This window comes from Sturnus vulgaris, chromosome 16, assembly GCF_052056855.1.
Source record: "Sturnus vulgaris isolate bStuVul1 chromosome 16, bStuVul1.hap1, whole genome shotgun sequence".
NCBI lineage: Eukaryota > Metazoa > Chordata > Aves > Passeriformes > Sturnidae > Sturnus > Sturnus vulgaris.
Window position 1 is genome coordinate 8,708,638 of NC_142258.1, and position 285,829 is coordinate 8,994,466.

At 41.7% G+C, this 285,829-nt stretch overlaps 10 protein-coding genes and 1 long non-coding RNA gene across 20 annotated transcripts in view; 5 read left to right on the top strand and 6 right to left on the bottom strand.

Annotated features, from left to right (window-relative positions):
* Window positions 1–3,547: 3,547 nt before the first annotated feature.
* NOMO2 (NODAL modulator 2) lies at window positions 3,548–28,180 on the bottom strand. Its single transcript, XM_014895345.2, has 31 exons — window positions 28,009–28,180; window positions 27,653–27,742; window positions 26,363–26,408; window positions 25,819–25,919; window positions 25,588–25,694; window positions 25,325–25,397; window positions 24,646–24,798; window positions 23,826–23,963; window positions 23,212–23,301; window positions 22,494–22,599; window positions 21,934–22,084; window positions 20,662–20,839; window positions 20,309–20,450; window positions 19,310–19,441; window positions 18,419–18,555; window positions 18,057–18,144; window positions 17,542–17,605; window positions 16,659–16,754; window positions 14,380–14,589; window positions 14,049–14,131; window positions 12,896–13,055; window positions 12,645–12,771; window positions 11,944–12,057; window positions 11,180–11,307; window positions 10,476–10,617; window positions 9,583–9,666; window positions 8,556–8,666; window positions 7,138–7,239; window positions 6,788–6,907; window positions 6,120–6,212; window positions 3,548–5,373 (listed from the first exon to the last, which is right to left on the bottom strand). The coding sequence occupies exons 1-31, from the start codon at window positions 28,138–28,140 to the stop codon at window positions 5,242–5,244; spliced, it is 3,630 nt and encodes a 1,209-aa protein (XP_014750831.2). The 5' UTR covers window positions 28,141–28,180; the 3' UTR covers window positions 3,548–5,241.
* A 1,381-nt stretch (window positions 28,181–29,561) lies between these two features.
* Window positions 29,562–54,497, top strand: ABCC6 (ATP binding cassette subfamily C member 6). Its single transcript, XM_088174416.1, has 30 exons — window positions 29,562–29,717; window positions 30,062–30,187; window positions 30,797–30,934; window positions 31,183–31,308; window positions 31,863–31,924; window positions 32,710–32,841; window positions 33,157–33,369; window positions 34,186–34,363; window positions 34,795–34,956; window positions 36,420–36,512; window positions 36,909–37,112; window positions 37,464–37,610; window positions 38,343–38,430; window positions 38,727–38,796; window positions 39,419–39,545; window positions 40,012–40,188; window positions 40,644–40,811; window positions 41,808–41,991; window positions 42,370–42,433; window positions 42,918–43,035; window positions 43,651–43,858; window positions 44,541–44,851; window positions 45,532–45,731; window positions 45,833–45,959; window positions 46,513–46,614; window positions 47,333–47,479; window positions 47,910–48,068; window positions 48,304–48,470; window positions 48,936–49,130; window positions 52,677–54,497. The coding sequence occupies exons 1-30, from the start codon at window positions 29,691–29,693 to the stop codon at window positions 52,951–52,953; spliced, it is 4,497 nt and encodes a 1,498-aa protein (XP_088030542.1). The 5' UTR covers window positions 29,562–29,690; the 3' UTR covers window positions 52,954–54,497.
* LOC106865297 (ATP binding cassette subfamily C member 1 (ABCC1 blood group)) lies at window positions 53,001–98,614 on the bottom strand. The gene is made up of 31 exons (XM_014895260.2): window positions 98,488–98,614; window positions 87,906–88,082; window positions 87,029–87,154; window positions 85,647–85,784; window positions 84,420–84,545; window positions 83,366–83,427; window positions 82,400–82,531; window positions 81,151–81,378; window positions 80,320–80,497; window positions 79,426–79,587; window positions 78,658–78,750; window positions 77,151–77,354; window positions 74,615–74,761; window positions 74,175–74,262; window positions 73,656–73,725; window positions 72,728–72,854; window positions 71,483–71,659; window positions 70,296–70,463; window positions 69,771–69,948; window positions 65,655–65,739; window positions 64,399–64,537; window positions 63,271–63,478; window positions 62,129–62,439; window positions 61,074–61,273; window positions 60,448–60,574; window positions 59,974–60,075; window positions 58,845–58,991; window positions 57,773–57,931; window positions 56,450–56,616; window positions 55,679–55,873; window positions 53,001–54,529 (listed from the first exon to the last, which is right to left on the bottom strand). The coding sequence occupies exons 1-31, from the start codon at window positions 98,533–98,535 to the stop codon at window positions 54,421–54,423; spliced, it is 4,578 nt and encodes a 1,525-aa protein (XP_014750746.1). The 5' UTR covers window positions 98,536–98,614; the 3' UTR covers window positions 53,001–54,420.
* Window positions 98,615–101,901: 3,287 nt separating this feature from the next.
* CEP20 (centrosomal protein 20) lies at window positions 101,902–106,339 on the top strand. Of its 2 annotated transcripts, none has more exons than XM_014895355.2 (5): window positions 101,902–102,027; window positions 102,451–102,648; window positions 103,254–103,338; window positions 104,202–104,344; window positions 105,889–106,339. In XM_014895355.2, exons 1-5 carry the CDS (start codon window positions 102,000–102,002, stop codon window positions 105,963–105,965), a joined length of 531 nt encoding a protein of 176 aa, XP_014750841.1. In that variant the 5' UTR covers window positions 101,902–101,999; the 3' UTR covers window positions 105,966–106,339. The 2 variants fall into 2 exon arrangements, with proteins under 2 accessions (XP_014750841.1, XP_014750849.1); XM_014895363.2 differs by having other exon boundaries at window positions 101,903–102,027; window positions 104,205–104,344.
* Window positions 106,340–106,687: 348 nt separating this feature from the next.
* Window positions 106,688–110,863, bottom strand: LOC148221908 (uncharacterized). Its single transcript, XR_015807233.1, has 3 exons — window positions 109,241–110,863; window positions 107,635–107,740; window positions 106,688–107,556 (listed from the first exon to the last, which is right to left on the bottom strand). It is a non-coding gene; the product is annotated as an uncharacterized LOC148221908 (long non-coding RNA).
* An 829-nt stretch (window positions 110,864–111,692) lies between these two features.
* Window positions 111,693–166,901, top strand: MYH11 (myosin heavy chain 11). Of its 4 annotated transcripts, XM_014895225.2 has the most exons (43): window positions 111,693–111,809; window positions 118,185–118,543; window positions 122,876–123,032; window positions 129,732–129,759; window positions 136,076–136,178; window positions 137,818–137,838; window positions 140,056–140,148; window positions 141,064–141,127; window positions 142,298–142,396; window positions 143,314–143,457; window positions 144,902–144,997; window positions 145,383–145,501; window positions 145,669–145,821; window positions 145,988–146,161; window positions 146,319–146,492; window positions 146,918–147,032; window positions 148,035–148,231; window positions 148,371–148,492; window positions 148,610–148,679; window positions 148,823–148,983; window positions 149,785–149,893; window positions 150,767–150,898; window positions 151,181–151,387; window positions 151,776–151,913; window positions 152,553–152,676; window positions 153,113–153,284; window positions 153,863–154,075; window positions 154,204–154,348; window positions 154,440–154,646; window positions 155,461–155,565; window positions 155,668–155,820; window positions 156,243–156,491; window positions 156,730–156,942; window positions 157,589–157,801; window positions 158,452–158,613; window positions 159,357–159,485; window positions 160,017–160,105; window positions 160,335–160,458; window positions 160,613–160,821; window positions 161,393–161,501; window positions 162,087–162,259; window positions 163,361–163,392; window positions 166,209–166,901. In XM_014895225.2, exons 2-42 carry the CDS (start codon window positions 118,202–118,204, stop codon window positions 163,386–163,388), a joined length of 5,835 nt encoding a protein of 1,944 aa, XP_014750711.1. In that variant the 5' UTR covers window positions 111,693–111,809; window positions 118,185–118,201; the 3' UTR covers window positions 163,389–163,392; window positions 166,209–166,901. The 4 variants fall into 4 exon arrangements, with proteins under 4 accessions (XP_014750711.1, XP_088030547.1, XP_014750693.1 ...); XM_088174421.1 differs by lacking the exon at window positions 137,818–137,838; XM_014895207.2 differs by lacking the exon at window positions 163,361–163,392 and having other exon boundaries at window positions 166,209–166,488.
* A 1,165-nt stretch (window positions 166,902–168,066) lies between these two features.
* NDE1 (nudE neurodevelopment protein 1) lies at window positions 168,067–182,234 on the bottom strand. 4 transcript variants are annotated; one of them, XM_088174422.1, is made up of 9 exons: window positions 182,171–182,234; window positions 177,724–177,851; window positions 176,996–177,149; window positions 173,776–173,924; window positions 173,336–173,472; window positions 172,122–172,298; window positions 171,617–171,708; window positions 170,472–170,608; window positions 168,067–169,427 (listed from the first exon to the last, which is right to left on the bottom strand). In XM_088174422.1, exons 2-9 carry the CDS (start codon window positions 177,807–177,809, stop codon window positions 169,334–169,336), a joined length of 1,026 nt encoding a protein of 341 aa, XP_088030548.1. In that variant the 5' UTR covers window positions 177,810–177,851; window positions 182,171–182,234; the 3' UTR covers window positions 168,067–169,333. The 4 variants fall into 4 exon arrangements, with proteins under 4 accessions (XP_088030548.1, XP_014750733.2, XP_088030549.1 ...); XM_014895247.2 differs by having other exon boundaries at window positions 182,019–182,179; XM_088174423.1 differs by lacking the exon at window positions 182,171–182,234 and adding an exon at window positions 181,877–181,971.
* Window positions 182,235–186,677: 4,443 nt separating this feature from the next.
* MARF1 (meiosis regulator and mRNA stability factor 1) lies at window positions 186,678–210,805 on the top strand. Its single transcript, XM_014895193.2, has 27 exons — window positions 186,678–186,695; window positions 187,838–188,045; window positions 189,543–190,211; window positions 191,194–191,368; window positions 192,727–192,953; window positions 193,743–193,860; window positions 194,561–194,733; window positions 195,541–195,975; window positions 196,485–196,654; window positions 196,758–196,919; window positions 197,145–197,334; window positions 198,047–198,225; window positions 199,124–199,204; window positions 199,561–199,797; window positions 200,526–200,645; window positions 200,976–201,151; window positions 201,390–201,610; window positions 202,277–202,419; window positions 203,650–203,783; window positions 204,295–204,497; window positions 204,960–205,187; window positions 205,950–206,180; window positions 206,285–206,497; window positions 207,231–207,291; window positions 207,385–207,525; window positions 208,050–208,220; window positions 208,357–210,805. The coding sequence occupies exons 2-27, from the start codon at window positions 187,899–187,901 to the stop codon at window positions 208,587–208,589; spliced, it is 5,238 nt and encodes a 1,745-aa protein (XP_014750679.1). The 5' UTR covers window positions 186,678–186,695; window positions 187,838–187,898; the 3' UTR covers window positions 208,590–210,805.
* A 2,457-nt stretch (window positions 210,806–213,262) lies between these two features.
* BMERB1 (bMERB domain containing 1) lies at window positions 213,263–258,874 on the bottom strand. Its single transcript, XM_014895181.2, has 6 exons — window positions 258,557–258,874; window positions 236,763–236,886; window positions 222,019–222,092; window positions 219,172–219,286; window positions 218,057–218,139; window positions 213,263–216,671 (listed from the first exon to the last, which is right to left on the bottom strand). The coding sequence occupies exons 1-6, from the start codon at window positions 258,768–258,770 to the stop codon at window positions 216,559–216,561; spliced, it is 723 nt and encodes a 240-aa protein (XP_014750667.2). The 5' UTR covers window positions 258,771–258,874; the 3' UTR covers window positions 213,263–216,558.
* A 6,081-nt stretch (window positions 258,875–264,955) lies between these two features.
* Window positions 264,956–272,356, bottom strand: MPV17L (MPV17 mitochondrial inner membrane protein like). The gene is made up of 4 exons (XM_014895171.2): window positions 272,005–272,356; window positions 270,618–270,688; window positions 269,202–269,231; window positions 264,956–269,058 (listed from the first exon to the last, which is right to left on the bottom strand). Exons 1-4 carry the CDS (start codon window positions 272,303–272,305, stop codon window positions 268,879–268,881), a joined length of 582 nt encoding a protein of 193 aa, XP_014750657.1. The 5' UTR covers window positions 272,306–272,356; the 3' UTR covers window positions 264,956–268,878.
* Window positions 272,357–273,296: 940 nt separating this feature from the next.
* Window positions 273,297–285,829, top strand: part of PDXDC1 (pyridoxal dependent decarboxylase domain containing 1) — a 25,646-nt gene continuing 13,113 nt past the window's right edge. The window contains exons 1-9 of one of the 3 annotated variants that reach the window (XM_088174417.1): window positions 273,297–273,432; window positions 279,675–279,748; window positions 280,283–280,348; window positions 281,444–281,527; window positions 282,509–282,655; window positions 283,233–283,422; window positions 283,977–284,045; window positions 284,544–284,622; window positions 285,158–285,242. In XM_088174417.1, the coding sequence (XP_088030543.1) occupies window positions 279,675–279,748; window positions 280,283–280,348; window positions 281,444–281,527; window positions 282,509–282,655; window positions 283,233–283,422; window positions 283,977–284,045; window positions 284,544–284,622; window positions 285,158–285,242 (794 nt within the window). In that variant the 5' untranslated portion in view covers window positions 273,297–273,432. Of the gene's footprint in view, window positions 273,433–273,826; window positions 273,976–279,674; window positions 279,749–280,282; window positions 280,349–281,443; window positions 281,528–282,508; window positions 282,656–283,232; window positions 283,423–283,976; window positions 284,046–284,543; window positions 284,623–285,157; window positions 285,243–285,829 lie in introns of those variants that run through there. The other 2 variants (XM_014895128.2, XM_088174418.1) reach the window with 2 other exon arrangements.

Consider the following 285,829-nt stretch of genomic DNA (forward strand, 5'->3'; position numbering starts at 1 on the left):
TCTAGAAATTAATTTTTAACCCGAAATGTCCCACTCCCTAAAATGATAAACAAAGCTCTTTCTTCAGAATTCTTAAGTAGTAGATTAAGTAGTTAAATTTACCGAATATTCATGTTTAATGAAGTGCAGGACAAATCTCTTCCGCTTTTACCTAGAGTTTTTTATTTAGAATTTTGTGATGTGCATGCAAATCTGATTCCTTACCGAGCTGTCAGGAGTTAAAGCGGGTCTTGCCTTCCTTAATGCCAGACAGAGAGAGCTGCTGGTACCTGTGCTCTGCAACCCCAGCAGGCCTCCCCAAGGATAACAGCACATGCAGGGCTGGAGTTATCTGCATGTGGAACAGGAGGGAAACTCCATTTCTGGTTCTAAATACATAAGAAAATTTGCATCCAATCTCCATGTGTATTATACCACAGGAACTTTTTCTCTCTGCAAATAAGGGGCTTCACTCCTCCAGTGACACAGAGGTTTGGATGGGCTGGGAATGGCAGGTGCTGGTTAAACTTTGTCAGGCCTGTGTGTGGAGCAGAAACCAGCACAGCCCCTTAGACACTTAAAGAACTCTGGAGTTTGTCTGTAAAGAGGAATTGTCCACGTCTGTCACACATCACACCGAGAAAAGGGGCGAGGAGGGCTTGGCCAGCATCCCACCCCTCCTTGGGCAGGGAATAGAGCCTCCGGTGGGCAGTGGAGCACATGAACAAGCAGGAAGGCTTGGAGTGGGAATTTGTTGTGTTTTACCACAACCCTATGCTCAAAAAAAGTAGTTGTACTCGCTGTGGTGAGAGAGCTGTGAATAAACTGGTCTTAGTGATGGGGATTTAATTATTCTGGTATTGACAAAAATGAGAATTAAAGGAGGAATCAACTTGCCGACTTCCACAGGCAGTAAAAAACAAGTTTATCTTTCACTGTGTATTGAGCTCCTAGCTATGATAAATTCAATAATGATCTGTGGGTGTTTAGTGCTTTATGATAACATATCATTTGGCTTCGAGCAATCATGGTCTTAGGCTATGAAGCTAACAAATAAGACTTCATACAGCATTATGTTGCTAAGCTCAAATATTCCCAGAAAGATGGTGGGAGAGGAGGGGGGGAACAAGGAAGAAGTGATATTTAAAGCAAACAGAGTAAATAATGCAATCAGGTAGATCCCAGCAACAGCAAAGCTAAAAGTGATAATGGAAGTTACTGGAGTAAAGCAACAACATATCAAATATAGACAGAAAGCAATTACAAAAGGTATAATAGAAAATTGAAAGGACAAGCTAACTGATGTAAAAAGCTCACAAAAGCTCTGTAAACATTCAAGGGGGAAAAGTTGCTAATAATAATCCATGAAGGCTCAGGGAATACTAATCAGCCTTGAGCTGTTCTTCATTTGTACAAGGACATATGGGCCCATTCCAGGTTTAAATAAATGACTGAATGACAGAGATTAAATTCATTGATGTTCTTTACAAAGTAAGAAGGAAAAAAAAAAAGGAAAAAATAAAAGTAAGAATTCAGACATCAGTCAGTAAATGCACCAGAAATAGGTTTACTAGAGTTTTAGAGATTTTCTAAAGCCACTCATCTATCTGCAAGGGAAGCATAAAGTGAACCCACCACTGGGTGTGATATGGGCCAATGCTGTTGTGTTCAGCTCAAGAAATTTGCTGCCTTTCAGGCCTTTTCTACATCACTCATTTTACTGCACTTACCTTTGCAAGAAGTCTAATTTAAATTACTTTCAGAGTGTACAAAAATAGAAATACAGATGCAGTACAAAGCAAGGAATACTGAGTTGCAGGAAAATTAGACACAGTCATGTCAGGGTTCAATTCCACACTCAGCCTCAGCTTTCCTGGACAAGTCAGTTACTCAGATTTCTGGCAGGATTTCTAAAGCTATCCCCCCTTCAAAAGCCTCACTGCTTAGTCCACATTTCCTCAGCACAGGGGTACTCATTACTCATTACAATTGCTAATTCTACAATTGCACTTCCAGTGTCTGAGGAACAAAATTAACATGAAGATAAACAGCAGCAGGAATCAAATTGCTGTCATGGGCAATGCTGAAGGTCCACAGATTTGCCTATTTCTTTTCCCAGTATGGACATTTTCTGATATAAAGGAAAATACATAAGGATAACACCTGAAGTGCCATGACAGAGGATCTCCTGTTTGCTAAAATTCCATCTCTTTCTCTCCTTGGTGGGTTAGAGAAGCTGGCAAGGTTCATATTCTGCTGAGTAAAAAGTAACCTGGTAGGAGGTGGGGAGCCTCGGTCACTTTATCAGCACATAAAGAAGCAACACAGATTTTAGAGATTTCCTCCTGATATTTTGCCCTCAGTAGAAAGGGAAGCACTGAGCTATTTTAAGTATTTATTTTCTTGCTTTTAAAGCACATTTGTTTTTTTTAACTTGCTGTATCTTTAACACTGGTACTCATGCTAATCAAGAACACTTGTTCTTTGAGTGTGACAGACACACATCTAATAAAGAAATTTAGAAATTAAGCTGAACTATCTATAAAGAAATTGTAATATTCAATATTAATGATCCATTTCAATCATGAACAAAGAGTTTTGGACATCTCTGATGAATCAGCCAAATATATGAAATATTCATTGTTACTTTTGACAGAAAAAATAAGTAACATGAAATGCTATCTTTCTATCTTTATCCAAAGGCCCTTTCTCTCCTTTCCCACAGAATTCAGCCATTTGCCCATATTCAGCTCACCAAGCAAACGAATTAATCATTTTTTCACTACTGTGCCTGCAAAAAAGAATAATAAACACTGAGTTTTGAAAGATTTTCAGTAAGTCAACATGCTGTGTTAGTCCCATCCTGCATTTATTCCGTGCATCAACATAAATTAATGAAAGATGCAACAAACAGCTTTAACTGACATCCTCAATAATTTAGACAGGGTCAGTCCAACCACTACTGAAGTCTTAAGAGCACAACCTCAAACCTCAGATACTTAAAGTGAAACCTGAGCATTGCAGGCAGCAGAGAACAGCAGGCAGTGCTGCCCAGCATCCCCCATTTCTGCACTGAGTGCTGCTGTCCCAAGGAAGCCCCTGTGTGCTCCAAGCTCTGCTCAGCAGCAGGGCAGAGCCATCTCCTCAGGTGAGCTGCAGGTACAGCCCCTGCAGCCCCAGTGTGTGTACAAACCCAGGGACACAGACCTGTCTGTCTGTCCTGCTTCATGCTCGAGACCACACTCCTTTTCCTGCTTGGGCCTGTGTATCTCATCATTGGTTTCTACAAATAATGGAATATACTGATTTCTTGGCTTTTAGTTCTGCTTTAGAAAATTATCTCATGCTTTAGCTTTCCCTGTTTTCTCAAAGAGTACAACTTCTCTGCCAACTGAGAACTTCAAGCTACAGTTTTTGTTAGGAATTTACACTTCAACAGCAAAATAAACCTCATAACTTAGGACTCATAGTCAGTCACAAGTGTGAAGGGAAGGGAAAGAAAAGACAATTTTGAGATGAGACACTGGGAAAATCCTAGATTTAGAAGTAAACATTAAATTGGCAAGAATTGTCACATTTCTTTTTTTCTTTTTATTAAGAGCAGTTCCAATGTTTAAGTTCAATCATCCGTCAGTCTCACAGTTCAGAGATCAGAATATCTGGAACTCCCTTGAGGCACATGGATATGTGCATTTCTTCCTCATACATTCCCCAAAGTAGCAAAAACTTTCTTAACATTCACCAGCTTAAAATAAAAATGTACTGAAAACATACAATTTATTATTAATCTTAGAATATCTTTTCCTCATATATTTCATTACAGCAATATGAAATCAAAGTCATTAAGTAGAGCATGGTAATTTATTAGAGCTTCATCTCAAGCTCTATACATAATGCTATTTCAACATTCTACATTCCTGTTATGGTCCTGACAAAATTTCCCTCTGAGAGATTAGAATCATCATCAAACAAAGTTATAATTATTTAAGCCCAAATTTTTGCAAAGTGCAACAAAAACAGCATAAAACCTTCAGCACCCAAATTTCTAAGAATGGCAGGGTTTGTAAGCTTAAACATTTAAATGTAAGGGGACTTTTATTTCAAGTACTGCAAAAGAGAAACATTGCCACTTACTGGCAGTACCAATGTCTTTGCAATATTTGTAGGCATTTATGTGCATCTTCAAATGCTCTGTTAACCTTTATAGTGTTTGTCAATAAAAAGCCCCATTAACATTTAAACTGTCTATGTCCAACTACCTACTTCTAGCAGGAATCAAAAGAGAACCTGTAAGAAACAGTTATTTATTACAGACTATATTATTGGGACTGTACACGTTGGAGATTTCAAAAAATTCACATTCCTTATAGTTCAAAAACCCAAAAGGTAAAAAGAAGGTAAAAAAAAAAAATAAACTCAATCATTAATTCGGAAAAAGGCTGAGCATGGCCTGAGAGGAGATGTGACCATCGAGGGTAAATGGTAACACCAAGAAAGCTTTGGAAAGAGTAGTGCAGCCAGCTGGAACCACCTCAGGAATACTGGAGGTCTAAAGAGATCACACTGGACAGGAAACTAAAACTGAAACACTGCTTTTGCAGGAGGAACATCAGAACTTACCTGATATTAATAACTAACCTTACCTGACATGAAGAGAGTTTGTCTTCACTGGGCAAAAAATTAATCAAAGATAACATAATCACTGGACAAGAACAGAAATCAGACAGACTCTCAATCAAACTGCTGAAGTAGAAGTGACAATGATATAACTGACCAGTCCAGCTATGTCCCCTACAATTCTGTTTCAAGCAACACTGATGTAGTAGAATCCCTGTGTGCTGCTTCTGTAAAGTGGGTATTTCAAAAAGGAAATAATTCCAGAATGATTTCCAAATAAGGAAAAATCATTCCAGAATCTAGAGACTGAAACTGAAATAATCTATTACCACTGCTTTTATAAATCATTAATAAGGACAGCATGATCTGTTTCAATGAAAAGAAAAAAAAAGCATTAATTGTCTTCAAGTATGAGAGATGCACTCAAGAGTGACAGCAGATTCATTTAATCATTTTACAACAAGGAAATCTATAGACTCCATAGAAAATTTACAACCAAAATGGAGCTAATGTGACAAATGGTGCTCACATAGCAAAAACAGAAAATGTCAAGTCTGCAAATTCAACAAAAATGTGTTTTAGTGGCTTTGCCTCCTCAGGCTCCAGTTTGACAGAGCACCACTTCATCCAGTCCTTCCTTTCAGCTCATGTCCTTCTCGTCTTCTGTTTTTTCGTTTGTCTCTTTGCATCCTCAGAGCCCCCAGTGTCAGAGCCTGTCTGCCCAAGAGCACGGACCCCTTGCAGTCGAGTTGTCAGCTGCAGCAGTAAGGGAATGAGCTGGGGAAAAACAAAGGGAAGCAAGTTGTGGTTACAATGATATGTAAGGTCTGAATGGTATGGTTCTTTACACATGTAGCCCCTAACGGAATCTATTGCACTGCTGGCACATTTACAAAGACATGAGAATATGGCAGCAAATCTTGGGGAAGAATCAAACCAAACTGCTGGGAATTTCTGATAATCAAAACCTAAAGTGATTGTGTGAGAGGAAATCAAACTGCACAAATTTAATTTCTCTTCTTGGTAAAAGAGAAATCCAGTCATATCAGACTGGAAGAGCACAGCTTGATAACAGAGGGGGTCATATAGCAGGTATTTGTATTCCTCTTGAGAGTTTTTGAACAAGGGAGGGTATAAAGCTAAAGAGACCACACTTGAATACGTGCAAGACTTTTTCCAGTGTGATGGTTCCTGAAGCCAATAAAATAATTATTTTCATTCCTATTATCACCGAGTCTGGTTATCTGAATTTTAATGATGCTGTATTGTTTTTTCTCAGAGCCATCAAATGAGAAGCCAAAATTCAGCCACAGCACAGGAACTCACCTTCACACTAGGTTTCTTTAAAGGAAGGTAATTGTCCAAAAATAGGCTACATTGTGGCTTTTCTTATGTCACATAAGGGGACAGTGACTGCACCTCTCTCTGGATAAGAACCCAACAAACCCCCACTCAGCACAGTGAAACATATGCATTGATAGGACAGTAATATTTGGGTAAGAGCAGAGCCACCCCTGACCCACCTTGTCGTGGTTGTAACCCGCCAACAGCAGGAGCAGCGTCAGCGGTAACGCGATGTACGACCCTTGGGCAATATCTTGTTCAGGCAGCTTTCTCTGCAAACAGTGCACATCATGGGTTTTATTTTTTTTAAGTTGACTGTGAAATCCCTCAGCTCTAAGAAACATCAGCAATAGGATCATAAGGCACATCCAGCCCTTCCCATTTGACTTCCTTCCAAGTGCTGTTCTAGGATTTACTTTACTTTCCACTTCAAAGCCACGCTCTGGATCAGTCACTCACGAATTACCCCTTCCTGAGGTGTGCTGCTTTGTAAAGCCAATTCATTGATGGTCAGTCTCCACTGACAGTCAGCCTGGTGTGCTTTGATTTACCTGTCCCATGCTGCCCACACCTCTGTGACCCCACTACAGCAGCCGTGCCAGCACAGAACCTTTCAGGCACATCTGCACCCTTCAGTTCCTACTGTTGTTTCATGTCTCCCTCCTGTTCCACTGGCAACTGAACACACAGCAAATGTAAATTAATTGTCACTCTAGTGCCACTCATAAACCTCTTTGTATTTACACTAATAGAAAGCTTGGCCAAGAGCACAAAATACATGCAGGTTAATAACACCAAATACTGCTCCCAAGGTGAACATTGGAACATGGAAATATTCAGTACTTACAGTGGGACTGAAGACCAGTGTAATGTGTTTATGATACCCAATGGCAGTGAAAGAAACTTGAGGCAGGGTGTAGTCATACTGTGATTTAGACAATGTAGAATCCAGAAGCACCACGTAATTCTGTGGGTAAAAAATACACTCAGGCTACAGCATCAGGAGCAGTCTGAGACAAAATCATAGTTAAAGGCAAAAGGACAGTTAAACAGGCTTCAAATCTTGCAAGACTGGAAGTCCCATGCTGTTAGTCCAGCATGAATACAGCTCTGCAGGCACACCACAAATTACACTGCAGTGCCCTTAGGGAAGAAAAAATAAAGTGATCTAAGCTAATTTTCCGGCAATATTCTTACCTCTCCATCTCGGAGTAGCGGTGGAAAATGAAAAAACAGAGATAGGCCTAAGTTGACTGTATGAATTGGGTTGTCAAGATTTTCACTTTTGTAGAGCTTCACCTGAAATTGAAGAAGCATAAACCAGGTATTTCCAAGCCTGCACCACAACAGATATTTCACATATCCCACATCTTCAGGGATAAAAGCACTTCAAAATTCGTCATGTGTTTATATAAACAGAAAGTTGTCAAGTAAGAACACCTGGAAATGTTCTAATCTGGGATGTGAGAAGTCACAGAAAGAGTCTTTTTATAGAAACTGAAATAATTTATGAACAGCTGCTCTCTGACATTTTCACATACCCAGTGTATGAAAAGCAGTCTGTGCTGTGGATCACAAAACTGCTCTCACTTGTGTCTGAATCCAGTCTTAGCACATCTTTCAGAGACAAGAATGGCATTGGAGGCCAGGTTGATGACATGCACCCATCAACAGCTGATGTGCAGTACATGCAACACAAAACCCCACCTAATATGAAGAGGGCACAGGCTTGGATAACTTCCATATAATCAAATTTTATCATCAATTCCTATTTGCTTAGGCTAAACTGCAAGGGTTTAAATTTCCCCAGAAAGATGGAACACAAGCTCAGGGGCTCTTCAGTAAGGTGACACATTTTCCCTTCACACCTGCTCTGAGTGTTGGATCCTTTGGATGTCCCCCAAAAAACCCAACAGCTTAGCAATGAGATCTTGGCAGGTGAGATGCATAACAAACTAGTGTGAAAGAAATCCAAGCACTGCATTTATATTTGTAGGTAACATTTTATGGAGCTTTTAAACCTGAGAAATGATACCATAACTCCCACCCCACTAACACCTCTTGCAGACACTTCCAGCATTTGAGCCCTAAGCCAAAAGGATCAGAGGCATTTTACAAGCTTTTTCAGTTCACAGTACAGTGTTTTGAATTTTGAAAATTTCAGCCTTCCTGTTTCTCTCATACTGTCTATTATGATGTACTTTTAAACTCACATGTCCCATGGTATCACTGCATTCACATGGTATCTCCACGTTTTGACATACAGGTCAAAAATTTCACATGTTTCAGGAATTAATGCAGTTCTCTTATAGAAAGGACTCATTTCACCCGTGCTGAGATCCCTCTACAGATCAGGGAAGTATATCCCAAAATGTACAGGCAAACCAGAGAAGGTATTTCTTAGACATATTCCCATGAAAAATGGAAACATTAAAGCAAAGCATCAGGAACACTGCAATCTTCATTCTATCTGGAATTCAAATTCACCTTCATTAGTTCTAATTTTAATTAAATGTGTGCTCTGGCTACTGAACCATTTCCAGTGACCCTGCAAAAAAAATCATTGTGAAAGCAATAGCAAATAAACTTGACAAAGATGAAAGGCTTGAACTTACACATAATGTGGAGAGATATTCAGAAGCTGTAATTACATTTCCACTTAAATCAAATTGATTAATTTGCCGGAATGCTATAATATTAACATCATCAATGTCACTGTTTCCAACCTGCAATGGAAAACAGACTCAGGATTTTACCAACAGACGAACAGTTAACAAAGGATATCAACACAACTGTTAACACACACAAATATTGCTCATAATTTTAAATAAAAAGTGGATTTTGTTCTATACTAACCACATGGAAACTTGAAAGCTTTCCCATTGCAAGTCCCTGTTCTCCAGAGTGCACAGCTTGCAAGTGCAGACTTGGGCATTTTCAGCATGAGGCTCATGACATTAAGCTAAACTAAAAATGGAAGTCTCAAAAGCACAAACTAATCTGGAAAAGACTGAGGTACATCCACAAGATTGCCTGATCTCAGAACAGTGGTCTCAGTATTTTGCACTTGTGCTGAGAGATGCACAGAGATGTTTATACAGTTGATTAATGTGGAATATTTAACAAGATTCCACCAGTTTTCAATGCAAAGTCATCACTACATTTTATAAAGATAAAAGTGCTAGTCCAAATTACAATTTCACCTACATCAAGACTGCATGATTTGGAACCAATAAAACATAACAATATCTCTCTGTCCATAACTAAATACAAATGTAGGACAATAGTACAATACAATTGTACAACAATATGACAATTTATGACATCCTCAAGCTACCACTGCTTTGTTCCACATCATAAAGAAATGTTGAAAGGTATTCCATACATTTATTCTCTTGTTTCTGGATGCATAGTTTTCATGACTGTGAAAGAATCCTTTTCACTTGTTTACTGTTTGGGCTTCATCTCACTTCAGTTTTGAGCTATGGTGCTGACACACAATATGGGACCTGTTTTCAGGGAGTTAACTTGCTGAAAGGCATTTGTCTAAACAGAATGCCTTCACTACACTGCTGCTGACAGAATGCCTAGACAGACCCATTTCATATTTAAGTGTTGCTACAAAAAAAGAGAAAAAATTACCTCAATTGCCCGATGCTGTGGTAAAGCTCTTTCAATGTGATCATTGCCTTCAGCTTTGAGTTGGACATGATACACACAGCCAGGCTGGAAGCAACATTCAGATGATAAATCCCAATACTGAATAATACATACTTTAATTTTAGAGAGCAGTAAAGAGAATTTTCTAATGCTCCATTTAAGATACACCACCCAAACAGATTTGACTCTATGCAGTTAAAGTTTTCCTTATCTCAAATAGAAAATTCAATTCAATAACACTATTAGGAGTGTTTACTGTCAGAAAATAAGAAAAGGCTATATAAAACTTGCATTAGTTTGTTACATCACAGTATTAAAAGAATCATCTGCTGAAGGAAAACACAGCATCAAAACCTGATCAAATACTGCCTTTTACTTCAGGAAGTTGTTGACTCCTTACATAATGGTACCATAAATTCAGCTTCCCCATTCCCTGAAGAACAGCTTACTTCACATACATGCTGTGCAACCAACAACACACTCACCCAATATCCTCCTAAAAACAGGATGCTGGTATCTTCACAAGAGAAACTAAGCACCTCTCCAAGTTCTTTTGCTATGAAAATTCCCTGCTGGTCACCCAAGCACTGAGCAGGGGATTGTGTCATGTCACAGCAACTGCTCAGTGCTTGTGGAGGCCAGCACAGTATGCTGCCAGCAAGTTCACAGACTTACACCACAATGCTTTCTCTCCCTTTTATCAGACTGAATGTTCACTACATGACCGTGTTTCCTCACTCAGAGAGACTCAAGGGAGTCTGAGTTAGCAAACATGATGGGAAACAGAAACCAGTGGCTGCTGGACAGAACCCATTTCACTGCTCCATCATCACACTGACACACAAGTAAATGACAGAGAATCTCCTACTACTCACCCGAAGGCCACGGAGCCTGAATTTGCCCTCTTCATCAGTTATTGTGTCCTCTCCATAGATGCTGCAATCCTTCTGTCCCACAGCTTCCACTGAGACTCCCTGCTCAGGCTCTCCATTTAAAGAGGAAACTGTGCCATAACAGCTAAAGGTACAAAGAGAACCAGTTGCTACAGGGGGGCAGATGCTGATTTAATGCATATTTTAAAGGCATTTTATTGCCTTTTACCACAGCATGGAGAATAAAAGAGGTGTTTAAAATGTATGTGTAAAACAGTTTTAATCATCAGAATTCGCTGCAGTTCACAGCACAACTTTAGGAATCCAAGTTCCCTAAACTCCATGGACAACAGTTCTTTCTTATCCCTGAGGACAAGGAAAGAAAGGATCTTGAAGACAGATATCTGAATTGTCTATCATACCTAGAACAGTCCTCTCCTTTCCCATTGGAAACAGCAATAAACACTTCCAGTGCCACTGAGACAGCCATGTTCTTCCTATAGCTCTGACATCTGGGCTTAGCTATATATCCACATCCATGAAAAAAGGCCAAAAAATTACCTATACACAGCATATTTAAGTTACCTTGAGACTTGGAAAGTCTCCTCCAAACCTGCAAGAACAGAGGTGTGCTGGGAGGAAACACATTTAGCAAACACATCCTGATACAGCCCATAGCATTTTCCATGGATTCCAGCTTCACTGACCTGTAAGCTGTTCTGTAACCAATTATCTGGATTTTGAGATTTTGTCCTTCCTGCACTTCAATCATTTGTGATGATGGTTCAAACCGAAATTCTTTCATCATGGGTTTAAAGTAATATTGCCCTGGGCTCTGCAAAAAGACACAAAACAAGCTGTTTACTCATAGTGATGCAAAAACTCACCAATTCCAAACAAAAACACTTTGCAAGAGTTCTCTGAAGAGCTGAAGTCCTCTCTTCCAACCACACGTTAAACCTGCCACAAAATGTGAGCAGTGAAAACCAGGGAGCACATTGGACAATAAACTGATGGAATTCCTGCTGACAAAGTGTTAAAAGAGAAAGGAAACTACAGCCCTAAAACCTTACCACAAGACCTCAAGGGCAGGAAAGTGACCACAAAAGAAGGATGTCTGCAAAGAAACTATTCAAGCATGTCTACACACATATAGATCAATAATGTAATTAGATTTCCTTCCCCCTAAAGACTCTCCAATGATCACCAACAAATTGGCTTGTTTCATGTTTACAGACTGCAAATTAGTAACTGAGATCAATCAACATCATCTACGACCTGTTGGGGAGAAACCTCTTGCCACGTTAGATTTCACATCTTTCACTTGCTAAGATTTTAAGTGCTGTTTCTTCTCAGGGATCTGCATCTCTCATCGTGGGTTAGGGTTTCAAAGGACACCTGCCACTCAAGACAGCTCTGTTTGGGACAGCAAAGTAACAAAGCCATGCTCAGAAGAATCACTTCAACTCACCAGATTGGAAAAGGTCAGCATGCCATCGTCCTGTGTGAGGAGGTTGGACCGAAACACCCCTCCACTGAGAGACAAGAGAACTCCAGCAAGAGCCTGGTCATCCTCTGATTTGATCTGTTTTTGAAAAAACAGCCATTTTAAGTGTGAAGGTTTCTTTATGGAGAAGGATTCAGTTGAAAAGCCCCTTGCAGGGTGCAGAGGTGGGCTGGCTCTGACCACAGGGCTGCAGAACCCTCTGCTCCCAAGCCCTGGGCAGCCACAGCCCAGGGCACACCATGTGCCACCACAGCAGCCATTCTCTACCACTCCACAGAACACACAGGGAGGCCAGAACAAAGCACCCCAAAGACTGGAACCAGGCACCAGCTGGACCAGACTACATCTACACCTTGAGGGATAAAACTCATTAAAACAGGGTGGTCCAACTCTACAAAAGCAAACAAAGCCAGTCTTTTGGACTGAAGGCTCTTTCACTCCATAAACCTTGTAAAGTATCTTCTGCATGGCAAGTCATGGTCTACAACAGAGCTCATCCACTGAGATTTGGCTCCTCATGACAAAAATTATTATCCAAATAATAATAAATTATCCCAAAATTCCACACCCGTTTGTCTTTGGAAAACACAGATTAACTTTTTTTGCCTGTCCAGCTCCAACTCCACACACTATTCATTTAGAACACAAAATGTTCAGGACATTACCTCAAATGTCACCCCAGCAAGAGCAAAAGCTTTGAAGTCTCCAACTGTTCCTTCTACTGCAGTCAAAACAAAACCTTCCTTCTGAGCAGTGATTGTGTATTCCAAGTCACTGTGGAGTGGCCCAACACTTCCAATAAAAGGAGAACAGAATTTGTTTCAGAAGAAACACTTGGATATCACATACACATTGTCAAGCAACCACTGCATTTTAACTAAAGAATCCAAAGGTTCAAAACAAATCTGTTCATTACCTGTAAGTGCCTTTGGCATCGGTGAAAACTGTGATAAGTGCAGAAGTTGCTCCCTTCTCACTAATGACAATCTCAACACCTTCCAATTCAGGATGAATTTTCCCTTCCAGAAATAAGCCTGCTTTTCCAAGAATCTCTATCAGCTTCCCAGGACAACTCTCTTGGTCATTGTGAAGGGGATTTAAGACAAAGAAAAAGGTCAAAAATATACTTGACACTCTGGCTTACAACAGTTTAATTACTTCCAAAGAGCTGGTGGCCTTTTATCTTAGAACAAGAGATCAATCCACACAATTTCATGGCCTCTCAACACATTTTATAACATCTGAACAGTACCAAAATGAGTAACTACATTTCGAAGCTATAAGCACATTTCCAAAAATACCTTATGGATTTCTGAAGTGATTGGAGTTCTCAGTGAGTTACATACACTGCAGCCACATGGAGACAATGGCAGTGACACCTCCTTCTAGCCAGATTACACTGAGCTTTTACCACATCTTTTGAGTTCAAATTCAGGTCAGCATATGTCATGTTTAATGACATTAAGAAAATTTAATTTCCCTCCCTCAAATGCATTTAAAATATGCAAACAAAGTCACATGAAAAGAGGCACTTAACACTTCCTAGTGATTTCAAACAAAGTATGTTCACTGAAGAACCTGACGACAAGATGGACACTGACCTAACAAGCAGCATCAGTAACTGATGATAACCCTAACAATTTTGAAGTTTGTCTTTTTTTGTGAATATTTTTATTACTGTAATCTAGTGGGAAAAGAAAAAAAAAAAACTTTAACAGAAACTTAAATTTGTTACCAAATTCAAAATAGAAACCTTGTTTTTCACAACTCTTTTTCTAGGTGACAGTACTATGAACAATTCTGAGAATCTGGTATAGTACCCAGAAACCTATCCTTCCTCTTGTGCCAGGTGGTTTTTCATCACTTGGAAGAATATTCTGCTGATAAAAACTGTACTTGCATCCTCTATCAAATAACTTCCAAATTCCAGAATTAAACTGGCTCAAAGAAATAGCTGCAACTGAAACTTCCCTAACATTACTTTTCAAGTTATTCATATGTTTATCTACACAGATACATTTCAACCATAGAAATCAAATCCTTTCAAACAATAAATTATTTATACTTACCTCCACTAACAACTGCTTCCACATAAGGTGGGTAGAAGAGCAGCTCTTTTGATGATGGTGTTACAGTAATTTTCTCTCCAGACCTGTAAAACACAAGATATAATTAGAAAAAAATTGAATTAGCAGCTCTCATGTAGAGTAGAGTGTAAGAATGCATCTAAACACTCCAAGAAAAAAGTATCAACAACCTAAGCAAAATTCTTACTATGCAGTACTAAGTTTCCTTGTAGCTCAGAGTCACCAAAGGCACCCAGGCAGCAGCTCTGTCCTACCTGGAATTGCATCACTACTCTGTTTGACAATTGACCACATAATAGCACAAAGAACACACCTTGCCCAGTATGAAAATTCATATAAGAATGGTCCTTGGAGCTCCTCCACCATTTCTTGCACTGGTGGCTTTGTTCCTTCCTCCTCCTGACCCTTCTTTTCTCTCTCCTGCCGGCGGCTCTTGATTTCTGCCAGCTGCTGCTCCCGACGGAGCTCCTGAACAGATTCCAGGGGCCCTAAAACTAAGGCAGGTTCACTGTCAATGGATGACCTGAAAGTATGGAGAAAAAACAAAATCATCTCCTTCCATATGGAGAGGTAAGAGCTTGTTGTATCTGTTAATTACTGCCCTTACACCACCACAGACAAGTCCCAGGATATTTTTTAAACCCATCCTCCTCTTTAACTGCCCTGTTTATTCTGGTAACAGCACAGAAGTGGTAAATTTTTAGGCAAAAGGATCTGTTTGCAAAGGTACCTCTAACAAAGACCCGAACTAAAAGAGAAAGGCTGGAATGTCCAACCTGAGAACAAGCTTAATACAGAAGAGTTGTACAAAATAAATTTTAAAACTGCTATGCTTGCTTTTTTTCCAGAACTAGGAACTTTTGTCTCAGAACCCACCTCTCAGGAGCAGAGAATAACAGAAGGAAATAACTTCTATCACACATAAATACTTCTAAGAGCCAGCAATTCCCAGGAAGAGCTCTGAGTTCTCACCTATCTGCCTATACATTTGAACTACCCAGCTATCTTATCACTGTCCAGTGAACAGATTACTAGATAAATTCAACCAAGTTCTTAGAATCAGCTGAGAACAGTGCATTTTGTTTCACTCTCCCTTATCTTGTAGCCTCTCTTTTCTAGCATTTTCTTCTAGACTCCAATCATCCTTTGTATCTTATCATCTGTCTTTTCTCCAACAGTCTGAATTCTCAGTGAGGACTCAACTGAAATGATCACAATCACTTTTCCTACAGCCACTTTAGATTACCAGGATAGTTGTGTCTCCTGCTTCAGTCTTCACCTATATTCTAGTTTGTCTTTTTAAGAGACACAGTTACTATTGCTCTATCACACTAAGTTTCATCAAGGCTTTATATTCTTTCTCTGCAGTCCAGACACTACACAGAAACATGTAATTTTTTTTTTTTTTCTGAAAGCGTATTAAAAATTTGTACAGGCACACACAATCTCAAGATACTCATAATAAATTACTACAGTCTAATTTTTTAAACATACCGAGCTATTATCAAGAACTGGTGAAGATAAGCTTTGCTTTAGGGTGAGGTTGAGGGTTCTTGTTAACTGAAAGTTAATGGGTCACAGCCATGGATCTGGTACACAGACTTGTAAAAACAACTGGTTTGCTTTTAAACCTAGAGCAGTTCCCTTTACGTTGATGGCACTTCACAAATTTGACTTCAGCTGAAAACCTTGAGGTATGACTGAACAGAGAGATCTGTGGCAACTGAGCTGCCTTCAAAGCACTGACCAATAGTCTCCAAAAACTCAACAAGGTTGGTACAATATTCACCTCCTCACTAAGTTGTTTTTAAAATCCTAATGGCTCTCTGTTGTCTCAGTGACTCCTTTCCAGCTGCTGGACTTGCCCAGCAGTTGCAATGACAGGGTCATTAATCTTGGACAACTCGAGGCAATGCCATGCAGGTAATTTTCTCTGAAAAGATGTTTTCTGCATTCAAAAAAGTTTGAGAATCCATAGTCTAGAACAAGTAGACACCAGCAGAGTATCAATAAAACACTCATCATTATCAGACACTTTCAGGCAGATCAGGCACCTCATACAATTAAAGCTGCTCACCAATCAGTGAGTGCTCCCTAGTGAGCTGTCTGTTCAGCTAAACATAAATCACACAAGTTTTAAATCACTCTGCATGCTTTTCCTCTTATAACCCTCCTCACACCACTTACAATGCTCTAAAGCAGCAGATTCTCATTCTGATGAAAGAAAAAAGGGAAAAAATAGATGCCAGTGCCTTAAAGAGCTCAGACCTAAGCTAAAACAACATCCTCTGAATTCTGAAACATCAGTTCATTAAAGTATTTAAAACCTCAGAAAATCATTCATTTTTACCAAGACACAAAAGTAGGGAGGGGCAATGTTGAACTTATGAGGAAATGCTCAAAATGAGGCTGGATTTATCTCTCTCCAAAGAACTCAAAGCACATCTTAGCATTAAAAACCTCTTGCAGCCTAGGCTAGGATGCCATCCCCTTAGAAAGCAGTCACTGCAGCACTAAAACTGGAGTAAAGCTTTATGAGAGAAATGTCTTTTTCTTCCACTTTTTATAGCCCCACGATTTCTTTGTCCTTACTTAATGGTAACAGTCACATCCATCAGTTTATCAGTCACAATGGTGCCAAGGACATGGTGGCGAACTGCAGTGAGTGTCAGGATACTGGGAGAGGACCTGCAAATCAAAGGAACAAAGACAGGAATTCAAGGTCCCCTTCCTAAATAAGTAAATCTTATTTAGCAGAGTCTGTCCTCTCATCCCTGAGATTGAAATGCTTTATAAATAATGATACAGAAATTACACAGCAAAGCTGTAGTGCTGGGATGGTCATCTATTGGAAAGGGAGTATTTCCCAACTCCAACCCCAAAGCAATTCCTTCCTTTATGCCTTCTGCTTCCTCTCAAGCTGAAGCTGATTTGATTGATTTCATATGTCAAAATGTCATCAAACACATCACCAGACCATAATCCATAAATAACTAAGTAAACTTGCCTGACTGAGGAAGATCAGCACTGCTTATTTGTGATAAAGGGTGAACATTTATTCAGCTTGGAAAAAATGGGGTGAGCAAAATCAAATCACGAGAGGGTCATGGCACCAGTGACATGCAATAGTGGTAAGTGCCTCTTAGTAATCTTACTATCCTATCTTTTGCCTTTCAGCTCTCAGAAGTGACCAATAGCTTTCACTGAAATAACTCTTCTGTTACAAATCAAACCCAACACTAAACAGACAGAAAGTGGACAAAAATACCCATCTAAAGTAACTAAAGCATCTTCAAACCCCATCATTAGGTGATTTTTTATTACTTTTAAGATAGGAAAGGCAAAAGAACACGTGTGATCCACCTTGCAAGAGCTTCCCTCTAGACACCCTGTCCTGCTGAAAGCAAGCAGGAGAAGGGAGCTCAATGGAAAATCACACAGGTAGGTGTAAGGTGAGGAACAGTCACACTCTTACGTGTCGTAGGTGTAATACTCGTGCTCAAACTGGTGGCAGGAGCGCGGGGTCACTTCATACACACCTACCAAAGCAAGGCAAACGTGAGCCACGGAAAATTCAAGCTGCCTGAAGCCTCAAGATCACATGAGAGCAGAGGTACAGAAATAACTACTAAATCTGACTATGTATCTGCTGCCTTTCACACAGACTTCTAATGTGTCTGACAAACAGAACACATAGGATTGAGATTATTTTAACATTATCTTCATTTAGCAAAGAAGAAATACTTTCATCATCAATTTTAAAAAAAAGTAGTATTTTATTTCTGGAATCTAGATTTGGTGAAGGCCTAAAGAGCAGAAGAAATGGAGAATTCTGAAAACTTGGAACAAATCATTTATATACAGTCCCAATTAAAACAATGCCTTCCAGAAACCTCAGAAACCATAACAAAATTTTGGTTTTTTAGTTCCCAGCAGTATTAGCTAACTGGTTATTTTTCATTTTTTAAACTAACATTTTAAAGCTGTTACCTGGCTTTGAAAGACAAAATCTATTAACTCCTTTGGACAGGTTATAAACACCAACATTCTCTGGTCCATTTCCATCCTGATAAAATTCCTGTGAAGCCACAGCACAATTTACTATTAGCAACTACCAAACAACAAAATGAAATGGTATTTACCTCAAGATACACCAATGCCATCTCTTTTGTAACAGCTAGCACAAGATCATTTTATCAAACTTAAAAGACAAATCTCAAAGCACTTTAAACATCAATGTTCCTGTGCTCTGTGCCCCTCCAGAGACAGAAGAAAGCCTTGACTCCAAGCATAATCCTATCCACCAACATAAGGTCATTAAAAACATACAAGAACATTTGTTTCCCACGTACCAGTGTGATTGCATGAGAAAGAGAACACCTCAGCATATATCCAGTCTGCCTGAATTCTACTCCTGACACATCTTCCTCCAAGACTTCCAACTCCAAAGACTTATTCTTCCAGCACCAGTCTTCATGTACAATGCTTACTAGAACATATATCACATAAAGTGTATTAGTAACATAAAACTCAGTAAATAAGGGCAGGTTTTGTGATATAAAATGTTTGTGTCTCTCTAGCTTCCCTGACAATAATCTTCAAAAATAAATACATGACAATGCCTGCAGTAACAGACCTGGCTCACAGCACTGCAGCATCACCAGGAACCCAACACGTGCCTCAGGAAAGCTGTGCTGTGAAAAGGAATAACGAAGCCTGGCCACCCTGGAAGGCACAGTGGGCACTACTATTGTGACAGGCAAAGTAATCTAGTGGATATCATAACCTAAATTGTGATAAACTGTTTTTTGTTTAATTTATCCTGGTGGAAAGATGTATAAGGAGTGCAATTGACATACTCCTTATACACCTTTCCCTGGAAAATAATTTATTTTCTCAGGCCAAGGCAGGCTGGCAAAATACACATTGTTCTTAGGAGCAGCAGTCTGGGAGCAGAACTAGAGTGTGTCCCTGTCTTTAGGCTCATGATAAAGCCCACATACCCCACACCAGCCAAGCAGACCCTACAACCCAGGTGAGCAGTAACCTTTGGGCTGACACAGGGTTAAATATCCAACATTAAGAAAACCTGATGCACTGTTGTAAGGTATTTTTCCAGATTCTCTCGAGTTTCCCAGTTGTGTTGGGCATACTGTAAAAGGTATCCATGATAACAGAAGTGCTCAGATTAGGCCACAAACTGAGCTGCCCAGGTGCCCCCCAAGCAGCTCCCCTGCTCCTACCTTTGTACTTGCCCGGGAGCACCCCCTCGAAGGTGAAGGGCACCGAGTCCCTGGTGCCGGCCAGCTGCAGGCTGCGCTTGTCCCCCGGGCGGCTCACGGGCTGCAGTGTCACCATCAGGTCACCACACGCGTCTGGGAGGGAACACAGCACGTGAGCCTGCACCCAAAACCCCCCCGGACACACCTCAGGGGTACTAACAGTCAAATGCTTACTCCCTCCCAGCAGAGGACGTTTCTAATTAAAACTTGTTTCTTAGGCACATGTTTACCAGTGGTTTTTTTGCATTCTGCAGCATTTTGAGACTGTTAATCATATTCTTTTATCTAATGAGAAGAAAAAACCTGAGATCAACATTAAATCCCTGGGTTCACCTCACTCTGCAGAAATTTAAGAGCTGAGTAAACACCTGAGAGGCAAAACATAAAGTGCAGGGAGGATTCAGAGAGGGAAAAGGAAGGGTAAAAATGACAAAAATCAGGTTCCAATCATCATCTGCTAAAATCAGTAGGTAATCAAGGAAAGTAACAGAAAACAGCAACCTTAGAATAAAATAAAGACAAAAACTTATGAAAGAGAACAGAGGTTGAAAGCTTTGCCAACAGCTTGAGCATTTATGCTATAGTTTTTATATGCACTGCTTTTTTCCCTTTTTTGGTAAATTTCTTCATCTCCAGTACTTCTCTGATTGATGTACAGTATCCCAAGTAGCAGTCAGCACCGTTTCCTTCCAGAAGCCACTTATCTTCTGAGGAAGGAAGATTTGCTTATCCCTAGCAAGTATTAAAAGTAGGTATGTAACTTTACTCCAAATTTTGTTAAAAGACCTTACTAGGCCACAACATTTCCCAAGAAGAGCTTCTTTTACCATGTGCTGCAAGTTACATTTACTTATCAGCTAATGGGACTAACCACAGGAAGTATCTTGATGTCAACAACACTCACTCATGCAGTGCTGAACTCTCCATTCCATTGCCATTTCACTTTCACCATGGACTTACCTAAACAAGAGATCTTCCCTGAGACAGATGCCAAAAACTGAGAGAAGGTCACATCCATCACTGGTCTGTCAGTAACAGTAACAAGGAACCTTTTGGGTTTCAAAGCCAACCCTGCTCTGGTCTCAGCCTCTGGAATAATTACCTGTAAAGTATATGACATCAAGGCATCATCACCTCTCAGATATCAGTCCAGAAACCCACTCTGCTGTATTCAATGCATTTAACAGAAATCGGAAAGTGGAAATCTACTCTAAATCCCAAGCAAAGCAAAAACAGCCTCTTCAACGTGTTTTCCAAAATCTTCTAAAACACCATGACAGTCCTACAATGAAGAAACGAAAGCTCATTCTTACCTGAACATTGTATGTACCCGATTTTGCCTTGAAACAAAATGCTCCATGAGGGTCAGTTTCTGTTGTAACCGGTGGTGCTTTGTCCTTGTCTTCAGGTGTCATGGTTACCTTGTATTTACTGATCTGTTTGACTGTGTCAGGGAAGCGAGTGACTGAGATGCGGCCACACACACTGAACCTGTTAAATAAAAGCCAGTCATCAGAACACACATCTTGATTTGACAAAGATCATAAAAAAACACTTGTTTTAGAACTTCCTTAAAAAGTTCTATGTTGAGGTAATAACACCTGAATTGGAAAGGATTTCTCCTGAACGAGATTTGCAAGCAACTTGCTTCACTCTTCCCTTCCACCAACCCAATCATTTCAAGCCTTTTTCCTTTTTTTTCTTTTGTGCTAAGCAGGCAATGGATTTAGGACTTTCTCTTTCCAGGTTTTAAATAGTTTCAAATGCTTTGTGTCAAAAACTTCAAATATGATAGGTAATCCACTGGAACACAACCTTGGTACACCTACACTTGTGAAAGCACAAGACAAGATGACAAATAAGAAGCTGTTAAGTTTTACTTCTTGCCTTCAACAGCACAACATATTTAGTTACTGAATAAATTGTACCCCATAATTTAGTAGCACACGGGTTTTTTCTAATTGGCTGGCTATCTCTGTAGGAGCTGACTGCTATTTGATTCAGTAAAATCCAAGTTTTCACTTCTCCAGAACACTGCCACTATCTTCTCCTCTGAAGTCCTGGACACAGAACCGTGGCCCTTTCATCTTCCTCAGCTCACGCTGTATCTCCCACTACTGCACAGCCTCAGACTCACTGCCAAGGCATCAAACGAGACAATTCAGGTAAGGCAACAATGACCTTGAGAGTGAGCAGTAAAATGCAGAGGTTTGGCACAACACTGCACCAGACAGCTGTGTGACTCCAGATATCCTTCTTCTGTGCAAAAGTGAAGTGGTAGAACGCTTCTCTGCTGCTTTCTTGGTTCACATACCACTCTAAAATTCTTAATTTACCCAGGTCTTAGTGCCTTCATTTGCAAGGGAGAGCTTATTATGAGGATGCTCTAAACCTTAACTATTACTAAGCAAAATACTGTGCACAAAACATGCACTCATGCTGCCCTATTTACCTTTAATTTCTTCAGTAATATTTAGTTCCTGACAACACTACACAAGTCTGGGCATGGCATGGGAAAGGATCACCCATTTTCATAGCCCCATCCACACATCAAATTGCATTTTCATCCTGACACCAGTCCTTACCCCGTTGCAATGATGTTTGCCAGCTGAGGTGTATTTGGTGCAATCTTCACAGTAATAGTATCAAAAAACAGGTGTTCTTTCCTGGCATGAATCGTGTAGGTACCTGTTGTTATGTTCTCAAGACGGAAGGAGCCATCAGCTTTTGTCTTCACTGTAACAAATAACAAGGGTTAGGAACCACAGCATATGTTAACCTTCTGTATCAACAGATCTAGAGGGCATACACTCCTTTAGGCTATTTTTAACTCATATTGCACACCAAATAGTTTTGGTTTTTTACTAGATGAACCTTCATTTCTGTATTTCAAAGTACAATCTGGCATATGGTTGAAAGCAATTAAGAAATTTTCAACTGCCGAACAAATGAACATCTAATGCTCCCATCTAAACCAGAAAATGCAAAATTTATCAACTGGATGAAATCCACTTTAATATTTCAAATAAATTGCAACAAAAGCAGTGTATTATCCTGAAGGGTTAATTCCACATCATACACTAGTCCTGTACTTGAGTTTAATAAAGCGTTCCCTATAGCAACAAAGATCAAGTGCACTTCATACCTTTAATCTGATTGTTCAGAGTCACAGTGGCATCAGCAACTCCTTCTCCTTCAGGACCATTCAACACCTTGCCTTTGACAGAGAAACCCATCACATGGAAAACAGGCTGAAATGGGAAAACATTAACATTAGTCATTACTCATGAAATGCAAACACACACCTACAGCAATCAATGCCAACTGGTTTCTCTCCACACACATATAAGGAAAAATTATTTACAGGTCCAGGAAACAATGTACCAGGATAATCATAGTGACAGTACAAACTGATCTCCAGGCATACTGTTCCCCTAAGTACAAAACACACATTCTCAATTTATCTGCACTAGTAAAGCTCAGAGGGCTGCAGTCACAGATTACAATGCCATTGCACAAGGCACTCTGCAAACCAGCAGAACCTACAGGCCCTTCTCCAGAGATGTGACAATCTCAACAAGGAAGTACAAGCAACCTAGAAGATTACTGCCTGTTTGCAACATGGACATGAAAGTGAACACTGCAGACAGCTTTGCCCTATTTTGTTTCTTCCTAGTAAAAGAGACCCAAGTATAGAAACACAGCACAGTACTAGAAACTGTCTTCTACCTGCTGTGCATAAACAAGCATCTTCAACTTCCTACTAAGAAATTTTTCCACAATACAGCTGTTTTCTGCTAAAATCAGTTAGGCTTTTACAGGGATGAGTGGCACAAAAGGATTATTCCCTCTGCAGATCTTACCTCAATCTGTAAACTGTCATGCTCTACAACAAAGTCCAATCTAGATGGAGCAACATCAAAGGTGATTCTCTCTCCCCTGTAGAATGGTATCTGAAAGAAGACACATGGCTTTGACTCCTAAGCTGTGATGACAATGGTTTTCCTCTACCATTTTCCATGTTCTTATCAGACACCTCTACCAAGGGTCAAATGAGCTGCAAACCTCCTGGAAAAAAATCACTCCAAGGCATGGAGACACAAATATGGGCAATATTTCAAGACTAATGGAAACCAGGAAATTATCAGAAAAGATGGAAAAGTAGTCCCCTAGTCAGAATACAGCATACTTGGATGTGCAAGAGCTTACTTGCCAGAAGGATTAAAGGCATGAGAGAAGCCTGAATCCCATTTGTAGAGCACACAGATTGCAGGATTCTCCTGCAATCCAGAATGCAGGACTATCACTCCAGACAATGCACAGAGAACATGCTCCCACACCATCCAGATGTAATAAAGAAAATGGGAAAAAAAGGAAATAGCTTAAAGGAGAGCAGGTGGCAATAGCACACTGTGGTTTAGAAAATGAAAGTTAACAACCCACTGAACAGACAAGCAATGAATTTCTAGTCACTTACCACAGTGTATTTCCCACTTGGCAGAGAAAGAAAGCTGAAAGATCCATCTTCTTTTGATACAACATTGCACAAATAGGATAAAGATTCATCTTTTGATTGGAATCCATCCACAGGAGAAATACTGCAGCCCACAACATCCTGTAGTAATAAATGCAATACAACTTTTTGTGTCAAAGAAGAATACAGAAAGCAATTGGGGGGGAGAGGGTGGATACAGGAGGGCTCAAAATACTCAACTGTGAATGAGTGATGTGAAGTATAAAACCATTTTAGAGGCAAAGTTCGATTACATGGCTTAAAATTCATGTATAGGTAAAACAGGAAAAAACAGAAAATCATCAACTTTATGGTGACAAGGACAGAACACTGGGAAATTCAACATCCCCAAAACTCCACCGTGTCTTAACTAACTTCAGTTCTGTGGACAGGGTTAGCATTGCAGAACAGAGCTCAGCTCTCTATGACCAAATGTTTCACACTCATTTCTTAACACACTTGTACAGTGGCAATAGAAGCTGTTGAACTTTGTCTTCTCATCAAAAGGGCAACGAGTAATTAAGATGTCATGCTGAAGACAAATTACAGCTACTGTACAATGAATTACGAAATAATTCCATGGAGGTCATGTTGGATTACAAGGGCCTTGTTGGGGGAAAAAAAAAAAACAAATAACACAAAAGAACCAAATGCAAAAATACAGTTTAAGGGATTTTACAAGCCAGTGAATGACAGATGAGTGTCAGGGCAATATGAATCTAGAATTTATTTGTTTCTTATTTATAGCCATACTCATATTGAAAAGGTACTGATCAACCATTACCTCTTTAGAGACAGAAGAAGAGAAAAGGAGAAACATGACCCCTTTCATGGGTTCTCCATCACTTCTCACAGAGCCAGAGACGTTGTAGCCTGCAACAATCAGGGGGCTGGCAGCATAAGCATTGGAACTTGTCACCCGCACCACTGTCTTCGACTGAAATAAAGAAACAAACATTTTCATCAAAAGCAGGCATCAAATCTCATTTACAGCACTTAAGAACAACCAGAGACTGCACATTCAACAACAGGAACAGAAGCCAGAGCAGCAGAACTCAGAGGGTCCCCAGGCTACTCAAAACATTACGAGACTAGAGCAAAGATACTTTCTAAAACAGTATTTTTCCTGCTTCACTGATTTAGGAAATGGTTAGGATATCAGAGTCCCTCAAAAAACAACCAGCCTGAGAGGGAAGGATTTGAGCTACAATATTCTTGAAAAATGTACAGGATCAGAACATGGAAAGCAAAAGCTCATTTGCCAGCCCTTCCCTGGCTGGCTTCACCATCTCCAAACTGGGTCTGTACGAGGCAGTTTCCTGACTACCTGAATTAGATGCAGAAAAACTCCAGGAACCCAGTCCACCCACAAAGCCCCTTTCTCCTCACACTAACTGATCCAGACAAGGTCTAGCAGATCATCCTCTCTAAACAGGCAAACCAGAACTTCTCTAGGTTCTAACCTCTTTCAACATCCAGGTAGGATGAGATGCAAAGATTTCATATTCACCAGGAAGCACTTTAAAGAAAGCAAACCTGCAAGGTAAGAAAGGGATTATGTCTCTTCAGAAACAGCCACAAACATCTGTTCACAGAAAAACAATTCAGACTCTATTCATGTTAGAAAATAAATTTCAGAACTGGTACAGTCCCAGTCAGTATGGCAGAATTGAAAGGATCTTATGCAAATGAATGGATGAATTAAGTATGCACCACCCACACTCACTTTCCTCCAGGTTGTGTAATAGCTGCTTGTATGTTTAGGTCACTGCCAGCATTCCTCAGTACAACCTGAACTCCAGCAGGACCTAATGTCTGACCTTTGCTGAGAACCTGTCAAAATAAAAAGAAACAGAATGAATGAAAATAGAGCATGAATGTGTAGAGCTGAATGTGAATGTTTTTACGAAGGTTGAATTAGCATAAGGTGGAATAAATAAAGATAAAGGAGTCTAACCTTTCCATTCACAGAAAATCCTGTGAACACAAAGTTAATATCACCTCCCTTTGTGCAAATGTCATTAATACCATCCACATGGATGTCTACACTGGTTGGTTCTGGAAGAGAAGAACGATGTAACAGCATGATAGTTAGTGAGACAGCAACCACAAAGTAACTCTGCTTCAGCTTTACATAACTGTCACAGAAATTTAATAATTCAAGCATGGCATTAATTCAAATGCTGCTCTAGAAGTCTGTTTTCATTAAAGTTAAAGCACCCCCAAATCCTGATGCTGAAAATCCTCTCTCCCTCCTCCAGCTGTGGCCATTTTTTTCAAAAATCCACATTGCTTCAAATCAGTTCAAGGGTTACTTGTTCAGTGTCTACCACCCAGCTTTACTTTCCCCTGGTACAGTAAGTACATTTCAGTTATTAAACCATGCAGTATGGTTTATAGGTTTAGAAAAGTGCTCCATTTTCCCTGCCAGTTGCAAGTTAGAGATAAGTCCCACACTGCAGATACAGTTTGCTATTGTAAGAAGACATACAAGCACTTACCAAAACTCCACCCTAGGGGAGGCTCAATTTTAAGAATGAAATCCCCCTAAAAAATAAAAAGCAGCAACTGTCTTCATTGATCTAAACTCAATTTAGCTAAAGGATGAAAAAGAAAGTCAGAACACAAGCATCATGCTGCAGAGAGGAACACAAGACTTGAGTGTACCATTCTCCAGCATTTTCCTTTCCTCCTGCTTATGATATTCTGTTCAAAGCAGCAGCCATATCTACCCAGACAGGCTGGGATGCTGGGCTCACAACCAGCCAAGAGCAGAAATTAAGTATCACCATGTTTATCCTGCTTCCAGCACAAACCTGGCTCACAGTCAAACACTCAGTGCTAGAAAGTGTTCAAATCTATCTCCACCTGCCCCAACAGATGGGCTCTAAACCAGCCTCTGATATTTCCACTGAGTCACACTCCACCATTCTGCCCAAACACGGGGTAACAAAATTCCAATCCTTTTAAAAGCTCTGATCAATACAGGGATCTTCTTTGCATCTCAGAGCACCACATGTGTTCTGCCACATATATTCTGAAGTTCATCTTTGGAAAGGCTCAAAGGCCTAGGAATGAAATTACCAGGATCAGAAAGCATGTTACATTCTTAGACTGGGAAGGGAAGGAATTATTTGGTGGCTGGACTAGATGACCTTTAAAGGTGCCTTCCAACCCAAACCATTTTGTGTTCCTACTTCTGAACCCTAAGTTAACCAGCTCCTTAAAAGAGCAAAACACCTTGACCCTTGACTAAGGGTAGTTTGTATTTAATTTGAATGTAACCACCTTTCCAGTCTAAGTAGACATCAAATTACTGATACATTCTGAACTTCCTGGATCATTATTCCTTAAAACATTTTTAATATCTGCAATTAACCATTCAGATTATTTTCAATCCAGTCATACCAAAACATCTTCTCATATACATTTATTTCCATTTCCATAGGCAAAAAAATCTGAAAGCTTTATCTCCGTAGGAGCCTGTACTTTTTGTGCAGTATTTGTACAGCTACAGCACACAGCTGCTGGCAGGAATTCCAATAAACAGCACAAATGGAACACTGCAGCTACAGTCAGCTGGCTTTTCTCTTAATAATTAGCACTGGGAAATAAAGTCGCTGCATTACAAAAAGAAACAGTTGAAACTTTGATCCAAGCCAACCTAAATGATGTCCTGATTCAAATGTTTCATGGGTGGGTTGCTCTGAGATTTAATCTGCCGGCAGATGGAGGTGGAGGCAGCTGCTGCCTCCAGCACAGAGCGGACAGCGCAGGTATGTGTGTCTTACCTTGTCATAGAGGGGAATCATGAAATACCCATTGTTCGGAGCACAGTCTGTCTGGTATTTCAGAGTACCATGTTTTGTATATAACTTAATCTAAAAGAAGCAAACAAAACAGACACAAAGATTTTTTTTTAAAAGGTGAGGAGCACTGGAACCAGGCACTCTAACCCAGTGCTGTCATACAGCAGTAGCAGCCGTGCCAGGGGGCAGCAGGACACGGTTTATGGCAAGCAGGCTGCAGAGTGCCAGGGTGAAGAAGAGCCGCAGTTCCACCGCCAGCTGTGCCCGCGGCCCGGGCGGCAGCGCTCGGCACGTCGGGCAGGCAGCCGGGGCGGGCAGCCGGGGCCGGCGGCGCCCACCTCGATCAGGGAGTAGTTGATCTCCACGTCGGACTTGACGAAGCCGCCGCAGCCCACGACGATGTCCTCGGAGCCCCGCGCCAGGGCGCAGCACAGCGCGCAGAGCAGCGCGGCCACCGGCCGGGGCCGCATCGCCTCAGCGCCGCCACCGCCCGCAGCCAGCGCCGCCGGAAGGGCCGCGCCGCGCCCCGCCCCGCCGCCACAGCGCCGCCTGCCGGCCCGGAGGACTCCGGCCGCTGCCCGGGGCCGCCCCGCTGGACACGCCCCGGTCCGGCCCCACATCCCGGCCCGGCCCCGATCCCGGCCCGGCCCCATATCCCGGCTCTGCCCCGATCCCGGCCCGGCCCCATATCCCGCCCTCATATCCCGACCCCGCCCCATCCCGGTGATGCTTCCAACCTTATCCTTCCCTTGCTGCACCTTCGCACCTTTTGTAGGCGTAGCTGGTGTAAAGTCACTTGATGAAAGGGGTTATGTATGTTCTCGCTTTTTGTGAACGCAACTAAGGTCAGATAACTTCTACAACAGAAGTTGCTCAATAAAGAAAAGAATTTTGTGTTTCAAGCGTTGCGTGAAGTTATGTCACTTATATAAACATGCATCAGGTAGATGGAGAATATGTCTTAGGTGGGCGTGTTCATGTAAATGTTACTGTATTGAAAAGTATTGGTGTTACCCAATTTTTGGAAAGAATAAACAATGTCTCCTCTCTAAAATAATCGTGTGTCTGTGCTTAGAGAGTTCCTACAATCGACAATCCCGGGGGCTCCGCCTCGGAGCGCGCTCTGCCGCCGCCGTGGCTCGGCCGGACTTTGGACAGGGCCGCACGGGGCCGCTCGGGGCCGCACGGGGCTCTCCGCAGTCGCTCCCACGCCCGGCGGGATTGCAGCTCTGCCCAGCGAGGAAACGGCGCCGGGCAGCGGGCTGAGGGTGCCGGGCCGAGGGAGCGCCCATGGGTGCGGGCAGTGCGCTGTGCTGGCCCCGGGACGGGGTGAGTGAGCGATGGAGGCCGCGGCACGGCGCGGCCCCGCGGGCTGCGGCACTGAGGGCGGGCGGGCGGGCAGGAGGCAACGAGGGCAGGAGGCAATGAGGGCAGGCGACACTGGGGACTGGCACTGAGGGCAGGCAGCAATGAGGGCTGTGGCACTGGGGTCTGTGGCACTGGGGGCTCTGGCACTGAGGGCAGGCGGCCGGCACTCCGCCGTGCGGGGAGCTGTGTTCCTCTCAGGGGCTGCTGTGGCGAGGACTTTGCTTCCCCGGGGCGAGTGTTCGCCCGGACGCCGAACAGACTGCAGTAAATGTGATGAGCTGCGAGTGCGGACGCAGCCCGGACCCACCACAGAAATACCTTTAAAAGGGCTCTAGTGAGTCGATCACTCCAGACTCGCATAGATTTCCATAGATTTCCATCCTTAAGCTTGATAAACTCCCGTAATATGCGAGTCATTATCGGCTTCCTCTTTCCGTCATGGGATTCCTGTCTCCAGCCTTGCTCTGCATCATGTCCGTCACTTCTGCATTGTTTATTTCAGGACTGGAACCAGACATGGCAGGCAAACATCCCAGGACTGACCTGGTGCTTCGAGAGCTCCATCATTGCCTGCATCCCTTGTGCCTATCTTTGGATCTGTTTTCCTTTCTACTACTGGTACCTTCGACACAGAAACAAAGGCTACATCAGGATGTCCCACATCTTCAAAGCAAAAATGGTAAGGGTAAAGCACAGGGTTTGGTCCTAAAATTATCTCAACTTTGATGCAGAACTTAACTTTTCTAAATTATTAATTCTTTCCCGATGATCCATCTCTGTTGGTTTTTTTGGCATTAACTGGCTTAGGTCAGTAGAACTCAAGTATAGTTTTAGGAAGATATGTCATAAGATCCTCTCCCCTGTGCTTCGATTTGATTCCCAGACACTTCCCATAACATTCTCTGTCCCAGAACTGATCTTCCATCTCTCCAGTCTTATTGCCCAGGCAGTTTGGATCATTCAGTTTGGTAGATTGTCCCAGCATATCAGTTCATTCCAGTGTGTTTTCTGTCTCTGCCCCAGGTCCTTGGATTCATCCTGGTAATATTGTGTTTTTCTGATGTCTTCTTCATGGTGTGGGAGAAAAGCCAAGGAATCCCACAGACTCCAGCATTCTTCATTAGCCCTGCTGTGGTGGGAATCACAATGGTAATTCCTCCCTTGTTTGTCTGCACATGGCCAAGCTTAGCCCTCTGGGCCAGAGCTTGTATTTCCCATGGTTCTCACTATCCCTGAGCACAAATTTGGCTGATTGGGAGAAGAAGGCTGGGGATGCACTCTGTGCCTCTCTGCTGTGTGACACATCAGGGGGTTGGAGTTGGGGCAGACCTTGTGGGCAGAGCACACCTGGCAGGAGCTGAGGTCTCAATAGGGTTTAGAAAGAGGTCTCACAACAAGACAGGATTTCATTTCTCATAACCACACTATGTGATTTAGAACGAAATGTGATTTCTGTTCAATAAATAAGTGCCTATTCTCCCCTTCTGTCATTACATCCTCATAGCTTAAATCCTTCCAGCCTGTTGGCCCAATTGTAATTTTATTACTTGCCTTCTCTGTAGGCATTCTTGAGTGCAAAATTGCACATAAAGCTTTTCAGTGTTAGCCTCTTAGGAACAATACTGAAACTCTGAACATCTTGAAATGTTTGGGCAAGAAGCTAACTGATTTTTTCTCTATTGTATTCATTAATTTGATAACGATGTTTGGCATTCCATTACCAGGTATTTATTTGGACAAGTTTGTACTTCCTCACAGGTCCTTGCCTTATTCCTTACCCAAGCAGAAAGAATGATGGGCATCCAGTCTTCAGGGGTCCTACTGATTTACTGGCTGCTATCATTTGTGGCTGCACTTGTGATGCTTAGTCCCAAAATTCAGCATGCCCTGGAAAAAGTAAGTGAGATCACATATCTTTAATGTGCAGACTACCAAGTCTCTAAACAACAGGGCTGGTTTTGTCTCATTGACTGCAAGGAGGAGAACCAAATTCCACTTTTAAAATACGTGCTGAGAAAAATGATTTGTGACCATTTATACTTGTGTTGGATATTTATTTGCAGAGGTATAACATGAGGAGTTCTTTCTCTGCTGGTTAAACAGGAAGGTTCTTACCTCATTTTCACCTGTATTCTGTTCCTTAGGGCTTCCTGGAAGACCATTTCCACCATGTTACAACTTACCTTTATGCTGGCCTGGTGCTAGGACAACTTGTGTTATTCTGCTTAGTTGATCACCCTCCCTTCTTCTCTAAAGCTGACAACAATCCTGTAAGTATAAGGTAGCTTTTCCTAATGCTTCCTTGCTGAAACAGGATTTTAAATATATGGGGATACACATGAGTGTCTGGGAGATGCATCATTTTGTAAAGAAGCTGACGGTTTTAAAAGGTAACCGGCAGAATTTGGGATAACAACGCTCTCTCTCTCTATGTAAGTTTTTCAAAACTAAAAACCTATCCATACTCGTTTCTTGTCACTGAAACCAGTGGATAGGGCTTCTGTTGGTTCCCCTGGTGCTGCTCTCCTGTGCTGCAGTACTCTCTTGGTGGTATGAGTATGGAAAAGCTCTGTGCTTAAGAAAATAAATGTCTTCGGGTGCTAAGAATTATATCCCTTGTTCTTCCATCTGAGACATTATACTCAAATTCTCCAAAATCTCCCAGTCCCACAGAGCCTCCACAATACACTTACTCTGGTTCAATGAATGGGGAGGGGGGATAACTCTGATTGCTTTTCCTGGGGAAGCACACAGAGGAGCTATATTCATCTGACACATGCCCTTTTCTATATATAAGTATCACATGTGTTTTCTCTCCCATCAGAATCAGTGCCCAGAAGCCAGCAGCTCTTTTCTTTCCAAAATCACATACTGGTGGTTCTCTGGGTAAGAAAACAGAAGATGTGGTTTTGCTACAATATCAGAAAAAAGCAGCAGCATCAGACATCAGAGAGGATGTAGATGGCAGCCACTGGGAAATATCTCAGCCCCTGAGTTAGCTTATGGAGTGAAGATTTAAATTATTTCTTTAAATTATTTCTCTTGTGAGGTATTCTCACAAGATCAAATTATAAAAATGTAATTTACTTTTCTCAAAATAGTTTAAAACACAAATTTGTGATTCTAGATAATTCTCTTCTGCCTCCCAACTACCCCTCCAGTGCCCACCCAATCTTGGAATAGATCTCATCAATCTCTAAAGATCACTGTACACCAACCACAGCTCTCTCTGCCTGCCAGACCTTGCTGTAACAAATGCTGGAGAGGGGGAAAACAGTGAAGAGGGATAGGCCCAGTGTTCTGCTGAGCATTCAGAAGTAAAACAATTACATTCCTTAATGTCCACTGTGATCAGGTCTCATCTGCCTTTCATGAAGCCCAGAGAAAGTTAAACTGAACTTTCTTCTCCACTACTCAAGACTCTCAGTATGGACTAGAAATTAGGGCTGCAAATCCCCATTGTGCTGACAGAAGATAGCCTAGGGATTCAAAGGAAAACTGCTGTTCCTGGACATTCATGTTTATCATGGGACAGGAGAGTCCTGAGTGGTGTTGTGATGTCAGTGCCTGTGTGCTCTCTATGGTGCACTGTCTTGATGCCCCTGTGTTCTGAGTGTCACACACAGCACAGATCCTGCTGTGCTCCCCTGATTACACTCTGTGTCCTCCAGGCTTCTCTGGAAAGGCTCTCAGCAGCCCTTGGGGGTGGATGACTTGTGGCCAGTCAGGAAACAGGACTCTTCTGAAGAAATTGTTGCCTGGGCAGAAAGAGAGTGGAAGAAGTGTCACAGCAGAACCCAGCAGTGAGTATTTGACCTGGAGAGCACATCATGGGCTCAGCTGGGCAGTTCTAGATGATCTAAACAAATACACTTAAAAGTACTGGTGTGTGAGTCCCTTTGTGCAAAATCTGATTTTAAGTGTTAAAATCTGCTGGAGAACATCCTTCTACTCCTGGAAGCACAGAACTAACTCTGTGAGAGGGGTCAGCTTTTGATGAGCTTTTATATTGGACATGGTAATGGACCCAGTGTGAGGTATTTCGTGATTTTTTGAAGGTACAAAATTCCCAAGCTTTCTCCAGTTGTAGGTAACTTTCTCATTGTTTCTTCTTTCAGGAAAATGGAGTCTGCTACATTTAAAAAGGGTCAGAAAACTGAAACTGGCATAGCAGGAGCTGAAGAGACAGAGGCTCTACTGCAATCAAAGCACAGTCAGAGTGGGCCCTTACTGAGAATGTTCTGGAGCATGTTTGGAACTTACTTCCTTCTCAGCACTGTCTGCTTAGTTATCTGTGATGTCTTCTTGTTCTCCACCCCGAAGGTACTGAGGTATGTGCACATTTATAATGTATTTCTGTCACATGTACAGGATTGCTGTGTCCATGAGCTCAGAGCTGTGTATGCCAGCACCCACAGACACACAAACCTTTTAAAATCTTTTCGTGCTGATAAAAGGAGTTCAGGTCTCATTTGTGCTAAACCCACTGTCAAGTCAGGAGGAAAAGACACAAAGCCACTGTGTGAAGCTGTGCACACTGTCAGCACTGCTGTGCTCCAGCAGTGGGAAGGACAGGATGCACCATGCCATTTGACAGCTTCACTAGGAGTTATTTGATGGTTCTATATATCACATCACTTACCACTTGCTGTAGTCTTAAGGCTCCATGTTCCTTAGCTAATAAAGAGCACAGCTGTGCATCCTACACATCTTAAATAGCTTTGTTAGTTAATAAAATGCTTTGTTGGTTCTGCTGGTACAACATCAACCTGCATTACATTGTATTTTCTTCCTTTCTTAGTCATTAAGATTATGAAAAGTTCTGGAAATGTCAGTGACTCCCTTGGATTACAGCTACCACTTTGCATATTTCTGACAAATTCATGAAAATCAGGAGCCATCCTTAACACTGAAAATGAGGTCTACCCAGAGAGGATGCTGAGATCAGAGACTGCTTCAAAACCACAAGTGGCTAGAGTTCAAAAATCAGGATATTATATGTTCCAATTTTTCTGCTATTTACTGATAAACCTCAGCCAGAGGGAATACAGAAAAATGACCGGTATTTCTGCCAGTTTATTTTTGTGCTTGTCTGATACTTCATCGGTTCTGTGTGGACTCAGCAACATTTTGCTCCTGTCTTGCAGGCTTTTCCTGAAGTTCATTGAAGATCAGGCAGCCCCGAGCTGGCTTGGCTATTTCTATGCCTTCAGCATGTTCCTGCTGGGCTGTCTGCAGACACTGTTTGAGCAGCGTTATATGTACATGTGCTTTGTTCTGGGGCTGAGGCTGAGAACTGCAGTAACAGGCCTTGTGTACAGGAAGGTGAGGCTGCAGCTCCTTTTTTAGCTTGGCTTTTTCTAGCCCTACCTTTGCAGTAATGATGTACATTGTTCTTAGCAATATCAGGGGAGATGCCATTAGAAACTAGTTTTAGGATGTAGCTGTGCTATATTCATCTCTGAGCAGTACATGGCAGGTACATTTTTTAGAGCTTCCCTAAGAAGGAAAAGCCAAACAAAGGTAAGAGCAAAAATCCACATGAACTTTCTTATGTAGATGATGGTTGGGAAAAAGGAGTAAATGCTTCATCTCGAAGTGAAGTCACATGACCCAGGTAGTAGCATGGTTTTAACACCTGGGATTTGACATTTTTCTCCTACTCTTTGTTCTCTATGAGGAAAAGAATGTTGTTTCACTTTTGGACCAAAGCTATTGTTTGATGATGTCTTTTCTTTCTTCTCTGCCCTGTCTAGATCCTAGTTATGTCAAATGCCTCAAGGAAAGCAGCAACCACTGGTGAAATTGTTAATCTGGTATCTGTTGATGTGCAGAAGCTAATGGATCTGATTATCTATTTTAATGGGACCTGGCTGGCTCCTATTCGGATTATCATCTGCTTTGTCTTCTTGTGGCAGGTAAAACATGACACTATTTATCAGTCAATTTCTATTCTAAATACCAGAGGGAAAAGGAGGTTTCAGAATTCTACTTACTGGTTTGAATTACATGAAATTGCCATATTTTTCTTAGATCTGTAGCATGGTGCATTCACTTTTCTTTCTGAAAGATATTTTTATTGATATAGAATCCTTGTTTGATCCTTCAGTTCATCTTCTCACCTGTCTATTCAGCATTCACTCGCTTTTAGAAGACTGTGAATATGGTTATTGTGAGCTGACTGATAAACTTCTGCTTGAAATTTTCCTGTCACCTCTCTTCACAACCAGAAGGTGGTGGCCCAGTGTAGGCTGAAAGTCCAGTTCCAGCTCCGTGGCATAGTCCCAGAACATAATGGGGAATGGTCTGAAATAGCAACTTGACATACTTCATCCTGAAGCCTGATTACCACAAGATCAGTGAAAACAGCTTGAAGCAAAGTTACATGCCATCAGAAAGAGTATTGGATACTTAGAATTTCATAGGTTTCAAGGAGTTTAGCAAGGAGAGAGCAAAACTCGAATTAGAAATAATGGATGGTAATCTAAATTTTTATCAAAGTATGGTATTTTCTGAGCAATGCAGAGCCCTATTGTTTAATCCCAGTTTTTGGCCAATGGAAATATGAGCAGTATAGAGACAGGTGATTAACAGGAGCTTTTTTTTTTGAGGCCTTCCTTTACTACCCAGGATGGATTGTGCCTCATGCCTGGCAGGATGTTGTGACTATGAAAAGTCATCATCCCTTTTCTAATGACATTGACAAGTTGAATGTGGTTGGAGCATAATTACACTTTGTTTGCTGGAGTTTGCAGACGATTTGTGCAGACAATACCTGTAACTCTCTGTGTCCACCAGCACTCCCCTCTCCAGCCACCTCTAGGGAGATGTAACTAACCCCATGAGAAACAAGTGTTGATTCATAATTGTTATGAACCTTGGGATCCAAGAGCTGTCCCAAGATAATGGCACATGATAATGCCACCATTTCATCTCATGCGGACAAGCTGGGTTATTTGTAGTGCAAGAATACTTTGTTGAGGGTTTGAGTTTGTTTTTTAAGGAAAACCTGGTGTTGTCTGGGGTCACTTACTCAGGGCAGCCACAAGATGTCCTTCTGAACGCATCCAGGGACGGACGGGAAGAGCCGGGAATGGCTTAAATTGCCAGCGTGCCTCTGGATCGCCTTCAGCTCCTAACAAGGCAGCAAATAGATTCAGCACAGCCTGATGACAGGAGTTATCCTGCTTGGAGAGTTAACAATCCACAGTGCTTAGGAACACAACTCCCAGGAAAGGCAAAGGCAAGATTAGGGTAAAGGCTTAGCCAGAGGGATACTATGCACAAGTTCAAATAAGAGGGAGGGTAAGGAAGGGAATGAAAAACAATCTTTCCTAGTCATCACCAGAAGTTCCTTCTCTTTCCTTTTCTCTCCTGGCAGCTTCTAGGGCCATCTGCTTTGACTGCAATTGCTGTATTTCTTCTTCTTTTGCCTCTGAATTTCTTGATTACCAAGAAGAGGAGTCAGTTTCAGGTACATTTTGCTTCATAAAACCAAAGTGGTTTACTGAGTTATGTGATTACTGACATTTATTATTCGTGCTTACCATGACTGTCTGAAGTAACATAGGAGAATATGAAGCCTGCAAATTTCTTGAAATTTTAACTAAGTTCTTCCATGTTCAGCCTTTTACTATGTTTGCCCTACTTTTCTGTTGTTTTTATGTACTGCCAGTAAAAGTAAAGCTCTGAAGATGAAAAGTAAAATATTTCCCAGCCTAGAAGATTCATAAGCAAAACAGTATACACAGCTTAACTGCAGGGAAATTTATTCAGGACTTGGAGGCAGGAATAAGGTATTTTTCTTCAGAATAATTGCACCATTAAACATTCAATCTATTAAATGATAAAACTCAAACATTTATTACAGGAAACCCAGATGAAACATAAGGATGAGAGGGCCAAACTCACCAATGCCATTCTCAGCAACATTAAAGCAATCAAATTGTATGGCTGGGAGAAAACCTTCATGGAGAAAGTGCTTGAAATCCGAAAGCAAGAACTTCAGGCCATAAAAAGATCTCAGATTCTCTTCTCAGCATCCCTAGTTTCTTTCCATTCATCAACTTTCCTGGTGAGTGGATCACCTTCCTACATAAAACATGTGCTGTTACTTGCCTTTTTCTTTGTACTCCTGCCTGGACAGATTTTTCCTAAGGACAGCTAGAGATTGTATCTGCCCAGAGGAGCTGGAGGTCACAGGAGTTGCTGTGGCTGCTGCACCAAAACCTCCTTAAAGCAGAACATCCAATGATCAACTTGGTTCTGTCACCAACACACCAGACCTTTGCCTATGGTAGCTGCAGGGCAGGCACCTGGAGGTGATAGCCTGGATTTAACCAAATGGGTCCCAGAGTCTTGAAGGGCCTGTCACCCTTGAACCAATCTGAAGCAAGTGGTTTACTTGTCCTTTGCTGTCTTTCAGATCACATTTGTCATGTTTGCTGTCTATACCCTGGTGGACAACACACACGTGCTGGATGCTGAGAAGGCCTTTGTGTCCTTAACACTGATCAACATCCTCAACACTGCCCACTCCTTCCTGCCCTTCTCCATCAACGCTGCTGTCCAGGTTAACTGCAGGCCCTGTTCCTCTTCCTTTGGCCATAAGGGGTTCTTTACATTTCCCCATTAACAGGTAAAGGTAGGGATTTCTTAGGGCTCTGCACATCAGCTATTTAATTGCCACTGTGAAACGGTGAAGCAGCTAAAGGTACTTTGTGGCACTGCTTTTCAAAAAGGCTCCTTTATATTTACAAAATAGCCAACAAGAATTACTCCTAAGTCTTTTGTGGCTCAGTACAAGCACCATTAGATCTCAGAGGGTCTTCTAGTTCTGTTTGTACTCACAGAAATCAGAGTAAGTGGAGCAAAATCTCTATAGGGGAGACGCTGCTAGTCCAGACCAGAGAGAAAAGCATTCATTGTTCAGTAAGAAATTAGGAAATTCATTTCTCTCTTACACCCCAAGACTATTTTCAAATTACTATTTGAAAAGACTATTATTTGAAAAGACTATTACAAATTTTCACGTACAGAAGCAATCACTGGAAAGATTGCAGGAAGAATTGGATGAAAAAGTACCAATTTCACTGAACCAGAAACACAAGGAAGGATATGTGGGTTTTGCTAAGCTAAGTAGAAATAAAGGCAGGTAACATAAGGAAGAGCTGCCTTAGGCCACCTAAGCCTGCATCATCTGCAGCATAGCACTAGTCAATATTCTAAGTGGTCTTCAAGCTTTGGGTTTTTGCTCCCTTTCTACTCTAAATCTTATTTTCTGCTGTGTGCTGTTTCATTTCAGGCCAAAGTTTCCTTAAACCGCTTAGCAGCTTTTCTGAGTCTAGAAGAACTGAATCCTGAGAGCTCAAGCAGAAACACTTCTGGCTGTGGTGAGCTTTTATGTTAGCACTTTCATCTTCTAAGAGGAGTAACTTCAATTGTTCAGCTTCTATTCAGGTGTCCACCATAGTCAAGAGAAAAATATTTGCCCCTTACTGTCACTTTATCTCTCTGGCCTCATTATTTCTAACGGTGAAATCTAATCTGGTGATTTTCACCTTCTTTTCGTAATAAAGGTTGATTTTATGTAACATAAATACACACTGAAACATAAAATCACATACATTTGGACATTTCTGTAGCTGTCTTTGCATTTACAAGTAGTCTGTCTCTCTTCATTTTTTAGTACAGGCAAGTATCACCATAAGAAATGGAACTTTTTGCTGGAGCAAAGAAACTTCTCCTTGTCTTAGAAGGTACAGACTTATCCTTAGTCATCTCTCAGTACTGTAGGTCAGGGTGGATGGTGGATGAACTAATTCCTCAGGACCTAAGTGCAACCAGGGCAGAATATCCAGAGGCTTCTAAGTTTGCTTCATATTCAGTGTTGAATTCTGAAAATTATAAAATCAGATAAAACATAATTTTGCTGTTATGTTGAGGAGCATGTAAATGGGAAGGTGCCTATATCTGGATGTTGCCTTACTATATGGAAACTGTTTTCTTTATACAGTTTTCTTGCCCAAATATGAAATTACAGTGATTTAATGCAAAAAAGTAGAACAGACGGAATGAAGATATTATATATGACATCACTACATGCTTATTTCAAAAGGCATTGACATTTTAGTAAAGAAAAGCTTTGAAAAGTTCTGACATTTGGGAATGTTCTACATCCAGTGCTTTGGGCTAGCCTATCTCCAGAGTGGGGATCTGGGTATGAAACTCGGATGGGAATGTGAATGAAGACTTTCTGGCTGGAGGTGTCTGAAGGGATGAAATTAGGGAATTTACTCAATACATACGCAACAATAGCAAGAGTTTTGATAATGATTACAACTCTTTTCAGAAAGTAAAGAGACTGATCTTTTCCCACAGCATAAACCTGAGTGTGCCCCAGGGCTCTCTGCTGGCTGTGGTTGGGCAGGTGGGTGCTGGCAAGTCCTCCCTGCTGGCGGCGCTGCTGGGCGAGCTGCAGGCCACGGATGGCTGTGTGACCATGAAGGTGAACTTTCCCCACAGCAATTGCTTCTAAATAGGCTGTTTGCAGGAACTGTAAGGTATTAACCACAGCATCAGGTACCTGAGGAAAACCCATTTAGTGCTGAATTTTAGCACTGTATGTATCAGTCCACGTTTAATTATATGAAGGTGCTGCAGTCCTCTCAGATGAGCCTGAACTCTGGGAATAGGAGCTGGAATAGTACTTCAAAGATACAGTTCTGTTTCCTCCTCTGACAGTGAGCTGAAGTGTCATCCTGGTGAATTCAATCCTGCTCTTGCACCTCGGTTTACTCCCCTGTAAGGTAGTAACAGTGCAGACTCATATTTTGCAAAGCCTTCTGAGAACTGTCAGTAGCAACGATCATTCCAGATTTCCACAAATGAGAGAGTTTTTCTTCCAAGATGGGTTCCCACAGTGTCAAGTTGAGCTCGTGGAAAAGTTTGCTAACATTCTTCCACTTTTATAGGGCACTGCAGCTTATGTCCCCCAGCAAGCTTGGGTTCTAAATGCTTCAGTGGAAGATAATATTCTGTTTGGGAAAGAGATGGATGAAACATGGTTCAGTAGAGTGACAGAGGCTTGTGCACTGCACCCTGATTTGGAGACCTTCCCTGCGGGGCAGAAGAGTGAAATAGGAGAAAAGGTACTGCCTTGGGTTTATGTTTTGGCCAGTTTCTCCTGAGTAGCTACAACTTCAGGTGTCCTGCTTAAAACATCTATACCTGAGTAAATACAGCTTCGGGAGCTGTGATGAAAACACCAAAAAAACCCCTAAACTCACCAGAGACAGGTGCTCAGGAATTTCTGGGAAGTTGGGCCATGATTTAATTTCATTTAAGCCACCTTCTGAGAATTAGCCAAACCAGAGACATAAGAGATGTTTAAGACAAAAATCAACACTTCCAAGTCATTCTTGGGTGCTTTTTGCAGGAGACACGAGTTGTTCAAGAGACTCTGCCTCTACAAGAGCCCTATTTGGAGGGAGAGAGATGCACCGATTTAAAAATAAGGAAGTCATAAAGCCTCAGTGCAAAAGGGAGTCAGCATTTGGGAAATATGCTGTAGCTTTGGAATAAACAGGGTCAATATCTTTTCCAGGGAATCAATCTATCTGGAGGGCAGAAGCAGAGGGTGAACCTTGCTCGGGCCGTGTACCAGAAGGCTTCAATTTACCTTCTCGACGATCCCCTGTCAGCTGTTGATGCCCACGTTGGGCAGCACATTTTTGAACATGTTCTTGGACCCAGTGGTTTACTGAAGGACAAGGTGTGCTATAAACCTGAACTGTAAACAATTGCTCAATATCTCTCATTAGTGGAGCCCCCAGCACGTCTCCAGTAGAGTGGGTTGCTCAGTTTATCAAGGGCTTACAAATGTTTTTTTTACAGTGGCTGCAGGGGACTGGGGAACCTCTGCAGGCCACACAGCACCTGCAAGTCCTGCAGGGAATCTCACCCAGGAGGAGGAAGGGTTCTATCCTCATGCAAACCACATGCCTAGTGCCAGCCTTACTTTCACAGCAAGTTTATGGTTCTTTGGTCTTCTGTTGACATCCTTCCCTCCTTTTGAGATTTACTTCTAGCACAGTTCAGAAGAGTTCATCTCTTCCAAATTCTGCCACCATGTCGTCTAATCCCATTACTTTTGAATAGTTCAGTGGCACCTTTACAGTTCTCATCACTTAAACACTTCTCCTCCATTCTTTTTGCATTGGTTATGTTTTGTTTTTCCCTGGTATTCCTCCAGCAATCTGGATAATAAACATGGGTACATGAGAAGGGATGCTAGGGCAGCTCTATTGGATTCATACTATAAATTGCCTAGAAATACATGATTTAGTTTCCCACTATAGAAGGAAAACAGGAAGCAAGCAATTTCTTTCATTAGAAAGTCCAATTTAAAAAACAAATCTGATTATAAATACCGTTCTCTTCATGAGGATTGGTTGCAAGTATCAGAATATAATTATTGTATTGAAACAGAATGGCTGGCTAAGAAGAATGTACCAGACTTAAGGTGTACTCAGAGGGCTTGATTGTATATTAGAAATGCTGGATATGCCAATTTATCTAGGGAAAATTACTTTTCTTCTGTCCTTTCACCCAATTATCTGTGCAAATATGCTCAGAAATGTTAAAAAAAGGAAATTCCCTTCAACTCCATTCAGGCTGGTGAATTTTTGAGAGCTAAATTTGATACTGAAATACTGATACCAGTACTGACAGGAGAACAATTGTAACTGTTGCCTCTGTATTCAAGCAGACTCGTGTGCTGGTGACTCACACAATTAACATTTTGCCTCAAGTGGACAACATTGTTTTCCTGGTGGATGGAATGATCTCAGAAACTGGTTCCTACCAAGAACTTCTACAGAAAAATGGAGCCTTTGCAGAATTTCTTCGTTCACACGTTACTGCAGAAGAGAAGCCTCATGCTGATTTTCCAGGTAACCCAGATGTGTTGGAGTCATTCTTCCTAAGTCTATCAGTCAGTTGTTCCCTTCATATCACATCTGTTTTATTATGGACATTTAAAGCAGAGATCCAATCACAGCAAGGTGTTGCTTTGTGTGGGGAAAAATATACCTGTCAAATCAGCTGACTCATCACCTCAAAATTAGTTCTTGAATCCATATTAGTAGACAATAATCATGCAGTAAACTGTTACCCACTATATGTGCTAATCTTCAAGCCTCACCTTGATATTTCTACCTTTAGAAACAATGTTTAAATTAATCTTTCCTCCATATTACCTGTTTTTCAAAGGCTATATAGGACAAAACAGGATTCTAAAGCATTTAGAAAAGAACACATTTATTTCACAGCTATGGGAGACACCAAAGGCACTATCACCACTGGAAATGTTCCATCTCAGGAGAAACCCCTCAGGTAAGCTTAAAGCAGTCTGAGATACTGAAGAATTTACTCCAAAAGCCCATTCAAGCCTACATGGAGGCTCTTACTGTGTATGATACAGGTTTGAGATTGATCTGTAAATTAATTACAAGAGCAAACAAGCAAAACTCAAGAATAGGTTAAAACGTGCTCCTGAATGTGGAAGTTGACTGACATTTCTTCTGTATTTCACAAGGAGGCAGAACAGAGCTCAAGTACAGGCTCCTTGATACATTTGGTTGCTGATCATTCCCCTGTGGGGCTGTAAGGTCAGACTCATCCCAAACCAACGTCAGATAGTGAATGCTTTAAGCCTCTGCTCCTCAGTGGCTTGACAGAGCCCAGTCCCTGTGACAAACATGGACAATGGCTGGGATCAATCTGGAGGACCTTGAAAACTGCAGCCCTCAAAACAGGCATGGATTTAGGGGTGGATGGGTGGCTAAAAATTGAAAGAATTTTTGTTTTCCTCATGAAGTGGTGATTCAGCAAAATCTGCTGTGAAAAGGGAGACCATTCCTGTGAGTCAAGATTGTACCAGTGCTGCAGCCACCAGTGGAGGATTAACCAAGGCAGAGAGAACTCAGCACGGCAGGGTAAGCACAGCACCTTCCTGTAGAGGCAAGGACATATTCCATGGGACAACATGCCCATGGCAGGCAGGTCAGCTCCCTGCCTCAGCTAAACCAGAGCCAGGGAGTCAGCTGAGCTGTACAAGTTTGCCCTGTAACTGAGACAAGGACATACTATACTGAGAAGAGATGAGAGCAGTAAGTCAGAAACCCCAGAAGAGGCAGCTTTTTCTTTAGGGAAGCCCAGCACTAGCCAGACTGAGATCTCCTCACCTCTCCTGATCAGCAAGGCCCCCACACAAGCACCCATTGTTGGCATGACAGTTCTCTCTCACACCAACAGCACAGGAAAACCACTGCCTGACATAAAGCAAGCCTTACATGCATTCCAGAAGTAACGTGAACCTATTGCATAACATTCATCAGTTGATAATAATCATTCATTAATGATTCCTTTAAGTATGCCTTCATTATTCATCCATGAGGAAAACAAGAATCAACATGGCTGCTATGGCTGTGACATATGACTGAGAAATGCCATAATAAATCATTCCTTGCTTCAGAGCTGTTTTTCTTTGCTAAGAAGCTTGATCCTCCCAACTCCTCCTCTTTTTTGTTTCCCCATGTGCCTCTCTCCAGGTCAGTGCTGGGGTGTATGGAGCCTACCTGAAGGCAACAGGCCCAGCCCTGTGTGTTTACATCATCCTGTCCTTCATGTGCCAGCAGGCCATGGCCTTCTCAAGGGGCTACTGGCTCAGCCTCTGGACAGATGACCCTGTGCTCAACGGGACACAGCAGCACACAGAGCTCAGAGTTGGAGTCTTTGGTGCATTAGGAGTGGTTCAAGGTTCGTTTAAGTTGCTCACCTAATTCTTCTCTATATTCCCACCTCCCTTTCCCATATCCAGGATGTTTTCTCAGAATATAAACAAGTGCATAGGCTTGGGCTTTCAGCTTCCTGGGCTTTTGGCCCCAACCCTAAAGGTTTTTCATCTCTTTTCATCCTTCCAGCATAAATTAATTATATCAAAGTGCAAGTGGGGGCTCTTCTCCGTGCTGAATGAAATCTTGGCTTAGGTCATGTAAAAGAGAGAGAAAAGAGAAACTTGTAGACTTTTACATTTCTTTATCTTTTTCTTTTGAAATAGCCACAATTATTTTGGTCACTCTATTTAAAAAGAAAAAGAAAAAATATCACTGAGCAATTTAAAGTAATCCCAGTCAAGCTTCTTTTGTGATGAATGAATAATTTGTCCTGCATGTTTAAGTTCCTGAAAACATGCCCCCCATCAAGCTGGCTTAGAAGGTCTTTGACCACTCTGTAACTACCCTACAGAAAGGGCAGCTTACCCTTCACCTCTGAGGCTTGGTTTAATTCCTGCTAAAGAGAGGTTTAATTCCTGTTGCACCTTCCTGAATGCACACTGGTGCAGCATTCACAGGACTAAGTGGAAATGCTGTCTTGCAAAGGAGAACTCCCAAGGTGGGTTTGTTCAGACCTAGTAATAATAATTTCCTTTCTCTTACAGCCCTTGGCAGGTTTGCCTGCACAGCAGCAGTGCTGCTGGGGGGTGTGTTAGCCTCACGCCAGCTCTTCCTGCAGCTGCTGAGCAGTGTCATGAGATCCCCAATGCTCTTCTTTGAGCAAACACCCATTGGACACCTGCTGAACCGCTTCTCCAGAGACATGGATGCTGTTGATTCTGTCATCCCTGACAAGCTGAAGTCTGTGCTGGGATTCTTGTTCAACTTACTGGAGATCTACCTGGTGATTGTGGTGGCTACACCATGGGCAGCAATGGCTATAGTGCCCTTGACTGTTCTTTATACAGCGTTCCAGGTAGGAGCTCACAGGTACACACACAGAAGAGGCTGAAGCAGCACAGCCATGGCCCTGCAGAAAGCCTCCTTCCATTTCTTAGGAGTGAAGGCATGCAGAAATGAGTTTCATCATCTCATGTTGCATCTGAGCAAGAGTAATGTCAGTCCCTTTCCCACATCACCTCAGCCTTCCAAAGCACCCAAGAGACCTCACAAAGAGGCCTGTGCTTTTTTGATGTCTAAAACAAATCCTACCTAGGGTTATATTCCTCATCTCCATTAGAGTAAATCACATGAAGACCAAATGCATTTTTCCTTTCCTGCAGAATTCTTACACTACTTTTTAATATATCCATGTTATCCAGCCAAGACTGAGCATTAGGGAAAGGCAAGAATATCTTTGTTCTCCATCAAGCAGGGCTGAGCTGCAAGAAAAACTGAGTGTAGAGGTTTTGTAAGTTCACAGTACCCTGGCTCCTTTGTCCCAGCCACAGGGTCATTCCTAATAAAGACGGGACATAACAGAGGTGGGAACACTGCCTCATCTTTTAGGGGCATCTCCTACATGCACAAAAGGTTTTGTAACACAAGGATAGAACAGACTCTTGCACTTGTTGAGGCCTTTCCAAATTTCCTGTGGAATACCTCCATAGAGGCATAAGCCTTCTAATGACTTTCCCTTCATTCCTCTTGTACCAGCACTTCTATGTCACCACCTCCTGCCAGCTGAGACACATGGAGGCTGCCAGCAGGTCACCCATCTACTCCCACATCTCAGAAACTTTCCAAGGCAGCAGTGTGATCCGTGCTCACAAAGACCAGCAGAGGTTTATTTCAAAGAGCAATTTCCTAGTGGATGAGAACCAGCGAATTTGCTTCCCTGGAGCTGTTGCTGACAGGTACAAATCTGCCCAGCAGCTCCACAAGTGTTCTGCAATCATGTGTTGGGAGAAAGGGAGAGGGCACCCAGCAACAGCTCCATGCTCCCCTCCTCCTGCAGGTGGCTTGCTACAAACCTGGAGTTCCTGGGCAATGGCATCGTGCTGTTTGCAGCCTTGTTTGCAACCATGAGCAGGACACGGCTCAGTCCAGGAACTGCTGGCTTCTCCCTTTCCTATGCTCTCCAGGTAACCCAGTGTGGAAATAATACCATTCTTACCTTTATCAAAAGCAACTGCAATTTCTATTATGAACTATTTTTGTGCCTTTCTAGATGCCTTTTCCGACCAAATCCTGCTGTTATTGCTGAAATCCAGAGCATCTAGAGCACATGGCCCCTTAGGGAATGAACCTCATAAACACATGTATGAGCCATCTTCTTCCTCCTGCACCTGAACTTAAATATAAGTCAAAGCAAGCCCTGGGCAGCTGAAGCAAGGTCTTCAGTTACTCTCTTACCTGCTCGTAGACTAGTTGCACAAAAGCCTAAAAAATAGCTACACTACCTTTTAGCATCCAAGTGAATAGCATTTCATTCTCCATAAACATGGTGAAGGGGCTATGGCAGGACCTGGCTTTCACTTCAGCATTTTAAGGTTTTCTGATGTAATCTAATCTCTGATATAATTAGCTCATGAGGAGATCTTTAGAAATAAACACTAAAACAAAGTACCAAGTAACCCCTGAGCACAGGTCAGGGCTCGTTTTATCTGCCCTAATGCTTCTTTCCCAATGTGGCAGATAACTGGTGTTCTGAACTGGATGGTTCGCTCCTGGACAGAAGTAGAGAACAACATTGTTTCTGTGGCGAGAGTGAGAGAATACCTGAGGACTCCTAAGGAGGTAGCTAACCCACTACTGACCTTACTAGAAGGGGCTGAGCATCTCTGCAAACTCAATGAGTAACTGTTCTGTTCCCCTAGTTTTCCCCTTCTAAAAGGCCAGTCATGTTTCCTTTAAAGAACTGCAGCTTTTGAGTTTTATCCAACTGACTACACTTGTTTTATAACCTCTGATCATTATTTCCTTAAGACAGTTATGGCATTGGATTGCCATTAAAATAGCTTCACTTGTTAACACTCATGGAATGAGACATTTCCTGCCCATATTTGGAGTATTTATTATGTGACTTCAGATGCAACTCTCTGATGACTAATGGCTCCTAGATAGCCTTTTAGCTGCTAAAAGTCTCCAGTGCAGTAATTTTTGTTCTGTAATCATTAAAATTATATCTCCATGTGCTGCCCTGAGGGAGGAGGCTTTCACAGTCCTGTTTATAGAAGCATATAAATTTTTTTTATTAAACCACTCAATGTCAGAACTCTGACATGCAAGCAAACATTCATCTCCATTTTCAGTAAAGAAAATCTGACTGGCATCTTCAGATAAAGTAAAAAGTCAGTATCTGCAGTATAGAAGTTAGAGGCCTTTTCCTGGTTTGGAAACAGCAAAAGGGGGCAGCTGGCACAGATGTCTTCATGAACTTCCCATTCCAGTATTGCCACTTGACTGGGTAATTCAAATCAGCCTTCAACTCTGCTGTTTGCTTCCATCTCTCCAGGCACTCGGATCTCTGAATAGCAAACTTCAAGGGCAAGTTTGGCCCACTGAGGGAAGGATTGAATTTAGAAACTACAGCCTGTGCTACAGGCCAGGTTTGGAGTTAGCACTGAGAGGTGTCAGTGTGACCATCAACGGGCACGAGAAGGTAAAAATCCACTCCTTTAGCAGGGTGAGCAGTGCTGGGCACTGACCAGATCCAGGGGACACAGCCCCTGCCTGCACCCAGCTACAGCAACCTGGAAGCTGCAGGAAAGCAGGAGCCCATCTCCCACACTGCACACCTTGTCCAGCTTATTACAGCAAACGAATTCATTTTTTCAAGGCCCTGTTCGAACCGTTAAGTCTTGTAATTATTCTTGCCATCAAAGGCTTTTGTGATTCCTTTTCATGCAAAACAATTGCAAACTATAAATGCTATAAATTTAAGAAAATTGTGAATCACAAACAGCCCTAAGGATCTGGTCTGTGCAAAGCTGTCTCTCATCAGAAGGCCAAGAGGAACTACATGATATGTTTGTCCAACTGTGAGAAAACAATCAACATCAAAGCCAACGTCCTTCCATTGCACTTTGCAGATTGGCATAACTGGCAGAACAGGAGCTGGGAAATCCAGCCTTGCAGTGGGGTTGCTGCGACTGGTAGAAGCTGCAGAAGGAGCCATCATAATTGATGGACAGGATATTGCCCAGCTAGGTCTCCATGACCTCAGAACCAAGATCACTGTCATTCCCCAGGTATGAATCTCTTTTCCAAAATCCTTGAGCAGTGTCTTGAACACCTGAGAAGGGTTTATAAAGATTCTGTGAGAGGAGGGACATTCAGCAATTTCCAAGTTGGAAATAACCTCTATACTATGTTTATCTGCCATTCAATATAACATTAGTCACAGATTCCCACCCAGCAGGCAGGACCCAGGAGCTCATTTTTATAATTAATTTCAGGAGTTGTTTGTACTGTCTCTGTGCTCAGGATCCAGTTTTGTTTTCTGACTCCCTAAGAATGAATCTCGACCCATTAAACCAATACACTGATGCAGACATCTGGACAGCTTTGGAACTGACTCAGCTCAAGAACTTTGTCGCAGATTTGCCAGAGCAGCTGGAATATCAGTGCACGGACCAAGGGGAAAACCTAAGGTACCTTTATCTGCAGCAAGACAGTGGCAGGGCAGTGCCAGTCCCTGGGCTAGGAGAGCTGGTTCTCCTGGTTGGATAAGGAGGCTAATTCCTTAAAAAAAAAAAATTATGTCCGTACTGCAAATTGCTGTATTACTATCCTGTTTAGCAGTATGAAATCAAATCATAAGACACTAAGGAAGACCTTTCAGACTTAATCATTGTGGTGGTTTGCATTTGTGCAGTAGTTAAAACCCTGCAATTTGTTCCAAGTGCAGCTCTTCTGAGTGCCATAGCAATACCTTCCCCTCCCTTCCTTAGGCTGTTTCATGTTGTTACCTAGCTGCAGTGCCACCAACCTCAATCACCCTTTCAGAGAAAGGGAACAATCACCTTTTCATTATAAATTTCAAATGAATCATCTGTTCTGACCCCAAGGAAAGGTGATTACTGGCCTCAGTTTACCATCCCTCTTCCTACTTGCAGCACTGGTCAGAAACAGCTGGTTTGCCTGGCCAGAGCACTCCTGCAGAAAGCTAAAATCCTCGTTCTGGATGAGGCCACAGCAGCAGTGGATTTAGAAACTGATGTCCAGATTCAGTCCATGCTGAGGACTCAGTTCAGAGACAGCACCGTGTTAACCATTGCTCACCGGGTAAACACCATCCTGGACTGTGACAGGTAAAGACATTTCTGAGCAGGGAGAACACACGGGCAGCTGACGGGACTGACACACACCGTGGTGCTGAACAGCAAATTTCATTTCTGTCCTCTTCGTGTTTAAACTTCCAAGCTTTGCTTCAGAGTTTGGAGGATCTCTCTTAAACCAGCAGGGCACCAACAGGTTAATCAGAGATCCTTTACTCCCACACAATGTCTTTCATGCTTTGTCACAGCCCTGTCCCCCCCTACTGACAGCAAAACCATGACTACAGCTCCTTTCGTCACCTGAGACTTGTGAAACTGAAATACCCAGTACTCTGTTCACAAATCTCACTCCAGTCTCAGTTGCCAAAAACCTCTTCTCAAACTCAGCACTTGAACAGTCACTCATCAAAAACCCTTTCTATCTCAACACTGTTTCCCAGCTGAAAAGCTGTTGGAAAGCTTGGCTGAATAACCATCAAGTACTGAAGCTTATTTTAAAATTAAGTAGAAATTTAAAAGTCTATTATAGGTGCTGGTATCCCCAAACTTACACTTTTTTCAATGTTCACAGGATTTTAGTCTTGGAAAATGGCCGGATAGCAGAATTTGATACTCCAGAACACTTAATAGCTCAGAAAGGACTATTCTACAGACTGATGGAAGAATCAGGCCTTGCATGACTCACTCATGGAGTATCCCATAGCACCACCACCATCAGGAGTAATTGACCTCATAATTGAGTTTTGATTTCTCTCTAAAATGCCTGACACTCGACCAAAGCTTGTTTGAGCCAGAACTGCAGTGAGTAGATGGAAAGGGGTAACTTGGGATACACATTATTTCCATAGGAAACTCAGCAATTCCACTTTTCATAATGTTTCCAGATACCAAAACCTCACTTGACTGCTGAAAACGAGCCAGTCAGGACTTAAATACTTTTCTGGTATAAAAGCAAACAAGCCAAAATAAAAAGACCACAGCATTTCCAATTTATACTGTAAGTGGAGCCCAAATATCTATCATACTTCAAGATTACACAGATTATTTTTAAAAGCCAGAAAGATTTTATGGACAGCAAGGAAGAATTTAACTGGTAGCAAGGAAACTTGGCTGTTTGCAGTTGATCCTAAGCTCCAGGCAGAACAAATGTTGTATTTTGTCAATATCTTTGTCAGTATCTGAGGACTGCTCACCCTCCGAGGCAGCAGCTGGAGCTCATCATCCAAAGTGCACAAACACTGGGAGAGGAGGGAAAAAGAGGCAGGACCTCACTTAGCAGGAGAGCACAGGCTGCCTCTTGTCAGAGCCAGGGATCAGATCCATCCCTCCCTCTGCAGGAGCAGAGCCAGCTCCAGCAGGGGCTCAGCAGTGCAGGACAGGAACGTGGCTGGGAGTGGCAGCAGAGCATCCAGCACTGCTACCCAGGGCTTGGAGCATTCCCACTGCCAAGTGCTCACAGAAAGGCACATCCTAACATTGACAACATTTCCAAACTGCATTTGGCCATGAGGAATTTGCATGGTAGGAAGTGCCCTCCTCTCTGATCCCTGCAGCATGTGAGGAAAGCAGCAGGATCTCACCTGTTCACCTGATGGTTCATTCCTGGTTTTCTTCTTGAGTACAAGTTGACTGTTGCATGTGCCACCCTGGAGCTGCAGAGCCTCTGGGCATGGTCACCTGTCAGATGTTGCTTTAACAAAGCAAAACAGAAGCAAAAGCTTTCTGGGCTTCCTACAGTGTCTGCAGCCAGAGCTGTCCCCAGGTGTCTCCTCAGGAATCACAGGATGATAATGTGACAGTCCAATACACATTCAGAGATACTGCTCTTTACTATGACTTTTGTAAAAGCATCCCATTTTCTAGAGAGCTGAAATAAAAATAGAATTAAGTATTTAAATGGGTCTCTTCAGTAAACTAAAGCAAATATAACACAGAAAGGGGCAATGGGGAGGGGATGGGAGAGTTCCAGCTGCAGGAATCAACCCAGACTGGCAAAACCCAGCAATTCCTTCTCCAACTCAGCTCAGTGGATTCTGCACACAAGAACAGTTTACACTTTCTGCTGGGCAAGTGCCTAAGATATCGAGGTCCAGTGGCTGGTGGTGCTCAGGTACCAGGAAAGAATTATTTTCCCTCTACTTTATTCAACTCTCATACTTGAGGGCACCAAAACAGGTAGACAAAACAATGCCAAACCCAGATACGAGTTATGAGCACTCCAAAAGTTTATCAATGGATCTCAAAACCAGGAGCATTTAGAAATACTGAGATAAAAGTTAGGTGTTTTTCCTTTTTAACTGAGGCCAAAGAGGAACAGAATTGCCTGTGTTGCTGGATAATTCTGAAACAGGCATCTTTTAGCATTCCATCATCTCCAATATAAACATCTTCAAATGCTTGTTTTCTGTTCCTAAGTTGGCAACAAAGAGGGAAGGCAACAGGAGACAATAATCAAAACATACTTTTGCACTGTTAACCTTTGAAAGGGCACAGTTTTGCTGTCAGCTAACCCAAACTAAGAGCAAGCAAAAATAACATCAGCTTTCACACATCAAGTTGTGCTGCAAAGGCAAAAGCAAAACAATTCCCAAAACTACATATGAAAAACCCGTCATGTTTCAGATGTACTGGAGTCCCCAGGGATATGGGGAGTACTGTGATGAATCTGGAAGTCAAGTCTCACAGAAGTTACCTGGAAGTTGGTTAAAGGAAAATATATAAAGGAGTTAACACTTGAAGATACCATGTAGGAGAGAAATGATACCTTAAAATCCTCGTCCCATGTTCCCAAGTTTAAGGCAATACTGAAACTGCTAAAGCCAGAAAATAAAATCAGAGATGTCATGCATTGATTTGCACTAAGTTCAGGCCATACATGTACTGTGCAAGTGGCACTACCAGTGCCCCAGATGGTCACAAGACACACAGGAATGCCAAAACGTTAAAGGTGTCAGTAACCCAAAGCACAGTTGTTCCTGTGTGTCACATTGTTGTCACACCAGGAAGGGATCTCCATGTGGGTCAGGACTGGGAACACTTACAGCAGTAGCTCTGTTCACACATATGAATTAGGGTAGGTTTTGCAGGTCTCCAGAAATTCTGTGTTTTTGGCAGAATCAGCTTTTCCAGATGTGAGAAATTCTCTATGTTGCAGTAAATAATGTCAGCCAAGATACATCAATGTGCACTGAAATCAGATACAGTAAATTCAACTGCACAGCAGCTCCTCTCCCCATTCCTTGCCAGGGCTCTCCTGGGATGGGGTGGAAGGGGAGGATCACAAATTGTTCCTGAAGGATGACTGTTCCCAAGCAGGAAAGGTGTCTCAGTGGTATTCACAGTTCCTTGCCTGGGTCTCTGCAGGGAGCTCCATTTCCACCTTAATGTACAACACCAGCCCCAGCCCCTACCCACAGACCCCCTGCTTTGCCCTGTACTCTGTCCCTACAAACCTTGTGCTCAAGCATCCCACCCTTCTGTCCATCACAGTGCTGCACTAGTGTTTGGGGATTTGAAAAACTAAACTCACAGCTCATCCCCAAACTCCCCACTCAGCCCCTGCTTGTTCCATTTCCACAGAGCAAAAATTCACACCAAGCTCAGGAGATGTGGCAGACACAGGCCACGGACACCACTGGGGGTGACAAAGGACCACAGCACTGAGGCTCCTGCTCTGCTGATCCATCATTATCACCTGGTCTGCTCAGCAAACCACAGAACGATCCAGCCCTACCACAGCACAGTTATCTACACTCATGGCTTCTCACCCACCACCCTAACAGCCCCACACATCAGGCCAAGCAGAATGATTACTCTAAGCAGAACCAATAATTTGTACTTTCAAGGCAAAAGCTGAACTGACAAAGCAAACCCTTTGTCAAACACAAGGCAAGAAGTAACACATTTTCTTTCAAACAATTTTTACTGCAAGTTCTTTGCAAATATTTGCATTGTCATTACAAAAAATACCAAATAAATTTTCAGTCTATTCAGTTTCAGAGAGTCATAATTTACAAAAAAATAAATAGCTTTACTCTAAGGACAACAATTGTCTAGTATTAAGGTCAGCAATATCAATCACAGAAGTCCACATTCTCAGTGCTGAGTATCTGGATCCATCTGACTTAGTTTGCTTTCTTCCAGCATTTTCCTTTAAAATAAGACTAATCAGAACATTAGAAAAGTAACTTTTTTCTTACCACAAAAAGATGAAAGTTCAACATGGATCTTGAAAACCAGACTCCACTGCCATTTTAATTGTTAGACCCTTCGACACACAACTTTAAAAACACTAATTATTCTTTTTAAACAACTGCAACAGAACATTTTCCCACAAAATTTGAGTCAACAGCAGCAGCATGAAGGGCATGTTTCTTTGATATAAGGCTAATGGTCCTTGATGTGGCAGAGCTGCTATGAAAGCACAGAACTGCCAAAGCCAAGGGTGTTACAATCAATGTCACCCTGAGCCTCCAGCCTCTGCTCAGGCAAATCCTCACTGCTCAGCCTCGTCCCCACAGCTGTCACCAGCACTGGGCACCCCAGCTGGAATTCCTGAGTGAGCTGGGTGCAAGATCAGGGACTGCACACAGCAACCCACCAACTGCTGCACAGTTTGGTTCTGGAATGATTGTCATTCTAGACATGCTTAAATACTGCCTGGAAGTTGACTGTGCTTTTTCACATCAGCACCACTGACTGACAGTGAACTTGCTGCTCTACGCTGTAAACACATGAAACCTTTAGGACAATGCATAAAGCATTAACCATGTACAGTAAATGCCATAAGGAGAAAGTCTGGCACACATTTTATTTCACAAGAAGAAAAATCTTTGGACTATAGTACTATATGCCACAAAATGTTCCAAGTGCATCCCACAATAGATGGCTCATGAAATGAGGAATCCGCAAACAAGCAAATAACTAGCATTTGCAAAAATGTTTTAAATTAAAAAAAAGGGGGGGGACTTCAGAACATAAGAGCAGATGAGAAGAAAAAGCTTTTCTGAGTTTCTCTGATGAATCACTCTGCCATACATTTGAGCATATAATGACAGATTTCAGGCAAAAAAAAAAGAAGTCTCCGAAGTGTTTTGCACAGTGTATGAGCTTCTCCTAAAGGTGGCTAAAATCAATACTAAGGAGAAATAAAAAATAAGAAAAAAATTGCATCTTTATGTTGCTTCCATTGCCATGCTCTGGTTAACTTCACTGTGTCTGAAACTCAGCTGTATGGTTCAGGTTCAGTCCAGTTCAGGGGAAGTTACACTTCTGCAAATGTATCACCTCCCTCTTCCCCACAGTAAATAGCCAAGTTCAAATGCTACACCAAGCCTGAATCTTTGGCCATGCTATAGAAAATGCCTTTTTCCTGAAGTAGTTCGTCTGGGGTACCACACTCCACCACTTCTCCTCTCTCCAAGACTAAAACTCTGTAAAACAAGGAGATGGAAAAAAAAGTCACAAGATCTAGAAAGGAATGATATGGATATATGTGTACAGACAGAGACTGCAGCCATTATTTGCAAGTGAAGACAGTGATGACTGTGTGAATAGGCTGAGGTTCTCACTGTCCTTCCCCACCTCTCTGCAGATGGTCTGTGTGGGACATTGTTTATGCAGCACATGGTCACCCATCTCCTCCTGCAGAGGAGGCTCTGGACTGTGCTCTGAGCCAGGCAGAAGCGAGCTGGCAGCACTCCTTATCAAGGTGTGTAAGGGTCTGTAAGACCCTGCAAGAGCTGGGATAACCTTCCCTTAACCTCTCCACACCAACTGCTCTTACACAGCTTCTGTGACAGAACAAAAACATGCAACTGGCACAAGGAAGTCACCGAGTCAGTGGTCAGCTCACTGCTAAAACACTGTTCCAGCTCCCCCCACGGATGGCAAGGCACTGCAGTGATGGTCACCACGCCCCTGGCAGGGGCTGCTGCCTGGTGGCACCACTGCCACAGCTGAGTTGGGTGTTCCCCTGCTGGCAGCATTCCTCTCTCTGATCTGTCACTACCGACAGCACCAACAGAGGGTACAAAGGTACACTGAAATCCTACCACTGGTCACTTTGCCATGCTGTGAGAAAAGGGACAAGAGAGCCTAAAATTGAAATATGAGACAACAACTTTGCCCTTAGCAACAACCACACCTTGCAAGGCAGCCAAGCATGAGGGAGGCTGTATGAGCTCTAACCAAAAGGGATGGAAAGTGAAAGACCAAATAAACTTCAGAGGGCAGGATCTGCCCATTTGGATTCCCTATGCTGTCTGTGCCTAAATTAGGGCAAGACCCAGGAACAGACTCCTGTCCTTGCCTCTCTCCCCTTCCCAGTTTGCCCAGGCAGGAGCAGCACAACAGCAGTGTGACAGAGGGACAGGAGGAGCTCCCAGGCCAAGCACAGCCACCACAAGCCAGAACACACAAACCCTACCCCTCAAAACAGGGATTCCAGCAGCTTTGTGCAGAGGCAGCTGAAAACGAACCCGTAAACATCCAACTAACACAAAGATTCCCATTTAAGTGGAGCACAGTGCAATAAAAGCAATATAAAAGCAATAAAAGCAATAAAAGCAGTGTCACTTTACCTCGTGTAGTCCATGATTGTGTTCAGCCGATGTGCTATAGTTAACACAGTACATTCTTCAAATTGAGACTTTATAGTTGACTGTATGAGCTTATCTGTTTCAAGATCAACAGCAGCTGTGGCTTCATCCAGAACCAGGATTTTGGACTTCCTGAGCAGAGCCCGTGCCAGGCACACCAGCTGGCGCTGTCCCACACTGCACAGATGGGATGGGAGGGTGGGGAGAAAAGTCAGAACAAGTTCAGAGTATTCATTTCAAAACCTGGCAATTCCTTGTTCTAAAGATAAGGTGAGTTTTACTATTTCCCTGCAGAATATCCAACAGCACCTGAAACTCCATCCCTCTCAAATGAGGTCCTGGCAATGTAGTAAGAGAATACAAGTGGCTTCAGCATAACTGCATCAGGCTGATTCACTGAATCAGTGCAGTGTTGAGGACTGGTCTTTAAATGGTTTCTACAAACTGAACATATGAAACTGATAAGGTGCAAATAGCAAATGAACAGCTTCCTTTGAATAACTGCTGCTGCTTAAATGCTTTCCAAGGCTGCCCAAGCTGACAAATCTCCCAGCATTCAAAGTATTCCTTAAATTATTTGAAATTTCCAAACTCAAGAGCTGAAAACATGTTGAATAATACCTAGCTAGCTGATTGCCTGATCACACATTAAGAATTCTCCAGCTGCCTCCCCAGATTCTCACACAGGGCTGGGGCACTGAACTTTCACAAGCACACTCATGATTCATTCAGCACACACTTTCTTTGGCCTACCTGAGGTTCTCACCACCCTCAGCACACTCATGATTCAGCTTATCAGGAAGGGATGAGACAAAGTTCTTCAGGTGAGCCAGTTCCAAAGACCTCCAGATGTCTTCATCTGAGTGTTGGTCAAAAGGATCAAGATTCATACGCAGAGAGCCAGAAAACAATATTGGATCCTGGTCATGGAAAGAGGTAATTGACAGTGTACACAGAACATGGCAAGTGCTCCAAAAATATTTGGTAGATAACAAAAGGAAACAACATGTACAGAGGCAGTTGCAAGTAAGCTAATATACAGCATTTAGTAGTGAGGGCTCATTTTTTTTCCAATAAAATGTTATTCTCCCTCACTCTATTCCCTGCTCTTCTTGGGGGCCTGACCTCTTCCCTTTGCAGATTCTTGCAGTCCAGACCTTTCCATTAGTCAGTACTTCATGAATTCAGAAAAAAAAAACAATAAAGCAAACAAATCAGAACACCCAAATCCCAGCCAGCTTTCTTTTTATTGTCCAGTAAAAAGGCTACAAAAAGAGGCCCTCCCTGCTCAACCTTCTGTCAGCAGGGACTATAAGGTCAACTTCTCACTTCTTAGGGAATGAACCATCTGTAAATATTTCAAAACTCTTCAGCTGCAGTATAAATGAAATTACTCTTTTTTTTTCTCAGATAGGAAGAAATACTACTTTGGAAATACTGATGCAAAACAAACAAAAGGAGAAAGCAAAGTCCCCCCCCCAAAAAAATTTCCAAAAGAGATTGTGCAGAAAACCTTTTACAGTGAGCTCATTTGTTTTTGCCAATGTGTTGCAATGGTAATTTAAAACATCACATTTCATAGTCTTACTTTGAATCAGAACAAGCAATAAAGGCTACAGTAAGAACTAAAACACTTGATACTAAATCCAATGTTCATAAAGCTGTAATCCCAAACGTTTAGGACTAGCAAACCCACAGCTGCTGGGCTAGACTGGGATGGTTATGTACAGGTTTCTGTGCAAGAACAGCACTGACAGCACACACTGTGCCCAGTTCACAAAGGGATCAGCCCTTCCCACTCAGGCTGAGCTGTCTGCAGTATGTAAGTGATCTGAATCCAGAGGCCAAGGTTTTGCTTCCACAACACAGCTCAGCCACAGCCAAGTTCCTACTTGTTACCTGCCACAGGCAAATTGAAACCAGCCTAGGGAAAAAAGCTTGTTTTCAAGTCCATGAAAGAACCAGCTGAAGTGACTGAATTTCATAGCACAGATCAGAGGAGGAATAACAATTTTCTCCTCAGTACTTCATGAAAAGAGCACAGGAGTTCTGGCAGTGGCAGGATTCTGCACCTACCTGAGGGATGATGGTGATCTTGAACCTCAAGTCATGGAGCCCAATCTTTGCAATATTAATCCCATCAATAATAATTTCGCCTTCAGCTGCTTCATTAATCCGAAACAAACCCAAAGTAAGTGAGGATTTTCCAGCTCCTGTTCTTCCAACTATTCCAATCTGTTGGAAAGAAATACAAGAACAACTTACTCTGGGAAAGAGTTAAAGCATTTCCAACCATTTCCACCTGAAACCAACACACTGTCATACTTTTAGGGTTATCCACACACCAAAAGCATTCAGTCTCACACTGTATGTTTTACTTCCCAGTTAGACTTAAGTCTTGATTAATTCTTCTCAAATATAAAAAATTGCTACTTTGGTTGGCTGATACACCTCTTGCCATCTGCACATTCTAACCATCTGAGGTGGCATTCTGCCCATATTTGTAGGTAGAAAGTGTGCACTCAGGAAAAAACAAATGCCCAGTTGGCTACCACAAATAAGGGAGCAACCTTTTATGCTGCTGTGCAAGATCACACTATTAACAGACATCAGAGAACCCACACAGGACTGGGGTGGGACATGTGTGAGTGCATGGGCAAGGAAGCAGAAGAAGAAACACACAGATCAGCTGGGACAGATCCAGGGAATCTGCTCTGAAGTCCCGTTTTTTCCTGCAGTCTCACCTTGCAACTTCAGTCTCACTAGATCAGGCTTCCCTCCTCTACTGTAGGGTATTTTCCTGAGATTATAATTAACTTAATCACTCTGCAACCTACTCCTCTTTGCTTATGGCAAACAAATTAGCAAAATTCCCTGGGAAGAGGAGACAAGACAGGATAAACCTCACCTCCCAATGAAACCAGGCCAAATGATACTTGGCAGCCCCACACAGCAGTGTCTCTTTATCCATGATGCACAACACGCCTTGCTGAGCCCACAGCATGTGCACTTACAACAGAGCTGATTCCACACAGGCTTTTCTAGCTCTGAAGAACCCCAAACAGGTAACAGAACAGGCTTCAACTCCTCTTCTGCTTATGCATGCAGACCTGTGAACTCAACACTCTACTCTGAATTCAGTCATTACCTTTTCACCCCCACTGATGGTAACATTGATGTTTTTCAGAACCAGGTCCAAGTCGTCACGGTAGCGCAGGCTGTAGCCTCGGAACTCCACCTTCCCTTCCTCGGGCCAGCTGCTGGCTGGGGCTGTTTGCTCAATGCTCCACTCAGCCTGAAAGAGCCACACAAACACCTCTGATCAGCTCTGCTTCGACCAACACAGGCTCGGAGGACTCAGACTGAAATTAAGAAAAATCCTTCCTCAGGGATAATTTGCAAAAGGAACTGTGATGAGAAGAGAGGTGTCTCAAGACAGATGAAATGGTGTGAGTAGCCAAGGGCTTGGCTATCTCAAGTCCCCCTTGCTGGATGAACTTTGCTCTTGCCAATGTCAGAATCATGCAGGCAGCACACATTCAGAAAACCTGTCTGGACACCCACCCCACCGTGGCAAAGAAACCTCTGGGGCAGCCACACGTGCAACTAGAAACTAAAACATTAATAAGCTGGTAAAAAACTGTGGCCTCAGCCTCCCACAGAGGTGAGAAAGGAAAGAACACACCCCACTGCATTCACTTCCACTGTCAAATAAAAAGGCTTTCACATGTATAAATACTGGTCTGCTACCAGAACTTAAGAAAAAATTCTAGGAAGGGTCTTCATAATGTTTGGCTGCAAAAATAGTGACCCAGGAAAGGTTCAAGTGACAGGCAAGGCAAAGACACAACCTTGGGAACTCTGTAACCATAACGGAACAACTGCACAATCAATCAAAACAAAAAAAAGTAACAGCTTTTCATTTCCCATACTGAGTGCAAAAAGAGAAACAAATAAATACATGACGTTTAAAGTCTTAGGAAACCAAAACATTTGTGCTGCCCTACTGCTCAGCCTTGAACTAAGCAGTAGGAACTCAGTAGAATTAAGAGCACACTTCCTGAACAGCACTGAGTAAATACCATTGGATACACCACAAAAAGCACCAACAGGAACTGAGCCCTGAGACCCAACCCGTCCCTGGCAGGCACTCAGAGTCCTGAGCTCTGTCCCACCCTCAGCTCAGAGCACAGGCCCACCCTCCAGCCCATCCAGGGGGCAGCTGAGACCTCAGGACAGGGCACTGGGTGCCCGAGGTGGTGGGCAGCTCAATGTACCTCCTTCTCCATTTCAGTGTATTCTTTGACTCTTTCAACAGCAACTATGTTGGTTTCCAGCTCAGAGGACATGCGAACCAGCCAGTTCAAGTACGCTGTAATCTGCAAGGAGGAAAAGTCAGAGAGTAGTTCACACTAAATAGGTTACCTGCAATAAATAAAAAACATGGAACAACCAAAGCATTGCAATTTCATGGAATGTATAAACACAGGCAAGATCTTGGCTAATCAGTGCTGGACAGGAGAAAAGCCTAAATGCCATTAAGATACATGGGATGAGGCACCTTGGCCACATCCCCTTTCACACAGGGAAAGCACAGAAGGACTTCCCAGCATCTCCTCAGATACTATTTGCAATTGTTATTTTCTGTGTTCTTTATATTCCTTTTCCATCCAAAGCCAAATCAAGGCTCTGACCTTGTGATGCAGTCTAGGAATTCGGAGGTTTTGCTCTTTTTAGAAAAGCAGAATTACCTGCAGTGAGTAGGACACCGAGAGGCCAACGAGCCCCGCGCTGAGTTTGTTGCGTGCAATCACTGCAAACAACGCTGCAAACAGGACAATGCAGTTCCCCACGAACTCCAGACGGACAGCCAGCCACCTGCAAGGCAAAAACATCCTTCCAGTACTTCACCCACAGAGAGCAGGGACATGGACAACAAATGGGCTGTTACACATCTCTTTTTTGTAAGATTAATAATATGGCATGTGTGTCCTGCTGGTGACACAGGCACTGCAAGATATGTGAGGTTCTGCTCCAGCAGCATGTGCTCCTAGAGGCATCCAAAATTAATGAGCCATTCAGGTGTATAAATTCCTGTCTTAACTACAACTGTTTTCTGAACGTAGGGATCAATAAATCAAAACTTTTAAAAGAATATAACCCAGAAGCAAGGCAGGAACTCTTAGAAAGGTGAGCGATTCAGAAGTAATTTTAACTTCATCACATAAGTTTGAACAAAACATCTGTGAAACAGATTTATCCACACAGGCTTCCCCTCCCTCAAGCATGGCAAGAGCTGTGACTGATAAGGAGCAGAGCCAGCAGATCCATGTCCTCCCCGGGTAACTGCTGTTCCACACTGCAGCCCCGCTGGTACCTGTTTGCAACAATGCCTGGATAATAAGCTTTCTGATTCTCATCCACCTTCATGTCGTTCTGCTTGATGAAACGTTTCTGCTCCTCAAAGGCTCGGATGACACTGACTCCCAGGAGAGTCTCGTTGAAGTGGGAATACACAGGAGAACGACTGACAGACTCCAGGCGCTTGAGCTGCCGTGAAGTGGCCACATAAAATCTCTGCAAGCCAGAGTATGACAATTATGGTTACACTCAGATTGTGTCTGGAAAGACAAGGGGGATCACAAACAGTTTCCTGCCATCTGGGCTGTTAGGGACAGAGAATCAACTTATATATGTAACTTACACAACTTACACTTTTAGGCCTAAAGGATCATTACATACACTCTGCTGCCTTTAAATAACTGCAAATCAATCCATCTCATGCCACAGCCATTTGCTCCTCTTTCTTTTATCAGCAAATTTAGTTCTACAGTATAAAACACACGTATCACCACTTTAAGGTTTACTAATGGAGCCAGAAGGGTTTACAAATTCAAGAGCCAAAGTCAAACCTCAGCTGATTCTCTTCAATCTGTGCTGGCTCTACCAGTTGCTAGGAGTAAAGCCAGAGTGAAGCAAGCACACTCTGCCCACACAGGACAGGAGTGAAAGGCTGTCATGCACTCCCTTGCTCTGTAAACAGTATTCTGATGAAACAGGCACACGAGAAATGCACACATACCCCTCCCTCCAAAGGCTACTCTGATGTTTGGAAAGAAGTCTTGGGAAAGCCCACGTTTTCCATATTTGGGCTCTGAGCAACAAGCTGTGCAAAATTTGCCACAAAATCGAATGGCATTTTTATAAAGTAGGTATTAAAGGATTAACTTCTGCACAGAAGTTATTTTACAGTTGACAAAGGAAGGAAATGCTGTGCTAACGTCAGATTATCAGTAAACCATAAAAAGCACAGTCAGTCAAGCATGACTCAAATGTAACACATTAAAATCCTTCCTTGTGTAGGCTAAAAACTATCTTAACTAACAGAGGATGTGACTGCTGGTCCTGGCTCCCCCAGGCAACACTCTTTACCTGCACAAACAAGTAGATAAGTCCCAGAGGTGGAATGATGACAGCAGCTATAGGTGTGGCCAGCAGAATGATGATACAAGCCCCAATCACGTTAAATGTGGAGCCCATGAACATCTTGATGATGGGTGGAATGGTGGAGTCAATGGTGTCTAACTCCTTGGAGAAACGGTTCACCAGGTTCCCACTGGGAGTGCGCTCAAAGAAACTCATGGGAGACCTGAGCACGTTGTGCAGCAGGTTAAGGTGCAGGTGTTTGGATGCAAAGATTCCTCCTACTGACACAATCATTGAGTAGCCAAACACAGCAATACCTGGAAAAGGAGACTCAGTATTAAGTGCTGCCACCTCTCACACAACACGTTTTCCTCATCTTGTCATCATTTAGCATTAGCATGTCTTTAGTACAATAATCCTGAGAACTAGGGTTCACTTCAGGTAGACTCAGCAAATATGTCAAGTAGTTAAAAAAATAAAACCATCACATTCCTCTCATTGCTTCTCCATTACAAAAATCTGTGCAATATATGAACACTTTCCCTGAGCAAAAATCACTGAATTTGCTCTTGGCATTTGTTTTTTATTGTGGGATTTTCATGGCAGTTTTGAAGTACTTGGTGCATTGGTACTCGGGTTGTGTGATTTCATGGCAAACAAACTCTAAAGCACAAAGAGGACACAAAACAAAACATCACTGAAGCAGCCTCCCAGCAGTGTCCTGCATGGAGCCACAGCAGCCAGAGCAAAGAGCAAACCCCAGCCAGGCAGCTGAGCCAGGCTGGGGCTGCAGGGAGGCAGCACAGCCACAGCCTCCTGTGACAAACTGCCCCTGCAGACCAGGCCAGCACAGTCTGCTGACAGGCCAAGGAGACACTTCTCCAATCAGACCTTTTGTCACAATTCTGGCTCATCAGCCAGCAAAACATTTCTTAATTTAAGAAATTTCATTTACAAACGAAAGGAAAAACACATTTTGTAACTGTACAAAATTGTACAAGTTGGTTTGCTTGCTTTTTGAAATTCAAGTTTTTCATTTTTCTATGAAAACCCACACTCAAATCCTTTGCAAAATGTTGCTGTAGGCACCAAGAGCATTAAAAACATTGAACCAGCAAATCTGAAAATATCAAGCAGATCAAGCAAACCTTGAGAAATTCCCAGTGCTCCATATACTCCCAGTCTGAGAGTTGTGTTGTGCTGTGTCCCATTGATAACAGGATCATCTGTCCATAAACTCAGCCAGTAGTTGGAAGCCAAGGAGGCTACATGATTACACATAAAGAGGAAAATGGCCAAGAAAGACATAAGGAGTCCAATTGCTTTCATGTACTCCCAGTACACTGATGCCTTTACCTGAAGACAGAAGACAAAAAGAAATACTCATTTTGCAGCTAAGTTTCAAAACTCCCCCTTGTCCAACACCTATTTAAAGTCAGCATCCCTCCATGAGGCCATGAAAACACAGCAGCTGCACTCCAGAGAGCCACTGCTTGGGAATACAGGCTGCAAAGCATTCCATGGAGACATGCCAAGGCCAGCATTCCCTCAGGGCAGGCAGGCACACATCATCCTTTCCATGTCATCCAAGGGAAGGGAGGAGCAGGGAGGGAATTGCCTCAAGTACCACAGAGCATCAGTAGCAGAGCCAAAAACTTCACTGAGGAGTTCCAGTTTCTGGCTCTCTGTACCACAAGATTATAAAGCCTTTAAACCATCCCTTGTTCCACATGGCTTGTATCCTGTGATCTCTCTTTAACCAGCAACAAGCAATCAAAGCTTGGATTCAAGCAACATTGCTAGGAGGTGTAAGTGCCACTTTCCCAGGAACCTCATCTCAGGATTCTCAGAAAGCTCTGGCTATCCTGGGATTACACACTTACGTCTACAGTGGAAACTTGGCTTAAATTTGACTGAGTCAATTGCAGATCCTTACAGTGAAGGGCAGTTTTCATTAGGTCACCTAATTTGTCACAACCTCTCTCCAAGCAATAGCTGCAAGGTTTTCATTTCTCCTTCTCTACTTTGATGTGGTCAGGCCCATCATCTCACACAGAAGTTTTGTGTCAACATTCTTTCCACAGGCAAACATGGGGCTCAGGTTTGCCAGCAGAAGGCACAGCAACACTTCCATCAAGTATTACACAAGCAGCAAGTTCAAGAATTCACTCAGCCTGTTCTCACACCAGTTACATGGTCTTCAGAATTTATTTTCTTCTGCAACATATTTTTCCAAAACTGAAAGAGAGCACAGAAGTGGGAACTGGAAACCTTACCCTCCCAGTCTTTGCTGTGTCAGCCTCTGTCAGCTTCCAGGAATTCTTCTCAGCAAGTGGCTTCTGCAGCTCTGCTGTGCTGCTCTGGTGCTGTGGCTTCCCAGTGTCTCTGCTGTATGTTGAAGAGTTGCTGAGCTGCCTGTTTGAGGAGATTTCTTTTTAATCTTAGCTTGAAATAGGAGAATTGCTACCTCACAACCAGGCTTTGACAGTGACAGCTCCAAGTCAGTGGTTTCCACTTCCATGGAGATGTCCTCACCTGCCATCAAAGGCCAGAGGTTCCCCAGGCCTCCCTCCTCCCCTGAGTCTCTCCCAACCCTCCTGTGGTGTTTGATTCCCAAGTACCCATGGCCAGGTGCAAGTAACAGAGTCACCACATGAAGTCCTGCTTGCCCAATCACACTCCAGAAAGGAAAATGCTTTGTGACCATCAAGACCAGCCTTTCCAAACCCCATCATCAGCACAGCAGCTGCTGGAGTGCTAAAAGGGCACCCACATTCCCCCCAAAACAGGCCATTTAACTCCCAGGCACTCATTAGCTTCCAGAAATGCAGTGCACCACAAGAACAGAGGCACTATTAGAGCAACATAAGGCATCAACTAGGAGATGGTTTTGGAAAGGTATAATCAGAGTGACTGCAAGCAGAACAGCAGCTGCATTAGGTCAGACTAAAGATCCACTGGGCACTTCATCCCATCTGACAGTGAAATGCAGAAGCCTTAGGAACACACACAAGAGCTGCACTAGCCAATAAAACACCCTCCCTTTTATTGCAATCCCAACTTACAATATCTTCCTACAACACAAGAGTCTCTTCACATGAGAGGAGTATCATGAGAGCTGTGTGTGTGCAGACACGAATGTGCAACAGTCTGTACCAGCCTGGAGTGGGGCTGCAGCCCCACAAGCTCCAATGCCACATGGCAGCAGCTGGGAGCACAGAGGGGCTGAGCCCAGCCTTGCAGAGATCACCTTGTGCACACACACAGTAAAGCTCGTCCTGCTCAGCCACAGAGGGCCTGGATGAAGCTGTGTTTGTGTGTGGGTGCTCCAGGTACCTCTGGAGCATTTCCTGCTGCTGCACCTGGAACCACAGAGCAGCAGCAGCTTGGCCCTTCTCAGGCTGCTGGATGCAGCAGGATATATTTCCCCTCCAACAAATATCATAACCATCAAATTACTGTTTATCCACATCTGAGTGACTGGATTGAATGGATGGGGGGCAAGAGGAAAAAAAATTGAAAGAACACACACCTATGCATCAGCTTTCCAGGGGCTTCATTCAGAAGGCCTCCATTTTCTACAGGCTTGCCTTCTTTTGTAGATGGACTATTTGTATCTGAGAGGGTGAAAAAGTAAACATGAAAATGGTTAGGCAAAGAGACACAAGCATTTCATTTCAATCCTAATTGGCAGCTGCAGTCTTGACATGTAAACAAAGCAGGCAGCACAAGTATTTACAGAGGCTAACAGAAAATTGACCAGAGGAACAAATCAGTTTAGCTCCCTAAAACCTCCAAGAGGGTTAATTGCCAAGGCAGGGAACATTTCTTTTTCTAGCAAATGTAGATCAGTAATAATGTAATATAATTATAAGGACATATTTTATGTTCAAGCATGCAATACCCACTCCATGGAAATAAACCCAACACTCCAGCCATTCCTTTTCAAACCACAGCTTCTACATAGTTAGTTATAAGTTATTTTAAAATGCAATGGAAAGACACACTTTAAATGATGGAGTGAAGCTGTAAGAACAGCAGGCATGTGCTAGTAACTTTGAGTCTTCCTGCAAAGTTGAGCATGGAGAAATGTGCAAAATCCTGGTGTTTCAGGCCACTGCAGGAATCAGATGGCTTTAAGCAAGAGATCTTTCCATGAATTGTTAGCCCACAACATCCTGCTTGTACCAAAATGCAGCACACACAAGACAAGTGTCTAAAACACTCCAGAAAACCTGTCAGCTTGAAATATTCACCTTTTCCATGCAACTTAATTCAGTGTAATAGAGTGTCATGAGTAAAACCTCTAGGTTCAGGTTATGTCAATTTTCCTAATAAAAACCAACTAAACTCCTAAAAAGTTATCTGTCAGTAAATGGAACTCTATATTCATGTATGGAAGTTAATTTGGAAATTGCAACAAGGAGTTTTGCATTTTTGAAGGGTCTGTGCATAGTTTATGCAAAGGTATTCACCTGAATGTACTCAAAAAATATTCAGGAAAATTTGTCTAGATCTAGAGTCTGATATTTTCATGTTTTTATATAAATGCAAAATATATCATCACATCATCAACACATTAAGTGGGGACTGCTTTCCCCTCTGTGTCTGCAAATTGAATATTGGTTCATTACTCTAAAAACTCAAAGAGAAATTGATCAGCATGGTCTTAAAAAGACAAAAAGCATAAAATGTGAAGAAGTTTGACTATTTAGTTCTTATTTATATGAATAAGACCAAACCAAGATGGGACTGCTGGTTATTTTAAGCACTTGACAACATTTGTTTTGAAAGGTTCCCATATGAAAAACAGCAAGCATTCCAGCAACATACTGCTCTAGAACATTGCTGAAGAAAACAAAACCACAAATAAACCATCCTCCCCTAAGAGTTCAAATTTGATTCCTTTTTGTAGGCTATGAAAACTTCTTGCTTATACTGCATTTAGCTCTGAGAACCAAAAAATGCTCAAGACTGCAACAGTAAATCTGACACTTGCACTTATGGTATAAGCCCGCTAATGAGGGTTCTGCTGAAAAAAGTACCCAGAAATTATAAAAAGGAACAGCTGTGAGTACTGAATACACATTTGAGAACAAAAGGGACCCTCAGGGTTCAGTCCTGAGTGATGCTTCTCTTGGTACACTCTCTGCATTTCTCAGCTCAGGGTGTATCTATGAAGGTAAAGTTTCCTCCTGGAAGCCTCTGAGATACAGAATTGCTGCCACACACCAACTGCTGCAGCTCACACAGCTGAGGACATGCAAACCATGCAAATACCTCCTACTGTGCAGATAAAATTCTTCTGATAATGACTCAGTCTCTTGTAAATAAACTGCAGCTACTCTTATTACTCCAAGGCAAGCACTAATACAAAGCCACATGGCAAACAGTTACCTGTTTCCAGAGGTTGGATGGGTCCTTCTAATGAAGGATCTGACTCTAAAAGCATATATAATTAATGTTTTTCCCAGAACACACTCCACCATTTTCAGTCTTTACAACCTCACATACAAAACCCAAGGCAGAATCAAATGTGCTGAAATGGACCTGTTTCTAATCCCAAGCCACAAACAGTTTTGCCATGCAGAGAAGAAGCCCCATGAAGCTGAGGATGGGGAAGGCAGCACTTGGGCAGAGGTAACCCATGGAATCCCAAAGGGAGAGAGGAAGGCTGGGAGGTGACAGGGACCAGAGCTGAGCCAAATCTCAGGGGCTGGGTGGGAGGAGAGGCTTTCCCAGCCCGGGAGCACCAGTTCACTGCTCTCTGGCTGCCAGCACAGAGCTCCAGACATCAGGGAGCCTCCCTGAGCCAGTGGGTGTGCAGACAGCCTCCAGCTCAGCCTGGCTCCCATCACAGACCACTGTGCTCATCCAAGAGCCTGTGATTCTCAGCAATAGTGACCTTTTACACATTCAATAAACATGAATATTATCCCTATGAATCAGACAAACAACGCCTCTACTTTTCACTTTTTACCACTGGCAGAAGATCACTTGACTAGAACTGATGAAGAAATTTGCTGCAAACAGGCCAACCCTGTGATACAGCAATCCCCTCCAGATCACCAGGGGGGTACTGAAGCTAGAAGTGCCTCTTATTCAGAAACTGCAGAGAATCATGGCAAAAGATAAAGCACTGGCTCACTTTCCAAAAGAAAATTCAGTAATTAAATGGAAAAATAAAGTAATTTAGTTTAATGAAAAGGATTTCAAAACCTATTTTTCCACATTAGAAAATGGAAGGAGACAAAGACTTAAAGAACTGAAAGGCTATTAAATGAGGCAAATCTTCATATTAAAGTTAACTTGTTAACTGCCTAGGGAAGCACAGAGAAAGTTAATTTGCCTGTGAATTTCACACACACGGCAGAGTGCAACAAGTCTGACTGTGCCCCAAGTAGCTACAGAAACACACACAGAAAACACACAGAAGTTAACCTGATTCTGCTCCCACAGAATCCTTCCCACAGTGAGACACCCACCCCACCCATGCAGTATTTGGTGTTTAGAGCATCCACCCAAACCAGCGCCCCAGCCTGCAGAGCAACAGCTGGGATACCACGAGACCTTTCCAAGGGAATGCCAGCCCACAGCAGGGCAGCCTGAGCTGTGAGATGACACATCATCCCCAAATCCAACTCCCTGGGAGAGGGAGCCAGGAGAAGAGGCCACCTTGCACAGGCAGAAACAAACCCTGCCCCACTGTCAGATTCCAGGGCCAGCCTGGATCGTGGAGCTCCAGAGAGCAAGGCTGACCATCCCACACCTCCCAAGGCAACTCTGAGATGAGCACCAGGAGCAGCTCCTTGCCAAAGGAAGCTCTTCAACACCTCTTTAATGCTTCCCAGCTGCATCAGTGCAGGTAAATGTGGCACCACTTTCACTTTCCCCTCGATGGACACACGAGAAGCACACCAAAAACCTCTAGGGAATGGGAAGGAACCAGTGGTTTTCCAAATGGAAGACAAAGCAAGAAGCAGGCTCAGGCCTCTCTTTGTTCCCAAAACTTCTGCAGCACTCAGCATCTGCTCCCAAACTCGTGTCACCCACTTAACCCCAGGCAGCACAGAGCAGGCACCCCTTGCACTTTGCAGGAGCATCAGGAAATCACCACAGGTAACCCAGTGAAAAAAAAACAGGCTGGAGGCAAAATTCCCCTATTAAAATCCAATACTGCAACTGTCTTTAGATAAAAGAAACATAAATCTGAAGTGCATTCCTGCACCAGTGCAACTCTACAGCTGTTTTGTAAAGCAGAAGCAGGAGTCAAGGACAGCAGCTAGAAAACTGAGCTGCTTCCTCCTCCTCCCCATCCCCCAAGGAATTAGTTGCATAAAGAAGACACATCTTAGAGACAGGAAGGGTGTACAAACCCCAGCTGGCCTTTATGCAGTCTCACTACCATCTGAATTTTGCACGAGAGGAAATTTTACTACAGATCAGTTACACATTTTCCTAATTTTAAAAAAGAAAATGTGTGTTTAACCTCACAACCTTTAACACTCTCAAGAAATAAACACCTCTACTTACACAGGCAATCACAAGAAATAGTGATTTCTTTTAACTTTCCTACCAGTACCGCTTTTCCTGTAACAAGACTCCCTTATTAACATGACAGACATCAAGAGTTTATTTGGGAGCTTACCACTGTTCTCCAAGGTTTGTTCAGCATTAGCATATGTACGAAGAAACTCAGCAAAAGCCCCATCTTGCTCCAGCAGCTCCTGGTAAGAGCCCATCTCAGAGATTTCTCCATCAGTCATTACCAGAATTGTATCCATCTGAGGCAGATAGTTGATTGCATGGGTTACCAAAACCCGAGTCTAAAAGGCAAAAGAAAAATAAAGGGTTTCTATCATCTCAGATTAGTGAATACCATGGTTGGACTACAGCTCTTTACTGCTTGAATTCTGTGTATAATAGAACAGTAATGAGAGACAGGCATGCAGCATTTTTAAAAGAACATTGTCTTGATTTTTCCATCAAATAATTTTGAATTACAGAAACCAAAGCACCTCTCACTACAAAAATCTCAGTGCTTTATAAAAGTCCTCTAATAATTGGAGAACGATCCTTTCATTTTTCAGAACTCTAAATATGCAACTTGACGAACTTGGAATCATGTGAACTCATCCAAGAAAAAGCATTCTCCAGAGACATTACAACATACTTTATTTTTCAGGATTCCTTTTGGTCCAATAACTTTTTCAAAAATGTGTTTCCCAACATGAGCATCAACAGCTGATAAAGGATCATCAAGTAAATAGACATCTGCATTGGAGTAAACTGCCCGAGCAAGACTGACTCGCTGCTTCTGTCCTCCAGACAAATTCACACCCTGGGGAAACAAGAAAACACAATCCTTTATTTACAGCTGAAAGAAGATGTCTTCCTACAGTTTATGAAAGACACAAGTCATAGGTGGTTTATTTAAATTAGAGCAGTTTCAACATTGCATGAAACAGATCTCCACAAATAATTTCACTACAACAACAGCACAGGCAATCAGTCACGATTCTCTTGCAAGGAAGCACATCTCTTGTCTCGGTGTCAGTGAAGGGCTAGCCAAAAAAAATAATGTTTGCTAGTCTTGTGAAGCAATTAACCCTGACTGGCCTGCCTAACTCTGTACATTCAGAGGCTGCTTTTCTTCTCAGCTGTATTTCTGCAGTGCTGCCTCTGATTTAAAGAACAAACTCTGTTCACACAGTGTGACTGGCCTGCTGACCGAGGAGGAAGATGAAGCTGCACCTTTACTGCACGTGGGGCTGTCAGCTCTGTGGCCAGCTGGGAGCTACAGCCCCTGCCCCCAGCCAGAGCACAGAGAGCCCCTGAGAGCCCCCAGAGCCACACACACACCCTGCAGCTCCTGGCACAGGGACACCACGGCCTGCTCCCTCATCAGCACTCATCGTCCATGCACGCCTCCAAACCACACATCAGGCTTGCTTTGGTAACCAAGGACCAGATTTGGGGTGATGGTTGTTTTTGTAGATTGTGATTCAGATTTTGGAGGGGTTGGAGAGGTGTTTGCTTGCTTTGAACAAAAGTGAAGTGTGAAGAAGATTTTTCTCTTCCTGTTTCTATGTATTTTACTGCCCTATAACTGTGGCAACTTAAAAGCAATCAAAAACTGTCACTACAAGATGGTTTTATATTTGTAACTGAGGACAGGTTTCTTCCCCTTTGAGGCTTAAAGAGAAGGAAAACACACTGTTCAAATCTGCCTCTTATTCTAAAGGATTTCTGCTCTGAATGTTTTAAATTCAATACAGCTTCAAGATAAAGTAAAATAAGAGTCACACAGCCTTAACTACAAGCAATAGCTCTGTTATGGTGGAGTGGGTATTGAAATACCTTTTCTCCTATTTCTGTTTTGTCTCCTGAAGGAAGAATCTCTATATCAGGCAGCAGGGCACAAGCCTCAATCACACGCTTGTACCGGCTCTCACTCATCTCCATTCCAAAGATAATGTTATCTTCCAGAGTTGCATTTTGGACCCAGGCTTGTTGAGGAACGTAGGCTACAGTGCCCTGCAAGAAAAATAAAGTTCAGTACTTTAGACTAAGAGTCTGCACAGAGAGTCAAGGCACAGCAGGGCTTTGTGAGGCAGGCAGTGCTAATCACCTCACAAATCACCTATGGCCACTTCCAAACAAAGCAGTTCTTGGGCTCCCGCCTCCTCCAAAATGTTATTTTTATAATCCTCTCTACAAGTGAATGTAACAAAGTGCATTGGTGGAAAATAAAGGACTTCAAACAAAATACGATTAACATAAACCTGGAGGAAACATTTGTTTAGAGAACGTTTGCACAATTACTGCATGTCAAAAGTCATTACTTCTTTCATATAATTATAAACTGTGTTCTGCACAAAAGAGTTTAATCTGGAATGCAAATGTTTAACAAATGCACCCCTGCCAAGAGATTTCGGCAGAAAACAGAGGAAGAGGTTTTCATATCAGTCACTTCAAAGGAGGAGACTGAGATAATGCAGAGGATTTTGCTTTGAGTATCAGATCTGCCTTTTCTTTCTGCACTAATAATTAGTGATTCAGATCTCAACTAGTTTATTTTTCCACGCTAATTTTGAAGGTGGACAAACGTACAGACTTTTCAATGTGAAAGATTTGTTTTGCTCTTTCCAGGTAATTTTCTCTGTTAGCTCTGATGTCTGAGAAAGAACAAACCACAACAGCAGCATTTCCCATGTTCCAAGGAGAGGGGTGCACTCTCTCTCCTTGTAATTCTCTGATGTCTGAGCAGGTAGAACCCAACACTGCTCTTCCTCAGAGAATATGTAACAGGGTCTCCCCATCTCATACCCAGCTGCTAACAATCACCAGAAAACTCATCTTTGAGTGCTCCACTGTTTTATTTGGCTAAATCTGACACCCACAGACTTGGATACTGTTGGGTCAAGGCTTAACAAGCAATTGCACAGAGTGCAGGCTAAGACCTATACATGGTTTGCCAGGAAAGCAGCCTGAAAAGTGCATTCATTGGAAAGGCTCTCTCTTCCCTTTTCACACCACTTGGAAATCCAGAATCCCTCTGGCAATACCCACAAACAGCTGAACATTTCTCCAGACATGCCACACCTTGACAACCACGCAGCCTTCCTTTTTGTCCATCTCCCCCAGTAATGCAGACAGCAGTGAAGACTTGCCACAGCCAACTTGACCAACAACAGCCACCAAGGAGCCTTCAGGAACAGTGAAATTAATGCTGAAATAAAGTGCACATGATTCAGCCTTGTTTGCTGGCACACCCCAGTTAGTTAAACAGTCAGTTGAACTGCCCATCTAAAACCAGGTGCAGTGTGAACACCCACTGCAAATACTGACTCAGCACTAAAGCTGGAACTGGTTGAAAATCCAAACCTCTCACTCAGAAAATGCCTAGTTCTCATGCTTAGAACACGGAATACAATCTTAATATGTAATTACTCAAACGGGGAAGAAAATAGAAAGGAACTGTGACCCAATCTTGCCAAGACTTCTCTCAAGTGTTCTATGAACACAAATGTAAATACAGCATTTTTGTCCCAAAGAATCTGACCTTTAAGGCCCAAGAAAAAGCAGCCAAAGATAAGGAAGGGAACAGGGCACAGGGAAGAGACAGCTCGTAGCTGCATCACTGCTTTCTGCAGCCCAGGATCCAGGCCAGCAGAGCACAGTGAGGATCAGGCTGTAAAATGGAGCTTGAGCACACAGGAGGAGCAGAGCTGGCTGAGAGGGCTGAGCTGAGCTGGCTGCATCCCCTAGATGGAGCTCATCCCATCTGCACGGAGCCTGACATCCCTGCCTTGATCCCTACAGCTATTGCTGCCTCCCTTTATGCATTCCATAAATGCAATAAACTGTAAAACCTCTACTTCATAAAGCCTCAATTAAAAAATAATATATAAAACTGATTTTATTTGTTCTCTATGGCAACAAACTCTTCTCCATATACTTTATAATTCAAATATAGATAATTTATGATGCAGTAAGATTATGGGATGGAATAAAGGGCACCAATCTTTACCTGTTCAGCAAAGGAGGATCAGTTTTGGACCAGCTAAACGTTGCATTCTTCACAATAATGCATCCTTCAGCTGCAAAGAGAAAAACTCATATTTTTAAAAGTACCAATGCAAGCAGCTAAATTGTGTGCTCACAATCCAAACACATAAAGTATAAAGCTACTTTTTCAGAAGAATAACAACCCACTGCTTGCAAAAAACTTGTGTTCTGCTTTTACTGAATTCAGCAGGACAGCAGAGGTTCCAAGGTTACCCTTACTCAGGAACCATGAATGTCAGCTACACAGAAACACCAACTAATTCAGCTGCATCTCCAGCACTGCAAAATCAGTTGTGGAGAGGAAACAAACTGAGAAGGAAGAACCACCTTTTTATAATTTTCATTTGACAAACTCCCTTCTCTGTTTTCTGTCTCAAATTTATCAGCAAAATCCACCAAAATGGAGTAAATTTGTTTTAGAAAGCAAAATAAACCACCCAAAAGCTGCACACACTGACCTGGAACAGGCAAAGAAACTCACCCTCTTTGATGGGACCCCTGACAATGCTGTCTGGATCTAACTCTTCATGAGACAGGAACACCCTGAGGCGCTTCAAGGAGACACTGGCCTGCATGGAAAAAGGATGCAAAACCATTTATACTCTGCTTGTTACGCTGAAGTGCTCACTGTTTTGTGCCACATGCACATTATATCATTTTTATTCCCTCCTCATCCCTCCTTAAATCCATTGCATAGTTGCTTGGATAGGCAAACTTTCACTTCCCAACCCACAAGAAATATGGGTGATGTGAGGAACACCCATCCAGCATAACTGGGATTATTTCACTAGCACAGCACATAACACACAGGAGCTGCAAGGTCCCTTCCAGAGGTGGCCACATTTCCCCAGGAGAATGTAATGCTGGGAACCCAGGGCCCCATTCTGCACAAAAACCACCTATTAATGATTCAAGTCTTACTTCTACTATGTTGCTGATGACCATAGGAAGCATGTTCAGTGGAAACCTGAGGATGTTGAATAATGCCAGAGAAACAAAGGCTGTCTGAGCATCCAAGATGTTCTTCTTGTCTATGGTGACATACACAGCAAACGTGGACAGGGCAACCTGAAACCAAGTGTAAAGGCTGTAGTGAGGGTCATGCCTTAAAGCCACCAAGTCAGAAGTACAGTGTGACAACTGGAATCAGACTGTAAATCAAACAAAGAGTTCGGGTAACTTTTCCTCACTGACAACACTTTTTACAAAGCAAAGATATGATTAAAATCTGCTGTTGTACAAAGAAGTTGATGGCTCATCTTTAAAAAGAGGTAAGTGCTCAAGTTCCTCACATAGCAAAAGGGAAACCACAAATGTCCCAGGCTTCTTGTGGTCACACAGCAGAAAAAGGGAAGTAGAGATGATCACTGGTCTTGTTTCCTGATCTCTTTCAGTTTTAAGACACTCTTCAAAGTATCAGATATCAGGCCAGTAACATATATTGAGAGAATAGTCAGAAGCACCCTACCACTAACCTATTTTATAGTTTGGAGAGAGTACCACAACCCTAAATTTCCAAATACTGCCCACTTTATCATAAACAAGTAACTTGAAATGTTATTGCATTACAAAGATGAAGCCTTTTCTGTTGTGAACTGTTTCAGTTTCATACTGAACAAGAAAACTACACTGAACTATTGTTATCACTAATCATAAGCTATAAAAATAATCCCAAAAATCCATATACTCATTTTCTTAAATGTGTTGAATAAATTATAGCAAAATTAAAGCAAACTAAGTAAAACCAGATGTTTGCTTTCACAACTATTCCCTTCATTGTGTTTTCTTCATGACAATACCTGCACACCTCAGTATATCACAAGATCCAGCAGCTTTTTCCCCCACACAGACTCCCACTTAAGAAATCAAGGTAGATAAACCTCTCCCTCCTAAAACACTTGAAATAATGACCTCTCCACCTAAGGAACAGTCTCATCCAAGCACAGCACTGAAGGCATCAGTATTTCTGTTAAAACAATCTGCCTGCTGTGAAGACATGTATCGTTCTTGGTGCAGCAGCTGACTCAGCTGTGCCCTGGACAGTAGCTGGTTTGTACAGCTTAGTTTGGACAGCCACAGCCCAGGGAGAAAGCCCTCCCCTGGAGATCAAAAACAATTCAGGGTCTAAAGAATGACCTCACAAGCAGCATGTCTGCACTCTGGTGTTAGCAGCACTCAGTGTGAAATAAACCCTTATCAGCAAACAAAGCACTGCAAAACCAGAGGTTCCCTGACACTGCTACTAAACAATGCTTTTAAAAACCCTGGCCTTGGAAACGGGAAGGAGCAGAGGAAATAAAAGTTTTGAAGGTCAAAAGTGCTTTCAAGTAGGCGCTCGGAATAATTTTTTCATCAAAACATACAAAAAAACCCCAAAAATCCAAGAAACAAGATGTTGAAGAGCAGCCTTGCACTTGGGGGGGCAGCCCAGTGGCAAAGCCCCTGCAGAGCCAGAGCCACACATCCCCTGTGTGTGCTGGACCAAAACTGCAATTACACACTTCTGTCTTCTCAGGCTCCACACAACAGCACCAGGGAGTCCACCTGCAGAGTTTTATTTAGAAATTTCATTTAATAATGTATTTATATTAAGATAATCTCAGTCTTCTTTTAGAAAAGCATTCACTTAAGAATGCAGCTGATGCCTCCTACCCAGGGCACTGCTTCTCTGCCTTTCATCATGCCCTGGGTATAATGTAAACACTGAAAATGTTTGCAGGGAAGGAATCTGAGACTGGAAAGTACACTTAAACACCTTCAACTGGAACAGCACATATTTTATCCTAATGTAGTCATGGCTTTTAATTGTTTCTGCAGACAAGAGCAATGGCCCCTCGTTCTGATGGGGTCTAAAGCAATTTTGATGTGATCTCACTCTTCTCTCCCTTGTATTAATTGAAATGTAAGCTAACCACAAACACAGAAGGGATGGTTTGCATATCATGGATTTTTATTTTAAGTAAGAATTTGAAGCCATCTCAGGCTACACAATGGTTCTGCCTCTTCCATAGTGCTCTTACACAGATGCTGGGAGAATCCCAGCCAGAGACACTCCTGGAGCACAACATCCCATTCAGCCAGGAACTGGAATGTAAGCACCTGCTGCTCTCAGAAACACGTTGGAATAAGAGATTTTTTTATTCTCCTAAATCTGACCATACATTTAATCTCAGATTCCTCAAGTAAAAATACTAAATATAGGAGAGGAGGTTTTTATTTTCCAATACTTTGGCCATTAATTTCTAAAATACATCCAAGTTGGATGTTACTGAGTTTCAAAGAAAACAGCAGTGCCTGTCCATAGAGAAGTGGACCCCTGAGTGTTCAAGGATCCACCACTCTGGAGGGCATTTTGGTTCAACTGATTAAAACACAAAACCAAAAGAAGGCCTCAAGTGCTGCCTTGGAAAGCACAATCCCAAAAAGGAGAGAAGACTTCTAGATCTGTTTCACTTACCAAAAATGGAGCACAAACCCAAGTGAAGGTTGCCATTGCAGCAAGGTAAGCAGATTTTTTTAGGACTTGGAGTTCTTTCTGTCTGATCTCTAATACCTTCTCTCTAAAGGCTAATTCCCAAGCATAAAGTTTCAGAACTTTAATCCCATTGAGAATTTCATTCATCAGCTTAATTCTGTTGTCTTTGCTCTTCATTTGAGCCACCTAAAAACAACATTGCAAAAAATAATTAACAGAGCACAATACTTGGCAGAACCTCAAAGTTTAGAGCTTTGTATTTTGCAATGGCAAATTTACCTCATTATCATCAAAAGCTTACTAGCTTCCCAAGCAGGAAATCTGAGATATTATCTGAACAAACAAATATGCAGAATTAACAAGACGTTTTAAACCAATTAAAAGAATGCTTCATGTAACTGTAAATCCACACCAAGATCAAAACAAGTGTGGCACACTGGTTTAAGTGTGATTGACCCTGTAACAGGGAGCCCTGGGACTCAGGTACAATCTGCAGTTAAAAAATAAGCCAGTGTAAGATGTGCAGCTTGCATCTAACCTTAGACCAAACTTGATTTTGCTTCATTTTCAACACGATCAATGGTTTGTGATGGTGTACTAAGGCAAAAAGCTTTCCATTCAGCAATTCTTAAGTTTCCATCTTCCTAAAATATTGTAATGAGGGCAGTGCAAAGCTGAACTGCTGCAGGGACAGCACAGGCAGCCAGCAGCAAGCACTGGCACAGCTGTCCCAGAGCAGGGACAGCGTGGCCAGGGCAGGCCAGGTATCCACCCCAGCTTCTCCTCTGTAGGAACCAAATGCTGGGCTATGCTTTAATGGACTTGTAGAGCTAAAAGGTTTCACTTTGATATATCAATCTCCTCTGACATTCAGTAAATTCAAGTAGTAGTGAAGTCTGTGCCACAACACACGTGGTGGGGCTGTTGGAGGTAGTTTTAGTGCAGTAGAAACTTGAGTTTGTCTGCACTTAGTTATGTTCACTCTCTGTAACAAACTGATCCCCACTAAGTAAAATCAACAAGGGATCAAAACCAGCCAACACCTAAAACTTCTTCATCTCTCCAGGAAACAAAAAAAATCCAGAAAAAAAAAAGAAGGAACAAGCCACACATACTGGAAACATGATCATTTCATTCATGGCCATTAGGATCATTAGGCAGACAGTAGTTTACCTTCACACTTCAGTTCTTTGACAAGTTAAAAACTGAACTAATTCCTAATAATTCAATCACTGAACATCTCATGAAGCTGCCTAAACTGCTACCTTGGTCTTCACTACTGCAGCTTTTTAGACCATTACAGATAAGCTGTAAGGCTGAAAAATACATGAGTTTGTTTAATCTGAATACACAACACTTCTGACCCTTCTTTCCTTTCCCTTTTTCTAAGGGATAGATAGAGGGATGGGAAAAAAATATAAAAGGAAAAGCCTCCAGGAACAAGTTAAAGAACAGATGTTTCTTTAAAGCACTACACAGAGGTGCTAACCTGGTAGGTTTTTGTCTTCATTGCCATCACAGCATTTATTGGAACCAGAAGGACCATGACAGCCACACCTGCCAGCACAGAAGGACCTAAATTCTGAAAAGTACATAATTGTAAGCATTTATTCACAGCAATTTTTTTTAGATCTTGGCTCAAAGCACTGCATACATGACAGAAAATCATTCTGAAATAGGTTTTCAGCTTGGGAGAAGAAGAGAAGGATCAAGCAGGGGCTTAGGTTAATATCTATATACTTTGACTTTTGAAACAAACATATATATATATATAGCCCCCATAGAGAAGTACATATTAGATCAATCTCTCTCCAAATATATCTCTATACACACACACAGACATGTTTTAACACTTCCCCTTTTTGCTGATTTGTCTGTTCTTCTGAAGAGTCAGCCCAGTGCTGTGTGAACTACAAACAGCAAACAGCTCTATGGTTACTCTGAGAACAAAGCCAAGGCCACTTTTACTCAGATCAAGGGACAAGTGAGATACTCCAGGTGCTGCAGTCCCCCAGAAGGTAACAGCTCCCCTCTGCATCCTCCCCATATGAACTCAGATGTGCAAATTCAGAACCTCCTGCCTTCCTTCCTGACAGCAGTGACAAAAGCAGCTCTGAATGGCTTCTTCATAAACAGCACTTTCCCCTCACTGCTGCAAACCCTCCAGTGGTCTGAAGAGCAGCTGTGTGTAGTGACAGAATCATGGCAGCAGCAATTGCCAAAGCCAGAAGAGCAGGAAACAACACACAATGCTCACCCGCCACAGCAGGTACAGTGCCAGTATCACCTGGAAAGGGGCAGACCAGATCATGTTTATGTAGGTAGCCAAGTCCATGAATCTCTGAGCATCCACAGACATCAGATTCACAATCTCACCCACAGTAGAAGTCTTCCTAGCAGAATTTGTGATAACAAGTGCCTATGAGTAGATAAAAAATAAACAATTAAAACAACATGAGGATACACTTTGTCATTTGCATTTTCTCCACAGAATTCAAGTGCTTTACAGAAATGCCTCTTTAAAATTACAAGTAATCATTTTCCTCCTTCGTATTCTGTTTACCCCATACACCTTGTAAAATGCAGGCTGTACAGTTTGAATCGATCAGCTGGGTTTAAGCTAATACAGAATTAAAGTCAATAAGCAAACTCTGGGGTATGGGCTGGTGGTTTTATTGCTTGGGGGTATAGTTTACTTGGTTTGTTACGTGTTTTTGTTTTAAGTGTAAGAAGTGGAATCTTAATTTCTTGTGACACATTTTCCTCACACAGAGCTGTCAGTCCACAGCTTCCTAAACTGTTCCAGCTTATTCTAACATGGCACTGCTGGTAAATCCCAAACGAAGCTGTAAGTGTAGATGCAACTTTAATTTCTGCACCAACTGAAGCACTACAGACTCCAAGTCTAAATGAGGAAAGTTTTCTTACTTGGCAGTGAGAAGAAGCATGTTAAATAGCAAATTAGAAAACTGCCTTGGCTTAAAGGCTTTTATTTATAAATTAGACATGCTTATTATTTCTATTAAGAGTTAGGAATCAGCACACCAGAGTCACCTACCTTATTATTCAGACTGAAGTGATGCATTCTCACAGTCACAGACAGTGCATATTGGCAGTCACAGTATTGTTACATATTTAAAGAAACACATACCTTTCGATAAATTACACCAACAATGGCTGTTTTGAGCCTCATTCCAGTTACAAAGCAAATATGAAAATACTGGTGAAGAATCAGTGTCTGAAGACAGGCACAAACAAACAGCAGCACTGTATAAAAGTAGCCATGCCAGTCTGGGGCAGCTTTGTTCTTTACAAACTTGAGCAGCAATCTGTGGAGAGAGAAATGAGTCCTCTGACAGATGGAAAACAAAACCAAATGTCATGCTTGCAGCCTTAGGTTATTCCAAACATTGTACAGGTCATGCAAGCACCTGAAGTACCAAACTTAGATAAAACACTTAAGCAGATTTCTTAGAAACTGGAGATCATTTTGTATGAGCATACATCACTCCCTCCTCAATACAGCAGTCTGAAACATGAAGTAACACACAGCTTACATGAACTGCATTCTCTTGGAGCTGCACTGAGAAGCCTCACATCCCCTGAAACACAACCACTGCAGTTCCTTCACTTCTCAGCTCAAAGCAGTACAGCCCCTCCCAGCCCCTCAGCTCCCTGTGGCACCACATAGTCTGATGTGCAGGCACAGAATAATTACAGCTCAGAACTGAGCAAACTCTCCTGCTACTGCTGATTATGTTCCTGCCCTGCCTTCCTGATGCTGAAAAGGAAAAGAAGTAGTTAAACATTTATGGCAGGATGTTGTAATTTGAAAACCAATGGACTGAAATCATGTTTGTCCATGGTCTCTTCCTTGTATGACATCTCCTCCTCATTTTATCAGACTGGGGAGTGAAATACCAGCATGCTTTAAATCCTGTTCACACACTTTTAATACAATAATAAAGCATATAGGTCTTACTTCAGAATTTCCGGGCCTGCAAACATCAAGAGATCATGTGCAGCTTTAAAAAGGAAGCTCATGAGAAAATATGGTCCAAAGGTTTTGTATAACACCTTGAATAAAGATGCTTCAGAGCTCTTCTGAGATGGTTTTATAATCAAAGCTTCAACCTCTTCTGTCACATCACCATTTGAGTCGCCTGATTTTTGTTGCTTTTTGGGTGCATATAACATGTTTAGTGGTTGCCTGAAAAAAAGATTAGGTAGAGAATGTGGCCTTTATTCGAGTATAAAGCCAACTGGAAAAATGTACACACTACATAAATGAGATGTAAATGAGCTGCTTATTACGATTCTTAACAGTTTAACTTAGTTTTACTGTCAAACATTTTTAATCACACAACCTAATTAAATGAACTGGCTGTTCAGAAATGGCTTTCTTTGCTTGGAAAGGTAACATTCCTGTACATTTCTCCCTTAAGTCTGCCCTGGGGAATGAGGAATAAAGCTGTAACTCATAAGCTTAAAGAGCAGAGGACATTATTATTCTAGAACCCAGTAGGCTGAACTTAAACTGAAATCAAGGCTTCACTGTACCACCAGAGTTAAAAGACTGAAGTCAGGTTAATGCCAAGACATGTCCAATGGACTGAACACATTCTTTTCTTACATCTGGCTTATGCTAAACTCCCTGCTCTGAACTTCTGAGGACAAGCTGTATGTAAAACACCCTGTGTAAGCAAGCACACAATTTTCCTTCAATGAAAAGGTGCTCCTGTTTGCTGCAGCCAAGGATGATGAAAGGAGGATGGAGACTGCAGGCATGCAATCTTTCTAATTTTAGTCATCTGGCTTAGATGCTCAGACTCCCTATATAGTCAAAAGAAAGGAATAAGCTGCTCACTTTTACACCCTGAAATACCCTCCCGAGGCTTTGCCAACTACAGAGGGAGCCCAAGCTCCTAAATCACACAACAGAAGTTTGTGTCCAAACATTCCCTCCCCAGGGGAAAAAAATCACACATCAAAAGTCACAGTATCATGAAAGACTAAGGGAAAGTGGATGCAGCTCTTCATAAAGAAGAAACACAATGCCCTACTTGGTCCCTGCTCTCTGTGCACTCCAGGACAAACACAGGCAGCCACAGGGGCCTTACGAAAGCAGGTTTGGTAACAAATGACAAACACCTCTAAGTAGAGGCTGAGTCACTTGAGCTTTTAAACCTCTGCATTTTGGCAGAACTGAAAGCCAGGATAACTGAACTTACCTCTTGGTCTTCGACCACTCTTTTGCCCAATTTCTAGCCAAGCCTGGCACTATTTCCTCTGATTTGTCCTCTTTATTTAATGACCACAAATCCTTGGCTTCCAAAGGGTTCCGATAACCCTGAATCATCAACCTGTATTAGAAGGAATCAGCAATATAAATTTAAGAACACTAAAAATGTTTGTGTATATACAGATATACAAATGCAGCTCCATTCAGCTCCAGAACAGAGCCAGGTCTCCATAAAGATGCAAACAAGCATTAGTGCCTGCAGCAAAGCAGGTCCAGGTGCTAAAACACACATCCTCCTGTCTTTACTGGGAGAACTAGACACCAAAACATCTAAGGATCTAGGATATGCCACTGAATTCAAATTCCAGGGAAAATAAAGGAAAGGATGACATGATCTTATTTGAAAATCAGCCAGGCAATTAATATTCCCATGCCTAGCAAGTTTCAAAATCTTTATTAGCCTTTAATTTCACAAAGCAATTCCTTTCATCTAGCTTTCTGTTGGAACTCTGGCCAAGTACCAGCCACAACTATACACAATATTATTTTACATGCTTCTGTGTTTTAACTCATAAATCACACAGCATAAGTAAAATTAAGTTAACGGGGGAAAAAAGAGTCTATTGGACAAAAAGAAGTCATAATTTTCAATGTCTTAGTTTCTAAATATAGCAGACAATTTTTCCTTTTATTTCCCAGGAATGTTTTTTTACTATATTCCTTCATCAAACACATTAAATAAAGACCTGCAAAATTTTAAATTACAAAAACCCTACAAAGGAAGTAAGAAAAAATTAAACAAGTTAAAAAAAAAATAATTTAAGCCATCTACCAAACAACCAACCAAAGCAACCAAAATTACTGTTGCATGATTATTGCTAATATAACTCTGAAAGCAGGACCTCAAAGTGCCATCTCACTTGAACTGGTTCCTTATGCAACAGGTTGATCTTACCCAGAGATCCACCAGAATGTGATTCTGGAGAGGAAAGAAGCACTGAACTCTGGACACGGATTCTAAAGGAGACAAAAAGAAATCAATCCATATACAAAGTGACTGCAGGGCCAAAAGCAACAAGCAAAGCAGAAAAGATGTTTTTGAAATTCCTTTTGTTTATAATATTTTTTCTTCACATTACTAAAACTTGCCGTTGTTCAGCAAACACAAGCACAGCTCCAGGGCTGTCAGCAGCTCCAGCACTGGGACACAGGAATAGCAGTGCTCCATATCAACAGCACAACAAACAGCTGAAGGAATTTTGGAGGCCAGTGGAGGCCAGACAGTGTCTCCAGATGTCGTGCTCAGTGCCCATGTCAATGCAAGGTATGCTACCATATGAGGGCACAAATATGTTAATTGGGTAGTTAATCATGAATGAAAAATTCAGTAACCCAGAGGTGCTACAAGGATGATCCAGCATCTCTTGGGTCACTTTAAATCCATGCCACGAGCTGGTACAGATAATTAAGAACACACACAAAAAAGATCGTGCCTAGGTAAAATTAAATATCTACATCCAAACCACCCTCTAACATTAGCTGCTCTTGCATCTGAGCTGGTTAAATCTTCACTTGACATAAGAAAGGTAAAAACAGAAATCAAATACATGTGCCCAGGTTCAAAAGCTTTCCAGATCTAAATTCTTCCCCATGTTCAAATGAAATGAATGCACATGCTACTGCCCACTGAACAGATCAGATAACCAGCAGCACAGCATTTCCAATCACTATTTCCCACTGACTGCCAGCAGCAGGACCGAATATAAATATAAATACATGCAACTTATCCTTCAGGAATGCTATTCAGCAATGAGTACAACAGTACTTTTATGCTTTTTATTACATACAGCCCCTCCCTTCCCCCAGTTTTGCATATTATGGGCTTCCTTTGCATCACCAAATAAAAAGCAGAATTTTAATTATTTGTCATCTGGGAGACTATGGCTCTGTAGCCCATTACACAGAATATTGCACATATGATACTTGGCACTCTGTACAGACTCACTCACAGGATCATTTACTGTTTCAGAAAACAAAGGTGGTTTCTCTGGCAAACAACACAGGATGAGCTCTACTAATACCAGGACAAAGTAGATGCAGAAGGTGGCATAACGAAATGCATCCTCATCAGCACCCTGCAAAGGAAGGTAAAATTCCAATTAGAAGGCTTGAGGAATTAATTTTAACTAACATGTTATGATTAAACAGAAAACAGCTCCTTACTGTAAATTCTGCAAACTAAGTGCTACACTACTCACCCCCATGCAAATTAAAGTCAACGTCTCTTTTGGTAAAGGGAAGGTAATGAGAGGGGAGAAGATATGAAAGACATTTATTTTTATTCAGTCATTACCATTAAAATACAAGCATGAATTTCTTATGTAAAAAGTTCTCTTTAATACATGATTTGTGCCAACATAGCCCCAATTTGAAGTCACTGTATTCCTTACAGGAGCAAGACATTTATGTACTGGGTAGCAAGGAATACTGAAAGCAAATTTTTAAAATTATGATGCACACAGAAGATAAGACTTAGAGGACCAGAATTTACATAACACTTTGTTTCATTGTGTGTAAAACCCAGAGGTTCTTTCAGTTTTTTAGACTGGGACTGATGCATAACACATAAGCCACAGAAATCAAAGCACGGGTATAGATGGGCACACACCCCCAGTAAAATCCCATTCCCAACAGCTTAAGACAAAAGTTGGCAGAAAGTTCTCAAAATTGCCAATGCAGCTTGAAGCTTTCAAGAAATAATAGTGCCATTTTCAGTCTGATATTTGAGGTGGTCCTACTACAGGGCAATAAGTTGGCATAAAAATATTTCACTTTGATTTTGTCCAAGCAGGTGAGACCACAGCAGCACTGAACACAGCGTTTCAGGAAATCACTGCACAGTCAACAGGAAGATGACATGAACTCGCAGCCAGAGCAGTTTGATATCAAAGATTACACAGAATTTGAGAGTACTCGAGCAGACACATCCGCTTTCTCCAACAGCCAACCCAGTTTTCTTGGCAACTGTTGCCACAGTTAAAATCATTATAAATCTCATGAGCATCTCAAAACAGGAGACATTAATTATTGCTTCCTTTGCAGTTAGAGCCCAAGGAATGAAGGTACACTACACGAATCATTAACTGATTTGACTGGCATAATTACCAAGCAACTACTCTATCACTGCAGCATTTGGGATTATTTTCAACTGAATGAGGCTAAAAAAAATCACTTACCATACTTAAGGCATGTTTTATTTTGGATATAAAAATCACTGTGGCACATAACAATGAGATGAACCAGAAAATCGTCATTACACCTGAAGACTGGACTCCTTTTAATCTTTCATACTGTATTAAAAATGTGGCCAGCAACTGTAGGTAAATAAGATGAAAACATATTCACAAATTAAGTTTTACAATATGCTATGCATATGTCAAAGGTATAGTGCTAAAGTCTGCTTATTTAACATTTCTAATCCAGTATCTACCAGACCTTCTAAACCCCTGAAATTTTAAGTGTAATTCAAAAATACATTTAAATAGGAAATTCTCTGTATCACTAAAGATAAGGAGTGGACAAAAAAGGAATATGCATTAAACAGAAATAAACGATCACATACACAAAAATACTGTCAAAAGCTGCCAATCTTCTTTTCTAGCTCTATATCACAAATCAACATGAAATTATGGCATTTCCTGACTAGTTCTTTTTAAAATAAATATATTTCTTTCCATACTAATCCCAACACCAAACAACACTGACCAAGTATTAGTCTATTTCAGTATTTTGTGTTTTCAGAGTCTTTTGGGAAGCTGGTACATCTCACTTATCTACTGCAACATGCATTTTCAATCAGCCTGACAAAAGCTTGACAGTTGCATTATTAAATGACCACAAACTACTTAATAGCTCTTGCATTTATCAGTATGTTTGAGGGCTGTTTGGGGTTTTTGTTTGGTTGTTGCTGGGGCTGTGGTGTCCCCTTGAGCATCATGTTTAATCAGCACCATTCCAACTCTGTGATAAACCCAAGGCAACTGACAGCAAACGAATAGCAAGGCATCTTCCTTGAAATGCAGGTTGCAGGGACACTGGTGTGAAAGCAGAAAACCCCAGCACATGTAGGTCAAAGGAAGTAGCTGGGGACACCTGTGTGACTTGTGGCTTTCAAGGCTTTCCACTGTGCCATCTCGTGTCACAAAGACAGCACACAAGAATTTTATATGAGATTTTGTAATGAGCTACTTCTACAATCTCCCCCCAAGCTCAGTGGTTTGTATTATTTAGGTTGAATCAGCTCTCGAGTTGATTCCTCTACCCCATGGCTGAGCCAAACCATTCAATGGATGCCAGCTCAGGCCTACCAAAATAAGACAACTGGAACTGCCTTGGGTGCTCATGTGCAACACACTGAGCACAGACAGGTGAGTCTGCTTTTTCTCATTTTTTTATTCAAAGCAAGCAGGTATTCCAGAGTCAGTATTTCACAGCTCAGCTACAGAAGAAGTCTGTGTATAAAGGCTGCAGCTTAAAGGATTACAGGACTGTGAATAATACCAGGATGGTGTTATTGCTTACAGCTTTGTATGGACAATGGCCATGCAGAAGGACTTACCATTGTTATACCTAATATTGTAGGGCTAACAAGAAAATATGGAGCTCGAAAAATATTTTGACTTCTTTCCCAGAAAGAGTAGAAAAGGTCTGCCCAGCAGACTATCCAGAGTATTAAGCCCAAAGCCTGCAATTTAAAAAAAAAGCATCTTTAATACATCAATTCACAAAGATAATGCAGCATGATATATAGATGAACACTAGATGTTATGTGTTAGCAGAAGTCATAATCAGATCATATCATTTGGGCAATTCTACCACATGCACAAAAGAAAAGCAATTTGGCTTTAATTACAAATTCCTACTAGAAGAAAAAAGTTTACTGATTTTTAATACCATGTAGTTCAGTCTATTATGAAGCAGAAGACTGGTCTCCTGAATAACAGATTGCAGAGAAAAATACCTCTCCAATACACCATATTATTACAGCTCTTCTTAAAACTTTGTACTTATTCCCCAGGGAAGAAAAAAACTAAAAACCTAAGTACCTATTTCACAACAGAAGTGGAATAGAACACCCGCAGCAGCTCTAGAAATCTATGCTGTGTAACTTGAGAAGCTGACAGGATAATAAATTATTTTTATTATAGAAATAAGGGCCTTGAGATTGAGTTGCCTTAAAATAGTCTTTTCCAACTGGTCTTTAAAAGCATTTGCATGTTTGTTGCTATGCCAGGGTAAATTTCGTAAAGCCTGATAAAAGGGCAAAGGAAACAGGAAAGGCTGGGAAAACATACACAAGCAAAACAAATAATTTATACCTGAAGCGTGCAGGGGTCAAGACTGATGCTCAAAACAAGACTGTGCTAAAATACAGCTGAAAGGAGACTGTAAATTCCAAAGAGGCGAGTAAGCTGTGATTCCAAAGAGCCACGTACCGTTTTGGCTTTGTTGAGGGTGGACACTTGGATGTACCCCCTGTCATGACGGCGAAGGTACAGGGAGTACACCGGGAAGCAGAGCCACAGGTAAACACAAGGAATCCAGACCAGGACTGTGTTCTGAAAGCATGGGCTGAAGTCTGGATCTTCTGTGTGCCATGTCAGATTCCAATCCTGGGGCAAGAAAACAGGCTGAGTTACAGAAAAAGCCAACACTGAACTTCAGTATTTGAAAACCACAAACAGGGACTCAGAATAAAAGATCCACAACAACAAGGTACAGAACCAAGTAAAAGGCTCACCCTTGCAGCTCATTTCCTACTCAACAAGAAGAGAATGTAAATTCACATAATTCAATGTCTTCCTACTTCTCTCAACCCAAGGTAAATCACCATACAATTAAACCAAAACTGATGCTCACAGTAATAAAAATGTGACCATTTTAATTACTGGCACAAGGACTACTTACAATGACAGACTCTTTAGTAGTAACATGAGCTTTCACACCATATTCATGATTGCTCTGAGTTAGGAAAATCTCATGCAGCAAATTTTAAGTCACTGACCTTGGTGAAAAATTATCACATGCAACACTTCCTCTCAAGTGCTGTAGATTTTTGACTCTATAACAGAATAATGCAATGCACAATATTGCAGCTGTAGATGGGCTGCAATTATTCATCAGCCAAAGCATTGCTCCCAGGGTTCTGTTTAAAAGTCACTGAGCCAAGAGCAGCAGTCCCATGCCCAAAGGCTTGTTCACTGTAGTGTTAATTTTTCAGTGCAAAGCATTTTTCAGGCAGTTGCACAGCTTACACCACACAAAACACCAGTACCACTACTGGGACATAATGTCAGTAATCCTACTCCTTTATAAAAGCCTGAGCTGGTCACTGAAACAGGTGCAATTATCCACATTTTAGGGATGAGGAAACAGAACCAAAAGGAGCTGTTAGTGCCTGTTCCCTCTATTCCAACATCAAAGCCAAAAGCAGATCCCACTGCCCAGAATCACCACACTTTGATCCTTGTTTGTCCCCTTGTTCCACTGAATAAACAGCTTCAAACACAATTACAAAGAGAACACAGATCTAGAGAGGAATGGAAGATACATTTTTCTTCCCCCTTTCCCTCAATTTCTATCAGAATCTAGGACTTGATAAAACAGACAGCATACAAAGGACACTCAGCTATTATTTTCCTCCTCTAATTCCCCAACATTCCAAAAATTCTTCTCACTTCGTATCATTTTTAATTTTTAGAAAAATCTCTGAGCTCACTACAGCCAGTTCAAGGGAATTAACACTGGTGGAACATAAGAAAGCCCAGTTATGTTTGAATGTGTCTGTGTTGGGGTCACAAGTTGTTCGTGACAAAGCTGTGGCTGTGACACGCTCTGGGCAAGCCACATACTTATTAGGTTTCCTGACTGCATAACTCATCAGAAATTTCAGCTGAGTCATCCTTACATTTGCCACCACACAAATGGTTTTGGCTTTCTAAGTCCCAGCTGCTCTACTCCAGCACAACAGCCAAGAAAAAGTCTCATGACTCTGCAGAACAGCTTACAATTCACAAATTAAGATAGTTAAAGGATTATACAAGCAAATCAACAGGATATAATCAGCTTTACGAGAAACAAACAAAAGCACTAACATCTTTTTATTGAGTAAACTTTAGGATATCAGCATGCTGTTTAGAAAGTTGTTCACTTCTTTTTCCATGTTTGTAAATGCCTGCTATAAAATGAACCTGGCAAACACCAAGGTCAGAGCAGGTAATGAATGTCACTGCCACGTTGGCAAAATAAAAGCAAGAATGTATGTATGACTGCTATGCATACTGGCGGGAGGATATTCTAAAAAATAAAAATGTGCAACCTTCCATTTGACTTTCATATTTACAAGGTATCTGGAGGTGTTTGTTTTTGCCTAAATGACAAGTGTACAATGCAATGGTACTTCAGGGTTCAGAACAGAAAGATGGGACAAAGGGCAATTTTGGGCAAGACTACTGCTCGAATTTAACAGCAGCACTAGTTCTTTCATGTGTTTCCAGGATTTCATCCAGAGGCTGTTGCTATCAAGTAAGAGCACGATGAGCTTTAAAAACACTTCTCTGTACAAAAGAAATGGCAACACACAGGTGAGATGCAGAAGCCACTTCCATTTAACATTCATCTCAGGCGGCAAGAGACGGAATGTGTGAAGAGACAGCAGAGTTTTCCTGCTGTTTCCCCAGGGGCCATTCCCAGTGTCCACACTCGGCAGCAGCACAGACAGGAGCAGGCTGCAGACCCCATTCTGGCTGCAGACCACCCCAAACCCCCCCAGAGCCCTTCCACCCAGGGGCTGGGTCACGGCTGTCCCACAGCCACTGCAGCCTCCCAGTTACCAGCGGTCCAAAAGGCCCTGGGGCCACGGCAGTGACACAGCAGGCAGGCAGGGACAGGCTGTAGGACACAGGCTCCAGTCCGAACCCAGCTGTGATCACCCGCAGAGGACAAAGCCAAGGGGAACTCGGTCCCTCCCTGCCTTTTGGCAGGCGCACCCTAAGTTCTGCTCAGAGGCCACCGCTGCTTTAGGAGGTTCCACTGCAGCTGGGAAACGTGTCACTCTCATCATGAAACCAGCATGCATTCTCATTTAAATTACAGGTTCAGTTACACAAGTCTAGACTAGTTCTGCCAGTGGAAAGTACATGCTTCTCCTTTGCCTTATATAAACCCAGTTTCAGTTTTGTGTTTTTCCATCACAGACAAAACGCAGAAACACTCACTGAAGCAGTCCTTTGTATTTAACAGACATTAATTAGAAAATTAATGAATTTTTTTCTGACTCAAGTTTTAGAAACACTGTTTTAGCAAGTTCTACCAAAACATGAAGTTGCTCCATTTTTCTCAGCTCACAGATTAACGATTTTCACTCTGACTGATCAGTTAACTCTTCTACTTTGCAGTCATATCAAATGACAGATACAACTTCTGATAGCCTACACTAACTAGCAGCCTCCTGCCATAAAGGAAGAGGAGGAAAAAAGGGGGTAAAGCTATTAGACTGTATAATCTGGAAGCAGCCTTTATTCTAAGCTGTGACTGCAGGAACCCACTGGAGAAGAATCAGTGTGATCCTTGTTCCTTTCTCGGTAGATGTTGGGAGAGATACGCTGCTGGGTTAGTTTTAGTGTAGTCCACAAGAACCATATCTCAGATGTTAAATAGTTTCAGGTTGGTTTTCTTTTCAAAAATTCCTTAACAATTTTCAAGTTTCCCAGAATAGCAGATGGGTATTTTTAACTTTACCTGACCTACTTCTCAGTTTTCATTTCTATAATCAGCACTACAGTTCAAAAATACCAGGCCACAGTTTTAGTGCCCTGTAGCACGTTTTCTCTCATGGCACAAAAAAGCCTCCTATCACATCTGAAATGAAAACCTGTCTACAAGAAGGGCACAAAAAACGCTTCGATCAAGTGGATCCATTCACAGGTAAACCACTTACTTAACGGTGCATAAAACCTAGGAAAATTAAGAACTATATTAATTCCTATCTAAAATTTCAGGAACAGGCAAGATAAAAGCATTGGCAGTAGACCTGTAAGTGAAAGTTTCAACACAAAAGACCAGTTATTCTGCCTTTGCTGAGGGAAGCCAGACCAAGGACATGGCTCCAGTATGGCTAACCTGAGCAATAACAGCATTTGATGCTGGCTGCCTCTCCTGCAGCCAGGAAAGGCTGTCAAGTGAGCAGCCAGGGGTTGCTTGTTCTCACTTCAATAATCCCACTTGACCCACAGCAGATTTTAAAATTTTCACTGGCAGAAACTGGCTGACAGCCAGTGTTAAATCCACCTGCATGAACCAAATTGTGACTGAAAAGTGACTTAAAATATTACCACACAGCTATGTAAAAAATGAAATTACAAAACCATACCGGAATCTTAACATCATGGTCAACACTCACTCCTTCAAATGGAGTTTGATACTGACATTGTGTACCCACTACTTCAATATCACCCAGAGAAGAACCACCTCCCTTGTAATACCAAGATAAAGTTTCTCAGTCTTATCTCCCCAACAGTAAAAGAGGCTTTCTGTTTAATGCAATGTTTACATTTAGTTGAGTGAAAGTAATTAGCTCTCTCAGGCATCAACACTGTAATTGCAGCTGACAACTTTCATTATAATGGTATCATCACTTTCCCACTGAAATAGGAAGTCTTACAATCTGCCAGCTCTAGATACAGGACTGAAAAATCTCCCAGTGCAGCACCTATAAAACCATGAGCTGACAGAACCACGTCCTCTGTCAGTGTATGCTAAAAGGCCTCGTGGCATCTATCTCAGACAGCAAATTTCCTGCCTCTCCCCAGCCAGGAGATGTGGCAGATCTGGCTGAGCCTGCATCTTCAGATGAGCTGCATCAGTGCACAGGAGGGAGGGGGTAAGGGAAGAGCAGAACAGGACCCCTCTCTTTAAGGCTGCTTTATTTTAAAGGAACTCCGACCTTGCTTTAGAAAAGTCCCTGATACCTGATATGCCATCTTTGTTCTGCCATTCACGTTTTGGAGTCAGATCATGAAAACTGTGCTGAGGCTCACCATGTGGCTAAGAGCATATTCAGAATGGAGCCTAAACGAGCACGATCATGGCACAATCTTCACCAGCATCAGATCTGCTCTGCTGTTCTGTTCAGGCTACATCACAGGGAGTGACAAGTTGGTAAGACAAGCAACAGATCTTTGTACAGGAAAAGTACTCCAGAATCCCTACAAAAGTTTTCTAGCCCAGCCTCCCAAAATAGCACGTGCAGATTGAGACCTCAGAAAAAGGAAGCCACCACACCTCTCCTTCATTTCAAACTCTGAAATCTAAACTTTATTCTTAAAGTATCTTCATGTTGTCAAAGACGAGACTGTTAAAGCAAAAGATGGAAAAGTTACAAAAATAATAATCACATAATAAGTAAGGGTCATCAATTTTTTTATCATTTATATAAAGAAGATTTGGGGGGGAAGCACCAGTGTTTCTAGCAACAAGAAAATGCCCTTAATTTCTCATAATGTTTTCTATCAGAAATAGTTTTAGCAAGTTATAAATTATTTTAATGGTTTAAGTTCTCAGCAGTAATTACTTAACATAATGCAGATCTGACTCGTTAACAGACAAGGAAAAGCCTCTACCTTCCAATAATTGGTCCTGAATTTAAATCAGGTATCTGTATCTCCTTGTCCCAAACCCCCACGTGAGTTTTTCCTATGTTTACAAAAAATTGAGATCCCTTATTATAGAAAGCACTGCATCAGCTGGAACTGTGTGTAAAATTCCAAGAAAAAAAAAAACATATTCTGCCCTTTTTTCCCCCCATTAGCCTAAAATAAGAAGCACGTGCTAACAAATTGCCAGAGAAAGGAGCACCTGCAGCTGTTGTATTTACAAGAGCTGAGCTTTATAATCTAAGAAGCTAAAAGCCACCAAACTATGGCTAATTTTTTGTGTCAGAGAAACATATAGCAGATTATATTAAAACTTGCAAAATTAAAATTTAGCCTCTACAGACATTGCTGTATCCTCATGTACCAAGACAAAACAATTGGCCACTTAACAAAATATTTACCACTTCTAGCTTCAGAACCTAAGGATGGTTTTTACCCTTCTGCAAAGTTTTTTACTGACACCACTGTTACCTAAAAGGATACAAGAAAAATATTCCTGCTCTCATCTCCTTCTTGCACCAAACACAGGGCTTCTGCTTAATAATGCAACAGCCTGTACCTTGAGCTCAAATCTCTGAGAAGTCTGAACACACCTGGGTAATAATCTTACCAAAGGACTAAGGTAACAGCTCAAGTTGGGATAAACTGTATCTGAAGCCACCACAGATGCAAAGAGTGAGAAAACAGTAATGCAAGGAATTCTGACTCTATTAAAAGTAAGCAAAAGGTCAGTACCCTGCAGTAGGCTTTTTAGAGATGTGACCCAGAGTGACTCCAGCCAGCCTGGGCTGACCTTCACTCAGTCCCAGTATAGCACAGTGTTTCAATGTAAACTGCATTGTAAGTGCATGAAATGGCACAAGTTATTCAGGCATTTTGCCACGGTTTTTCCCTCATTTAACTTTTTTGAGCAATTCTGAATTGCCAGCTGTAGAATGACAGGTCATCTGTTCAGAAAATCCCCATCAACTATAGATTATGAGGCTTAATTTCCCTATATTTCCCTTAAATTGATCTATTCTGGATCAAGAGCTATCAGTTTCATTTCTAATCTAAGTTTAATTTTTCTATGCAAATTTAGACCCTTGTCCATAAACAGAAGAAAGCTGAAAAATAAGCCTCTGGCTTTCATCACTAAAAACCACAACAGCCAAAGCATGAGAATCATGCAGTCTGCTGTTAATTACAATAAAGCACCATTTTGTTAAAGGTTTCCTTGTTTATCACTCTGCTACCCCTCTGTTCCAAACGCTGTGCACATATGACCTTCCTGTGTCAGCAAACATAAGCACTTTTGTGGTCTGCACACTCTTTAGCAGAGACTGCACTCACAGCTTTTATCAAGCTCAGCCAGTACCCTCCCACAGCACCTCCAAGTCCCTCCCCAGCTTTGCCACAAACACACTGAAAAAGCAGCCCAGACATATCTCAGTGCAAAGAGCTCCCAGGGACGTGCCAATTCACTGCCTATCTCATGTGTGACGGCATGGCCAACTCATCTTCACAACATGAAATTGCTCCTTACATAAGAAGACTGGTTTTTCTTCAGAAGTCTATTTCGGTAAAACCATCAGTGTCCTCATAAATAACATAAGCACAGCAGCTGTTTATGTCACACAGTATCACTTCACAAATGTCAGCTAATAATTGCAATGCATTAAAGAATATTAATACTTTTTTTTCTTAATAAAATTCTATCAAGCTACATTATGGATCTCTCCCACTACAACAATGTCAACCAAATACAAATAATGTCTTTGGACAAACACTAAGAAAATACATTTATTTAGGAAGACAAAAATGCCCTGAAGCCTCAGACAGAACTCTACACAATGGCAAAGGAAGCAAAGCCCAATCCCTCCAAGTCGATCCCTAGATTTTGTGCATGAGACTCTGCCTCACCTTCACTCAGCCAGTCTGTTTTACTTCTGTGGTTTGTTTTCACACAAAGTGCTAAACCTAGCTCAGTGTGTGGATACCATTTCTTTATTAACAGTGAAGAGCCTTCACAAAAGCCTCCTGAACAAGCAGGGAAGAAACACGCCAGGGTTTACACAGCTTGAATCATTACAGGACTCTAGTTTTCAAAACAAAACAGAAAAGTTCAAAACTTGCTTTTCTCCGAGAAGCGAATGCAATTACTTGCTTTCAATCATTTCTCAACAACGAAAAGCACAACTAGAAAACTGTGGGGAAAAAATCTGCTAAATTTCCATTGAAATAAAGAACTTCTATCTAAATTAACTTTATAAAACAGTGTCTGTCTGTGAACGACATGATAGGAACTTATATAAATATAAACCGTTTATCTCACAATCCCTTAAGTATAAGCAAGAACCTCAAAAGTTTCAGATGCACAATTTCCCACTTTTTCATAAAACCCTACTGAGAGCTTTGAAATCTCAAAGTATCACAAAAACTGTTAACCTCTTCCTTTAGCAATTTCAAACATGAAAAGACTTCTCTAACCATGATACTGCAGAGCTTTCAAGCCCTGAAAAAAACTGAACAAAATCTTGGTTTCAAAGAAAAACCAGCAGATTATTTCAAAATGCACAAGCAGTGAGCCCACCAACCGTGCACGTGTGGCTATCTCCAGACAGGCAGGTCAGGAGGCCAAAGTGTACAATGAGTCCTGCATGTGCTGTGACACTTATCCTGCTTACCTGGAACCACAGTGCTCTCACCCTGCCTCACCTCTGCGTTTTTGTGTGCTGCTATTGAAACCAGGTACAGACAGCTCAGACAGCAGTGACATTCTGGCCAAAGCTATCTCAGTGTGTCAGGTCACAACAAAGTTTTACAGCTTGAACAGGCCCTTAAATTCACTGAACTGGAATGCATGTAGTGCAAAACATGACCTCATGTCCACTACGTTTTTTCAGCTTTTATTGTCATCAACAGCTATCAGTAAATAGCTTGCACAGCTGTACCTTTCTTCATATTATGGATGGAAAATTTATTCAAAGATACTCAGTGATGCTAGAGCAAGCAAAGACAAACAATATTTGTCTAAAAAGGGAGTCTAGTTCAAAGGAAGCAAGATGCAGCAAAGTTCTATAAAATAACTATATGCAGTAAAATCTGATTGCAGTGAAGTTAACACACTGAGTAGGGGCATAGAGATGGGTTAGACAGTGAGAAAGGAAAAAAAATAATGGAGTGAAAAAGATGGAAATCTTCCTCGGGTTCCTGACCTTTTAGAGTAACCATTAAATAAAACCAATCTGTTTAATTCTCAGACAAGAACTTTCAACAATAACATTCCTTGGGTGTGCAAACAAGAAAAATCCTGGCCAGCAAAGCCTAAGAAGATTAGCATACAGTTTTAAGGGTCCATTAGGTCCTTTCAGCCACAGTCTCCCCCACAATTTAAAACTGAGTTGCCCACAACTCAGGATCACCCTTGACAGAAAACACATCATCTCCTTGAAGCTGAGTTTGCCAGAAATCTCTCTGCTCCACTAGCAAGGCTTCAGGACCAACCAAAATAGCTGATGCAGCCACCACAGGAATGAATAACACGTGCCACTGTGTATCCAGCTATCACCCAGCTCTGAGAAGCACTAGAGTGCAGTCCAGAAGCCAGGAAGAACAGCAGCCCAACCACAGGACCTATCTGTAAACACTGCATATCCGTAGATAATTTCTAAGAATCCACTACAACTTCAGCTTTAAGTAGCAGGAATAATGGAAATGTCAGAAAAAGCAAAAGTCAGAGTACCCATAAGCTCCCGAACTGGCATTTCTACTGGGAATGATGCAATAACGAAGTGGAAACAGAACGTTAATTATGAAAAAAAGATCAGCATGAAGATTTTTCCAGGCACATCTAACCCTCACTCAAATGCACAATTATCCTTCTGCAGAATCAGAAGAACCCAGAAATCAAACAACCACACCCACAGGATCTTTAGCTGGAAGAAATGAAAGGCAGAGTCCATGTGATTTGGAGAAGGATGATAAATCCCAAAATACTGGCATTCAATGCAACTAGTGGAAAAAATGTATGTAGTTTTTACAAAAATACCCGAAATGGCTGTAATACATATGAGAACAGTTCCTAATAAAATAATCTGTTGCCAGAAATCCTATATAAACTAGTTGCTTCCAACATCCTATGTGTAGTTCTTGTGTCTACCTGGTGTTACAATTCCATAGCTCAAAGAATGAGCTGGCAGCTCTTTTTCACAATCCTACTACTCTCTCAAGTCAGTTTTTCCATAAACTCATTCTGAAACATGTATTCTCTTAAGCCCTTCAAATGAAAAGTCTCATTCTAGGGAAAAGGAAAAAAATGTGCAATGACAACTCATGACTCAGCCAGTTCTGAAAAACTTGAGAAATAGCAGAAAAGAGATATTAGTATAAGCAATATAAAAGCAAGTTAGCAGAGTCACTTTTGATCAGCTGAAAAAAACTAATTGTCTTAGTCTTGATGATTTTAAAAATACCTACTCAGTAACACCTTAATGGTTCTTGAGATAAACAGTACAATGGTATTTATTGAGACATCGATTTTATTTTTTCACTAGTAAGGCAGCTCATTAGCTCAAATTATTTGGCAAACATCTGATGAATACACAAGTAGTTCCTTTCCCTAGGCTGACTTCAGTAGCTCTCACTCCACATTTCTTTTCCTAACTTCCAGCTGTTCATTTCCTCTACAATCAGTTTGCTCCTGAGATGAATTTTCACTGGGCTCTGCTCTCCCAGGTGCCTCGCCGCTGCCAGGACCGCCCGTCCCCGCACGGGAACCCGCGTCTCAGCTGAGCAGGACCCGCAGCGCTCACCTGCGCACAGCCGCCTTCCAGCACCTGCACTCACCACTCTTCTTTAAGGAAGAGCGAAAAAAATACCGCTGTACAAACACTCGACAGAGCTGCGGAAAGCTCCTTTAGAGCGGGCACCGCTCTCGTGTGACGGCAGCCGCCAGACACCGTTATTGTTGTTACCCGCACGGCCCCGAGGAACGCAGCCGAGCGGCCGCACGCGTGGGCAGAGCCCTGCTCCGGCCACTCGGGAGCTCCTTCCCGGTCCCCCCTCGCCAGTTCCCCCCTCCGAGCATCTCCCTGCCGGAAACCTCGCACACGAGGCGCGCCAGCGCCCGCTCCGCGACCCGGCCGTGGGGACATCGCGCCCAGGCGGGGACCACGAGCAGCCGGCACGGCCCGGCCCGGCCGCTCCGCCAGCCCGCGGCCGCACCGCGGCTCCGCGCTCTGCCCGGGGCAGCGCCTGCACCGCCGGCTCCCGCTCCTCCGCTGCCGGGCGCAGCCCCCTCGGGCTCCGACACCATCCCAGCCCCACCCGGTTCCCCGCCATCCCTCCGTGCCGGCAGCCGCCGCGGTCCCATCCCGCCGCTCACCCAGAAGCGCTCGGAAGCGTCCCCGCCGCATAAGCTCTCGATCTCCATGGAGCGCGGCGAAGCGACCGCGGGCTCCCGCGGCAGCGCTTCCCCGTCCGCAGCTCCCGTGCCCGAGCGGCGGCGGGCGGGGCCGGGCCCGCAGCGCCAGCTCGGGGGCCCTGATTGGCTCCGCGTCACGGGGATGCCGAGCCCGGCGCCGCCGCCGCCCGCGCTGCGCAGCCCCGCCTCGGCGGGGCGGGGGCGGCCGCTCAGCGCCGCGTGCGGGCACCGCGGGTCCCGCGGGGCCACCAACGCCGCGCCCGGGAGCCTCGGCCGGAGCCCGACGCGTGCCTTTGTCCAACGCAGAAACGCCCCGCGCCCCCGGCAGCGTACCCGGGGCGGAAGCGCTGTCCCCGGAGCACCGCGGGCGTGCCCGTCTGCCCGCGTCAGCTGCCCCAGCAGACTCCGAGGCGCTGCGCCTCGCACCGCACCTGCACGCCGGGCTGCACCGGAGCCAGCGGTGGGCATGACGGCATCTCCCGCTCCCTGGCACTGCTCGGTCCCCACGTATCCCCCGAGGAGAGGGACCGCCGTGCCCCGCTGGCACCCGGGCCCCGCGGGACTGAGCCAAGGCAGGGTCCTAGGGAGGGCCTGAGCTCACCTGCGAATAGCTCACTTCTCAGCGCGAACCAGTTGTACTGGTTTCTATGCCCTAAACTCGTTCAAGCTGACTCGCACAAACAGAGCCAAAGCAACTTCATCTCCAACCAGATCCGCATCAAAATATGTAGCAGTTGAGCTAACTGCACAGCCCTGTGGTTGCATTGGGTTGTGTCTCACGGTGCACTCTTCACATCCTATTTAAAATGCACCAGTTAAATCCACAGTCAGCTCTCCTGACTACTGTACCAGAATAGACCAGCTGGAGTACGGTGGTACATATGTAGGAATGGCATCGCATGCTGCAGGAAATAGCAGGGTGGTTACATAGTACTCTACAGTAACATCTGAAATCTTTAATCACACAAACCACAGTTTAAAATGCTCTTGTCCATCCAGGGCAATTATGGTAACTGACAAAGTTGTTAAAAAGAGACAGGTCTCGTTTCTTTAACATATAACTTAAAAGCAGGCATCACACATACAAAAAATATATCACAGACTGCTTCTTTATTCACCTGCACTTTCAGAGCTGCAGTTTCAGAGCCATGCTAGAGGTGGCCAGATTGTCCACCAGATTGACTGTGATATTTCTGGTCTGTCCCCCTGGATCCTGCATTTTCAGGATGTCAGGTCAAAGAGCCAAGTCCAGCCCAGCATTGATCAATGGAGCAGAATCATCACAGAACGGTCAAACCACACACATTGGATGTCAGAAGTTCTACGAGTTCGTCAATTTAACCCACACCTTAATTCATATCATGTTAAAATCTTTATAGTAGTGCAAGAGAATAGCTAAATGTTCAAGTGTTATTCCCTTTATTTTATTTGCAAAGGACAACAAATAAACATGAAGTAAGCAGTATCTAGAAAGATACATTTTTACCCACATATGTTTTTCTCAAGATATTACTATAAGCTAAAAGACTAACAAAATTTAAGTTTCACATTCCAAATACTTTTCTTTCAGCCCCAGACTTTCCTGTCACCAATCGTCATGCTCCATGTCAATGATGTTTCTCCTCAAATAATGATTCTTCAAACTAGTTCCGCTTCAAACTAGTTCTCTTCCAATTAATTCTATTTCCTTGTAAACCAAAGCACAGTCAAAATACAGAGTAAATAATTAATGTGAGAGGAAGCAAAAAAATTCAGAAGAAGAATGTGGCTAATTCAAAATATTTATTGTGGATGAGAAAAACCAGAATTGACACAAGGCCAAACTTGCAGAGATACAGAACCAAGGTCTCAGAGTACCAGAAAGTCAATGAACATGAATTTCACAAACCATTGTTGTAACAGCATCCTTTAAAACACAGATTAATACAAGAAACATAAACTGAAATCTTGTTTTAAAAGGAGATTCCCTTGCAAGCAGAAAAAAGAACCACACAAAATTCTGTATGTTTTGGGGTGGGTTTTTTGTAGGATACGAATTGAAGCAGGATAGGAAATTGAAGGAATGTGGAAAATTGCAACAACTTATCAACGGGAAATCAGGTGTGGTAGAAGAGTGACTCACAAAGTCACGGAGAAGTTTGGAAGGATGCGGAGGAACATGTTTAGGCTGTGAAAATGCCGTAACACTAAACATAAGCAGCTGTTTGTCCCCGGAGTGACCCTGCGGATCGGGGCAGCGGGCTCAGGGTGGCCAGGGCCAAGCACTGCTCTGACTCACTGACAGCGACTGCTGGGCTAAGGAAACACATTGACTTCACTAGCGCTTCTGATTTTACTAAATTTTATTTACTGACCTCTACCAGAGATGCTTTGGAAGACTGTCATATAAATATTTGCTTTGAGAGGAAATGTAAGAAAACAAAACAAAACAATCCTAACAACCTCCCCAACCCCCACACTTAAGTCTTGTCTTAGGCTTTATTGCCCAAGACGACTCACATTTTCCTTCAAGCCTCAGCAAGCTGCTCCATCTAGACAATTGCAACTTCAGTTTGTTCACCCACACTGGCCGCATTTCCTTTGGGAAATACTTAATGCATTGACAAAATAAACACTTGACTCATCCCAGCAACACGGAGCACACACACAAGACACGCCAGGGATCCTCAGGCTTGCAAAACACCCCGTATACAGTTACATTTTGGCAAGGCCTTTTCATTAGAAGCTCAGCTTTGGCGAGGCCTTTTAATCAACAGTACGTCTGTCAGGGACTCTGTGCAAAACTCCTCCGCCACACACATGGGAGAAATTCTCGCTCATTTTCCATTTTCCTTTCCCGATCTTTGCCAATTTCTGAAATTACCGAGGGACAAAGCACGGCAGCCCTGACACTCCGCCCGGCTGACGGGGCTGGACTGCGGGCACAGTCCACAGCAGGGCACGGAGCGGGAGCTCCAGGGGCAGCACGGAGGGGCTGCTCACGCCGCTTATTCTATCCCGGCACGACCTTCCCCTCGGGCCGCTGGCAGCACAGGGATCCCCTAGGGCTCCTGCTCCATGAGGGGCCGGGCGGGAGCGGCGCTGTTCCCTCAGGGAGCTCCTGGCCCCGCGCTGTTCCCTCATGGAGCTCCCGCCCGGCCCTGCGATAATCCCGCATGGAGCTCCCGCCCGGCCCCGCGCTGATCCAGCATGGAGCTCTCTCTCTCTCCCGGCCCCGCGCTGTTCCCTCATGGAGCTCCCTCTCTCTCTCTCTCCCGGCCCCGCGCTGTTCCCTCATGGAGCTCCCTCTCTCTCTCTCTCCCAGCCCCGCGCTGATCCAGCATGGAGCTCTCTCCCGGCCCCGCGCTGTTCCCTCATGGAGCTCCCTCTCTCTCTCTCTCTCTCTCCCAGCCCCGCGCTGTTCCCTCAGGGCGCTCCCGCCCAGCCCCGCGCCTGCGCAGTGCGCGCGGCGCCATCCGGGTCGCGGCGCGGCCATGGCGACAGTGGCGGAGCTCAAAGCAGGTCGGGGCCAGGGCCGGGGTCGGAGCCGGGGATGTCTCTGGCTACCAGGAGGGCGGGAGGGCCACCTGGGCTTCCGCGGCCACCCGGATGGGTCTCAGGGCTGCCGCGGGCGCTAATGGGGGCCGCCGTCCCTCGGCGCTGCCTCTGTCATATACCGTGGGCTGTATTTCAGCATACTTCAGTATTAAACGCATCTTGGTGCAGTAACATCCTGCTTCTTAAATTGCCAGAACGTATGCTTGGCGACTAAAAAAAAAATGTGACTTCTCTGAAGGCTTAACTTTTATCTGTGTCGTGCCTAGACTGGCGGGTGCACAGGTGCCGATACCTTATCGCTGTCGCAGTGTACGGCAAAACCCTGCTTGTATCGGGGCTAATTAATGCCCTTTGGCTTTAAATTAACGGGCCTTTTCGTGGTGACAGTTTTAAAGGACACACTGGAAAAAAGAGGAGCTCTTGCCCAAATCAAAGCGAGGATCAGGGCTGAGGTGTTCAATGCCCTGGACGACCAGAGCGAGCCGCGGCCGGCGCTGTGCCGGGAGAACCTCCTGATCAATGAGCTCATTCGGGAATACCTGGAGTACAACAACTATAAATACACAGCATCTGTTCTGACGGCAGGTATGGGTGATGAATTTGTGTCATCGCTCTGATGGTAATCAGTGATTGTTTGGTTGAAAAATTCCATTGATATTATGGAATTAGTAAGTGTGACAAGCTGAATAATCTTGTCTTCCCTCGGGAATTAACAGGGTACAGACAACCTCTCCACAACTCTACTTGCAGCCTTAAGCCAAATCATTCCGTTAGTTTTTAAGAAAACTTACTCTCTGCTCCTTTACCCTTGAGGTAAATTGTTTGACACAGTAGTTGATGCAAGAGCAAGAAAATTTGATAGCATCCTGCAAATTCAAATTTCTTGAAATGACTGGGAGTAGCAGTTTAGAGAAGGAGTTGTTTGCCTGATTAATTTATCTTTATACTGTAAGACTTCTGTAATATTTTGCTTAGATTCTTTAGAAGTAAAGATAAAAATTGTAATGTGCTATTGTAAATTATACCAGTAGGAATCACTAATGCTTAAGTGAGTTCCCTGGAATTACAATACACTGTAAGTTATTAATAGTCTAAAAGGAAGGTGCGTGCTCTCATGATCTTTTGAAGTTATCTGTTAATTGGTGACATTTTTCTTACTGGTCTTAAGATTCAAGGATTTTGTTTTCCAGAATCCGGCCAGCCTGAAGTACCCTTGGATAGACAATTTCTTGCCAAGGAGTTGAATATAGTTGAAGATGCAAGTGGAAAGTCAGTGTAAGGAGGAATTTTGGAATGCACAGTATATTCTGTATATTCTATATCCTGTATACCCGTATATTTTTCTCTTTAGTGTTATTATAAATCACATATAAATGTTCTCACCAATTGAAATGTGGCTGATCCCACGCCTGTTCTGATATGCTGGATTCAGCTTCACGATGCCAAACATGGGGCCATTTTCAGGCATACCCCAAACTAACACTGCATTCTGCCAACACAGTGGCATTCTCCAGATAGTGCCCTTGTGCACCAAACCACAGCTCTCTTACCTGTACAGTCTGCTTTCTACAGAAAGTAGATCTGCTCTTTGCATTTCTGGGAGTTGTTTTCTGGAGCAATAAAAATATTACTGTGAGATTAGATATAAAATCAGAGTGCTCCAATAAAACTGCATTAATGACCTGAGGGCTGAAGCAGGTTCAGACATGTTCAGCATTCTCTGTAACTTGTGCTGTCTGAACCTGTCAGGTGCTTAGGAAGAGTCAAGTTTGAGATGTGCCCTGGTGGGCTGGCCTGTGGCCCACCAGTGTCTGATCTGTTGTGAGTGTGTGCATCCTTGTGATCCATGGGTGAGAATGTGCTCCTGTGCTAAACATGCTCCAGTTCTTCACCTGCCAGGGGAGCTGGAGTTTAGTGGAGAGTGTCTCTTAGTCTGAGCTTTTTAGGGCAGTGTTGGTGTTCAGGGGGAGCTTAGGTCTATGCTTATGTATGTCATGATACTTGGATGTGTTTTAAGTCATTAAAGACATCTGTACATATTGTAGAAGTAAATACTAAGATCTAAGGAGTCCTGGGGGAAGGGTGTATTTTTAATGCTCCATAGACTTTACAGACTACTTTTTAATTTCTCCCTTAAGCAGACCTCTCCTGTATGGAATTCTCTCTCATTTCTTACATGGTGGTAAAGAAGAAAGTATCCAGAACATCCTTCCAAAAGTGTCTTTACTGAATTATCCAAAGCAGAACCTCGGCAAACCACCTGCTGAGAGAAATCAAAAAGGTGAGTGCAATGTAATTTTTGCTGGACTTTTGTCTGTGACTGGATTTCCTATACCATGCATAAACATGCAGCTGGACCCTGTGTCCCTCCTTCTCTGTGCAAGGAATGCTTTCATCTGGCACCAAATGGCTTTACCATTTCCCTAAAAGTTTAACTGGCCAAATTGTACTCCCTTATATTACTACAAACCTGAAAAAGGTCAGCTAGAGACAGTCTCACTGTATTGGGTATTCAATACAAGATTTTAGTCTAAATTCTCAATAAAATATATTAAATAATGAGTATATCTCTTTTTCTTATCTGATCTAACCTAATTTCTATAGAAAGTTCTTAACTCTTTAGTGTCAATTCTTTACATGGGCATAAACCTTTTCTGAGAACATAATTCATCTCCTGTTTGCCACAAAAGCTTAAGTCCAAAGTTCATTGCTCTATAGTAAACACTGCTAAATGTTACTTGCCTTTTGGTCTGCTTTTGGACTGGTTATAATTAATACCACCTAAGCTAGAGAATGAAAAGGTTCATTGGTCCAGCTTTTTCCTTCTAAGAGTCTCCTTGGCATATTGCTTCATTTTTTACTGTGAATATTTATTACTCTCCTGTTAATACTATAAACTGTTTGGTTTGTATCCAAGAATTTCAAAAGTAGGAAGCCTGAGATCTTACTGACATCTAAAAAGGGTGAGAAGTACTAACAGTTTTTTAACAGTTAATTCAATGAGACAATGATGTTTTTTTCCTGCCAGAAGAGGGGGCTGAAGAAACAAAATTTCCATACCAAAACTGCTATAAATTACCTCTTTGTTAGAAAACAATTACTCCTATCAGAAATTTCTCTATTTTAAAAACAAACTGAGTGTATAGGAGAATTTTTTTTAAAGTATACTTTTGTTTCTACTGACTTCGCAGGGTCACCCTGCCCTGTTGACTCCAATATAACTTCACATGGAGATTTCATTGGTTACAGTTGGTTATAGAGCTCAGTATCAATCATAAGATATAACAGCACGTTGCTGGTTTTAGAACTAAACAAAAACATTAAAGTTTTTAGGCTTTGAACCTTTAAGTAAATATATTCTGAAATTACTTTCTGCATGTGTTTGTGGAGTATGTTAGTGGAGACCTAAAGGCAGTGGGTTTAAAATTATCCAACTCTTTTCACTAGGCTGCATATTCAGGTAATCAAGTCCATTCATAAACTCAACCTGCCAAGTCTCTTATTTAACATCTAACTTGCTTTTCACTTTAGAAATTATCTTGTTTATTTAGATGTATGAGTATTCCAGCAGACTGGGGATCCTGATAAAGGTGTGGAATATGGTGTTTCTTTACCTCATTCACCACAGCTGAATTGGAAGTTGTCTGAAATCTAATCTTAGTGATGTAGAGCTTTTATCTCCTACAGCTGCATGGAAACATTTATGTGTAAAATTTCCTAAATTCTCTATGATGATAATGTACATCAGAGTTGCTAATAGTAGAAGATAACACACCGTGGACCTCCAGATGCATGAGAATATTTTTGTCTGTGTTTTGTTTTCAGACAGAATTCCAGAACCAGGAAGGATGGCTGGCATGAGCATCGAAGAGCCTCTTATTTTACAAAGTATAAAGAGATGATATCTTTCATTTTCTAATTTCTCATTTCAAGGTCTGTCAGATTTAATTTAGGACATTCTTCATTGCATAAATTTCTCCAATAAATCCAGTGGGACCATTTTAGCTTGTAATGTCTACTCATGAGGCAGGATGACAAGGTCATACTTACTGTCAATTTAAAAAATGTTAGCCAAGCTCTCTTTCCATTTCTCTATCCCCTGCTAGAAGGAAAGCTGTATAGAGTCACACTAGTGAATCACTAGTCACACTGTGTCTAGAATTGCACCTGAATTTACTGAGTTTATCCAATACATTTTTATATAATAACTTATCATTTCTGTACTTTTATCTTTGTGTGTTTTTCCAATGTTTCTGAATAAAATTTTTCAATTTTATTCCGTGTGGTATTTTGAGAGTGTTCAAACTATACATTTTAATCATTCTTTTAAAAAAGAGGGTGCAGCTTTCAGATAAGCAAGGGAAAAGAAATTCAAATAGAAAATTGAAGTGATTTAGAGGGACAGTTGTTTTTAATTCTCCAGAAATGGGGACTATATTTATCTTCATGCCAGCAAACAAACAAGAGTAAGTTTTTTCCATCTGGAGTTGCTATAAATTGTACGGTGTAACACTGGGTATATGGGAGGGGAAGGAACTTCTGGGTTTTTTTCCCAAACAGCATGAAACCCAAAGTCAGGAAAAGCTAAAAATAAAGTTGATAGTAGATTACTGATTCCCAGAACTCTTTTTTAGCTGAGGTATTTACATGTTTTGAAATGGTAATTTATTTTAAAAGCCCAACTTGCAAGGGTACATAAAAAAATAACATCTATTTTTTCTCTTCTCATTTTAACAAAATGCATAAATGCTAAATATATCCAGTGGTACTGAGAGGAGTTTTGTCTAATTAAATCTCTAGAGTCAGGTCCTTAAAAACCTTTATTGTTAGAAAAATGGTACAGTGGAGGGGGGAAGAGAGAAAGAGAACCTGCAGTTTGTGAAGCTGAAAGGACCCTAAGCTGTGCAGATTGAAATTTTGCCATTATCTTGATTTGACCCAGTTAGCATTGCAGGGATACTTTTATTTCTACCAGCAGCCTGTGCTGTGCTGTGGAGCTGCAGAGAGGCTGCATTTATCCCTTTGAAGCCTCAGCAGTGAGCTCATCTCCTCCGTGTGACTGGCAGTGCTGGCAGCTCCTCCCTGGCTGATCAGTGTCTCAGGACTGCTGCCAGGAGGGGAGGACGTGTGTTTGCAAATAAACCTCGATCAAATCCATCTGTGAGTCCTCTGCAGCAGTGGCAGCTGACCACTGGATCAGGCCTCCGTGTGCTCTGTGCTCACACCTCTGTCACCTTCAGCTGCTGGGCTGAAGAACCACCTCTGAATTTCTAATTTGATTTTCCAGAAGTTTAGTGCTAGACCCGTGTGTTTCCATGAAGCAGTGGATCAAATTGTTATGCATATTTGGATTCTGAATTGTCTTTTCAAGGGCAAAGAAAAAGCTCAAACCTTCTCTGCTATGCAAATGTTTCACTGTAAACAGCCACTGCTTCTGCTTTCTGTCTTCCCAGCATAGATCATTCAGATGCTGCCCAGGTGCCATGGAGCTCCCTGGGAAATAAATTTTTAGTGGTAGAAATTTAAAAAAACTTTTGCTCAGGCTGAGAAAGGGAAAGGGATGTTTGGTACCTGCCCTTTCCCAAGCACACAGCTCAGCAGGCTCCTCTCCACAGCCAGGAAAGCAATGGCTGCTACACGGGCATCCTCCACTGAGCTTTGAGGTAAAGGTGCATGTCTGAAATCAGAGACAAAATACATTTAAAACAGAAGGAATCTTTGGACTTTTTTCTCTGGGGATTCACCCATTGTGCAGACACTCTGTAGGGACAGTGGGTGGAATCTGGCCTGTTTGCTCTGGGTGCAACTTGCATTTCATCTAAATCTCCAATACCCTCACAGCCCATGTCTGGGGGTTAGAAACAATCCTTTGTTTCAAAGTATAGTCATTGTACAAGCAAACTAAAGGCAAATTAAAGTGTTTATCCAGTCGTGTTTATTTACAACAAAGCTTTGGAATATACCTATGAAAATATACTGGTCTAGTGATATTATTAATTGTCTAGCATTAATCTTGACAGAACATGAAATATCAGAGTATCTTTCAAGATGCTGACATACAGCAAGTCCTCTGAATGTCTGACTGCCTGCCTTGTTACTGGGTGAAGAGGAATTGCAAAATCTTTCCCACATGAATGCACTGAGCATTCCTTAAAATTTTAAGGTGAGATCAATATTTAGATCAAAATATTTCACAGTCCTAGAGTCGCAGGTTCAGGTTTTAAAAGAAATTGCCAATTAGATGAGCACACACAAAAATTATTTTCTTAACTTTACAAGTTGCATAATTACAGCCTGGGATGTCTTGTATTAACTGCCCTTACTTTTTCTACTAACAACAGAAAATGAAAGAAAACAAAGATACAAGCATAGAGAAGTTTAGGGCCTTTAAAAAGCAAAATGCATTTGTGAATTCTGTTGGAGATAGAACATTAACCAAGAGCATAATGGAGGGAATTCCATTAAAAGAGGCTGTTTGTTGTCCAAGCACATTATCACAAGTGAAGGTGACAAGGAGCCAGTGAAGTCTGGTGTGGATATCAGATCTGGAAAGTACTTTGGAAGAACTTAACCCACAAGTTTTAAAAATAAAAAATTCTTCAAGACCAAATTTTTGCTCTCCTCTCGAATGAGAGCAAACTGTGTCTCTAGACTGCAGGGCAGCTGAGCAGTTTCAGAGGTTTTAGTTTCTGTCCTGCACAGGGGAGACTTTTTGAAGCTTTATCAGCTCGCTCTGAGGACTCAGTTACGTTTTCCTTCCTGAGCACCCTCGTGTCAGGCACCCAATCTCGGTGTCCCTGGATCAGTTTTCCGGAGGACTGATTAGCCTTGGGTAATCACCTTGAGGAAAAGAAACCCCAAAAGGTTTGTTCACACTTGTAAAGACACCCTTTCAGCAGCAGCTGATTCAGACCTGCTCTGTGCACTTCACCTGATCACCTGCAGCCAGCATTAAGCACAAACATCGAGCAGCTGGCAGTGTTTTCCATCAGACTGTTCTCAAGATTGATTGTCCTGGCTTGGACACAGACTGTCCCTCCTGCTGCAAGTGTACAGCTTGACACAGGTGGTAATCCACCAGTACAATTACCTGTTCCAATTGTATTTGTCATCTTAGAGAAACATGGTTGGTAAAACTTAAGTAAAAACGTTTTTAAACAAAACAAAAATTGCTTACCTGATGCTTTATTTAACAAACTAACATCACCATTTGTGCTTTTTTTTCTTCCCCTCTCATGTGTTCAGGTTACACCATGGTAAGGCAGTTAAAAGTTCACTTCTTTCCTTCTTGGGTCCTCTTTCTTTTCCCCAAGTACAATATTTACAGTGCAAATTCAGTAAGGAGATATTTAAGGGTAGGCTGCTCAATACTTTATTTTTTTTCTAGAAAAGTAATTAAAACAAATAAATAAACAAATCAAGGGGGTTTAAACAACGCTTATTTTCTTGTCACAAAGTCATCATCCACTGGGAATCCACAGCTTTCATTTTGAGGCAACTTTGGTTTAAAACCTCTACAACCTTCAGGAACCCCCAACCAGACTATCAGACTAATATATTCTTACATTATTTTTCAGTGAAGGTTGGAAGCCATGCTTACATTTATCAATTCCTACCCCACATGGCTTGAGAGTGCAACTCTTTCAGTCCCAGCAGTAAGATTCTTTTGGACTTTCTAGCTCCATTTAATGTCACATCATATATCACCCTCCAGCACTGCTGCTGTTAAACTCCCTCCTTGGGCAGCAAGCCTGCGTGTGCAGTGGTTTGCAGACCAGCCAGAATAATTTCCACTCCTTTTTAAGCTACTATTATAATGTGTCTGGTTTTGTGAAACAGCTGCATGTGTTTAAAAGAAACTTCTTAGAATAACTTTGATGAATGTTAAAATGATCCTACTTTTCAGAGGATTCCCTTGCATTTCATTGTTTTTCTAATTAAAAGCTAAGTTTGCAATCAAGAAACTGCAGGGGAAAAAAGTAAAATAGGGTGAACTACCCTGCCCTGTGAGGGACTTTCTGCTAACAAGGACAAGTTTCTTGGATTTATGTCGTGGTGATCATTTCCCTGGCTTTGCTCCAACACAGTCACACATGCACGGGTCTGATACAGCACTGCTGGGTCCTGGAAGGCTCTGCCTGGCTCCGTGGCAGCCCCACAGCACTGAGACACCAACCCTGCCCCTGGCAGGACAGTCTGTGACCTCTGGGACTGTGTCACTGCCCTGGCAAACCTGCTCTTCTCCAGCTGAGGCCCAAACCTGACCCTCCATCTGGTATTTCTGAAATGTTGTAGAGCAGAAACCCCAGGGCTCTTTCCCTCTCTCCTCTTTGTCCAAATTTTTTCACCTCTGGCCAGAACTTAGAAGAAGAGGTTACAGGTCTATCACACCTGCAAATTCCTGACCCAGTGATAGCAGAGGTTTTCAGCCATCCTCTCCTCATAGGTATTTTTTCAGGATGATGAGACCAATATGAGCTCCATCCGTCTTCCCCAGGAGGGTTTATTTTCCAGAGAAGACAGAGCTGTTGATGTCAAGAGAAATAATTTCACTCAGGCCTGTGCTCTGATCCTTTGGGTATACACCATATTTAGTCTGTTGCTGAGAGGGGGTTGTTTCGGTATTTTGTATTTGGCACGTTGGTGGGAATTCCTAGAGGATCCTAGCTTTCCCTTTTTGGGATATCTCCATCCACAGGTCCTACTGCACAAGGCTGTTGGCTACTAGGGGAGGAAGGAGGGGGGACAGCTGGGGACTGAAGGTTTGGGGGTGTGAGGAAGCTTTGATGAGGACCAGATCACTCCCTAACCCTGGCAGGTCTGGCTCCCAGCACCCTGTCCTCCTCCTCCTCCTCCTCCTCCTCCTCCTCCTTCTCCTCCTCCTCCTGCTCCTCCTGTCCCTGCCAGCACACGGTGCCTGCTCCCTGTTCTCTCCCTGCATCCCGGGGACTCTGCCCCCCAGCTCCTCATCACTTCTCTTCTACATTTACAGACACACGGGGTATTTCTTATATATGAGAAAGTACTTACAGTCCTTTCTCAAGAACTGAGCTGCACACTGGATCGCAAAAGAAACTTTGGCAAATCTGCTGGGAAGGTGGCAAAAAAACCTTCTCATTTCCCAGGGGCAAAGGAGGCTTAAACCAGCCCCAGGCTCCAAATGTCACATAAGCACAGGGAGACCCAGAGCCACCTCCACCCATACAGTCCTGCTGTTAGGAATAACCCTCTTTGCCCAAGCCACCCCTGAACTCAGGGCTTAGCTCCAAAATGCAGTGACAGTGGGTAGGAAACATCTGTGCCACACGGGCTGTGACCTGGCCTTTGCCCTTCCAGCATAGGGCCATGAGGGGCAGGGATACTGCCAGGGCAGGAAGGAGTTAAAAGTCCATTTGCTTTGTCAAACAGCAGGAAAAAAGAGTGAAACCCTGAACTTGCGATTTAGGGGCACCCCTTTCATGCATCTTTTTGAAAGCCAGAACCAGCCTGCTTCCCCTAAAAAGTGGCTCGGGGCAGGGGCTACAGCCCTGGGTTAGGCCCAGCTGGGAACCAGGTCCTCGGCTCAGGCTGTGCTTTTTAAGCCAGGTACCAAAAGGATTTTCCAGCAGGACGTGGTTTCCAGGGCCCCTCCCCACTGCCAAGATTCTCCTCCTCTATATAGGGAGGCTGCAGAGGCAGCAAGGACTTGGGCTGTCCCGGCTGGTGGCTGTATCTCCAACTCACTCTGCTCCCCAAATTGGACACCTGTAAGTACCAGGGGGGCAAGGTCCCTGCTGGGGACAGGGCTGGGGGTCACACACTGTGGGATGGGGACTCTGGCACGTTAACTCTTACTCTGCTCTGCAAACACCTTCAGAGCATTAACCTGGAGATGGGCACAGACCTGTCAGACTGTTGATCCTGCTTTCTGTGTTACTGGTTGGGTTCTGCTTAAAATGCACGGAGACTGTGCATGCCTGACAGTGGGGACAGATGTTCTAGCCTGCTTCTAGTCACTGCTAACCCTGCCATTGCTGGTCGAGCCCAGCAGACACTGCTGCAGGGAAGGAGCCGAGCTCTGAGCTGGCAGCAATGCCAACACAAGGTGCAGGGCAGGGCAGGTGGTCACAGGTACCTGCTGCACACAACCATCACTCGTGCATTTGGGAATGAAAAACCTGAGCTGCTGATCTCCTGTAAGACTCCTAACCTCTCAGTCCTGATAAAGGACTGCTGAAAGAAAGAGCAACTAGATAAAATAATCAGTTCATCAGTAACTTGTTCTTTAAACAGGAAAAATGCTTAAAAATTAGAAGAAGGAGTGGAACCACTTTTACATAAATGCCCCAGCATTGCATATATATATATATATATATATATATATATATATATATATATGTTTTTAGTATTTGTCTGGGGACAAATTTGAAGCAAAACTAATCTGACAATTTACTGAAATACAGTAATTTCAAAGATGACATGCTTTTTTTTTTTTTTAATGGAAAGTAAAGCAACAAACTTCTAAGAAAATCCCGTAAGTAAATTAAGACGACAGTAGATGGCAGTGCAGAAAGCAGCTTCAGCACCATCCCAGAGGTTCATGGGTTTCTTCTACCTGTATGTGTGCCTGTCTGTGTCTGTGTGCATGCACACCTATAAAAATGTTGATATTTATGTGAAAGGCGTATATGTTTCCATAATTAAGAAGCATCACGAGATATTTTCAATATAAGAGAAATCAGAAGGCTTGTCATGATCTAATACATACATTAGTAAAACCTTTTCTAAAACACACTTGTTGAGAAACAAGCCCACTCGTCCTTCACTGCCAGCCCTGCCCTGACAGGCAGTTTGCAGCAGGGTTGTCTGGATGGACCGACGTGCTGAGCCCCCCCACTCAGGCAGGGGTTGAACTGAGGAACCTCCGGGAGCAAAGCTCTGATTAAATTGTCACTTCAGTTTAGTGCCCGATTCTGCCCTGGCCATGTTCACTTGGATGTAAACAATGAATTTTATTATCTCATTTGCAATTGACACACTAGTCCCTAAAAGGTATTTGTTTTGAATTTGTTATCATTACATTTTTGCGGAACAGCGAGTATTGAGCAGAACATCTCCATAAAAGGCAGCGTGGGGATGTATGCAGAGATCCCAATGCTTTGGAAATCACAGAGGCTTATTAGTTGAAAATCTGATGGCTTTTAAGTATGTTAATTTTAGGAGAAGCCAAGAGCTAGAGACAACTTTCCAACTTGTACAAGGTCCAGTTAAATTATGGATTATTTGTGAATTATAATCAATAAACAGAATTTTATTTAGTTAATAGAATGACACCTACAAGAATTTGAAATAGCTGGTATTTTCCAGATAAAGGGAATCTATCCCTTTTTTTCTTTCTTTTCCGATTTTTACAGTTTATAACACTGGCAATAACTGGGGTCAATTTCTTTTGAAAATTAGAAAACGAATCAAGTGCTTAGTCAGAGTTATGTAGTGACTCACATTAACAAAGGTGAGAAGACTTTATTATAAATTGAGGCACTTACAGACAATTTGATTGAAGTATATGGATAATGCATTACCAAAAAAAGGTGAAAGGCCAAGAGGGATTGATATCAGTGCTCATAATAAAGCTGTCAATGCTGGGGAATTCCAGTTCCCAATGAAGGTCACAAGATTAGGATTCACCCCTAGATTATCTTTTGATTATCTTTTTTTCCAGGCGGTGCTCAGTTGGATGATGCAGTTGAGTACTGGAAAAGTAAAAGATAGGAAACTGGAAAGATCCTAGTCAAGAATTACTGTAGCCCAAGAAATGCAGTTTGAGTCAAGAGCAGGTTACTGCTACACTCTGCCATCAAAAACTACTCATGACAGCAGGACTTGGTTTTTGAAAATAATTGCTTAAAAGTTCCTTTGTTACACTAATTATTCCCTGTACAGATGTGATAAGGCTTTATAATGACATGCACGTCCTGCAGAGGAAGGGAGAAGTGTCTTTTATCTTTTCCTCAAGAGAAAAGCAGTCCCTCCGAGCTCTGACTCAGAAGGCAATTCTGCGTGGCCAATAACCTTTTAATTAAAGTACACTTCCTGGGAATATTTATATTTCATCCTTGAAATAATATACTCAGGATAAACTAGTTATAAAGACAGCATTCAGCTTCTGTCATTAACATGAAAAGGGAAAAGACAGTGAAGATTGGCCAGATATCTCCATAGTGGGACAGCAGACTGAGAAACAGAGTGAGCTGTAGAAGGATCCATGCATGTTTGCATGTTAGACAAGTACAATAAATGGATCAGGTTAGGTGTAATTTGGCACAATTCTAAGGCAAGAAACTTCATATCAATAGTATTTTTGTGATTGCTTTTCCTCCTCCCATCCTGAGGATAATTCACCTCTGGGTATAAAGTGTATATTCTTGTACATGATTTGGGCTTAATGGATGAGAACCTCCTACCACCTCTTGCACATGGAGAGGGGTCTCCATTTCTCCCAGCCAGTCCTATGGGTGAAACCCAGGAACTGGCTAAAGGGTCAATTTTGCCTTCCCAGGGAATGTTCTCAGCAGGCAGTAAGGAGTCTTTCCCCCTGGCCCATTTCCCCAGTACCAATCACATACTGCCCTGTGCAGTGCAGTCTTGATCAGAGATGGACCAGAAGCTGTAGTGCCAATCTTTAATCAGAAAGCTTCAGCATCTCATTAACAGCTCATTAGTCCTCACTAGGACAAATTTAGTTCAGTTTGTGAAGCTTATATTTTTTCCCATCCATTCAAATGGAAGACCTTCCTTTATAATGAACATGAATAGTGCACATTAATAAATAAATTCAGTTGTTAATAGCCATTAATCCACACTTCATAACTGCATTTCCTTTTTTACTGCAGTAATAGTCAGAAGCTGCTGAAACCTTATCCTTAGATTCCAGAGGTTCACTCATGAAAAGTTATTTTCACATAAACCCATGTTTTCTCCTCATTGTGTTTCCAAGGAGTTCTGGGATCCAGCTCACACTGTCCATCCACTAGTTCTTGTAGGGGATCTATTCTTACCATATTCAAACTAATCCTAATGTTTGGATCTAGGGAATAAGAACCTGTATTTCCAAGTTCTACAGTTCATTCCACCTTTTATACCTTCCAAATGGATCTTGATTTGAAAAAGATTGAATTTAAAACTTTCTGCACCTTGCTTTGTACATACAGGAAGAACTGGAGAATGTAGTCAAATACAGACAGACCAGCTCTCAGTTTTGTGCTAGAATCTGTGGAAGATGTTTTTGACTTAGCACGTAACAAAGAAAGGAACTTTTCCTTGGTCCTTGTGCAAGAGAACAGGCAAATCTCTGCAATGTCCCACTGTGACATGTTTTTTAACAGACCAACAGTTTTAGCTGGGGTGGGGTTTTTGAGGTGGAGGGTCAGGATGATTTGGCAGTTTGATTTCCATCATCATTGTCTGTGGGCAGCCTCAGAATAGCAGGATTTGACCCCATGAAGCTCAGCTCTGCAGTTCAGTCTCACTTTTGGTGCTTCTGACAGCAGTACCTAATTCCTATTGACATAAAAGTGCTGTCACCTGGCATTTGGCCACAGGCAGCACTATCCAACCTTTCTGATGCTCCAGCATGGCCACATAGCTATCCTGTGGGCAAGGCATGGGCTGAAATCCCTGTCTCCACAGCAGTTCCTCCCTGCTGCTGGGGCAGTGGGGTGGAGAGTGTGCCTTGCCTGCAGCCACACCAGTGGGAGAGGCCAGGGAGCTCCTGCTGCTCCCTGAGCCCCGTGCCCTGGGAGCACTGCTTCCATGGATCCCTGTGCAGGGGCAGTGATTCCATGGCTCCCTGGGATGGGGCAGTGATTCCATGGCTCCCTGGGATGGGGCAGTGATTCCATGGATCCCTGTGCAGGGGCAGTGATTCCATGAATCTCTGGGATGGGGCAGTGATTCCATGGTTCCTCTGGGATGGGGCAGTGATTCCATGGCTCCCTGTGCAGGGGCAGTGATTCCATGAATCTCTGGGATGGGGCAGTGATTCCATGGTTCCTCTGGGATGGGGCAGTGATTCCATGGCTCCCCTGGGATGGGGCAGTGATTCCATGAATCTCTGGGATGGGGCAGTGATTCCATGGCTCCCTGGGATGGGGCAGTGATTCCATGGCTCCCTGTGCAGGGGCAGTGATTCCATGGCTGCCTGGGATGGGGCAGTGATTCCATGGCTCCCTGGGATGGGGCAGTGATTCCATGGCTCCCTGGGATGGGGCAGTGATTCCATGACTCCCTGGGATGGGGCAGTGATTCCATGGCTCCCCTGGGATGGGGCAGTGATTCCATGGATCCCTGGGATGGGGCAGTGATTCCATGGATCCCTGTGCAGGGGCAGTGATTCCATGGCTCCCTGTGCAGCAGCTTCCCCTGCAGCCGCCAGCTGGAGAGCTGAGCTGCAGAAAATACCATCTCCATTATTGGAACTGTGCAGCTCTACCAGCCCTCTTGGCAGCCAGGGAGAATTTTCTGCCTTAATCCACACAGAGGTCAAATAGTTTCCTCTTGCTCTCTTCCAAGAATCTCCTGGGAGCGAGCAGAGGGCCACATCCTACAGATGCTCCCTCACAGAGCCTGGGCAGTGGGAGCACTGCTCAGGGGCCAGTGCCAGTGCACAGGATGTCACTCACACATTGAATGTTTATGGATTATCTGGGCAAATTTTCCTCTTTGGGATTTCCAGTCAAGGCTCTAGAACAAGCACATTTAGATGCCTTTTTTTTTTATTTTTTTTTTATTTTAAAGACAAAACAGTTGTCGAGGGAGTTTAAAGAGCTGAGGCATCTAATTTCCACTGGATTTCAGTGGGTTATCATCTAACCTTCTTAGGCACCTCTAAAAATCTTAGTTTTGTTTTTAAGCTTTATGTCATCTTCTGCATGATCCATATTTCCTTCTCAGACCCCTCAGAAAATGTGGCCTTGCAAAAAATCCTTAATCTGTGGGAAGGCTTCAGGGACAAATATTTGAAAAGCAAGCTCTGATACTCGCAGAGCACAGGGTGTCCATTTGGGTACATACCACAGAGCTTGGTCTTTACAAATACTGTCCTGCTTTTGGGTTGATTGCTGACATCTTTAGCAGTCAGTCAAGCTCCCTCCAGATTCATGCTTGTTTGGATGTAAATATTAAATTCATTCTCAATAAGGAAACGAAACAGCCTCTGTCTCCCAGAGATGTTTTTCTTGGGCACACACTCTTTGTAGCTCCTCCCCAGCTCTCCTCTCTCTCCACTGCACAGCAGGTTTCCCAGCCAGCACACTCTTCCTGCCCTGGAGCAAACCACAAATCCTCTGTGTACTCAGTGGCCAGAGCAGGAGAGCAGCTGCCTCCTGTCTCAGCACGGTGCAGAGCAGCCTGCACTCTCCCCTGGCTCTCACCTATGGGGCATATACATCCAGCTGCTTTATCCCTGTGACTCATGACACAGAGGCATCATCCTTCCAGTCTGAGCATCATGGTTCAGAGTATCTTTTAGCTGAGGCAATCTCCAGCCTTATTTCATTTCTTGTCTCTCTCATTTGATAGACGTTTTCCCTTCATTAATGATCAGCTCCTACTGTCTGACCCATGAGGAGGGGCTAACTCTAAATTACTCCTCCTTCACCAGCAGTATTGAAGTTTTTTCCTGCTTTTTCTGTTGACCTTATCTTAATCTTATTCTTCTCCAAATGAGATGGTATTAAGTGATTGGAAATAGTCCTTTGCAAGAAAGGTTCATTTCTGTCCTTGCTCGAATACAGCCTGGGAACCATTCTTCTACTATTTATTTCATTATTGCACTGATATTTCACTATGCACCCAACAGCATTTGGGTGATGGGAAATTCTGTATTTGTCTAAATTCAATTAACTTTGTGGTGGGCAAGAGCTGAGGCTGCAGGAAGGTGCTCAGCTGGTGCTCCTGGTGCAGTTCTGACAGTCTCATTGCACAGGCATAAAGTATCCACATGGAAATGTCAGCTATGACACAGGACCTGTAGTGCTTTGGACCTACTGCAGGGCAGATTTGACAAATGTGTTTTGTCTGGAATGTCTCCACATTTGCCTTCCTTTATCCCTTTAAAGCAGAATATTTTGCTTCCTCAACAGGTGTCTGCTGAGTCAAAATGGCTCAAAAACCTCTCAGCGATGATGAGAAATTCCTCTTTGTGGACAAAAACTTCATCAACAACCCACTTGCTCAGGCTGACTGGTCAGCAAAAAAACTGGTTTGGATTCCATCAGAGAAACATGGATTTGAAGCAGCAAGTATCAAGGAAGAGAAAGGGGATGAGGTGGTAGTTGAACTGGCAGAAAATGGAAAGAAAGTGACACTGAGCAAGGATGACATCCAGAAGATGAACCCTCCCAAGTTCTCCAAAGTGGAGGACATGGCAGAGCTGACTTGCCTCAATGAAGCTTCTGTGCTGCACAATCTGAGGGAGAGATACTTCTCAGGTCTAATTTATGTGAGTAGACCCAAACTCAGGCAGAGCATTTCCTGTTGCATGTGCCCATGGCTCACTGGCAGCGAGGGCATCCCAGGCACTGTCTGGGATACTGGCCTTGTGTAACACTGCCATGCAAGTACTAACCCCAGCAATGCCATCCTAACACAAACAGGTCTTAAATTCACTTCATTCCCCATGAGTCTCCTGCTTCTTTGATAATTTCACCTTTACTTGTCTAAATTAAAACATATGAAGGTTTCTTCCACAAAATTTACGGATTCCGAAAGTACTCTGATAGGTGACCAAAATCTGAGTGCTGTTGTTGGGGGCAAAAAATGAGAGGGACTTTTAAATTAATTCAATGTAAGCCTAAACAATTTTCCAGTAACTTGTAAAAAGGGCATACAGAAAAGGGAAATGATGCAGTTTTTCTCAGGCAAAACTCCCACTGAAAGGCAGCTGAAAAGTTCTGGTTTGGTGGTGCTGGAGTTAAACCTTATGTGTGGATAAAGGGACAAACCCACTGGAATTCAGGCAAGAGTACTTGCAGGTACCAGTGTGTAACAGAAGCAAAGTCATGCATCCACTAAACCTTTTTGTCCCTCAAGATGATCAAGTTACAGATCAGACAAACCTGGACAAATTATAATTTCTCTATGTTCGTGTGAGTTATATTCTCATGAGTCACGTAAGTAAAGGTTATTCTTTCAGTCCTCACAAGTACATTAACACAAGAATATTTTGACATGGATAACCCTGTAATCTACCCACATCAACAGTTAGCAAACAGCACAGTAGGAAAGCCCAAAACTTTTACAAGGAATTTAGCTGTTATCTTTGATTTTACATGAAGGATCCCTCTGCTGTGCTGCAGAAAAGTTATCTACAGTTTCAATCTATGAAAATTTTACTGACTTACTTTTACTTTACTTACTTGTTATGTGTAACTTCAAAGAGTTAAGTTCAATATCTTTCCTTCAGGAATGTACTAAAATGCACATTATCAAGCTCCTGAAAGAAGCTAGACTTGCCATCTTCTCTTTATTTGAGTTTATTGGATTTAAAGTTTGCAGGTGAACGTGTGGACCCATGTGCCTTAATATCAGAACATGAAGCCTTAATTATTAAAATAGACTTTTTCTGAAAGTGTTCTGCATTGTTGCAAGAAATAAAATTAGTAGAACATTAGTGGAATTAAATGAGGGACTGGGTATTTCTTTGTTGTTCTCAGCAATGCTCTGCATAGCTGTTCCAAGGTTTCCATTATGTTTACTTTATGGAATTTTCACTTTCTACAGAAAGAGGAAATTAATTTCCAAGAATGGATAATGCTATTAGAAATCAAAGAGTTTTTCACGGAGGCAAAAATGGAAGTGCACCTGAAATTAAGTTTTCTTTCTCAAGAGACTAGATTTTAAGATGGTAAGAGTTTCAAAGACATTAATTTGACTTGTGCAACAAGTTATTTGTATTTTCAGTTAGCAAAACCTGCTTGAAACTGCCCAGCTTCACACAGTGCTGCCCTACGAGATGCTGTCATACCTTTTTTAAAAACAGAGGGGGCCTCTAAAGAGAATTTGAGTCTCACCCACCATCTCCTTGTGTTGCCTAATTTGCATCCCTTGGAGTCCCACACATTCAACACCTCAACATTTTTCTCTCCAGAGCATCACTGACGCAAATGGGGATTCCCAAATCTGCTAAAGAAAAATAATCAATCCAGCTGGAAAAAGAAATCATCTCCCACTTGCATTTACATCAAATATTAATAAATAAAAAGTTTCAGTGCAGAAATTTACAGGGTGACTGCACACTGAAGAAACACCCTGGCCTCTTACTTCATCATAGATAATTAAGATAGAAGGGCAAGAAGAAACATGAGCCACTAACTCATGTTTCACATTGCTCAGAACAAGAAGAATCTGCTTTATCCACACACAAATTACATCAAAAATTATTATATAAGCATGAAAAACACAGCAATGCAACTTCAGTGGATTTGAGAGAAGAATCAAATTGCTTGTGGTATTCATAGGCACTACTTGTTCAGTCTTCATTTTACAGTGAAAAATGTTCTCTTTGGTACATAAAGCTAAATATGCATAATGGAACTGAGTTGGGCTCTTCTGCCCAAACCTAGATATTTACAATGCAGATGTGTATTTGTGCCAGTCTCTTGTAAAAACCCAGCAGCAGCAGCTGTCTGAGGGATGCACAAGCTCAGCACACCCATGAAGCATCCCTAAGATATTTCAGATTATTTCAGATTATGTTCCAGACCCTCTGGGAGAGATTCAGCCCCTCTCTAGACAGGCTGTGCCCCAGGGACAAGGATTTAAGGCATGGAAGCTTCAGTGCCCCCACTTTCAATCACACACTTGGCCATGCCAGAACATCATCTGTATTAATCTAACTTCCCTAAATCCTTGCAAAGCAGACACCTGGAGCTATGATCAGCCAAAATAAGAGGGCTTCATTAAATTTCCTGAGGTGACAGGATCGTGTTACTCACAGCCCCGTTAGAAATGAGGATTCCTGAATGTCATCAGCTCCAGCTTTTGCTCTGCCTTAATAGGCTGCTTCTTGTGCCTCAAAATTAGCTCTTTAAAGGTGTGTGCTAAGTGTGCAAACAGCCCTGCATGTGGCAAGTCAGGAAATGCCTGAAAATGTCAGGGAAGGGAAGCCTAAATAATTTCCTTTATTTCCTCTCCTAATTTTTTTACTTGGGTGGGGATGATTAGTCAAGTTTGTACAGTAAATCTATTTATACTATTAAAAAATGTCTTGCTATCCTTTCCATAAGGGCCTTGGTGGCCATTCTAGGGTAAAACTGTCACTTTTCAAGTGTGTTATCCTGGCCACACCAAAATTCATTTTGGCATGAGCAGCACAGTGTCATTCTGACGTCCCATGTCAGTGAAAACCCAGCCCTTCCACACCGAGAGGTTCAGCCTGGGATGCTGAGAACCCGTGGGGGTTGGAGCTGGGTTTTCTTGGGCTGTGGGTGCCCACCAGCCCCCGGAGCAGCCCAGCTGTTGCTGCACAGCTGGAGCAGCAGCCCGCAGCTGGCAGAGGCTGTGCCCCGGGTGCACAATGCCATATAAAGTGCTCGGGCTGTGCCCTGGGCCCTTGCCTATTATGGTCAGGAAAGGGAAATCCCAAAGCCGGAGCCTCCCGGTGTCCCTGGGGGAGCAGGGACAGCTCCAGCCCTGCTGGGACACAGCCTGGGGGTGCCAGCTGCACCCCACAGAGCTCTCCTTCACACACAGCAACTACATCAAATCAATAATAATAATTTATTTTTTTTTAACACCAAACGAATCACTTCTGCCTATGTCAGAAGCAGCACAGTTCCATAATTTCTTTCTTTTCCCATAGGCCAGTTTAAATATCACAATACTCCTGCCATTATGATCTCATAACTTGGGTGGTTTGGTTGTTTTTATTTTGGGGGGTTAAATTTTCTTTTTAAATTCAATACCCTTTGCAAATTTCTTACCTTTAGTGACTGTGAAATATGTCTCCTCATCTATTAGCTTATGGTATTATTTCTGGTCCAGGTCAATACCTAGAATATTTAGAAATAAAGGAAAAATTTTAAAAATTTAAAAAACAAACAAACCAAAGAAATCACGGAAGAATACCAATCAGCTGGCAGCCAATATTCTTATTTCTTTATGTATATATTTTTATATTCATACCTCCATTGAATTCTAAATAAACCAGAATTTTCCTTAAGTTTCCTGCAGAAATAGTCATGCTGTGAAAGCATGGTTAGTCTCTCAAGGCATCTATTTGGAATCTGGGCAATTTAATTTAAGGACTCTAATCAATCATCAGTGTTACATGGTGTTCATAGAAGCTTTTTTTAAAAAAAGCCTTCAAACATCAATCCAAGCTTCTTACCTAGGAACTCAGCATACAAAATTTGATGCCTACCTGAGCAGATATTTATATAATAATCTGATAAGAAAATACACAAATAAAGAAATATTAATTATTGCAGTTGTTACCATACCCTTATGTGTGGTAAGGGTATGGATTATGTACTGAAAATAACTGAAGTTAAAGAGCTCAGACATGTATTAGATCATGTGTCACAGTGTTTCTACAGATTGATAAATTCACCTACTTCCCAGCAGCTCACTTATTAGAAGTAATGATTTGTGCACTTGCAAACCACCCATACACAAAGATTCAGAAAGTCTCTGCTCCATTTGTTACCCTGGGCAGAGCACAAAGAGCACTGCTCACTCAAACCCCATTGGTTCATGCAGCCCATGCCCGTGTGTCCCAGCCTGGACATGGCCTGTGATGTTAAGCCCAGCTTTTATTTGAATTCCCTTGCAGACTTACTCGGGTCTCTTCTGCGTTGTGATCAACCCCTACAAGCAGCTGCCCATCTACTCAGAGAAGATCATCGACATGTACAAGGGCAAGAAGAGGCACGAGATGCCACCACACATCTATGCCATTGCTGACACGGCCTACAGGAGCATGCTGCAAGGTAGGACAGCCTGGGAGCAGCCCTGCCCTGGGGGGAGAAACACCTGGGAGCTCCTCATGGGCTGAGCATAAACACCTGGGAGCTCCCCATGGGCTGGGCATAAACACCTGGGAGCTCCTCATGGGACACCTGGGAGCTCCCCATGGGTTGCTGCAAACACCTGGGAGCTCCTCGTGGGCTGCTGCAAACACCCTGCCAGCAAAGAGCTCTCACAGAGAGCAGGACTGCCTTTCTAGAAGTTTCAGAGGAATTCTTTGGCAGGAACAGCAGTCCACAAACGCTGTGACTCAAAAAGGAAAAACAATCCTTTCACCCATCTGTGTCGAGGCATGTGGGAAGGTTTCAAAGTCACGCAAATAGTTTTGGCAAATACGGGCATGGAAAATGCTCCCTCTCCACTAGTGGAGACTATTCCAAAGTTAGCTGTGAGCGCTGCTGGATCTGTCAGCATTGCTGCTCTCTCCCCCCAGCAAAGCAGATTCAAACAGTGTTTTGGGGCTACTTCCCCTACAGCCTCATGTTTTGAACCCTGAGTTGAGATGTGCTCTGTTTTCCAGCAGGGATGGCATGAGCAGTGGTAAAGTATTCAGGCCCCAAGGGGTGCAAACAAACCCCCAAAATTCACAATGCTCTCCTCCTCCTGCAGTCACTTCTGACAGACTGAGAGAATTTTGTTGCAAGGAAAACCATCATTTAGGATGAAAAACTAAAGTGATGGATATAGGAGGCTGAAACACCTCCAGAGTATAGGGCATGACCGGGTGCCTTCTCACATCAGCCTTGGGTGCTACAGGAAACCAGGAGCTCTACAAAGCACTTTAAAGTTTACATGCCCTCATAAGGACCCTGACCCTAAGAAATTCTGACTGCCAACTGTGGCTCAGCAAGATTCAGAGGCTTGGCCCTAAAGTTTAGGGCTTCCCAGGATTAGGACTTTTTTTCTTCCTATGGCTTATATGACATTTCTTTTCTGGAACTATTTCAATTATTTTATTTAAGTGCATCTCAGAAGGCAGAGCTACAGCGCAGCAGAGGAGGACCAATAAAGCAACAAAAATATCCTGAAAACAGACCTTCCTACACACTATGTGATATAGTTATAAAAAACTTACTTGGCAGAAGGTCATCCCACTAAGCCACAGTCACATATCTGTGCTCCAGCTTCCCTCCTGAAGCCTGTGCTCTGCATCCAGCACTGTCCAGGCCCTGAAGCCATTCCTCCCTCTGATCCTTTATCTAAGCAGCAAGCCTTGAGGGGAGATCTGGAAGAAGCTCCTGGTTCCTGCAGAGCATCAGCAGTTGTGCAGGGTACTGTACTTGTCTCTAGAAATGAGGTGGGGGAAAAAAAAGAAAAGGGCTATAAGATACCTTATAGGAAAGGAAAGGAAAAAAATATATGACTGCAGCCTATGCAGAAACAGAATTGTCTTTTCCTGACAATACATGAGTTTTCTGCCTAAAGTGAAACTAGTCTCAGCACAGATGAGCCTGATCCAAGCAGCACAGGGATGTCTCCCACTCCTTCTCTCTCTGACTGTCTCCTGTTTCTCCCAGCACATTCCCCTGAGCAGTGGGAAGTCACTGGAGCTGGTTTGCCCTCACTGTGGCCATTAACTGACTTAGAACAGCATGGGTTCAGCTGTGCATCTCTGACTGGGCGCTGGAGGGAAGAGGCAGCAAGATTGCAGGCTCTTATCAATTCACTTCTTCTGGTGCTCAGAATAATTTCCTGGCCCTACTAGCTTTTGGGTAGTTACTCCTCATTATTCATGTGCCCCCACTGCAATTCTTCCAGGCAGCAGAGAGGAGGGGGAGAGCAAGTAGAAAGGAACAAGGAGGGAGTAGGTGATCAGCTGAACTTTAAGAGGATGCTCTTTCACTGCTTCCCAGCCCAACCACGCACAGCTGGCACGGCAGCCAGCAATGGAACCACCAGAGCTCCCAGCACAGGACACCCACGTTTTACTTGCACATGTCATCTTGGAGTTTCTCCATCTCTGAAGAGGGCCCCAGCTGCCTTTAAAGCTGTGCTTTTGTTTGTAAAAACCTACTCGTGTTTTGTGCATAAAACTAAACCAACCCTCAAAATAACTCTGGTTATTCAGCCAAAATTCTGTTCACGTTGGAGTGGTGAAAGTGGGCGTCAACACGGTTCTGTGTGAGCACACAACACATATAGGCACTGAGAGCTACAGGGGGGGTGTGAGCAGATTTCCAAATGGATTATAAACAAAAGTTCTTACTCATAAACATGGATCAGAGCACTAAATGTTTTCCCTGTGAAAAGTCAGTACTGCTCCTTATCTGGAAACTTGCATAGTTTGTGCTTGCCAAAGTAAAATATGTCTTAGATTCATGAGGCTGAGGAATTATATTCTGGCATTTCATGACCAGGGCCACTTGGCCCAGAGCAAGCAGCTTGTTCAGATGTCTCAGGGATCCTTTATCTCTTGGTGAACCAAGCCTCTGTGTCTGCAGATCCCTGTCCTACTGCGGGTTCATCAGCTGGGAATCACAGCCCTCCACATTCTCACCCTCCCCTGTGTTGGCACAAACCTCCAGCAGAAAACAAGAGCTGTGCACACTGCATTCCTCCTCTGCTTCAGAGACTTACTTGGTTAATGTATTGATGTTTAACTCCCATCAAAGCTGTTCTGAGAAAAACAGCCACAGCTAGCAGCAATCAGATAATCAGACTTTCTTCCAAATATGCAGAAAAGCCGACATCTCACAGATCACAGGAATTATCAAAGATGTTGGCTGGGCAAAGATAAAATTTCCACTTGTTTCTAGTGGTTGTGAGCACCTAAAACCCTTTTGCAAATCACAGTCATGCTGTCTCATGCTCAGCCAGGAGTGCTGGGTGTCTTGTTGAATCTGCTGATTACCATGTCACTAAAGCAGTTTCATCATTGCCCAGGCACAGCTGTGGATGCTCATTTCCAGCCAGAATGATACTCTCAAAGACTGAGAATTCTACAAAAGCATTTGTGTGTGCGTGTCCCCAGGAGTTACCACAGTGAGCTGAGCCCTCCTGGCTGTGTTTAGAGACAGCTATAGATGATTACTGCTGCACTTGGAGACTGAAATCATGAAACATTTCCCCCTGCTCCTGCACCCTCTGCTCTCTCCTGTGTTTGGGATGAAGCAGCTCCATGCAGAGGGTCGATCCCCATCCCAACTCTTGCACTGCCAGCAGGATTCTTCATGCAGCCATGGTGCAAATCTGCTCCAGGTGAAAGCCATCCCTGGTTCCTGCTGTGCTGAAGTGGGGCCCCCCTGGTGGGGCACAGTGAGGTCTGTGAATGTCACAGCAGCAAGGAGGAGGCAGTGCAGGCCAGGGAAGAGGAGCCAGAGGTGGGTGGGTGACCCTTCCTGCAGCACTGCCAGCTTCCAGTGATGGTGAAGCTGAGACAGTGAGGAGGAGTAATTCTGCTGCCTTCTGTCATCTTCCCTGCAGAAACAAAAAATAAGTGATAGACAACACAAACGTGAAAAGTTATGTTATGTAGAAGTAGCAACAAAGTTTTTGTGTGGTTGGTTAAGCCTTTATTAAGTTTTCTGGCAGTAAATCATCATGGAGAAGATATATTACAGCTTTCTGCAGATTCAAGGGGATTATTTTCTGTGGAGCCACTTTTATGCTAGCTTGAGTTAAAAATGGAAAAACAAACAACCTGGTTGTTACTTGGAGGTATGGGAGGGAAACACAGTTCCCAAGGTCTTAGAAAAGGAGGCTGCTGTGAGAAGCCATCTGTTTACTGTGTCCTCAGCAGCACTGTACAGAAATGTCCCCTTTAGGCAGTGCAGTTATTAACAAATGTAAAGAAGCAGTAAGTGAGTGGGGGAACATGGCTTTTTTTCCTTTTATGGTAAAGCTGCCAACTTGCTGCTTCATTGTGATAAACCATCTGATTTTGTTTGTGATTAAGCAGAGCTAACTGGTCTATCAAGAACAGAGGGGCAAAAATCCTTACAGGCAAACTAGAGGTGTTTGGTGAAAAAAGTAAGCAGATTCCAGAAAGAAAAAAACCAACTCTGCTGCATGTTTAGGAAGGCTGGTGAGGTTTATAATGTCAGTGTAGGTCTCTATTATACACTGAGGAGAAAATTTAAAAAAAAATGTTTAAGCATCTAATATAGACATATGGGAGGTGGATGATACTCCTCCAGGTAGGGTCAAATTTTCTTAAAAGGTATTAGCCAAAAAGATATCAGAATCTATAAGACCTATTTTGTTGCTTTTTAAGCCCCAGGAATTCTATTTAAGGGGTTTTATTTATACAACTCTTTCTCTTCTGATAGATGTAACCACATAAATTTGCAATCTCACAAAACAGGGCACAGTCTTTGCTATATAGAATGAAACATTCCAGAACAGAAATAGGATTAATCAAATGGGAGAGCCTTTGGAAGTAAGACCAGTATCTGCAGCTCAGGTCATAGCAGAATAGGGCTGGACTTCTGATACATTTCACCCTTAGAGCTGCAGTTAGAACTGATGGAGCAGTCAGAGTAACATCTGGAATTCTCCCTCCGTGAGTGTGCACAGCACAGTTTGCCAGCGTGAGGTTTCTCCCGTGATTAACCTCTCCCCGAGGACAATCTCTGCAATCTCTGACCTTCCTAATCCTTCCTGTGCTCTTACATATCCCCAGGCTGCCCCTTCACAGGCACTCACACACCCCCCGTGCTGGGCCAGGCTGTGAGACACCTTTGGGAGTCTTTGCCCACTGAGGAGCAAAAGAAGGGCAGCAATGGGCAGCAAAGAGTAGTGAGAAAATACTTGGCTTGCAGAGCAGCTTTTTCTAATGTTCCCTGAGCTCAGAAATTCCACTGGCAACTCAGTATCTAGAGTCACTCTTATTTTCTTTATAGTATTTATGGGTTAGTGATGCAATATCAATATATGCCCATGGTTTCTATTTACACAACAATGTATTTTTAGCAAAATTTCTTCCATGCTCTCAATTTTAACTTAAAAGAAAGCCTAACTGATACCCTAGAGTGAAAAAAAACCATGGCTCACAGCTCCTCTCCTCCCAAATGTTTATGTGGAAGAGTCCTGCAGTGCTGATTGCTGACAAATGCCCCCAATAAAAATGAGGAATGAATAATTTTGTACCAATTTACCAAACAAAGCAGCTGAGTGACACCATTTGTTGTGTGGTGATCAATAAAGCAGTTAATGTTATAGCTGTTGAGGAACTGGGAGTAAAACAGTTGTTTAATATCAATCCAAGCCATTGCAGAATCCTCTAATGCTTTTCCTAGGCTGGCTGTGGGCCAGGCAGCACTTACAACCTGAATGCTTAATAAATTGGTTTAAATAGGTTTAAATTATCTCATTGTATTTGTGACATGCAGGGTCAGCAATAGGGGTGAGCAACCAGGCAGGTATTCCTGCAATCACCCCACACACTGAGCAAAAGCAGCTCTGAGCAAAGGCTGGTGCTGGCTCTGCTTTGGATAAACAATGCCAAACCACACAGGAGCACTGGATTCTGCCTAATTATCTGCCTCAAGTCTCAGATGTGTAAACTAAGCACACTTTTCAAAAATGTATTTGACCTGCATGGGAATTATTTTCCTAAGTCAGAAGATCGTTTTACAGTGTGTAAAGGCAAACTGACAGTCTCAGTCAGAGAAGGGCAAACTTCAGTGTTGGGGCTGCTTGCTCAAGGCCTTGTTTAAGTCTTCCTCCAGTAGTTCCAGGGCTGGAAACACCACACGTCTCTGGGAAACTTGCCCCGATGTTTGACAAGAGAAGGAAACAGTTGTACTTCAGAATGGATCACAGCAAACTTACTCATCGTGCCTTTTGGCAGAAAAATCTCTGTAAAAGTCTTGAAGGTAGAGAGAAACCCTGACTCCAAATGAATAAGCAGGGAGGATTGTTGCAAGGACAGGCCATGGAGATGGGATGCAATCCTGACCCTTCCTGCAGCATTACAGAACACTGGACACTGCTGTGCTGAAACCTCTCACATGCCTCATAGCAGAAATGGAAACTTTGGTCCTGTTTTTATAAATCTTCATCCAAAATGTGTTTGATGGTCTGTTCATAGTAAAAAACGTGAAGAATACTTACATACTTGTTGACGTGATCTTGTATAATCTGAAGTATCTTGTTTTATCTTATTCTTTGGAAGACCTCCCAAAGAAATTCCTTGTCCTCTTGATAAAAGTTGTCTCTCAGTCTGAAATGAAATCCAGGCTAAATTGTTCAGGTATTTGAACTGCTTTGCCTTCAAAAGTCAAAGCTTTGCCTGACCAGCTTAAAACATTTTCTTGTTGATGCCTTATCTGTCCAGACTTTGTTTCGAGTGGGCTGCTGGCCATAGTTCATAAGCACAGTAAAAACTTGAGTTTCAGGTTTGAAATTTTGTTATAATCTTCTTACAGAGAGCCTGATCTTTTCTGCTGTCCTCATTACAGTTCATCTCTAATGGAATTTACAAAAAATATTTTTGACCTCTTAACCTTTTGTTCATTTTTTGTACAAAATAGTTCGATTAGAGATGGTTATTTAAATTCAAGGGTAAATTAAATAAGATGTGAACCCAGTACTTTTTACTAATCATGGTCAGCCAAGTTTTGGAAGGTTTAGGCTATTCAATGTAAATCCTTATAAATGTAAGTTCTTCTGTCAGAAAAGTAATTTTCCCTAATTAATGGATTCTTTTTCTTTATTCACAGATAGAGAAGACCAGTCTATCCTGTGCACGTAAGTAAACTCATCTATTTTAGTATATCCCAATGTCACAACATCTTTATTCAAAATTGATTCAGATTCTGACAGAATGGATACATTCTCCTCACCTTCAGTAAGCCTGAACTCCAGTCCCAAACCTACTTCAGTAGATAGACCTGTTCATAAGATAAAGAGCAGGTATCAGTGTCACAGGAAGTCTTTAATGCATAAAATATTTCTTTAAATTGACTTTCTGAACTTAGAAATTTAACAGTTTGCAGTGAACAACTGGGGAGTGTGGTTATTACCACAAAAAATCCCACTGGTTTGTCATTCCTGCCTGTTTTGAAAAATCACTCAAAATGTTGAACTGGACAAGGATCTCCTGCTTAACCCTCAGCTTTAATTCTTTCCATACTTCTCTTGCTTATTAGTTGGTTTTATTTGCTTGAATGCCACCAAGAATGCTTTTGACAAAATTTTGTCTTTGTTACATTAGGCATTTTCCAGTTTTCCTGATAAAAGATCAGATTTGATTCTATGTAAATGCTAATACATTGACAGAGCTGGCATGTGTATTATTCATAGCAGTTTCATGCAGTGATGCTGTAATCTGTCAGGTTTAGGTTATCTCAGAAAATGTTGCTACTGACTGAATATATATTTACCCTCAAAAAAGCACTGCTACTGATCACCAGCCATAACATTACTTTTGACTGCCTCTGCTGACTGGAAAAAAATTATCATCAAATAAAAATTGTACTCTATGTCTGCTACCATGAGCTCTACTCTCTGTTACAGCAAGACTTCAGTATTTGTAAGTATACCAATAAAAATCTGCCCCCAAATGTATTAATGCCAAAAAGAAAACTAGAATTCCTGCAATGATGAAGTAAAAATTGACCATCACATTCTTCCCAGGATGAAACATGTCATGGTTATGAAGACTAATTTACAATATGCATTTCCTCCTTCTATTTCTGTACTTTAGTTTATTTTTCCACTAGTAAATCTTCTTTTAACTTTGGAACATTAGTACTTTCAAGAAAGGGAGTTTCTTTTGCAAATCTATGCTTTTTTGTTCATGAAAATCCATTAAAGGATCCACTTCTTGCAGCTACCATTTATTGAAATTACCCGTCCATCTTGCTGGAAACCTAAAGTGTTTCACACCAATAATACATAGAACAGAGAAAATTAAATGCATTTTCCATCCAATAATATATAAAGTAGAGAGAAATTGAAAACATTTTGAGAACAGCACAGTAAGTGATTCCCCAAGATGTTTGGAATAATTGCTGTATGTTGGATGTGCATCACAACCCATAGCTTAAAACAGTCCTCACATGTCTTCTAAAGCAAAAAAGATTGGCCAAGCTAAAACCAGTGGGCACAACTTTAACCACTACTGGTTTAACTTTCTTGTTGGCCTTTTTTGGCCTTTTGTGCACAAAGAAGAAAGTTTACTTGGCTTTCAGCTTGGCAGCTGTCAAGTTAAAGCACTTTGCAGTATTTTATAGAATTGTTAGAAATTATAATAAATGATCTTTTGGCCTAAAATATGTAACAATAACTGAAGACTTCATAGCATTGATCAGTCAAGATTTTTTCTTGAAATAGCTGCAGGCTTGAACTTTCCAAGGCCTGGTACCTAAATTGTAAAATAATATCTGTAAGGATTCCTGTGGAACCCTTGAAATGCTCCTGGGACACAGGCAGGGGGGCAGATCTGAGAGCTGAGCCTGATTCTGTGTTTCTGACTATAAATATACCCAGGACTTCACCCTCAGCTCATTAAACCTACCCTCATGTGGTTAAGTACTGTTTGCATTCTTTTTCAATCCCTACCCTTCGTGTGATTAACCATGGTATGTTTAAAATCTCCATCTGTCTTCAATGCTCATGGGTTCCAGTGTTTCCTCAGAATTCCCTGTCTTTCCAGATTTCATTATTTTCTCTGTATTTCATTAATAACTGCACTCATACTGCCTTTGCCCTCCTCTGTGCACAAACATCCTTTTGGCATTAGCTCTTTCCCATGGGTAGCATCCCTGATGCTGGTGTCACTCCCTACCAGTTGTTTCTGGCATTTTACAGTCAGCCTCAAAATCCCACCTCTTATCATGCACATTTACAGCACAAAAAACTTTATATCACAGCTGTGTTTACTAATATATCTGTAGTTGCATTATTGTAACATAACACAACATAGCATAACATATATAATACATACCCAACACATAATATTGCACTAAGGTATGACATATGAAATCTTGCTCTTTTATGTGTCTGAAAAAAGCTACCTTAAATGAATGAGAAAATCTAATCAAAGTTCTGAGTGTTTGGGGTATTGTGAAGTCCGTGGAAGGAAGTACTTGTGAAACACCTGCATAATTAAGTATTTTTTCATTACCTGTCTGACTTTTAAAGCATGCATTCAGTTTGAATAGCTTCTTAAAAACAGGAAAGTAGCAGGGTGGTATTTCCACTTAATTTGATATGGGAATAGACAAAACATTGAGTGGGACAATGGCCATCCTGCCCTTTTCCCCTTTTCCCCTTTTCCCCTCTCTCCCTGGGCAAACTCTCCAGAGCCTCACCCGGCCATGGGACTCCAGCCCATTTTCTTCCCTGATGTGCGTCAAGAAGCAAAATCACCCTGAACATCTCCAAACTGCAGAGCCCCGATAGTCAAAAGACTCCTCCAGGAGGGAGCTAAACTCCTCTTTCCCAGCTCAGTAAATCTCCAAGGCTGGAGCTGGCCCCTCTCCCACACTGATTTCTGCTGGAGCTCGGTGCTGACCCTGCTCCATCTCCTTTGGGAATTGTTTTGTAAGGATCAGCGGGCTGGCTTCTGAGACAGGTCTGCAGTGGGGTACAGCTGGCCTAGGACAAAGCTTTTCATTATGTTTGCACATCTCATCTTTGTCCTTGGCAGGACAAAGGCTGCCAAGCCCTAATGTGATTTAGAGCAGCGCCCTGTGCACAGGGGCTCCCCACGGTGCCAGCACAGCCAGATTAAGGGATGTGTGAACGGGCAATTCTCGTGCTTCATTGCTTCCTGAAACAAACACTGAAAATAAATTCTGCTGTTGCTTTTCCAGTGTTTCCAAAAGTGGAATTAAGCTAAGTCTCATATCATAATACTAACATGGAAAGCTTTCAAATTTTCAACAACAACAAAAGAAAATACACTTTTAAAACTAATTTTTCTCAGTTGTTCTCAAATGTACAAGAGTTCTAGTTACACCACAGGCTCAACTCCAACAGTGAGGCCAATTTGCTAGTGTCACCTTCTTTGGAAACCTACTCTAGCTGGGATAATTTTCATTTAAGGTGAAGGTAATGGCATCATGGAGAATTTTGTAGCTCAAGAGGTACAAAAACGGAGCTGAGCACTATATATGTGAGTTTATGTACTTTAAATCCTGTACTGAGGTCCTAAAACAATGTCTGGCAAGCAAGGAGGGAAGAATAAGTTTAAATTATACCCCACAATGTGAGAGTGGTATTTTTAACAGAGCTAGGTTGTCAGCCTAGTGGAGCCCTCTGCTCTGGGAAAGCCAAAGAGTTTCTTAGGAGGAAAACTTGCATAGGAAGGAGCTAAAGTACTGCAGTTGGGCTGCTCAGAAATGGGCAATGGGACTTGCTTTTGATCTGCTTTTTGCATTGGCCATCTGAGCTGGGTGCAATGAACAGCACTGGGAGTAAATGTGCTCCCTCGGGTATGGCAGGAAAAAGAATTCTCTGAAAGGCTTCAATTAAACAAATGGTCATTCTGCTTCCTAAAGATGATGATTAGAAGAGTGGTAACAGCATTTATATGGAGAGCACCTACGTGGAACATAATTAAGTCTGAGGAAAATGAGCACTGAGAAGAAAGGAGGAGATACCTCCTGGAGGAACCCCACTGTGTATGTCCATGCCAAAACCACCAGAAGATGTTTCCAGGAAAAATCCCATCTTTAAAAATTCAGCCACTGAGCTCAAGAGAACAAGTAGATTTTAAAACAGGTGGGATTTCACATTCCACCCCACAATGGAAGTTGTTTCTGCCCCCTCAGAAATTATAGTACTTCAAGGCAGATGCAGAGAAAAAAACCTGTTCTGCATGACCAATTCTGTTGCAACCCAATAGCTCTAGGAAGAATTTTGTTCACCTGTGAAATGAACTAAGATATTCACATGCTCTCCTCCTGGGTCTCCCTTGGTAAACTTCTTGCTATTTAAAGGCATTGACCTGACCTAGCCATTCCTCCTCATGAGTACATTTAAAAATACATGGCATTTCATCACTGAGGTGAAATCAGATGTCATATGGCTGGGACACATCCTTCAGAGTATGAGGGCTACTAATGTTAAATGGATACTTGTTTATCAGACCTGTCTGTTGTCATGGACGTTTATGACTGATGTGATATGTTGAAAATCAGATGTATTCATCAGCTAGAGACATTATTCTTCATTACTTAGTGACCTTGGAGACTTTTTCCTAATTAACCTAAAGCAGTTGAGGTTTCTATGTGTTTTCTATTTCATGTTGAGGAACTTTTTTTATTGTCTATTTCAAAAGGAAGTTAAAGCCCCAAAATCTGTCTGCAGAAAATAGGAAAGCCCTTAGCCTGTGCAGAAGCAAAGAGTTAAGGAGCATTACAGTAGGATGGGATAATTACAAGTAAAATGATGCCATATATGGTAATAGTCAGAGAGATTCAGGGAAAAGCCAAAAGATGGGCACTGTTGCCCTGGGAGACAGGAAATGCAATGATGATGTGATGAACTACAAATAACCCTTAATAAAATGGAATAGTTCAAAGTCCAGGGTTTGTTTGAAGAAAGTTGTTTTGGTTGTTTTTTTTTTCCAAAGAAACAAAGCTGTAAGGTAGATTTATTTGAAAAGTTTGTATGCATATGTCTTCAAATTGGTGTGCTTGGTTTGGAATTGCTCCCAGGACACTTAATTTTTATCAATAAAACATAGAAATGTTTTAGCACTGAAGCCCAGACAGAGATTAATCCAATCTCTAAACTGTGCAAATTAACCCAGTTCTTGTGAAAAGGAATCTATTAATCTCAATTATTTGTGGTTCAAACTCTAAAAGCCAGAAGAAACAGTTCTTATCATTTCATACCTCAGGCAGGAATTGTTTCTGGTTTCCTAAGGTTTATATCAATGTCATTCTGTATTGAAAGTTCTGTCCAGCACTTCTCCATATTTTTATGCCCATTTATCACTGGTCCTTTAGTAGGGAAAATTAACTCCTGTATTTCCTAATTAGGAAAAGAAGCAGAGCTGCAGTGGATTCAGCTAAACAGTTTCAGAGTCAAAAGAGCTGATAAATATCTCTTGGACTTTTGAATGTATTGTTCTTTCATCTTTTTAAAATCCATTTTATTATAGATCCGAAGCAAAAAGAGGTCCAATTTAGATAGTTGCTCTCCTCACAGCACCAGCTCAATTAAAAGAACTCATTTGTTACATCCACACCCACTTTACCACCCCTTCTGACTGCTTAGCAGGACAATATGAAAACATTTTTGTCCATATAATCATCAGAGCCAGAGGCATCTGAAAGACATAAGATGATGTAATGTAAGAATTAGAGAGGAAATTGGCTGGAAATTTCTATTGAGAAAAGACTCTGTCAATCTGTACCTTGAAAACCACTCTTTTACTTTAAGAGAGGGTTCAAGAGTTGTAAATAAACTTAACCTGGAAGTCTTCCAAGAGAGAAAAAGTTACCACTGCCGTCCTGCTTCCCAAGGGACAGTGCATGGAGCAGAGCTGGGATGCCAGTTCTGCTGGTCACACATCTCCCCACCGTGTCCTGTATTACCCAGGGAGCAGGGACACCTCAGGCAGTTCCACTCCTGGTCCCACTGAATTCAAGGAGGCAGGATCAAGCTGTTAGGCTATTTTAATGCCAGAGTTTCAGAAGAGAAAACCATTGTATTACTGCTGATGTTTTCTTTTACTGCTGTATCATATCATAGTTAATGTTGTATTTTTTGACCTTGAAGTGTAAGCAGACTCCCTGCCAACTCCACTTCTCATAAGTGTTCAGATGCTGCCAAAGCAAGATGAACTGCTGTTCAAAAATGCATCATGTTTTAGAATTCCCTTAAATGGCCCAATGTCCACTCAAAATACTACCAGAACAGAGATATAACTCTGATAATGCATTCTTTCTAGGCTGAAGTCAGGTGGATTTGGGAGGGGGTGTTCTTGGGTAAATAAGAACTGAGCTGGGCAATTTCCAGTCCTGTTTTTATACACTATGTACATCTCCATGGCAGAAGGACTCCACTGGTTACATACTTTTTTTTGTTTTATTTTCTTTCCCTTCAGAGGTGAATCTGGTGCTGGCAAGACAGAAAATACCAAAAAGGTCATTCAGTACCTGGCTGTGGTTGCTTCATCACATAAGGGCAAAAAGGACACCAGTGTCACTGTAAGTGAGCTCTCGCACCCCCACTGTCCCCAGGCTGTACTGAGCTGCCTCTGCTCATCAGGGACTGGGCTTGTCAAACACTTGGCTTATTAGGAGTACACAATTACATCACAGCTCTGTGTTTATGGAAGAAAAAAAAATTGTTTGACACCATCTTAGGCATCAAATCAGAATGTACTTAGAGAGAATAGAAATATTCATAGCTTTCCATAGGCAAAGCACCTATTTATATCCCAGCATGAAGGCCTGGAAGTCTGCAAGGGCTCGAGTCCTTGTTTTACCCTTGACCTCTGGCAACTGAGAAGTTTGGGAAAGCCTGTAACTAACACATTGTCCAACTGCATCACAAAAATATATACCAGCATTTAAACTCCCAAAGTTTTGATTGGATTTGTTAGCAAATTTTCTTACTAACTAGCAAAAAGTCCCAGTATAAAACTTGGGGGTTTTTTTACTGCTCTGTCAGAGGTAACAATTTTGAAAGGCACAACTTTTGCTATGTGCTTTGTTCCTTCAGAATATGTAATAGTCTTGCCTGAGAGACTAAAGTTCATTTTCTTACTCTGAGCCATATACCTGCCTAGTTCCTGGAGATCATTACCATGGCTGAGGCTCTCAGCTGTCTTTGCTCTTCTCAATGATACAACTCCAGCTTCTACATCATTTCCACTTTCGAATGTAACTCAAAACTTCTGCAAAACAATGAAGCAATTCACTTGTATGACAAAACAGGTTTAATTCAGGAAGACATTTTATTGTGTCTCAAATACAAGATTGGGTACCAGATAAGTAATCAGTAGGGAAGTGGGAAATAAAGTAAGAATCTCATGACCAGCCCTGTGCTGGGTCTCACAGCTGCCCCTGCCCATGTGTCAGCAGAGCACAAAGTGTGCAGCCCTCCCTCTTCCTCCACTAATAACTGGGCTTTTATGTACAGTGGATTCTAATTTGGAGTAGGGGAGGGAGTAAATGTCCTTTTGAATAGTATTTTCTAGAAATCTGTGATTAAATTTAGTGGAAACAGTCCAAGACTAGTGTTTAATATATAATGTTTATGCAAAAAAAGTAATTTCTTCCTATTGAGTCCGTGCTCAGTAGCTGGGGGAAATGAACTTGAGGTGCCAAGGCCATCCCCAACAGAACTTGCTGCTGTGTCCTCTGGGGAATTATGAGTCTCAGGACCAAATTTGCCCTGAGACAGACCTGAAGGCAAATATCCATCAGAGAGGAGCTGAGAAAAAGTCCAATTTGTTCTATATCATGCTGACAAATAGTAATTCAGTGATTAGGACTACTGGCACTGCAATTTCAGACATTAAAATATAATGAATAGCAAAATGCACCAAAAAACCAGGGATTTATCATAAAAATATTTGCCTTTGTCTGGTCCTGAGAGACTAACCTGGGACTGGATCCAAATCCCATCTCTTTGCTTCAGGCGTTTTCTTTTCTTCAGTTAAAATGCTCTGTGTATGTTAATGTTATTTTTACCCTTGGTATGTCTGCAATAGATTGTTCATTCCTGGTTTATTTGCATGGAAACTGTGTACTGGTTATTTAAATACAGGAAAAACAATAAAAATGTCTGTCTAATGGAAATTATACTGACACTTGTTTTATACTATGTTATTCAACACAGCAAGGTCCATCTTTTGCCTACGTGAGTAACTTAGACTGTTTGATGTGTGTTTAAGGCACTGAGTGTAGATCTGCATGCTATTGTTGCACCCCAAAAATTTAAGAGATATTTTGTTGAAATATGTTGTATGATATGATGAAAAGCAACAATAGCACCAAATGCTCTCACAAATCAACCCTAACTGTGTCAGGCTCCATAGCAAAGAATGAGGTCTGACACAGGCAGGGTCATCTTTCAAATATCACCCTCTTCTATATCTGTGTGTGTGTTCAAATTGCCATAGTTTGAATTAAATTTCCCACAATCTTGGAAGAGCCACTCCTGAAATTAAACAATGTGGTTTCTGAATGAAATACTCAAATGCTTTCTTTGCTTCAGGTTGAATTTTTTAGGACTGTTGTGAAATAATTCCTAAACCTCACGGTGTTTGATTTGTTTGGCTGCATGCTTTCCATTTGTTATTGCTTGGAATTTTACATTTCCATGTAACTGTTGAGAATTGTTCACCACCACAAGAGTTAGCATGTTCTTAGCTTGCTGCTGTGACGTGTAACAGAGCAATTCCCACTGCAGCACCTGTCTGCAGGTGTGTTACAGGCCCTCCTCTCTGTGTGCCATACCACATAGCCGTGCTTTGGGAGTACAGGCAGGTTTGTTGGCACATTCTTGGTGTTTCTGTGCCAGGCAAATGGGATTTATTTTCTTTCATGTTGTCTTTTTTGCCCCATTCTGACTGCTCAGACTGCCTCTCAGACTTCAGCTATGACAGTGTTGCCCCTTAGTTAATTTAGTACTTCCTTCAACAATCTCTCTGCAAAAAACCAAATTATTTCATGGTTGGCATGGGCACCTCTGTGGAGTTCGGTGTCCTTAGAGCTGCACACAGTGCTGGCCACCTGGAGCCAAAGTTTTATAGCCAGTTTTATGGCATAGTTCAGTTCTCAGTAGAAGCAGGTGGTGTCTGTCTCATTTTAACAGACAAGTTTCTGTTTTAGATGTCACCATCTGACTGCAGCAACACTCTTTGCTTATAGTGGAGTTTTTATATCTACAGAGCATAACTGGACAGACCTGCCCAGTACAGAGAATCTTCAGGAATTTTTAGGAATTAATTTTTTATTCTGGGATTCCTGTATGAACTTGTTAGGAAATCTTGCTTCCCTCGTCCTCTAGCTCTTGGGCAGTAAGCTTTTTAAGGATATTTTTGAGGTAACTCTCACCATTGACACAGAAGTAACAAGGCATTCAGGGGTGACATTTAGAAAAAGGTTACCAGATTTGCACACTAATTGGGAAGTGCTTTCCAAATTATTTCATAGATCCAAACAAAATATTGCTTTGATTTCTAATTAAAATAATTCAAATTATATCTGATTGTCTATCAAGGACTTTTTCAGGGTGAGTTATTTGAAATAGTGGATATTACTACAGAGTAGTACTCAAAGAATAATGTGGCAAAGTAAATGTAAATGATCTCATAGGAAAGAGTTGAATGAAAAGTTCTGAAAAGCTGTATACACATGGAAAGTATTTTTTCAACTTCATTGATTTACTTAGAAATAGGATTAGGTAAATATATAGAATTAAATGCATGCTTGTCTCATTGCATGATTTGTTTCCTTAGCAATTACCAATCACAATTAACGATATAATACGAAGTTTGTGTGTTTGCATGAGAATTCATTATCCTAGTTTGAAATAAATCAATGCAATTCCATATTTAACCTACATAGCCTTGCATGGATCATTATTAATAGACTTGATGAAATCTGCTTTGTAGCTTTGTGCTGCATTACATTAAAATTATTCTCAGCAAGTTATTCTAATTACATTGTCATTTGCTAGCAAAGGGTCTCAATAAACTAACTTGGAAAAGCCATGAGGTTCCTTTAAGAATATCTCTTTTAAAAATTACATTAAACTGGAAAAAATTATTTACATTGAATGACCCTTTTTTTTTTTTTAAGGAAGGCCAGTCGTGATGCTAAACAGATTAATAGAGTTTGATCTGTCACAGGCAACAAGACTGGGAAAGGGTCATGTATACAGAGCAGCAGTCAACTGCACAAACAGATAAACACAAAGATTAACAAAGAATGAAAAAAATCCACATGAAATGCAGTATTCAGCAAAAAAAATTAGAGACTTAAATTTGATTTCACCTTTCCCATGTGTGAGTGTTAGTTTCAACTAAGTAATTATGAAGTTTAGTGTTAACTGCTTCTGAATGAATTTTAGGGTGAGCTGGAAAAACAGCTTCTCCAGGCAAACCCTATTCTTGAAGCTTTTGGAAATGCCAAAACTGTGAAGAATGACAACTCCTCTAGATTTGTAAGTAGCAGAAATCCAGTTTGGTCTGTGTTGGGGGGAGGTAAAACACCTTTTAAAACCCAGTGTACAGACAGTGGCCACCATCAGTGTTTCTCCCTAAAGACAGCTTTAAAGCTGATCCCTTAGAAACAATTTAGAATTCCCCTCTGAAACAGGAATTTGACTTGATAGAAGAATAAAGATCAGGCTCACACTTGACAGTAACATTGTCTCACAATTTAGCAGTCTGTGTGTGACCTTTTGGAGTCATTCCCTGTTCTAGCACATATCCACCGTCAGCATATTTGCAACTTCCATTTTCTTTGCACCATTGTTGAGTATAGATCTTATAAGGTGCGACTCTTATGTCATGGTTAAGATATTAAATTGAAAATGGAGGAAAAAAATGGAGAAAAAAGAAAAAACAGTTATAGAGATTGGAGTTAGAATGTTGTGAGCTGAGAGCTGTCACTATCTGGTGACACTTCTTTCTGGCAGTGCTGGCAGATGCCAGTTTTCCTGCAGACTCTCCTCTCCCTCCTCTGCTCCCTCCCTGCAAAGTGCAGGGATCCATGTGGGTCAGCTTTAGCAGAGTTTCACAGATCCAACCCCGTTTCCTCACTGACCTTGTGGAAATCAAAGTAGAAAAAAGTTGTTGTGCTACCCCCACTTCCAAAGCCTACTCCAGTAGGGAGAACTCTTATCCCTCTAAGTGCCTGAACAAAATGTGAGGGGGAATCTGTACAGGGGGAATATCAGAGTAGTTCACTTCCTTTCAACTCTTCCACAGATTATCCCAGCAGGAGGGAGTCAAGCACGTTATTCTTGGGAGGGTGATGCACACATCTTATGAAACAAGCTAAACACTGGCTAATACTGCAAAACCTGGCCTAACCTGAAAGAACAGCCCAATTTAGATCTTCTTTTCATTCACAGGGCAAATTCATCCGCATCAACTTCGATGTGACGGGCTACATTGTGGGAGCAAACATAGAGACTTGTATCCTTCCAGTGAGCTGCACTGAGCTGAGAGCAGGATAAACAAGCTCATTGCATGGCTAAGAAAGGCAAATATTGCTGAGGCTGCTATAAACAGAGGCAGGGAAGTGGCCCCGTTTGTGCTGCTTCTGTCTTGCTCTCAGGTTTATGTTTTCAGGGCTGTTTTCTCTTTCCTGTAGGAAAGGGAGCTACTCCCCAAATACAGCTTCAGAAACTGGATAGCCCATACCTAAGGCAAAGGCAAGGGACCTTTCCACATCCAGAGGATTTGTCTTGCCTGGATGCTAAATACTAACTGCTGTGTCAAATTACACACCCAGAGCAGTGAGCTGTGTGTCAATAACCTTGATGTATTTTTTCAGAGAAATTCAGCTCAGTCTGGCCTTGCTTGTCGAGTATGTTGCCTGTTCCCTTGGCTATGTTTATGAGCTGGTATGTTTTAATGAATGGATTAATATGCAGGAGGTTTCCTCAGTGCTCATCTTTGCTTACAGAAGGAGCTTCTTGCTCTAATAAATGAGAACGATGCAGCTATAAAATACCTTATCCCTTGAGTGTAGCATCAAACAACAAGCAGTTTATCATTCTGCTCTTATTTTGACAACTGATCTTTAGAAAAAAATCCAGTTTTAACATTTCTGGTCTTAACTGGAGTTTTATCTACAGCACTGTAGCTTTTAAAGACCACTGACTGGTATTGAAATACTTACACTATTGATAACTTCATTTTTATTAACTTAGAGTGACAAAAATTGTCCAGAAATAAAACTTGATTTTATTGCTTTTATATCTACAATACTCACCTCAAGAACTCTCATTTTCTAGCAGCTTCACCATATGTTGAAAGAACTGGTCCTTCATTTTCAAAGTGGTATGAGTTATATTGTGACTATTCGTTTGATATCTTGGATTTTAGAATAATTTAGGTCTATTGTGCTTACTGCCATGATTAACAGCACTTACTCTGCAATAGCAGGTATAAAATTGATCTGCTTATTGTAGTAGGGATTATACCAATACCAGAGCTCCTGCCACAGAATTAGACACATATTCGTGTTAGACAAGTTCATGGCAAATATTTCAACAATGCTGTTGATGGTTCTGAGACTGATGGCACAATTAAGAAAGGACTGAATCATGTTATTGATTTTTTAACACACTTTACAAACAGATTTGCTTGAAAAATCCCGTGCAATTCGTCAGGCTAAAGATGAAAGAACGTTTCACATCTTTTACTATCTGATTGCTGGAGCTTCTGAACAAATGAGAAGTAAGTTCCTTACTAATGATTTTCTCATCTCTTTGACTACTTTGAGCAATGGCTTGCCTAAGTACCTATCTTAATTTCTGTAATTACATGTTATTCAATCCTTACTATAAATAAACAGCCATAGAAATAGCTATGTATTTTAGTTATAGCAAACAATTTTCTCAAGTGAATTATAAGAAAGCATCAATGCATGTCCACCTGTTTGAGGCAGGTTGTTTGCAGTTTACAGGAGATTTTAATTTACAGGAAATGTAGACCTATTCAGATCCCATCTTGAATAATATCAAGAAGATAAATTGGGAAGAGTTATTAATTGCTATACACAGAAGAAACTGGGGGTTCCAACAGGAATATCAACTCATTGTTTTAAAATAAGATAATGTCTTTGCCACAGCACATTATTACACCGTGAAAGCCACAGCTTCTGCTGTATTGGAACATCATGGTTCAAATATGACATCTTTCCCTAAATCACTCATTGCTAAAGGATGTATAAGCAATGGGTAACTCTGTATTTCCCCTGGCTTTTATGTTCCTTACCTAAGCACCTGTTGTTGGCCATAGAACAGGGTTGAATAGTCTGTTAGTTTGGCCCACTTTGGTTGTTACCTTGTTCCATTGCTCTTATTACAGGCTCTGAATCCCTATAGAGGACTCAGATTCGAGTCCATAGGACACAAAATTGCCCCAAAGTGCAGAGATGTTTTCCATTCACTAATGAAACCTAGAAACTTAATACCATCAAGCTTGCTAAATAGTTATATTGAAAATATTTAACAAAACCATAAACTCTTCATAAAAGCAGAATCTTCCTTTGGTGGTAATGTTGGAGGTTTTTCTGTTGTTCCTTAGGAGAATTCATGAACCAAGAGCATTAGGTAGATGCACTTAAATAAAACTTTTATTCTTCTTTTTAGATGACTTGTTGCTGGAAGGCTTCAACAATTACACGTTTCTATCGAGTGGCTACGTGCCTATTCCTTCTCAACAAGATGATGAAATGTTCCAGGAGACCTTGGAAGCCATGAAAATTATGGGCTTTACTGATGAGGAACAGACATGTGAGAATTGTTATCAACGCTGTATTCAAGATACACATTTGCAAGTGACACTATATAGAGATGCAAATGCAGAGGTTAATTCTGTCCAGAATAATCACTTTGCAAAGCTAATTTGTGTTTATGAAAGGGAATATTTCTCATTACTACATATCTCATAACAACATAGTTCCATATTTGGAACTACATATCCAAAAAGAGAGTGAGTGTAAGCCAGCTCTACCAACAGTAATACCATTTAAAGCCATTTTTTTTTCAGAATTTTCCAGCAACTAGTATGAAAAAGTTGAAAAATAATCTGATTTATTTTTGAAGAAATGGAACAGGCTCAAATAGCTCATAAGTACTCACTGATTCAGAGAAAAGAAAAATAAAAACAAAGCCCATGAAATAACAACTGAACTGTTCTGAAAATGTGAGATCCATGTCCAGAGACATCCACCCACCTGCCCAGCTTTTACCTCTCAGTGCTGCTGGGAGTGTGCAGGCACTCGATGCCAGTTGCCATGTCCCAAGTGACACCTGGTGGCAAAAGCAGCGTCCTCCCATTGCCTGAGCCCTGGAGCAGCTGCAGGAGCAGAAGAGCACATCCCTCACCTGCATCAGTGACCAAGGGATGCTGAGCAAAACCCCAGCCTTGGGCAATCTTGGGACTGGTGCACACTGGTCTGTGTGTCTCCTGCCAGTACTGGTGTGGACAGCAGCGTTCTCCACTGCAGCAACAGGAGTCATTATTTTACTGTCTGACCCCCCTCTGGTTTCATGTTCTAAAATAGAAGCCCATTAGGACAGTATTCTTCTCCTGTGTAAATTAGATAAATTTACAGATAAACCAATAGAACTCCCCAGATTGATACAACCTCATCTGTAATGTAAAAGTAGATTTTACTACCCGAGATTAGGTGGCATCACATTTATGTATATTTTAGTAATTAAACATTAATAAGTACCTTTTCTGTATTTTGACACTAATCCTTTAAAGATATGTATACATTAGATTTTAGTTGCACAACTAAATATGCACATGTCCCTGAATAACTGGACATTCAGAAGTGCCACACATTTTTGAAGTTGCTGGTAATTCAGATATATTTTTTATTTTAAAGACAGAAATACTCTTGAGTGACTGAGCAGGGAAGATGCTACTGGCACTGTGAGTGGGAGACAAATTCCTGAGATGTGGGGATCTGCCTGGGGAGCCAGCATAACTTTTCTTGAGGTGCTGGTGTTCCCAGACTGGCCCATTTGCCTCACTGCACAGATTGTGGAGATTTTTTCTCAGTCAGCTCTCAAAATCCTGCAGTTTATGGCACAGCCCTTTAAAACAAACCTTACTCTTTCCAGAGAGGTACAGACTATCACAGGCAATAGGATGTAATTGCAGAGAACAGAGTTTTCAAAATGTGGCCATTCTGTTCCTCATTTATATTATCTGTTTCTGTTCCAGCTATACTGAGGGTTGTTTCATCTGTCCTACAACTGGGTAATATTGTCTTCAAGAAGGAAAGAAACACTGATCAAGCTTCTATGCCAGATGATACTGGTATGATTTTCCACTTCAAAACTCAGTTAACATTAAGAAATTAATAAAACAGCAACTAAATAAGCACTCTCTATCAATATTTTTTAAAATTAATTGCTATTATCTATGTAACTCTCACACTTTAAAATATAAACCATGCTTAAAATCAGCTCAATTATCATTACCTTTTCTAGTAATCTTGAATCCATAAATTGATGAATGTTGAATTTGTTGCTTGGATCACAAATGTAACTTTTATGGCAAGCGTCATCTCTTATAAGTACAATAGAGAAGCTTTTAAGGAAGATAAATAATTCTGCATACTTGCCGAGCTACTCATATTCACACTTACTGAGCAGTTAAGAGGCAATTCAGTTTGAAATAAAATCTCACTTTTTTATTCTAGCTGCACAAAAAGTGTGCCACCTGATGGGGATTAATGTGACAGATTTCACAAGATCTATTCTGACTCCAAGGATCAAGGTTGGACGAGATGTTGTCCAGAAAGCTCAGACCAAAGAGCAGGTACCACATGCACTCTGCCCAGCTCTCCTAAGCTATTCTCCCTTTTCCTATTTCGATTTCTCCTTACAGCTTGGCTAAAGGGAAAAGTCTCTTTTCTGTCTCATTTCTACAAATTAACAGTTAAGTGGGTTTCTACTTTCACTTACATCTCCTCTTACCTCTTCCAGGCAGACTTTGCCATAGAAGCTTTGGCCAAGGCCAAATTTGAGCGTCTTTTCCGTTGGATCCTGGCTCGTGTGAACAAAGCTCTGGATAAAACAAAGAGACAAGGAGCTTCTTTCTTGGGGATCCTTGACATTGCTGGATTTGAGATTTTTGAGGTATGTACTGTGGGACAATAGCTGATTAAACTCATATAGATCCCTAAATTTTAATTATTTTAATATGCAAAAAGAAATACAAAATAGCAAATACCATCTTGTCATTTAAGTTTACTCTTGACGGTCTCTGTCTAATGTTATAAATTCACTACTTTCCTCTTCACAGATCAATTCCTTTGAGCAGCTGTGCATCAACTACACCAATGAGAAACTTCAGCAGCTTTTCAACCACACAATGTTTATACTGGAGCAAGAGGAATACCAGCGAGAGGGCATTGAATGGAATTTCATTGACTTTGGCCTTGACCTGCAGCCTTGCATTGAGCTGATCGAAAGACCAGTAAGATTCTCTCTCTGTAGGTGGGATACTATCAGAGCTATCAGTTATGTGTCAGTACAGCAAGGGATCCTTTATTTCCTGCAAGGGGTGAAGAAGGTGCTGCTCTGTCTTTGCCTCTGCTTGTGATGATTCTGATCTGTTACCACTCCCATTGCAGACCAACCCTCCCGGTGTCCTGGCTCTGCTGGATGAAGAGTGCTGGTTCCCCAAGGCTACTGACACGTCCTTTGTGGAGAAACTAATTCAAGAACAAGGCAACCATCCCAAATTCCAGAAGCCCAAGCAACTCAAGGACAAAACAGAGTTCTGTATAATGCACTATGCAGGAAAGGTACAGGACAGATTGAGCTATTTTGACTTAGGGAACTTCGATTCTTTGATACCCAAAGAATCAAAGAGAAACATTCTGGTACCTGCACTGATGAGACATGGCTTTAATTATGAAATGTGCTTATTAAGTGTTTTAATTACTCAATACATGAAATAAGATTTGCAAATCATGGTTGTGCTTAGCTCACAAGAAAACAAAAATTACCATCACTGAGGTTATTGAAAATCCAAGTAATCTGGATTCTTTTCTAGCAAGCAGACTTTTTAAAGACATTAGTACATGTGAGAATAAATACTCAACTCTCAACCCAAGAAACCTTTGCACATTTGTTTGATTTTGTGTTAATACAGTGCCCTGTGTTCTTGGTCACTCCAAATTTCGTATCAAGAACAGATTTTTGATGTAGCACTCACTGTTCCCTGCAGGTTACCTACAATGCAACTGCCTGGCTGACAAAGAACATGGATCCACTAAACGACAATGTGACTTCTCTGCTGAACCAGTCTTCAGACAAATTTGTAGCAGACCTTTGGAAAGATGGTATGAATCACCACTCTGAATCACTGATGGGTTTTAAAGGGAGAAACTCCTACCAGAACTTTTTGACAGCCATCCTTTATTGGCAGCACACAAGTGTGAATGTCATAAGCATAGAAGAGACTGAAATAAGAGATAAGAATAATGTGTTCTAAAGACATCATTAACAAAAAACTTCATTAGAGAGTTTCAAGCATTATCAAAAAATTTCTTCTATATTATTCAGCAACAGAATAAAAATTATTCATTACACTGTTAAAATGTTGCTGAATATGTAAAATTGTAGACCTCATTTAATATAGGTTATTGTTAGGTTTCAGGAAGCCTTTCATGTAAATTCTGCGGAGTTCTATTTAATTAATAGACATAATAAAATATATTCTGGATATTCAGTTGCTCCATTCTGTCTCTACTTAACAAAATCCACATTTTCATCTTTGACAGAAGTAGACTATTTACCCAGAAGGGCTCCTAGTACATTTGTCAGAATGCTTCTATTGCATAAAAAAATATACCTATCCTCTTTGGCAAGCTGCAAGAGTAACCATGTCAGTGATGGGTGTGATGTGAGGCAAGGGTAATTGTAGCCGTGGAAAGGGGTTTTAACCCTTTAAGTGCAGTGGAAATGAGATGCACAGCTACATGGTCGTCTTTCATGACAGGAAGAAAGAGACAAGTTTATTCAGAAACACACTTGGTTTTATAGCACGACTTGCAATTCCAAGAGTAGAGAAAAGGTGATTGGTTCAGAGAGAAGACACCCCATTCCCAGGGCCTGGTCACACACTACAACAGGTGTTCTATCTTTGTTATTAATTCCTTTTTATTTTGACCAAATGATCACCCTGGGAGAAATTCTCCCTAGCCTTGAGCTGGACCAGCTTACCAGCTGGGAACAGAGCTGAAAAGCTCCAGCCTGGAATATTTTCTTACTTTCTTACTTTCTCAATATGTGTCCCACAGATAATTTATATAAACTGTTCCATTCTTTCTTTTCTATTTCAGTGGACCGTATAGTTGGGCTGGACCAAATGGCCAAGATGAGCGAAAGCTCATCACTCCCCAGTGCTTCAAAAACCAAGAAAGGCATGTTCCGTACTGTTGGGCAACTCTATAAGGAGCAGCTGACCAAACTGATGACCACCCTAAGGAACACCAACCCCAACTTTGTCCGCTGCATCATTCCAAACCATGAAAAAAGGGTAAATTCCAGATGCTTGGCTGCTCCTGTTGAGCTGCTCACTGCACACGGCAGAGCTGAATGATGTCTTCAAACACAGATATGTGGACGGTAACATTTTCGTAAATTTGTGCTAAAAACACCCTCTGTTCCCTTTTCAGTCTGGCAAACTTGACGCCCATTTAGTGCTGGAGCAGTTGCGCTGCAATGGTGTCTTGGAAGGGATCCGTATCTGCCGGCAGGGATTCCCCAACAGGATCGTCTTCCAGGAGTTCCGCCAGCGGTACGAGCCCCCAGCCCCAGCTCTGGGCCAGCAGAGCTGTCACTCCTGTCTGTCTGTCTGTCTGTACAAAACCACCCAGTGTGTTTCAACCTCCCTAACACAAGCATCTTTTGGCAGGTATGAAATTCTCGCTGCCAACGCCATTCCTAAAGGATTCATGGATGGGAAGCAGGCTTGCATACTCATGGTGAGGAAAGCATTTTTCATCCTATTGATAATCAGGCCTACACTTCTTATATAAAAGTGTTGAGACTGAACAGAAATGAGAAGTGATTTTTAGTACCCTAAACCTCAGCATTGGAGTTAACAAATATCCCCCTTTTCCTCCAGATCAAAGCACTAGAGCTTGATCCCAACTTGTACAGAATTGGACAGAGTAAAATCTTCTTCAGAACTGGTGTTCTGGCTCACCTGGAAGAAGAGAGAGACCTGAAGATCACAGACGTTATTATCACCTTCCAAGCTATGTCCCGAGGCTACCTAGCAAGAAAGTAAGAATATGTGCTAACAAATAGAATGTTTTCTGCAGCAGAGTATCTGCAGGGGCCTTTAGTGTTCCAGAGAACAAAAAGAAGATACTGAGACATTTCATTATTATTTATATTGCATTAGAACTCGTGTCAAATGAACGTTTCACTCTCAGCCCAGAAAAGGCTGATTAGTGTAATTACAGGGAAGCAGTTACACTGTGAGGCTGCTCACACCCCTCTGTACAATCAGCTGAGACAATGACCCATCATTTAAACATTTATGTGTTTGTACCAGCAGGGAAAGGAGCATCCTACGCCCTGACTGGAGTCTTAGGCAAAATAAATAATAAAATAATTTCTTCCACAGCTTCAGTGTGGAGCACTGATCATCTAGCATGATCCCAGTTAATGTACACCACAAAACTATCAACAATAATGCCTTTTTTTTCTGCAATACTATCAAGGCTTTCAAATTGCCAAAGAAATATGTTTCAAGAATGATAATCAGTACAAGATCTGAGTGCCTGTGTACTCTGGAAAGATGTTCACACCCAGAACTAGATCTATACATCTGTGCCTATCCATGGAATGGAAACAGCAATAAACCAAAATAAAATATCAGACAGCTAACCAGAGTTATCACCCTTCCTCAGGAAAGCACAGGCACTGTTAAAGCAGCAAAAAAATATGTGCCAGACTCCCCAAACCATATGTGGCTCATCAGCAGTCTCTCATACCATAGTTTCTTTGCTTAATGTATGTACCTTGCAAACACCTTCTATTCTCTGACTGAACCAATTTGCTTTATGTTTTAAATCACAGAGCCTTTGCCAAGAGACAGCAACAGTTGACTGCAATGAAGGTTATCCAAAGAAATTGTGCTGCCTACCTGAAGCTGAGGAACTGGCAGTGGTGGAGACTGTTTACTAAAGTGAGTGACTGCTATCAGTAAATCTCTCCTCAGTTTTCCAAAAGAAATGAAATGCACATGATACCAAGGTACATCTTGTCAGGCACATTCCTTGTTCCAAAGTCCATTGCAGCTGGTGGCAAGAGCATCATTAGTTTCACAAAATTTGGGGTTAGAGATAATCTGGATAGTTCTATAATGCAATTAACATTAAAGGTAGTTCTAGCTTGAGAAGAAAATCTAGTTAAGCAGAAATTCATAAAAGATTTTGCATGTTTGAAGACTTTTTTTAATAGCCACAAAATGAAATAATTTCACAGGGGTGGATAATGAGAACACTGAGTAAAACTGAATTTTCCAACTATCCAGAGTAATATAGCTGTGAGGAACAAGCAGCTTGGGAAATCCTAACTGGGATACTAAACATCTTCTTGCTGGGCACCCATGCAAATTAAGTCTATTTTCCTATTAAAGAGGCTCAGTTGTTTCAAGAACGGATTGGGAAACCTTCTCCTACTTGGATTGATAGCAATTTCCTCTGCAACCAGAAATAGGCAGTAATACACACCTGTGTGTGCATATTGCCTGTCTGTGCAGATGTACATTTTGTACATTATCAAGGGATGAAAACAGGCCTGGAGACTTTTCAAAAGTGACACTATCAGAAGTAGAGGTGCTCACAAGGCCCCAGGAATTAACACAGAGATACCAAGTGCAACACTGCTGAGGCTCGGGGCTTTAAAGATGTTCCCATCAGGCTTGGCTGGACAGTATCTGTCCAGTCTTGAGCAATGACAGCACTACCATTAGTGCCAGTCAGTCCTTTAAGCACCATGCTCAGCAACACAAATACTGACAGGAAACATTCTTTAAAAAAAACCTTTCCATTTCCAGGTGAAACCACTGCTGCAAGTCACCCGCCAAGAGGAAGAAATGCAGGCCAAGGATGAAGAACTACAAAAAACTAAGGAAAGACAACAAAAAGCAGAAAGTGAATTGAAGGAGCTGGAACAGAAACACTCACAGGTGATTTACAGCTCTGAACCTCCGGGAAACACTAGCAGTTCTCTTACCATGTTTAGAAGCTGTTATAATAAAAGTGTCCCTCTCCTTTGCACTCATGATTGTCTTCATAGCAATGGTCCAGAGCAGGTGGTCAGTGCAGACAAGCTCCCAGTCACTTCAGCAAAGGCCCAACATCCACACAAGAATGTGTGGTGGAGCTGCCAGCCTGTACCCCAGGAATGTCCAGTGAAACAACCAATTTGCACTCCAAGCCTTAACCTCCTCTCCATTTTATTTGTGCAGCTTGTTGAAGAGAAGAACCTCCTGGCAGAGCAGCTTCAGGCAGAAACTGAGCTGTATGCTGAGGCTGAGGAGATGAGAGTCCGTTTAGCTGCTAAGAAACAAGAGCTGGAAGAGATCCTGCATGAGATGGAAGCCAGAATTGAGGAGGAGGAGGAGCGCAGCCAGCAGCTGCAGGCAGAGAAGAAAAAGATGCAACAACAAATGCTGGTAAGGAGGGATAAGTGACCAATACAGACAATAACTTGGATCTCACTGAGACACAACAGAGACTGGAAAACTTCAGGTCCTAGGACAGTGCTTGCTGCACAACCCTCTGTAGGACATATATCTGTGCTACTGAAGAAAGGACAATGAATTGATGCTCTTTCCTCCAGAGTTCTCTTCTTCCTCGTCTCAATCCCAATCTTTTCTCTAAAACACTATCTTAACAAATCTTGCCTTCTACGCTGTCAAGTATTAGAGATTGTCTAGTTCTTAATAAAAACAACAAAGTTTACAGCATATAGTAATAAATATTAAGCATTTCTTAAGAATTATATAAGTAGTATTTTACTTCCAGAATTCATGTTTTGTGGGTTTCTCTTCCCTCCCAAAGGATCTTGAGGAACAGCTGGAAGAAGAAGAAGCTGCAAGGCAGAAACTGCAACTTGAAAAAGTAGCAGCAGATAGCAAGATAAAGAAAATGGAAGATGATATTCTGATAATGGAAGATCAGAATAACAAGCTAAGCAAGGTGAGTGTTCTGGGTCCACTTTCTTACTCTGAAAATATTGAAAGTTGACCGAAAACCTTCTCTTCCACTAGAGCAACACAAATACTCTTGACTGTCTAATCTCATGGATGTACAGCTACACCAGGTCATCAGTCCTACCTGTACTAAATGCATTTCTGATAATTTTTTGTGCTCATTTAAACAATTCAAAATAGTGTAAAACTGATGTATCTGACAGCTGCTGTAGCAACAATATCTTCAAGCAAAACATTTACAGCAGTCAAGCACAATCAGTGGAAGACATGTCTTCTTGTCCAAGAGCAGAATAAATAACATTTCAACCAAACCTCATGATTAAAACTGGAAGTAAGAATGCCTTCCAGTACTTTTTAAAAGGCAATGCTCCTGTGAACTGGGCCCTGTACTTAGCAGCCATCTGAGAGAGCACAAGATTCGAAGAGCAGCAGCTTAGAGAACATGGAAGTCATAGACACCACTCCATAGCTCCTCTGTAACTGAAAAATTTAAATGCATCATTACAGTCTCAAGAAATACAGAATAAAAGGACAGTCTTGTGGACATTTTTCATTGGCTGTAGGTTGATTTATGATCCCTCATAACAGACATGTTTGCTAACAGAAGTATTTTATTTGTCTTAAGGAAAGAAAACAACTTGAGGAAAGAATAAGTGATCTAACAACAAATCTTGCCGAAGAAGAAGAAAAAGCCAAAAATCTTACAAAGCTCAAGAACAAACATGAATCTATGATTTCTGAACTTGAAGGTAACATGAACAATAGTTTATTGGGGATTTTGTAAAATTTCTTTTTCCTTGCCACAGAACAAAAAAAATCTAAACAGAATCTGGAGAGAACTTTTTAAAAATCTGTGGGGTATTTCCAATTTTTTATGCTGAAGCTGGTTTGGTGATAATCATCAAATCCCCATGGTGCCAAACAACAGAAACCTTTTATTTGTTATATATAAAAGAGTAGAGAGAAAAATGAGGGTGGAAAATGCTTATGGTGGAGAAAGATAAAGAAATTCTTCTGTAGCATAGCTAGAAATAAGGCATTGCATGTTGCTCCAAAACCACAGTGACTTGTAGTTAAATGCATGGCCACATTGGAGGCCAGAACCATTTTTTGCCTAAGCTTGAGAACAGATTAAGGAGTCCTGGCACTACCACAGTCTGATGACCAAAATCCCTCCTATTTCAGTGCGGCTGAAGAAGGAAGAGAAGAGCAGACAAGAACTGGACAAAGTTAAGAGGAAGCTGGAAGGGGAGGCAAATGATCTACATGAGCAGATTGCAGAGCTCCAGGCACAAATTGCTGACCTGAAGGCACAGCTGGCCAAGAAGGAGGAAGAGCTGCAGGCTGCTCTGGCCAGGTACTCACTCCTGGGTCTGCACATGGTGGGAAGCTCAGGCTGGAATATATCTTGCCCCTTCCCAGACAGTGAGAAGCTCCAGCCATGAATCTCATCTCTCAGTTCATCCCCTCCATGTGCTTCCCCCTTTTCCCAATGTCCTTGAAAAATAATTATGCTATTGTGTGTCCATAGACAAATAATCTATTTTATTGAATTACCTCCTGGTATCAATGAAAACTCCTCTTCCCATAAGCAAGGGCAGTGCTGTCAAGTACAATGAAATGTAAAGATCTACTTCATAGGCAATAGGCAAAAATTAAGTAAGAGTCAGACCTTGATCCACTCCAGAATCTCAGTGGATTTTCTGTATGAATTTAAGAGGGAAAACACTCAACCAAAACTCGCTAAATCAACTGATCAGCATCTCCAGACATTGCATCCAGCTAGAGCTGTCTGATCTTTTTTGCATCAGTCTTCCCTTTCTTTGGCACTTTCTTGCACAGACTTATAAATCTTTAGTGTATACTGACTTCCTCAAAGTGAAATCATTATTACTTTTTTTAATTTTTAAAATTAAATGCTCTTTTCTCAAAAAGGCTTGAAGAGGAAACTACTCAGAAGAACAATGCGCTCAAGAAGATCCGTGAATTGGAATCCGTAATTTCTGATCTCCAGGAAGACTTGGAGTCTGAAAAAGCTGCAAGAAACAAAGCAGAAAAGCAAAAGAGAGACCTTGGTGAAGAGTTGGAGGCTCTTAAGACAGAGCTTGAGGATACTTTGGATACCACAGCCACCCAGCAGGAGCTCAGGTATGGAGATGTAGCACAAGGGGCAAAAAGGAATGTCACCAAGCTCAGTACAATCCTGCCCACTGCATGGCAGTCGGGCTGGAATGCTCTTATCTGCTGCTGCTCCATTGATGTGTGTCACCTTCCAGAGCAAAGCGTGAGCAGGAGGTCACAGTGCTGAAGAGAGCTCTGGAGGAGGAGACTCGAACTCACGAAGCCCAGGTCCAGGAGATGAGGCAAAAGCACACTCAGGCTGTGGAAGAGCTCACAGAGCAGCTGGAACAATTTAAACGGGTAAACAGAAATCCATCTCGTTGAAAGCTCTTCTAGATAACACAATTTCCTCTTATAAATCATCTTTATTCACTTCTTCACATGCTTGTAGGCTAAAGCAAACCTGGATAAGACCAAACAGTCACTGGAGAAAGACAATGCTGAACTGGCTAATGAAGTCAGGAGCCTGAATCAGGCCAAACAAGATGTGGAGCACAAGAAGAAGAAGCTGGAAGTGCAGCTGCAGGATTTACAGTCCAAATACACCGAGGGAGAGCGTGTTCGGACAGAACTCAATGAAAAAGTCCATAAATTACAGGTAGGAAGGAGTTCAGTGCTTTGCTGGGGGACTGAGAAGCCCAGTTTATATTGTTCTGTGAGGAGTATGTAGAGGAATTATGGCCCTGCAGCCAAAACGCTCATTTTTTGTCACCTTAAACTCCTACCTCAATTATCATACAATTACTCAATTACAACCACTCCATCTCATGGAACTTGGAGCTTTTAGTCTCCCCACCCCTTTGTACATGTTGCAGTCTGTAATGCCATCACTGATTCAGTGACCATGATGCAGCTCTGACAGTTTCTTTCTGTTTGTTCATTTTTGGGTGGTGGGGAAGATTGACAGGTATGTGGCTTTTGGAAATGTAACAGACAGCTATTAAACACATGCTCAGAAAAGATGACAATGAAAGGAGAATACTCACTTATCTACAGTTTAAGAAATAACTAAAGATAATTTTAAATGGTTCTTTGGTAGATGTTCAATGTCCAGATATACTAATCAAGCTTATTGTTGCATCTTGTTCATAGCTGCAGTAAGCTTTGCTTTATTATTTTAAGTTGGTGGATAAATAAGAAAATATCATCAAATGCATCAACTTCTGACAAACTTGGGAAGAGGAAGGAAAATCTATCAAAAATCCCCATTCTCCTTTGCAATTCATTGCAAGGAACATACTATTATTGCTTTATGAATATGACTAGGTTTTGATATAGAGTAATAAATACTATGGTAAACTAGACAAAAATGGCATTAGATAAAATTTCAGACAAATCCAAGGAAACTAAAGTTTAAGGAAGATTTTGAAGCTTTGCAAAATAACTGCTTTATTCTCTGTGGCATGTCACAGGTGGAGGTTGAAAATGTCACCAGCTTGCTCAATGAAGCAGAAAGCAAAAATATCAAACTGACCAAAGACGTTGCAGCCTTAGGATCTCAGCTACAAGATACACAGGTAAAATTGCATCCAAGATCAGCTCATCTACAATATTCATAAAATGCACAATAAAAAGACCTAAACTAATGACTGTCTTGCCAATTGATGTGGTGACTGTAGGAGCTGCTTCAGGAAGAAACACGGCAGAAGCTAAATGTGTCCACCAAGCTCCGCCAGCTGGAGGATGAGAAGAACAGCTTGCAGGAGCAGTTGGATGAAGAAGTAGAAGCAAAACAAAATCTGGAGAGACATATTTCAACACTGACAATACAGGTATCAGTGCCATAGTTAAATCATTAGCTCCATCACTGAGAGTTGTGTCAGCAGTTCCAGAGGATCTGTAGAATTATCCTGGCACAGCACATGGACCTTCAGGGAATTTGTGCTGTTAGCCCAGATGGCACCAGCAGTGCTCCACAACGGAGGCAGCAGTCTCCCTGTCCTTTAAATGTCTTCCCTGGGACAGGTATGAATGCAAGGTAGCTCCACAAACAGTCTTGCACACAGTATGTGCATCCTAGGTCTGTGCTCTGCCTCATTTTATGAAGGCTGGGTGATGTGTAACTGTCACCAGCTTCACACAGGTCAGACTAGGAAAGCTCAAGGTCTTGGCTGTTTCCCGGCCAAGTTTTTGTCTCTCTGTCAAGTTTTGTTGTCATAGCTACAAAGATTTGTCCTCTGAATTTAAATTTCAGCTCTCTGACTCTAAGAAGAAGATACAGGAATTTACCACCACAGTAGAATTCATGGAAGAAGGCAAAAAGAAACTTCAGAAAGAAATTGAAAGTCTCACACAACAGTTTGAGGAAAAGGCTGCTTCTTATGACAAACTGGAAAAAACCAAGAACAGACTCCAGCAGGAGTTGGATGACCTGGTGGTGGACTTGGACAACCAGCGTCAGCTGGTCTCCAACCTGGAGAAGAAACAGAAGAAGTTTGATCAGGTGTGGATTTTAGATTCTCTCTTGCTGTTATCACCTGTCTGAAACCCATACAGTCCACTGGGACAAGGGGATAAGAAAAATTAACTAAAATTTAATTATACAAAAAATGGTTAATTTTGTATTTATATGCTTTTATCAAAAGCAGAGATTCTTCTCTGTCATTAAGAAGTGACAAGATAGCTGCAATAGAAAAGCCCTGTCACTAATGACCTCCTGTACTGACACTTCCTTTTTACAGATGCTAGCTGAAGAGAAGAACATCTCCTCAAAATATGCAGATGAAAGGGACAGAGCAGAAGCTGAAGCTAGAGAAAAGGAAACAAAGGCTCTGTCATTGGCTCGAGCACTTGAAGAGGCTTTGGAAGCCAAAGAAGAACTGGAGAGAACAAACAAAATGTTGAAAGCTGAAATGGAAGATCTTGTTAGCTCCAAAGATGATGTTGGCAAGAATGTAAGTTTTGGCCTTAGAACAATCTCCACAACAATAATTTAAAATAGCAGCTAAAAAAAGAGATAATTGTTTTCACTGTGGGAAATTCTCTGCAGCACACAAATCCATTCAGCAAGATCAGATATTTCATGTAAAATTCAAAGGTTATTCCATTTGTGTCCAAACTTTCAAGAGACTATGTTTATTTTTAACATAACTTCAAGCATGAAGCAGATTCTAATTGATTTCTAAATAATGTACTAGTTTATTACACTTCTTTGAAATTGTAAACTCTGCAAATCTTATTTTATTAGTTATATTTTACTTTCCCACCTGCCTTACATTTACTTACATAACTGCAGCAAATTTCCACTTCTGCATTGCCAATCACTTCTTTCATTGCAGGGATATGATTATATCACTTCTAATACTAAATAAATTAAATTATGATATTTGACTAGATTAAAAACGAAGTATTGGATAAAGAGAATCTCATTATTTTAAGACAGTTTTGCAAGTGTACAAAGTAAAGCTGATTTAATATTTTCAGTGTAAATTATTCATTGTCCACACCTGATAGTTTCAAATGGCCTATACTGCAAAAATACTGTGTATAACTTATTCTTATTTCTCATAACAAATCTATTAAATTCTCATTGCTTGAAAGGTCCATGAATTGGAGAAATCTAAACGGACCCTTGAACAGCAAGTAGAAGAAATGAAGACACAATTAGAAGAGCTAGAGGATGAGCTACAGGCTGCAGAAGATGCAAAACTCAGGTTGGAAGTTAATATGCAGGCCCTGAAAGGCCAGTTTGAAAGAGATTTACAAGCCAGAGATGAACAGAATGAGGAGAAGAAAAGACAACTCCTCAGACAGGTACCATTCCCTACTGTTGCCTTTGTAAATAAATAACCAAGCCAACTGAAAGGCCTCAACCAAATGCCATTATTAAAGCACCTCGCTAACTATAATGAAAAAAAAGCATTACATTGCCTTTTACTTGGTGATAAAAAAAGAAAAAAAAGAAGAAGAAAAAAAGGGTTATTGTATGGAAAAAGGCAGGGGGGGTTCCCTGCTTCAATAGCAGGTGCACAGTTACCAACAAATGTAGATATTTAACTCTACAACCAATACAATATAAAACACATGAATTGCTATTTCTGACATAGTCAGAACCACCTTCCCTGTATTCTCAGTGCAAGTGAAAAGAGACAACTTTTAATACATCTGTCTTCCCAAGGTACAAGGAATGTATACAAAAGCATTGCAGATGAAAACAGGATAAAACTTATTTGTACAGAAATGTTGTGTCAGCAAGGACAACTGCTGTAGTCATCAGCTTGTAACACACATATTTCCATGAATACAGAACCCAAATTGCTGAATCCTTTCAAAAACATTTAATTTTGGGACAAAATGGAAATCACAGTTAACAGAGATTTGGGGTCTGCATACACTATTCAAACTTAGAGTGTTTTAAGAGTGCCCAAGGAGTTTCCTAAACTGAACTTGTTTTCCTTAATCAGCTCCATGAATATGAAACGGAACTGGAAGATGAGCGGAAGCAACGTGCCCTGGCAGCTGCTGCCAAAAAGAAGCTGGAGATGGATGTTAAAGACCTGGAGAGCCAGGCTGACTCTGCCAACAAAGGCCGGGAAGAGGCCATCAAACAACTCCGCAAATTACAGGTATGCAACCCCAAAAACACAGCTTTTCCTGCTGCTGTGTCTTACACAGCCACAATACAAAAGTTAGGTGACATCTGTGAACTTGATGCCCATTTGAGATGATTGGTTAGAAGGAGAACTTTAACTAGAGTGCCACATTCAAATATCAGTATTGGAATGCTCAGTTTGAATGACAGTGGAAAAATTCACAGGGTAAATTATTAAAATCTTAAATTTCATCATGGTAGAGAGCTTCCAGAATTCTCTAGCCAACACTCATCTGCTACTGACTTACCCACATGGAGGAAAACAAAGATTCACATGAAGAGAAAAGACTATAAGATAAAAGCTATTACAGGGCTCCAATCTGGGTTCAAATATTTGACTCAAGAGCATAAAAGACTGTTCACAAATCAGGTTGTCTTCTGAAATAGCATGTTCTTGTCTATACTTTAAATCTCCACATCAACTGTTCTGTCACATGCTAACAACTAAACAACAAAAATTTTCTTAATCAGAAACATTAAGACTGTACATGTACTCAAATATTCAGAGGACATATGGACAATAGGCATTACAAAAGATGCAGTGTTCAAGCGGAAGGATTGCCCTCCCTGGAACAGCATTTCTTTCCAATATGTGCTACCAGATCTCTGCAGAAAATATAACTTTAGCAGCATAGACAATGTAAATGTGTATGTGTTCTGTTCTGTCCACATTTCGTTCACTGAAATTGTAACAAATTTGTTATTCTTTTCAACAAGGCTCAGATGAAGGACTACCAACGGGAGCTGGATGATGCACGGGCTGCCAGAGAAGAAATATTTGCTACAGCCAGAGAAAATGAAAAGAAAGCAAAGAATCTGGAAGCAGAACTCATGCAACTTCAGGAGGTAAAGTGGGAAACCTACAGCAGAATGAAGGAGATTACACATGGCCTTCACAAGCAAAACAGAGCTGCAGTGAAGTAATCTAATTTAGGGACTGAACTTGTAACAAGTTCCATGTGCTGCATGCACTCCACTAAAGCTGTTGGATCTACATCTGAGCACAGTCAGACTGAGCTGAAACAAATCACCTTGGAAAAAGGTACAGATCGCCAGCCTTAAAGGGAAATGATCTGTACAATCCAACACAAACTGTTTTCAATAGCAATAAATTCTTGAGGGCTTTGTGCTGTTATTCCTACCTGCATTAAATGGCCATCTTGTGACTAAAACAAATAAAAGAGAAACCTACTGACAGGCTGGATAAAGTGTATTCCATTGTACTTCCCTAGGATTTATGACACAAAAAGAATTTATTCTGTTGACAAAATAACCCATCTCAAACTAGCTTTAGAAAATTTACAGTCCTCTGAATCATGCTATAAGTATTTGAACATTACTTGTTTCTTTACTATGCTGCTTTTTCCATTTCTCTAGGACCTGGCTGCAGCAGAAAGAGCTCGCAAACAAGCAGACCAGGAGAAAGAAGAGATGGCAGAGGAACTTGCCAGTGCAGCCTCTGGGAGGTAGGGATACACCAAATTACACACAGGGCTCTGAACATGCTCCTAATGCTGCCAAGAGAAGTTTTGTTCTGTTCCCAACAGCCATCTGGTCCTGACAAGACAACATGCACACATATGACCACTTTCATTGAAATATCTAGTTCTCTGTCTGAATTATTGGCAGTTCATAATACAATCATAACACATGGTCAGAGCCATAACTACTCACTTTTTAAATTTAAATTTCCAGGACAAGCCTTCAGGATGAGAAACGGCGCCTGGAGGCAAGAATTGCCCAACTGGAGGAAGAGCTGGAAGAGGAGCAAGGAAACATAGAGGCAATGGGTGACCGCATGAGGAAAGCAGTACAGCAGGTACAGCTCATGCCAGATACGGCACTTTCTGTCTGTATTCCAGCAAAAGCTACTTGTGGTTCTGAATATCTGAAGGATTGCCATCTCAAATTGCCACCTGTCATTTGTCTGAAAGCATGCAACACTTGTGACAGCCTCCATTCCCATCTTGCAGGCAGAGCAGCTGAACAATGAGCTGGCAACAGAGCGCTCGACTGCACAGAAGAACGAACATGCTCGGCAGCAACTGGAGAGGCAGAACAAAGAGCTAAAGAGCAAGCTGCAGGAGATGGAGGGAGCTGTGAAGAACAAATTCAAAGCCACAATTGCTGCTCTGGAGGCCAAAATTGCTTCTCTCGAAGAGCAATTGGAACAGGAAGCCAGGTACTGGTCTCCCAGAGGGCACGGCTGTCTATTTATTGTTCCAGTTAATGAGATAGAAAATAAACAAAGGCAAGCAGGATTTGTGTCATCAGGCTCTCAGTGCCACTAAACTTGGTAAAGACTCTTTCTCATTTAACATTTCTGAGACATAAGGCAAGTAACTGGAGTTGCTACAGTTTCTGATTAAGATGTATTTTATCGCTGAAAAGTTCTACTGGTACCATAGGCAAGAATCTGCTCCCCTACATTTTAGAGTAATTGCCCTATGACTCTGCCAGGTTAATTGCCATAACACATTCTGCCACTTGTGGGATTATTCCTTGAGGACATCACCTCGTGTTTCAGAACACATCTCCTGGAGCACCTCTAGCATACAGCAGAGACATACATTTGGTTTTGTTTTGATCAGAAGAACATGCCTTAAAGTTTTCCTTAGAATTCACCTGTTAAATTCAGTAAGACCTTTAACATAGGGTTCCTTGGTGCAAGTTTCATGAGCCATGAGCCACAAGCCCAAGGCAGGTGGAGAGTACAGAGTTCCACATCACCAAACGCTGCCCTGTCATTGCAGAGAGAAGCAGGCAGCGGCCAAGACGCTGCGCCAGAAGGACAAGAAGCTGAAGGATGCACTGCTGCAGGTGGAGGACGAGAGGAAGCAAGCAGAGCAGTACAAAGATCAGGTACAGACTGTGTCACAAGGGTCTTAGTCCAGGGCACAGGAGTTTTTAGGTTTTGCCCTAAGAAAGGAAGATTGCACGTTGTGCCTCAACCAAATGTCCTTCTAGAAAGCAGACTGTATGCTTTGATCTGGGAGAGACATACAGTCCATTACTAAAAGATGGGACAATGTAATTCTTCCATGCTACATCAAGTGCCAAAGCCCAAGAGTCCTTGGTAATCAAGCAGATGCAACAGTCTGACTGCACAGCAATATACAGGACTGTGCACAACACTTATTACTTCATGAACAGAGGTGCTGAATGTATTTTACATTAAAATTTTAGCTTTATCTAATGCAAATCCATCTGCAAGCCCAAAAAGCAGAGGTAGGACTATGCAGAAAAGAAACAATGAGGTTGGGTCTGAATACAGTAGCTATCAGCAAAATGAACTACACAGCAAAGCTATTTTCAGGCTAGAAGCTTATATCTTTGATTTGAGTCATGTTTCAGTACAACTCTCAACCGAAGCATGAAATTAAAAAGAGGAATGCAAAGCTCTTAGATCCATTTTAAATCAAAGCATTACTCTGAAATTTCCCTTAGGCCGAGAAGGGCAACACACGGCTCAAGCAGCTGAAAAGGCAGCTGGAGGAGGCTGAGGAGGAGTCCCAGCGCATCAACGCCAACCGCAGGAAGCTGCAGAGGGAGCTGGATGAAGCCACTGAGAGCAATGAAGCCCTGGGTCGTGAGGTTGCAGCACTAAAGAGCAAGCTCAGGTACAGAACCCTTGCTTGGGATAGCCCCACTCACTGACAGCCCTGAAATTTAGAGCTGAACTACAAAAGTGGAAAAAAATCTGTCAGGTGAAGAACAGACAGATAATGCTGCGAAGTTACTCACTCCTTGTGTTAGCTTGGCACTCAGAACAAAAGGCTGAAGTCGGGAGTGAAGTGCATTTCACAGACTGCAGCAGCCTCAGGATTTCAGCTGGGCTGAACTGTGATACCATAGCACAGGCCTTACTCTTTCTTCTCTAATCAAAATCCTTTTGGCTTCAATTGGAACAGAATTAGGCTTGGTTGCTTTTGAAAACACCCCTTATATAATGGCTGTATCTATTTGTACAGAAGCAGTCACAAAAGTGTAGAAACGCTTGTGCTTTTCACACTTTCACACATGCACAACTCACACATAACGACTGTGAACAATCTTGTTCATCACAGGCAGTAAAAAGCAAAGCACATGAAATTATTCTTATTCCAAAGTCTCTTTGGAATTCACCACTGCGGGATTCAGTGTCATCAGACTAAGGAAAAGATTAAAATATCCCTTTGCATTTTCTTGTTAAAACTGCATGGGAAAAAGATAAAGCTGTGATCAGTCAGCTACATCCCTGAGTTCTGCACTCACTGGGTTTGAAAACGTGAGCTCGCTGAAATAAAGAGGCTGACTTATTAAGAAATTGCTCTATCTGCATCACTATACCATAAAATTTTGCCTTCTAAGACCAACAGTATGTCAGATGAAAAAAAAAGCACCCATCTATTTGTGTTCTCAAAGTAGTTTGCCAGAGTATTGACCAGTAACATGCTTCAGTGTTACTGGATGAGGATTCCCTTCAAAGTGAAGAGTTATGGATGGAGCAGCCTCTTCCATTAGCACCACCTTGGGTAGTTACATGCTCCTGGCTGCTTTATGAAGCAGTGGCTGTGTCCAGCCCTTTTACATAGAACACCATACAGCTCATTTTTGTTTTATCTAAATGTAATGTAATTGGCTGTAATGTACTTTGTTTAATTATTTAAAAGTAATTACCTACCTCTGATCATGACCATGTGCCTAGTATAACTGCCCAGGACTCTTTATCTCTGTTTCAGAGGGACACAGGAACCTTCGCATGACTAAGCAGGTACCATGCCTTCAACTTTGCAGCTAGCTTGTATTGCACAAATTTCCATTTTCTTTGGCCCTGGTTAAAATTATGTGAGGTTTCTGCAAACTGTGAAGGCTTGGATATCTTGGCATTAATTTGTTTTATCAAAAAAGACAAATATTACAATAATCTAGCTACCATCAGCTGTTCATCAGTGATACATCTTTCTTACAAGTAGGTTATGTACTGACATAGACTTACCAATGTTGCATTCTCACAAGCTCTACCAGAGTACCTAAGCAAGTACTCTGATTTTTTCTGCATGATTATTTTTTTGCACATCATCTTTGTGCACTGCCACGAAGAATAGATTTTTTTTCAAAAAAATACACCATTGATTAGTAAAATTTATTAAAAGGACTAATGAATATGGAGTGTCACAGCATGTCATTAGAATTTCACAGTATTTTTAGTGCCTACTGTAATGCTGACCTAAGGTAAGAGCCCATCTAATTCACCTGAGATTTGGGAAGACCTTACTTGCATGTGATTTATCACACACCACACAGTCACAGACAAAAGAGAAGGTCTTGCCTTTCATTGCAGAGCACCCTGTGCCTGTATTGCTTACAAAGAGTTATTACTGAGGCTTTTAGAGCTATTTTACAGATACTACATTGCTTGTTTACTGTATTAAAACATAGAGCACGGACATTAAAGCTGACACTGTAACCTAGCACAGCATTATGTTATACTTATTAGCACATTCTCTGAAGATAGGAATAATACCTGCACTGCAAAAATTAAAGAGCTATTGCCTTGTAATATTTGTATATTTTCTATTTTACATATGCTGGATTTTGCTGTGAATACACAAATATTTAAAGATGATGTCTTGTCCTTGCATGTGCCTTTTAGTCAGCCTAATATTTCCAGCTAGACTTACTCAAGCACCACTCCTGTAGCACTTGTTCAAAGGCAGATTAAATACAGAGGTCCTAAGCTAAGACTGGTGCTGAAGGCTTGTCCCAGATATAGACATTATTCTAAAGGTACTAATACCAATGACCACATGAATATTATGAAACACAGAAACTTCTTTAAGAGGAACAGATATAAACAAAAGGTTTTTATCCACAGGGTCAATACCAGTTTAAAAAACTAAGTTCATGCCTACTGCAACAGTTTAATAAGTGGTTAGTGTATGATAAGGAGTTCACTTTGTAGCCAAACAACAAGTGCACAGTTTGGTGAGACTCTTGCTGTTATTCCCCCCAGTCCCATGTTCTCTTACAGCACTTCAGTGAATTACTGCAGCACAAATGACTCATGAGTAACCGAGTCCAGACAAGCACAAGTCCAAGGGGGTGGAGAGCTCTTCCTTTATTAACAAGAATTAACAAATTTATTAACCTAATTAGAACTTACTTGCTAAATAACAACAGATCTCTGCTGCTGTAAGAGACTCTGCTGCTGGACCCTGCCAAGCACATACCAGGACAGGAATGACACACCCCTGTGTTCAATACATGCCATCAGCACCAGAACAACCATGGTTAATTAGCAGTAGATCTTACATGAAGTTTTATTAGCTAGCTAATTGCCTGCTCACACTGAAGTTTAAGGGCAGAATTACAGAAAACAGACTACATGTCACATTTCCATCTTGGAAATGCACATTGTGCCTCTGAGCTAAGTTAGTCCAGCCAATGTTCCTACCCTCTTCCCTCACACGGAAGATTGAACTTTGGACTTAAATAGCTGCTTCAGAAAGGGCACTGGCTTAGTCTTTTGCAAGGACAAGACGAGCCTTTAAATATTTATGCATGATTGCTGTACCCAAAAGTGCAGTCTTGGATCTATTTAACACCAAATTAGTATTTTTGACACAATATCCAGTGATCATTAATTTATTTTATTGCTTAAATCTGTGGTCTCAAGCCTTTACAAAGGTTTGCTTAATGAGGGGCAAGTGAGAGGCCATGCCACAAAACTGAAATGTTTGTAGCACATTAGAAATGGAGGCCATGGGACAAACCCATTGTCTGTCTCACTTGCTCACACCTCCCCAGAAATTAACCTTGAGGACCAAAGTGTCCCTGCCTTGGAATGTGCCTATGAAATATATGGGGATGGGTGGGAGATGGGAGAGGAAAAGGGGATAAAGTGGGAAAAGCATTTCCTGTAGGACACTTGCACTGCTAAGCATCAGTCCCTGGGCTACAACAGTTCCAAAGCAATGTTGGTTCTGTTTCCTCTCTCTGTTGAGGAGGAGACTGGAGTTAGAGGCTGGGTGTGCTCTGACCAGTGCAGCCTGTGCAGAGAGGAGCTGTGTGCTCAGAAATGCCTGCTGACATCCACAGCACTGCCCCAGGCCCAGGGCTCACTGCCCTTCAGGAACTGGTGGGCAGAAATTCTGTACAAACTGCTCTCTGCCTGCCCCTCCAGAGGGACAGCAGGGACACTCCTCTGCTGTGGTGTATGAGCAGTCCTTTCCTCCACTCCTTTCAAGTGCCTCCAGTTGCAGTTCCCATAGGGGAAAACAGTGAAATGAGGGGAAGAGTGGGGGTGATTTGGGGCTGATGAGACTGTTTAGAGGAGGACAAGGACACAAGCACAAGAACAGGAAACCCATCTTATTTCCACACAATTGGGAGTCTCAGTCTGTTCACAAATTACTATTACAAGTTACAGAAAAGAAAGTGGAATTAGAGGCCCACAGCTCTTGGGTTTTCTGCATGTAGAACCATCAGCCCCACAGGTCCTGTTACAAAACTCTGCTTATTTGTCAGGATTCCAAATAACCTAACACCTGATGGGTTTTTTCTATTTTTTTCCCCCTCTTACTGCAGGAGGGGAAATGAGCCAGCATCTTTTGCCCCACCTCGTAGATCTGGAGGCAGAAGAATAATTGAGAATGCAACAGATGGAGGTGATGACGAAATGGATGCAAGAGATGGAGATTACAATGGAACAAAAGCCAGTGAATAAACACGCTTTTAAAAATTGCACTGCAGCAAGGGAAGGGAGGGAGGACGATATTTAGCACTGTGTAAGTCTACTCTTAGTGTCAAGGTCACATACACCCACTCCTCTGACAGATAAAAGCACAACTGCCTTGTCTCCAATGTATAGATTGACGCTAAAAGTATGCCAAAACTTTTCTTACCATGAAGTGTAAAAGGTGGGGATTTTTAACAGAGTAATTCACTTTGTGAATCTTGCAGAAAGTGAGTTCTAGTAGCTCAAATGATTTAAATCCCAGTAAACTAGAGTCTACAGAGGATTTGTGAGGTTGTTGCAGGGGAAAAAAGGCATTGGTCAGTTAATCTTTTCTTAAACTTTCATTTTGTTTTGAGTATTCAATTAATATAGGGTTTTCTCCTGGTTACTACACCCCTGATGCACAATTCACAAGGTGGAAGTGCCTTTTTAATCACTTACTGAAAAATATCATTTGTTCAAATTAAGTCAACTGTTACAGTTTTATATGCACCATGGATGTGCTTACACACTAATAAAAGGCTATAAAAATGACTCCACTATTCTTGTGTACGGGTGTCACTTGAAGTGAAGGGGGGATGCAGCAGAGCTTCTCTAAAACTGAAATACTTCTTACAAAAGTTCACCTGTAATCATTAGAACAAAACCCTGACTTTCTTCAAAGTAATGCTTTTGGAGAAATACAAAAAAGTCTCTACACTGAGCTGGAAGTAAAACAGCACAACCATATGGAGTAGGTTTGATTCCCTCAGGGATTCACAGTGCTGAGGTGCCCTGGGATGCATCCAAGGGCTGACAGACACAGGACCTGCAGACTCACAGCACTGTGCTGCAGGAGCTGGAGAGCAGTGTGGGCACTACCTGTCTGTCTGTGGGCAATGAGCCCACCTTTTGATGTCTGCTCTGTGCAGAAATATTCCCAACCAAAGCCTCCAGAGCAGGCTGAAACCATTAGAAACAGCAGCCCACACTGAATGCAGGGATCCAAGCCAAGCTATTCTGCACTAAGGGATCGGCATGCAGTTACTTTTTATTTTTGGAGCACTCCAGCAAGACCACAACCTACTCCTGGGAGCTACCAGGACCTACCACAAACCCATGCAGCTCGAGCACTTTCAGACAGCAGCAGCTCTGTGGTCACACCGGGGCAGTAGGGAGCCATGCACAGCAAAGCAGGATGTAAAAATCACTCTAAATCCAGTGCAGAGAGCTTACTTGAGCCTTTGATTGAACAGCAAGTGAACCTGAAGCAGCGTGACTAAAGGGAGAGCAAATCATGCACAAACATCCATCTTGACAGCTAAAGCAATCATCTAAATCTAAGCATTGTTTCACAAGTGCAGAGATCATGAACTGGGGATTCAGACTAGGTACCATTCAGCCAGCAGAACCAGAGAATTCTCTCAGCTCATGAAAGAGTAAAGGAAGAACCTATTTAGAGCAATTAAGATGACAAGCTGAGCAGAGAGGGGTTAGGAGTTACTGGATAAGACTTGGCCATTGCTTGATCAAGCACAGAGCCCAGCTCTGTAAAGATGTTCAAGAGCTCACTGTCAGTGAGCATGCATATATGGGAACAAAGAGACAAGCTAGTCAAGATTTCATATTAAATGGTCTAAAGCACCAGTGCTTGGAGCAGAATCAGCAAACTGAACTTGTATAAACCACAGCAATAAGTTGCAAAAAAACTTAAAAAGCATTAACAACTCCCATTGAAAATAAGCTTTATTCTGCTCCCTAGTTAAATCAACTTCATAGGTGGACTGAGAAATGGAGGTCATCTGTGGTTTATATATTCTAGAGAAAGAGATGCCTCCTTTTAGAAGTGGTTGTTTTCACAGAACTTCTTGAAAAACAAAAACAAAAAAATCAAACCCATTTATGTATTCTTTTGTCCAGTAAGCTCTCCCCACCACCTGCCACAAAGAAAAAGAAAAAAACAAACCATAAAAATTATTTAGTCATGATTAGTTTTACAAGTACAGGCTTTCATTAAATACATTAACACTGGGAATGATTCTACTCCATTTAAAAAACAAATGCAGTAATATTCTTCGGAGGGAAAGATTATTTTAAAATAATTCTCTATTCATACACACTTCTCTAGCATAAAGGGGTTTTCAGGTTACAAAAGCATTTCTAAATTAGTAACAGCTGATACATTCATATAGAAAAATAAAACAATAAAAAATCACTAACACCCAAGGCACCTTATTGAAGGGAGGTTTGTAAAGCAGTAAAATCCACCTATCAAGATGTTAGAACTAGAAACTTGACCAGGTTTCACCTCCTACCAGACACTATGGGGTTAAAAAAAAAATACAAAAAGATGATGTCTACATGCTATTAGCTCTGGGATATCCTGAGCACTCTCAGCACTAGACATGTCTCACCTTTAACCATGACCTGTTCTGAATGAGAAATCATTGCTTACAGAAACATCTTGCCACTACAGAGGCAGCTTTTTGTGCAGCAACATTCTGGTCAGCAAACATCCCACGAGGAGCTGAGTAGCTTCCCTGCAGAAATACACCTTTCTCCACATAAAAACACTTCTTTAATTTGGGTGACTGCAGCACACAACACTCACGGTAGAAAGCAGAATTCCAGCCAGAACTGGTGGTGTATTGACACAGAAGGCCAAAGCCTGAGGAGCTGCAAAGTGAATATTGCTGTGTTTTAGGCAGAAGGACAATGGCTTTGGCAGTGTCAAAAGCAACCTTCAAGGAGCTATTTACAGTAGCTGATGCAGGAAGCAATTCCCAGCCCTGCACTGCCACAGACAGCATTGCTTTGTCACACTTTGTCATCCACAGAACTTGCCCAGAGGCCACTGGAAGCCACTGCCAACTGTGGCTTCTTGTTCAGTTCTCACCTACCCTGACACTGCTGTCTGCTTGCTCATTGATACTCTCTTTAAAACTAAAGTTTGAAATACACATTTCTTCTCCTTTCCCATAGCCAGACAGACTTTTCATAGCAGCATCTTGACAACACTTTGTGAGGGATGGCTCACAGGTCCTGGAATGTGTGAAGGCCTTGATCCAAACTCCAGGCGTTTCACCAACCTGCAAATGCAAAATTAGAGTCAGGGCATTTCTCACTCAGTGTAACCATGCTCAGAATAACTGCTCACTTCCAGAACAAAGCACTGAGCTGAGATCAGAGAACAGCACTCTAAGCATTGCATGAGCCCATTCCTTAACTGGGCTGAGTTTTCACTGTAACACAGGGCTCCTTTCCCTTTGAGTACAGGTGTTGGAATTTCAGTTTAGCATTGCAGAAGTAGATAGATAATCAGCTGCATGAATATGCAAATATATGGCCCCTGAGGCTTTCTTACAGGAGCTTTCATGAGGTTTCTCCCCAGGCTAGGAGAATGTGGAACATTCCTTCTAAACAACACCACTGGGCACCAGGACAAACCAGCACAAGGGTCTGGCTAAATAATTAAGTCTGAAACAAAGTGTACTATAAACACTTAATTTACACAGAACCTAAAGAATGTGCAGTACAGGATTGGCAGAGTTTAAGCAGACACTGAATGGCAATTTGCAAAAACCTTGCTGATTTTTCTTCATTTGATTAAAAAAAGACAACCAGTTCAAACATTCAGAGAAATTTGTATGTTGAGTAAGGTAACTTCCTATCAGCTGCCACTTAAAAACACATCTTAGCAACTGTAAAGCATTCTCAATGGACCCACTACTCACCTTTTTTCCCGTTCCCCCAGAAGTGAGAATCTTAACTATGATAAGGGAAGCCTCCCTACATGCTATAATATTCATCACTTGTACAAGAACATAAAGCATAAAACAAATTGAACCAATAAGCAAGAACTGTTGTACTTTGTCCCATTTAAATACTAATTTATAACTAAACACATCTTGCACTTGCTTCAGATTTGAGGTATTCAAAACTTGATTGCAGCTAGTGACTCCAAATATTAAACTGACCTGAAACATTCAAATCACAATCCTGAATAACTGAATTTCACATACTTTGAAAACAAATACATCTTTACCAAAATAAACACTTATATACTAAATACCAGTCCCCAAGTTCCAACACCAATAGCTGTCACTAAGACACCAGCAGAGCCCAGCACTCACCCTGTATCACACAGAGGCTGATGAGGACTCAGGCGTGTTTCAAGGACATCTCTGTTCATGTACATGGACACTGAAGGTCTGTTTGGAGACTGGTCATACACAAAGTTTCGGCAAGATGCAAGCTTGGACTCCAAAGCCTGAAGTAAACAGATGAGGCAAGTGTCAGATTGACCATTCTCTTTCAGAAGATGGCATTGTGGCCCACCAAAGTGGCACTGAAGTGTGTGGGTTTGGGGTATTTTTCTTTCTTTAAGTGAGCTGTCCAGTAGAGGAACCTGCTAGACCCCAGTCAGCCACATGAGTTCTGAATTTGTGAAGAGATGAAGGCAGTCATATCTCTAAAGATGAATCTGTTTCTCTAAGGATCTGATGCTCTTTACCAGCAGGAACACAAAATCTTCACTTTCCTCAGAGATTTTTACATCTTTCTTACAGGCATAAATTTTTAGATTACTAAACATTCATATGAGCTCTCAGCTTCCTTAGATATGTGTTAGGTGGTACCCCAGAAGGAATGAGCCACAGATATCCTATTCTCCATCACATGCTCCCATTCTAGATCACTCCACCTTTATCGAGATGCTTTTTGGCCTTATCAGTTCTGCAGCCCAGCCCATCAAAGTCTCATACAAATGCTTGTAACAACACAGCACTGAGGCATGAGGAATGAAACATAAGTAGTGGGTTAACTTCTCCATCATCAGCACTGCCTTAAATATCAAACTACAGCTTAGCAGGACATTAGCCCTTGCTCAAAAGACCACTGGACTCTTAAGGCAAACTTCACCAGAAGCCTTTTGGACAGCAGGTACCAGCCTGCTAACTTCTCTGCTTTTCATGGGAACAGGTCCCTTCTCAATTTACTCAAGCTAACTTATTTTTTGTGCACATGCACTTCCAGAAATTCAGAGAGGGAGATCTTATCCCCATCTGAATGAGAACTTAGAAAAACAAGTACGGTCCATTTTTATTTGGGGGTTGGTCAGAAACATTTGCAGTCCAGACCAATCCCAAGGCCACACTTAACTAACCTGGGGGCAAGAGACTCTTTTCAGTCTCCCCTGAACAGCAGCACAAGTAGGGCTGGCCACAGTTTACAAGAGCTCCAGCTTTCCAAAAGCATTGCCTGGCAGGTAATCACTCACCCCCACTTTTCGCAGCAAGTCTCCCACAATATTAAGTGCAGAAATTCTTGCAGCTGGTGTGAGAGGGGTTGCACCATAACTGTCCTCAAGACCTACACAGCAGGTTAAAGAAGGATATGTTACTCATGGAAAGAAAAAAAAAAAATTGCATGCTGTCTTAGAGAAGACAATTCAAGGAACATGATTAAGGATCACAGGTTTTTACAAACCTTTCCCCTAATTAGACCAACATCTCTAGGACAGTTGTGAACTAATAGAAAGTCCCAACAGCTCATCTTATCCCTCATTATTATCAGACAGTTCAAGTCAATTGGAAATGAACAGACTATGAATAAGTTCAAGAAAATCCCAGTCTATCAATACAGAGACCATGGTGATTTGATTTAGGTGACACTACACTACACACTCAATTCTGTGGCTAAAGGGAGAATTAAAGGAAGGGAGCAAACTATAGCAAAAACAAGAGCAGCAAATGGCATTTGAGAGCTGTTTCCCTGGCAGTCACCTCTCCTGTACATCCCAGAGGTGGGTATGCTCATGGGTGTCCGGCGCATCGCGGGTGTTGAGGGCACAGATAAGGAGGCCTGAACTGCAGTGTCTGTTCTTTCTGCTTCCAGGGGAGCTCTCATTGGTGTTTTGGGTTTCTCCTGTTTCTGCTGTACTGCAAGCTCTTGTCGTAGATCTAAGAAGAAAGCAACACAAAGCAAGTGCTGGAGTATGCAACCACTAAGATAAAAACAGGAGGTAATCTTTTGCTCAAAAGATTTTTCTCCTCATGGCGGTGAGGTAAAGTCACTTATCCCTGCAGAAGATTACTCCAGGCACACCTGGATAGTCCAGATAATAAAGGTCTTTCTAAGATTGTGACTCAAGATGTTTTAGTAGCGTTAGTTCAGTTATTATTACCTGGCTTTGATTTTCAAACCCCTTCACAAAGCTCCCCTTCAGACACGGAATTAACTCCTTTCCAAATGTCACAGGCTGGTAAGCAAAGGCACGTCAAGTCCAAGGCTTGGCAATTAGCACACCTTGGCTACCTCCTGGCTCCCTGCAAGGCTGAGATCCTACCTATTGAACCCTTTTCTATCCTCGTTTCCCACCTGAACTTGTGCTGAGGCCAGGTGGAAGCCACATCATTATCTAATCAAGGGACAGAGCACTTCTGTCCCACAGCCTGGCTGTAGCTTATGGATGGATACCACTCAAGGGCACAGAATCCAAGATCTGAAAACAGACATTTATCCAGCTCCAGGATATCTCTTCTCTCACCCAGCCTTGTAGACAGGCAGCAAAAAGCTACTGCATTCCAAGGCAACCAGAACTCAGTCACAGCCCTCCTGTTTTACTTCCCTATTAGTGCTTAACTGACTCCACTTTCCAAGGCCAGGAAACAATGAGGTTAATGTGTATTAAAGCTGACCTTCATAGGAAGCCACACCAGCACATGCCCCAGCTGGACTGGCTCAACTCCCTGAAGCTCTGATTAGGAGAAGGCTGGAACAGACTTTTGTTTCTGTGACTGCTCTGAAACAATGCCAGGAGTTCAAGGAGTGGGGACAGAACATTCTTAAGTTTTCCCACTTGTTTCTACATTTTCAGATAGCAGGTTTTAAAGAAGCAAAGTTAAAAGCCCAGCTCTAAGGCATAAGGAGAGGACTACAAGGAGTCCTACAAACGAGTGGGAGAGAAAGGAAAAGATACAAGTAATTTCTGTTTAACCTCTAGCTTCATCTTTCAGGCGCTGCACAGACTCCAGAAGGTTTTCTTTCTCATCCAGCTCACTCTCCAGAAAAGCGTTTCTTTCAATAGCTTGGTTTAAACGCTGCTCAAAATCCTCCAGGGACATTATAGTGGCTCTGAAAGAGTGCATTAGGTGTCACTACCAGATCCTTCAAGAAAACGGACACTAGCATTTTTGTTTGGTTGGCTTTGTTTTATTTTTTTTTTTATTTTAGTTTGTAAGATATGAAAGAGTGCAGTCAGGGGAGTGAAAAAGGTAAAAAAAATTATCACATTGTCCATCTGCAATAAATCTCTTCAACACAATCATCAGACAAGTAATAGTTCAGAATGTCAATGCTAACAAATACTGTCACAAACAGCTCAGTGCTTGCAGGACAGAACAGAGGTGGGGAAAGAAAACACAAAAAGCAGATCACCTTTTTGCTCTTTCCAAATCATCATTTTCTTGCTCGAGTTCTCGAATGTATTTCTGAAGCTGCTCTTTAATAGCTCTTGTCTGTGCCAAGTCATCTTCCAGTGCAGAGATTTGCCTGTATCCTTCCGAATGCTGCATTTCAATCTTCTCCTACTCAAAGGCAAAACAAACAGCACAGCGGGTACTTAACAACACATGTTCTCTTTTTGCAGCATTGTCTGAGCCCTGTGAAAGGCAGAGACAGATGCTCTGAAGATTTTTGAGAAACATCACTTTACATATGGTAAAATGCCAACAAATTCAACTGCTCGCATATTTCTGGGCTGCCAGCAGACAAGAGCTCTTCTTGTCACTCTTTATCAAACAAAAATTCTGGGGAACAGCTCCCAACACTCACAGCACAGGGCCATTCCTTCCCTCTCCCTGATTCAGCACAATTTCTTAGCAGGACACAAGAGAAGCCACTTATTTTCAACCCTAATATGAAGTCAGGCTTATTTAGGAGCCAAAGTAACAAGAATTAAAAAAAAATTCCAAATGTGACCCTAAAAATGCTGCTGTGTGTAAATAAGCAAGATTCTGCACTGCACATGTGGTTTTATTTGCCCTAAGCAGGTTCAGAATTCTAGATGACAGAACATTCCAGGTACAGGTACACTTTGGATGGGAACCTAAACCAAACTCTGTCTCCCTCTAAACCACGTATACAAGGGTACATTTAAGACAGGCATAGGCAGGGAGAAAGACTTAGCTTCCACATCAGATCTCTCTCTCCTGCACTGCCACTAAATGTGGAGTTAGTTCCACAGTATGTGACATGGGAAAGCTCTCCCATGTGACAGGGAAAGCTCCACAGCACACTATCACAATGCTTTATACTCAACCACCATGCTACCAGACCACTTCAACATGCCAGAGGTTTTTTGGAAGCTCCAAGATTGCTTTCTAAGCAACATTCCTGAACTGCTCTCCAGACAGAATTCAAGCACAAAACACTTGAAGTCACTGGAAACAAATCCATGCACTGGAATTTGAAAACCATGGCAAGTAGTCTTGTGTGAATGATTATGTGAAGACAGCTATTGTAGCACATGAAGTGCACAGACAAGGAGGAGGGAAAGAGATATCTATCCTGAACTCACAAATCCTTATTTGACTGCAGCGTGGTAACACTGCTGTAATTCCAAATCTCTGAGACACAGATAAGAGCCTCTAAGCTCCAAGAGGCAGATTACTTTCAATGAGTTTCTCAGGACTCTCTAAAGTAACCCCCCAAAGCACTATTCCCATCAGTTTTTAGGTAGTGTGAGCTCTGATTCCTGAGGGGCAGCAGGCACACACACTGGGCTGGTCAGCTCAGAGCCACAAGCTGTGTGGGCCTGGCAAAGTTCACTGGTGTTGACCTAGATGCAGATCCCAACCCTGATGGGCTCAGTTAACACTGCTGCTCAATAGCTCCGTGAGATTAATGCTTTGCTCTTGAATTGATTCAGATAAAAGACCAGAACTGCAAGGTCTGAGTCTTTGTTTTTAGCCAATTGTAATAAACTATCAGCTGATCTGGCCCTCAATGGTGGCTCTGTTCCTTAACTGCACACTGTTACTGCAGTTTTCAGGCTGCATGAATAGCCAATTGTTGAATAGTTTATTTTAAGCAGAATGTATTTTAAGAAAGTTATCTACTGTGAAGAATAATTTCAAATTTTCTAAAATATGGCCACCCTCCACTTTTTGAGGCTCTGTATTGCTTCTACTATGTTCATTCTTCACTGTTTTGCCTGGTTCACTGGCCCTTCCTCTCATTCCAGCTACTCTAGAGAAAGAAAATAGTCTACACACTCCTCAATTAAATGAACTATGGGTTTTATTTTTAAAACTTTTGTCTTCTCCCCAAACCCATCAGCTTCCATGGGTTTATGCAGCTACCTGGAACAGCAGACCAATACTCCATATAACATGCACAACATTTAATATTTCTAAGGTGCTACAAAAAGAACAACAAGGATTAAAACAACATAAATACAATGAAACAAGTCTTGGAGGTTTTGCTATCAAAAAGCAGGGAGTGGAAGAAATGGCTAAGCTGGTGCTAGAGGGACAGGACATCTGCCTAGAACAGAACAGTATTTACTTAAGACAGGAATTTGGACAACAGTTTAAACAAAAGGCATTGCAAACCTGGATTCATCCGGTGATTAATCACTTATACAAATACCTTCACTCCTATTAGCTCATTATTGCACTCAATTGAATAGAAGAAGTGTAATTACATTAATCTCTGCTTCCACAGAGATTGAATTAGCTCTACAAAACACAAGTGTAGTATTTCTTGGGTGACTGTAACTCATCTGTAAACAAAAGGCCTAAATTAAAACTTTAACAGTCACACCAATTTCAGTGACTTTTTTTTTTTTCCAAATTTAAGAGAATTTATCAGTATTTTCCGAACCTGTCAATCAGCACAGCACCATCTTTGAGAGACTGAAATGAGGCACTCACCACTCCCCATACTCTAGAAAGCTTCATTGTTTCTTAAGCCACTGTGTTAAGAAGCCCCATCTCAATAGGTTCATATCCTTTATGTTTTATAGTTCTGGAAGCTGATGCCTTTCTGCTGGTTCTTAGTTTCACAGAATGCTAACCAAGTGCAAAGGACAGACAGATTCAATAACAAAACCACGACTGAAACTGTTTTATGACTCTCAATTCTATGTGTTACCCACCAGCTGCTGCTTCCCAGCTTATCTGAAATGTCAGATAATAAATAAACAACTATGTAAAAAGGGTTTAAAACTGAGTTTCCTCACATAATACAAAAACACAGCTGCAGTGTTTGTGCTTTGATTGTTCTGCAATATTATCTGTGACTGCATGATGCAGACAGCAAGAAAGCAATGAACAAAGGCACTAAATAGATGGGAGAAGGAACAGAAGAGCAGCTCTCGTGTTCACACTTAGTCTCCACTCCACTGTGGACAATTTTCTCCCGTCTGAAATCTACCCTGAGACACAGCCACAACCTGTGAGCAGCACTCCAGGGACACTACCCAGGAATCCTGAGAACAGACAACAGGTTGGCATTTCTTGACTTTTCAAGACTTTCCTTTCTGCAGTCTTCATGTCAATTTTTCTGTAAAGCTGAGGTGACAGCACGGGGCAGTCTGCAAACACGTGCCCCGTTCACTGAGGATGTGCACACACCATGGACCCGCAGCTCTCACCTTCACTGACTCCAGCTCCATCCGCAGACGGTTGTTCTCTGACAGGAGCTCTCTGTTCCTGGACTCTGTTTGCTGCAGCTGAGTCTCCAGTTCAGCCTCATACTCTCGGCTCCCCTCTTGGAATTCACGCAGCTCCTCCTGTGTATTCTCAGCACTACAGAGACATTCCAGCAACACAGAACTCATGATAATGAACAATTAAAAAAACATCCCTTACACTCAAGGTAAAAACAGCACTGCTCTTGAACACAGAAGGCTACATGCCCTTCTCCAACATATGTATTCAACAGGAAGAGAAATATATATGCAAATGTTTCCTGCCAAGCATGGGAAGTCATCCCATAGCAAACTAGTGAACAAATAAGAAAAGTCCAAAAAAACAGGAAAACCCCAGAGTTTGTCTTCACACTGTAGATGCTGAGGATATGTGGCATCTCTTTAGTTTGTCAATTGTCCATTCAATTTGTTTGTCAAATGTGCCATTGCACATTTATCCCATTATTCAATTCTACTATTTATTTGGAAATATCAACAAAGCCGTTATTGATTAGCAACAAAAAGTGAGGAACAGAGAGAAAGATGAAAGGAAGTGTTTTATATTCTTGAACAATTCTATTGAAAAAAATACTCCAGCAAGCTAAACAAGCAACAATGAAAAGATCTGTGTCTTTGCATGAAGTGTTATGCACTTTATCCAGACACTTGGAGTAATGAAGCCACTGCCTTACCACTGCTTGTATTTCATAGCCAACTCCTTCCAGTATTTGGTTTCCTCTTCTACTGAGCTAAAGTGATGTCCTTCTGAGTCTTCCATAATGAGTCCTCAAAGTTTAAAACTCCTGTTTCATTTTCCCCCCTGAAAAATGAAAGGGTCAAGCATAAGAACTAAGGCAGTGAGCAGCCTGATCCTCCTTGCTGCAGAGCAGAACACCCCTCCTCCCACACAGTCACTGCTCACCTGGAGACCAAACCAAAGACCGGCCTTGACAGGGCTCTGCCAGACCATAAATGTGAAAGAAATTCCTGCTAAGTCACCTTCCCCAGGTCTCCCAAAGCTGCTGCAGGCTTACACCACATTCCCAGCAATGAGCATCTTCAGCACCTCTAACTACACAAAACCCCAAACTGAGCTGCAGCTGTGCCAGTGCACAGAGAACACAAGGGAAAGAAGACATCTGGGGCACAACTTCAGCTCCAAACACACTGCAATTCACCAATCCTAAAGACACCTATCATGAAATCAAAGAGAAACTTCAAAGAGACAGAAATTAGGTACTCAAGATACTAATTTCCTGAGTTAACATTTACAGGAACACATAAGCTTTTTATGGACATAACTGCTGGACACATGAAAAATTTCTTCCTAGGTCAACACAGATAAAGCTACCCAACTTTAAATCTGAAATATCAAAATCCATGTATGGCTACAATATATCTGGATACCTCAGAGAGCCTTGGGAAAAGGGAGTAAAAGCTCCCCAGAGGTCTTATCAGGATACTACTGGCTGGGTTAAGTATGCAGATAAAATTGCAGCAATCCAGCTGTCCCTGTGCCAGCACAAACCTGGTCACAAGACACAGTCCCAACTGGGACACATGAAAGAGCCACAGGAGAATCAAGAACCTTAAACTGGTCACTCCCACTTGAGGACTTAAGTATCTAAACACCACAATTAAACGAAATAAATGCCCTCTGTAAAACGGCTCAGCAGTAAACATCATTGCACACGAATTAACTCTTGACAATGGAGAAACATCAAACCTAGTGCTCTACATAATTTGCCCATGTCCAGCCCTAGGTGAAGCAAAGATTCCACTCAGACATTATCAATTTAACCAAATTGATATCAAATAAGAAACCAAATAAGATCGAGAATAGCAAATAGAGGTGGAATTGAACAATTCATGACAGTGGCAGTCGTCAGAATACTGCAGCACAGAAATCTAATGACTGAAGAAACACAGTTCTACCAAGTTCTGACTCCAGTTCTGGTGAGCAAAACATTTCCTAGAGGTAATTCTGATGGAACAAAGAAGGGATGGCTGAAACCTTCAAAGACAACTTAGATGTCAGCCCTGCCTTCTACTCTTATTTATGACACTCATAAAATAGTGGAGTAGACCCTCTGAGCAACATGTCTTAGCTAAAGAAATGTGCATACACTGCACATCCATTGAACTCTATGGAAGAAAATATCTTTAACCTGTGTCAAAACTTTCCTCTCAAAAAAATCATCTGGTATAAATAGGATTGAGTAATAGCCACCTATTTAGAAACTCTACTGAGACAAACCTAAGTAGCTCTTACCTCTACTATGGACAAAAGTACTCAAAGTAGTCTGGCAATCTAAAGGCCAATTCTTACATACCCAAGCAATACCACAAAGCCCAATTCCTCTTCACAGCCCAAGTAATTACCAGATTATTGAGCAAGGAGTAAGCAGAGTCACAGCTGAGTGGGGCTGTGACTGCATACCTCAGTGCATAGTATCAGCTACACACTCACAGAAATTACACTGTCATTTAAAAGGGGAGTTGGCAGGTAAAGAGAAAAGCTACTAAGCCTTAGTTTTTATAATTGAGTTTGACACAAAATGTTCATTAGACAAAGCTAATGTGTTCCTTCAAACAAATAAAAGCACCATATAATGAATTGACACATTTCCAGCATTAGGTCTCAAGACTAAAGAATGCACTGGGCAAAAAAAGAGGAAAAGGAGTGTGAGCAAGGAGTGAATTTTCAGATAGTACTCTTGCCCATTAAAAAGAAAATCATGACCAAGCATAATTAACATTCTTGACCTAGGATAGTTTATGTCACATCTACTCTGTTATTTTTAAGTGAACTGAAAATGCCTTTGATGTTAATAAGCATGTCCTTCTGCTCAAGGCACTGTGTATACATACACCAATCCTTGCAGCACACTTGTGAAGAAAAAAATCCAAAAAGGATTTTTTTCTGACACAACCATTATAATAAATCCAATATCTGTGTTTGGACCATCAACAAAAATAATTCAGGAAAGATAAAGATGAACTGCAAGACATTTTGCTCTGAAAAGCTTTCAAACAACCTTTGGAACCAAAAGACAGCTTCCATCAGCTTCAAAATCTTGAATATGCTCAGATCTGGCTCCTGTGTTTTCATATTGCACTTTGGAAGAACTAAAAGACTGTAGTAATTGGCATTTTTTTATATTGTGGGCCCACATAGAGAAGAACTTTCCTTAACTGATCCATACAACCCATAATACTTTCAGAGAATTCTGTGAACATTCCCAGTAGCCCAAAGGTGCTGCACCCTTCAGTGCCAGGTGTGTGTGTGTAAACACGAGATTATAGGCCCACTGAGGACATCATTCATTAAGGGCTCGCTCTGCTTCATGGTTACCATTACTAAATAGTACTTGTAATTTAAAATTAATTGTTCAACTGCAAATACATGGAAGGACAGTGGACCTGTATTTATTCCAGAGATGTGGCTACTGTCCAGTGCCACAGGCACATGTTTTTTGCTGCAACATTCAAGGAAGACCTGATAGAGTGCAGAGAAGGAAACTATCTTAGCTCAAACTAAGCTGGGATTTTCAAACTAATCAAAGCTGAAAAATACAAACTTAAACTGAAAAGAAAAAATCCAAGTTTAAGAAAAAGTATTAAAGCTTTTAAAATTGTTTTTCTGAAATTTGTCCAAGAAGAGCACAAACAGAAACCATGTAAGTTTTGTTAAGCTACCTGTAGAAAGGCTCGGGCTATGATGGGTTTTCACCTGCTGCTTTCTCCCCTTGATTTTTAATAACTTGGGGACAACATGCAAAATGCCTGAAGAGAAATATCAGAAACTCCTCGTTGTCTGGGCTCACCACAAAAGCAGGGAGAGCAAAGGGGGGTAAAGGACGTTTTAGACTGCTTTTTTAAACAGTGAGAAAGGTGGGAAGAACGAGGAGAGAGAAAGTCAGAATCTGCAAGAGGCACACATCGGCTGCACCTTGCTTGTTTTTGCACACATGAAGCCAGAAGAGACATCTGGCCAGGCGTCCTGGAGCACAAACTGCTCCCAGGCATTACAAACCTCCACATCATGCAGGAAGTGGAAGTGATCATGGGTGGGGACTGGAATTTTGCAATGAGGAAAAAAACACGGCAGCATAAATGCTGTTGAAAACAATTGCATACCAGCGAGAGCAGAATTGCAAATTCCTAAGGAAAAAGCAAGTATCAAGAAAAGCAACACACACAATTATTGAAGGAACTTCAATTTGGGGAATCGGTCTGAATTCACCCAAACTCATGACGGCCCCAAGGCTGAAACAATCCTAGAACAAAGGACTCAAAACAACCCTGATACTGAACTTTTTTCGTCACAAAAGAACATTTAGCTCGGTGAACAATGTCTAATATCCAAGTCAAAGAAATTAATATTGTAATAAAAAAGTAAAACAGTACCACAACTGCTACTGAAATATCCACGATAGAGATAAAGCTCCTATTAGATATTTTTCTTCTTAAATGTAAACCAAAACAAACCACCTCTTTGCTTCCAAAAAGTAGCTTTCTCATCGTACGAAAATCAGATTTGCTTAAAATATTCCCCTTGAAAGGGTCTTCCTGTAACGGATGGGCCTGTTTTCTTTTGTTTAAGCCATACAAAAGAAAAACATCACAAAAGAGAAAGAAAAGGGAGAGGTCACGGGAGCACCAGCATTACTACAGAATCCCACAGCCAGCACTGAAAAGTTATCAGCTTCTCCGGGGCTTCTCTACCAAAAAGCTGAATTCAGCAAAACCCTCCTCTTGTCAGTAACCAGCACAGCTCCGAGACTTCCAACTTTCAGTGAGTCCCAAGGAAACTCCGCACTTTTCTCCGCTGAAACGCCTGACCTTAATGGTTCCAGCTGCAAGCCAAGAGGTCAGCGGGGCAGCGCTCCCCGGTCCCATTCCCATGCACAGCACGGAGCTGGGCGGGGGCTAAACCAGCGGCTACGGCTCCCACGCTCGCTCCCCGCCCCACCAGAGCCCACACCAGCAACTCCAGAAGCAGGAGGAGGTTCAGGTCCGCACGGGGCCGCAGCTGGGCAGGGTCCGGTGTCCCTGGTCCCGTGTCCCCGGTCCCCTATCCCGGTCCCGCTGCCCCGTGCCGTGCCGTGCCGTGCCGTGCTCTCGCCGGGCTCTTACCGTGCTCCCGCCGCACCCGCACCGCCGCTCCCGGCCCGGCCGGTGCCGCCGCCCCATTGGCTGCCGGTCACGTGCCGCGGGGCGCTCCGCCAATCAGCGCCGCCGGAACGCGCTTCGGAAACTTTGGTGACTTTCAAAAGGCGCCGGGGGGCGGCGGCTGCGGCCGCTCCTGTCCCGTTCTCATTCCCATTCCCGTTCCCATTCCCATTCCCGTTCCCATTCCCATTCCCGGCTCTCCTCAGCCTCACTAAACTCCCCCGTCCATGCTCAATGACCTACAGTCACACGCACAAGGCTCTGCATCTTCTGAGGTATACACCAGCGCGTGCCGTAATTTTAAAAGCGTGATCGACCTTAAAATTATCTGAAAGAGGAAAAGCTTTACGTTATTTTTTTTTCTCAATTCAAAAGACCTCTGCTGCAAAAGCAAGCAGCGGGACAGTGCCCGTATCTATTTTTAACGCCAGCCCAACATATTTAGACCAAAGTGCCCTTTTCCCAACCAAGGACAGGTTTCTGTGCCGCAGTCTATGAAATATTAGACACTTCCACTCATCTCCATCCCAGCATGATGTCATCATTCCAGAGAACAATCCCTGGCATCCGCAGGGCACTGGCGACAATGGGGCAGAGCTCAGTGCAGCCCGTGAATTCCTTACCGTGCAGGATCTGTAAAAGGGACACGAGCTCTGCAGAGCTTTCTCAAGCGCCCCAGGTGTGTTCCTACCAGCCGTGCACACAAACATTCGCTCATTAGTGGTGCCTGGCATTTGTTTCCGGAGCCAAAACAACAACACAAATTATCACACGTGTATCAGCGCGGCCCGCACAGGCAGGGCCATGTGTCACCGAGTGTCACCTCACAGCCCGGCAGCGCCTCCCCAGCTGCTGCTGATGGCACCCACGGCAGCAGCCCGGTCCCAATTTCATTTTCCTCTGATGTGACACCAGGCCTGGAGCACAGTCTGGCTCTGAAAACACTTGTCTATACTGGAAATACTCCTCTCCCAAAGGCTTTGTAAGGCTGGGACTGTAAATAAGAGGATGGATGCTTTTCTACAAATATTACACTAGAAGGAATCTGTCCATAACTCAGACAACTTTAACTGAAAAGGGTGAGCAAAACTATTCTGCTTTCTTATCAGGCATTCAGCAAAATAACTATATTTTCAGGCCAGATGTTCAGCAGAAGTAAATGGAGACAAACCATCATACAACTGTGAAGAGAAAACTAAATAAAGCATTTAAAAAATTGGGTTAATAGCATTTGCAGTTCTGTCATTACTCAAGAATGTTTTTATTATCAGATAAGTTGCAGAAAATAAACCACATACTATTGTAGTATGTTCCCAGTAATTAAAACAAATTATACATCGTTCACAAATTTGGGACAAAGGACATTTTATTTCAACACTTCAAGCAAATTTTTGAGGATAGTATGACTACACAGATTATGTCAAAGATACACCTGATTATTTTTAATATTTCTCATCTTGAAATAATTGTAAAGCACAGCAAAATTTTTGAGATTTCAGAGGAAGCTGAGAGCCTTTCATCCAATTCTGAAACAGGGAAACAGCATCCTAACAAATGCCAGTCTCAGAGGTACTAAAAGAGGCACTATTATACACAAGCAATAAATATTCTTTAAAAAAGGTTACTGTAATCACTGTGACTGCCTTTTTTTGCAAGAAGAACAGGAACATTTGTCTATTTTAAAATTAGCAGAGGAGGAGAAATTATTGTATGCATTTATTTTTAGTTTGCTGATTAATAATTAATAAGTGGCAGATCTTTATGGTGCTAGGATTCATGTGCTGGTTATTTTAATGAGAAGGCCACACTGATTCTTCCAAGAAAACTAAGTGGACAAAAATTTATCCATTGTATATTCTGGTAAGGTTGTAACACCTTATCTTTTGGCAATAAGCTTTTGTTGGGAAAAAATATTTGCTTTGCTTAGAGAGTGAAATAACTCATCACACCACCCACTCTATGGATGGAACAGGAACTGCTCACCAATTGTAATTACAAACTACTGAACTGCTTTTTTAGTTTTTTCAAATGGATTACTGGCACCCATAAAATGTGACAAACTTGTTAGAATATCATATGAAAATATTGCTATCACTGAAGAGCAAGTATTTAACATCAATAAAACTTTTTTTCTGTCTCTTTAAAGATGTTATAGAATTCTCTGCAGTCTATATATGCAGAATCAGATTTGCACATGCTTAAGCAAGAAACAGATTCTCACTACTTTAAAAACCTTCTGATATCTTGAACTGACACATTTTTGATGACACTGTCAAATGCTCATTAATAGCACTGGTTTATTAAGCAGAGCAGAACACAGCAGCTCTCTCAGCCTTGGCACACAGCAGTGACACCCCCAGTGACCCTGCAAGCCTGGCTGTGGCTCTGAGCTTTGTCACCAGGGCTTCTCCTCGCTGCTGGCTGCAGTCTCGTAGGCAAAGGTGCACGTAAATTCCAGCTTAGCCTAATATCACAATTATGATCAAAACATGCTGAGGCACCAAAAAGGAGATGCCTACCCTGTGCTGCCACTAACCTCCCTCCTTGAGGGGCTCAGCCACCAGCTGAGGAGCACGCCCAGCCTGGATGACATGGATTGGCTGCATGGCTTTGGCCCAGCCTTCCGAGGGAGCTGTCAAACTGCGAGATGGAGCCATGTCTGTAGAAAGACAACAAGAGAATTAGAAATAGAGGTAGGGTTGTTGAGACAAGGACTATTAGCAGCACAAGGATTCAAGGGGAAAAATACCAATGTGGAAAGTTATACAATCCTAGAGTGAGCAAACCCCAGTTACTTCTCGTGAGTTGCCAGTGTCACCACATCAACAGACCAGTGATCCATGAGAGGATGCCCGCTGCTTCTTGAAGCTTTCTTGATGCTTCTTTGTCCAGCAGACTTCAGGTGTTTTGTCAGGGGGTGGGGACACACTAATGCCTAATCCGGCGGGTTCTTAGAAGGTTGTTCTTTTTTTTGTTAGCCAGTTATTACGTTGTATTTTCAAGCTGTGTACATCTGACTTGGAGAATAGCTAATGATGCCCAAGGCACCCAGAGAAAGTACAGAGAGGTCAGACATGTCTGTTAAAATAAGCAAACAGCAGATTTCTGAACTGTATTGACATTTAACTACTGTCCTTGGGCTTGGGACTATAAACTGCCTTGAAGGGAACAGGCTTCTAAAAATACTTAACAGTGCATGTCTCTGACAACCTGCTCAGATTTTTTTTTTTTTTGTATGTGAATTAAGTTCCATGTGAAACCTTCAATTCTGTGTAAGGTGTTCAGAATTGTTACTTACAAGAGCCCAATTCAGCACCCTGGTAATTCCCTTAATGCCTGCCACATGTCTGAGCCATGACCACACCTGCTCAAGTACCTGCTGGGTGGCCAGGCCACTCCACAGGATTTCCTGGAGAACGCTTTTGTTACCCCTTTGTTCTTTCTTCCAGTGTGCAAGTACCAAGCAACACTGAGGCGACACACTCGGTTTTGTTACCATTCTGCAGAGCAGGGTGTCAGGCATCTAACACAGGTGCTGCACCAATGAGGAAACCAGCACAGCATTTTATAGAAAACGGCAACAAAGAAAGAATGATAGAGAACAGGGCCACTGTCCTGGTTTCAGCTGAGATAGGGTTAATTTCTTCTCAGTAGCTGGTACAGTGCTGTGTTTTGGATTTGGAATGTGAATGGTGCCGATAACACACTAATGTTTGGGTTTTTGCTAAGTCATTTTTGTCTTAAGTCAAGGACTTTTTTTAGCATTATAATAACTTGAGGTTATATTTCATCCTATCAGCTGCCACCAAGTTGTTATTTAACCTTATACTCTATTAGTTTCTGCTTGAATTTATTTAAACAATCAGTTGTCAAGGAAATAAGGATTTGTAGCGTTCTGCTCCTAGGGACATTGCGATCCTCCATTGTTCTAACACCCTGCTGTGACCGAACCACGGAATGGGTCCCTTTGGAAAGGACCACAGGAGGTCACCTGGTCCCACCTCCCTGGCTCTGGAATATCTCCAGCGAGGGAGACTCCACAGCCTCTCTGGACATTGTGTCCCAGTGCTCGGTCACTCACAGGGAAGAAATTCTTCCTCGTGTTCAGGTGGAACTTCCTGGGCATCAGTTCCTGCCCGTTCCTCCTGTCTATGACTGGGCCTCAGGGACCAGAGCCCCTGCTCTGAGCCCTCGCTGCAGACACTTTTATACATTCATGCTATGGCTTGAGCACTGTGTTGTGAGGATTTGTGAGTGTTTCACCCTATGTGTTTTTTACCACCCTCGCACGCCTCCGGGCCCGCCTCAAGGCCGCCGCTTTAAAGGAGGCGGGTGCGGGGCGTTACGACAGCCGGCTTTGCGGCAGCGCGTTGCTTTGCGGCGTGGGGCGGTGCTTGACGGCAGAAGGAGCGGAGCGGGAGGAGGGAGGACAACAAAGGGCCGGAGGGGCCGCGGCGGCGGCGGGCGCGGGGCGGCGGGGCCGGCGCAGGTGAGGCGGCCGGGGGGGCACGGCCGGGCCCCTGGCAGCACGGCACTGCTGCGGTAGCCAAGGACCGGCCCCGCACGGCACGGGCTGTCCTGCGGCCGGAGCCGCGGCGGCCTCGGCCCGGGGCGGCCGGAGCCTTGCGGCGCTCTGGGGCCGGTGGGGCGGCGTGGGGAGGGTCGGGCTGGAAGCGCTCCGGGAGCCTCGGGACGCAAAGGGGAAAGGCGCGGGTGTGTGTGGTTAATGTAACGCTTACTCTTCTCAGTTACCGTTTTAATTCTGAATTAACCGCTGCTATCAGACACATTCAAAAGTAACGTTCTCTAGAGTTGTAAAACTTGATGAACTTGATGTTGTATGCAGTATAATTTCTGGAAAGCTAGGATTCGCATGAATAAATACTTCTGCTTTAAAAAACAAGTAAAACTTCTTTTGAGGTTGGAAACAATGCAGCGGTAAATGTAGTGGTATGTAATGGTTCTATCATTATTGTGTTTAACGTTAAATGCAAAAGAAACGGAAGGAGTGTAGTCTAATGAATGCAGCACATAGTTGGAGAATAAGAAGGCTTCGTTGCTAACCATAGTTTTTCTGGTACTGAACCTTAGGTTGCTTTGTGGTTCTTTAAAGTTAAATTGATGTACAGTGTGGCAGTTTGAGGATTAGCAGAAGTATTTGCAAATTATTTTCATAATTTGAAGCCCTGTTTAAATGCTGAATACTGTGTTGTGTGTTGGTTTTCTTAGCCAATGGCAAAACAGTGAATATGCAGCTCAATTATTTCAGCTGAGTTCAGTTGCACCTGTTGTGTATTTACAGCTGAGCTGTGTTGCCTCCTGGATTTGCTTTCTAGGAGAGTGTGCTGAAAGTTTGAGGGTACTTTTTCATGTCAGCAGCTGTGTGACTCCAGCTAGTACCACGAACTTCAAGGTGTTTCTCCTCAGACTGGTTCTTCTGTGCTATGGGTCATGAGGAACATTCTTTTATTAAAAACAGTAGTTAAGGCCTTGGCCATAGGCATAATTAAATTTAACATAATTAATGCAGGTTCACTGACAGAGCAGTAGTGGAATTCTTAAGACCATCCTGATTTTTCGGTCTTGCTTTAAAAGTTATTTAAAGTGTGATTTTTGGTTTCTTCCTCTTAGCAGGTGGGAAGAATGAAAGGAAGGGGGGATGAAAGGATGTTGAACCTTTTTGTTTGGCTGTATGATGGAAGGAAACAGGACGGAGAACCTCTGCAATAGATCACTGGGATGGCTTCAGAGACAAGAGAATGATGCTAAGCCATGGCTCTGGAAACTTTCCAATTGCTTTTCTGCTGCTGAGAAGGCTTTGCCTTGTGGTGCGAAAACGGTAATTTCTGCTTTTCCTAAGAGAATGGTTGGGCTCCCGGTGCAGAGGGGATGGGGGCCTGACTCCAGTGGTGGTACTGACTGAAAGGGGGTGGGGAGGGGAAGAAGAGGAGGCAGCAGCTACCACGGTAAGTACAAAACCTGCCTGGGGATTTAGAGCCTTCAGTTGTGTTCACAGCCCTCTAACCACCGTTGGTGAGAACGGGCAAGCTGCTTTGCTTGTCAGGTTCTACTCTGCAGCTGTTTGGGATAATGCAGCTGGCTGCCTTAAAGGTGTGTAAGGAGCTTCTGGGCACCCCTGCCAAGGTATTGCTGAAGAGTCGAGTAGGGAGGTTGTGCTTCCAATATATCTGTTTAGTTTGGAGGCAAATTGAATTCTCTGAATTATTATTATGTAGTAGCTACAGCAGTTGTGGATAGTGTTCTTCACAATGTCTTACTTTTTCCTTGTTTCCATTTCTTTAAATGTTCCTTTTCTTAGCATACATAATTTTGTACATTTAAGATGCACAGGGTAAGGATTAGAAGGAGTAGTATTTGAGCAAGTGAGCTCCAGCCATTCAGTAACACTCATTCAGACACATTTAATCTGACTAACTAAAGACATAAGAGAAACACATGAGCATGTTGCTGTTTTCATGTGTTGGAGGTTAGGAAGGGAACTGCCATATAATCTGGAATTCAGTATATGAATCAGTTCCAGACAGATTTTTGGCAGTTTATCTTCATGAGATGTAGCATCAAGTGAAGAGGAATGAGTCATTAATTATTCATTTTTGTGTAGTAGGAAATGCATTAAATTCAATTTGGAAAATACAAGTTGTTCAGGAGTTTTGTAGCAGTGTTCTGTGCAGATTACCTCTACTGACCTTGACTATTCTGTGCTCCTTTTAACCTTGCTTGCATTTCACGGCTGGCATTATAAGAAACTTTCTCCTTCTGTCTGTTCCTTTGCCTGTAATCTTGATATTTTAAATCAGAGCAGACAAAAATCACTTCGTTGTGAAATTTTAGCCTTCTTTGCCCCTTGCTAGATGTAATTTCAAATTTAAGTCATACTCTTTTAATACATTACTTTCAGAATTTTATTACAACTTAAAAATTTATTTAAACTAAAATATGTTTACTTATATATCTGCAAATTATGAAGCTTTGTCGCATCCATTTGTGTCTGTTCTTACAGGAAACAGGGATCTCTCAGCCTTAGCCTAACAGTTTTCTGCTTTTCTGATTCTGTCTTACGGACTCATTGCTATTTGATTATAGCTCTTTGGGTTTGTTGCTTCCAAAATCCACTGATACCAGTATACCCGAGGCTGGCACATGTAACTGACACAGTTCTCTTAGTATTTTATGTGTTCAGTCAGTAAGGCAATAGTAGTCATAAAGATAGCACTTTAAATGTAAAATCGTAACAGTCTAAAAATATGTGCTTCTTAACCTATAAAATTATTGGTTTAGTCTTGTACCTGACTGTAACTGAGGTTTCATTTTCCAGAAAGATTACATGGAGAACAAGAAAGCTGCTGTAGGATTGAAGGATGCTTCATCTCCTCATGCTGGCTCTAAATTGTTTCCAGCAGTGCCGCTTCCCGATGTTCATCCTCTTCAGCAACAGCAATTACAGCTTTCCCCTGGCCCCAAAGTAAGCTGCTGTGCTCATGGCTCTGACTCTTCTTGTACTCCACAAATGCATTGTGGTGGTGGTGGAGGTGGGAACCTGATTCACCCTGGCACAATATTAGACTCAAAAAGCACTGGGACGATAACTTGTCAAGTAGGGTCAGGATTTGCTTATCAGTCTGCATCTTCACTGAAGAACCCTCCAGCTAGAAGCAATTTGGCAGGAATTTCCAGTGAGTTCTCTGGTATGTGCGTAGAAAACAGTGTATCTTCCTGTCAGCATCTGGCCTGTTGTGGAAAACTCCATTTCCAGCCCTGTCATGGTAACATGCACAAGCTGCATCAGTTCCCAGCCCTGCCGAGCTGCCCATCCTCTGGCTATTTCCCCTGTCCCGAGTTCACGAGTGGGGCTGCGGGGCACTTGGACGAGCACATTGCACAGCCGGAGCTGCCGCCACGCGTGTGCGCCAACCCTCTGCACCTAAACGTGGTGCCCCCCGTGTGTCTGAAGGGCTCTCACTACTGCACTGACTGCTTGAGCAAGGTTTGTACACCCCACCTTTCCCCTTCCTTACTGTGGTGTGTGGTTCGTGTCGAAATTGTGTAACTCGAGCAAAGCACCAGCTCCCGTGGGTGCGGCTTGCATCCCCCTGGTTGGTGATGCACAGTCTAAATGTGCAGACAGCCTTTATGGAGCTGAGCTCTTTTCTGAGGTAACATCAGTGCAATGGGAAGACAAAAGAGCTGTCACAATGGTGAGCCTACAGGGGATCTGTAATGTACTCGAGTGGAGTTCTAACTTCTTTCAAATCTCCAATTAAACTGTTCCATGGTAGGGACTCTGAGAAAAGGCTAACAGCAGTTAGGATGTACCCTTGAGCAGCTGATCAGTAAAGAGCCATTTGTAAGTCAGGCAATATGTCTTATGCTACAAGGATATTCTAGTCTTGGTTTGGTTTGATAGGTCTTAGTTCACTCTACCCAAATTTTTAAGTTATACTTTAGTACCAATTTAGTGGCATTCAGGACTTGTTAGAACTGTGCTTGAATATTACTAGGAATTTCTAGTGAAATCATGTATTCAACCTTGCAAGATCTGTTACTTAAACTTCTAAGTTTAAGTTTCTAATATAAAAGTGAAATGTCACTTTAATGAACTAAATGGTGAATCCAATATATTTGGAAATTACCACACCTCCTACTAGTCATGTGCAGGTTCTGTGTACTAGGTCTCTGATTTGGTTTTTGTTGGTTTTTTTTAAAGGAAACATATTAGTAATACTTAAAGGTGGCATGTCTTGATATGTTGAGTTTAGTAGAATCTTCCCTTGCATCTAAAGCTGAATATGCTGGGATAGAAGGACAGAAGCTTCTTTCATGCCATTACACTGTTGTTAGTTAGCTTTGTAAAGCACATCTAAACTGGCATTTGTTGCAGAAGGGAAGCCAAGTGTTTCTAGCATGGAATAGCATGTGTTAATATTGTATATTAAATGAACATGTATTCTAAAAAATTGTCCCAACAGCCAACCAGAAACAGCCTAGTTGATGCTGCTAAAATCTGGCCAAATATTCCTCCTCCAAGTGCACAGACTGCACCTGTTCCTATCCCAATCTGTAATGGCTGTGGAACCAAAGGAACAGGAAATGAGAAGAGTTTGATACTGGCAAGCAGCCTTGGCAAATCACCCCAGAAATATGGTAAACCACATTTGTTTCAAACTTCCATTTAGTTGATGTTCTCCTTTTAGATACTATTGCACAGCAAGAGTTCTCTTAAATGGCACTATTATCTGGAAACTTCTCTAAAGTCATACAAGACTAAACAGTAAAAAAAATACCTTGTCTCTGTTCTGAAAATTCATTAGTTGGTTTTACATGTTTTGACTACTTAGCTATCTTACTATATTGTTTACATAGAGTTTTGATTTTACTATTATTGCTTTTATTGTTTGAAGAGCTAGAAAAAAATTCTGCAGACTTGGAAGCTTTTTTGTTCTGGTGACATATAAAGAGATCTTCAGCCATGCTTCAAAAGCATTTTCATAGTCTAGTGTCTGTTGTCACTCTATATGCAGTAAAGGTGTAACATTTATAATTAGGTAGAGCTTTCTCAAGCGTTCTTAAGAGGAACATACTGTGTTAAATAGTTACATGGTCTTTCTACAGTGTTAATGTTTCAACTACGAAATCGTATTGAGTATAAAAGTTATAAACTTTAAAATCGCAGAATATTAAGAAATTGATAGTTTTACTGTTACTTTAAAACTACATCCATTTTAAGGTTTTTAAGGTGAGACACCCCAATGAAGTGTCTTTTACCAAATGCAATTCCAGTAAATATTTTGGGTAACAACCAACATACACACAAACAAATATGATTATCAGGTATGCCTTATTTTAAATTCTCAGGTAACATTAATTTGTAGCTTGTTTTTGAACTGTGAGGATTCTGTGTCATTCCTCATGTTTCTTTTCAAGTTGTTTTGTGGGGATGCAATGATTGTATAATATTAGTTCAAATTTAAATAGATTTTCAGAGTGCTAACACACTGGCTTAGCTTGCAATAGCAAAAACTCTATAGCTCACTTCCCTGAGCTGTAGGATACTTTGTGTTAGTTCTATATTGCCTTGATTTTCTGTAATCACCATCATGGTACTGGTCATTTTATCCAGTTTTGTTTAGATTTCTTACCTAATCCACAATGTAAATTTGAACACCTTCGATGTTTTGCTTCTATTACTGATACAGCACCAAGTGTTACACAACTTAAGACAGTCTCTTTTGGCATTTGGTAATTCTTTTTAAATACATTGCTTTTTTGTTTGAGAACTTAAAAGTGAAGTCAAAGTTGTCTTGCATCTTTATCCTAATCTGGCAGTGACTTAAGTTTTTGTTTAAGACTGGGTTGTTGGTTTCCTTAAGAAAGTAAAACTGAATTTCTATTCCTGGGCATGTTGTTTATAAGGCTTCCCATGTGCAAAGATCATACTGCGCCAAATTTAACATTTTTGGTATTTGGAGATAAAAATGAGCTGTGTTCTTACACCTGCACAGGGTCCCCAGAAGTTGCAATAACAGGCCAAGTTCTGGAAAACTTGCCCCCCATTGGAGTGTTCTGGGATATTGAGAACTGCTCAGTTCCCACTGGCCGTTCAGCTATAGCAGTTGTGCAGAGGATTCGCGAGAAGTTTTTTAAAGGACACAGAGAGGCAGAATTCATCTGTGTGTGTGACATCAGTAAAGAAAATAAAGAAGTTATTCAGGAGCTAAACAACTGCCAGGTATCACACCAGCTTGGTGTTCTTGCTTGAGAATTTGTGTATTTTGAGCCAAAATTTATTCATATTCATTAAAGCTTTATTTTTTTCTGTGGGTTTAGTGCATCTTTAGTTTATCAGTGGTGTCTCTAATGCTGATTTCTTCTATTTTTGCTGCTGTGATAGTTTTTAAAAATGAATCTGCATTCTGTTGTCTATAGGTAACTGGTTTAGATTAGTGTTCACAAGAGTGTGTTTATCTCATCCAGTAAAATGTAGTTGTGGAGTTTGTCATCCTTCAAATCTGTGACCGAATGATTAACCTAAAAGAACTATGTTTCTGTGAAATTAACTGTTTTACTTTGTTAGTGAATACTGTGCTGATTGGTAAGGACACCTGTAGATTAGTGGTATTGTTTGGAGCACCTTTAACACTACATTTTCCATTTATACCTTCTGTTTCTTGATTTTTTTTAATAACTTTTTGTGCTAGTTTCTATGTTAGAAATTTTCACCCTCTAAATTGTAGATATGATAACAGGTTGACAATTTTTTTGGAATGTTTTTGAGGTGTATGAATTGTGATCCTTAACACAACAGCAGTCACCCTTAACTCATTGCTGAACAACTAGGGTTGAAGTTTAATGTTCACAGAACAGTTCTTGATCCCTGTGTGTTCTATTCTGTGCATGTGTGTATTAATTTACCTAAAATAAGTGTATGTGAGAGCTTGTATTTTTTTTTTTTAATTCCATTGAAATAAGTGCAGTTCACATTGAAGCTTTTCTTCAAAGTGTATCTATATTTCTACAGGTGACTGTTGCACACATCAATGCTACAGCCAAGAATGCTGCTGATGACAAACTCAGGCAGAGTCTGAGGAGATTTGCTGATACACACACTGCACCTGCCACCGTGGTTCTTGTGTCAAGTAAGTCTTTGTGGTACTCAGCTACAGTGCTGGCTTCAGTTCCTCTCTTACTTAGTATTTTTACATATGGCACTATTTTGATTACCAAAGGTGGTGTTTAGAACCAGCTTTAACTGAATTATTGAAGAAGTCTTAATGTCAGTGGCAGCCAAGGAAAGCAGGGACAGTAAGATGAGAACTTGGCTCTGTTAGGTCACTGTTATGACTTGATGCTTTTTTGAGTGTCAGTAGGTATGTGTGTGACTGTCTAAAGTTAGCTTCAGCAGGAAGCTCATAAATTAAAACTCATGGAGTTGTATTTATGGTCTGAGCAAAATGTGTGTTTTTAATTCTCATAGCAGCATATTATATATTATACAGTTAAAGCTGCAATGCACTCAACTATTGAATTGATATGTGTTGGCTTTGGTTTTCTCCCTAAAGCTGAACAAAAGCTTGCTATGGAAATACCCAGTACCAGTCCAGTGCCCTGCTGATGAATTGTTACAAGCTACTGTTAAAAGGAAGCCCTTGTCTTGAGACTGAATGTGAACTGCTGATTTAAATAATGTCTTAGAAGCCTTGTAGCTGTTGCTGCTTTTTCATTGGAAATTTCCAATGAGAAATAGAACTGGATGAGTGAGATTTGTGGGTTTTTTCCTTCAATCATATTTTTTAGATTTTAAGTGTTTCCTTGCCTATTTCACTTTTTCCCCTCCAGCGGATGTGAACTTTGCTTTGGAGCTGAGTGACCTAAGACATCGACATGGTTTCAGAATCATTTTGGTACATAAAAACCAAGCTTCAGAAGCACTCTTACATCATGCCCATGAACTTATTTGTTTTGAAGAATTTATTTCAGACTTGCCACCAAGGTTACCACTGAAAATGCCGGTAAAGATTTTAATTCTTGATGCAACAGACATTTCCAAATGTCAAATAGCAGCTTTGTTGTAATTTAGGAGGAGAGCATGCTGAAACTGTGTGTGTCAATTATGATGGGGAATGTTGTCTGCTGTCTATTTGGCCACTGTCTATACTTCATTTACTACCATGGGAATGTTTGCTTTCTGCTTTCAGGCAGGAAGAATGAAATACTAAATGAAAAAGTAGTTAACTAAAAAGTGAAATAGTAAAGGCACATTCTTACCAATAAATATTTGACCAGATAGTGTATGTTACATGCTTTTCTTTCCTTTGCAGGAAGTTTGGGTAAGAACTTAGTTGTGCATTAAGACATCTTAGTGATGCATTCTTAAGTTTTGAGTGATTGTGCCTTTACTTGGGTTTTTGCCTTCCTTGGTGATTCCCTCTGGCTATGTTGTATTGTCTTTGTACAGCACTCATGACTTCTTTCTTGAAATAACTTCCTGACCTATGCTTTCACATGCATGTATTGAATATATAGGTTATTGAATAGTTAATGGTGCTTTCTCATCTGGAGAATTGATCAGGTATTGATCCATTGATCAAGGACTCTGTAGTCTATTCCAACTCTAATTTATATTTGAGATGGAAGTTTGAGGCTCTACCTTAGTATGAGAGTTTTTCAAACAAATTGAGTGCTGCAAAAGGAATGACTTGATGGGATGGGGATGGTGGGAGGAGGGCATGGTCACCAGAACTGGTGTTAGAGCTGCTGGTTTTGAACCAGAGGGTGTTCTGGCATAATCAAATTAAAATCTTCCTCTCTTTTAACAGGCTTGTCATACACTGCTATATGTCTATAATCTGCCAGCAAACAGAGACAGCAAAAGTGTCAGCAATCGCCTGAGGCGTCTGTCAGACAACTGCGGAGGGAAGGTGCTGAGCATTTCTGGAAGCAGTGCCATTCTTCGCTTCCTAAACCAGGAGAGTGCCGAGCGGGCTCGCAAGCGAATGGAAAATGAGGATGTTTTTGGTAACAGGATTGTAGTGTCTTTCACTCCCAAAAACAAAGAAATCAATGAAACAAAAAGCTCCAGCTTTGTGGGAACTGACAAGGTCAAATCTCCCAAAAAAATTAGCAAGAACACGAAGCTGTGCCTCCTCAACAAAGACTCGAATGATCAGTCTGCTGGTACCAAAGGCCCTGCTGGGAGAGGATTCCAGATTCATGGATCTGTTATCAAACCCACAAATGTCAAAAGTTTACAGGTATTGTTCTACCTTGTTCTGTCTTCTAGCTTTTCTTTGTGTTCTGAGCATTGTTTCTGTTACTGCTTTAATTTGTCAGTCCTAATAAATGAATAACTGTAATTTGTTGTGACATTCCTGAATGAGAGCTGTGTTCATCTGCTTGGGAAGCAGACAATGAATGTGAGGGTGGTTCTTGTTCCCCCTCCCTGTCACGTTTTAGATCAGTTTGGAAACACTGCTGGTACTTGCTCTCAAATTCTAGCCACTTTTGCTCTGATGATAACATCTAGAGTGATCCATTTTGTTTGTTTTAAGGAGAAGTAGGCTTAGACCTACAGTATACCAAAACATTTAAACTAATTACCAGTCTGTCTTCTGCCACAGAAAATCAGAAATTCCTTGTTATGAAATACCAATGAAAACACTACTAAGAAAAAAATGGTCAGTCATCTAGCCCTCCATCAGAAAGGAGGCCTCTGGCAGGATGTCTGGTTCCTTTATGCTCACCTTTTATCTGTTTCATACAGGAGCTGTGCCGCCTGGAATCAAAGAACATCAGTAGAAATACTGAAAACCAGCAAGAACGTTTAAGAGAACAAATACCCTCTCCTCAGAGTAACTCTAATGCAGCAATTTCTGTGTCTGTGGCAACCAAAAAAATGGGAGCAGGAGAATCGTCCTCCAAAAATAGTCAGAAGTATGTTTAAAAATAAAAAAAGATGCTGATGTTAGTTACATTTTTTTATGTAAATTCTGCAACATAATCTTTTTTTCTTTTTCTTATATATATTTGTAAATAGAAAAGAGACCTCTGCTTCCAGGAGCATTACCAATTCCCCTGTAGATAAAAAAGATAAAGATGAAACTGTATTTCAGGTCAGCTATCCCTCTGCTTTCAGTAAGTTGACGGCCTCAAGACAGCTCAGTCCTTTACTCATGTCTCAGAGTTGCTGGTCATCTCGGTAAGTGTCTGTGTGTCTTGGGAGGGGAAGTGAGACTTCACCTGTATGTACATTGATTATTCACAGCTGATGTTCTTATGCTGGAATCTGTTTTGCCTGAACACATGTACTGAGAAAATCCCTTTTAAGTGCTGTATTTATGCACTTGACCTGTGTCTTATTATCTGACTTTGAGATGCATATATTAGAATTGTGCTTCAGCTCAAATGTTTTGATTTTACCTAGGAGTATGTCTCCCAACCTTTCAAATAGATCATCTCCACTCACATTCAATGTTGTGAATCATACCAGTGGTACAGACTGCCCTGATCCCTTTGCAAATGGTGCAGACATTCAGATCAGCAATGTAGATTACAGATTATCAAGAAAAGAGTTGCAGCAAAATTTACAAGACATCTTCTCAAAACATGGCAAGGTAAAGGCTCAAATTCTTTTATTAAATCTGTTTTTACAATAGTTCCTGTTTATGTATTTAGGGGCATGTTTGTGGTTTAGGCTCAGGTGAGCAGAGAGAGAAGGGTATTGGAGCAGGACTTTGGAACTTTATTAAAAGGATGGGTTGTGGGGTTGTTCTTTTTTTTCTTTAAAAAGACCAGATAACCACTTGTATTAGGTTAATTTGTGTGTGGTCTTCATAGATCTGGTATTCTGAAGTTTGATATATAAAATTTTTACTAAGTGGTTCATTAGTATGTAGGGATCAGAGTTAGGCTTTAACAGGATAACCTTTTTAAGCTGTGAAACTGAGTTTCTAATGTCAGCTTAACGATCAGAGTAAAAACTGTTTTGAGTCAGGAGTGATCAGAAGCAAGGAAAGTGTGAATTGGTAAAAAGCAATTATGGAAGGTGAGGTCAGATGTCCTATTTCTGTCTGATCTGTGGATGGCATTTTTCTGCCATACTCTTGACATGAGAAGATGATGCTTGTGTTAATAAGATACCATGGGCTTGCCTTAGTCCATGATCATTGTCCTTGGCTCTTGTTTGCATTGCCCTGATGGCTGTGTTTCATCACTCCCTTCCCTTTGGTTATATTTGGCTCTTGGCCAAAGCAAGACTGCTCTAGTGGTGACTTGCCTTGGGTTAATGTTTTGGTGTAAATGTATGAGGTGTTTTCTTCCTCTCAGGTAAAAAGTGTGGAGCTCAGTCCCCATACAGACTACCAGCTGAAGGCTATGGTTCAGATGGAAAATCTGCAAGAAGCTATCAGTGCTGTCAACAGTCTGCACAGATACAAAATTGGCAGTAAGAGGATCCAGGTCTCATTAGCAACAGGAGCTGCTAGTAAATCACTCTCTCTACTTAGGTAATAAGCACTTTGGCATCTTCTTAATTGTCCTAGCATGTATTAGTAGCTGAGAGAGGATTTAAAATACTGCTTTAAAGGAATAATATGGAAGTAGAGTAAAATCTATGACCTGATGAATGTATTAAATGCAACTAGGCTGATTTTTAGTTTAGCATTTCTACCCTGCTTATATTCCAAGTTCTGTCTGAAGACTTAGATCTCTGTTTAAGAGGGTTTAATAGCTGCTCCACTATTCTTGCATAATACTCATACCTTTAACTTAATTTGTGCTACTGAGTTGAGATTACACTGGGCATCTTTATTTCTTCTTTCTGCCAAGAAAGTGTGTATGAATTTAGTTTTTGAGAGCAACACCAGCAGCATTTCATTTGCTACATGGAACATGATACAACTTAAGAGTGCTGATACTAGTGAGAATACACGTCTGGGGGTTCTTTCTTACTGAAAGAAAGCATTAGGAAAAAAGCTGTCATGATTTATTCATGGAATGAAACTAGTGCTTGGACTGTAGAGTATTCTACAATTGTGTGCTACTTGCCATTGTACCATTTACAGCTTTATTTCATTCTTACCTGTTCAAAGTTTGTAATGTAATGACCAGGCTGGTAACTTCTAATGCTGCAGCTTTGTTGCATTTTATAGATGCTTGGATTTTAGCACCACCTATGAAAGATGCAACTCCTTCAGAGATGTGGTCTGAATTAGCAAAAATGTTACTACTTGCACTCCCTGATCTAAAATGACAACTTCTGTAGTGCTGGAATGGAAGGGAACGCACTTTATTCTGTTTTATTTATAGTTCATAAACTGCATCTGTAAACATGTCACTAATTTAGGCTGGAGTCTAATAACAGCAGATTAATTTTGTGCTAATGCTGCAAAACTTCTCTTACAGCTCAGAAGCTATGTCCATTCTGCAGGATGCACCTGCTTGTTGCTTGCCTGTGTTCAAATTCACAGAAATCTATGAAAAAAAGTAAGTTCCTGGTGATTTCCTCTCCAGTGCTTCTAAAAAAAATCTGATGGTATATAGTTGTTTGCAGTGACTTAGAGTAGCAGAGTAGAGAATTATGCATTTTTGTTCTTAGGTGCTGTAGCATATTTTGTACCCAGAGGCAATGATGGCAAAACTGGCCTTTTTTTTTTTTTTTAGAGGGTTTTGCTTTCAGTATTTTATTCAATTCTTCTGCATTGGTTGAATAGGTTAGTTACCTTAACATATTGCATTGAATAGTTCCTAGCATATTTTAGTTTATTGAACAAAAAAGGCAGGTTACAGGGTTACAGCATTGTCTTTGAAATAAAGGCACTTTGTCATCTCCTCCGTTTTAGGTTTGGCCGAAAGCTGATTGTGTCAGACTTGTACAAGCTCACAGACACCGTGGCCATCCGTGACCAGGGCACTGGGAGGCTCGTGTGCCTCCTGCCCAGCAGCCAAGCCAGGCAGAGCCCCTTGGGATCCTCACAGTCACACGATGGCTCCTCAGCAAACTGTAGCCCAATAATATTTGAAGAGTTGGAATATCACGAGCCTGTTTGTAAGCAGCATTGCCTGAATAAAGACTTTATGTAAGCTGTGTATAAAATACTATAAATCTTACAAATATTTGAGCAGCATTTATAGTGAAGCAGTATGTTAAAGTCGAGGTGTGTGTTCTCATCATGTGCACTTCTCATATGCTTACAAGTATAAGGCAGAAAACAGTGAGATGTGCCAGTGGATTTTCTAGGCACTTCTCATGGGTTGCTGTGTCCAGGTAAGGTGATTGTGTTCTGGCACAGCTGCCAGGATTGAACACCTCTTTAATGGAAGCTGGAAGGTTCCCTGCATTCCTCTGATTATGTAGGAAGGTTTTACATATTAGAGACTTCTGTTACCTGAATTTCATTTTGTGATTGTAGCTGATCATTCTTCTTTGTCCTCCAGGTATATTTAGTAAGTGATTCATAGTGAGTTGCAGGTTTCTTGAAGCCATGTATGAAGTTTTTTGTTTAATTCAACAGCTACCAGGTTATGCTAGTAGAACAGCTATTAGGTGTTCATTGTTAACTGCCTGGTATGTGCTGCTAAAATTTAATTTGAAAGTTTTAATAGGTATTAAAAATATGGCCTTCTAAATGTTACTTCTGCAGATTTGCTGTAGCTGTATTACTGCTAGGGGAAAGTTATGAAAGTTGCTTGTACTGTACTACAAGTGCTATTGTCACACCAGTATATTGTGTGCATATGGTAGAATGTTTACTATCTAGGTGAGCACAGATACTGTGTTAAAACTCTGAACTTCTTATTTTTGCAGTGAACATGAGTTTGATCCAGATTCTTATCGAATTCCTTTTGTGGTTTTGTCTCTGAAGACATTTGCTCCCCAAGTTCACAGTCTTCTACAGACACATGAGGGTACTGTGCCTTTACTAAGGTAAAGTATTTTAATTTCTATTTTTAGTAAGGTCTGATAGGTTGAAGACTTAAAACTTTTTAGGAATTACCCATTGTGTATAAACTCAGTTCTTACACTAAATGATGTCCTTTATAGTAAATGAATACACTATGAAGTGATCACTTTAAAATTCTTGTTCACCAAAAACAGTACACCTATATATGCACACTTTATGCATTTTATGAAGATTTCTGTAATGTGTCATAACCTATTGAAGTCTTATTCATGAAGTGCCTCAAAATAATATTTTTAGGACAATTATTACAGTGATATTTTAGTGTATAATGGAAGCTTTTTTTTCCTCCCTAGTTTTCCAGATTGTTACATGTCAGAGTTCAATGATCTTGAAATGGTGCCAGAAGGCCAAGGTGGTGTTCCCTTAGAGCATCTGATTACCTGTGTTCCTGGAGTTAACATTGCCACTGCCCAAAACGGCATTAAAGTTATCAAATGGATTCATAACAAACCACCACCTCCTACTGCAGGTAAATACTTCTGCTTAAAACCTTTTGTCTTAATTTTTTAGCCTAAAAATGAGTTAAGCTATTAAGTTCTACTAATAAAATAAGCATGTATAATTGTTAAGCTTTTTATTAGGAGAAACTTTCAGCTTGAATGTTCATATTTTTCTCCTATGCTGTAGCTTCAATCCATAATTAAAGTGCAGTGTTTAGTAGAAGAATACTTGTGAAAGGTACAGTAATATGATTTTTTTGTTTGTAGATCCTTGGCTTCTGCGTTCCAAGAGCCCTGTAGGTAATCCCCAGCTCATCCAGTTCAGTCGAGAGGTGATAGATCTGCTCAAGAGCCAACCATCCTGTGTCATCCCTGTCAGCAAATTTATCCCAACCTACCACCACCACTTTGCAAAGCAATGCAGAGTGTCTGATTATGGCTATTCCAAATTAATGGAGCTGCTGGAAGCAGTGCCTCACGTACTGCAGGTGAGTGATGTGGTACTGGCCACTCTCACCTGGGGGATTGGAGCTGCAGCCGTCTCAATTCCTGGTTGCTGCTGTAGAATAGATGGTGGCTAATTGCCTAGTGCCCTTTGAAAGGGCTGGTTGACTGAACCTTGGTGGGTGTGGTTTTTATTGAGATGCTGTTTCTGTGCCCACCCTTTCAAAACAACTACTGGGGAAGCCTCAGGAAGTTTGAAGCTGCTTTTAACCTGTGGCTGGTACTTGGGGAAAAAGCTTTTAATTGTGCTGTGTGCAGCATAAGAACACTGCCAATGCTGAGTGCTCATGAGTTGGGCTGAGATGTGTAGCCTGGGGCTTGAAGGGATTTCTGTGAGAAATAAGTCATGTGACCTTACTACAAAACCCCTGTGATCACGTTTGCTTACAACTTTGAACACCAGTCAGTTGTGGGATTTTTAAATAACCAATACAAATGTGTAGAAGTTGCAGTAGCACTCATGGATGAAGTATTGAATTTCTCCAGGGCATAGTTCTTAGTGCAGAAAGTGGGTGGCCTCATGAGGCTGCCATTCCAGATGCTGTCTCTATTACTTTATTTTTTTCCAGCCTACCTATACTAATATTGGCTTTTAAGTTCCTTTTACTGAGGGTGCTGGATATGAGTGACCAAATCCAGTTTTTTTCCAGATTCTTGGCATGGGTTCCAAACGCTTGTTAACACTGACACACAGAGCTCAAGTGAAGCGCTTCACTCAAGATTTACTGAAGCTGCTCAAATCCCAGGCCAGTAAGCAAGTTATTGTGAGGGAATTCTTGCAAGCTTATCACTGGTAAGTTACCCTGATGAAACAAGAACAGCTGTGCAGGGCCTGTGTATTAATGATTTTAATACCTAGTACAGGAGGAGACAGCACCTTAAAATCTCAGTACAGAACTGTGGCAACTACATTGCCTTTTCATTGCAATGTGGAAGTTCCAACTTCCAGTGAAAACAAAAACTAAAAGCTCTCTGCCATATTTTACTGCTTCTTTTAATACTTTAGGTTCATTTAACTTAATTGGGGTTGGAAATGGGCTATTGTATTTCATTAGTTCTCTTAGAAACTGTGACTGCAAGGTTGGGTTTAAACAAGCAGTTCATGGCATGTTAACGTGAACAGTAAAGGGAAAATTTTGTGTTAGGCTTTCTTCAGAAGGAAATAGAAAATGAATAGATTAACTGTCAGGAGCTACTTTTACTACTTTAACTACATCTAACAGTGGCAAAAATGAGGAGTAATACCTATCTGTAACATTCTGTGCTAGCATTGTAAAAAGTACGGTTTTATTTGGTTTTTTTAAGAACCAAGATTGATGCTTTTTTAATAGGAAGATGGAAAGTAATAGTTACATGCTTTAAACAAACCATGGCATCTTAGAGCTACCTGTGAATCTACCTTTGTGTGTGTGCAGTCATGTGCTAACAGCTCCTTCTTGGGAGTACACTTTGCTATTTCCAGTCTTGGCAAAAATATATCATTGGTTGTTTATAAATCTACTTAATGTAGAGTCAGCACTGGCTGTTTGTTGAATAAGAGTGTTTGTGAAGTGTTCTTGCTCCTGAGAGGTTTTGGTTGGAGAAGTGGGAAGAATAAAATGCATTTTCATATATTACACAGTATTGGGAGGCTTAATATAGTATTTTCCAGGAGATGGTTTTTGCCTTCTCTTGAGACCTGCTCTTGTTTAAGAGTGTATGGCTGTAACTGTTAAGCCAATACAGACCATTGGATGTGTAGCCAGCTGGAGCTGTATGCACAGGGTAATTACACTTTTCCTAAAGCACTTAAAACCACTGTTCTTTGTTACACTGTTCACATGACAGTAAGTCTTATTTCTCTGGCTAGAATGGATTTCTAGTTCCCTTTGTTTCCCAGGATAGTGTTATTGCCAGTGTGGAAATTGTCCTTATGTTTTTTAGGATTTGGGGCTTACTTTCTCAGCTCTCCAAAAAACTTATTTTTTTGCCTACACAGCATGCTTTAATACTTGTATTATACACAATTTTTTAAAACTTTCAGGTGTTTCTCTAAGGATTGGGATGTTACTGAGTATGGAGTGTGTGAACTGGCTGATATTATATCAGAAATTCCAGATACAACCATCTGTTTGTCACAACAAGACAATGAAATGGTGATTTGTATTCCTAAAAGAGGTATGTCCATGAAACTTTCTTGTGCTGTTTCTAAATAGATTATTCTTTGACTATTCTAAAGCTTTAGTAAATGTGTAGGAGTGACTTGGATTTTTTTTACAATTCTGTTTCTACCATTATAACTAAGTTGCTAAGTTCTAGCAAATCAAGAATGTCGTTCTCTGAACACTTGTAATAGAACAGACAAGAAGACAGGTGACAAAAGCCATAAAATAATGTTACTACTTCTGCATGTAGTGATGCTTTCTGTGGAATGTTTAGGTAGTGAATTGTTTCCATACAGGAAAAAAATGCCAACATATTTGGTTATTTAAAAACCTTCTAAAGGCCTGGTAACTATTTTGGACTTCTGAACATGTAAGCCTGGTAAAGGTCTCAGTGGTAGAAGAAAAGTGACTTGGCATAATACGTGATCATGCTGAAAACCAACCATTGTGTTTGCTTGTTGTATTCTGTCACATTTCATAAGCATTCTCTGATGTAGCTCTTCCTTTGTTACTTTACATTTCAGAACGTACCCAGGAGGAAATTGAGAGAACCAAGCAGTTTTCCAAGGAGGTGGTGGATCTGCTGCGGCACCAGCCCCACTTTCGAATGCCCTTCAATAAATTTATTCCTTGTTACCACCACCACTTTGGGCGCCAGTGCAAACTCGCTTACTATGGGTTTACAAAACTACTTGAACTCTTTGAAGCCATACCAGATGTCTTACTTGTAAGTTTTCCAAAATCATAAGCTGGACTAAAGCATTTTTCTGGAATGTATACAACTGTTTCAGCAGGGGTTATATTTCTCATAAACTTTACTATGAGTTGTAAACTCTGTACCTGTAATGTTTAGACAGCTGTATTTAAAAAAAATATTAATGCTATTTGGGTAAAATGGTCTGTGATTTTGAGCACATTCAGGAGGCTATTTGTTAACAAACAGAAACAAAGTTAAGTGTCTCAAAATTGAAGGTAAGTTTTATTATAGTTGTGTTCAACTTGCTTAAAGGTTAACTATTTCACTGCTTGTTTTGTTGTATTTCAGAAGTTAGGTGGTTTTGCTTGCTGTTCAAACAGCTTTTGAGGTGGCTGAGATGCCTGCCTGCAGGCTCTGAGTTTGAGCTTCAGCTTACACTGTTCATCCAGACTGCATCAATCCCCTCAGCCAAGTGTCACTTGTGTTCTGTAGGTACTGGAGTGTGGGGAGGAGAAGATTCTCGCCCTGACAGAGGTGGAGCAGGTGAAGGCAGTGGCTGCCCAGTTGGTGAAGCTGCTGCGGGCTCAGAAGGACAATTCCCTGCTGCTGGCGGATCTGCTGCCCGAGTACAGCAAAACCTTCGGCTACGCCCTGCGCCTGCACGACTTCGACGTCAGCTCCGTGCCAGCCCTCATGCAGAAACTCTGCCATGTTGTGAAGGTAACCCTTTGGCCCTGGCAGTCATCCCTCTGGGGTGTGTGGAGGGTTGTGTTAAGGAGTTTTGTCTCACAGGATGTGGCTCTACGTGTAATGAAATGTTTCTGGAGTTCAGCGTTAAGTCAGGAAGGGGAAATTCCAAAAGGGTTTTAAATATAGTTTCTATGTTCCTGTTATGTTCTCTATGTTCTCTTGTAATCTTATAGTATTCTCTGGAAATATTCATGTTTATTTAGTAAATAAGTAAAAAGCAGAAGATTCTATTCTAGTACTTATTTTAATAGTACAAATTGTTTTTCCTCCCATCTGTAGAAAAGTTTTCTGATAACTGTGGTAGTTTTTAGTCTTCTAATGCTTTCAATTCCTTTTTTTCTTTTAGCTGTGGTTTGAGACTTTGACCTTGAATGTAAATATATTGGTGGTCTTCTATGCCAGTGGAAAAGAGGTTGCAATTACATGGATGTGGGCACATTGGTTTAGTTGTTTCAGTTGTGGTGACTTAGCATCTGGTGTTAGGCTGGAGTTCAGATAGGACCAACTGGCTTGTAACAAAGAATAGATCCTACCTGCCAGTGGAAAGAAGCTACTGCACAGCTGTACAGATTTTGTGTATTTAAATATTTCCATGTAATAGGGTGCTTGATTTTGTGAGATTTTGGCTAGGGGAATATCAGATACAGCTATGCTTAAATGAACCCCAGATATCCATCTTTTTTTAATTCAGTCTCTTGTGTCCTTAACCTCTTTCCCAATAAATTTTTGTAGGTGGTTGACACAGAATCTGGCAAGCAAATTCAGCTGATAAATAGAAAATCTCTGCGGACTCTGACTGCCCAGTTGCTGGTCTTGCTGATGTCCTGGGATGGAACATCCTTGCTCTCAGTTGAGCAGCTTAAGCAGCATTATGAAACAGTCCACAGTACTTCACTTAATCCATGTGAATATGGATTTATGACCTTAACTGAACTCCTGAAGAGTCTGCCTTACTTGGTTGAGGTGTGTGAGCTCTTGCCTTTGTAATGTGTTTGAAAAGCCATTGTCTAGAGGCTATGGAAGTGTGGGCTCAACTTAATTCTTTCTCTTTTATCTTTTTCTGCTAGGTTTTTACCAATGGTGCAGCAGAAGAATATGTCAAGCTTACAAATCTGTATGTTTTTGCAAAGAATGTGAGGTCCTTACTTCACACCTACCATTATCAGCAAATTTTTCTTCACGAGTTCCCAGTAGCATACAGCAAATACACAGGAGAAGTGCTGCAGCCTAAAGCATATGGATGCAATAATTTAGAAGAGCTCTTGGGAGCAATTCCACAGGTGTGAAGAACTCAGTTTTGCACAATTACATTCAGATTTCTGCATGTATTAAAAGTAGTTACACAACCACAGTCTCTCTTAGTTGGGGTGAAGTACTGGAATATTTGCCTTCATCAGGGAAGCTTATGCCAGTCGTGTTTTTATACACTTGTGAGAAATCTGGAAAAGAAAAAGAGAATAAACCAGCACACATGCTTTGGGGAAATTTTGCTTAAGAACTATTCCTAGTAGGGCTGTAAACATCCCTGGCATCTCTAAGTGAGAGAATTGATTTTCTGTCTGTGTGGATGAATGGTTGTACAGTACTGAACCCTCATTTTGATCAGAGTGCATTATTGGTTTTGGGAGTGAAGAATTCTGGGACCTTGTCACAAGTGCCATGTTCTTGTCATCCACATATCCTAAGCACTCTGGGATAATTTGGGACTTAGTTTGTGGCTATCATTTTTCCTTTAAGTAAGCCAGTCTTTCTGAAGAGTGACAAAAAGGAATTTTTCAGCTCCATGTTTAAACATTTTGTTTCATTTACATTTATTTTGAATATTTTCTGGCACTATAGTTTGCCTTTGATATAAATTACTTTGAGCCTTTACTTGGATAGTGTAGTGCAAATTAGCAATGTGATTTAGCTTACTGTTAGAAATCATGTCAGTGCAAAGCTGGATGAAAGGCAGTGAGCAAATGCTTTGAGTTTAGCATGTGGTGATGTTCAATTCTGCTTCCTTCTTAATAGGTGGTCTGGATTAAAGGACATGGCCATAAGAGAATTGTAGTCCTGAAGAATGATATGAAAAGTAAGCCATTTCAATTCTGAGCAGTATCTTAGTTTTCTTTTATTTTAAGAGGCAGCTTGAGTAAACTAACCAAATTACCTTGCCTTTTTGTAGCTCGTTTTAGCTCACCTAGTTTCCCCCCTGCTGATCATGTAGATGATCATGGAAATCAACTGACTGACAATAATGGGCATATTATGGAGACTCAAGGATCCACTTCATCAATGGAGCTAAATCTAGGAAAGCCTAGCAATGGTAATGCAAAATTGCTTTATATAAGAAATTTATTGTCTTAGGGAAAATAAGCAGAGTAATTGAAGCACCATGGAGAAAGGTGAGTTGGTAAATCTTAACTTGTGTAAATATGCATTTTGGCTTGAAAGCTTGTTGAACTTCTGAGTTTGTGTAGGCTTGTCCTGAGCTGTTAGTCTGTAAATGTGTGTATGTATATAGAGGGGGAGAGAGCTGCTGGGTGCTGCTTCCCAGGGATTTGGTGGATATTTAAGTCTATAGACATGAAGCTAATGAGAAAGGAGGGTCAACAGCAGCTTCTGCTAGCAGTGTCTCCTGTGTTCTCATGAGAATTTACTTGCTCTTGATGCAGCAAATGAAGCGGAGATTAATTTGCATTAATTAAATTAGTTTGATGTTAGTATTTCAAATAGAGCATAGTTCTCAGATCCTCAGACTTGCATCTGGAGACTTTACATTTACCTGTGACAGTAGTGACACCTTCACAGCTTACAGATGCTCTGAAAGATGTTCCTTTATTTTTGTAGTTTCTAATCAAACAGAGCAAGAACTCCTTTGCCTCACAAACACATCTCCCGTTGATCTCCTGTGTGAGCCGGTACCTTCCTGCCTGCCATCCCCCCAGCTGAGACCTGATCCCGTGGTTCTTGAGTCTGCAGACCTCATTCAGTTTGAGGAACGTCCTGCACCCCTCCCAGGTGAGAGTTTGCCTCCTTTTGTTGCTTCAAATAAGGCTGAGTTTTTTTAAGTGTTTTATTGCCTAACAGCAGAGAAATATTCTTTTTTTTTACCAAAACAGAGCATCAGTAAATTGAGTTCTCTTATTTATTTTAGAGATAATGATTTTAACAGAAGAAGAAAAACAGAGAGTTGTTACCACAGCTCAAGAAAAGCTGATCTCTGGTTCTGTGGTGTCTGACACCACAGAGAATGCTTCAGTGCCTCCCTGTCAGTCCTCTGAAACCCCAGTAAACAAAGAAGCAACGGACAGCCCAGCCAAAAAGCAACACAAAAACAAGGTCAAATTGGCAGCCAACTTCTCACTTGCACCTGTAACCAAGCTTTAACTCTTTCTTTTTAGTGTGAAAGACAAATACCTATGGACTGTGCACAAAGTAAAGCTGTTTGTTAACCCATGTGTATTTTAATGGAAAATCTAGAGGAATTAATTTGTATTTAATGTATTCTGTGAAGATTTTGTTCCTTTTACACTGAACACAGCTGTTAGCAGAGCAGATTTTTTTCTATTATTTTGAAAAAAAATCTGGCATTTGTTAAATTATTCTTAAATTTTACAGTTTTTCATAAATGTGTTCAGTAAAAGCAAAATATTAATTCAACAAACATGGAACAGATTTTATTTTCTTTAAGCCTTGTTGGTGATGTAATCATACATGTAGCATATTGTATTCTATAGGCTGTTGCTTACTGGTATTGTTTCAGACAGTATTAATGAAATGCATGATTTGTCTTTCAAAAGCCTGTTGAGAAGTTTTAACTCGCTGACCTGGGGATGCCAAGAGTGAGGGGAGCAGATTGTCCTCTGGAGAGGAAACTTGTTCTCTGACTTTTCAGATGGCTTGTAACTGCATTGGAAATCTTTGTCTAAAGATATCTGTAGAATATTGTGGGTCTTGTGTAAAACTTGTTTTAAATGTTTTTTTGCTGTAGCTTTCAGTTCCATTTAGGAGCTTTTCTAGGACACTGATGCTTTAAGCTTCCCTCATCTTTAGTTTGTCTGGCATGGGTTTGGTTAAGGAAAAGACTGTCTTGATGTCATGAGTATAAGATACAGACACACACATTTTCATTGTGTCTAGAAATGAAGTTAGGAAGATTCTGAAATATGCATCTAATGCATAAATTACAGATAATGGAGCAGGTCTTATTAAAATGGTTGGTGATGGAAGGTATTGATGCTATTTCCACCTGTAAGGAAAGTTCTAGCTACATGTGGAAATGCTAAGGTTGTTCTGCTTAACCTTGTTTTCTATTTTTAAGCATGTTCAGTAAATGGGAAGCTCTTTCTTTGATGTGCTGTCTTTTAGCTGTGTCTGTTTTTATTCGAAGACTTACTCCTAGTGTTTGGCAGCTTTTTGAATTTGTGGTATCTTGTGCTGGCTTTTGCAAGGGCCAGCTTTGGGAGAGATGCTAAGTCAGTGGATGACCTTAACTCTAGTGAGCAGAACTGTCCAGTGTGTGAGACTTTCTACCCATTCTGGGTAACCATGGCATTTACAATGGGTTGTATTTGCCAGGCAGCAAATAAATGCTTGTAGTATTGAAAGAACCTATACTAGAAGTTTTCCACTGGCCTACTGAGTAATTTTTAAGATGGATTCTATTGTAATATGCAAGGGATGGAACACAGGCTCTAATTTTTCAGCCAGCAACAGGAAATGCCACTGAACAATGGCTATGGACAGAATTTTACTAGTCAGATTTTGTTATAAAATCTTTTATATTTAGGCAAGTATTACCAGTAGTGAGTTTATAGCCATTGTGAGTGCAAAGAAACACTGGGAAGTTTTTCTGAGCATTATGGCACAGTATTTTGACTCCACAGTAAACCTCTACAGACATATTGCTATAGAAGAAATTTAGGACTAAGTTTTCTTAGAATGTTTTTAGTGAGTTAAATGCAAGAAAATCTGCTTTCACCTTAATTTTGACAAGGTTGACAGTGATCAATCTAGATCTTTGTTTCAGAAGAGCATGCATTGGAGAAGAGACCAGCCTGAAATAATATTTTCATGAGATGCAGCTACAAGTCATTTGGAGTACTAAAGAAAACCAGGTTTTTGCTTCAGAGGAAAATGTGGTGTTTATCCAAGTAATGTGTTGGTTATACCACATATGGAGGTCAGCATATCTTATCTGGATTCATGTGTGATTCTGCTGAAATTGCTGTTTGAAAGTAATAGAATAATACTTTTGAGAAGTTGTGTTCATAGTGTAACAAAATAGCTAATTGAATTGCAATATATTTTTTTATCCAAAGGGTTAAATGAATGATGTGACTTACAGATTTAAAAGCATTGCAACCATGAAATTCTTTAATTTAGCAGATAAATGTACTACTTCAGATTCATGTCTGTTTAAAAGAAAAAATGTCACTGAAGCCCTCAATTTATGCACTATTTTTTTTCCTTGGAATGAGAGAGAGAAGAAAGACTTCTTTTCTTAGCTGTCTACTTTGTTTGGACACTTTCTTTTGTGGCTCAAGTGCTGTTTTGTGTGTTGGGACCAAACAGTTGTCAATAAAATTTTCAAGCAAGCATAACTCCTGTCCTTGTCTCAAGACCTGTGGGGGGGAAAAAAACAAACCAAACCAACCTGTGCTAGAATACTTAACTTCCTGTGTCATGTTAAATTTAATTGAGATGGAGAGCTGGGGTTTAGTGAAGACTAAAAAAACACCATAAATTCTGGATATTGAGGCTTTTCCCAACTTTTGCAATTGAGATGTTTGCAGATGCAGTCAGTGTCTCATACTGCTCTTCATGCAAAGCCATGTGTAGGGTTTATTTTGAAAAGAAGCTGTGCTATTTATCAGCCTAAAGAGAAAAAAATGGAGAAAGGAGTGTCAGTTCAGCAGGTGGATGTCAGATGTTCATTCTCAGTGTTTCCCTTTGAGAGTTAAAACTGTTGCAAATAAGGGTCACATGAACATTAATAAAGTTAATGAGTTGCTTTTGAGTTATAATAGCTTTTTCCAGCTTGAAGATGGTAATTATTCCAGAACTGCAAATTTGGCAAATTTCTTTCACTGGAGTGTTTTGAAATTCAATCTTAACAGGATAAAAAAATGCAACTAAACTGGGTTTTGTCATCTCACAGTTTCATGGACAAAAGTAAAAACCTGGATGAGCTGCTCCTGACTCTTTTTTGGGGGGAAGTTTGTTTGGGGTTTTTATTTTTGTTTTTGTTTTGTGACATATTCTCATTCAACAGAACTGCTAAGTGGAGTCTGGAGTAAATGTCAAGGCTGCTGCAGATAAGCAGTCACTTGACCTTACAGAGTACTTGTTCAGTAACCAATTTTAAGGTAATTACCAAAAAAACTTAGTGGGAAACTCTTAATAAACAATGTAATAAATATGTAGTATTGAAAATAATGAATATTCCTCTTTGAAAGGACGAACAGGTGCTTTATGAAAGCTTCCTAGAGCAGCACCACAAACCCTATAATCACCACTCTGTAATTTCATTTTTCAGTAGTTGTGAATGTTTTTAAGTAAATGAATGAGTAAAATCCATCATAGCACCTGGTATGTGATTACCTTCAAAAGATGAGTTTGATTTTAAATGCTGCTTTGGTTTTGTGCTGCAAACATTCCCACTTCTTTCATTCTCATCTTATGTTAAGCCATCTGTTTTAAATTAGTAAAAAAGTTGTGATGGAAATAGCTTTCATTTTTTTTTCTGAAATTAATATGGCTTGTTTTGCTTGCCATAATGTAACAGGACAGACTAGTTGCAGAGTGAGCTATGGTTTAACTCCTATTAATAGCATTTTTCTAGCAAGCATTGCTTTAAATAATGTATTCCTTCCTGTATGACTATTCTTTAGTATTGCTTAGGTAGATAAAGACAGAAAAAATTCTAATTCAAGTGATTATTAAAATGGCTTGTAGTGCTATATGTATGCTACAGAAAGCAGATTGATCTAAATAGAGAAAGCCATTTTACATGAAATCTCTGAAATGGCACTTTGATCATGTTATTTGAGCATATTTTGACATGGCTGTCACAGCACTATTACATGTCATGCCATGGCTCAAGTTTCAAGTCAGTCTTTCAGTTACTGAATTCAAAAGTGAAGAATTGCATCCTGCCAGAGGATCTGCCCTGTGTCATAAAGGAGAAAAACAGCAAACTCTTCTGTTGGTGTAGAGGGGATGAGGTAATTGGCTGCAAGAAACTTGATACTAGCTGCAGTTACTTCCTCTGGTTTTGTGATCAAGCCTGTTCAATTCCACTGATATCTGTAACTGATGAGATTTACTTTTTAGGTATCAGTTTAAACATCTCTTGGTGTCTTAGCACAACCCTTTCAGTCTCTCATCAAGTGGTGTTGCAGAAAACTGCCTCTCATTAAGAAACAAAGGCTGTAAAGAAAACCAAGTTAAATGTGAGGGGAGATGTGAGACACCTCCTTTAGTCACTGCTGAGGCTGTCAGGACCCAGGCTCAGCTGCTGAGTGTTCTCAGCATCCCATGTGAAATGCTGCGTGCACATGGAAGGGACAGGAAGTTTTTGGATGTGATCCTGTTTGAAAGCAGCCTGTTTGCCTGGCTGTTTGTAGGATGGATGGGATCGTGTGGAACGAGATGCACTTTGCTAACAATGGTGATATTTATGCTGGGGTGGAGGAGGATTTTTTGCTCATTTCAGTAACACCACGGCCCTTTTGGCTTGGCAATTCTTTGGATTCTCAGATGTGTTGAGACCTTTATATTCTCAGTATAGGGCTGGGCACTGTCTGTAATCTGTGCAGGCTCTGGGCTGTCGTGAGGTTCCAAAGTCATCTAGGCACATAATATTAGGTTTTTTTGGTGGTTTTTTTTTCAGTGAGAAAATCCTGAATTTCAGTAGCATCTCTAACTTACCCCTAAGCATTACTCCTTTTGTGCAGAATAGTAACCCTATTATTTTTGAAAAGTGTAGCAGCACAGGAGCTGCATCCCATTCCACTCCCCAACAAACTTCTCCTGCAGTAACAGGAAGAAACAAAGGCTTAGGATAACACAGCAGCTTAGTTTATTTGGAAATATGTTTAACTTGGAAGAGATTCAGTAGGCCTAGGGGAAGGTACAAGAGAACATTTGCTGGTGTAATTGGTGATTTGTACAAATAGCACTTCAGCACTTCTTCTCGGTAGACCAAGATCCTTTGAACACAGTCCTGTTCACTGGAGTGTGTCAAATCCACCTTACACATTCTTCCACACATTGTTCCTTTTCCAGTGCCTTGCCTTCTTTCTGAAGTGACAAATAGCCAGGATTTCCAGAAGAGATATCGGGTGCTTCAATCAATCAATGTCCCTCCCTGCTGACAGTGACTGATATCTGAAAATCAACTCTGAAATTATGCCAGTTACTCCATATAGTCACCTAAAGATGCTTGTCTGATACTCTGCTGATTTTATATATGGGGATTGTATAGTGTGTTGTGCTCACAGGATCATGGGAAGTTACAGAGCCCCTAGTTTTTCTTGGGGTAGTCAGTGATTTAGTCTTTTTTTTTTTTTAAAAATAAGGGTCAGGATTTTTACACTTAATTCCTTCCTAAGTTTAATTTGTTTAATTGCGGATACTGGCTTTGATATCAGCCATAAGGGCTCTGCTGTGTTCTAGATTGTTCAACACTGGTTCAGTGTTGCCTCAGTTGAGAATCTGACCTTACAGTCTAAAAAATCCAGGACTTTATTGCTAAGCAGCATCACTGACCCACTTCTGAAGGAACCACTCGTGCACTGCAGGCAAGCTGTTTAAACCCACCCAAATAAACACAGAAATGAAGCATTTGCTAATTAAAAATAAAAACTGGCACACAGAAAACCTTCCAGCTGAGCCAAGCTAGAACTTCTGAAAATGAAGTTCACTCTCATTAACACTGCTGGAGTTCAAGTCCCTTTGGGGCCCTGGCTGCCAGTGCTGAACTGTAAGAATATTGCACATTCCTACTTGCATGTTTCATCTTGGTTTTAATCAAAGGAGATGGCTCTGTAGCCTGATCAGTGTTGCTTCCCAGGAAGGTCTGTTTCTTACTAATGAAATTTTTTCATGGAAACCTACATTCTACTCACTCACCTTATTCCCAAGTGCCTGTGGATTCTGTACAGCCTGCAGGGATCACCCCAATCATCAGCACAGCCTGGGTTAAACACTCGTGTGCAGAAGTCACTTCAGGCCTTAAAAACCACGTGCAAAGTCCTTCTGGACCCTTTATTAATGGCACTCACAGCTGATCCTCCGAAGGTTTGAGTTTTGGTGCTTCACTGCAGCTTTTCCCCTGACTTCCATTTGCCTTTATTAATGACACTGAACATCAGCCTCTTGTCTTAAGGTACTGACAATTCCTGATGTCTTAACAGGGTACCAGCAAGAGGCTGTGGAATTTTACAGAAGCCAATGGGTGTTTCTTTCCCTCCAGTGTGTATTCTCTCCCCTGACAGCAGATTTCCCCATAACTGTGTTGATGCACAGGTGCCATGCAGAGTCCAACCCACAGCAGGTACAGATTTTACCAGCTGGTGTATGTCTAACAAGGATGCAATAGCCACACATGAGAGCCGGCCCTTGTTCTCTTACCTGCATCTTTGGTCAAAGATTAATTAAAGTGCTTCATGTCTTAGTGGAAATCTTTTGTGTTTTTTCCTCTTTGATCCTTAAAACTTAAGGTACTTAGTGACATTGGTTCTTTGTCTCAAGTGAGTCTGCAATACTGAAATAATTTTGGAAATGCAAGTGTTTTTCATCAAGTCAGTCAGTGCCAGGGATTAGGTTTTATTTGTATAAGAATAGTCTGAGTTACTTTAGATGGTGTCTATTGCCTTCAACTTTAATAAGATACTTTTTCTCTCTAAAAAAATAACTGTTTATCCTTTTGGGGTAACTGCTGTTAATTTTTTTCTCGTGTCCTATACTGGGGTTCCTTGGTATATAAGCACACACTTCACTTAGCTGGCTTCACAAAATGGAAGTTCCTTTTGTAAAACGTTATTTTAGGAACTTTTTGCTATCTTTTGTTATTTCTAAGCCTGAGATTGTCACACTAGATCCATGTACATTTATTTTACTATTTACACCTATCACAGTACATTTATATGGAACGCCATCACACAGACAAACCAGCTACTGACAGCTAATATAAAGATATTAGATTCCACAAGGCTTAATCTGCATAGAGACCAGAAACACACTTAATGGTGAAACACAGACAAATAATTCTGTATTTCCCTTAATTTTAAACCCATTTTATATAGAATGTGATCTTCCTGCCACAAATACCTACTTCTGTATTTGTATATTTGTCTTGTGGCCAATTTGTCTTGGGTGTCTTGTGTCTTCCTATGCTTTTTTAATGGATAGTTTATATTTCTTGTGGTCACAAAATGTACAATTAATACTTGTTTAAAGCATGGTTTCAATATTAGTTAATTTTTGTCTTCTGTTCTTCTCCCAGCAATCTCTCAGTGATGTGTAATCTCCTCCTGCATGTAGCTTGTAAAAATGGACAAAACCCTGGGTGAATATTTCTCTTACTTCATGGAAGGTGGAGACCTAATACAGAAGTGACACAACCTTGGACTGTATCATCAATTTGCAGATTACTGTAGCTGTGCTTTACTAAAACTTTGCCAGGGATTTATTTCCCCTGGTGCAAGCAATATTAATTTGACTTGAGTAATTCAGATATCAAATGGGATATAAAAATCTGTAGCTACTTGCAGCATCCTGATCACTGATCTCATTCTTTAGGAAGAATTTGAAATGAAACTCCACAGCAGAGCAGTTGAACATCACAAAAGTTTGGTATTTTGTATGCAACATCAGTTATCCTACAGTTGCTTCCTCTATCAGTTGTGCTATATATAGCATTGCTACTTGTGGCCTTTGTTCTCAAAAGTAGCCAAAACAGGATAAATTGGTGGTTTTGAGTGCAGTTTGCCACGGGGGGGGGAAGTGTAAAACATATTCTAAAGTTATAGCCTATTAAAATTGCTCTTTTACACCGTATTGGATAAAATATAGCCCCTTTTCATTCACCTGTATCACGGGGGTGTTTTTTGTTGACTCTACTGCTGATCTCTTCTGGTCCCTGGACAGCCACTATATAGATTTCTTTTGTTTTTAGGCATGCGTGTAGAGTGATCCATGCAACAGTGAAGAACCTGCCATTGTCCAGCCCGTAGGTTCCCCTTGTGCCAGCTGCTCTTGCTCCCTCAGCACGATGCTGTTGGTTCCCCTCACCATCCCGTTCCATCAATGGAAACACTGACAAGACAAGCAGGGTAGGAAGCCCAGGGCTCTACATGATGTTGCACTGTGTGGCCCCACAACAATCTTTAATAATTGTCAACCCTGCCTTGGCAATGGTGGGCTTGCTTGGAGGAGGTTCTGCCTTCTTTTCTGCTGGGCTGCCTGCAATGTTCAAAACAGGACACCGTTAGAACCAAGAGCTGCTTCACTGTTTCTTCCTACTTCTGCTTTTTTTTTTTTCCCACCCTCTCTCCACACACCCTGAATTTTTCAGCTCTGGTTTGAACAATACACTTCGGCTGTGACCGAGCTGATGCCTGGTTTGAAACTGCTCACAAAGTCTTATCTCTTCAGGGCAGGGTGTTAAGAGGAGCTAAAGAATCCATTCATCTCAAAGGGAGGGTAAACTTGCATCTGGTTCAAGGCAGGTGTCCCTTTTCACAGCCATGGGGTCAGATAATTCGTCCTTTCACTGTTAAACTCCCAACAAAAAAGCAGCTGAAGAACAAAAGTATTGCTAGAATTTATTCTCTCATTGGTTTGGATGCTGTAATTAAGGGAACAAGATAAAGGTAGGTTTTCGTTTTTCAGGGTGAAAAGAATCTTTTTATCTTTAAAACTGCATTTAAAAGCAGCGATAAAGTAAACTAACAAGGGAGATGAGTCATGCTTCCTTGACTAAGGGGGTGTAAATAATTTGTGATGCATCTTAAAATGTCTCTTCTCAGCCTTGTACTTGAACTTCACCGTCATTCCAGCCTCTCTGGGAACTCTTGAGCAAGATCTTGATCTGTGCCAAAAGCAGAATGTTTGATACAAACCTCTTCAGCTGCTGGACCAAAGTCCCTTTCTAAGAAGGGCACTGCTCTCACTTTGTGTCTGAGAGCTCATCTTGAGACAGGGCAAAATCAAATCTGTGAACTTCTGGAGCTCCTGCTGTGGCTGTGACTGTTCTGTTTGGAAGTTGCAGCTAAAAGCTTCCAAGAGGTCATGCAATCCACTCAGTCTCTCAAAAACCAGTGTTTGCCATTCTCTCTACAAGTGATTTGGGTTGGGGTGATTCAAAAGCCTATTTCTGATGGTAATATGTAAGAAATTTGGGTCAGCTGTGGAAGTTTGCAGTCTTGGTCTCTAGTTCCCTTCTTGACTGCAGTAAAACAGGTGAACTTTGTTTCAGGTATTAAAGCCTGGATCTGAAGTTTTTTTCAGTTATTTTTGCAGAAACAGATAGGAAAATTATTAATAAAATCTAACTGCTTAGAAAATCAGGTTGTGGCACTGTGTATACAAATATACTTTGTATATTTTAAACATACAGAGCAATTTTGAAGTGGCCATAGGTGACTGAAATTCAGTTTTAAGCAGTAATTTGGTATTTGCAGTCTTAAGGGACCAGCAGCTGCTGACACCCTGTGCTGTTTCCAGCTGATCTAGCTAGCTTCACCTAGCTTTTGCCACAGGCTGCCCTGTGAAAATGCTCTTCTAATTAGTTGTCTTTGGAATTTTTACTTTTGTTATTATTTTTTTCTTAATGATTAGGAACTCACTGGTAGGAGACTGTGTTGCTTTGTCTATGGGTTTTAACTTGGTGCGAAGGAACTCAGCCATCTCTCTGTCTTCTTCTTTTTCCCTGGTGGAAAGAAGGAAAAATGTTAGAGGAATGAGTTTTCTCTGTAAATGGGGCAGTAAAAGCTAGGGCAGCTAGGATCAAGTCACTAGTAAACAATTAATTCCTTTGCTATTTTTAGAAACATTTCATTTTTTTGCCACGTGTTAAAAAGCAAAATATCTGCCTGGATGAAAACTGCTGCTGAGGCTTTTGTGATTTGCACACAGGGCTGAGGGAGAGCTCAGGCTGCCTTTGGCCAGCTCTCTTTCATCAGCTGCAGGACTCTGGCAGAAGCTTTGCTTTATCCTCTCCCTGCTTGCTTAGAATTCAGATGTGTTGGAGGAGATATTGGCATTTTGGATAAATGGATTGAGTCTTTACTGCTGAAATAGGGGGAAGGAAGAGCATAACTGACACTGCAGAGTGTTGATCTCAAACAAAAGATTGCATTTGGGTGCTGGAAGTGAACTTTTGAGGAAGACTACAACTTTCTTGGCCACTTTGGGCTAAGCTAGAGAGATGAAACCCTCCAGAACCTGCTTATGCCTTAGGTAGGGCTCTACTGCTGAGTGCTTTTAGTCGGTTTGGGGGGTTTTGTTGTTGTTTGGGTTGTTCTGCTATGATAAGATGGGAATAGTAATAATCAACCTGACAACGTGAATAATTAAAAATGGAGGAGTTCAGATGTCTACAAACATGCCCCTTGTAGAATTCCATTTAATATCTGCTTCTTATGCCAAGAGAACACCATGGTAGCAGCATAAATCCTTTTCTTTTAAATGATAAATGCCCAGACTGGTAGGAAAATAAGAGACCAAAGCTCACTGTTATTAATGAGATGGCTGAATCATTAATGGAATAAAGAGACACAGAATTAGAGTAATCTAATTCTAATGTTTTTCTTATGGAATGGGGAGGAGGCTTTTAACTTGGTAAGTTGTTTTGAAGGACCAATTATCCCATTAATGTTGATTTAAATTTTGTCACTTAATCTATTGCATTATGAGGCTTATGGAATGTCACTAAATAAGTTCAGCTGCTCTTGGTTCTCACCGTAATCTCTCCACCTCTGCATCATCCACAAGAAAATCTCTTTTTTGTACCAGTCGATGAATCTTCTGAATCAGTTCATCCTCTCTTTGCTTCTCCATCTTTGTTTTTTCTTTTTCTGTTCAAAAACAGAGAAAAGAGTGTATTACTTTGGACTCTGGGGAGTGTGAGGGGGTGGTGTAGGATGTTGCAGATGTCTGAGAATCAGCTGCTGATTGAAGTTGATGGTTTTGCAGACCTGAGTCACCAAAACCCCTGCAAGCTGGGTCACTGCCTCTGTGCTCTCTGCACTTGCTGCTGTTGACTCTGATCAGCTTAATGGTCTGAAGGCTCTGTGGGGTTTGCTAAGCCTGCTTTTAATACTCAGTTACTCTGCAAGACATTGCTTGGAATTTTTTTAAGAGCTTTGGCAAGAAAATAGTTTGAGATGCTTTGTTAAAATCCAGTGCACAAACTCCATTTGATCTCAGGGGCAAGGAGATCACACCAAAAGGAACTATTTCTCTGTGTTTCGAGACAGCTTTGGCTGTTGAAAATAATACTTCTTTTTCTACTCTGACAAGGCAGGTGAGCTGCAAATCCCCACAAATAGCATCAATTCTAAAACAAGGAAAAATAAATGCAAGTTTATTACTGAATAATTACTATATGTCCTTGTTAATTGGCCAGTCTGGAATGGCTAGGTTGTCTATAAACAACAATTTTTGTGGCATGAAAGATGTGCCTGTCACAAATTAAAAGTCATAAATGTTAGGGATTACAGAGCTGTCGTTTCAGGCTATAAAGCAAATGTATTTAAGACAGAACTCTTCAAACCTAGCAAGTGCAGCAGAGATGAGAAAGCCAGAGGCAAATCCAAGCTCATATATTTCTCTGAGAAGCTGAACATTTTGATCAGCTATGAAGACAGTTCGTATTAAATCAAGATTTTGGGGTTTGGGCAGCAGAACTGTGTTCAGAGAACTGCACAATTCAGTACAGTGAGAGCTGGGGGAAGAAGAGTGAGCTGCCTGCAGCCTGATGCCTCTGAGCTCTTATGTCTGCTGATTTAAGCTATAAGACACTTTAAATAGCTAAATTAATCAGACATTGAAAACAATTGTTTTTAGTACAGATTAAAAACAAGAATGCTCAGAAGTCGCTGCTTTTTCTTGCTTTGTCTCTTATGGCTAAGGAGCAAGGACTCTCCTCACATCTGAAGGTAGAAGCTACTTTCTATTTCCTATGAATCTATCCTTTTCCTAAATTGAGATGTGCTCTCCCATTATATCCTTCAGGAAACTGTCTACTAAAAATATTAATATATATGGCAAAATACTGCATATTCTGTGTACTAAAAGACATTCCAAATCTACTGAATTTGGCTGAACTGTGCCTACTGAAAGAGCAGTTCTTTATACAAATCTGTATTCTTACAGGAAAATTATGGTAGAGATCCTGTGAATTAATCAATTTTTGGAAAGTGTTTTTAGGCACTCAGTCAGTGCCAGCAGCTGCTTTGTCTTTGTTAAGAGTTCTGGTGACCCTGCCTGGGGATGCTCCTGCTGGAACTGCACCTCTTGGATTCTTCAGTTTGCTGAGACTTGCAAAGTGCTAAGGAGAAACTGTTGTCTGTGGGTCTCTGAGGCCTTGAGACTGGAAAAACATTTCTAAAAGATAAAACAAACCCCAAACAGCAGAAACACCCAAAGAATGAAAGCTGGTTAACCCTATCTGTTAGTCAAAAGTCTGGACAGGAAAGCTGGCAGATCAGGAAAGTGAGGCAAAGGGCATCATTCACAGATAGTTTGTGGGATTTGTAATCCTTTCCATTTGAACAAATAATGAACCCACAGTGTTATTACTAGAAATCTAGAATGTGACCTCTAAATATTATTAATCTATTTTTGTTAGGCACAAAATGTGGCAGAGTTCTTACACAGCTAAGAGTGGGTGGTTTCAGAGTTTCAGGCAGACTTCTTTCCTATGTCACAAATCCTTCTCTCTCCTTTCTGAGGACAAAGTTGTCCTTCAAAGTTGCACAATAAAATGTGAGGAGGAAAAATGAGGATTACCAAAGGATAATCAAAACTTGGACTTAAGCAGGAGCAGATTATTTCTGCAGGGTGCTGGAGGCTGTGCAGCATGTGGAATATGTGGTGTAAATGGCCTGCTGCAGTTGCTGAGTGTTTGGCAGGATCTGTCTATTTTTTTTCTTGGACATAGTAGGGCTGTTGTGGATCATCTAAAATGGCAAAGCTGTAGTGAAGTGAAATGCTTCGCTGATGGCAGCTGAGTTTTGAGGCAAGGACTGCAGAACTGCCCACAGCTCTGTCCCTCCTTCAAACAGTGAATTTGCAGAGATTTATGGCAAAACATAAACCAGAGTTTTGGGCCTTGTTTTTTGCAGAAACCTGTTCTTCTTGATCCTAGAAGGTAGATTTAACTACAGATGTGACAATGGATTGGTGTAGCAAGGAAAAAATCGATCACATTCGCAGTGATGGTTATAAATCCTTCTCCTCTCCCTCTTTTATCCTGGTATTTCAGCACTTGTCTTTTCTACCTGACAATCTCTGTGCCACTTGGTTCCCTTGAGATTGCCTACAGAGTGCAAGAAATAAGGAATGTGCTCCTTGCAGGGTTGCTGCCATGGAAGCAGTGAAATACAGCATGAAAAGACATTTAGAGACAGAGAGATTAGAGATGGGCAAAAATGGGAATTAAAAATAAGGACTAGAGGAAAGAGATAGGAAACTCCACCTTGTGGGGAGGAGATTCTGATTGCTGGGGCATGGTGGGTGAAGCATGGGTGGGGATGGTGTCAGGAGCACAGGTATTGTCCTAATGCTGGATGGAGACAGCCATTACCTGGGATTGCTACCAAACTCTGCAGCTCTTGCTTAAGGTTCATAATGTCTTTGCACAGCTGGATGTCATCCATCCTGCAGAAACAGAAAAAGCATGGTCAGACATGCAAACCCCACTCTGTGTTGATGGGATTGGCCAGATGGGAATACATGACCCTGGCCCTTGCCTGGGACCTGTCAGCCTGAAAGGGGATCCTGACACTCTTTACTCACCTAGTTTTACAGAAAGAAAAGGGTATTCAATACTAAATGCCCATTGAGCCCTTGATTACTTGTCTTACTGGCTCTAATTTGTGTGTAGGTTCATACCAGTCACTGTGGATAATTCCAGATGCCTTTTACTTTCTTGATTATCAGAGAACATTCTGGAATGGGCACCTGTATCCATAATGGTCCTGGGAAAAGACAGGTGTGCCATACTGCACTTACTGCAGCAGGAGTTTTCACTGGGGGAAGAGCAAGGGTGAGAATTAGCAAAGAGCCTGGGAAGGGGCAGCAGAAGGTGATGCATTATTTGGCACAGCCAGGGCAAGGTTTATATTTCACTACCAGCTTTCTTTGTTTCTTTCTTACTAATAATTCAGTTCTAACACCAGAGACCTGGAAACTGTCATAATCTAGAATTTATCTATTGTTGAGGTTTTGTGCCTTGGGTGAATGTTCTCCATGGTTGATGTCGAATGCTTCAAATCCTTGATATGTGCAGAAAGTCTATTAATGTTAAGACACAGAAAACAGCTTAAAAAATAAAAAAGCAACATTAGCAGAAACTGCACCTTCAGTTCTCATTGAAGCTGCTGCTTCTGCTGAGAGCAGCCACGCTGAATCATTCCCCTGGAAGGGAGCAGCTTTCAGCAGCAGCTTCCTGGCACAGCTTTTGTTTCAGTGTCTCAGCCACAGTGGCCGCCAAGGCTCAGGTGTTGGCTCCAAAGGCAGCATCTGGGGCTTCCATTTTGAAATCACCCCCTGAAGAGCACAAAACCCAGCCTGTGTGATTAATTGTAGATTCTCAGCTTGGATCTCACCAGCACTCTCCTTGCCCACGGATCTCTGAGTGTTTTTCACGATCCTGAAGTGCCATCAGAGCAGGGGCTGTCACCGTGGGGTTTCAGGAGAGGAGGGCTGAGGGATTTGAGTGTGTGTGTGAGTGAGCCCCCAAAGGACAATGCAGCCAAATCATTGAATTAAGTGAGGAGTGGAAAAAGTAGGTGTTTCTGGCACAAATAAGACTTTAATCACAACCCAAGAGCTTTTATTCTCCCTGCCGCCTCTGCAAGGAACGCAGGTCTCTGCAGGGAGCTGTCCTTCAGCTGCTGTGCTCTTGTTAGTAAAACATGTTGATCCTTCTATTATTTGCTGCTTGGGTTAACTCCATCTTGCCTGTTCTGCTACTTTCAGTGCTATGACAGCTATTCCTGCTGCCTTTTTACCCCTCTCCTCCCAAAATACGACCATGAAATTCCTCTCCCAATGATCCTTATTGCTGACCTCCTTCCCATCTTAGTGTACCCCTGTCACTTCCACTGGGACCTGCTCTTTTACTGCCCACCTGTCTTGTAAGACTTGGTTTTATTGGGAAGATCAGCATGTTTGCCTCAGGATCAGTGCATGGTCCTTTGCTCTGTGTGTTTAGGACACTTGGAGGCAGAGATGTTTTTACTCATGAATATTCTTACTTAGGCTCCCCACGTTATTCATGCTCATCATAAGCAAAGCCTGTTTTACTCTTGAGATCCATCACACTAAACGGTACTGAAATTACTTTTATCAATTAATCTTAAATGCTGTCCTCCCAGGAGGGTGGGTATTCAAAATGTGCTGGGATATGAGCAAGGCTCACAGCTCCTTATCTATTCAGTGCTCATGCACTTTGGGTGTCATGTTCATACATTTGACTAAGATGACCATGCCTAAGGATGACAGTTTCTTGGCAGGAAATGTTCAATATTGAACTGCTGTATTTAAATGATATAGGGCCACACTCTCAACTAGTGAAGAGAACAGTGAGTTTCTACAAAAGAGATCTCTGTGATAGACAGAGAGAGGATTTTTTTTCATGATTCAGAAGATCTGGCTTCATTCTGAGAAGCTCTGAAATACACTAATTAAAATACTTTACTATATCAGTTTGGCTGCCTGCCTTCACTAAGGAACTCCACAAACCTAATGGCACTGCTCTTCTTTGAGGATTTTCAGGAATTTAAAATATCAGCAGCAGTATATTCCAAGTGAGCAAGATCATTCATGTTCAGTAGTCCCTAGAGTGCCTGTGTCCAATTTGTGGCAAAGGTATTGGCTACATGTTACAACTTTCATTGCACTTTCTCTCCATTATTTTGGCTGGTTTTTAATCTGACTCCATGTAATTCTTAGCATCTCTTTTTCCTGAGACCTGAACTTTGTTCCTGCCTTGTAAGACACAGCAGAGTGGCCAAAGCCCTTTAGGTGTGTAACAGCTCTGTGACCACATGAATTCCAAAGATCATAAGTCAGATGACCTCTCCAGAGTCCCAGTTCTGCAGGCTGGTGCATTGTCCTGATGGACAAAAACTGAACCATCTGCACCAATCCCCTTAAGCACATGGAACATCTTTCCTCCCATCTGTGTCAAACAGCCTTTGTGTTTCATCCACCCCACAGTGCTGATTAGGGAAAAAGTGATTAAAAAAAAGGTTAAATGATGAAAGGGAGGGCTGAAGGACATATGGGACCATACCAAAGCTTCATCTATCTGACTTAGTGAAAGCAGGATCTATGGTTGCTCGTAACTATAAAGCACATCCCACATCTGCTAGCAAATAATACTGAATGCAGGGTGGCAGGTGCTGCCCTGGGCAAGGGTTGCCTTGTTGGCCTTGAAGAAAAGGGAAGAAGAGGAACTCCTGGAAAGGAAATCTCTTGGAAGGCCATTCAACCTGTACTGGTACTATGAACCTTCCTTTCTTTTCCCCCTTATGCTCTGGATGTTGGATGTGAGTAGTTACAGCAGTCCCAGAAGAAGTTAATGGTGCTTCTGTAAAAAAAAAAGTCAAATCCCAGTGTATTTCTCATTTGGAAGCTGGATGGTCAGCAGGGTTTGGTATTACTATCAGACCTCCTTAGGAAGTAAAAAGAGCTTTTGGAAATCTTAAGGAGAGCAGAAATCTGCAGAGGAGAAAAAATCCCTTTGGGTCCCCTAAGCTACAGAGGTTCTGTCTCTTCTCTGGAAGAGATGGTACATTCTTTCCAGTCCCTGTAAAAACACTTTTCACACCAGTGAAGCAAACAGCAGTTACAATATGGCAGTTTTTCCTCCAGAGCTGAGCTTTAAATGTCTGCCCAGGAATCCTAAACACTTGAGTTATGTGTATGATAAAACATTTCTCTGGTTAGGAGCCCAAATCCATTCCTGGAGTAATTGCAATAGGATTGAACTAGGGATGAATTCTCAGCGTGCTTTCCATGTATTCCTGACACGCTGCCTGCACTTCTGCTTTTCTCTTTTTGATGGTTTATTGCAGAACCCCCTCTGTATGCTTGGAGATACCACACAAGCACGTATCAGCCTTTTCTCTCCTGGTATTTCAAGCTACATCATCACAACCTACAAGCACACTCTGTTTGCCAGAAATAAACAACAATAAAACCAAAGCTCATAACAAATAAACAGCACAAGCAGAAGATTTTCCAAACAGGCTGCAAAACGACAGGAAAATCAGTGGGTCTGGGAGCCTGCCCTGCCCTGGCACAGTGACTCAGCCCCATTCCAAGTTCCTGTGGTCCAGCTACCCGGGGACAGTGCCCTGAGCTCTGCCCAGTATGGCACAGGGAGGTGACAGCATGAGTCACCTCTGTGAGCACCATCTGCACCGGGGGGAGCAGGGCAGCAAACACAGCACTGCCTCCCTTCAGCTGAGCCCCAGAGCCTCAGAGCTGTGCAGGAAAAGGGAGTAGGACTTAGAAAAGAAACATTCTGTACCAGACACAAAATAATTGTTTTGTTTTGTTTTGTTTTTGCAGAAATTATTCCTCAACAGCTGAGTTTTTCTATCTTATTTTCAGTCAATAGAGAAAACTGAATTCCCCAGTGTAAGACCTAGGTGCCATTTGGAGACATGCATAGGAAAAAAACAAAAATTATGGTGAAAGCTCACAGAAAAAATCACCCCCCTTAATGGTCAGCCAAAAAAAAAAGAAATGGCCAACAAGACTGACAAATACTTCATATTTGAGTGTAAGAACTATTAGTAACACCTACATAAGCATCAAATATCATTTTCATTGATTTCAGGATGAGCAGAGCAGTTCAGTGTGTCTAGAGAGCTTCTGCCTTTGCTGAATGACTTTCAAAGTTAGAAATAGATCTGTGCTCCCTCTAGCATGTCTATAAGAGGAGCTCTGAGATTCCTTTGTTTTCTGTTATTGGATTGAAGTGCTTGAAGTTAAAAAAGGAATGTAGACCAGGTTTGCTGGTTTCCTTCCCTCTCTGCCAGGAGGGTTTGCAGGCACTTAAGATTATTTTTAGCTCTGTTTTAATACATTCCTGCCCCAGGAGTAAAATGCTTGTAATTGTTGGAGTTTCTGAAGATTTTGATAGTGCCAGCCTAGGAGCTGGCCTGAGAACCAGGTGTCACAAGCTGATTATGTAACTGAAGGTCTCCATGTAGGGATAAAAAGATCATTGCTGGTGTCTCCAGTGAGCATGCTGAAACCAGCCAAGAGCAACCAGTAGTGACAGAGAAATTTGGGGGATTGAGGTGATGTGTAGGAATAAAGAGAATTGCTGCAGAGATGGGAATGATGTCGTGAAGATTCCAGGCACTGCCTTTGGGTACTGCAGGTGTTCATGGCTTTGCCAAAGCTGGGGGGAATCTGCAATGGTGAAAGTGATCTTGGGACTACGAGAGCACAATAAATTTATAGAATCACTGAACTGTTAAGGTGGGAAAATGCTTCTGAGATTACAGAGTTCAACTGACACCTCAGCACTGCCATGTTCACCACTACACCACATCCCCAATGCCACCTGCACACTTTTGAACACTTCCAGGGATGGAGACTCCACCACTGCCCTGGGCAGCCTCTTCCAATCCTCATCACCTTTCAGTCCAAAAAAAATTCCTTATATCCAATCTAATCCTTCCCTGTGCAATTTGAGTCCAGTTCCTCTTGCCTTGTTATGTGGGAGAAGAGACCAACCTCCACCTGATGCTCCTCTTCTGTATTTGACTCCTTTTTGTCCCTGTCAGCTCAGCTTAGTTACTTAAATCTTCTAATTACAATCTGTGAGATCACAGGCAACGTTTAATGAATACAGAGCCCGTTGTTTGAGTCATTATGGTGTGTGTTTATCACATTGTTATTTAGCTCAGCACCTGGTGCTGCTGGGGGACACAGAGCTGGCAGTGAAGGTAACAGATTGCTGACCAGCCTGCTTGGCAGGGCATTCACAAATCCCTGCTCCTGGGATTAACTTGCACTATTAAAGTTAAATGTGCCTAACTTTTCTTGTTGAAAGTGCTCTCTGCTGGAGGAACAGTGCATAGGAGCTACTGAACCACAACTTGCACAGAAATGTAATCCAGCTATTGTTTCAGAGAATTGAAGATGGCATTTGAAATTCTCAGTCCCAGAAGGGTCACATTTAAGGTATACTTCACATAAATTCAGAACAGTGTCTGGAGAGGCTGTCTGTTTTTCATTTTCACTGACAGTGCTAAATTCTCCTGAGCTTGGCCATCTCCTCTGCCAGTTACAAAGTTTTACTATGAATCAATGGTAACAAGAGGAGTTTTCCTGAAATTGCCTCACTGTGGAGGGGAATATTTCTCCATGTGGCAAAAATGGACAAAGTTAATTTGTCTAAAAACAGACAATAGAGAAGTCAGATTTAAATTCACAAGTATCAGCCCTTTGCAGCAGCACACAGAAGATTCTATGCAAAAGCACAGGCCTGGTTCATTGAAACTACTCTGGTAGTTCTATTTTTGGATATTAAGCACTGGAAGGATGGAACTCTAGGTCTGGCTGGGCATTGTCTCCAGTGAATAGATGATATATTTCCTTCTTCATTTGCCTTCATGTTTGACCTTTTCTTATTTTTAAAACCACAAAAGCAACTATTTGTCATCACAGCTGAAAAGAATATAAATGTTTCTGGTATAAAATTAAACACTGACAGTACCTTCCAGGGCTTTCCAATTCACTGATTACTCTCCTATTTATATCAGAAGACAAGTGAGAAGTGAAATACCACAGGGCAGGAGGGACACTTTATTCCAGAATATCCTTGCCTGGAGGAAGCTCAGCTGTCCAAAGGACCTGTGAGTGCCTGATGTGCTGGGGGTTCTCAGGGGACAGCCCCTGTACCTTCCACCCATGCAAACCAGAGCACAGGTAGCCAAGAAGTGGGAAGTGACAAACAGTTTGGGGTAAAAGGTTACATCTGGAAATACAGTGCTAAATTTCTGCATTAAAATATGACAATGTCAAAGATCAAAGCTGCTCCCTCTTCTATTAACAGCATTTTGTGACAACCACAACACATATTCAGTGTATGAAATGCTGTTTAAAGAAAATTCTTTATTAAAGAACTATTTTTCTAGCTGTCCAACAGAGACAATAATGAAATTTTTTTCTAAGACAAAAACATCTCAACTACCAAGTTTCTAATTAATTAAATACTTTCCAAATGATATGTTTACCATTATACACCACTAAAAATTTGCTTTTCCTCTCAGAGTATTTTAATGCACCATTTTTACAACCACACATCTGAAAGTATAAAGTGTTTTCCTCCAGGGCTGATGGTTTGCTGTCAAACAGGGCAAAGGAGACAGGTCTGCAGAGAGATCAAACTGAACCAAGGCATTTTCCTTCCTCTTGGAGAGCTGATCTCTGTACTTTTACCTTACAGTGCACAGTCCAGAACTTTGTAATTCTGTCCTGAACTCATATTCTTGAGGCTTCCATGTGAGGAGCTGGACCTTCCTGGAGTTCCCAGCTCCACACTGACATCCCTGGGGCTCCCAGACCCTTGGCATTCCCCTAGAAATGCTCTCCCTAATCTCAGGGACCTCGAGATTTGACTGACAACTTGCATTAGACAGCCAGGCTGTGCCATTCCCCAGCCTGCAGTTTCCTGGTTATTCCTCAAGGACTCTGGTAATTGCAATGAGCTCGGGAGGCAAAGCTCAAGGTGACACAGCCCCAGCTTCTTCACCCCACCCTGCAGAAGAGCCCATCCCACACGGGGCTGCAGCAGAGGGACAGCCCTGGTGTCCCCCCTACGGCTGGGCTGGGTGTTTTTCCTTATCTTATGAAGCTGACAACCTGACATTTATATTTAGTGAATAATATGCATCATCACACAACTGCCTCCTTCTCTACAGCCTCCCCAAGTCCATCCTATGTTCTGAGAGCATGATACAATCAGGAAGAAAAAAAAAATAAGGAAGGAAATCACATTAAGTGATACCGTATTGTTAAGATCCAGAACTGTGGAGGAGAAAAGATTAATTGCCCCTTTCCATGAAAAGATGGATCTTATCAGAAAACACTGACAACAAAAACAGCTCTATTCATTAACAAAAACCTGTTTTTGCTGGTGTTATTTACCTACACTGCAGTAACAGCAAGGTGCAAAACTCAGAGAAAAGTACCAGATGCTGAACACATAAGTAAACAGTCCTAAGGGAATTCCTGCCTAACCTTCGATGACAGACAACAGGTAACATGCAGGACAAAGGACAAAGGAGCAGCAGAAGAATCGAAAGTAGCCAAGAAAGCACAAGTCTTAACACCTGCTTAGCAGCACTGTAAGCAGAGTTACCACAGCTATTCACACCCTGGCAGCCTGTTCTGGCTCCTTCCACCGCCCCTCCCTCTCTGTCCCCACTGATGCTCAGTGTGGGCTCTGCTGCCACACGAGGCATGAAGCCACTCAGAAATCACACTTGATGTCACATTAGTGAGACACTTTTAAGAGCGTTAGAGCGTTTGGTTCAAAAAAACAATTAAAATTTGAAATGAACTTTGTTCATACAAAGAGAGCAATTACTGCTGCCTTCTCTCACCTGAGAATGGAACACTCCATGTACACATTTCTGTATTATTTTGTAACATTATTTTCTCAGTTCAGCCAGTTATAAGACTGCTTGTTTCATATTCCCACTTCGTTCCTACTAGGTTTACTGCACTCATTTTAAATTAAAACATGGGATTTCTAAATTGGTCTATTTAAGGTTGTCATCACCAAGGGAATTAACCTCTCACTTCAGCAGTTCTTGTGTACTTTGGTGTTGCTTCCCTTGGCAGTGGTTGCATTAAGGCAGGCAATCAGCAGAGATACCTTTCTGTATTTAAAATACCAGTGTGCTGGGCATACTGCAAATGACACAAAGGTGAGACTCCTATCTGACCTCTGTGCATGTCCTGTTGTTCTCAGAAGGAATATAGACTATACATTTTCCCCATGAATTTGCCCTAAGTTTGAGATTCTACCATTAAACCAAATACCCTCCAGAATGATCATTACTCACTATCCCACCTCTAACTACTCCCAGCAGTGGATACATCAATATCACAACAGGACAACAGAGATTTATGGGGTTGTGCAAACTGGGAGAAGGATAAAGGTTAAAAAGGCAAGTAAAGAAAAAGTAAGCCTGATTTGAAAAGGATTTTGAAGGAAAAAAAGCCCAGACTAGGGATAAATGATGTACTCTGGACAGCTAATGAAGCTGTGGCACTGCAAAGTCAAGTTGCAGCAAACCTTTCTACATAAAAGCTCTGGGATTTCAAGGAAGCAAACATAATAGTGTAAAGTGGTCTAAAACCCTGAATAGAACTATGGAGAATTTGGATGATGTAGGTGTTATGAGCACCCTGGAGAAGAGGGAGTGTGTTACTAATGCTGAGAGTGTACAAAGACAATGACCAGTTTTAGTTCTGAGTCAGTGTGGAGGTGAATTTGGCCTCTTCACAGTATTAATTTAGTGATGCAATAACCACACAGACATTAAACAAATACACCATTGTATTTATAGCTCTTTAACAGATAAAACAAAAGTTTAATGAGTAAAATGTTTTCAGTAATTGCCTAGAGCAACCTAATAGGGCTTTATGTTTAATATCTTCTATTCCCTACGGATTTAAAAACTGGCATTCAGTATCACCTGCATGGCAGAAATAACCATCCCAAGACAGCCATCACAGGTGGAAACAACTTTCACAGATTTAGTTCAAGGTCATCCAATAAAGCTTCAAGCTTTGCTTTCCATCTGGAAAGCCAGCAGTATCAGGCACTGGCAGATTTCCCACAGACTGTGTTTCACTATGACAGTGGATGCTGTTTTATAAGAATTCCATGCCTTTGCACAGGAACAGGCAGTAACTGATGTGAGATGATCTCACCTTTACTAATAATATTTACTGGGTCCCAACATGCTAATGCATTTTAAAATGCATGGATTTTGCTCTACAAATGATTTGTGTGTTCAGTTTTGATCTGCTCTGTATCACACGGAGGTCTGAGGGTTTGCTGCCTCTCCCTGTCAGTTAAACTGAGCTAACACATGCATCATCCATTTTTACAACCATGTCTTTCAGCACAGTAGATTTCCATGCCCCCAGCAATCCCAAACTGCCTCTGAAGCCAAACACATCCACAGCAGCAACACATTAAATGTGTGACAAAGAGGATGCTGCCCAAGCAGCTCCCTCAGCTTTTGGGTTATCTCACCAGGAAAGGAAAAAAAAAGGAAGTGGGACAGAAGAATTAGAAAGGAAGAGAGAGTGTGCATGTTCTGAAGTGGTGTGTTTGCTTTCCTCAAGAGCACAGACAGATTGAACATTTACAGTTTGACCCAAAACTCTTTTTATACAGAACATTTTGAGAAAGGAGCTGAGAGAAGCCTGAGAAGCGAAGGAGGGGGAATGCTGGCAGGCTATAAATGGATGCTCCTCTGTACATATTGTCTCCTTCATATCAATATATGCTCAGGTCTCAGCTATTCTAAAAACAAACCAAGGAGAGCTGGAGATAGCATATGATGGCTTCAAGCTATATTTTCATTTCCTGGGCTGGCTGGAGATGGTCACAACAGCTCCTGGCATAATTTTATGAAATTTCATAGTATCAATATCATTGAAGGAGAGATGCCACAAACAGCCACAATTTCTACATGACCTGGACATATCCTGAGGAGGCCCATCCTGGGCACTAAGCAAGGCAGGGTCTTGAGACAAAAATAGGATTTGATAATGTAATTACAGACCAAATCACAGTGCATCTGCTCTGCTGCCACTGAGGTTGCCTGAGCTAAAATACAATTGTGCAATATAAATTGTGGCATTACCTAATTGAGGAAGGCTTTATTTTATAATTTGAAAACTGTCTCCTTATAAACTCCAGGTAATTCTTCACAGCAAGCAGGCATTCAACAAGAAGTGATGTGGATTTCCTGGGTATGAAGAGTACAGCTGATTTCAGCTGCAATCCTCCTTTTTTTTTTAAAGGAGGAAACAAAAATAAGGAGCAAAGCAAAGGACACATTTACAAAGGTTAATACCTGACTTGCAATTGGCACAATGGTTTGGGAAACATCATGACCTGTTAGTACATTCCTTCAGCTCATTCTGCTTTCTTTGTTTCTTTGTATAGACAAAAAGAAAAACAAGAATTACCAGGAAAATGGCTTCTTATAAAGTACACATTTCAAGATGAAATATTTCACTGTAGTATATAGGAAATAGATAAAAGAGTTCATCTGCTTTCCTTGCTTTTCAAATAAAAACATTTCAGGGGACAGGCTAAGAATGAGCTGTCACACATCTAATTTTATTGAGTTTCATGCAGCAGGATTTAAAAAAGCCATGTTTTGCAATTAAAATTATTACAAATTTGAAAATCAGAGATGTCAGTAGGAGTTTCTGTACTGTGTATTTTTGCTTCACTTCAGAGTTCCAAAAAGCCACACTGTTTAAATGTATCTTTGTGTGACAACACTGCATCTTTAAGCGCTTTAATTTTTAATTACTGAAATCACATCTTATGTTATGTTTAGTACACCAGTAAGGAATTTATACTTCTCTCTGCAAGGCAGAGGAAAAAAGTTTACAAAGGACAACAAATTAGTACAAAAGAGTGAAAAATTATACGTATTGAAACTGTACAGATATTTATGGTCTTCACTTAAAAATTTTTGCAGTTTCATTTTTAAACAGGGTAAAATTTGTTTCCACTCTTCTCACAGATGGTTTTTTCTCTATTTTAGGGAAGTTTTTTTTTAATACAGTGATAGGCAGACTACAGAAATATCAGTGCTTGTCTGAGAGTGAATCCTTGGTCTGTCACTAAATCCAGAATGTGCTGCTCTTGTGGGCCTGGATAGAGAGGCAGTGACATTGCAACACATTCTTGAAGACACCTTCTGAATTTTAAAATCGTTTTGATGGGTGTTAGTACATGTCCACCAGACAGGGGGTCCCTTGCAGCTCTGACTGTTCTGGGATTCTGTGCCATGCCAAGAACTCCCTCATGCAGAGTTTGTGCTGTTTGAGAGACATGTGCTGCACAAACCACAGCTGAGGAACTGCCAGAAACAGCATTACCCTGTTGCTGATCTCAAATATCAACAGGAACAGTTTCTCCTTGGTGTGAAAAATGCAAACCAGCTCCATTGAACATCTAGACCTTGCTAGGGCTCTTGTTCAGTTGGGTTTGTTGGGGATTTTTTTACTGGCTGATATGCTCACCTCGAGCAGTTCCCTGCCTAAGGTCCTTATCTCATGGCTACCACATTTGCATCTTCTTCAAGGAAAATACTAAATTCAATCTGTAGCCTTAGAGCATATTTCTTCCATGGATTCAACCTGATAGAGGAAGAGTTTGCTGTGGTTTCCATCAGCAGCAGGCCTAGCTTGCAGTGTTTTGTTTTCTTATTTTTGAGTGTGAGTATTTTTAAAGGCAGGGAAGAGCTGTGGCACCTCTGGTGTGTGCAAGCAGAGCTGACAGGCCCTGTGTGCTGTGACAGGAGGGAGCCACGGGCACCCTGAGGCTGGGGACACACTCTGAGCACAGCTACAGAACTCTGCTTTCTTTAAGCACAGCTACAGGGTACTTTACCTGCTTTAGGATCTGGCTACATGTGAATAAAAAGATCAGTCAGACAGACAGACAGCGAGAAGAATGAACCATTACTTTAAAAAATGTAGCTGGAAATGTGAGCTGTGGCTGGATGTGCAAGTGACACAGAATCTTTTCATCGTGTTCGTGCTTTCATAAGAACTATAAAAAAACCCAATTTAACCCAAGAGAATTTCTATTCTGTTGCTAACAGCACGAAAGGCAAAGAAGAGAATACAAACACACCACACAGTTTCTCTAAGACTATGTGTGTGTTTTATCCTTTTGCTATAATTAAAGGAGAAGCTAAAGCAGATGCAGGAACTAAAGAGATGTGGCTCTCATTAAAGCTGGTCTGGACGCTGTGGCCCAGGTGTAGGTGTAGAGCTGCTCATTAGCAGTGTTCAAAGCTGAGCCTGCCTTAAACCTGGCTGAGGAGGCTCAGCTTCATCTGGTTGGTTGTATAGGTCATTCCCAGGGGAATCTAGCCCTGTCAGAAGAAAGCAGTTACTAAAATTCATGACCTACATACAGACTTCTGGTCTTTGGATATTGGCAATTCATGACTTCAGAAATCAAATGAAAAAAAAATATATGGCTACATATAATAGTCTTCCACAATATGTCTATGAATTAGAGTTTATGTAATTTGCTTAGTGGAACAGATACAAAACTTGGACCACTGAAGTAAGCATGACTTTGCTGTTAACCTCAGCAGGTCATTAAAATACATTTGTCATTAAAAGATGTTTGTCACTGAAGACAAATGTAGCCAAGCCCTTCTGTCAGTGCAAACTACCCAGCATGAGAGGCAGTAAAGAACAGGTGCTGCTGTATTACCTGGGGACCACCAGCAACCTGCTTCTCTCTGGCCATTTCATTCAGAGGTGTTAACAAACTGAATTTAACTGCCTCAAGGATTAGTGGGCAGAGTCAGAATATTCTGCCACACAGCAGGGAGCAGCTGGGCTAGAAAGCTGTGTGAATATCCCTGCACCAGTGGTCACCTCAGCCTGCTGCAGCTGAAGGAATGAGAGGGTCTGTGACTGTGGCTCTCTGTGACTCAGAAAAGGCAGAAACTGGGGCCACCTCTGGCAGTGGCTGCTCTGTCACCTGCCTGATGGGCCAAGCCTTGTGCACACTGATGCTTGGGAGAGCTTCCCTGCCTGTGCCAGGGAAAGGCTGGGAGTGCTCCTGGGCAGCTCCAGGCAGGGTGTGAGCATGGGATGTAACCCAGGAGGAGAAGAGCTGCACAGTGTGAATGTTCCCTTTTCTGTAAGCTCTCCTGTGTTAATTCCCTTACTCAAACACCTGCCAGGCAATAGAGAGTAAAGAGTGTGAGCATGGGGGAAATGAAAAGAGCAGACTGGATACCAGAGCAAACAGAATTGCTCTCATTCACTGGGGCAGTTTATTTCAGTGCTTTGTTTGATATAGAAAATGTCAAGAGAAGTGCAGGGTTTAATGATGAGGCTTCTTCCAGATTAAATTTATGTACAAACATAGAACCAAGCAGTTACTTGACTACCAGGAGCAGGAGTGACAAAACCTTTCCTGTTCACTTTATTTGTACCACCAGGGCATTACTAAAGGTAAGTGGCACTATTACCAGCCCTTATTCCAAAGGTGTCTAAGCAGTGATTCTGGGCAGAACTCTTCTGGGATAATGCTCAAACATGTCCATGCTGTTTGCAGAGGATTGAGGCTTCCAGCTTTGGCAATGCAAGTCAGGGCACTAAAATGAACCTCCAGTGCAAGGGTCAAAGAACCAGGCCCCTGTACTTTAACAAGAGCAGAAAGCCAGTGAGCTTTTCCAGGCTACTGAAGCTTCATTAATGCCAAGGTCTGAGCTCAGCAGGTTTTAGAGCTACTGAAGTTCTTGGCCTGTCAGCAAAGGCATTTGTTTCTGACCTCAGATACTCACAGACTGAGGACACTTCAAAATAATACACCTCTTATTAACAAGTTCTGATCTTCTAAATTTGATGATTTAGGAATATTAACCCTTTTGCCTTCACCATCAAGATTGGATTAATATTCATGAACCTTCAATGAGGCTCCTATGCCCGACCTTTTTGGCAATTTTGTAAATCCCTCTTGGGAGTATTGATATTTAATTTGATATATCAGAAAGTGTTTTGTGTTCATAACTTAATGGCTTCCATTTAACAAATGTCAAATCTTGGCTGCTATTAGTGCAAAAGACAGTGTGCTCTCTTGTGACATGAACTGTCTACGACTGCTAATGGAGTAGGGATAAAGCCTGAATTAGGTTGGACTGTGGAAGCTTCAAATCCCCTACCTGTTGATATTTTGTTCAGACAAATATCCTTGCCACAAAGGACTGAAATCAGGTAGGAGAAGATGCTCCACAGACATGCACTTTGCTAAAGTTTCCTTTTGCAAGTTAGAGATCCATTTAATGTATTCTGCAAATCGTACAGAATAAAAAAAAAGGTAATTTCCTTTGCAACTACAAAAATCATTTCCCAACGGCATTTTATAAGTGCTCACCTAACTGGGATGCTCTTTATCTTTCTCCCTTTTAAAATGTCAAGCAGATAAAAGTCTTCTAAATACCATTCTTTCCTATTTTGATTAATTTTGCATAGTGTTTTCCCAGAAGGATTGATACTTACATAAACCTGAGTTCTGATTCTCTTCTGACTAAGACTTCCCGAAGTCTCTGGATCTTTGCCATCTCAAGCTCAATTTCCTCAGGCATCATTGTTGTTTCAGCCATTGAAATGATGTCAAGTTGATCTGTGTGTGGAAGCAGAGAAAATGAATTAAGCCAGTCAGACTGTCTTAATGGTGTTTTTCAGGAATGTAAATTAAATCACAGAGCTACCTAACTATGGAGTAATTAATTTAAGCAGTAAAAAATATTCTAGCTGAATGCTGTGCTGACTGGTTTCTCTATTGTTTTGCTTATTACTTGCAATGTAACTGTTTAGAAGTGAAATACTCCCTAAGCCAAAGTGACAATCATTTTGTTAGTCAGGCTCTATCATTCCTCTGAGGAATCCCAACCCCACCCACAGCTACAGCCACCATTCCTTAACTGACATCCCCACAAACTCACTGCTGCAAAACCCTCCCAGAGCAATTACCTGCAGCTCTGGAGAGTCCTATCCTGGTGCAACATAAACCCATGAATGTTTCCCACCTTTAACCCCTCTGACTCTCCAAGCCACTCCAGCCTGGGAGCTAAAGCCCAGCCCAAGAGGACCAAGGATGTGATCAAACATGATGCAGGACCTCACCCTGCAAAGGCATCGAAATTTGTTGAGGAGACAAAAAGCACTTTGCAGTAATAACTTGGCAGCTGGTAAGGCCAGGGTGCTTCTGTGATTATTTCTCCATAATTGATGTTTTACCTCTGTAATCCAGAGAGAAACAGGGCTATGGACTGTGCTCCATGAATGTAAAGCAACCAATTTATTTAAGATGGGTTTGGAAAAAGAGCTGCTTGGCCACTGGAAAACCCCATTCCAAGGGCTCATCATACTTGGCCTTCATGTTAAACAAGAATTTAGACACTGAAAAATAGGTTGGCTGCATATTTGGGTACTAAACGGAGAGATATTCCTGAAAGATGGCCTGTTTCAGCTGAATTGGTTTGAAAAGGGGAAAATAGAGAGGTCAAAACATACTCAGCATAATTATGCAGAAAACAGCAGTCAAAAAATGTCAGAAAATAAGCTGTTCCATTAATTAATAGGAGACAAATTCTTTAGTCCCTTGTGACAGACTAAGCACAGTTGAGAAGAATTTCTGACAAAAACTTGGAGTAGGAATAAAACTACAAAATCTCAGCAAACAGCCCCTGTATGACCTTAGTTCACTGTTCTCCCAAAATGGAAGCAAAGGAAAAGCATTCTGTAGTACTTAAACAAAATACATTTCCCTTGTATTTAAACATAGATAAAATATTTTTAAAGTTATCCTGCTAGTGTTATCTGAAAGTTTTGACTTCATTTCTTAATGAAGAAATTGGGGAAACAAACATTTAAAAAATCACTTTTTTTTTTCAAGAAAACAGAATCCTGAGGAAAAAAAAAATAAGACAGATTTTGAAATGTCTGTCACGAGAGAACAGCCATGTTTCAGTAGCTGCTTCTAAACTCAAATTGCAAAACTGGTCTGTAAAATAAGGCTGTCTTGTGTGTCTGAACACACAGGTGCTGCCTGTACAAGATGGATTTCCCTATTAGAAATTATTGTGTTTGCTGGAGTATATTTAGTTGATGTGTAGCCTAAATGTCATGAGGTTCTCACAGGCCCACCTCTCATTTTCACTGCTTGCCAGAAATACAAGCAGGAGATGGGAAGTTATTCTGATGCTACCATGAATCAAAGCCAATAACACTGATAAATGTGAATATAAACCAGAAATAAATTACACATACATACATATTATAAAATTAGCTCTCAAGAGCTCAGAAAACAGAATAAAACCCAACCAACCAACCAAAAAAAAACCACCTCATTTTCTTGTACTCTGCAGCTCTAGCTGTGAGTGCCCTGGTGTCATCCCTCCTGTGGGGTCAGCCTCCACCCTGTGATTCCAACAATCCAGGAACAAACAAGCCTTGTGCCCCAGTGATGTGTTAAAGCAGCACAGGGATTAGTGGGACAGGCAGAAATCTGCTCTGACCCCTCGCAGAACAGTCAGAGATTCTCCTTCACATCCCACTCAACGTGTGCTTGAACCAGAGAAAATATTTTTGAAAGCGATCCAGAATTATGCAGTGTTTCCAAAAGAATCCAAAATGCGAGCAAGGCTGCAGAAGGTTGAAAGTGGAGGGAAATAAATATAGAAACCATTAGATATCAGTGCACAGCTCGTCTGCAGACTCAGAGCTGTGGCTGGAACAGAGGGATGGAGCCCAGGTGTGAGGAGAGGCCAGGGCAGGATTCCCTCTCCCATCCCAGCACTGTGATCCTCACACATCACCAGCCTCTCTGCTGCTCTTCTAACGCTGTGGATAACTGGCCTACCTGGCAGCAGCTGTGCTGAAGGATAATTTATTATTTTTCATTAAATGGTTTGAGCTCCTGGGATGTGAACCACTGGGGAAGATTATGTTTAACATTATTGAGCCCTTAAGTAAAGCTCTGACTCTGTCCCAGTGAGCAATGACACCTCTAGTGCTTTGAGACATGATCCAGAATAGCTTCACACAGAAGTCTCTTACATTTTCAAAAAAGAAAGAATGAACATTTCATTTTATTTAAGGCAAGTGTGCAGTACTAAAGTATTTTTTAGCACATATTGAGTTTTTTTTTCTGGTAATGATACAAAATTCATAAAGTAAAATTGGAGACAACACTGAGATTAGTCATAGCCAGTGACAGGATAAAACTATTTTGTCTGTTCTGCAATCTCCAGGATAATTTTCAGTGACAAAGAAACAAGTAAAATGGTGTAAAATGGTATTACTGTAAGCACAAAAGGATATTAGCATGAAAATAATTACTATAGGGAAATAAAATTATCAAGCTATTACATATAGTGAGAGGGACTGAAGAGGTAAACCTGAAGTTATTTTTGCATAATTTTGCTTCCATTTAAATGCAGACTGGTATAGTTAAACTAGGTATTAACTTAATGATCACATCTCATCCTCAATGTGCCAGCCAGAAATAGAACAGTAGCCAGCTGTGTTTAAAAGCAACAAAAAACCAAATTACCTATTAAGTCAATAAGTGCAAAGAAAACTTTAAAAGAAGCCAGAATTGACACAATGAGAAATGGGAGAATGCCTCACACCTGGTGTCAATAGTGTCAATTGGTAAGGGATGCTGTAACTAATTATCAGCAGAGATCCCACTGCTGTCACACTGATGGTGGCCCCGTGGGACAGGCTCCCTGTGCTCTCCATTAGCACTTTAGTTGTCCTTCGGGGTTGTTATTATCCTTGTACACCCCAGAGGAACAGAGAAGTGAGGTGTGTCGGTGACACAAAGGGTCCCAAATCCCTGCTGTAGGAACCCAAGTGATGTCCTGTTACTGTGGTGCCAGCTGAGCTCCAGGAACACCTCAGGCACTCACAGGCACCTGGAGCACATCCTGGGGGAGCACAGGGAGTGTAGGGTCTGCTGGGTCAGGGGACCTTCTCAGGACACTTCATCCTTTTTCCCTTCGTGGCTCTGTTGTTGCTGCAAACCCAATCACTGCCTTCAGCAGCCACCTCGGCCACTCAGCAAGAGCTGGACTCCAGCACTGGGGAGGGGTGATGGCCCAGCTCTCTGACACTTCTTCATCTTTGACACGGGTGAGCCATCCCAAATGAGACCCTGTTTGCTCAGTCCATGAGTGCTGAGAGCTCTTTAAGGGATGCTGGCACAGGTCAGCTGCAGGACTGCTCTGATGTGGGTACCACTCAGCAGCAAACCTGCTCTTCACACCACTCAACCATGGTGCTCCACTTTAAAATTACAGTAAGTCATTGTTCTGGACTGGACTTAAACTGAGCACTTTGAGGCTTGATTCCACTCCCTTAAATTATCCAATAATAAGATAATCCTTGTTAAGAAAATGTTAATGGATAAGTTTTGTTCCAAATCTGGGTCAGCACTTTTGGGGCTTTTTCAAGAATTCAATCCTTTTTTTCTGAAGTATATTAAGTGCTAATAGAGCAGAGTGCAGCACGTAGACTCTTAATGCTACTTCACATATCAAAATCAAGACTCTCTATTAGTTGATGAGACAAAGCAGAAGTAAGCAGGAGGCAGAGGTCAGAAAAGGATGAAAGAACCAGGTAGTACTTTCACTTGAAAACAGCATGCTTGGTGGAAACTGAAATAGTTGCATAATGCAGAAAAATTAATTTGTTATAATTCAAAATATTCCAGATAAAAATATGTTCATGTCAAAAAAATCAGATCATTCCTGTAGTTGGTCACTGGCATGTCACCTGAAGGCATGAATGGCTAGCCTTGCAGCCTTTTACCTTTTGTTGTTGCCTCAGAGCTGATTTTTTTTTTTCTGTTTGATTTAATCCTTCTGCAGATTGCAGTGGCCAATAACTAAACCGTGTAGGCAAAACTACATTTAATTGCTTCTTTCTAATCTAGCCTGCTGCAGCATTCTATTACTGTGAATCCTAACAATTACTACATTTGGCATGTGTGTGGCACGGTATTAATTCAATGCTTTATGATGGAATTACCATATAAATACAATACAAACAGCTGCAATGTGTTCTGTTCCTGGATTGCCTGACAGGCTGCAGTCTTGTGCAATTTAAAATGGGTAGACTGGGGGAAATGGGAAAAAATGGGCAGTACCATTGTGCCAGTGAGCTGATTGTTGTGGCAGTGAGCACATCCCACACTCCTGCTTGCACTGCCTGGCTCACTCGGTTTGGAAAAGGAAAAACACCTCAGGAATGTCATCCTGCAACTCACAGCCCATTTCAGGGGTTCTTTCAGAAATGCTGTAATCTCTTTTCCCTCAAGGAAATCTCTTCCCTCTGCTTGTGACTTTTTTCTCCTGTTTCATCTCTTGCACCAAGAGCAGGCTGGTGATGGCACCAAATTCAGTAAACGTTGGGATGGTGCTGCTGGTTGCATCAGCTAATACCTGGTGAGTTTTAACACTGTGGAAAAGTAATCTCTAAAGACAATAGGAGTGTACAGAGGCTGCTACTGAAGGAGCAAAAAGCTAATGGGCCACTCCAGTCACAGTCAGATGTGTAAAAGTTCTCAGAATCACTTTGCTTCCACTGCTGTCAACGGCACTGAATGCTGGAGATAATACAGCTGAATTTTGCTTCTAGCACGAAGCTGATTTTTTTTTCTTCGTGTTGTGCCTGTTATAATTTTTGAATCTTTATTGATACTTCTCCATGAATGGAGCAACACATTTAAATTTTGGAATCTCTAGCACATAGAGCCATGAACTGCACTTTGGGCTGACACAGGAGCACATCTCCTTCACAGGCAGCCAGATGTGCTTTGTCCCTGCAAAACTTTACAACAAAATTGTGTCTGCTATAAAATGCCAGAGAAGTGGAATTCAGAGTATTTGGGGGATAACACATTGGATTCAGCACATTGACTATAAAGTCAAAAACAATCCCTCTGTGCAAAGATCTCTGCTTCTTTTCTGTGCATGAGGATCCAGAACAGACTTGCACTTCTGAAAATGTTAAATTTCAAAAATAATCAAAAGTTTCAATTGCAATGCAGCTCCCAGATGCACAGTGGGTAACCTCAGAGCCCTGAGATATTGGCTTAAACCAGGCATTAAAGCTTCAAGTATTTTTGCCAGACAGCAGGGCACCCAGAAATCCCAAAGGTGTTTTTTTTCACATGCTCCATGTCTCAGCATAAACCTCTGGGCTGGCTGAGTCCCCTTACAGCTTGGCTTTACAACAGGCAGCTGTGAAAGCTGGCAGCTCTAGGGATCCTCTTTGGCAGGAGGCATCCAGAGATGCCTCCTGAAAGCTGATTAAACACCAGCACCTCTGGGAGTGTCATGGTCACCAAATATCCCTGCTTCTCGACTGTCATTTGGAGAAGGAGAAAAAGAAGTGGGGGATTTATCTCATTTGTGGGGAATTGTGGTGCATCTTTGCTTCCAGCAAACCTGAAGCACAAAGCACTGGCCACCTCAGTCTGTGCCGTGTCAAGGTCACTCATGGTCTGGGACAAACTGCTGCACTTGAGCAGTCCCTTGTATCTGGCCCATTCTGCAGCTCCTCAGGAAAGAGATCAGGATTTCATGCTTGTAGAGAGACACATATGATTATTTTATTTCTCTGTTCATCCACCTCTGCTCATTCAAACCCACCACAGATCACTCTGTTTGCCTTTTCATTTCCTCCCCAAGAACTATTAAATCATCTGCTGGGACTGTTGATGGCTCTGTCCCTCAGTCAGCTGTGGTCTGGGTGTAATTGTACAATTATAACATTGGGATTTATTTTGTCCAGGTCATGAATACTTTTTTATTTTTTAATTATCAGATTTACAGCCTAAACATCTTCAAACATAAGTATCTACTTCAAAAGTATTTCACCCACACTCTGCCCTATGACCTCATTTTAAAATTAGGTGAGCAGAGAATATAAAAAGCACTGTGTGCAATTGCCCACTGCACTTCCAGAATCACTGCCCTGTCTGTTCCATATCCAAGAGCCTCTGGTTATAAAAAGATTCTTTCAGTTGCTTATCCTGTATGTTCTTGTTCTTATCTCCAAGCTTTGACCTTTTATTTTTTATTATTTACCTTTGCAAGAAAGCCTGTTGGCAGCAGTCTATTCTTTCCCATTTCAGCCTTTTGTGTACTTGGTCTCACAGAGATTTCTCTTGAAATACAAACACCAGATTCACAGTGTTGAACTCTGAAAGTCCTTTTGGTTCCTGTGGTATTGTACTCAAAGAACTGCACACAATGACTCCTGTTACACCTGATGGAAGTGCCTGCAGTTGCCCACTGCCCAAGTAAGATTCTCAGCTGCTTTCCATCTTTCATGCTGTTCCTTCTGTAGAACAAGCTGCATTGCACTGAATACAGCTGCTTCAAAAACTGAATCTGAAAGAAATCCTGCTTTGAGTTTTCTCACTGAACTACATATCCTCAAGCAGAAATAGCCAACCAGTGGTAAAAGTGATTGCTAATTAAGGATGGTCTTCAGTACTTTGCTAATGAGAAGTTTTATAGTTAAATGATGGTTCCAACTTTCAAATTTAGGGAAAATTTTCTGGCCTTGCTCCATATTTAAATATATATACCAGCACAAATCCATAATGATAAGATCTATAAAGATCTTGCCTCTTAAAAAAGCATCAATTAAAGTCTTGTTTGTTATCCTGTAAAATTTATAAGCAGTAATTATTCTTGGCTTTGTTTTTTGTCAGTTTATTACAGTTCCAGTTTCCTAAGTGGGTAATTATGCAACCCTTTAATCTTACACTTCCCCCAGGAAAAAGATGTCTCTAGTCTTAAGAAACCTCTCTGTGCATAGAACACTTCATCTTGGTTGTAATGATATCCTGAAAAAAACAGCTCATCTGGCAATAGTTGTTCATCCTGCCCTGACAATAAGGATCCTGTGAATCACCACCAGGCTGGAGTTCTTGTAGAAATTTAATGTCATTCATAGGTCTGTGATATTCAGACTTAATGAACCTCAAAATCTGTACTGCTATCCTATATTTGGATTATAAATTCCATTTGTTCCACCTTGCACTTAAGCTTTCAGCACTCTCCTGACTTGTGATGCTGTCAGCCCTGTGGTACTCATCTGCTCGTGCTGATGGAGACAGGTGCTGTGAACAAGCTCAGGTACTGTGTGTCTGCAGGCACAGCAGGGCACTCTCAGGAAGCAGAGAAGATTGACTGGACCATTATCTGGGGCTTCACTCATTAAGGCAGGATTTAGCTGGATGAGCCAGTGTCCTCTGCAGTCAGACACTGCCCCTACAAAGATTGCAGGCTCTTTCTCCATGCAGGAAGTCAGAAGGATCCATCCTGTCAAATTAAACCATCCCTTCTACAGTGTGCTCCATCTCTGCTTTTCTGCTCCTCCCTCTGGATCTAAGGGTGTCTGTGTGTGCAAGGAGCTGACTCAGTACAGTGGGACAATTTGCCACTTAATTATCTGTAACTTGAATCAGATGTAGCTGTAAATCTGTGTTTGATTTGGTGCTGGTTTGTAGCAATATCAGTATGATTTTCATGGTGGTGTTTTATACTGCTGGGAGTTCTCCTAGCTTTCTCTGTTTTATATGTCTTTGATTTGTGACTCACAATACTCCGGATACTCTGGAAGGACTTTTCCCCAGCAGTACCCTCTCTGCAGTAGTTTAAGAGCTAATACAAAACCATATTTACAGAACAGGAAACAGGATTTCAGTACTCACAGCAATAAATGACCAAGAAGACAGAACTTAATATTGAACAAAAGTTTCTTTGAAAAGATAAAAGCAGCTTCCTATTAAAATCTTTGCATAAACAATTAATAAAAGCCTCAGATGTGATTTGATTATTCCACAATATTGTCATAAACACAGATTTTATTAGTGTGATAGAAATTTGCAGGAAGTGCTCCTGATGTAAATAAATTCAGGATATGCAGAAGGATGTCCACTGAGATAAATCACCTAATGACACTTACAGGTTAGATCTTGAAAACCCTCAGGGGCTTTGACACTCCAATTACAGGGCTCAACCTTGCTACTTAGAAGTCAATTCCAAGACTCTGGGCAATTTGCATGCCCCAGCCAATTTTCATTCACTCAGTGATAACCAGGTTGCACACATCTCTTCAGCTGGTTAGAGGGCAAATGCATAAAAATGAGGAAAACATAACCATGAAAACAGCAAAGGGAGTTGGAATTAATATCTCTTTATAAAAACCTTTTTTAAACTCAAGTCCTATTGAATTAAAAATCCCCAGACACATTATTCATGGATTAACATACAATTCTCCACTTAGCTGTAACCAAATCTTCTATTTTAATATCAGCTGCATCTCTGAGTAGAGGCAGTTTTCAAATATCCAGATTCTAAGTTTGGCAGATTTAACTTTTTTCTCCTTATGGTGGCTGTGATAAGGTCACAACAGCTCCTACCTTCAGCTGCAAACTGGCCTGCAAACACCTGCTCAGCAGCCAGCTCAGGATCATCTCACTACAGCTCCTGTCACACATCAGATATAAATACTGAGCAGCACAGTGTGTCTTTATGGTGTCTCAGAAATCCTGAGTGTGCAAAAAGGATTTGCTCCACACAGAAATTTTTCAGAGTAATTCCAGCATAGTGGAAGGGCATTGTCACTACTGGTGCCACTATTTCAGAGTCCAGCTTCCAGCCTGAACTGAGCCACAGCCTCTCTTCAGGACAACTACAGTCCATTTGCAAAATAGCCTGTGGTGCCTCATCCAACCATTTCTGTTGTGCATAAAGAAGGATTAAGTGGGTTTGAGTGGGATTTAAAGAAAAGCTGTCCACATAATTAGGTCTGCAGAGAATTATGACAGACTTCAGAAAGTACCATAATTGAATTGTGCAAGAACATTTTCTTATTGTTATTCCCATTTTTAAATAAACTCTGGTTTGGGTACCAGTACCACACCCTTTGTTGCCAGATGCTCTGACAACAGGATTTTTCACACATTTGGCAGGTGACTTTAGGTGAAAGCAATTTCCCCCAGAGCACATTACATGTCAGTCTGGAACTAAGCAACCTAATTTATCTTGCTGGAACTGAAATCACAGAGTGGCATTTTCCCACCTCTTTCTAGTTGTTCCACTGTGGGTTTCATCAGGGATTCTCCTACCCTCCTAACCAGATGGAAGGGTGCCCTCATTATCCCAGCAGGACTAAAACCAGAAACTTCCCCTAATGTTCTGTTCTGGGTTCTCACTCCTCTCTCTGCTCCTACACACAGATAAACAAATAAATAAATCTCTGCATGTGAGACACATCAGTTGATTTCTCATGATACTGTTTCATGTACCACATATCACAGACTTAGAGAAGATTTTCTTAATTACATACCCAGTCTGGAATGTGTTCCATTTAAAATGCTGCCCAGAGAAATCCTCAGTACCAAGGCAATATGTGACCTCACACATGAACTCACTCTGTTTTCAAAAATCAATACAAATACAAATACTTGGTGCAAAGGTCTCCTACATGAGAAGTCACCTTTCTAACAAGTCAGGTGTTAGAAAAATGAAATTTTTTTTCATCTGAGCCAAGAATTTCATCTCAGTGCACCTCCACATTATAAAGCATGAGATCAAGATTTTTGACATATGCTGAATATACACTTCATCAAGAATTAGCCACCACAAATCAAACAGATCAAATGTGTTCCTTAAGTTGAAATTCCCTATTTATGAATTAAATATAAGCCTAAGAAGAGCTAGAAACAGATCTGTCTTTCAGTGAAATACTGGGATGCCACCAGCATGAAATCTGCTGGTTTTTTTAAATGAATTAAGCTAAATTGCTTCCTTTTTCCTTCCTCTTTCCCCCTCAGGTAATCGTTCCTATTTGATTCTCTGGCTTTACAATGAGATTTTCCTATTTCATTAGGTGTTTATCTCCCCTGTTGCTATATGAAAACTGGCAACCAGCAAAGAAAATAATATTGGCTCTATTCATGAAGTGTTATCAGATAGAATGAATAGACAAAACACTCACTATAATCTGGCTCAGACCACTGTTCATATAGTAAATTCTACAGGATTAAATAATGACTCTACCTTTTGTTTGCAGTTTAAAGCTCTGTGTACTAATCCTTATGTTTAATGGGAAATTATTTGTAAAAAGGAAAATATAAGCTCCATTTATTTATTTCCTCAGAACTCATTATGCAAAGTTAATTACCTTCTGGATTAAGTAAGCCTTTAGTGATGAATCTCATTTTTACAAACCTTTATCTGAATTGATTATCTTTGACCTAATTTGTGCTGGTGCAGACTGGGGTATAAAACAATGTCCAAGTACTGCTATAAACAGTTCATGCTATTTTATTTGTATCTGTTTGCACATTTTTCAGTTCGTTTTCAATATTGATTCATTTAGGAAGATACACATCTCAAAACAGCCATCTCCCATGCTGCCTGTTTCTTTATTTGACTCACCAGCAAACACCCATTTATCCTAACCAGCATCTGATAATGCCCTGGGTTAGCCCACAACAATGTCATTGCTATCCAGTCTTCTTGGAGAACACAAAAAACTCCCCACTGTTATTAGGGGAGGACGTTCCAGGACCTGGAAACTGATGGGAATCCTGATCATTTGTTCTAGCAGACAGAAAATTGTTTCTAGCTTGGATATTTTGTCCTCCTACCACTCCAGAAAAAGGAAACCTGGGAAAATGATTAACAGGATATTCCATGAGATGGGATCCTGTTTCCTGCTCCTTGTATATTTTACTCCACTGCAAAGGGCAGTAGATGATCTCCTGTAAATACCCAGATTATTGACTTCTAAGAAATGTCTCTCCTCCCTCGTGCAGAGTGAATGCCAACATGTACAAGGACAATATTTTCTTTGCTGTAAATACCTATATGTGTGGAGGACTCACAGCAGACAGTTTTTTCTTGCTTGCAACACAGTGATGTAACACCTTCCCAGCATGAACCTACTTACATCAGATTTACTCTGTTGTGGCTAACCACAAAATTTCAAAACAATAAAATTAAGTGCTATGATTTTTTTTCCATGACAAGAATATTTTTACAAAGATATTTTATATCCAGACTATTCTACATAAAAGATAAACTCCATAAAATTCCTCTGCAGCTACTGAGGAAAAAATACATCAGCTACTATGAAATGACTGCAACAAAATAAAACTAGGAAGGAGGAAAAAAAAGGAAACTGCTTGAAAAAATGTTTTTCCTGGCTAAGACTGATGTTGGAAGAGCTCTTGTACATGCTCTTTGTTTCTGATAGGGAATTATCGTGAAATTACAGCTCCCTTGCAGGATATCTCTGCTGAACAGACACGACTTGGACCACACAAGCTGAGAGTGTTTTTATGCATTAGGTGTGGTGTGTCCAGCCCTCAGATCTCTGCAGCTCTGCATGCACGAACCCTGGAGCAGGAGAGCTGTGCTTTGAGTCATAGCTGTGATTTTACTTTGAATAAACATAGGAGATGAGGCAGGAAGCTGCAGTGAAGACAGGAGGAATCAAGGGGAGGGATGAATTGAGCTCAGTCATTCATTCTAGCACACTGTATATCAAAAACAAGACTGAACACAGTGAAAAATGCTGCTAGCACCCATCCTGATCAGGGAGTATATGGAAATAGTTTCATGATATGTGAACCCTAAAATAGATCTTAATATTCCCCTCCTCCCCAAATGGTCGTCCTAGTACCACTGTTACATCCCTCTTGAATACTTTTTTTCACTTTATCAACAAAGAAATAAAAAGCACCACACTGGTCACTGGCTGCCTCCAGGTAGCTCAGTGCTTCTCACACCACAAGCATCAGTCATTTGTCTTTGCTCTCAGTGCCTCAGAGGCAGAGAAAATAACACCCAGAAATCAAACTGCATTAGTTACATCTTTCTAGAGGTCTGATTTGTGAGAACAGGCACTAGCTTTCCCAGTAGCCCTCCAATTATTTAAAGAGAATGCAAAGAGTCAGGAGTTGCAAGTCCCAAAGCACCCAGCTCTTGGTATCTGCTCATTAATGCTTTCACACAGGGTGAGGGGTGAGCAGGACAGAGGAACAGACCAAGTGCTCAAAATAATATTTTATTTTTCCAAACAAACCTGTGTGAGACAACAACTTGCTTGACATTTAAATAGAGCATGATGCTGACAATGCAGTGTCTGTTGGATTTCCATACTCCTTTCACCTTTTCCCATGATGCTATGAATTGAAAATACAACCTTGTACACTTTAAACAGCAGTTTGTCCTTCAGAGAACAGAACATACAGCTGTGTGCAGCCTGGTGGGGGAGCTTGCACAGTGGATGTGAGCTGACAGCTCTTTCTATGAAAAAGTGGATCCAAAGCAGGACACAAAAAATGAGGGAAAATTGCCTTTGAAGGTCGACCCAGAAGCCCTCGCTGTCAGTTTTATTCCGTGGCACTGGGTCAGCTTTATCTGTAAGGAGCTATTTTAGTCTGGCTCAGGAAGGCTGCCAGGAGTCAGGAAGGCTCTGGAAGGGGTTTCTGTGCCCAGCCCTGCATGAGGCTGATACCACCAGGATGCTGCAAATAGAAACTGGAGCAGTTCCCTGCTGTGGCAGGTACCTTCCCCCGTGTGCACCTCCCACTGAAACCACGGCACATTCCCATCTGCAGCTTAGGCCATGCTCCAGGAAAACAATTCATGCTACATCATTTTATGTCATGGAGATTTAAAAAGCAGTGTTAAGAAACACACATTACTTGTTCATTTACTTCTGTCATTTTGCTCAGTGGTCAAAGGAAACAGCCTGTGGATTTCCATTTTATTCCTCACCAGAGTCAGATTCTGATCCTGTAATACTAACAAAAAGCTTCAGCATTTATGTTTCAAATGCTGTAACAGTGCCAGCTACAGTTAATGTTCAGAGATTTAAAACTTATTTTGTTCGGTATTTTTAAAAGACTTTTTCTATCTTCTTTTTTTTTTTAGTTCCAAAACACAAAGTCAACAAAATGTTCACTCTCCAAGAGCCTTGTAAAACCTCTTTAGGAATAAATATATGAGCATCAGTTGATAAAGTACAGCATATGTGCAAGTGAAATAACAGTAAAATAGCCACTGACATTTCAAGATTTCACATCTTTGGGACATTCTCGTATGAAATTATCTGACTGCATACCAGAGAGTTTGTTTCTCTGTCTCTCCCCACTCTGTGATGTGATTCTCTAATAACAGTTTTCTAACAGTGATCTAAACATCTTACCAGCAGCTGGTAGGTAATTTCAAGCAATCTTAAAACCACTGGGTAATTATTATAGACATACAAGTCCAATTCAGTAAAGACCAAAACTGATTCTGGTATAGAGAACTGCTTCAGACAATAAAGAAACTGGTTCCCATAACAGATTCCCATTCCATCAAGTAAATAAATATTGAGAAAATGCTTCTCAGAAGCCAAAGAAAGAAAACGTGTTTCTCATCTGATGGGACAAGTAATTTCCCAGGGGGATGAATGTTGCTATTCTAAGGGCCATGGGCATACATGTACAGTCTGACAGCAGAGTGGGAGGTCAGGCAGCAGAGAATCACACTGAGATCTTGCTCTTCAGTGTATGAGGCACACAATATCTGCAGGGAGCAACAGGCAAAAGCTGTGTCCTTTCTAAAAGATCAAACAGCCAGAGCCAGAAGAGCCAAAACCATCTGGTTCTTTCTCAGTGAATTCTGAGGTGAAATAGCACAGGGCTCTTCAACTCACACAAATGATGACAGCTAGCAGAAAAATGTTTTGTACTTGCATTTCATCTGAGGATGTGGAGTCATTCTCTAGCAAGTTCTCTTTTCACCAAGTAAATTGCTTTTGCACACTGACTTTTGATTCACTTTTCTTTAAATACACTAATATTTTCCTTCTCACAGCTGGCACTGGGCAGCTACAAGTCTGAGCTGGCTGAGGTCTCAGAAGTGAAGAAATGAAGGCAATTCAAGCAGAGTCTTACCTAGATCTGAGACAAATCAGTAGCTGGCTGTCATCTTCTCTTTGCATAAGAGAAAGAAATTTCATAATCACAGGATGTTTCACCCCTTGCCAAGGCAGAGACAAATGGATCTTGATTTTACTGGCTTTCAAAACACCATGCCTTGCCCTTCACTATCACATCCCACACACTGTCTATGCCACAGACAACTATCAGCCTGAAGGAAAATGTGTGCTCCAGAACCTGCCAAACTGCAGCAACTTCAATCCCTTCAATCCCAGGCGTGGTGCCCAGAGGAAGCTGTATGGGAACCCATGGTAGAGGATGAGAGAAACTACAGATTGGATAAGGAAGGTGGGGACACAAATGCATAACTGAATTTCTGTGACTTTCTCTGGTGTGAAAAAGGATAATTTGAGGAGCAGCCGCTCACTGTAGGGCTCCAATGCATTTCCTAATGACTGACTGCTCAGAGCCAGGGACATGGCAGTGCCATTACCCTGCCAGGGCAAATGGCTCCCCAGGGAGCAAATGCTCATCCCTGCCTGCCACAGGAGCAGCCCAGGGACAAGTGAGGGCACACAGACCAACCCATGGGGCAGCCTGATACAGACTCCCAGGGGAGCCCTCATGGAAGTGACACAGCCCCCAGATTCCCTCCCCAGAGTTTTCTAAACAGAATCGAGGAGAACGGGGCTCCAGGAGATGAAGGCACAGAGTCTGGTCCAGTTCTGCTTTTACTGAAATCAGGGAGGAAATTTCCATTGATGTCAATGAAGTCAGGACTGCGTTTTGTGTTTGCAACCAAGAAAGTGTCAATCAGGCTTCTCCATCCTTTCATTCAGGTCACTGTCTTGCTCTTTTGGCTCCAACACCATTATTCTAAAACTCACTTTGGCCTTCTGGACTGAAAGGACATAAGTGGTAGAACTGACTGTTGATTCCTGTCCTGGTTTTGGAGTTTTCTACAAAAGATGAATAAAACTGTTAAATCATTTTACAGCAAGCTCTTTTGTTCTAATTTTACCAGTATACGAAAAACCCCAAATGTATTCGTAAAAAAAAATACTAAAAACCCTAATCAGTGCAGGTTTGGGTGGTGGAAGGATTCAGGGCAATAAAAAGATCCTTAAATACTGCTGATATTCTTACAATAACAAATTACCTCTTGAATTTTGGTAATGTTTGCAATCATTAGGCTTTTCCAATGAGCAGCTTGTGTCACTGGAAATCATTCATCCTCATTCAGTGACAAACTGTCTTAAAATTATTTTCTCAGATATTTTGCCCTTTATGAGCTGACAAAATGTTGATAATTCATGTTTCACTGCTGATCCCGAAGGGCAACTAACATAATTTATCCAAGGGTGCTCCTGATTTCTCATAGTTTGCCCTCCAAGCATATATTTTTCATCTCTGAGTTTTGAATCCATTTATAATGTGCCTTTTAAGTAAGCAGACAGCAGAACATGTTTCATGGAAAAAAATTAGCATTATTTATTGTCTCTGGATCTATTTCTATGAAAATGGAACATATTTGGCTACAGAAGAAAAGCCCTCTGGGAATAAGGATTAAAGAGTGCTGAGTTCCAAACTTTCTTGTGCTTAGTAACTGCAAGAAAACTCCAGAAACCTCACCCAGGATACCCAGCACTTTGCAGTGCATGCCCAATCCCAAATGTAAGTTTTTATTCCTGTTTTATAACGCACCCTTGAGGCAGACACACACACATCCTCACAAGTGATTTCTCTGATGAAAACATGCCATACAACTCAGACATCAGTTATCAAAGACAGTAAAAAACTGACACAGACTGAGTCCATAATCCCACAGGCTACCAACAGCAAGGATCATTTGTGCAGTTCAAAGTGTCCTACTTTCCAAATCTAATGCATTTTTTCTGTAAAATATGTTTAAAGGAAATGAGAAAATTCATGAGCAACAATCCCAAATATGACACTTCAGGTTCATCTATGACTTTTTCAGCAATTATTGTTGACACTGGTTTGCCTATAAACACTGCATTACATGTTAAGTGTTCATTTCCTGCTTGGCACACACAGTTGGGCACAGAATTTTGGAAGTCATTAACCCTCAGATTTATGAGTGTCTCAGGTGAGAGCAATGTCTTTGCTGAGACATGTGAGTAGATGTGCAGCAGTAAGATCTTGATCCATAATAACCAACACGTTTCTGCAAAATAGCCCCTATCCAGAATTACTCAGAACCACAGAATGCTTTAAGAGTCACAGCTCCCCCCCACTGCTGACCAATGTTTCAGTAGGAATGCACTCTGAGGCACTAAAATATTTCCAGTTCTCCCTCTTCCTTCTTTCTCTGTCTCAGTAGCTGCCCGGAGCAACCAGCTGTGGGAGAGGGAATTAGAAAAATGAGGCAATGTGTATAATAGTATAAACTGGATTAGTCTCATTTTGTCAATCATTCTCTGGGCTCTTTGTGAAGTAAATGAAAACCCAAGTTAGAGCCTTCCTTCATGAGCTACAGGGGATGCAGCAATGACCTGGTGGAGGTTATTAAACACTACATTTTAGGCACACACAGCTAGCCAAAATCACCATTGACTAAGAAAAACACCAAGCTGTGTAGGAGAATTTTAGAGCCACCTGACTGCCATCAAAGCAGGTGAGTTTTACAACTGTTCTACAGAAAACAGCCTCAATCCTTTCTAGAAAACCCTTTCTGATTTTCAGTGTGGGAGTTCTGTCTTGGTTCCACAGATCAGACACGGCTGCTTTTCCTTTTGAAGTACAATACAAATACATTAACATTAAAAATAATGAACAAGGCAAAAATCTAGAACTGGCAGCACCCATCGAATCAGTTGTCTTTGTTGATGACAATGTTTTGTCTGATATTTTTTAAAAAGGTCTAGGGCTCACTATTCATGTTTTATTGTCACTTTCAATTTTTTACTCATTCTCTTTTCAAAATTTTTACACAGTTGCGGGTTTGGGTTTTTCTTAAATGGAGACATGGAAAGAATATTAATTACATTCTCTGAAGCCCATGTTCAGACCTTCACAGAGCCAGCATTCTTGCTGTTTCTATAAAAAGAAGCATAACTGTGTATATCCTTCAGTAAGCCTCTTTCCCACCTATTTAATAAATGGCCTGAATAAGCCTAATTTGTTTTGTGTCTTTTTTTGCCTGTAATAGATACAATTAACAATTATGGGGAATTTACAGTGACACATGGGCATGACTGTGAAGGAACAGCAGTGGTGGTTGTGTCATATAAATTCTTTTTGGTCCTCTGAAACTTTATTTTTCTTTTTTTTTTTTTCTTTTTAAAATCAGAGTGGAAACATGATGAGCTTGTTATGAGAGTATGATAGGCAGGGTCATACTGCACCCCTGACTGACTGGGGAGGTGTTGAAGTAACAGAAGTCTTTATGCAAAGCACCAACATGGGTTTGTGGATGTCTGTGCAATATGTGGGGTATTATGAAAGAAGGCCCAAAGGTATTTGTTAGAATATTTAACTATCAGATGACAGAAACAAAATATTAAATAAGCCTGTGTTTTCAGTGCTCAGCAGCAGAGCATGTAAATACAAACAAGAGTCTGGCTAACAAGCTTAGAAAGATTTTGAAGACAAACTAGGTGAATATGGTGAAGTAAGTTTTCACGTGTGTCAGCCCAGGATCTCAGTGAACCTGGGACCTGCTCTATCTTTCTGCTGTTGGAACAAATCAGAGTCATCTCAGAACCAGATTCACCCACTGGAGCTGCTCTGGAGTGCTCTCACAGCTCCTTGCCTGGACAGAACCTGTGCTACAACACTCACAGCAAGAAGGGAGAGCAAGCAAAGCTACCTGTGAAGGATTCATGCTACCACTGAATTTCATGATGGGAATCTCCAGCTTCTTTAGTGTTGAGCTGTAACAGGGCCCCTTTCTGCTATTCTCCACTTCATATTCCAGAACAGTCAAAAATGTGGATCTATGCAATACAGGAGTGTGGCAGCTCATCTCCAATGCTGAGTTACCTTTCAAATGAAAGCAATAAACAAGTTTCATGGTGCACTAAATTGCATCAAAACATAACCTTAGCATTTTCTGGCATTTCTGCTTCCTTACGCTGACTCAAGCTGGAGGATTCATGGTGAATTTTGCATTTAGCTCCAGCCCTCATACAAACTGCAAGAGGACAGAAAAGCTCAGCAGAAATGTATCTGAGAAGTGCAGTGTCCAAAAGGACGGTGGAAAGCTGCTTTGCTGCTCTGTGGCTCTCTGCCTGGTGTGTGTGCAGTTATTCAATCAGGGCATTATGAGCCCTGCCAAGGGCAAGACAGATGATTCTAAATGAAGCTGTGCACTCAGGAATAAGGACTGACCAAAGTGTTCGAGTGCTCTGCTTCAGAGCAGGCTCCCCAAGACTACGTTGTAAAAATCCTTTACTGGGAAGGCTGTAACCACGTTGTTACTGTTATACAAGCCTGACAATTTAAAAGCTTGTCTTTTACATGCATGCACTAGAAAACAGATGAGTTGTACTGTACAGAGTAAACCACCATTTCTAGTGCTCCCTAGTCCCTGGAAATTCCCTCCTGTATGTGAAGAGAAAGGCTTCAGTGACTTGTGAAAGAGACACCTTTAAACAATCTGCTTCATATTTCACGTGCACAGCCACTGGAGATCCTGACACAGCCAGGTCACAGGGCATCAGATCCTCAGCCACTCGGAACCAGCTCAACTCCACTGATAACCTGGCTGAAAGAGGCCACGGTAGGGTAGAAATATGCATGAAGTACATTCCATTGCTGTAAAGTAACTCATCCTCATTTATAACCCATACCCAGCACTGCTTCCAGTACCATGGATAGAGAAGTCAGCACGGAGCTCCCTTTCCATTTGACAAATGGAAGAGAAACTCCGTGACTTCCATGCCATTGGCTCTCCCTGGAATGCACACAGTGAGGATGTACATGCTCCAGTGATCAGACTGCCCTCCCATCACCAGGCACTGACAGGGAGCAGCAGCGTGGTACACACACACACAGGTTCTGCCTCCAAAGACATCCTGATTTAACACAACAAATCCTCAGAGTAAAAAGGGAAGATGCATACGCAGTAATGAACTTCTGCTTTTGTTAATACTCTTCCCGAGCATTTTATATTTCAAACAGTATGCAAATACCAAAGGCTAATTGTCAACATTGGTAAAAAAGGGGATGACAGTCTTTCAGCTCCTTCACAGACAGTCTGGCGACTACTGTCATCACACCATCATGCAATTTAGGATGACTGTAAGGAAGCATTACCGTAAATAGTAAGATCTATTTATTTTAAATCAATGCAAAAGTGTGACCAGAAGTCAGTATTTAAATAGGAAAGACAGGCAGGAATCGTCTAAACCAGCTACTATGAATAGCATTTTTCACAGTATTTAAGGAAAGCTGAAGCCTAAGAGCAAACAAAAGAAATCAATTATTCAAATATATAATAATTTTCTGCTTTTCAAAGAACAGATCATGGTCTCTAGATTAATTCCTTTTCTTATCTAAATTGTTATGCACAGAGAAGTATTCTCATTAAGCAGAAAGCAGTGTGTAGAAGGCCAGCTCAGAGCAGAGCCAGGGTGCACACCTGGACATTAGGTCCTAGTCCTGCCAACAGCCCACTCTGGTGCTGGGTATCAAGCTGTGATTTGGGTGGCAGTTCACTGCTGAGAACATATTTTTGAGCAGATCAAATCTCCCTCTCAGCCTGCACATTGCTCTCTGCCAAAGAGACCACCTTTTGTCCAAAGCTTGCAAGACATAACCTTTCCTGACACCTCAGAGTATCAGTTTTTATTATTATTATTATTATAAGTGCTGCTCTGCACTCAGCTCCCGAGTGCTGGAAAAAAAACAGACACAGTTATGTGAACAAGAAAAGCACTTCTGTATTGTGCCAGGGAACCTGCAAAACTGTTGCATGTGTCTGACTCAACCAACTCAGGCAACAGCGATTTCAGTCTTCGATTCCATTTTAGAAAGTGTGGAGTTTCTCAGTCCTGAATCTGTGCCAGGCACTGCAACAAAACCAACACTGCAACTGAAGCATCAGTTGGAGAATTACACCCTGTCAGCATATGGTAGACAACAACATAGCCATGAAAAACTGAAGCTGGAGGTGAAGTATCATTCCAGAACACAGCACTCTCTGAAAAGTAAACACAGCAGATGCACTGGCTAAAATCTGCTACCAAGGTGCTGCAAAGCCATGCCATGTTTGAAGGCATCCAGGTGAGACTTAGTGATGAGCATCAAAAGATGGGTGGGGAACCACCCATCAGCAACCCCAGTACCAGTCAAGTTGAAGGTGTGACAACGGATAACACACAAACTTCTATTCCTGTGGCCAAATCAAACACCTGATGAAACATAGAAAATATTTTTCTTGATATTGTCTAGTACAGTTTTTGTGACTAGCTTTTCAAGATCTCTTGCCTCAGTGGTTACCTGCAAAATTGTAAGGGGTTTGCAGGCTTATTAGGTTTGTAAAGATGACAGTTCTGCCAGTAGAAGAATAACAGCTGGTATCTTAGAGACAACAAGGTCCCAAGGATAACATGAATTGGCAGTGATGTATCTTTTTAACTACTCTTTCCATCGGCACTTCGGACAGGTTATGTCAATTGCTGCTTCCTGGAAAATGATCATTACAAGAAAGCTCTCCCAGCACAGAACATCTGTTGAGGTCATCAACACAGTGCAACCACTGAAGGTGTGAATTAAGTGCTGTATTGCTGCACCCTCTGCCTGAGATAACGAGCAAATAAAGTGGTCGTCATCTGTGCTTTCCAAATGTGAAACACGTTAAAGACTACCAATATTTACGAAAATTTCTATATTAACTCCCACCTACTAAACAATGGGGGACAGCAAATGTCCCAGTGATCCTTCCTCGGCTACCCGGTCATGGCTTGGCTTTGCGGAGCGCCCGCCCGTGCCGCAGGGAAAGGATGGAGAGCCTGGAGAGGACAGAGAGGATGGAGAGCCCGGAGAGGATGGAGAGCCCGGAACGCCCGGAGAGGATGGAGAGCCCGGAGAGGATGGAGAGCCCGGAGAGGATGGAGAGCCCGGAGCGCCCGAGCCGCACAGCTCAGCTGCCCTGTGCCTGCCACAGACGGGCTCTGCGTCCCTGACACAGCCGCCTCGCAAAGCACCAGCCTCAGAGGGCAAAATGGTCACACCAACCCTCCTCCCCGAGAAGCCCGAGCTGGCCTCGCCCTGCCAGCCGGACCCGGGACCGCCCGGCCCCGCCGCAGCCGGGGCTCCCCGGCCGGCCGGACCCGCACCCGCGGCCCCCACTCACTTCTGCCCAGCGCCTCCGCCTTCCACTCCGTCTCCTCCACTGCCCCGTAGCGCCGCATGGGTCTCTCGGCCTCGGCGCTGGCCGAGATGGACCTGCGGAGCTCCATGGCCGGGCTCCGCTCAGCCCATGCGGCGGCGCGGGCGCTGCGCGGAGCTCGGCGCTCGGTGCGCGGCGCGGGGCCCGCGGGCGGGGGGCGGGCAGGGCTCCGGCACATGCTCAGTGCGGGGCTGGGGCGGGGGAGCCGTACACAAAGCGATGTCACACCTCGCACATGCTGCACACACGCCCCGCCCGCCCGGCCCTGCCTCCGCTCGGGTGGGCACTGCCCGCCCCGGGGCTGCTGCCCGGAGCTCCGCGCCCGCGGCTCGATCTGTGCCGCTGCCCAGCCCTGCCCTGCCGTGTTCTGTCCTGCCCACCACACCCAGCCCAGCCCAGCCCAACCCAGCCCAACCCAGCCCTGCCCAACGCTCCCCAGCGCTCCCCAGCCCAGTACTGCCGTGTCCAGCCCAGCCCAGCCTACCCCACCCCGCCCTGCCCAGCCCTGCCCAGCGCCCCCCAGCCCAGCCCAGCCCAACCCAGCCCTGCCCAACGCTCCCCAGAGCTCCCCAGCCCAGTCCTGCCGTTTCCAGCCCAGCCCTGCCCTGCCCTGCCCTGCCCTGCCCTGTTCTGAGCTCCCCTTTCTCGGCCAAACCGCTCGAGCAGGGGAGAGTTCGCAAACCCGCTCGCTGCCAGGGCACGGCAGGACTGTCCATCTTGTGGCTAGTGCAGCACTGAGCACATTTCTGACCTGAGCAGCTGGGGAATAATGGTAACATCCACAGCTACTCATGGCTTTTGCAGTCTAACACATCTCAGGCTCCTGTGCATGCAGCCTTCGGCTTTCCTAGAAGTCCTGCACTGGCTGGAATGACACTCATTCCAGCATCACGTTGCCAGAAGCCGGAGAACAGCATTCAAACAAGCGATGCGATTTGTGTCTCTCATTTTCCATCATCATGCAGCCTTGCTGCTAATGCAGCCTGCTGGGAATAAAGGAAATTACTTTGCAGGAAGCACAAGTGCAGTGATTATTATTGTTATTACTAAGTTTTTTCTTTTATTTTAGGGAAGGTTATATAGATGAAACCCCTGAACAGCATTCTACAGTCGGAGACTACCTTTCCTAGTGAGATCATATTGCACTTTACCGTGAGTGGTATGATTTCTGACATAAAGACAATGAAGCACGAGTTAGGCAACTTGTCCAGCACCCCACAGCAAATCAGGGGTTTAGCAGTTTTTGCCTCATTTATAAAGAATCATGGGGTACTCTGGGTGAATACTAGGAAAGCTCATTTGTTTGTCACCTACTTTTGCCTGCAAAGTCTTGTCCTTATCATCAACACTTCAAAAATACCACCTCTGGGTTCAGTGGTACACTTACTGATTGGACTGGCACACATTGATGCTATTGTGTAAACAGTTTTGTTTGCGGGGTTCTTCACATGCCAGAGGGGAGAAACCTCCAAATCACTTTTAAAACTGTAACTGAAAATTTCTCTACTTGTCTTCTTGAAAATTGGAATCAGCCAACAAGATGAGCTGGACAGTTTTTAGGACATGTTCAGGGCATTGTGATTTTTCTCTGTCAGCAGTTCTTCCCAGAGATGTGCCATGAACTGAGCACCAGATGTGCTGGAACAGCTCCTGTTGGCTGTGCAGTGCCTCATCCTCACTGGTTTTGGCCTTTAGAGACAGAGCCCAAACAGAGCTGTGAGTCAAGCAGAAAAGCTGGGGGCAGGACTCTGCACAGCTGATTTTGGGTGACAGTGCAGCTGCCTGCTGGGGTGGGCTGGACTGACTCACTGGGAGAAGTGAGGAACACAAGTGTGGGAGGAATAAGAGTCCATCTGGGATCTGGATGAGACTGGGACTAAGGGAAACAGGCTGATCGGGGAGAAGGGCCAATTTTTAGTGGATCTGAGGACTATTTAATTTCAAACCATCCTTTCAAGATTTTTAGTAATTACAACCCAACTGCATTGTTTAGGAGATGGGGGAGTTATCCTAGAAATAGTTGAATATTTAAAGCTCTGCTTTTGTTAAAAAAGTGAAAAACACCCACTAGCCAGAAACTCGGATGAAAAGAATTTACTTAGATAAAGTAAAGAATACATAAGGCGATTTATTGTAATTAGGAAGTTTTTACCTGCCCATGAAAAGTCACAAAATGCAGTAAGGGTCCAGTTCTACAGAGTGCTGCACATTAGAACAGGTGTGTGGAAGCTACCCTGCTGAGGTCATTTGTACAAAAGTTTTTGCAAGAGTAAGCCCCAAGTGTGTTTCAATTATTTGCTAATATAATATCAGCATTTGTGTTACTGTGACTCTGAAGCATTGCTGCTGCTGCATTTGCAGGTAGAATTAAATTTCTCTCCTACTGATGATGATGTTTTTCAATGGACGTAGCAATATAAATTATAAATGCATTCCTTTACTCATGAAGGCTGGTTTTCTTCTGCTGAAAACACTGTTAATGCAGAAAATGCAAAAATTGGGGTCTCTTCTCACTGCTCAAAACATAATGCCTGGTAGAGAAACAGAGGTGCACTTTGCTCTTGAAGTCATTTTCCCTGACAGCTTCAGTTCCCATTTCTCACTAAATCCTGCCACCAGGAGCTATGGCTGGGCAGGAGCAGTTGGCAAATCCACTCTCCTGTCTCTTGCTCTCTGGCCTCTGTCAGACATCACAGATGCCCCATGGCAGACATGACTTACTTAGATTTATATCAGCTATTTTTTTTTAATAGAAGGTCAGAATACATGGCACAAATTTGGGAGATGCAGCAGCAGAGTCAGGGCATGAATGTCTGGTAGAAAGAATGGAAACAATCTGTGTATTTCAAAAGCTGCAATTCTGACCAAAACAGATTTCAGAAAAATACTTTGCTAAACTCTTTTCTTTCCCATTTTACTTTTGTCTTAGTGAATTCTTTCTATGTTCACTGTCTTTTTAAGGTACAAATTTCACAGAAAAAGCTGCTATAGCATCTGTCAGATACATTACTAATAACCATGGGTAGTGAAGTTACCTGTGTAAGAGTCTTATTTTTGGCATTTTGAGCCGAGTCCAGTGGTATGACTGGACTGACTGTTGTGCAGGTGAGTCACTATGCAGATGGATTTTGCATCAGTGATGGGTGTCCATAGTTGCAAAGGAAAAAACAGATGTTTGAGTTCAGTAAATTTAGATGTTGAGATAAATTGGTCTGGGCTATTTTAGACTTGCAAATACAGCAGGCAACAAGTAATATTTCAGCATATATGTGGGCATGTACATTTTGAATAAACATCCTGTGTAAATTTTGCAAACACAGCAGCACATAGCTCCAGGCACAGCTCTCTCAGGGCCTGATCATTTTCTCATTTCACATAGTCCAAAATGGAAAGGTGACTTTCTGTAAGCTTCCATTTTACCTGCACAACTTGGTACCTACAGAGAGAACTCAAACCTGCCTGCAAGCTGTGAGGCACCCAAAGAGACTGTGCCATTGTCTTGCTGATGCATGTCCCTGTGCAGTGTCCTTGCTCCATTACCCCTGCATCCTAACAGGCAAGCTCACATCTGTGGGACATTTCACTACTCCCCTCACTGGAACTGGAAGCCATAAAGTCACTGCCCTTACTTCTGAAAGGGTTTCTTTACAATTTGAATTTCTCTCTATATTTGTACCTGTGTTCCACTGGATTTTTTTGCCAATTTCTGCCCCAAAACAGTAAATGGGTAATTGCCATGGTGTATCAGGTGTAGTTATGAACACATAATAATTAATTACTGAATGATGACCATTCTGAACTAGATGTAGAAGTAATACAAAATCCTTTAGTGTCATTGGCATGTCATGGCTAATCAGCTGCAGTTAACAGTCTTGTTATATTTTGGATGTAAAAGGATGTGATGCATGAAATGGAAGCAGCAGAACACCCTTAATAGGTAAGCAAAGGTGTTTTTTAATTCTCAGAGAGGTGTAAGCAATGGCAAAACAAGGATACCACAGAGCACCAGTCTCTCAGAGGTAGATTTCTCCAGGCCAGCATAGAACAGGAGAAGAACTAGAGGTGGAAAAAGGAAGCATCAGAACTTGTATTTTCTTTCCCAAATATTTGAGCAATGAGAGGAAAGCTGCTATCCTGGCAAATCAAAGAAAGAATAATGAGGGTTTGTTCTTATGTATGCACACGCTAAGTGCACGTTAGTTATAGTATGATACTAATTCCAGAGAAGAGTTGTAACTTAAATTACTCTGCCACCAAGTTACACCCTGTAAAAGGACACACAATTCAGAATGAAGCTGACACTTCCTCCACAGATAAAGGATCTCATGTGGTGCAGAACTTTGTGTTCATGGTTCGAGTCCATATGGGCCAAACTCTGTATTTATCACAGCCATCTGGGTGCTTATGCTTTTTGGTTCTGTTGTAACTGTGCACAGTTACAGAAATGGGGAACAGTTTTCATTCCCAGTCAGTTCTCATTGTCCTGATATCTCTGGTGACAGAATTACCTACTAGGCTCCATATCCATGCTCCCTCTAAGTCTCTCTTTGTGTCTGTAAGTCTTGAGGGTGTAAAATGGAAAGGGTGGTTTATCAATATCCCATTTTTAAGGTCTTCTGGTAGAAGGGAGCATTAGCAGAGGTGTCCTCTGTTCCATCACTTACACAACCCCCAACTGTGCACACTCACCTGGTGTCTTTTTCCCCCTGTTGTTTTACAGCCCCACTTCATGAGTGGTTTTCCCTGAGCACAGCAAACAAAACCACCTATTCTTCAGTTTCTGAAGTTCTCTCATGTACCTGCTGCTACAGCAGAGCTGTCCTTGACAATGTCTTTTCTGACCATACTTCAGACCTCATTAGGCTTTTCCAGGCCCAAGATTTCTTTCAGCACAAAAAGGTCTAATTGATACTAGTGTTGTATAGCAGGGAATGATACATTCTACTACATTCCTTCATATGACACATCCTACTATATTCACTAAACTGTTTTTCTGTCTGGATACAAGGTGCAAGATTTTTAGGCACTACCACGACAAACTAATAAACTGCAAAAAAAAAGGGAAGGCAATGTTTATTAGGGTGGATGACACTGAAAAGTATATGCAACACATACAGATGTATAATCTGCATTCTTTGCTCTTGTTAAAAATGGATTACAGTAACTTCAGACATCGTGGTGGACTAGCAAGTGCATGTGACTTCTTAGTGCAACTTGGACATTAAGAGAGGACAGACAGTCCTTGCCTGTTTAAGAATGGGAATATTAGGCAGATAGAAAAAATATTATCTGAGGCATATGTGAAACTCACTGAGATTAATACAGCATTACTGTCTACATTCCAAATCAGAGGTTGCACAGCAAAAAAAGGGTTTGCAAACAACCTTCAAGAATGGTATAGCAAAGGGCTAACAGAGCTAAAGCTATTACAGTTTAGCCACAGAATAAACAAAAACTGCTTACCACTACATGCACACAGGAGGCTTTGCCAGCTGTACCAAGTTTTTAAATCTTGTCAGAAATTACTAACATTTTATTAGAACGTTAAGGATAGATTGATGTGGGTAGGTAATAAAATTTAATAGGAACACATAAATAATTTCTTTGAGACACAGAAGATCCTCTGTTGCTTGAAGTGTTTGGATAAGTTCCTAGAAGATGTCATTGGACTCAACATCACTGGTTTGATTCAGGAAGAACTCTTTGATTTGCATTACCCAAGGATTCAGACTGAGTGATCCTTTTTCTTCTTGTTGGCCATGAAGACTATGAAACAGAATTTTTCAACTTGAATTCTTTCCATAAAGCTTCCTCCTCATTCTAAACATACAAGATGTTACCGCAGGGAATGGAGGTGTTGTCTCTCTTCCAGTTGTGGAATATATCACTCCCTTCAGCCTCTGCTCTTCTGAACCATTTCCTTCCCAAGAGTATCCCACACAAGTTTGACTGAGTTAAGTCCTTCAGTAAGAACTCAATTTCTAACCTCTGTTCTCTAGAAAAGCTGTTTATATATTTTTCCAACCTGAATTCCTCCATTCCTTCTGCAAATAATTAATTATATAAAGAAATAATGATATCAAAATTTTGCATCTTTTTAATAAAAGTCCACTGGCTTCAGCATAAGACTTTGAAGATGGGAGTTCTGTTCTGAATTTATTCAGAAATGGCAGATGACTTAATGCATGTAACTAAACTCTAAAGGGAATGGATAATCCCCACTTAGTTTTCACTCTGCTGCTGTGTTAAGGTCTGTGACATCAAATTAAGCTTTTTGCTGCATGAGGTCCATGAAGATCCCATAAGAATTTCCCATACGATCTGGCTTTGTTTATACACATACAAGTTAAAGATAGACAGAGCCAAAGAAAAGCATTTAATGTTTATTAGGCCTTTGCAAAAACATAGACAATTTCAGTCAACTTGAAATTCATTCTTTTAGTAAAATTCAAGTATTTCTTGCACATCTCACTGGATTGGCACTAGCAGTAGAGGCAGCAGCACAAGCAGGAAGCACTGGCACTTACAGCAGAGAATTGGAAGGCTGAAGCTGCATAGATTTCAAAGGTTGTTCTATAAAGAGAACTCAACACACTCAATATATCAGATGTGGTAACAGACTAGATGCAGTTTCACCTTCACTGCAGCAGGAACTGGCTATTTTATGCTGTGTTACTGGGTGGGTGCTTCTGGTGTGAAAAAGACAGAGGCCTTCTGGTGAATTTTCCAAGAAGGATGTATTTAGCATACTAGTAAGCACAGAAGGTTCATTTACATAAAAGATTTGCAGCAGAAAAATAAATTTTGAAATTCTCATTTTATCAAATTCAGGCTCCACATCTCCAGAGCCATCCGGAATAACATGGAACTGGAACTGATATAAATGTCTGCTTATCCCATTTGCTCTTAGAGAGGATCCATGACATAAAAATATCACCTGACTGCAGGCCTAATAGCTACTGGCAGTGTGTTGCTCCTTCCTGAGCACCTATGTGATGTATAATTCTGTTCATCCTGCTGGTTGTGGAAATCTCCATGTTCAGCTGGCAGTAAGATCAGTGCAATTCCTGGAAATAGTCATAAAGCCCTTATGACTGTTTTTGAAAGGGTAGCAGAGAGATATTTCAATAAATCTTGCCTTTTTCTTATTTCTTTTTTTATTCCCACAAGAAATTACTGAGTTGCTAGAAGAAGTAAACAAAAGTTTACATATGTGTCAAATAGGGTTGGACTGGATGACCTGGGATGGACATATAGATGTCCTTTCCAACCTCAACCATTCTGTTATTCGGTGAAATTAATCTTCTAAGCCAAAAAGGTATCAAGAAATAATGAAGGCTCTAACAACATAGGGATTAAGTCCTCAGACTAAACTGTCAGAGGAAGAAAATCTTTGAAGCTCCATTAATTTATGCACACTGAGAAATTGTCCCAACGCAGCTTCGTTATTTTGCATTTTGTTGGTCTGAAATGTTTTTCAGACAAATCAGGGCTCATAATTAAAAGGGAGAAAACACAATTTCTTTTAAGTGAAAATGGATTTGTGTTACTTAGCTGTCAAGTGCCTTAACAAGAGAAATGGAGAAAGTGAAAGGATTATGCAGGATCTAGTCTACTGAAATATAAGAGCCATAGGTTTCCATTACATGAAGGAACTGTACTTCAAGTAATAAAAAATGAACTCTCCAGCCAGAGAAACCTGAAGACAAAACAGGATTTAGCTCAAATTCCCAAGCAAAAAGCTGGCAGCACAAAAGCAAGAGCAATAAAGCACAGCCTGTATAAGCTTTTAAACCCTTTAAAATAAAAGATGGATCTTTCATTTATTAGTTAGTCCTGATGAAGAAGGGCATTAGCATTATACAGATCATGAGTTATAAATTCTTGATTCATCTGGGAAACAAGTTTTACTAACCATACCCACGAAGAAAGATTTTTTTGCTCTGACTTACAGCAAAATATCACATACTGTTTACAGTAAACCAACAGCATTTCACTCTCCTTGTAATGACATTATTTTCCAGTTCGTTTCTCCAAGTGAATGCCATTAATCATTAAACACTTAAGGCACAAGCAGAAATAAAAATAAATAGCATCTGTAAAAAAAAGTTAAATACATAATTAGCACACCTTACTTGAAACTTTTAGCTTTTACTAAATAGAAGAGGCTTTAGAATACCAGTCTGGTCCCAAAAATATCAACAGAAAAAAAAAAAACACTACTGAAATTGCTTCTTTATCCTGAGGACTTTCTACACACAAGAACAGTTTAATAGCTGTCTGAAGGATCTGTTCACTCATTTTTTAAACAGACAGACAAAATGCAGTTAGTTCCTCTGTGAATTTCTACTCCTCCTGGGATGTCCAGCATCAGGACTGCTCAATTCACCTTTGTGATTCATGCAGCAACATCCAGCAGGGGAATTCCATTCAGCAAATGTAAGCATCTACAAAGAAGGTATTGACACAGCAGCCAGTCATCTGAGCCTCCATGGTACAGATGGAGAAAATGGGTCCTTACAGTGCACATTTCAACATACAGAGCTTAAACCAATTAGCCAAGCTGGAGATGTCCATGCCAAAGGAGTCAAAAATCAATTAAAAAGAATTCCACCTTGAGGCTGTAGGCAGGTGTGCTCTTCCACATCTGCCTGTGCAGCTGAAGATGGAATTGCAGTGACTTGTCCATCCTGAGAGGGAAGGCACCTCCTCCACCTGCCTGCCAGCAGAACAGGCTGTGGAAGCTGCCCCCTGCCTTCTACCCTCCTCTCACTGCTGCAATCCTCTGGCCAAAGCCATGCAGGCACTGTGCAGCACTCTTGACCACTGGGACATGCTAAACAAGTTGATTTTACCTGAAATAGATTGGGCAGTGCTTGCAAGATCCCTTTTCCTTTCTCAGCTAAGCTGCACTGGGCTCCTACAGTGACAAATAATTGTTAGCAATATATTAAGTAGTACAGCTGTTGGCTAAAAGAATGCATATTTATAGCCTAAGCAGGCTTTGGTACACTGTTTAGACAAGATTCAGGAATTCAGACGTTCCCCAAAGTGGTTTATTATTATTGTAACAGAGGGATGAGTCTTCAATCATTAAATCAGATACTCTTTCAAGCTTACAATTTAGTAACTTCAAGGCATAAAATCCCACTCTAATATAACAAGGGCTCCTTTTCTGGCCTGATTTCAGCTTACTGCAATACAAAAATTTGCACAGTTCCTGTTTTGAGAAACATATGCAGATTTTAAAAATACCTATATCCAGACCTGATCTTCAAGCTGACAAAGCAAATCCATAATTAATTTTCACCTTCTCCTAGTCTCCTATGTATAATTACCCAGTGTCTTCTATGAGTAGGAATGCTTAAAAACCATTTGAGGAAGAAATGGGATTTCCTGATATATATATATATAGAGCTGGATTCTGCCATTCATGTTACCTTCCTTCTCATGTTCTTTTTCTTCAAAATTTTAATTATAGCTTCAGCATGATGGAACAGCTGAGAAGAGTAGAGGAGTCAAGACTCCCATGTAGCCTTGGCCCTTGAGGAGCAAAGGAGGCAGTGGCTGCACACAGAATAAAAACTCCCTGCAGTGCTTGGGTGGGTTCCACTGTGCAGGAGCTGCTTATGACTGACCCCAAGGGTCAATGGGCAGCACCCACCCCAAAGGGCTCTGACCAGAATAATCTTTATTCTCCAAGCTAAGGTAAAACATGTACATATCCTATGAAATAATAATTTCCTATATAAATTTTCATGCAGAATAAAAGTTGGTCCCATAGAAAAGTGGGCTCTACAAAGACAGCACTTTTGCTTCTGCTCAATGAAACAGATTCAATGTCACTTTTTAGATATGGAATCCATTAAATTTTGTTCTGCAAAGTAATCTTGCATTGATAACAATTGTCAAGTCCGACAACTGATGATTTAATGTTCTATTCCCCTTTTTCTCACAATTACAAGTTGCTTGAAAATTAAATTACAGTTAATCTTTCTCCCCAGTGAGCCAGTCTGACATGATGTGCAAATGCTTACATTGCCCTGTAAGTCAGTTGTTCCCAGATGAGATGGGCTGACAGCATGAAAATAATTACTTGTCAATATACAACTGGCCTCTTTTATGGAAAATAAACAGGCACAAAGACAAACTGTTCCACTGCTTATACTGATCACCAAATGTTGAGATAACTGCTTATTTTAAACACAACAATGAGGCTGCAGTGTGATTTACTGACTTTCACAAATTAAGTTTAGCAATTTAGAATGTGTTCAGAACTAAAGTTCTTATTTGTCTGATGATTCTTCATCTGCATTGACCTTCTCTCTTTGGAGCCACATAAATGCTGACTTTGCTGTGCCATCTCCACTCTGTTGGGAAAAGCAAATGAAGGAAGCCCAGACAAAGCCACAGAGCCCAGTGTAAGCTGTTCGCAGGTGAACTGGGATCAAAATGAAGTTTGACAGCTGTGTTGGAAGGAGAGAGAGCTCAGTTAGTGCTCCAGGCATTGTTACACACCCAACAACTGCACTTCTCCCAGGGCCAGACACAGACACAGGACCCAGCTCTTCAGCAGGGAAAGGCTCACAGAGTCACCCTGGGAACTCACCTGCACAAAAGGCCAGTACATCAGTCCTGTCTGAAAGGAAAACGAATCATTTGTTATTCTTACGGATTTCAACCACCAAGATTCATTTTTTCCACATTCAGTGATGACTGAGATGCATTTGAATAAAGTTCATAAAAGCTGTTCAATTACAAATGGAGTTGCTTAACCTAGAGGTTGCCATATTAAACTTCTGATCATCTTCATGGGCTTCTATGCTCTGAGTTTTTCAAACACATTATTCTAACTCACTTTAAATACAAAACCCTAAGCACAGTTAAGTCTTCACAGACATCTGACACCAGACACAATAAACGCATTTACCAGATGGGTGAGCAAATGTTTAAACATGTGAACATTTGTTTCAGCCATTAATGAAAAATATCACTGAGCACTATTTATTTCACACTTGCAATGCTCCTTCTACTTACTCATACATGTAAGGCATATTTAGAAAAATCAATGGAAAATTTACTCATAGAACATAAGGCCAATAGAAACCTTATGTTTTGATAGGCTATAGTGGGCACTGCTTTTAGAATCATCTTCCACAGGAATAAAAATAATCCTTTTCCATCCTACCTATATAGTTCAACAATAAGAAGAGAAATTCATACTGCAATCACATTTTCTCCTATTATCTTTTTTTCCTGCTAATCCATCATTCTTCTTGCATCTGAGAAATCTTTAACATTCTGAGCTTGCTCAGCTCTGAGGCAGCATGGATAATTTTGTCTTGCGTATGCAGAAATGCAAATTAAATCCAGCTGTTTATATCAAAGCCTTCTTAAAACAAGAAGTTTTGTTTCTGAAAGTGAGAAGTTTGTCACTGAAAAGTACAGGCTAAAAATGATTCTCAAAGAAAGTGTCCCTGTATTTAATGATTTTAATAGGTGTGCATGTAAGTGTTGTCAATATTATCACTAACTAAGCACTCGTGCGTGGGTAGTTCTTAAGACAAAGGATAAAAAGACCCTGAATTTGTGTTGTGTTGTAGGGCTGTCATTCAAACAGAGCTGGGTGCAAGTGTTATGTATATAAACACTGCACATTTATTTTAAGTTATTAAATATTACATTAATGTTATATTAATAGAATGTTATTATAATTATGCTATTAAATAATAATAATTAATTATATTAATTACGATTAATATATTAATGTTATATTTAATATATTTTGAAAATTCGGTTTTTAAATGGCATCGTTTCACCCATCTGGCAGCACTGCCTAACCCAAACTGCCTTTACTTCATGTGACTGCTGGTAGTTAAAGCTTCCTACACATATTCAAATAATGGAGTGAAAGAAAGAAAGAAAGAGTAGAAAAAGAGTGTTGGAGGAAGGAATATTTCGAATAGTTTATCCCTTTTTTTTATTTGTTTGTTTAGCTGTGAGATAAGCAAATTGCTTGCCTCACCTTATATGTATTCCAAAATTTCTTTTTACAATCTGAAAAGATGTCCTCTTTCCTCTGAAGGATGCTCATACCTAGTGGTAAAATATTTACAACAATAAGAAAAAATGCAAAAAATTAAATATTCATATTTTCCAGTGACATCCCAGACCCTTCTCAAAATATATTATATTTGAAAGAAAAGCTGATATGGTTACAAAAATACCATTCTGACTACCTAATAGTGCTACATCAAATCTCATCCATTGACTTGACTCCCAGCGCTGACACCTGAGACCAGCTGGGATTTACTGGGTGTGCAGGTGTTGTTTCTCTGTTTCTCTGCCATACCACCACCGCTGGTGTAGTGGTGGAACAGAGAGGATGAAAGCACCTTTTGCACCCATCAGAGAGAAAATAAAGCACTTAGCACGTAAGCACAGGCTCCTTAGTCCAACTCTGGGATCCTTCCAGGTATTCACATACCTTGGGGTTATCAGTATCCCTCAATGGATACATTATTTTACTGCTACGCAATTCAGGGACTTTTAATATCCCCTTTTCTGATCCTTCTGTTCCTTGGACAATTCTCAGCTTAAGTTGTGACATAATTAAGATTTTGAGAAGTATCTGGTGTTTGATTTTTTTTTTTTACTTCATTTCTTTTCAAACACAACTTGAATTATTTCCCTGTCGGTGTGATAGAATGCAGATCTCCCAATCCCAGACAAAAAGAGGACCTGTCTTACTCTTCTACCACCTCAAGTTTAAGTTAAATGAGAACATTTAATTACATTCGTTTCACCTATTAATTTTCTTATTCCCTCATGTTTATTTCTGAAATAGGTACTAGACTTCTTTAAAGTATCTTGTTACTTGTTAGCTTTTGAGATCAGCCATTAGTAGCATGCTTTATTTCTGTAGACTCACAGCAGAAGCTGGTCCGCTGAAGTATGGCATTTCCTGACATTTACAGCTGTGTTTTGGAAAATGAGACAGCTGATGCTGAGAACTGAGCACAGCAATTCAAACAGACATGGAAGCTCCAACCCTCGCAAGGTGCTTTGCATTCTTTGTGGCGAATTAAAAGCCACGGGCCCGGCCGAGCTCGGGGCAGGCGTTCTTCGGGCCAGCACCCCTCGTGGAAAGCTCTGAAGTGCCACAGGCGGTTCAGCGCCCGCGGGCATCCTCGGGGGAGCTGCCGGGATCTGCAGAGCCCCCCCGGCCCCCGCCCCGCTCCGAGCGCCAGCCCAGCGCCGCTTTGGGGTGCGGGAGCCGCGCGGGGCGGCCGGGGGTCCCCACCCAGCCCGGCCTTGGAGTGGATGCCGGTGCCGGTGCCCGAGGCAGGCGCGGGTCGCCATGCGGTGCCGCCGCCGGCGCGGGGCTCCGCGGTGGAGCCCCCGGCACTCACCCGTGTAGAAGGCGAGGACGGCGACGGGCGCGCCCAGCAGCTGATCGCAGAGCACCTTGCCCAGCACGGCGGGCGGGCGGCGGCCGGGCAGAGCCCGCTCCAGCGCCCGCAGCCACACGTAGCTGAAGTTGCCGTGGAAGGCCAGGGCCACCAGCGCCACCCGCCGCGTCTGAGCCCAGTCGGGCGGCTGTCCCCGCAGCAGCTGCTGCGCCGCGTCCCCCGCCGCGAACAGCCCCCCGTAGAGCAGCACGTTGCCGAGCCAGGGGAAGCGCCGCACCCCGCGCAGCAGCGCCCCGGCCATCGTCCGCCGCCGCTTCCGCCTCTTCTTCCTCCTCCTTCTCCTCCTCCTCCTCCTCCTTCCCACGGGCCCGCCCGCCGCCGCCCCGGCCCCGCCGCCGCCTCGCCATCCCCGCGGCCCCGGAGCGCTCGCTGTGCCAGGGAGGGCCGGCTCCCCACGCCCGGCCCCGGTGGGTGGGGGATGAGCGCGGTGATGGCGGGGCAGCCGGGCATCAGCTCGTGGGCTCGCTTCTCAGGTGCCTGTGCATTCACCCCGAAGATGTAGGTGACTGTGTCGCCTGGGCTCTGGTCGAAGCAGCACCATGGGGTCACTGTGCATTCGTGCCTCAAGTATCGAGTGACAAATGAAAACTAAGCACCGTTTCCTTATTATCTTTATTTAATTATCTCCTTGTTGCGTGCTTACATGAGTAGGTTACGGCTTTTTCTTTTCAGTTTTGTCCTTGTTTTGCAGTCTGAGCAGGGCCGATGCACACCTGCGGAGCAGCAGCAGCCCGTGGGATTCCTCTGCTTTGCGCTCTGCTGCTGAGACAACTTGAGGAGAAAGCCACAAATAATGTGAGGTTACTGAGGAGACTCGTGTACACACAGAACCAGTGCCACAAAGCGGATCTGAAGTGCACGGAGTGAGGTGACAGCGAGGGTGGCCCATGTCCAGTAAGACACTTGGCCGCGGAAGGAAAGGAGCGCATCCGGGAGCGCCAGGGAAATCTTGCTGCTAGCAATGGGCTCAGGCTTGACCGAGGGAACCATCTCCAGGCAGGAGGTGGTAGTTCGCTCTGTCACCTAGAAATGCCTTTGAAACTATCATTCTTCCATGAACGACTAAAAACAGTCAAGGATGGCTTGCAGATTTAAGTAAATTTTAATAAGAGTGTAGAGCGCGCTGCCCAGCGCTTGGCGGACTCGCTGTGGCAGGGCCCAGGGGCTGCCCTTTCCTCATCCCAGCACATCCCTGCGCAAAGCAACGCCAGCTGCAAATAGTGCTGGTAAATAACAGCAATGGCACTAATAGGACGGGAGATATGTACCGAAAAGTAACTCCAGCTTGGAAGAACAGAAATAAAGCTCAGGAAAAGCCCAGGGTTTGGATCTCCGGGGGCTGCTTGTCGGACGGGAGCCCACGACCAGGTGTGTGCTGTCCGCCGCGACTGTGCAGCGTTCCGGAGCTGGACCCGTACGCGGAGAAAAGGCTTATGGTGCCCCCGTAGGCGACAGCGGGGTAACAACCGAGAGGTTTACGGAGGCTGGAGCCACACAGAGACCTGCCGGGGTCCGGCCTGCCACGAACCGCCGCCGCCGGGACTCGAACCCGGGCACTTGCAGCTCCGCTCCGGAACCGGCGCCCATCGCCGCCTGAACCGCACTCCCCGCGCATGCGCCAGTATCTGTCACTGACCCGGGCTCTCTCTGGGACTGTTCCACCAGCCGGCGTTGGGGGGAGAGACCTCAGGCGGTGCGCTGAGCGAAGGGCCGGCCCCGGCCCTGCCTCTCGTCGCCGCCGTGCAACCCCCCCGCCGGTGCAGCGCGGTGGTGCGTGCGGGAGGGGGCGGGCCCGTTGCCCAGGTGAGCGCGCGGGCGCGGCCCGCCCCGCCGGCCCCGTCAGCGCTGCCAGCGTGGAGCGGTCGGAGCGGCGGCGCTGGGCCCGTGGCCATGGACGGCTCGCTCGAGAAGGTCTGCGGGGCAGCGCCGCGGGGCCGCGCCGCGGGGCCAGGGCCCGCTGCGAGCAGCGGCCGCGGCGGGTGCGGTGGGGCCGGGGCCGCGGGGAGGGGCGCGGGACGGCGGCGGCCGGGGCTCGGTGCTCCGCGCTGCCCCCGGGGCTGAGGCGGCTTCTCCTGCCGGAGCTTTGGGGCAGCAGCGGAGTCCCCGGGCCTGTCCCCGCTCGGCCCCCGCAGCTGCCGATGTGACCGGCATCCGTGTCCCGGATCTGGAATTAGGAAGGATAACTATCAGGAAATGCTTTAGGAGCGGGTTTTTTGTTTTCTAAAAAAAAAAAGATGGAGCTTATTTCCCGTGAGTGTTAACCTCCAGCAGGATAGCTGAGGAAATATTACGAAAAAAATTATTATTGTCCCCATTTAAAAAATTGAAATAGAGGCGTTGGCTGCCCTGTGTTTGCTCTGTGCCCCGTGCACTGTAAAGCAAATATTGGCTCGGCGATGCCGTGAGTGCCGGACAGAGCCGAGAGCCGCTGTCACTGAGGCAGTGCCCGCTCCGCACCTGTGCTCAGGGTCCTGCCCCTCCCGAGCGAGTCCCCGTCCCTCGCTGCCTCTGGGGACACTGTGCCTCTGCAATAACCAGGACTTTGTGTGCTTAAGCTGGGAATGCACACGCCCCTCCTTGCGTCATTTACTATATGCAGCATGCTCGGTTTGATGTGATCCTTGGGGTGGTCCAGAGAAATTTGTATGGGATGTGCTCCAGTAAAATGGTTGGGAAATTCAGGAAGTGTCTTTCCGACGTGGCTAATGAGCTGGTGGCAAAAAAAAAAAAAAGTTTGCTATGTTACAAGCTTCCTGAAGAATACACTGTTACAGAGTATTTGTTAGCGTTTAAAAGCTTAGGTTCTTTACTCGTGCTGACAGTAGTGACCCCTGCTTGTTTTGAAAACTTGTAATTAAGTGATACTTCATTGGAATAGTTTGGAGTATACTGTCTATGAGCTGGACTCAAAGAGAACACTGGTATGATACACGGTGATTTAAAGAAGGTGCACGAGTACAGGCAAAGTGCAGTACTGGCCAAGCTCTTTGCTTGACTAGTTCATCATAAGAAGCAATAAACACACTGTAAGAATGAAATACCTAAAAGATGTCCATGTTTTAATTATTCTTGATATGAGGAATGGCCTGTAATGGTCTGCAAAAACTTGCATGTCTGATTTTTCCATACATGCATATGGATACGTGTCAAGAGTTATCATTGGGTTTACTTCCTCTCTTGTTTATCACGGCTTTTTTCCACATGTGTGATAAAAGCTGTAGTTCTCTGTATAATAAAATGCCATAATACAATTATGGTCTTCTAGATATTTAGCAGTAAGTGCCCTCCTGGAATAGTCTTTGGTTAAGATTGTGGTAAATCTGTACAATTTGCAGTTTATCAAGTCTTGAGCATGGTATGTCAGAAGTCTTCTCCCAAATATATTTAAGATTCCTCCAAGCTGGGATACATTTTTCTGCAGAGAATGTCTGTCCACTTACCTCGTGGACATTATTTCAGCATTATCATAGTAGATTTGAGACTGTCTTTTATTTGAACCATGGATTCTCCCTTTGCTGTGTATTTGTACAGATAGTTTAGCAGGGTGTACTTTTTAACTTGTATTAGTATTTGTTGCAGCTTTGTATTTTTCATAACCATCTTGGTACAATCACCTAATGAGCTGTAATGCAGTGACATTGGCATGACTGCAGTCATTAGAGTCTTGCAAATGGAAAAAGATTTTTTTTTTTTCAGCAGATGAGAAACTTCCTGAGAATTGAAAACATTGCACAGTAGGATTGCAACGAAAATAATTGTAGAATCTGACACACAGGTGTGCACACCAAAAATCTCTTGGTTCGATTTTGCAAATTAACTTTGTTTCAGCAGAATTTTTATTGCATTAATTTTTAAGGTATTGTGTGTCATAAGTGATATAATTATAATTAATTTTATCTGAAATTCAGAAATCTTTTGTTGGGCTGAACTTGTTTAAATAATTTTGGAACCTTGTGTTAGATTTCAGAAGTTTGCCTTAACAGAACTGTTCTATTTTTTTTGCCCTGTTTGGATTTTGATAGAAGTGACCCATCTTCTAAAGGATTTTAAATTTCAAGTTAGGTGACTATGTCAATGGTAAAATAGTGCAAATTCTTTCCTTGTAACTTCTTGCTGTCTCTACAACAGTGTTTTTCCTAAACATGAAAAAAACTGTTTTGATTTCTTGCTCAGCCTGTGACTCTTGTCTTTTGTTACTGTGCTATTTACCATAACATCCTGGTAAGTTTACAGAAAACTTAAGGCAGCAGAGCTGCATTAAGGCCCTGGTGTCTGTCAGGGGAATAAATAAAAATTACAAGAGTGAATATCTATAAGCAAGAAGCCTTGTGATGACACAATGCCATTTTTATTCAAGCCAATCATGAAATGTCAGCATTTTTTGGTTATCTTAAACTTTTCTTACCCTGGAGAATAAAAACTATGTTTTTTTGGCTGAAGAACACTGATATTGTTTGACAGTAAATTACTATTGAGAAGAGGTTTTATTTTTTTATGGTAAAACTTCCTTTTAAAGTGTTACAATAATGTAGTGGGAAATGAGCTACACCTATGAGTTGCTTTGCACAACATTAGTTTATGTAAACTGTTTGAAATTCATCCCTTTATTTCATTAGGAGTACAGCCTACAGAAATGCAAAATCAAGATTGTAAAACACTGGTGTAGAAACAGCATTCTCCCTTTTGAATTTGCAATTAATTTTCAAGTCTTATCACAGTATGAGAATGGCCCCTTATCCTCTCCACAGTTGCCAAGTGACTCCAAGGTGTGACATCCTGCCTATAAAATCATAAACAGTTCACAGTTCAAAGTACTTAATAAAATAGTAACAGATTCGTTATGAAATAGGGAAGTGACTACAAATCCAAGCTGTTGCAGGATAACCTTAGGGAGTTGGATTAACACATTTGAAGGCATGTATGATAAAGCAGGCTCTACGAGATATGTCAGGGGCTGAAGGAGGCAGGAATTATTGGGATGCTGAATGGACACCTGGAAGGAAAAAAAGCCATGGCTGGTGCCTGCTTAGAGCTTGGAAGGATTTGAGTGTCCTGTGACTCCCCTGGCCAAAGGCTGCCTGTGATCCAGGGGAAAGACTGAGTGCAGAAACTTCCTGCAGCTGCTTTAACCCCCTGAACACCTGTGTTGTCCTGGGGCTCAGGAGGGAGTGGTCAAGAACTCCTCTCACAGTCGTTTTCAAAATCAGTCCAAGACCATGAAAAAAATACTGTTTATTTCTGCTCTTGTTATTAAAGTGTGTCCCAGAAACCTTTCTTAACTAAATGGTTTGTTGCTGCAACTTTTGCCACACCTATTTTTCTTGCTGCTTAAAATAAGCAGAAAGTCTCCTGCTTCCCCCCTCCATGCCCTTACTAATGTGAGCAGAGAAGGAGCATATAGAAAGCTGAGCATGCAGCAGGTAAAGGTGGGCTTTTTCTCATTCCAGAATTCAGAGGAGAAAATAAGTTGCTGCATATCCGCTTAGCAATTGGAAAAAATCAGAAGGGATTAATTTTCCAATTCAGCCCATATCAGAATTGAAAGGCTTTGTGGATTTCATAGCATTTTTTTGGAGCTTAGTGTAACTTAAGAGTTTCAAAGCTGTATTTTATGTAGTTACTCTGGCAGCTTATTGACAGAAGTGTTTTGTGTGTGTAATTATTAGTGAGTGAGACAGGATGAGTCACAAGGTAAGGATGTGCAGTTTTTAACATCTGATGTCATTTCAGCAGGTGGATTTTATGTTAGTAGCCAACAAAAGCAGCTCAAAGCCCTTTTTGTAATGTCTCTACATCTCAAGTCCACATTTACATTTACATTTAGATCTGCTTGAATACTTGCATGTGATGCTAAGAAAGGTTCAAACAAGTAACTGCCTCCCAGCCACTGATGATGTTTTATGGCAGCCTGAATTAAATTATGTGAGATAATCACAATCAGTAGATTAGTCCAATCATTTGCTCCCTTAAGGGCTTGCAGGAGCAAAACTGTTTGTTTTTTTTTTCCCAAACTTCTTTCCAGAGTTTCTTTGACATGGTACAACTCTGGAAACTACTCAGAATGTATGGACATATTGCCAAAGATTAAATTTCTATTTTTTCTTTGGTTATATCTGGTTTCTTCTGAGTATTGAATACTTGCAGTGTGTGTTGGGGTTTTTGAATCTGGGATGATGGAATTTTTTGTATTTTTACTACTTTGTCACTCAATGCTTAATTAGATAATGGCCTTCATTCCTGGTGGTTGTTGTACAAGTCAGTTTAAAAGTGTAAAAACCTACTTATTGCTGAGTGCTAGGAGGTCTGATGGTAAAATATTACTCAGTACTTGCTTTGTTCTTTTGTTCTTCCCCCAAACATTTGTTACTGGCCCCTTCCAAAGCCACAGAATAGAGAATTGTCAGTCTAGGTCGGATCACTGTACCCATGTCTGGCCACTGATTCTTTCAGTCACCTACCACTTGCTGTAATGTGACTTAAATCTCAAAATATTGGTTAAAAATAGCATTTGAACATATGGTAACTCTCAACTTAATTTTTTTTTCCTTTCTTGATCAGTCCTCTGGATGAAAACAGTGTAAAATCCTTCGATGATTAAATTTGCTTTTGTGTCTGCATCTGCCTGAGCGAATATGTTTGCCTTGGGATTTTTTTTCTTTAAACAACCCCTGTCCCTCCTCCTGCCCCCCAAGCTGAGCAGCAGCCTGCAGGGGCAACCACCAGAGTCTTTGGTGGGTGATGGCTTGGTGTTAAATTTATGGAGGTTATGCAGAGGCAGGGAGAAGGGACTCTGTAATGGGGTCACTTGAGTATTTCATGGGGCTTTGCCCTCTAATGTGATGGGGCTTAGCAGTGGTGTTGCCTTCTACCCTCACTGGGGTACATTTGGTTTTCAAATATAGGTAAATCAGGCTCTGCCAGATGACACCTTCCACATTCTCTGGAAGCTTCAAATGGCATCCAATCCTTCAATGGATAAATGCTCCTGTCCAGGAGTCTTGTGTCAGTGTCACAAGCTTCTGTCAGGCCTCTTGGGTTAAAGTCTATGGAAGAGACTTCTTCAAAGCCCGAGCACTTCTTTGGGAAATACTTTGAGCTTGTCATCAGTTCAGGGCAAATAAGTTCCATGATTTTTAAACTTTTCCATCCTGGCAATACCTGTGGTTATGTGATTTCAGCAGTGAGATCAGGACTTTTCACCTGTTCTGTGCAACTGGAGGATAATTGCTGCATGTCAGCCAGTCTTAGCTGCCTGCTGCAGGTTAGTTTCACTCTTTTGTCCACATAAAGGGAATTCTTTTCAGTTAGTTAAGATTAAAAGCTGGTTTAAAGGTACAAGAAATAGGAAAAAATAGATTTACAAGGGTATTTTGGTTAGATGTTTTCTCATCTGTTTTGAAAACTACTGTTGTAAAAGTCTGCTGGGGAAATGGCAGGGAATGATGCCATTTTCTTTTTCATCTAGGGCAGTCTCAAAGGATGCTTTCTTGTCTTTCTAGGTCCAAATGTTGAGTTTTTAACCCCTTCTAGGATTTATTCGATTGTAGAGATGGTAGTAGGACAAATGGGTTTTGACCTTTTCTTGAAAGTTGCTCTCTTTTTCCTTAAAGATGGTGGACCCTACTCTAGCAGAAATGGGGAAGAATCTGAATGAAGCAATGAAGATGCTGGAAGACAATCAGAGGTGTGTGCAAAGGACACAATAAAAAACAACAGCTGTTTGTGCTAAGGGGAGGATTATTTATGTCACTGTCATTGTGTCTGGCATTAAGCAGAAAACCCCCCCATTTTCCTGGTAGTTTAAGGTCACATTGTCGTTCTGAAGCTTACACCTATACAAATCAGCTTTGTTTCTCAAATGCTGGGATTTTTTCAAGTAAATGTATACGTATTTATGCATGTTCTCTAATACTCAAAACAAGTCTGTTTTTCAAAGTTAGGAATTTATTATTGCAGTGCAAGTAATTTTTGATTCCTGTATATATGAGATTCTTCTCTAAGTTTTCTGTTAAAGAACTGAAAACCCTTACAACTTGTGAACTCTTTAATTCAGTCTGAACTAAACTTTTGTGTCAATCTCATCTGGTTTATTTCTGAACCTGTTGTCAGTGAAATAGATAGGTGTCAGTCTGTATTTCTGCAAGTCACAGTCAATTGCATATTTGATGTTATCAAACATAAACTAAACTACAGACTTTCTTCTGTGCCTTTAACTTAGGAAATTGGAGGAGGAAAATGAAAAGAAATATGCACGGAAGGATATTCCTGGACCACTCCAAGGCAGGTGGGCATAGCATGTTTGTCTTCCAAGCAACTTGTATTAATGGAAAAGTTAACATTTTTCAGGCATCACAATAAACTTTTCCCCATATTCAGGGGGAAAAAATAATACTATAATTATACCAACTATTTTCATTCTCATGTAGAAAAGAGAAAAAAATATTACTTGTCCTTGGTGACTGAAATTTAGAACTCTTGGAATCTGATGAAGTAGTGGTGCCTACAGCTGTGACTCAAAGTAAAGATAAACTTGTATTGAATTAAAGTACCCAGTTAAAAAAAATAACTGAGACTGATAAGATAGAAAACAGTAAAAAAACAAAAAAGAAAAAACAACCCAGAAACCTCCCATCTTTTCAGCACAGCTGTTTTTAAAAATTAAGCAGAGCTCTTGTGCGTAAGGCAGGTAAGATCATTGTACCTGAAAATGAAGATTTAAATTGCTTGTGTCCTCTGTGGGAGATGATCCTGCAGGAGCTCAGGCTAGCACTTCAGAAAATATTGCAAAAGCTGTTTAAGTCTCTGCTGTGCAGAAACTAACCCTGGTTTTGAGTGGAGACACTGAGTTATCTTTTATATGAATAAAAAGCAATTTCGACTGTCAATGTAAGTTCTTACACTACTGTAAATTTTAGTTGGAGTTATAATAGTTGAGGTGGTGTGGATCTTTCAGTTTTACCATGTCATATGAGAAGTCTAATGTAGCTTGTGGCTGCCAGAAGCTGAGATTTGTAGGGAATTGTTTGAGAAGTGCCGAGTTATGAGCTGAAGCTGCTTCATGTGAAGCCAAATGTGGATCCTTAGCTACTGCCTTGCTTGGCTGTGTAGCAATAAGAATTCAATGTTGGCAGGTCAGGCTTTTCAGACCAAATTTTCAGGTATCAGTAGATATTTTTTTCTGAGTCTCCTACCATAAGCAAGTAGGGTTTTGAAATGATTCAGCATTCTCATCTTTCTGATCAGATTTTCTAAGACCAAGGAACCATTTCTGTTGCTGTACTCAGCATTGAATAAAAGTGGAGTGTCCCAGATGGCCTCTTTTAGATGCTGATATTTACCCATTTGTGTCTCTTTAACATGGTTTTGTTTCCCCTCTCAGTGGCCAGGATATGGTGAGCATACTTCAGTTAGTTCAGAACCTAATGCATGGAGAGGAGGAAGAGGAAACTTCACAGTCCTACAGGTGAGGCCAATATCAATCACTGGATGTGGAAGACATTTGATCTTTTTATGTTCTCATCACTATAGAACTTACCCACTTAAAATTAAGTTCTATATGTGTTTCAGTATATGTAATTTATATATTTTGGTATATATACTTATATACATAAGTATATATTATGTCTTTTAAAGTGTAAAATATTGTGCAACCAGGTCACTTTTTAAAGGCACCTTACATTGGATAGTGAAGCAGAAGAATGCATGAGTCTTGGCTTTCTTGAAATTACAAAGCTTCCATTACCAATTATGAAGTTGATTATACAAGGGAATTGTTTCTCATGTGACAGCTCATTTTTTTCCATTTTCTGGAAGTTGTTTTAAGTCAGAAAGTCTTAAAGCTTTGAATGCCAGTAGATTTTTATCATGTAACTCTGTAGATTCTAAAATGAAAGGAAATAACATTCGTTTCTATTTTTCAGTAAAATGGAAATAGTACTAACTGACCTGCAGAGGATTATTGAAAACTAACATTTAAAAAACATGGGCAAGATTAACAAAACCCAAACAACTAAACCCCCAAATCAATAAATAAAAGAAAAATGAACAAACAAAAAAAACCCAAAAAGCAAAGAAAAGCTGTGCCTCTAAAAATAGTAATGTAAGTGTTCTGAGTTTTCTGTGCATAGGAGAGAAGGGTATTAATGCACTTTCAAGTCCCAGTGCAGATAAGGTGCTTAGTTCCAGCTCGTGTTGGCTGGTTCAAAGGCAGGAGCTGTTCCTGTGAGCAGCTGAGCCAAGTGAAGTGCTCCGTGTGCACTGGCAGCTTAGTGTGTCATACACAGTGGCAGGAGGGTGACTGTGATATACTGCACTTCTCTATGCTAAATATTTAAATAGCAAGTCAACCAATTCTGCCAGTCTACATTACAAATCCATAAACCCCATATTACTGTAATGCCCATGAGTTGGATTTGGTTCACAGTTTCTCTGTTCTGGCTTGCAGACTTCAGAATGTTGGTGAACAGGGTCACATGGCTCTACTGGGACACAGTTTGGCTGCTTATATATCTGTGCTGGACAGGGAGAGACTGAGAAAACTTACAACGAGGATCCTTTCTGACACTACTCTGTGGCTCTGCAGGCTTTTCAGGTGAGTCCCTGGGAGTAACTTATGTGATAAGGTAGTGATAATGTTTAAAAATGGATGTGACCTGACTGAGGATGTCAACAAAAGAAACCACTGTGCCACAAACCTAGGAATCCTTGGAAGGTCTGAAATACAGGCTTAACCTAGCCTAAAGAATATGAGGTTGCATTATCTTTAAAATTAGCAGTCCAGAATTGAAATCTATGTTAAAACCAGAATGAAGCCTTTTGTGTGTTTCCTCCCACACTCCACTTTTAGTAAGCAAGATTTTGAACTCTCTAAAAGCAATCTTAAAGGAACCCAGATGTTTTTTTCTCTCTTACTCTGTCTCTGAGTCTAAATGAATATATACATATATACATATAAATACATATATATATATATATACACTAGGCTTCTCTCATAGTTAATCTCAACCTGTCTTGTAGAAGTTTTCTTTTAATCTACTTTAACCTGGGAAGAAAAGATTTTTTTATTATCTTCTCCATCCTGTGGCGAGCCTTTTTGTTGGTCAGTGTTATTTTAGTCCCTAAACTGACTGTTGGTTTTGCTGCTCCTATTTACTTGGCTTTTCTTGCAGGTATGAAAATGGATCAGCTTATTATCATGAGGACGATCGTGAAGGTCTCCTAAAAATCTGTCGACTTGTAATTCACACCCGCTATGAAGATTATACACTTGAGGGGTTTAATGTGCTCTACAATAAGCAGCCTGTCATATACATCAGTTCTGCAGCCAGAACAGGCCTGGGCCAAGCTCTCTGCAATCAGGTAAAGTCAGTCAGGGGGGTTTACCTGCAATTATAACCTACCTGGCTTCATATTGCCTGCACAGCTTTAGGGATTTTGACAACTTGTTTTTCCTCCTGTGAACATTACAGGAAAGGAAGCAGAGTCCATACTGAGCATAATCTCAGCTGTAGTAGACAATACATTTAAAATAAAACCATTTGTCTGGGAAAAATACTTTGAGTTTTTATTTACAGCCTATGTTTTGCAGCAGTGATGCAATGGGAGGAAGAGAAATTTTCTGAATACTTCCAGTGGAAAGGATCCTGTGTGCTAACTTTTTAAAAAATGAGTGATTGTTTCTAGGTTGCATTGTACTTTATGGTGTTGGCCATAGGAGATAGGCCTGAGCCCAAACATACATAATTTGTCCTATGCTTTTTATTTATTAATTTGATTATAAGTTTTAGCAGAAAACTTACTTTACAATGTAATATTAAGATTTCTATTGTCACCCTTGTTTTTGTGTCAGTCTCTATTTGTGAACATGTGAAAAGAGTTATTTCTCAGTTGAAATTCCATCATTTTTATTGCAGTTAGGATTGCCCCTTTCCTGCATGTGCCGTGTGCCTTGTAACACTATGTTTGGATCTCAGCACCAAATGGTAAGTTTGTCTTCCCCAAGAACTATTTCTGTGCTTTGGTTGGCTGGGTTTTAAGCTTCATTAAATGATTATCAATTTTGCTGTTAGAAAGAGCTGTTAATACATTTACTTTTTTCAACTTCTAAATCTTCTGTGTTAAAGCTGTGCAAATCACAGATGGAAATTTTCTAAAAGCAGCTTGTATCTTGGTCTTGTCATTTGAAAATATTTTAATGGCTTTTAAGTAAAGTGCATTTTAGTGCAAGATTTCTAGAAGACGAGTAATTGGAGTACTTTCACAAACTATGTGGTGTATTTGTGTTTTATTTTTCACAAATGCTTTATTTGGCCTTCAGATTATTTTGCCTTTAAGAAGAAAGTGCAAGCCAAAAACAAAGATATTGAGAATGTTTCCTTTCAGAACTTCAGGATGATGTTAGTTTTCAATCTTAATGTATTTTCCCAGTTTAGCAGAAACAATTCAGTGTTTGACAAACATTGTTTTCTTCCTGATACCAGGATGTTGCTTTGTTGGACCGACTGATTAAAGATGATGTTGAGTCTGGAAAACTGCCTTTGTTGCTTGTGGCCAATGCTGGTAAGTGCTGTGGACAACAATCACAAAAACCCCCAAGCTATTTCATTAATACATATATAATAAAAAAATAAAAATATATTTTTCTAAACAGCTCAGTGCTTGCATATCAAGAAATATCAGGAAATATCTTAATGACCTCACAATAATTATCCATCCAAAGGGAATTTTATTTAACGGATTTAAATTTAACTGATTTAAAGTTGCTGTTACAGTTCTGCATATGTCAGTTGATGTATTAATATGACTGTAACTTACTTTAGTGAGTGCAGATCTTTTGTTAAAAATCAGTTTTAAATTAACACTTCAGAATTTTTTTGATGGATGTGCCATCAAATTTAGCTTGAAAAATTGTATTTTTTTTCTAGTTAATTAAACACACGTACAAAATTTGCTCTAAGTATGAATGAAGGAGGTGACTGTTGGTTGCTTGGGACCTGGGCAGTGATCTGTGATGTCAATCAGTACAGGAGGCTTATTTAGCAGAGCCTCAGTGCAGGCTGATCCTGTGCCACTGCCTGTTCTTTGTTCTGCCCAGGGACTCCAGGGGCTGGGCACACGGACAAGCTGGGCCGGCTGAAGGAGCTCTGTGAGCAGTACAAGATGTGGCTCCATGTGGAAGGGTATGGAACTGGAGACTCATTGCTCTGTAACTGCCTTCAGTAAAAAGTCTGACTAATAGACACCATCTAATTTGACAGCTCACAGAAAGCCATAGGGCCAACTTTAGTTTTGTCATAGTAAGCATTTTATATGGTTATAATTGTGTTATTGTGAGATGGAAATTGATTTACATACACAGAAAGAATTAATTGGAGAGGTAATTTCAGCACAGATTAGTAATCACTTTTATTCAGATGGTAATCTTATCTGCCCTTGCTTTGAACAGCTTGAATATGAATAAAAAGACCTTCTAGGCCAGGGAGGCCTAAAAAGATCTAAGTCAGAGAGGACATTATAAAGTGGTTATTGAGAATGAAATGGCACTTCAATGAAGATTGTCAAGAAGGCAGCAGCAAGAGCAGCGTGCAACAGAACTGGGAGGGAAAATGGGAGGGTTTCTTTTTAAACCAAGAGAAAAAGTAATTCCAAGAACTTGGACAATGCCAATGAAGACTCCAATGCTCTAAGATTATATTTTGTGGCTGAAATAAAGACTTTTTCTCCTTGTATTTTGTAGAATAGCTGTATTTGCATACTATTTCTGATA

Bases quoted from the DNA above. Each gene is read 5' to 3' on its own strand.
- NOMO2 (XM_014895345.2), bottom strand. From the start codon at position 28,140: ATGCGGCCCCGGCCGGTGGCCGCGCTGCTCTGCGCGCTGTGCTGCGCC. The intron at 11,308-11,943 runs GTGAGTTGAAGT...GTCTTTTTGCAG, and splicing joins TGCTGACCTTTTCCAATCTG to AGCCCAGGGCAATATTACTT. The intron at 5,374-6,119 runs GTGGGTCAGGGG...GTTTTTCCCCAG, and splicing joins CGGGTTACAACCACGACAAG to CTCATTCCCTTACTGCTGCA.
- ABCC6 (XM_088174416.1), top strand. From the start codon at position 29,691: ATGTCCCACATCTTCAAAGCAAAAATG. The intron at 34,364-34,794 runs GTGAGGCTGCAG...TGCCCTGTCTAG, and splicing joins CAGGCCTTGTGTACAGGAAG to ATCCTAGTTATGTCAAATGC. The intron at 45,732-45,832 runs GTACAAATCTGC...CTCCTCCTGCAG, and splicing joins CCTGGAGCTGTTGCTGACAG to GTGGCTTGCTACAAACCTGG.
- LOC106865297 (XM_014895260.2), bottom strand. From the start codon at position 98,535: ATGGAGATCGAGAGCTTATGCGGCGGGGACGCTTCCGAGCGCTTCTGG. The intron at 87,155-87,905 runs GTACGTGGCTCT...TTTAAATTGCAG, and splicing joins CCCTCAACAAAGCCAAAACG to GCTTTGGGCTTAATACTCTG. The intron at 78,751-79,425 runs GTGAGCATTGTG...TGTACTTTTCAG, and splicing joins CACTGTACCTGCTGTGGCGG to AATTTAGGTCCTTCTGTGCT.
- CEP20 (XM_014895355.2), top strand. From the start codon at position 102,000: ATGGCGACAGTGGCGGAGCTCAAAGCAG. The intron at 102,028-102,450 runs GTCGGGGCCAGG...TCGTGGTGACAG, and splicing joins AGTGGCGGAGCTCAAAGCAG to TTTTAAAGGACACACTGGAA. The intron at 102,649-103,253 runs GTATGGGTGATG...TTTGTTTTCCAG, and splicing joins AGCATCTGTTCTGACGGCAG to AATCCGGCCAGCCTGAAGTA.
- MYH11 (XM_014895207.2), top strand. From the start codon at position 118,202: ATGGCTCAAAAACCTCTCAGCGATGATGAGAAATTCCTCTTTGTGGAC. The intron at 145,502-145,668 runs GTACCACATGCA...TACCTCTTCCAG, and splicing joins AAGCTCAGACCAAAGAGCAG to GCAGACTTTGCCATAGAAGC. The intron at 158,614-159,356 runs GTATGCAACCCC...CTTTTCAACAAG, and splicing joins AACAACTCCGCAAATTACAG to GCTCAGATGAAGGACTACCA.
- NDE1 (XM_088174422.1), bottom strand. From the start codon at position 177,809: ATGGAAGACTCAGAAGGACATCACTTTAGCTCAGTAGAAGAGGAAACC. The intron at 177,150-177,723 runs GTAAGGCAGTGG...ATGTCTCTGTAG, and splicing joins GCTATGAAATACAAGCAGTG to TGCTGAGAATACACAGGAGG. The intron at 171,709-172,121 runs GTGACTGCCAGG...CCTGCTGTGTAG, and splicing joins CTCTGGGATGTACAGGAGAG to GTCTTGAGGACAGTTATGGT.
- MARF1 (XM_014895193.2), top strand. From the start codon at position 187,899: ATGATGGAAGGAAACAGGACGGAGAACCTCTGCAATAGATCACTGGGA. The intron at 198,226-199,123 runs GTAATAAGCACT...CTTCTCTTACAG, and splicing joins AAATCACTCTCTCTACTTAG to CTCAGAAGCTATGTCCATTC. The intron at 208,221-208,356 runs GTGAGAGTTTGC...TATTTATTTTAG, and splicing joins ACGTCCTGCACCCCTCCCAG to AGATAATGATTTTAACAGAA.
- BMERB1 (XM_014895181.2), bottom strand. From the start codon at position 258,770: ATGTGCCGGAGCCCTGCCCGCCCCCCGCCCGCGGGCCCCGCGCCGCGC. The intron at 236,887-258,556 runs GTGAGTGGGGGC...TTCCACACACAG, and splicing joins GGCGGAGGCGCTGGGCAGAA to ATCAACTTGACATCATTTCA. The intron at 218,140-219,171 runs GTGAGAACCAAG...TCTTTCCACCAG, and splicing joins GCAGAGGTGGAGAGATTACG to GGAAAAAGAAGAAGACAGAG.
- MPV17L (XM_014895171.2), bottom strand. From the start codon at position 272,305: ATGGCCGGGGCGCTGCTGCGCGGGGTGCGGCGCTTCCCCTGGCTCGGC. The intron at 270,689-272,004 runs GTGAGTGCCGGG...TTTTACCACTAG, and splicing joins CGTCCTCGCCTTCTACACGG to GTATGAGCATCCTTCAGAGG. The intron at 269,059-269,201 runs GTGAGTTCCCAG...CTTCCAACACAG, and splicing joins TGTACTGGCCTTTTGTGCAG to CTGTCAAACTTCATTTTGAT.